This window comes from Gymnogyps californianus, chromosome 3 (genome assembly GCF_018139145.2).
Source record: "Gymnogyps californianus isolate 813 chromosome 3, ASM1813914v2, whole genome shotgun sequence".
Lineage (NCBI taxonomy): Eukaryota > Metazoa > Chordata > Aves > Accipitriformes > Cathartidae > Gymnogyps > Gymnogyps californianus.
Window position 1 is genome coordinate 50,303,124 of NC_059473.1, and position 288,358 is coordinate 50,591,481.

A 288,358-nucleotide genomic window follows, 5' to 3' on the forward strand; every position below is an offset into this window, starting at 1 on the left:
TTGAGCGGTGGCTGGGGGTCAAAAAGCTGAATGAGGAGGGTGGGACTACAAGGTTAACTGTGTGAGAGCTATTTCTGGACAGAAAGAGCTATGTATTTCTCAGGTGTCCATTACAAAGAAGCGTAAGGAGCCGTAGCTCAGTTTTAGGTATAAGATTGTTAAAATTAATGTCATTTTGTATGTAATGATGAACTTGATCCTTAGTTGCTCCTATAAACAACCTCAGGGAAGCCAGAATTACACCTAGTGAGTTCTTATGGAAATTCACTCTTCTGTATTTCCAGCTTTTTCTTTTTTTTTAAAGTTCTATCCCTCTTTCTTTTTGTACACTTCTTTTGTCCCTCCCTCAGACTCCTGCAGATAATTCCGCCCCTAGGTGCTTTTATAGCTGCTTATCGTTTAACCAGCCAGATCTCTCCTTATCACTTAATTATTTGGGTTAGCACTCTATTGCATGATTTTCTTTTCCTCTCTCTCTTTCTTTTCTTTTCTTTTTTTTTTTTCTTTCCTTTTTACCATTAGTAAATTCTTCAGTAAGTCGGGGAAGATGTTTTCCCTTGTGATTGTAAGGGAATCTGGGATTAAGTGTTTATAGCCAATCTGCCACAGCCTGTGAATCCATTAAGACAGACCTGCATGAAAGGTCAGGAAAAGTAACCTTTTTCAGGTTTACCACTCCTTAATCTCATTAGCTACCTCAAAAAGTTGTGCTTTCTCTTCTGGTGGAGGTAGCTGTATTATAATATCTGTCTATAAATAGGTCTTAAATCAGCTGCAGGTGGATAAAGCATTGTCCCTGAGAACACAAAGGCTTCATGCAATTTCTGGAACATGCATTTTGACCAGTTTCTCAGAATTGGGAGCAGTGGAAAGAGGGACACTAATGAGGCTCAGCTTACCAGCTGGTGATCCAAATCTCTAGTGTCTGACATCTTTGCAAATTATTCCCTTGGGCACCGTCTTTATGTGGTATCATCTTTATTGAACAATGAACAGCATTTCACAATATAATGCATCTTTTCTGAAAACTTGGAACATTCTCTAAATATAGGGCTGCTTGGGTGAAGCTACTTAAGTTAAAGTGTTGTTATTTACTTGTTCTTAGGCTAGGCTCTCAATCTGCCTTTGGAGCATCTAGTTTCTTAACACCTTTGATGTGTACACTTTTGCTTTTTCCTTTCTTGGGTTTAGGGACTTTCTGCAGAATTACAGTCTAATCAAAATATGAAGGTTTAAAGTAGAAGTTGAGTGCATTTTAGTGTGATAAGATATTATGCTTACCGTCAGGTGATCAAAATCTGAGGTCAGATTTAAGTTAAGGCTCCATCTACAAAAAGCCTCTTCAGTGACTGTACTTTGTTTAACTGTAGCACTGGTCAGGTTTTGGGGTTTTTAGTGGTTGTTGTTGTATGTTTGGTTTTTTTGTTTCTTGTTTGTTTTTATTTTCCAAATAGCACTTATCATGGTAGCAGAATTTTCAATGTGAGAGACTCTGATCTAACAAAAAGTCTTGACTTTTATCTCAGAGAAAATCAGGATGAAATATTTCATGTTGAGTCTGCCACTCCACTTGCAGAATAAAATGTTCTCCATCATACGTAAATCCCAAACAATGCTGTAATTAATCCAAATGAAAAGCTAGTGTGTCACGCTGGTGGCAAATATTCACATGCTAGTAGTTCAAAATACAATCTTCTATTTTTTTCTGGCCAGCTAGTGATTTGGCTCTGATTTAGGTAGGCTCTTGGACAACCGTATTATTCAGAATATTTGAGTTCATTAAGCAACATGATTTGTGTCACATGAGTTGCATTTTTTGTTTGCTTTTTTTAATCTCATCCTTTCCCCAGGGAGACAATTGTTTGTGGAGAGGATTGCCTTTGAAGGTTCTGTTTTCACTATTTTATTTATAGCAGTGCTATAGCACTGTGTGTATTCTAGTCTTCCCTATATCTGGACAATCTGCACCTGTTTTAATTGCTGAAGGTTATTTAGGCCTGGATGTTACCCTTTATTCAACACCTTATTGCCTTGAAACTCCCTTGAAGAGCTGTTTTATGAGTATTTTGCATTTCTTTTGTGCAACAGTAAATTACTACAACTTTTATGTGAGGTGCAATGTAGTGTAAGTGCAGGTTTAGGAGTATAATCCCATTCAATGTCATATTGGAAGAAACTGTTTAGGAGCTCTGTCTTTGAACTAGCTTACAACTCTGCCCTAGAACTTGGAGGGGCTGTTCTCATCTAAAATATTATTTCCACTGAATTCAGTGAATTTACATGTACTTCCTATTAACCAGGTTCTGGAGAGGATTAATCAGGTTCTGGAGAGAGATCTATTGATATTTAAATTCTGGGGTTTATTTGGAGCTTGGGCTGGTCATGTTTTTGTTTGCCCTGAAGTTTCTGATAAGATCACAGCCTGAAATAGGAGTGGAAAGAGAAAGATGCTTGTGTGACTACGCATGAAAATATTCCTCTGAATAAACTTAGCACCAGTATTTGTGAAAGTGTATTTCTGTATCAGCTGAATGGATAATAAGGTATAACGAGGACCAGGAGTTTCTGTCTTCATCACTGCAATGCATTTTAAAGTATTTTATAATAAAAGCCCTGCTGTTTGTCTAAAAATAACAACTGTGTTGTACAGTGCGACTTGTGGAATTCTTGTTCAGAAACTGTCGCTCAGCATCCTTCTGCTACATGAAGTGTGGCCATGTATAACAAGATTTTGGATTCACAGCTTAGTCATGTGAAGGACTTTAAAAATATGGTTTTAATATTGAAAGAATAGACTGGTCATGAGTTTCAGATGTGTTTATATCCCTGGCTTCACTGCCTAAAACGTCAATTACTTTTAAAAAAACCCAAATATATGGGATATTTTAAGCTCTCAATTTAGATTTCTTAGGGGACAAAAAACCCTATCTGTGAAAGAAGGGAGGATAAAGAAAGAAGTATTGGATTGGAAAAAGCTGATGGAGGACAGCAAGGGCTCATTTTGATTTGTTCTGACTTTATGAAATGTAGATTTTACAAATGTGTGGGATTTATTTTGCTCTATTAAAAGAAATAAGAGCCCATCAGTTACAACTGACCTGTATATTTCAAGCAGTCTGGTGCCATTAGCAAAATGCAGAGGATTTTCTCTTGCTGTTAATTTTATACAGCTCTCTCATCAAGTGTGCATGTTGAAATCTCTTTAATTAGAGATCCCAAATACTCAAAAGTAATAGCTATTTTATGTCAAGTTCTCAGCTATCCTTCTTCATTATCTTTACCCTTTGTATGCCAGTGATGAAAATGGACAACTTCTATATAACAATGTAAACATTATTTTCTGCCTGCTCTGGCATACTCTGCCTCACAGATACACATGGCATGATTCTTAGTCAATATTGTGTTTAGTAAAGCCTATGAGAAAATATTTTCCCACTTTCTTTAAAAAAAAAAAAGACAGAAAACAGTTTTCAAAAATAAACCTATTTTTTCCACCTTCTATATTCTTTCATACAAGGCTTGAAAGGAATTCTTACATATGCCCAAGGCTTCTGACATTAAACATTGTCTGAACTATGAGAAACCTACTAAGTGGTCTCTGCAAAGAGACAAACGTATGGCAATATTATGGAGAGCTTGTAACTGCAGCAACAGCAAGCATATGTGATCCTATAGACTTGGTTCTTCATTAATCTGTGCTCAAGGCACAGTAGATATAAGCTTTGTCCTTTTTATGCCCTCAACCTTGGCAATCAACTAAGGATCTGGCTGTTGCAGGATGGATTTGTGTAACTTATAGTTTGTATGTTAGATCCCCTTTCCCCCCCCCCAAAAGTCATCATATAAGGGAAGAATTGCTGGCTGTAAAGTCACCGCAGCCCTGCTTGTGTGCTGCTCACTCCATGTTGCAGGAATCTTGCTTAGGTATGGGCACTTTCTTTGCAGGGGGTGGGAGGGGGCAGGGAGGTCTTCATTACCTGCTTCCCTAGTTGCTTTGCAATGTCAGATCAGTGCAAATGAGGATACAGGGTCCTGGCTCTGGCTGAGGACTGCAGGTCCACAGTTGCAGGCCGTTGTCATCAAAGAAGAAGCAGTCTCTCCACGTGGTGTCAGTAAAGCAAAAAGCCTGTTTTGCAGGCCAGCTCGATATGTTTGGCATAATAAGCCCATGATCACAGCTGACATTACATCCATTCAAGGACAGGGTTGCATGCAGGACCTAGTTTAAGCCAGTACATTGCAGTACCAGTCAGAGCCAGCTCTGGAGGCTGCACCTCCTGGCTTCTGAGTAGGGCGGGGGAAGGAGGGGGGAGCTTTGTCTTGTTCCACTAAAGCCACCAGATGATGAACACTCTTTCTCCTGCCAGAGAGCAGCATAGGAGGCTGTGTTGCAACAGACACGCACAAATCACCCACTAAGGTCAGTGATGACAGTGCTTGCCTTCTTAGGGGGTGCATCAGCTTTCACTTGCTCTTTTCATAAACACAGAAAAATCAGATTAGAGCTTGTCTTTTAATAGCTGAGAATTTTTCCCCTGCCTTTTCCTTCATCTCCCAGTCTACCCCAATGCTGTCACAAGCCTCACTCTGGGGCTGTCTCTTATTAGCAGAAATGTTGCTGATCCCAGAGGAGAGATTCAGATCGGCAAAATTTCCCATTCCAGGAAAATCATGTCTTCATCTCTGGGTTGTGATGTACAAGTGTCTACTGCTTAGCTACAGGAAAAGGAGATTTTGCTGTGACATTTCTATTCAGCATCATGGCCAGCTGGAAAATGTTAGGGATGGTAATAGCAGCCTTTTTTTTTTTTTTTTTTTTTAAAATCGCCCGCCCTTGGTCATGTATAAGCTCTTCCATCTTCTTTTTTGGAAGACTGAATGTGGTTGTTGTAGGGTAAAGGAGAGGCAATGAAAATGCTGGCTTCTCCTTACAGCAGCCTGCCCCAGTTGTGCTGTCAAAGGGTGATGGGTTACTGCTTCTAATGCTGCATCCCAGCCTCAGGCTGTATCATGGGCCATAGGCACCTAAACCCCTCCAACTTTCTTGGGAACCACAAAAGTCAAAGAGCAGGTGCAATTCAGGGATTATACTCTTGTTCTTCAGAAGCTGAGGAGGATATCACTGCTGTAGACCCTGGCAGTGGCAGTGTGGAAGCAGAGATGTTGGGACCTTCTGATGTTTCCAGTAACAGCAAGCTTTTTTTGTCACACTTCTGAACAGAAAATACCAAGCAGATAGAAGAAAATGGGATTCCTGACCTGCTTTTCAAATTTTCTGTTGAGTGAGGAGTAATGAAGGTTTTAAAGATGAGCTTTTATGCTGGGGATGACTTTCAATTGCATAAGCCTAGACAAAGTAAATTAACACAGTTCTTGTGTTCATGTTGAATTATTATGTTTCTACCAGGCTCTTTGATATTCTTCACTCTGATAGGTAGTCAGGGACTTATGTTAGAGCACTAGCCTTTCTTTCAGCCTTTGTTTGCTGTTTAAGAGAGGTAAAGGACCAGGGAAGGCTTTTCCCCTAATTTAGTCTGCTTTCCAAGGATCTCCTTGCATAGGGAGCTAATGCAGGGTGGAGGGCTGGAGAAGGATGGGGGAGTAGGAGACGTGTTGAGGGACAGACCTGAAACACTGAAATTATTCCAGGTAATGTTCTGGCCCATAGGAGGAAGCAGATTAGGAGGCTGATTTTGGGAAGGGTTGGTATTGGCACAGGAACCTAGAGGTCTCTAAGAAAGCGCTCTATTTTTTGGGAACAGCTCAGAACAGGTATTGCACAGAGGGGACTAAAAGTGACCTTAATTTCCTTGCACCCAGGAAGAGGATAGTGAGTGGTGAAAGTCTACATTACGTAGAGTAGAAAATGCAGACCCCTGATTAAATTTATGAAAGAAGACAAGCAGGCATAGTAACCACACAGTTTACACTTGTGTATACTGCTTGTATGCAAATTGAGAGCTGAAAAAGTTCACCCAGAGAGAGTATTCTTTCTTGCTTCCCTCTTTTCTAATTGCTGTGATCTGGGAAGATGCTCTAAGAAACATCTAGCCATGCTTTCTCTGATTTTATCCTCTTCCCTAGCCATAGTAGAGGCAGAACTGTGGACCAGATGGATGTCTACCCTGAGTTGGTAGGATCACTTCTGCATTATTGCAGTGGAATACAAATATCAGACTTCCACGGTTTGGACCTTTTTCTTCAAAAGGACAGACCAACAAAAGCAAAAAGTCATGAAAATGTGACTGAACTAAAGCATCATGAGTAATCTTAGTGTTATGCAAAACATAACTTTTTGAAACTTTGAAATCCGGTGTTGTTGGCTTTCCTAGTGTACCTCAGTACAGATGAGCTTGAAATACCTCTTTAAACTAGATAAAGAAGAAACATGTCTACCGTAAATGAGGGAGATAAAAGTTTTTGTCAGAAATGCTTAGTCCTGTTCCCATGAGAATGCAGAAATGGATAAGTGGAACAATAGTTTTCTGAAACAAGATAGTGGACATTGCCTAACATGTTGATTTAACATGCAGCATAAATGATGCATGATTTCTATAGCTTGGAAGAATACTTGAATGTAGTTCTGCCTAAACTCCTCTCCCTGGGTTTTGAAACAACAGGGGGAGGGAAGAAATGCCAACAGAACTTGCAGGAAGACACTCTAGGATGTAGCTTCTGGAGCAATTTGAATAAAAGGTGTGGGATATGTGCATTAGTTCAGAGCGAGGAGCTGCTCTCACGAAGAAAGCAATCTGTGTCTATCACAGAGGATGAATTGTGCGGGCTGTCAGTTCCAGAAGCACAGTCAGCTTTGACCAGAATTGCTGTACTGCATCTGACGAGCAGATTTAACAGTTCATGGGAGCACATTTTTAGTACTGTAGTTGCAGACCTGACAAACTGCAAGGGAAGAGCCATCACAGCTTCAAGGAAAGAGAATGAACTTTCCAAGGGGCATCATGCATGAAAATATTTATATAATTTCTTAGAAGACACTTGCATCCAATTTTTTGGTGAGTTGGAGTTGAAGCATGCATAGGAAGAAAGCATGTGCAAAAAAGCTGAGCCCAGGTCTTTGTTCAGGATTGTGCTGGACTCATTAAGGTGCTCTGTGCTGTATGTAAACCAGGAATGGATCAGGACAGTCTAAATCAGAAGACATTACTGGAAGTTGTGTTTCTCACACAACTGGAGTTGAAGTACTCCATCATTTAGCGTGACAAGATGATATATAGAAGCTTCCAGATGGTCTGCTCGCTTGCACTGCCTAAATACAGCCTTGAGGCTGTTGTTCCCAGGGCCAAATTTAGGCGTGGTGATTTGAGCTCCTGCTGGGTCAGAGAAACCCCTTTCCCTGAGCGGCTTCTTTTACTCATCCTCCTGGGGACTGCTACATTGGCTTTGTCAGGCACAGAAAGATCCCCGTGCCTCAGCATTCGTATGCAGCTGTCTTGAGCCTTTAGTTTCTTATCATCAGCAGCCTTCTGCTTAAGCAGTGCTCATCTTGTGTCTTGTGCACCAATGTCCCTTCTACAAGGGCAGCTGGCATTGGCTACCCTTCAGCAGCAATGGCAGATGAGTTTCTCCTTTGCCTGTTGCCATACGTGGAACTTTGCTGCATGCAAAGTCCTCACAGTGTGGCATCTCGCAGCAGCTGGGAAGTGCTCCCCAACAGGGTCCCTGGCTCTGCCTCACTGGGGCCCAGCTGTACCCTCAGGAGTGTGGTGACAACCTGCCAGATGGAAGAACAGGTAGGAATACTAAGTAAGTACTACAAGCTCCTGCTTTCATTTGAGTAGACATCCTTGTTGCTGGGAGCAGGATGTACTGCCCTCTCCTTTGCTGGCCTCCCTGTGCTGCCAGAGCTGTAACTGGATCTTCAGACTGTCAGTCACTTATTTGTTTCCCCCTGAACCTGACAGCAGATACCACACAGGTCGGGCTGGAGAAGGCAGCTACATCCACAGGTGTAGGATTTCTGAGTGCCTGTGGTTCTCCTCACTCCCCATCCCCCTCTGCCTCCCACCTCTGGGAGAGCTGCCAGGTGAAGTTCCCACAGCAGAAAGTCCATGTGTACAGCCCCGTTTGGGGGCCAAAGTGCGCCGCACCCTTGAATGGGCTGAGTGGGGAACTTCTGCGTGGTGGTGGCACAGAGGCTGCACCTGTGCTGCCTTTGAGGTTTTGGCTTGCAGAGCTCTTGGCAAGACCAAGGATACCAGGAGACCTACCTCTGCTTGGCAAGGGGCTGTGTCACAGGACTGGGCCCTGTCCCAATGAACCTCCATGGGGAGCCCCAGCCACCAGGGAACCACCGGTCCCTGTGGCACCCTGACAAAATGTGAGTAGACTTTCATTTGTGCAATGGGAGATGGAAAGCACTGAAGCCACCATGAGTTTGTCGGTGTGGACGCGGTTCAGGTGCTGTGACATGGTTGTAACACACAAAGTTTAAAAATGTGCCCATTGAGCGGCTATGTAGATATGTAAGTCCTCATGTTGTGTGCATCCTTGTGGATGTATGTGGCTTTCTCCTTAATAAGCTTGGCAGGGATTTCTGGAGCGGAGGGAAAGGAGAGGGGAGGAAGAGTTTGCCCTCCTTTGTACCATGGGACATACTTTCTTCTTAAGGTAATTTGAGAACTTTATCTAGCAAGTTGGTTGTAATTGTGGGGACCTGTGACACTTGGCAAGAGAGTTGTGTCTTCCTGTGGCCCATTGCAGCAGACATTCAAAAGCCACAATAATGAGCCTTGTATTTGCCAGGAGGTGGTGGGTAGTGTAGCGTGGACTGTGGTAACATGTAGGGAAGATGTTTTCATGGCAGTTTTGGGAAAAACTTTCATTGCACATTGCTTTCCTTTGTGGGTAACTGGACTTGGTGATTCAGGTGATATTTTCAAGCCACGTGTACCCTGTTCTAAGCACTAAACTGCTGTTAGCTGCAGGCTTGTCTGCCTTAGTGCTTAAACCAGGGGACTCATAATGCAGCTTCAATAACATGTAGTGGAGTTCCAAAATGAGTTCACAGTCTAAGGATGACTACTTTGGTTTCACTGTAATGTTTGTCACTGTCTTGTATCTTCTCTTTAGCACACTTCTACATTTCTCCTCCTTTTTTTTTTTTTTCCCCTAAATTCCCTCCAGTGCCTTTGGCAGAAAAAGATGGTAGGTCAGATCCTGCAGACTTCAAAATTCATTTGATCTCCAAGAACTCTTTCCGACCAGTTTGTGATTTTCACGTTGCCCTTGATAACCCTGACAATGTTTTAGGTTAGATAATATGCAGCCAGGGAATTTTGCAGGTTTCTGCTTTGAAATAAATCACTGCTAATAAACGAGAGTAGTTGCAATGTACAATGTGGCTTTGCAAGGGTACCTAACAGGTTAGGGAATACGTCTGAAGGGAGTGCAGTGTCATTTTTCTTCCTGTCTGTGAGCTACAGCAAGTGGCAGGTTCATCAGCTGTTTCACGTGTTTTGATAGAGACACTTGGAAACAATCTCGCTTTACTGGCTGTTGTTTTACTCTGTGCTGTTATGCCCTGTTTGTTTCCCTCTTTTTCTGTCACCTTATCTGTCCCAGGAAATTGTAACTTTCTGTTTTATTGCATCAAACAGGAATATTTCCAGGATACGTACACCTATGCTCTTGAACTTGTGACATTTAAAGGGCAATAGAATGCTAATGTGACTAATAAAACAGAAAAATGGCTTTATATAAGTCAATGTGAAAATAGCTCAACCTCTCTTTTAAACGGACTAATTTCAGCAACGTTCATTGATAGAGGCCTGGAGGGAGACTGCAAAGCTTGGGGGATTGAGGTAGAACTGTAAAAACAAAGAAAGCTCTTGTCATTCTCTTTTGACACCTTTAAAAGAGATACAGCCAATTTTTCCTATTATGGGGACTCTTTACCATCTATTTTCTGCAGATGATAATTCACAAGGGTAATTGGCCGTATGTTTTTGTTTTGTTTTCATTCTGCTGTGAAAGATGTTATAATCTAAAAGCAATTTTATTGGATTTCTTTAACATTGATTTTTGGATACTTATTTGAACACGTACAATAAAAGTTCCACATTTTATAGTTCAGTATTTCTAGCTAATGCTATGAGGCCTAGAACAACTGTATCTATAATATTTGCAGGTCATGTCCTTTCTGAACAGTACAAAGGCTGTACTGATTCTGAGTATATGCCATGTGGCCACTAAGTCATGAACTGATGTGTGTGAATAGACAAGAAAGGAAAGCATCCATCAATTTTACCTTTTTGACCTTATCCTTTCCTCCTTAATCAAGGTTTCTCAGTTAACATGAAAAACACCAGTTTTTCTGGATTATTACAAGAGTCAAAAGGCATCAGATAACAAGAACAGTTTGTGATTATAGTCCACAGTAATTCTGAGGTATGTTGTTATTCTGAATAGGATTGGTTTATCTGATTAAGGGTATACTTATAAAGGAAATTTGAGTGTTGAATGTTGGGAGTGTCCCATGTATGTTTGCTAAAGTTTGCTACTTGCAGTAAGAGAATTATAGGTATTTTTTCTGTTTCTTTAACAACAACAAAAAACCCCAATTACTCAGAGAATAAGCAGATACAGATCTTGTATGACAGTTTTTTAAAAGTACTTTTGACTAATTATCATTCAAAACTTATTAAAATATTGTTTTCTTTAATGCAAGTTATATTCTTTCATCTTTTCCAGTAATGCATCATCTATTAAAACGTTTTGATATGGAAAATTAGTGCTTCAGGTCTGAAGAAAGTGACAAGAATAATGTTAAGAGAGTGACAAGAATAACGTTTGAGTTATAATTTCAGGATCAGTAATGCAGATTCACCTTTCCTAGTGGAATAGAAATGTGGTCACCTAATGAACACTCCATGCTGTAAGTAAAGTTTTGTCTTAACTCCAAACAATTGGTGACATCATTGACTGTTTCTTACACTTTGATTTTGCAATATATAGAAAGCTGTATTCTGGCTCCTTTTTGCCCCAGTACCTCAAGCTTCTTCCTCCCCTCTGTGTGCCCTGTTCTTGTTATTCTAGCTTAAGTGCTTCCTGCCACTGAGGCAGCTTGTTTTGTTGGTCTTTCTACTTTACTATCCTTTGTGGTTCCACAAGGTTTGTGGGCACAGTGCCTTACTGGCAGGATGAGTTAGCCTGGCATGTCTGCACTGGCCACCCTGTGCGAGCTAACTCGGATACTGTGGTTCTGTAGCTCAGGATCTTGGAGCCCTGTACGGACCTATTTGAGAAATGTGTGTATGTAAATAAATCCATACTATCAGGAGTGGTCTTCTTTCTTCAAAGACTAGTATTTCTAAAGCACATTTGATCACATAGGTGATGTAGGGCACCTCTTCACTGAATCGTCATGTACAGTGTAGGCATTTCCTTGAAGAATTTCCTTCAAATTGGAAACTGAATCTTTTAGTAAAGCTAGTAACTGAATATCTTTTTTTCACTACAGCTGTTTGTTACTTTGCCCACTATTTGTTACATAGGAATCCTTTCTTTTACTGGACAAATACCTCTTCTCGATTTTTCCCTTCTTCTTTTGATAGCTACATGCAGATAGTTTCCCCTCCTTACTGCAGTTCTTTTTTCCTATTTTCCCTTGTCTCCAGCCTTTTCTCTGGGAACAGGAAGGACAGGTGAGAATGATTTTCTTGTGCTCGCTTTCGAGATTGAGCGCTGTAGGAGATTTTACTGCAATCTGCTCTCCAGTTGAAAACAGCTGGCATAAACTCTCTGTAGATGTAGTGGTAATTTAAAGATTGCTCATACTTAGTCTTGAAGATTTGAAAATCCTCCAGACTTTTGCAGGAAATCTTTATTGAACAAAATAAAGCTAACAAAAATTCAATGTTGTTCAATAATGTTTATCTAGGAAGACTGAATGTCATTCCCAAGATGGGTGCAACTGTGACTGCAGAAGAAAGGAGGCTTTCTCCCTGTTGCATTATGGAGAGGAGAAACTTACTCTGAATTCATATGGGGCCTTACAACTTAAATCCTACTTTTTAATGTCAAAATCAGTTATCTTAATCTCCCCTGGCAAATCTTTTCCATGAAATCTGTTTTCTATCCATATGCTTTCCATCCTAGTATGCCACACACTTTGTACTTCCCACACCCACAGCTTCATGATGACAGTCCATCATGCTGCAGTCCCTTGAAAGAGTTTTTGATTTGGCTGTAATACTACAACATTTCTGGTCATGTGAGATAGCTGGCTTCAATAAAATCAGATCTGGACCATCCTTGTGATTTTGCTTTGCTGGAAATTTGCACAAGAACTTTTATTCTTCCTTTCCTATGGTAAAAACTACAAATACCATCTCTTTAAAGGGAATTACAAAGATTGCTCAACATTAAGAAGTTAGCAGGCTGATGGTTACCTGCTTTTCATTGGCTATGTCACCATCTGAGATCTTATGTGTGGGTGGAAGTGTCCACTCGCCTGGACCTGTTGCTCACATATCTGCTGAAAGCAAATTACCAGCTCTAGAAACTTTGTGGGAAGAAAGACTGGGCCTTTTAGCCTTTGTTTATGCGGCTGTAGACACAACAGAGAAAGGGCATACTCAGCCATATTGTAATTAATGTGTATGACTTGGGGCTTTTTCTGTGGTTTTTAGCCACCTAATCTTAAATTAATATGGTCTTTGGTTCTACAATGTCATAAGAAACTACAGCTGGTTATTAGTTACTCAGTATCCATTTTTTTCAGCCATGTAGCCAATATTAATGGGCTCAAAATTGTAACATACATGGGTGATTATTCATTGTGGCAACACCTTTGCTTGAAGCCTATTGAATCTTTCCAAAATACTTCAGAAATTTAGGAACTGCAGATAGAAATGATCTTCCAAAAAGTAATCTAGTTTTCTTAAAATCTGGTGCATCACTAAATCTTTCAAAGGTAGGTGATTTTAACAGAGGTGTAATAGTGCTACTTCAAAAATGGGCACTAAAGCCACAGGAGTTAAACTGGAACAAACTAGTGATATACTTAAATCATAATTTTTGTCTGACAGTGGTAAGAATCTGAAAGTCCAAGAAGCCCTATGATGAGTGTATACACCAACAGGGCAGTGGTTTAAAAAAAAAAGGGGGGGCAGTCTGGTTGGCAAGGACTGCTAGGCGGCAGGAGCAACAAGTGCATTCCTGTGAGAGAGTGGCTCCTGGCTCCCAGCCCTGCGAAGTTCAACAGGATCCAGGCTGAGGCTTGGGGTGATAACTTTGCTGTGCATTTGCTTGCTTCCCTTACTGGTCAAGGTGCATATTTTATTTACTGCAGTCACTCGAAGAAGAAGATAGCAATAAAGTGTGAGAGTTTAGGAACCTTCTCAGTTATATCCTGTTTCTTCTAGGAAATCAGATTATGTGTTTTTTGCTGCTTTTCTGACCCTAGAAATAGGTGGACCCTTGTAGCCAGTTTTGACAAAGCTTTGTTGAAAAAGGGATGGGAGTCTCTAGCTTCCTACCTACAGTGGAAGTTTTGTAGGGAGACTGAAGGTATGGTTTGGTATTGAGGTAGGAAGTGATGGCCTGGGTAGGAAAGATATGATTTGTAGGAAGGCAGACTTTACTAGGTCTACTGTTCATAAAATAACATACTGATTTCTATTAAATATGATAGTTCATGAATTTTCATAGCTGCTTAAATTTCCTTAAAGAAGAAAAATAAAAAATAATTTTAAGGGTAGTTATTATTTTTGTATTTCCATACTGCTTTGTTGAGATCAGTGCTATTTTTTTGCTCAACATTGCCTGTGAGTTGTACTCTAAATCTTAATTAAAAGATAGTTATTCAACTTGGCTCATATTCAGTCATACTCCAAAGATAACTTATGCTACAGGTTATAGTTTGTTTTGTTTTGTCTTTTCTATTCCTCTGCTAGAAAATATGCATCTCATAGATACTAAACTACTTTTTAGCAGTGAAGTTCACAAAAGAGCATGTGTCTTTCGCTGTCTCACTTGTCACTCTACGTTTCTCTCAATCAATCCATGTGCTTGTGTCTCTGTCATCTTATAGTTGATGTTAAACATCTGCAGGGTAAGGGATATGTTTTTGTTGCACATCACATAATATAGTGGGAGTCCGGTCAGGGAAGTCTTGCTATTTTGCTAAGTCCTCATGATTGCTCTGAGCCATTGAAATGAGTTGCTATCAGGCTTAAGGGGTGATAAACCAGTGCTTCTGCCTTTTTGCTCTTTCCTTCCTGATGATATAAGCTTCTCAGCTGAGCTTTTCTACAATGCAAAAGTGGTGCTTTTTTTGTTTACTTGTTTTTGTTTTTCCTAATAGTTCAGTTCTTTCAGAAAACCTCTATGCCTTTTTATTTGCTTAAGCCAGATAATGCTTATTCTTTTAGTTATGTTTATGGTGCTCCTAAGTAACTTAAGAGTACCCAGTAGGGAGAAAAAGTTCAGGTTGGACCGTCCTGATATTGTTCACAGGGTCTTGCAGAGGTCAGTGTCCCCTGAATCTTTCTCCCAGATCAGGTTTCCAGACGCTAACTTCTCCATTTGCAATGTGTCTAACTCTCTTTAAAAATGAATGGAAGAGACACTTTACATTACAAATACTGTAACTTCATAAACACTGTTTTGGTGTGTTTTCTTTTCAGCTGGCCTTAATGAAGGGCCAGCTGAAGGATAGTTTGTTTTCCAGAACATGAGGAAGGTCCAGAGTGTGTCAGCAGCTGAGTGACAGGAGGTCATCCTCAGCTTTGCGCATACCTTCATGAACTCTCCTGGTGGAGAGCTGCACTGGAATTTTTTTCTACATTTAAAGCCCACTTACCCTTGAATGGCATCTCCTGGCTGGATTACAATGTTGAGGAGTTAGAGCTCAGAAAACAGTGTGTGGCAAGTGAGGGAATGGATGTGGGAGAGTTGTCAGCTGCAGCAAGGTGAGGTGGATGCGCCGTCAGGTGGATCATAACGACATCCTCAAGAGGTACTGTCCTGAAGTCATGTCTTCCTATGGGGTTAAGAGACATGCCAAGAATAGGAAAGACACTGTGCACATAAATCTGGTCTTTAAGTAGCTTTGCCTGAGTGCCATGGACTTTTTGATGGATACTTTGTTTTAGGGAAGTTGCTGCATACTGTTATTATGCAAGACTCCCTAGGGGCAGCTGTTAAGCCTGCTTGGTATCAAGGCTGCTAATCAAAATGGGATAACCTCATCATGCTGATAAATATAGTTACATTACAGGTCCCTTTTCTCCAAAGAAAAGTGGAAGCACAGCACTGTCACTTGAAAGGAGCATACACAGGGGACAGGACCCTAGAAAAGGCATCCAAGGACGGTGAAAACTATTACTGTACTGAGATAATACCTCAGCGTTCAGGTAAATCCTTTCAGGAGCGGCCTGATGAGAGGGAATAGTACACTTAGGACAAGGAATAAAACCCCCAAATGCACAGTTTTGTTACTGTATCATTTTATAGTCAAACATTAAACACTGTTTCCAAAGTGAATTAGCTTTCTGCAGATACAGTTTATCAGAAACTGGGATTATTAAAAAAAAAAACAACAAAACAAAACACCATGAAGATTACCTTTTTTTGTACCATTCCCCAAAAGAATATAGCAGATAAATGTGAAAGGTGTTACGTGTGTAGCAATTAGTCCTTAGTTCACAGTAGGGAAAGAGCTCGCTTTAACAGGGTTCTGTCGTGGTTTAACCCCAGCCAGCAACTAAGCACCACGCAGATGCTTCCCTCTCCCCCCTCCCAGTGGGGTGGGGAGGAGGAAAGAAAAAAAAGTAAAACGCGTGGGTTGAGATAAGAACTGTTTAAAACTAAAGTAAAAAGAAAAATACACTGCTAACTAAGGTTAATAATAATTGTAATGAAAAAGACTACAACAACAACAACAAAAGAAATAAGAAAAGACAAGTGATGCACAATACAATTGCTCACCACCTGCTGACCAATGCCAGAGCCGCGATCCGTGCCTCCCGGCCAACTCCCTCCTGTTTATATACTGGGCATGACGTTCCATGGTATGGAATATCCCTTTGACTAGTTCAGGTCAGCTGCCCCGGCTATGCTCCCTCCCAGCTTCTTGTACGCCTGCTTGCTGGCAGAGCACGGGTAACTGAAAAGTCCTTGGCTTAAGATAAGCGCTACTTAGCAACAACTAAAACATCAGAGTGTTATCAACATTATTCTCACACTAAATCCAAACCCCAGCACTGTACCAGCTACTAAGAAGAGAGTTAACTCTGTCCCAGCTGAAACCAGGACAGGTTCAATAAAAACAGTTGCATCTTGCTTTGATGAACGGAGAGGGTTTTATGCTCCTAGAGTACCGTGATATGCTGGTAGCAGACGAGGTCTCATGTGGGATCTTAATTGTACTCCAGAACACTTTCTGCTTGCCAGAAGTGCAGTGGAAAAGATATGCAAAAGATAAGTTTTCAGATACTGTGACGAAGCATCTAAAATGACATCATTAATGTTATCCTATGAAAATCCATCTATAAAAGTTGAATTTATTTGTGATTGTTAAGAAATAAAGTGTAAGAAACTCCCTGCTGGTATCATCCTTTGAAACCAAGGTAAGCTGTAAGAAGAGGTTTCCAAGTAGTAAATGTGACTCTGGTTGGCAGAATGTTCTTTGGGCACTGGAGCTTGACTGGCCAATTGTTTGAGTAACTCCAGGTGGACCTACTGGTGGGGCCAAGGGTGTTCTTGTCCCAAATGTTCCTCCATTCCTTGCTCCTACTTGGCAATTTATTCAGTCTCCAATTTCTCTTCAGTCAGGACCTTTACCACATGTATGGTGTTTCGGAACTGGAGAATGTCTCAGTGCCCTTGTTGCAGGGTTTGGGATCCCAGTCCACAGGGACAGAAGGTATATAATTTCAGTGGAAATGCTTTGAGAATGAGCATCATCTGTGCCACTCTGTAGATGTCTGCAGAAGTACACATACAAATTTGTATGTAGAGTCATATGAAGCAACTGTGACAAGAGAAAAGACCTACCAAAGTTTGCAGGCTGGGAAAAAAAAGAAAAAAAATTCTTACAGAAGAAGTGTATGATGCAAAGAATAAGGGGTTTTTGTATGAATGTTATGTAACTGCATTTAAGAAAAAAAAACAACCACAAAACCAACCCTCTGAACAAACAAGAAAACATAATGCTTTGTAAAGCTTTGAGTAGCACCAGCTGTGAAAAAAATAATATGGCAACACTCTACAAAAAGAGAACATAAATGATGAATAAACTGTTGAATATCAATGAATAAGCTAGTTTAGACAAGATAAAGCAAAAAGAAAAATCAAGCAAAACCAAATTAATGTTCTGTTAACAGGAAAACAATGCCATTAGGATGCTGTGAACTACAAGGAAGTTCTAAGGAAAAATACTCATGCTGAAAATTCACATTGCATGAGCATCATATGAGATACTGCTTTCAGCAGTGTTTCTTTGGCTCCCTTTAATGACATCAAAACCTCGCAAATGTTTCATAAGGCAGTGTTCTTATTTAGATTTTATTTAGAATAGGGGTCTATCTGAAGCATCAATCAAACTTATTAAGAAATTTTCGGTCTTTGAATAGGAAGGACTATGAGATGTCATCTGCTGCTCCTCCCTGAGCTGACACAGGGCTGACAACACCTAACCTGACATATTTGTCTACCCTTGGTCGAAAGGCTGCAGTGACATAGATTCCATGGCCTTGCTTTGCAGCCTGATTTACCACTTGATTATTCTTGTAGTTAGAGGTTTTTTCATACTATCTGATCTAACATTTTTTGGCTGCGAGCGTATTTCTATTTGTCATGATCACAGTGAGCACGGGGGATCGTTGCTCTTTTTTCCTCTCTTTAATACTGGAAGACTTCTACCTACTGAGCTACTGGAATACTGTTTCCATGCCCTTCTTCAGGGTTTTTTTCCTCTCTCTCTCTCCCCCCCCCCCCCCCCATCATGTCACCCCGCTCCCTGCCAAACCAACTTCTTTGTCCTTCCTAACAGTATATATCCAAATTTCTAAATCACGTTATTTCCACTATAGTCTCTCTAAGCTATCTCCATCTCTCTTACTATTTGGTTTCCCAGAACTGGACTCAGGGGTGAGTCCAACCAAAGCTTCACAAGTGCCAAGCACAGCAAATTAATGTCTTTCATGTGGCACATGTATTGATATAGTGCAACAGCCTGTCAGTATTTGAAGCACTGCTGCCTTGGTAGTTATTTCCCATTTTGTATTTGTGCATTTAGCTGCTTCTTCCTAGATGTAAACACTTACCTTTCTATTACAGTTTTTCTTGTTAGGATTGGGGGGGAGCATTGAGGGGAAGGAGAACAACATTTAAATGGGAGAAGGACTGTGGGGACCTGACAGCTCCCCCCAACACCAATGAGGAGGTCATCAAGAAGATGAGAGCCAGACTCTTCACAGAGGTGGCAGGATGACAGACAATGGGTATAAGTGGAAATAGGAAAGGTTGAGACTGAATATAAGGGAAAACTTTTTCACAGTGAGGACAGTGGAACAGATTGCCTATGGCAGGTTGTGACTGCAGTTTCTGCTGTCTCCATACTTGGCTTTAACCAGTCAGGTCTTGAAAACCTTTCTGAGCAATCCGGTCTGATCCTTTGAGCAGGAAGTTGGACTAAAGATCTCTTGAGGTCCCTTCCAATCTAAATTTTCCTATAACTGTTTCTCTGACTTTCAAAGTCATTCTAGGTTCTGATTTGCTTTCTGACGTGCTTATAATCCTTTTCAGCAGGGGACTGCACTAAACACTTTGAATATAATTTTATTTCATTTTAAGTCATTATTGAAAATACTGACTAGCACTGGATTCACTGCAGATCCCTCCAAATCCCAGCTTGAGACTGAAAATTCCTAATTAGTATTTGATTATGTTTTAAAATCAGGTATTCATGCACTGACATTTCCTTTGAATCATATTTTCTTGATATGTGAATATCATGCAGGTGTGTGAAAAAGTTTAAGTAAAGAACATAAATGTCATATCTGTTCCTTTCTCTTTATCATCTAGGCCAATAATCCTAACAAATATACCAAATTAAACCAGCATAATGTAATTTATCCTTGTTTTATTATTGCTTTTTATTAGCCTGTTATCTTCTCAGTCCTAGTAACCAATAATTTAAGTATTTCTTGCTGGTATTTTTCTAAGCACTGGAAATAAACTGATTAATGTATATTGGAATGTTATTTTAGACAGGCGCTGCTGGTGCTGCTTTGCTTTTCTCTATTTCTCAGAGACACTTTTGTCCTCTGAATTATTAGGGATGGCTTTAGCTGCTTCCTGAAATTCTTTAAGGTGAACTTCATCAGGTCCAGCTGCGTTGAAAATATCTATCTTGCCTTCATACTTTCAAGATGTCCTTTCCTTATTCTGGTCCATGTTCCTGTCCCCTTTATTATCAATTGTGTCATTCTAAAAAGAGAATGGAAATGTCAGCATTTCAGTCTTATCTGTGTCATACATTATTTGTTGTTCTTCCACCGTATGCGGTGCACCTAATTTTTTCTGTTCTGTCCCTTATATTCAATAAATAAGATAGAAGTGTTTCTGATGCAATCAGTGAACTTTTTCTTGGAGCCTTTTATGTTCCTTGCTAGCTGTAACTCATTCTGTGTCTTCCTCTTTCTGATTTTATTCTTATGGGCTGTGTTTCTCCCTCATTCATTCTTAGTTGTGTGTCCTTGTTTCCACTTTTTGTGTGGTTCCCCTCTAATTTTCAGGTTATTAAAGAGTTATGCTTGAGTCGCAAGGCAGAGACTGAAAAGAATTGGCGAACAATCTACAAAATAAGGATTCACAAGTATTCATGTGCATCATTCTCCCTGAATAGTCTGACAGCTAGGATAAACCCCACCTGTCTTTCAAGGTTACTGGAAATATCAAGATGATTTGAGTGTATATGGTGGCATATATAGAGGCGGTTGGGTCGTAATGGCTAGATCACTGAGAACTCCTTTTTTCCCCCAAGGATTCTGGAATCAAAACCTGCCTCTGGAAACCCAGAGGGGCCATATACCAGTCAAACTTGACCAAGTCTTTCAGAGATCTTAAAATTAATTGCAATTGCAGTTAAATTAAATTGCAATTAAATTAAATTTGCCATTTGATTTAATTGCAGTTAAATTATATGTAGGCCAAATAGCATAAAGAAACAATGAAAATACAAGCCATTCCCAACAGACCTTGGAAAAAAGTAGGAAATGACCTTTCCACTGCAAATCATACTAACAGGCTCATTATTACAGGCTGCTCTATAGACTTTGGGAACCGACTGACTTCTTGGACTTGGAACTGTTGCGGATAAAGAAACAAAATATTTGGGCAGACATGGAGTATCAAACAGTACAATTTAAGATAATGGACTTCAGTGTAATCACAGCAGGTCTGTACAATTTACCAAAAAATAGAAATTAAGCCATATCTTACTGCCATACAACAACAGCCACTCACCGCTGTTAAACTGTGAGTTAAAACTGTTAAGGCTTTATAAAAGAAAACTGCAAAAAGCAAAGGAAATATATGGCAAACCATTTTGGAAGTGAGAAGAGATGCTACCAAAGGGCTGTTTCATCTGCAACTTAGCAGAGTGCTGGATACCATGTTTTTCTGGTGTGCCAGGGCTGGAAAGGATGGTAGAAAGAGTTACAGCCAAAAAAGTATGAAAGACCAAAGCTTGCTGCTGCTTCTACTAGACTTCCATGAACTAAGACTGGTTGGGTTCAAAATGGTTCTTTGGGGCAAGTCAAGTATTTGTTGGGAAGTGATATCCATTTAATGTATAAGCAACCATTCATATTAAGTTTGCAGTGAGTGAAAATACATGTTTACTTAAAGGACGATTATATTGGACAATCAGGAATGCGAAGTAGAAATGTAATTTTGAAGACAGTGAAATATGCGCTCCACTGGGACTTAATGAGCAAGAAGCAGGAGGAACAGGTCAACAAGTTATCATTAGACATCCATACAGATTTGCAAAATGCCATACAACTAGAATAACTTCGGGGGGGGGGGGGGGGAAAGGAGTATCCTTCCATCACATGAAAGCCTGTTACTTGCTCCAACACAAAACTATTTAAACTATCCATCAACTTGCAAGGCCAGCTGGTTTTATCCTGTGTTTGGTAGACACCTGAGGAGTGGTAGGACTGTAGATTACCAAAGAAGGCAAATTATTACAGTACATTTAATTTTGTTTCTCCAGAGTAATTTATGCCATTATGCCATTTTATGGATCTATACATCAAAAAAGGTTTGAAAAGCATCATTTTAAAGACTGTATAATGCTATCTAACATGTGAGGGATCAATCATTTCAAATTACCGGGGGGGGAAGCTCTTTCTGTACCCCAGCAGCCTGAGATTGTAAAAAGGTGGGTTTTTTTTTCTCTTCACGTGAATGATATAAAATTTAAAATCATGTAACAGAATGATAAATATGTAAGTAGGCCATGATATTCCTGTTTAATTATACTGTCTTGAATAAATGTGCCAAAAGTAATGTTCTGCTGGATAGCCCCTCAATAACAGCATTGTAGTGTGATCACATATTTATATACAAGACGATGTCTAGAAAGTGCTTAATAAGAGGGGACAGTCAGTGGAGGAAGGAATAAATCCTGAGTGTTGCAGTGGGTTGCCTGCCACTCGTTTATGCTTGAATGCTGAACACTATCTGTGCTGTGCTTTGAATGGCTTGGCTGCTTTGCCAGTTTTGAAGCGCGAGCAGCATCTGAAGTGGATCCACATGCAATGGGAAGCTTTCCTCCCCGTCTCAGGCTTAACGTCACTGCTGCCTTATTCCAGTGAGGCTCATGACTGAGACCCACGCGCAGGTCTGGTTATTATTACGCTCCCTGAACTTCACCATTGTGAGCTGGTGCTGGTGCATACAAGCTTAGTTTGCAATCTGGCTGTGTGCAGCTGGATATTGGTATTGTATTTGGTGGCATTGTGTAAATCCTATCCATTTGGTGAAGTCATTTAAAATAATTATACTTTTAAATCTATGGGGCTGTTGCCAAACCATGTACTCACGAAAGACATGTGCTGTGAATTTTCCATTCAGTTCTGCAGCAACTCCACCATGCGCAGAGGGGGAGTGGGGTGCATTATAAAACGTCCCCCTTGTCTTTTATAATGCAGGAAGGCTTTAATTAGACATAAATGAGTTTGATCAATGAATCATTAACTTCCATTAAACTTTAAGTAGATTGCCTGACCCGGCTACTTCATTCTGAATTTAATCTGGTATACTCTTGATAATTAGAGTTAAAGGGACAAGAGCTGGAGGCAATCCTTCTCAATCCTTCACACAAAATGGAGTTGAGTCAGCTAATAAGTTAATTTTATAGTCAGCGTGTAAGGACAGAATTGGCCATAAAACATAATTTTCCTAGAAAAATGGATCAGGAAGCAGACTGTCACTTTGTTTTGCTTTCAGAATTACCTCAGGATTTACCTGCCCAGGGTCTTCAAAGCCTTCACAGATCCTGTCCTCCTTAGCACAGCAGCTGGAGGATTAGGTTGCATGAATATACAGTCAGAAACCTGGCGGCAGAGCAGGAAATCTTCTCATGGCTTTGTGAAAATGCTGGTGTAGCTCTCCCTGTGCTTGAACAAATTGTTCTGGCTTGTCCAGGTCCATGGGCACTAGAAGGAGTGAAAGGATGCTGCTTTCTGACAGTTTCCAAGCTTAGGAAAGGTAGAGTCTTTGATCTGCTGGCTTTACCAGCACCAGCATCCAGAACAGCAATTGGCATTTCCTGTGTGTGTTCGCTGTTTGTTTTACCATTTGGAAATAGCAGGCTTGCTAGCTTGGGTGTCTCTGCATGGCACTGTGCTGTGCAGTAGGGATGTATTCTTTGGGAGGGCTGTATCAAGTTAAGTTTTGTCCTGGTTTCAGCTAGGACAGAGTTAATTTTCTTCCTAGTAGCTGGTATAGTGCTGTGTTTTGGGTTTAGTAGGAAAAGAATGTTGATAACACACTGATGGTTTTAGTTGTTGCTAAGTAGTGTTTATACTAAGTCAAGGATTTCTCAGCTTCTCATGCCCAGCCAGCAAGAAGGCTGGAGGGGCACAAGAAGCTGGGAGGGGACACCATCAGGACAGCTGACCCAAACTGGCCAAAGAGCTATTCCATACCATATGATATCATGCCCAGTATATAAACTGGGGGGAGTTAACTGGGAGGGGGGATCGCGGCTTGGGAACTAGCTGGGCATCGGTCAACGAGTGGTGAGCAATTGCATTGTGCACCACTTGCTTTGTATAGTCTAATTCTTTTAGTATTGCTGTTGTCATATTATTATTATCATTATCATTGTTTTTCATTCCTTTCTGTCCTATTAAACTGTCTTTATCTCAACTCACGAGGTTTTTTTTTCCTGATTCTCTCCCCCATCCCAGGGGTGGGGGGGCAGTGAGCGAGCGGCTGCGTGGTGCTCGGCTGGGGTTAAACCACGACAAGTTTATATGTGAAATGTTTGAATTGTCAAAGCTGACTTGAAGGACTAGAAGTTCACTACTTGCCTTATTTCTACAGAAGTGAGTTCTCTTATGTCCTTCTTATGAGCTATGATCTTCTCTGCTTCCTGGGTTCAGATTAGGTTATACTGAGGGATGCCGGATGATCCAACAGTGGACTCCCTTTATCTGGTTTAGTATTTGCCTTGTTCCATCTGAAATGTGTGTCTGAAAGTACTTGAGGAAAGAACATCAGTCGGTGTTGAGTTGGATGCTGTGGAAACAAAAATTAATTGTGCTGACACATAAAGCACTGTGATACCAAAGTGTCCAGCCGTTGTGGTGGGCAGTCCTATTGTCGGTGTATGCGGCTGCTCACAAAATGCTGATTTGATGAAATGGAAATGTGCACGAACCCGCTTAGGGAAAGGATACTTCAGAACCAAGGGCTCTTCAGCCTGATCTGAATGCTCTGACCAGTGTGCTAAAGAGTCTGATAAAGAAGAGGGCAGGCACACCACCTCTCCCTCTGGCCTTTGTAGTTATTTATGAGTATATTACCACAGTGGACCACAGAGGTCAGAAAAGAGTAAGTATGGGATTTCTTTTGGAATGTAGTTATGAGATTGCTGCTGAGAAGCGTAGTGTTGCCTGGGCGCAAGCTCCTTTGTGTACATCTAGAAGCAGGTGCTTTTTTACCAGTAAAGGATTGCAGGCACAACAGGTTAAAAGCGGTGAGGCAGAGGTTCTAAGTTTTGGACTTCGACTCTTAAAATGGCAGTCAAGTTTCAAAAGGGCTCAAAATATCTGGCCTGTGCCTTTTCCGTTCCTTCAGTCTCAGCCTTGAGATACTGTTTCTGAATCCCCTGTGAGTGCTGAAGCCTGGGGTCACTGGGAGTGTTGCTCTAGGCCTGTAATGACCTGTAAAATGACAGGCAGTTCTGGGGCTGGGTTTATGTGGTATGTGTTAGCTGCTGCTCTGAGATACAAGTCGAGCAAGGGCAAAAGTAGAAGCTGATTAGCTACCTATTTAAGGAGCCTTGTCCATTCTCTGCAGTCACATAATGCGACGCTGAGGGAGGCTGAATTAAGGGTTGCTGAATTAAGGTCATGCAGGCAACCTTAATACTGCCATTTTGAGACTTTTGAATGCTGGATTATGTGACCTTAATGGCATTATTTTTAAAGTATTTTATTTGGATGTGGTTTTATATATTTAGGTCAGACAAAATTGCTAGCAATGTTCTCCTCCAGCTCTAAAATCCACAGATCTATTCTTTTTAATAGCGCTGCCAGTATGCAGGGAAGAATTCTGCTAGAGCCAATGAAGACCACTAAAAAAAGTCCCTTTCCAGTGTTTTAATGATGCTGTTGTTGATAAATGTTTGCTGGTAAGCTATTATTTATCTTTCAGATTCTCCACTGCCAGGCTTCCGTTATAAACGACAATAGCTGCTGGGGTCTGGCGGCAGAGGGCTCGGGGCGCCCTGTTCCCATACTGCCTGGCTCACCTTCAGCCCAAGTCAAGACTGACCAGCACTTCTTGCTGTTGACTGTTTTATGTTGCCTGTATAGTGTGAGGTGTTTGGTTTCAGGTTTCTGTAAAACAAAATTCCCTGTGCAGCCTGGTATTGGAAAAAAAGCTTTTCCATCCAAAGAGCACCTAACTTTTGCTCCAGTAAACGGTGGCATCTGGTGATTTCCCCCCCCCCCCCCCGCCATGAGAGATCCTTCCAGATGGATGTTTGCTGCACATTTTGAAGAATGTCATGGGGAAAACATCCACTGATGATGACCATTTTGTGCTGTACTGAGCTAGAAATATGAAGGCTTAATTCCTGTCAGTGAAGAATTGCTCACACCAGTGCTCACAGGGTTATGCATGTGAGTAGCTGTTTGCCATTGGTGGTAAGGGATTTACAGTCTGGCTCTCTGGGAATTGAGAAACTTATTCTCTCTAGGGTGCTCCATCCTGAACCTTTTTATAAGCATTTAAAAGTCAACTCAAGTGATAAAACCTGTTATTTATTTTGAAGAAAACATGTTTTAAGGCATCAAAACTGCTTCATTATTTGAAAATACATTTAGAATACATACTTGCTTTCCACAGAGCTCAAAAGACAAATTTCAAGTAACAAAAGCTTTCCTAGCAGGTGGTGGATAAACATTTTATGTTTCCAATAGAAGCTGGGCTTGTCTCTTGCTGCTATAAGCAGTCTGAACAGATAGTTGTTTACCAGCAGAATTTGCTACTAGCCAAGTCTGACAATCAGCTACATCTGTCAGAATGCGACTAAGGAATTTCATAGGTCTGTCTAATAAAAACAAACTTTTCTTAACTATATTTAACTTTCCTTAACTATCTTTCATCCTATCATCTCTAACTTGCAAACTTTGTCTCACACAACTCCTCCTGTTTAGTTTGTGGCTTTTTTTTTTTTTTCCTGAGCCTGCAAAGAGAGGTTTCCACAAGTGATTTTCTCAAAATCCAGCCTCTGCCAGACCAATGCCTCAAACCCACCCTCACCTGAAGCCGCTACTACGTGGGTCTCCATAGCAGCTGTATCCAGCTGGTCTGTACTTGTGTGGTCTGGGGAGTGCTAAGCTTTGCAAGAAAATGAAGCGTGTCCAGTTCAGACAGAACTCTCAGAGTTTTTGCTCGCTGGGTTTTATCTGTGCATATATGAACTGTGACATTTTGAAGGCTTGTAACTCACCCAGACTTTGGCAGTCTTTCACAAGGATAGGAAAAAGTATTTTTTTGACCCAAGGCGGATCCTGTCAAAATTTTTCAGATTGGTTGAAATAATGTATTTCTACTTGTGTGCTCAGAAATGGCTGAATCGTTTTGACTGAAATTTTCCACAAAGGTTCAGCCTGAGACGAATATTGACAGGGGAAACTAGCCCAAGTGCTGCCAAACAGTAACCCACTGAAAAAAACAGAAAAAAGAAAAAAAGATACAATGGAAAAAGTAGGAGGCAGCCTTAATAGATGGTAGCATTACTCCCGGCTACCACTTGTGCAAGATTTGGTGGATACTGGCAAGTTTCGAAACACCATTTTAGACTTCTTGTGGGTAGAAAGTAAAGGTAGATAACATCTTTTTAGAGCACAGCCAGCAAGTCAAAGGAAGTGATTATTCTCTTCTATTTAGCCCTTGTGAGACTGCATCTGGAATAGCACGAACACTGCTGGGCCCTCTGGTACTTTAACAAATTGAAAGGAGTCTGGTATATGGCCACAAAGATGGTTAGTGGATGCATGATGACAGGCTGAGGGAGCTAGCTAGGTTTGCTCAGGTCGGGCTGTGCCTGTTGAACAGATTTGTGCCTTGCAGAAACACCATGCTTTGGCTTGTTGGCAAGTGCCTTTTCTTGACAAAGATGAAACAAGATGACATTTTGGCTTTGCTGCCTTTTCTGTGGTGATGCCTACATAGTTTTTACTAGTAAGTATGACCTGGGAGAAAAATCCCATGTGCTAAAGGCTTCAGAATAAGAAGTCAGCTTTTGAGCTATATCCATGTACCAATTTATTTCTTTGATCAGAAAGCACACATCCTTTGCTGGCCACTTCGCAGTGCAGCAGTGTATTGCCTTCCTTTCTGGCTATTGGTTAGTTGTAAATAACAAACCACTTGTATGTGCACTGACTGCTAGCTGAGAGGCCCTGAAAGGTGGTGAAAGGCTGAGGCACATGAAGCTCTTGTATCTACACTGTGTGCATAGATAGCTTGAGCTTAGATTGCAGAAAACAGCTATTGAGGGACAAGACCTTTCTGGATTCTCTCTCACCTTTTAGGTTGTTTTAGCTGCCACACAGTGGATAGTCCATTGCCAGTCCAGCGGAGCGGCTGGAGGCTGCTGGTTAGACAAAAGAAGTTCAAAGCCCTTCCAAACAGCAAGAAAATGAGCCCTGGAGTTAACCCCAGAGCTTGTGGTAGGCCTGAGGTTTTCCACTTGAGAGCTGCAGCTGTGCTGTCCCACAGCTAGCCTGGAAGACATGCCTGCACCTGAGTGCTGGTGGCAAGCGGTGAGCGTGGCCTGCAGTCTCCTGCCACTGCTCTTCTCCCGCAGCACCAGCACAGCTGCTGCCACTGGGGAGAGTCACCCCTCACAGGTCCAGAGTCAGTTCTTCTGCAAAATGGTCTCCATTAAAAGAGCAGTACTGAGGAGGGGAGGATGTTCTGCAGCTGAAGAACTGAAGGCAGGGAGATGGGCAGCTCCAGTCAGATCAGATGGGAAACCTGGCAGAGTTGGAAGTTGAACCCATGTGTCTTGGTTCTTAGTTCAGTGCCTTAGGTCTCAGAGCATTCTTCCTGATGTGAACAAGTGACTGTGTTAGCTAGGGAACAGTTTTTTCAGTCTTCTCTTTCTACTGTGTTTAGCACCCTTTCTCTCTTTCACTTGATGATTTTGAGTAGAACAATTTGTTCCTTTTTTCCTACCACTTACCAATGGCATCCTTTTCTGCCTTTTGTTGTATCTGTTCGCCTTAGGCTAACCGCTCCTCCACTTTCTGGCTCTCTAATATATATCTACAGCTATGATGCAGCAAGCAAGCTGTCAGAGTAGCTCTGGCAGAGCCTTCTTGTTTGAAAGCAATCCAAAGTAGATACAGCTATAGTCACAAGTCGTAAGCAGAAAGCACACAAGACACCAGAGGTGAGAGATCCCTATTTCCTTTTCCTCCTCCTGTCCATCTGGCTCTGTCTCGTACTCCTCAGTGGACACCACCATTGGTAAAATCTCTCCTCAGGTACAGTATGCTGTCGGGGTAATAGACAGATGCTCTGTAGCTGCTGGTCTGAACCTGTGCAATGTACTCGCCCAAGGATGAGAGCACCACAGAGCACCCACATATCTTCTGCTCCACAGGTAAAACTTCTCCCTTTGACCTCACCTGAGCTAATACTAACATGTGGTAATGCAGATTTTTCCTAAAGGAAACTATCAGTCTCCCTTGCCCTTGGCAGAGATTGTCTTTTTGTTGCATGTGAGGATAGCGTACACTATGTCACAGCACAGATATAAAGCTACAGGATAAGAAAGGTGAGGTAGCTTGTGGGAGTGCGGGTCAGGAGACAAATCGTCACAAGGAAACAAGAGGCACCGTGCAGGGAGGAAGCTCAGAGCATGGTCTGACCCGATGCTGGAGGTGATTGAGATGACAGCTTAGGACAGCTGTTTTTCCCTTCCTGTCTGATATTAGTGGTGCTGGAGGCAGGAACATAGAGAATTGAATTGTGTGCGCGGTGCTGTCAGATTGCTCTTTTCTCCCCCATCAGACCTGTTCCCATCACACGCCAGGAATGCATCTGACAAGCCTCTCTCCTCTCCTTCCTTTATGCTTGCAACTTAGGTGGAAATGCTAGAGTAGGTATACCTGTCTATTTGCTTGTTATGAAGGTGTCCCAGGAGATTCACAGGTTTGGTGTGGAAGGGCTTTGGTGTGTAAATGGTATCCAGCAAAACAGTGGGTCAAAAAGGTCAAGAGACCCTACAGGCTGTGGCCCTTCTGTGTGGATCCTGCTCCTTTCCCGTCACCGTGTGTTACAAGGGAGAGATTTGACAATGCAGAAGATGCTGCTGCTGCTCTTAGGGTTCTGCACAGTCTGAAGCCTGTTGGAGGCTTGCCCGATTAGCAGGTTTGATGGCTGCATTGTTCACTGGCACAGGGAAGGCCTGCAGGCCACACTGTTGTTGCAAATTATGTGATGAGCCGATTGTCTGTGTCATGTAAACCAAATCTCCCATTGAATTGCTTTGGAAGGAGACAAGGCATTTGGCCTGCAGCACTTGAGTGAATAAATGCATGAAGCTATGGGGAGCTTGGAAGCAAACCTCCAAAGCTTTAAGCTGTCTGTTTTAAAAGGTATTTTCTTCAGTAAAAATTCTGCCCGGCACAACAATGTGTGGAACAAAAGGCAATGCTTTGCAATACAACAAAATAATTTCAGATCCTTAATGAAACAGATTCTAATTTTTATTTCCTCTGTCATCTTAAATGTCACTGACCTGCTGAATGACTTCTTGAACATGTGTATTCTGCACACATATACATGTCTGCGAATGCAGGCTGAATTCCTTGTGTCCCCTATATTGCTCACTGACAGTGTTCACGTACATGGCTGATGACAAGCATAAGGAAATCTTGCTGAGACCAGGAGCATGGTGCTGTATTACTCTGTAGAGCCTTTCTGTTTAGTGTGAGCTCTACACAATTGAGTAATATTAGATAGTATAACTTACAGAAGGCAGTAGTGTTGAATATATGATACAATGTGTGTTCCCAGAGAACACTGTAAGATCAATAATATAGTGAAAGAGAAACGAAGAGGCAGATGTGGGGGAGAAGAGAGCTTAATTTTTTATTTTTTATTTTTTTTTTAAGGGAGACAATGAAGTCTAGAGAAAACTCAAAGCTTGATATAATGTACTGGTATTGGGAAGCACCTTTTTACATGACCCTGTTATAGGAGTAGAACGTCACCTCTGAAAACAGTTTCAGAATATTTTCTTCTGTAAACTCAGTTATTGTCTCGCCTCTGTTGCTCATTAGATCTAACAGAAGACTGTGGCCTCCTGAAAATGAGGGTAAAATCTTCCAGGTATGTGAAAATGCCAAGTGACTTTGATTAGTGATGACTTTAATGGTCCTTTGCAATGGTTAGAGTTTTGTCGTCTTGAGTGGTGTTGGCAGAAGTGTAGACAAAGATTCATGGTAACTATTTTACAACAGTCTTGGAGCAAGCAATTTCCACCTTTTATCCATGACAGTAAATGGTATTACCTGGCCTTGGGAAGATATTTGCTACCTCAGTTTCCCACCTGCAAAATGAAAATCATACACAGGAATGTCTGAAAGGGATTTTGTGGAACTCAGTGATCATTAACTCATTTGAAGGTGGGAGTGTTGGTAGTCTGCACAGAGAGGTTTTTCCTTTTGATTTGTTGACACTGGTTTCCTGAGGAAATGGACCTTATGCAGACATACTTTGCTTGTTATACATCTTCCTCTTACAATCTATTGATTCTGTTGCAAAAATTTGAAGCCAGCTGTATTTGTAGGGTAGAAGTAGAGACCCAATAGATAGGTATTTGGGTAAAGAAGAGACCCAATAGAGAAGAGGAGTGGTCTTGACCCTAATTAAGCATTTGAAGAGCTGAAGCCACATACAGTCAGCATTTAAAAATGCTCCAACCATGGAGAAAGCATTAACTGGGGCTTTCACTTTTACACATAAGGAAATTCAGGCATGAGGCACACATCCATAGGAACCTTGGCTTTGTTAGTTCTGCTGCTCTCAAAACTAGTGCTGCTGCCAAGGGCACGTCTTAGGGAGACGTGTCTTGATGTCCCTTCTGTTGCAACTTGTGATGGTAGTACCATTGAGCACTTCAAGAAATGGAACTGGGACCACAATTGTTCCTGGTCTCCTTCTTTCTTCTCTCCCCATTAATGATTCTCTCTTCACTCTGCAGTTAGTGCTAGTGCTGTTCACCCAAGACCCACATTCCCATCTTCACTGTAACTCCTTTTACCTGCAGGAAATGCCAAGTGCAGGAGAAACTGTTTCCCTTTTCCTAGGACCATAGTGGGTGGATTAAAAATTGTCATTGCACATGAAAGAAATGTCAAGAGAAAGGGCAACTGCAAGCAGAGATGAGGTATTGCTAAGCCTAGCAGCTTACCCCAAAATGCAGAGAAATAGTGCAAGAGGCTGTGAATCAGCTATCTAGAGAAAACAAAAGACTTGGCTTTTCCTTTTCTGAATGTTGTCTCACGGTTGTGGGGAATTTCCATGGCGTCTCCTTCCTTAAAAATGTTACTTTAAAAATCAACATCCAAATTATATGCAGGAAAAAGTGACATTGCAGCGTCACACTTCATCTTTGTCACATGGTGCAAAAGCAGAAATGGAACTGAAAAGCAAAATCCCTCTTTCAACCCTCTGTTTTCCCCCAGCAGTCGTAGCAGTGCCATGGCGTTGGTGCAGGAGGCCATGACCCCATCACCCTGCCTGAGGAAAGAGAGAACAGCAAATACACTGTTGGATACTTCTGCCTCGGGTGCTAGCACCAGAACTGATGGTGATGGACCTGCTCCTGCTTCTTGTCTGCTCAGGGGAATAAAATGCACAGAAGGCAAGAGGATGTGAGGAACCAAAGCAGCTGCTGCTGGGCAGTAAGGGTCTAAGTGATGCTCCTGGAAGTGTCTGAGCTCCAGGCATAACAGCAATATGTCTGGAAATACTACAGAATTTTTTTTTTTTTAATTCATCACTGCTGCAAAGAGGCAGCTGCACCAACTGCAGTAAGTTGACATCCTCCTTCCAGGTATAGTTTGGCCTCAGTACATGTGATGTTTATTGATATTGCATTGCCTGGCATAAATGTTCCACTCAGGGCTATCCTGTAACAGCTACAGATACAAATGCCTGCACACAAGTAGATCAGAAACTGTTTTTATCTCCTCATTCAAACTGGACTTGAGCACATGTGTCCATCCTTACCCTGTATTGCTGTGGCTCCAGATTGTTGCCGGTCATTTATGTTCAAGCACAAGAGATGCTTTGACATGGTGTGGACTGGCAAATGCCTGTAGAATAACTGTTACTTGATTCACCTGATCCTTGCAGATACGTTGTTTTGAGTAAGATTTCCCACACAGAGACTGCAAGCCCTGCAGCTTTTCAGAAGAGGAGATACAGTCAGCCTTAAGATCTTTGTAAGGTTGTTAATGCATCTCTAGAGCATCTAGACCAATAGACCATGCACTATAGTGCTGGATGAGAATCAAGGTGTGAATTTTATCACCTTGTTACACAAAACCTATGCCGATCCTAATGGCATTTTCTAACCCTTATCCCAGGGTGAGAGAAAGCTGCCAAATTATCCTGTACTGAAAACTAGAAAAGGTCTTTTCCCATGGCACACTACTACATCTTTTCTTTCTCATTTCTCCCTATGGATCTCTCTTGATCAAAGGACAGTTTTCTCCAACCAGCCTCCTTTGAGACTCTGCTTGGTGAAATTGTGCTGCTGGGTTTTGCCCTTGCCTCTACTAGCTGGAGACATAGTTCAGATTCAGGCTGTGGAATGGGTCTTGAAAGAGTGTAGGGGAACAGAGTGGGATATGGGAGACTCCATGTTTGCAAGGAAGAAGTGGAGATCTTCAAATTATTTGTTTGGGGAAAGAGTGGATCAGAAGATAATTAAGCAGGTGGGAAGTTGCTCATTTAACACCTTGATGAGATCAGAGGGAAATGTAGATAAAATAATTCATTACTGCTTAATGAATTAGTGAGAACAGATAACTTACTTCCTGTCCATGCTTGGAGAGGGAGTTTGCAAGGTTAATTGTGGCTGACTCAGTATGTGACATTAGCAATAAAACATGAAATAATGGTTTAAGAAATGTCCCTGAGAAAATGGTTCCATATCCAGACCTTATCCCATGACATATGTTTCTGGCACTGTTACAGGACTTATGGAAACTAACTACAGTCATGGAAGTAAGCCCAGCTTTAAATGATTAAATTGCGTAGTAGAATCTCCTTGATTGCAGTACTTGGTACCCTTGTAATCAGGATGCTAGACAATTTAAAACTGGGCATGGGTCCATGGGTGCAGAGAAGTCTCTGTGACAAACGTGCCAATATTCTACGCCATCATGCACTCATTGCCAATGGTAAGTAATGTAGAACATCTTTCAAGGTGGATTGATCAAGGGGAAAAAAATCAGTGATATTTGTGAATATTTCATTTCTGTTGCATGCTGGAAAGGAAAATTTCTGTCATGCTAGTTTTCATTTAAAAAAAAATCAAATGTCTACACTAAAAATTATAAACCTCTTTAGGGAGAGCTGCTTTTTTTTAATAGAAGAGAAAATATTCAAGTTACTGGCAATTGATTTTAACACCTTATGACATCAGGAGCAGTCTCCTCCTGGAGCTCTGGGCTTGGGGTTTGAGTAAGGAGAGTTAGTATTTTTCAATTCCAAGAGATGTTAGTAGTTTTCCCAGTATGAACACACTTGACAAAGCTCTGAAAGACTGAATACACAAGGAAAAGTGAACCATGCCACAGATAGTTTGTAAAGGCAGAAGGGCTGCCAAGATAGTCAGGATGCTAACACGTGACATATGAATAAGGCTGAAGGAACTATAGCCTGGAGAAGAGAAGACTGAGGGAGATCTTGTTGCTGTCTACAACTGCCTGCTTGCAGGACACTGTTAAGATGGAGTCAGACTCTTCTTGGAGGTACCCAACAAAAGGGTGAGAGACAGTGTGCATCAGCTGGAACATGGGAAATTCTGACTGGATGCTAGGAAAAACATTTTTAGGATGAGGGTGATCAAACACAAGTTGCCAGAAGAGGTGAGGGGGATCCTCCATCCTTGGAGGTGTTCATGACCCTGGACAAGGCCCTGAGAAGTCTGATCTAATTAGGCCTGCTTTGAACTGGGGATTGGACTAGGCGGCCACTGAAGGTCCCTCCCAGCCTAAATTAATCTTTGAGTCTGTGGTTAGAGCTATTTGGGATTTAGCACAGTATTTGCTTAATGACTTTGCTCTCAATCATACACTACTGAATAAGTGTCAATCTAGAATGGGCTTTTCTGCCAGTTGTTCCTTTGTGATGAAGACTATTGTATTCACTACTGGCAAGAAATGTCAATGGAGGCAAGGATCTAATATCATTCAGAAAACTGGGACAACTCAGCAGACATCCAGCCCTACCTGCTGTAGGATATATGCTATTTGGAGCAAGGTATGACTGAATGCGACGAATGAGGATTAGGGACAGATGACAGCCTGGGGTATGTCACGAGGATTGCTCCATGGTATGTACTTCAGGCTAACTACAATACTGTGTTTACATGGTGCTAAGCCTGAGCTAATTTTTTCCTTGAATGAAAGTATTTTTTCTTGGGGTTCCTATTGTACATGTTAAAGTTGCATTGTCTTTGGTTGGTTCAGAGTGACATCAGAGCAAGCTTGTGAATATCTTTAGTGACTTTATGTGGCTGTTTGAGATACTGTAGCTATGTAGTAAGTAGCATTCCCTAGACTTTGAAAATAGAATATTTTAGACATACTGTTAAGCTTCCTGTTGAAGTGATCAGTCCTTGTGAAACAGGGGTGATCTATAAACAATAAATGGCAAGAGAAAGGAATGACTCTCATAGATAAAGAAAGCCTGGAGGAATAAAGCAATCTGCACAATGTCACATAGGAAGTTGGTGGAAATGCTGGACGCTGCATCCAGAGTCCTGTGTCCATGCTCTGGGTTCTAACTGTTCTCTGGAAGAGAATAAAGTCCAAAATTTGCAATTATATTAGCATCACAAATATCGATGTTGCAGTTCCCATTAACATAGTAGTGCGGCAAAAGACTGCATAGATCAGTTATATTACTGGATTTTACTGATTATTTCATCAATATTTTAATCTACAGAAAGCAGGTGTTGGGTTGTTTGGGTTTTTTTGCCTACAAGACGCATGAACATAAACAAACTTCAAAAACTTCCTAATGCTTTATTTCAGTGTTGCTGTTTTTAAATAATATCTTTCTTGATTTTGCATCTGGTGGGGTATGTTTTCTGATGCATCTGATTTTTGCTAGGAACCACAAAGTGGCCATCCAAAAAGCCAGCAGCTGATCCTCAGATTCTACCTCAGCCTTAGCTCAGACTAGATAAAGCTGGTATAACTTTGGTATAACTTTTGTCAGCTGTGTATGATCTCTAAGGAACCATATAATGGCTAGGGTTTGCTACATTGGTATGTTACTAAGCCCTTCATACACCTTTCTGGGCTTTTTCTTGACTTTATAGACATCTCTCTCCATCAAAATATTATCTGTCTCTCTGTACCAGCTGCTATAGCATGGGCACTGTGAAAAAAAGCACTGATGTGTTTATGCCTTTTGTGTCTATTCCTCTGCAATTCCTTGAGGAGCAAAAGATTCTCAGCAGGACAGACTTTGTTATGCAGACTTTAAAATGGCATTCAGATAAGAAGATGAAACATGATGGTTTCTGTCTTGGGAATGAACACTTTTATTCTGTTCATTTTTCTCTTTTCTCTTCTTCCTATCTTTCCTTTCTAACTGCAAGTTTGGCTAAAGATTGGTCAAGCATACAGAACTGAAATTCTTGCTCTGCAAGTATGGATTCACTGCAGAAATGTGAATGATGCTCAACTGATCTCTGGTTCTGAAATCCAAAAATAAATATTATAGATTTCTTTACCCTTATTGTCTTATAATTTCAGGGCTTTTCTAATTCATGGAAAAGATCAAGGAAAAAAAACAAGCCACAAACAAATAGAGCAACATTGTTCTTTTCCCCACCCCTCTGCTGTTCTTTTTATATGACTTGTTAAAACGAACATGATTTTCAGGGCATGGAAATGGAGACCTTGTTGTCTGCTACCTGCATGCATTGCTTGGTGATCAGCAAGATCAAGATGACTTCAGATAAGCAAAGAGGGAAGCCACACAAGACATTTAATGGGGTCATGTGCTCCAAACAGGTAAAGGTTTGGGCTGCAAAGAGCTGTTTACTTTGTTGCAGTGCACTGTGCTACCCTGCCTGTGACTGACTTCCAGGTCATAGGGCTTCCTTGTGGAAGCTGGTAGAGTATAAATTTTATATAGCCTTTATTATATAGCCTCACTAGGGTCTTTCCCACTTCTATTCTAACATTGAATGGTCTGTCTCTTTTTCTGGTGAAGAGTTGAATAGAAATCAAGCTCTGGCTTATGGCTACAGCCAGAGGTGTCAACTCATTGGATCTGGCAGAATGATTTTATACACCGTAAAAAGAGGGAGGAAAAAGGCAATAATCTGTGAAGAATGATTTTAACAAAAGAGGGATTGAGAAGGATTAAATGATTGTTATCCAAAGGAATTTTTGTGAAAGTCAAATGATAAAATTAACTAAGAAACAGGGTGTTTAATTTTTTTATTGTCCTATTTTTTGTTTGGATAAGGACCAACTGTTTCAAGCCTAAGTTTTGGGTCATTCAGAAAGAAAATGATATTTGCAAGAAGATGACTTTAATTTAAAAGAGATTAATTAAAGATTACTTTGCTGCTGGCCATCAGAAAGGCAAATGTCTAGACACTTCTGCTTAGTCACAAACATTTTGACTTTCCATAATTTCTGTGACTATCAGATTTTTTAAATGTTTTCTGTTTATTATTTTGTTTGCTTGGGCAGAATGTGGTAATTGGGAATAGATGCTGACTTCTAAGGGCATTGCTGCAACAAAATGTGTTAATATTTCATTGCTTCTGCCCCTCTTGAAAAGAGGGAGAAGGTGCCTAATTCTGAACCCTTACTGAATTATAAGCCTCTGTATGTGCTACACTGAGCTGAGATGGTGTTTTGTTCTAAAGTGAGGACAGGAACTTGATGTTGTAATATCATCAGTGAGGGGGTCTGTCCTGAAATAACATTGGATTCGAATCTTTTGGTCATGATATTGCATCATGACACAGTCCCGGAGCTGAGGAAGAAAACTGAATTCTTGGGAACTATCCAGAAAAGGAATATTTTCAGTGTCTTTCAGGGATACTAAAAGGAGTTTTCTACAGGGTGCCTTCAAAAGTGCAGTCTATGTGTATCGGCTGTCCGAGCATACTCCCTTATGGGCCATCAGTGGAGTATATTAGCACGTGACTCTGTTTTTAGCTTTGTTCTTTCAGAAATAGACATGGAAGGGATAATGCAAATTTTTCTCTGGTCTCCAGTACTGTTTCTGATGACCACACAACATCTTTTGCAGCTGCTGAAGCACCCTTAATACTGACTGGAAGGCAATGCAGCTTTTCGGTGAATAATGACAGTTTCAGATACCCCCTTTACTGATGGGATCATACCAGTAGTGTGGTACCTGTCAGTCTTCAGGAGAAATCTTGAGCTTGTCCTTTGACACAAGTGCAGATGAGCTCTTCTAGGGGACTGCCACGTGTGCTGCACACTAATATTCACATGGAGATACTAGATCTACCTTTGCATTATTTGGTGTGGGTGCTATCAGTGAGGTAGTTTTGGTGACGTGAGGCAATGGCAGGTTGGCATATATGTGCCAGGTAATCTGGTGAAGAAAGCTGCTGCTGGAGTCTGCATCTCTGTGGCTCCCTGCACCTGAGTTAGGTGGATTAAAACTACTGTACTATAGCTGCACAAGTTGCAAGCTCACCTTTTGATTCTGATTGTTGGCTTGCTTACCTTTGTCCTCAATCCAGTACAGCAACTTCATGGTTTCCTAAGAGGAAAAAGTAAGTAGGTGTTAAATCAGGTCAAGACAGAGATTATTAAAAATTGGTATGCTAAATGAATGGATGCTAAGAAAGATGCTTCAGGTGTAGCAGAGCATGAACAGACATATTTTTCCATTTCTTTTATTTAATTATTTTGCTTTGGTCTGCATCTGATGCATAAGTTTGTTAACTACTAAAAAGACTGCATCTTTGTTTTTTAAGACAGGTATGTAATTGTTTCTTCTGGAAAAAAACCCACCCCAACCAAACAACCCAAAAAACCACCACCCCAAAAAACAAAGCCCGAGAACAACAAAACCCCCAGATAAAAACAGACAGAAGCAATAAAAACTGGAATTTTGTCTTGGCACCATGTTTTAATCCTGGCATGTAAGAGATTCCTTCTAGGGTAAGAGCACAGTTCTAGCTTCTGTGTCCACACAGCCTTTAGTCTGCTGCATACCTGAGCAGAGTGGCAGCTACTGCCATCAAGAAATGGTCATTTATGTGTTGCATAGAAGGACATAGGTGTTGCTACTGACTGACTTCTCAATTGGCAATTTATATGAAGATTACATTCTCACACTTACTCACTTTTTATGTTGTCTGGATCCACTAGTGGTGTAGAGTCTCTGTATCCTAATTCTGTTTTCACTGTGTTCACAGAAACTTGTTCTATTTTTAATTTCTCCCCCCACCCACCCCGTGCTTCTGATCAGAATAAAATCAGTGAATAATGAACAATTAATTTTTCATATATTCTAAATCTAATTTTTAAAGAGACACGGTAGAAAATTCAAACTCTGTGATGTTAAACACAACAGAATTTTTTTATTCTTGCCTATTACATTTTTTTCCTTGTTCATTTCTGGTTCATTTTTGTTCATTTATTGGATTAAGGCCTAATGTTAGTGCTTATCTCCTTGGTCATACCATTAAAGCAGAAAAGTTTATTAACATGAAATACTTTATATTTAACTCTATTTTTGGAAATGGCTTTAATAAGTTTTATAATAAGGAAGATTTGGTAGTTTGGGAGACTTAGGAGTGAAAATATATACTATAAAAATACTCTAAATATAACAATTAATAATGGGATACCATTCCCACCTTGTAATAGCTTGGTTTTTTGATTTGTCTAGACACAGAAGAGCTGCTGTTGCTATTTAACATCTTAATTTGTTCCAGGCTGAAACTATGACTTCAGATTTCACAGTGAAAGCATAACTCATGAACAACGAATCAATATTTCTATGCTCATGGTTAAGTAAAAATGGGTTTCATATCAGTAAGCAGATCAAATTAATGCTTACATCTGTAGTTTTGTAGCTACCAGCACTGCAATTTTAATTGGCACTGGGATCCACAGTGAATGGCTCTTGGTCTGTCGTATAAACTTGCATGCATGAAGTTAAACGGTGAGTATCTATGTTCACAGAAGATAACTAATACAGAAACCTCTCTGTTTTAGAGATAAATTTATTCAAGGATGCATATGCATTGATTCCCTCCCCCCCCCAAAAAAACATTGGGTAAAATATGGGAGGATAACAAGTCAGCACCATAGCAGAAAACATCACAAGGAAGTTGATGGATAATTTCTCACTGTGGAGAACAAACACTTTTGCAGATGTTACTTCTTGCCTCTAATTCCTCTAATTTTTTTTTTTTTTTTGAAACAGTGTTGACAATGAACATGACCAACTCCAGCTTCCATTCTTCTTCAGCAGGATCTGACATAGTGCAGCTGTTATTGTGCATTTTATATTTATTTCTTTTAATTTTTAAAAGACCAATGGAAGTAAAGCTTTCCATTCCCCTCTTCCCTAGCCTTGTTCTTTGAATTTCTTAACTGGTTGATTATATTCTGAAATGGAAACTCACATGTTCTGTGATTTTTTGGGGAATGAAACTGTCTAATACAAGGCTACATTTTCTATTGGTTGAGTAACATTGCCTATTCATTTAGACAAAAATGAACAATACAAAAATAATACAAAGTTTTGCTAGAAGACAATCCATATATGCTGTATTTGGGCATGCAGTATATTGCTTATACTAAATCATATTAATTTTTTTCTTTTTTATTTTTATCCTGTAGGTGTATAACAAACACATTAGAAGTCCAGGTGAAGGTTATGTGTGGGACGGTTGGCTAGGCACTTTGCTCTTCTATTGCTGTATTATGTGGCCTGGTAAAAATAATCTAGGAGAACTGCCAAATCTTGGAAAAAAAAAGTGCATCAGGTTTACAAAACTGCATGATTAGTTAAAAAAAAAAAAAAAGGAAAAAAATGTTCAAGTCATCTGAGGAGGATGTGCTCAGTGAATGCTTTCAAGGTTTCCTCTGTGACTACAAGAGTCCCTTTATGTTCCTCCAGGACATGAAAAGTGAGACTTTTGCATAATCTCTTGGTTCTGAGAAGTGGTTCCTCAAGAAGAGCATAAAATATGTCAGGAGTAATGGTGAGTGAAAAACTGCCCATGATGGGATCACACTTACAAAAAGTAAGTAAGTGAATCTAGTTTGGGTGAGCTAAACTGCAAATTTGTTTTCCATAAAGGTGGCTGCTGAATACTATTTATTACCTAAATAGAGTATCTGAGTACTAGCAACATAGGTACAGTGCTGTTGTGGCAAGTTCTGGTGTTCAATGAAAGGCAAGATTGTGAGCCCTGTAGTGGACCTCACAAGGTATCTTGTCTGAGCTCTCAGCAGCCTTTGAGTGTGAAAATAAATTTCAACAGCTAAATGCCTTTACACGTGTGAGAACTGTCGCCTTTTAGCCTGAGGGAAAATAACACTGCTGACTAAAAGGGTGTTTTGTGTGTATTTGTTGCTTAATGTTGCTACAGGGCTGAACACTCTCAGTCTTTAAACATATTTCTTTTCTGATTTATTCTCACTTATTTCACTTTCCTCCTTTGGCCTAGTTTTCACAACTGCCCTTCCCACCAAGAGAATCCTTCTACCTGTTTCAGCATAGTGATGAAAGCCATATTAAGGTATTCCTGACATCTGTTCCTAGTGGCTAAGCACCAAACTTGATTGCGCACACACTTGATCTTGTGCGATAAAGTGCTACGACTCTTCTTCAACTCCAGTCTCAGGTTTGATTAAGGTCAAAGTTAAATTTAGCAGAATATGGCAAGTAGAGAAATACATTTACAAAGATTCCGTTTTGCAGTAAAATATGTTAAACATGATAAAATATATATGTGGCAAATCTTAGTTATTTTTCCAGTTAAATATAAAGTAAATCGAACCCCATTACTCTTGAGGCTCTGCATAAATTCCCGTTGCCAGGTCTTGGCTGCAGGGAGTTCTTCTGGCTTCATCATCTTGTATGATATACAGAACAAACTCTGTGGTAGTGATGAAAACATACAATAACATTAGCTGGCAAAACCATTCTCCCTCTCCCTTTCTCAGACTTCTGTTTTTAACCATAACTCCTACCACACAAGTGATATCTTATGTGCCTGTGTGGATGATGATTTGCACTAATAATTTTGCAGTACCAGAATTAAATGTACACAGAAAGAGCAGTCTCAGTACTGAGGATAATTCACAGAAACAAGCTCAGATGCTTGCTGGTTTCTTTCAAGTTTTGACATATATGCAATTTCTAGTGAAGAAATCAGTACCGTATTTAGGACTCTGAACATCTTCACAGTTCAAAGGGGTTGCTTAGGTTTGCATCTTACAGTTTCAACTCCATTTCTGTTTTTACTTCAGATGTGTCTCTTTGGTTATACAATCTTTACTGAGTTTGTTTTGAGTCAGTCCTTTTAAAAAACGAAGAACAAATAAAGAGGAAATGTTCTCAGCTCAGAGAGTGAATATGTGCCTTCATGAAATTACAGAGAGACTCAACATATTTATAAAGTCTTTTATAAGTAAACACTAATGAAGAGTACAGGGAAAGATATATATTCTAAAGAGTGTCTGAACTACACGTTTACTTTGACGAATGGCCTGATATTCCTGGAGTGACAGTGAACTAGAAATTGAATGTGACCACAAACTATTAAGAAAACTCTATTCAACCAAGAAAATATTTCAGCCATACAGTATAGTAATAGCTTCCATGACTACTCAACATTTAAGAGAGAAGTTGCTTGACATGTTTAAAAAGGCTTGGCTTTCTCATCTGAATTTTCCATTACACTAGATAAAAAGTCGACAGATCAATTTTGTTTATGGAATAAGCTGCACAGAGCTTCGTTGAAAATTACTATGAGAAAAATTTTTCTTAGGCAAGAGTTCTGAATATTGTGAAAAATTCTGAATGTACTGCACATGGCAAAGAAAGACTTCACTGCTCTCTGCCATTCTGTAGCAATTGCATGAGGATATTGGGTTATTGCTTATGAGAAAGTCACATTTAAAGCAACAAAACAGCTGGCTGGAACCAATGAGAAAAATCTTAATTTGTGTGTTGGTGGGTTTTTGTTTTTCTAGCTTTGATTAAAGATAATTTAAGAAGAGGTATGTGGGAAGCTGGATGAGAAGTTTTGTTTCTAAAACACATTAATGTACACAGTTGTCTTCGGTAACTTACAATGCTCGGCCCAGCCTTCTGGGCGTTTAATTGCCTCTTGACCTAGTCAGGTCCAGACAGCCTAAATGACACGGAGCTGTCCCTTCCCCCTGGTGATTATGTCAGATTGGTGCAAGTTAAGGATACCGCAATCTCTCCTTTGCAGATTAGTTTGCCAGTTTTGTTGTTACTCATAGGTTGTCCCTATCTATCTATGCAAAAAAATGCCCAGGGATCCCGTCCAAACTCAATGATCCTGTAATTCTGTGCAAAATGTGTGAGATGATAGATACATAAGAAAAGGGGTAGTGCAAATGCTAAGAGTTGTAATGTCCTCTAAGTAGTTGTAGAAACTGGGGCAGAAATGCTCGTTAGACTCTGAAGAAGCAATAAGGAGACATCAGCAATATGATTTCTGAATAAAGGAAAATACTCGATGCAATTCAGTTTTGATGCTAGATGAAATCACTTGCCAAAGATTAAATACAAAAGAACTGACTAGCATTAGGACCTACAAGAATTCCTGAGCTGTATGGTTTTGCGGTATCAGTAAACAACTGTGAAAAATTCCTTTCATGCTTATCTACTATTGCAAAATCTCTGATTAAATTGCTACAAAAAGGTAAAAAAATGGGTCACAGGAATGCCAAACAGTGTGTGCTGCAGCTATACAAAGGTTTGTGTATTCTGATATTGTTTTATCTGTGACCTTGTCTTGTGGTGCCTTCCTCATGGGATCAGGAGCTGTGATCTCTCACTGATTGCCAGATGGCAGCGGGAAGCCCAGAGTGCGTGTACTGACAAATGGCGGGGAAAAAAACAGCCGTGCAGAGCGATTGCATGCTGCCAGCACAGAGGCAATGAGCTAGAGCCTAGAGAGAACGTTAAGATACCTGCCAGGTCTGAAAACCCAGGTGTGAGCAAGGGGCTGCAGATCTTTTCCAAATGACACAAGGAAAAATGGACAAACTTTAAAATGTGCACATAACCAGGACAAGTAGCTATGGACTTGCTGTTCTCCTTATTATCCTGTGTAACAGGAAGCTTCCAAATATACTAAATCTGTATGTCGAAATGGTATGATTTTGTGTGTATGTGTGTAGGGCTACATTTTTTAATAGTTAAACTAGCCCCAGGGAGAGTCAGGGTTGGTTTGTGGAGCACTGACTAAAACCCTAACAATCTCCTGGCTGTGAAGTGAAAGACACTTTCTTAAGAGTCTTTGGTCAGGCAGTAACTTTTTCCTGATCAACTGACACTTCCAAGAGGTGACTACTGGTTTATTATATCAGGGATTTCTGGAAGATGGCATTTGTGAAGTTCAAAACAAGCCTGACAGATATAGAAAAATGCCCTTATTTCTCCTAACAGGGCAACTCACAGTCATCAGTTCATATTGATGTAGCCTTTTGCTTTTTGGACACTTTTTCTTGCTTTTCCAGAAATGTACAGAGTAAATGAAGAGAGCCAGAGAGGTTGAAAGGGAAGCGTACAGCTGTTGTGCACCCTATTCTGTTTTCCCATTTGGTTATCCACATTTTATTCTGGTATCTTGAATATTCATTGTAATTGCATGAATTATTCCCCTGTTGCTCCTGCCTCCAGGAGCATCCAGATGATGCGTCTTCACGTGCAAGACTACTTCTCTTAGTGCATATTTTGGTACTCTGTTATTTTTTGCAGACAGCAGTTCCCACAGTAGCTAATTGGCTTCTACCAACCTAAGGGAAGTGTCTTTCCCTGAGCTGTTCAGGTATTTCTTTTTGGTTTTGTAAATGTCACTAGGTTTGATCAAGCAGAAAGAGGCATGTGACATTGGAGTAGTAATGCTGTCTGGAGGGAAGACTTCCTTCCCTGGAAGATGTGGCGCATGAAGATATTGCAAGTTCTTCTTCTAAATCTGCCTTTTCTTGGCACCTACAGCCTGCCTGGAAACAAATCTTTAACAGCATTAGAGAAATTAAACTTCTTTTTACTTTGTTACTTTTTTAAACGTGAGTTTTATACTGGTGGAAAAACATCGGACCGATTCCCTTATACCCTTCACGCAGCTAGAGAAGAAACCTGGGACAGGAGATAGGATGGCTGCATTTTCCCTCCTAGAGCTTCTGGAGAAACCGTTTTAGAAATGCTTTGGGGAGATCAGTTCCCTTCTGGAAATATTCTCCAGCTTCTCTCAGCTGCTTTACCTAGTCTATAGTTGTCAGTTTCACCTTGTCTTTTAGCTCTTATCTTTGGGGTTGACCTACAGATAGTAGATAATCAACCCCAAAAGTTTATGTACCTGGGTTAGATACAAACTCATGCTGCATGTGGTGCCGTAATAGGTGTATGGTCAGCATTGTACAGCTGGGAAAGTACAGCTATAGTTGCCCATCTACAGTCAATGAGGCAGCATTCAGAGGAAAAAAGGTTGACTACCTGAAGCTTTCTCTTTGTCCACGAGTCAGATCATGACTTTGACTTCTCTAATGTGAGGAGAAGCAGAGAAGCAGCTCTCACTCTGCTCTTGAGCCCATCCCACTTGGGCTCAACATGAAGTTTTATGTTATTTTTAAGTACTGATTCAGGCTGGACTTCAACCCATAGCCTAAAGTAGAGGAGCTGTTTCTTTCTAGTACTAATCCTTTGAGCCTTTTCTTTTCTGTTTCTTCTGACTTAGACAATCACCAGTACAGCTTGAGATAAGAAATTAAGAATTGATTTTGCCAAGAATTTATATATTTCTTTAAAGCTTAAGACTAATCCAACCTAGACCATGTGAAGAAAGCTAGGTTCCCTGATGACATGTTCTGTCATTAACTGCTCTTATGTTTGTAAAAGTTGTGGGCACAGTCTAAATTGGATAAAAACTAGGTGCATTGAAATTTTTTATCCACCAGCAGTCTAAATTCAGTCCTTGCTCTGAATATCAAGCTGGGCTATTTTAATCAAGAGTAATACAATCCTACTCTAACTGTATTTTGCTCTTCATGGCACCTGTGCAACCCCCACAGACTTAGCTGCTTTTCTTCAAGTGTAACCAATGGAAATTTGCACAGCAATGCTGTTGTTCCAAAGGACAGACTACACCTAACCTTTCTATTAGCTGATCTGATGCTGCAGGATTAGCAAGAAGGAGCTTTACCCCCATAGCAGGCTAACATGACTGGATGTACAGCTGGCAGAGTTTTGACGAGAGAAGCAGTTTTGTCCTGTGCTGATCATTTACTTGCATCCCTAATTTTGGTTTAAATTTTTCAAATTCTCCCAGGTTTGAAGCTCAGGTGTTTAAAAGTTGTTCTTCAGTACTGAAAAACTGTTCCAATAGAGTAGGATCTTGTCAAAGAAGAGATAACAAACCTCTTTGCTAGCTGAGTTAAACATAAAGAGTCGGCAGCAGCTGCTTCAAGACTCCTTGCTCTTCTTTTCAGTGTTGCCTTGCCCAGAAGATCAGCAAAAAGTAGCTGTTGTCTGGATGGAATAATTACAGCTTGCAGACTTCTCATGTCCTTTCCATTGTAAGCTGGAAAGAGGAAACTGGTGATGCTGAGGAAAGGACGGTCAAAGTGGGAGCGGTTGTGACCTTCTATTGCCCATTATCCTGCCAGGACGTTGAAGGGGAGAAGACAGGAGACTTGCTGTTTCAAAAATGAATGACTAGTGAAACAATCACAATTCCCTTGGCTCTCAGGAGTGGAAGTCTAGTGCCGGAGTGAGGAGTATCTTTTACAAGGCCTTCAGTACTTGTAAAGTGCCCAGTAGTGAGTAATATGAGTGTTGGTTAAGAAAGACTGCTGGTTAAAAATATCTTTTTTATTTTTAAAGAAGAAGTGGAAAAGGTAATGTAACATACAAAAATGACTCTCCTACAAAATCTTCTTCAACTGTGCTTCAGGCATGATTGCTCATTTGTGAGTAAATTAACGTTAAAACTAACATAACTGAATTCAGTTACAGAGCCTGGGTTTCTGTCTTTGTTGTTGTTGTTGTGTTTGTTTGTTTAATTATATCTTTTTTTTTTGAGGAGGAGAAAATGCTTCTCTCAGACTGTATTTTTATTCTTTTCATCTCCCTCCAAATCCTCCCCCTTTGTTTATAAGTCTCATGCCACAAGAAGCCAAACAATTTATCTCCAGCTTTCTAATATAGACATTCTCTTTGGCTAAATTAGAGCAAGTGTTTTTACAATCATAAGCAACAAAGTGGGTAGCAAAATGGCCTCTCTGTTATTAAACTGCATACCCCAAATGGCCAAGGACATCTGGTGCAAGTTAACACCCTCCTTCTAAGGAGAAGAAAGTGCCTTCTGCTCAGTGCCTCTTCTTTATTGCTCCCAGCTACAAGGACACACAGGGTATGTGACAACTTCTCATATTCCCTCATGAAGATGAGAAGCTTTATACACAAAAATCACCATAAAAACAATGAACAATATTATGTTATACCCAAGGTTATCTGGGTTGCATACTGGACTATTAACCACAAAGTGGTCTTTCTTGTTTTTCAGTGTGCTACCACTGCAAAATGCACCACTTTTTCTCACCAACTCAAATGTTCTCTTGAGTGTATCAACTCTAAAAAATGAAATTTTCATACTGAAGGGGGAAATTCAAACAACAGGTTTGTCCTAGAGTTTAGGGCAGGCTCCTGGGACACATACAAGACTTGGTTAGCAACAGCAGTAGGAATGGAGGCTGTTACCATCCATTTGCCAAGATATGCTCCCCCTATTCTTCTCTTCATCCTGGAAACACTGAATGCAAATGAATTTCTAGCAAATGAATTTCTACTCCCCATTCCAACAGCTTTGTGCCATCCTTACCGCAAACACCTACAGAGAGACTGTTCCTGGTTTTAGTTGCCCTAACTTTGTATCGTGCCCTGATGGAATATGGTTTTGGCAGGGGAGAAAAGTTGATCATCTCTGCTACAGGAAAACTGGAGGGGACAAGATCGACTGAATCTCGGAACAACTCCTTTTCCCCACTCACTGCTGTGTCTAGTCAAGCATTGCCATGGCACAAAGACAAGGATGGCTGTTGCTGATGGCTGACTGGAAAGAGAAGGGTGGCTGGGAAGAGGTTTGTTAGCTTTCACTCTGATCTTTGCTACCATCGTCATTGGCCTGTTGGAGGTGAGTCTCGGGGAGCAAAAAAAGCAACACTCTTGTTGTATAGCTATGTATTATTCAGTCAATTTAACTATGGTTGTTTTCCCCAGAGTTTAGAGATATATAAGAGCTACTTCTGGTAAGTAAAGGGCAGGACCTCCACAGTAGAGCAAGGAGGGTATTTTGCTCCAGACCTGTTTTGAGAAGCTAAAGGAAGGGGAGAGCTGTGACTCCTTATGCTATAATACAGCCTAGAAGTTGTGAGAGAATTAACTTTTCCTTGGGCCTTCTGAAACTACAGTGTGTCCCTGCTGAAAATTAATCAGTAGCTCTGTGTGAGTATAAATGAAAGCCTGCTGAACAATCTTTCCAGATATTTATAGAGTTGATATTCCATCTTCCTCCCAGTTTAAAACAATTAAAAGAATTTAGATCTGTTCAAGGTTAATGAACACTGGGAAGCTTGGCTTTTCTCATCATCTTAATAGTATTAATTATTGATTTTAAAAATTCTTATGGGACATAGAAGGTAATGATATTTCATCTGAGAAAAGTTTGGATATTATGACACTGCAGAAAGTTTAAGTACATGAGCAAGAGTTCAAGCTTAACAGCTTCTAGGAATGTCTGGGAAAATGAAATTGAATGGCAAGTTACCAAGAGAAATCTCTATCTGTAAGTCAAATGCAAAGACTGAATAGAGTAGAAAAGAATGTGGCATTTCGTGCTAGCTTACTTGTGAATATTCTAAGGTGGAGAAATTATCACTTAATCTTTTATGATAAGTGTATTTTGAAAGATGTATTATTTTAATAAGCAGCCATTATAAATGATAACAGACTTGAGATAGATAGGGATGGCTAGTTCTTGGTAATCAACAGGCCCAGGAGACCTACATACACAAGTGATTGTGACCAAGACTTAACTGGGCTTCAAGTTTGGAGCTATAACAGTGTAAGCTGAAAATGATATATCATGCTTAACATCTTCACAGGTGAGAGTAAATATAATGTTGAAGAAGTGAATCTTGGTATTCTTCTGTTCATTGATGAGAATTCCTTGGGTCAGATTTATGTCTGTTTCCTGCCATACTCCAGGTGTCCTGGGGCTTGAAGGGGGATGCTTGCTTACCCCCCGGTGGAGCTGGCTGCAGCAGTGATACTCCTGTGTTTTGTCGTACAGCTGAGTAAATGTGCCATTGCCTCACTCAGTCTGAGGCTGTATCCTGCCTCCTGCTCCATTTCCTCTAGAAATCCAAGATTAATCAAACGTACTGCGAGGAGATAAAATCTGAAATGATAAATAGGAAGATCAGAGGTATTATCACAGAGGCAATGGAAGATTTTATGCCCAGAGGACCGCTCTGATTTTGTCATCAGACTGCGCAGCACAGACGATGCAACTCTCTGAATGGCTGCACTAGGCTTGCTGTGAAGGCTCCAATTTATATACCCATTAGTTATACTTTCTTCTTCAGATCCAGGACTTTTTTTCTCAGCACCACTTGAATTTTCTTCCTTTTTAATGTTTTCCCCCCATTTGGCTTTGACAACCTCTGAAAGATAAGGGCCTTAAAATACAATGCTATTGTAAATGTGATCTTCTGCAAACCATATCACAGCCAGGTGGGATTAGGGATGACACTGCTGGTTTGTAAACTCCATTATTGCAAGGTATGTCTGCAGATGCTAAGGGAGAAGTGACAAAAGCAGAGAGACAGATGCCAAGGGCTGGAAATGCTGATGCCATTAGGTAAGGGGCAGGAAAAAGTTGTTCTTTCTCTTTTTTTATTCCGCAGAACACTCTTTGAGATGGAGTGTCTTAAGACAAAGTTGTCCATTATTAACAGTGCTCTAGTAGTTCTCCGAGGAATAAGAAGATCGGCAGGTCTTTTGCCCCTTTCTTAATCATCTGAGCCTTTGGAAAACTCAGTCAGTTGCCTACACCTTTCAAAGGTAAAAAGTCAGGTCTCAGGCATATGGCTAACCTTGTGTCTCACCAGAAGGCTTCTACTCATGTTCAAGGGGACAGTTGAAACTGATTTCTTCTGAACGCTTGTTGCGAAGGCCTGTTTGATCAAAGTGAACTTTTATTTTCATACCTAAATAATACTTCCTGAGCTACTTCTCCTTGAGTGTACCCATTTTTGATGGTCAAAGACATGTGAAGTCATCACAAAGCCTTTAAGTATTTTTTTCCTTAACTCCCACACTGCCTAGACTATGCTAAGGTTGTTCTTTGCTAGAAAAATTTGACCGGTTCCTTCCTTGAATGACTGATCTTGAGGGAAGAACTAAGCACCTTTTCCTTTTCTGTACTTAATGTTCTGTACTCTACTAATAGTGAATGCTGATTTTTTTGTTCAACTTCCTTTTTTTTGTTTCACTTACACATTTTCATGTACCAGTTTCCTCAGTCATAGTGGAAAGTTTTAGTTTGCCTTGTTTGTTTGGGCCCATTGTGTGTGTCTTTTTTTTTTCTTTTTCTTTTTAAGTGTGTGGCATTTGGGGCCTTTCTCTTGAGCTTAATTCTGGTAAAAGCTTGCTGTTGCCAAATCAGGCTAAAATGGAATAATTGTCCTTTCAGATAAGACAGTTGCTTGTGAAGGTATCATAGGTAAAATTCCTGCTGGGTTCTCCAGCTGCTATGAGGGTTTCATTGACACTTTTCTGTAGCAAAATAGCTTTATTACATATTTTTGGGGGATAGCTGAGGCTAGGGGGGAACATGGTGAAGAAGACAGCTGCAGACAAGACTCGAGTCAATGATGAGAAATGAAATTCTTTGTAAGTAGTAGTACATTAGTGTGTCTTTCCTTCAAGCTGAGTTTTAACTTTCAATATAAAGGAGAGTTCATTTTTCCCTTCTCCAACTGTATCCCCAGAATTCCTGAATGAAAAGTCTCGTTTGCATAGTTTGAATGCAAGTGACTGTTTTTGTAATCAGTTTTCCTACCATGAAAAATGCGTGACTGGCCCAATCCACTAACTCTTATTGACATAAATTTTATTGATTTCAGTATGACTATCAATGTGGGCCAGGATTGTAGATCAAAGCCTGAAAATACAGGTGCATGCAGCCTGTTCAATGGCCTCCTGTCTGTTCCCATATACTGCTTGCCAGTGTATAGGCTTAATTCTTGATCTGGTCACAGATATTAAGTACCTGCAGTTTTGTATTGTGCTAAATATTATGCTTTAAGGTTTGATGGTACTCAGTATTTAGCAGATTGGAATGCTCTTTAGGAATGGCGTTGTATGTACTCCTTCCTCTTCCATCCCCGTGTTTCCGCTGAGTGAACGCCTCTTCAGAAGTCTCAGCATACAGTGTACAATTTTAAGCATATGTAGGAGGCTGATGTTCTGTATGTATTGGAGTTGTGATTTTTCCCTCTGCGACATCTGTATACATTCATTATCACCTGTTGTGTGTTTTACTGATGTAAGTGGTAATTTTGCAATGCAGAGGCACAGCGAGATGCAGAGAAAAAGAATTTTATCCTCTTTATGCCCCTGTGTCTCCCTCATTCATTTCTTATCCTAGGATTTTCATGCAGGTTGAGAATAATGATGGCATCTAAGACCCTAACATAAGCAAGAGTGCAATAGCACTTTTTTCCATCTTTGTGCTACAAAGAGAGAGCGTATACTGGCTGAGCTGAAAGTTTCTGAAAAAGGGGGAGAAATGAATTGTTCTTGGCTCCTTGGATTATTTCAGCAGCTGAATTTCTTACAAGTGCAATAAAAAACTGTAATTAAACATAAAACGGGGGGAACAATTCAAGCTGCTGCAATCTTGTAAAAAAACACACTCTAATTACCTTACTATTCCTGGCCTCTGTTTGGCTGCAAAACTTTTTTCCTTTTTTTCTATTCCCCCCACCCCCATTTCTTTCTCTCTTCTTCCCATCGGTGCTCTATATTACTGTCTAGCACGGCTTCGCAGTTTCTGCAATGACAGAAGCACACAGAACATCAGAACTCAGAGCTGCCTTGGAAGGTTTGATATTAATTGCACAGAACATTGTTACTCAGAGCACACAGCAGCATGACTGACAAATCTGGCTCAAAAACAATTTGAGCAATTTTCTTGTTACAGTGGTGATTATGGCATGGAACATTATGTAGCTCATTTAGGAAGCTTATATTTAGGAGATTTTTATTATTGTTTAGAGCAGTTTTTAAAGTCCTATAAAAGCAAAAAATAGTTCTCATTTTTGGATTTCAATTAGATTAGCAAATGTTAATGGTCTACTTTTCTCCTCTTCCAGCCACCCCCACCTGCCCCCTTAAAACTGTGTGCTCCATTTCTCACAGAAGCCCTGGATGGTGTCTTGTTGGCTGCCTTCCTCTTTTTGACATTAGGTGTCAGAATAAGGAGTTTCCTTAATTTAATGACCAACCTAGGCGTAAATTCTATTACTAAGCCCAGTCCAAAGAGTGGTTCTGTGCCCAGTTTTGAGTTCTGAATGCTTAAACCTTGCTTTGAATCTTTAGTTCCATTTTGGCTTGAACTTGGGGAACACAAAGTTGCAAAAATTAAAATAAATGCCTTTGGAGTACCTTGAGGATGCTAAGGTTTGGCTTGTGGATAAGGAGTGGAACTCTGGAGATAAAAAAGGTCCATTCCCTTGTTTGGATGAAGTCTGATGATCACAGCGATGGGAAGCACACAAATACCACCTTCTGCATGCTTCAAGCCTTGCCGCTCTTTCCAAACTCAGTGCAAATTAACCCAGCCTTTAGATTGTTCTGACCTAATTGTGTTTTTTCATGGCTCTTAGAGGGCTATTTTTGTGGCCAGTAAAGACAACACTTTGGCCACACATTTTTTTTTTTCCATTTGCAATCCTTACCCTGGTGGCTGCAACTGATAAACCAGCTCTGGGTCACTGAAAACTATCCTGTCCACTGGGTATAATGATTTGCTGAAGCATGTGTTTAAAAAATACTGAGTCTTACACTGTAATAAAAATCTGGATTGCTGGTACAGTGAATTTGCAGACTCTCCAAATATCTACTTCCAGGTAATAGGTTCAGTATTCAGCAGTATTGTCTTTGCAGCTTGGCTGTCTAGGGGGCCATTCACATGGGGTATGTCTGACAGTGGAGGTATGAATGTCAATACATTTTGAATGGGGTGGCTTATTAAAACTAATGAAAATGAAGTCTTGCTGGAGACCACAAAGAACTCATTTTGTTAAAAGCACAGCAGCCAGAGGGGAAAAAACATTATGTGACAAGGTTCTCTAGAAGAAAACACAGAGAATAAGTGAGGTCAATTGAAATCGTAACTAGCAATGTTCATATAAGCCTGGACCTAATGCACAGGTAGACTTTCTGAAAGGACTACAGTTAATATTCTAATGGGCTTGTGCGAGAGTTCATTGAATTTGCAGTGGATTTTTAATCTGAAGATGTTCTTCCAGCCTCATAACTAGAGTGATAAAACTGCTTCTGCAGTGTGGATGGTCATCTTTGATTATTGCTTCTGCAGTGTGGATGGTCATTTTTGATTATTCCTATCTTACGCTCTCTTGGTGGGAATTTCAGGCATTCATGACTCTCCTTTGGAAATATCTTTAGTCAAAACAATGGACTAAGCATTCTTGTTTACCGAATATAACAGTTAATACATTTATATACTTACTTCATCTCTACAATATAGAAGAGGTGCCTAACTTAAAGGGTGTTAGAACATGAAACCAGTGGTAAATACTTTGCTTGGTATCTATGTCAGAGGTTGTGCCTCTTGTCAGAAAGACCAGAATGACCCATTACAGCTATCTTTTTGTTTTAGTGTTGGATACAGCACTCTCATGTTCAGCCACAGTAAGCAAACCTACAGTAGAATATAAAAGGCTACCCTACTTGGGATTCATTGATGTGGGTGAAGTTCTTTGTCTGCTCCTGTGATCCAAAGGTTTAGTAGATTTACATGGTCACTCTGTAGTGGATGTTACACAAAACACTTTTCATTAAAAAGCATTCTTCCTGGCACTTGTTTCTCTGTGAGCATGATACAGCAGGCTATGAACGAATTAGCCCAGTGAACTGCTGGTGGAACACATGCACTCTGTACGCTAATGCATTTGGTACAATGAAGCTAATTTACATGTTCCATTCAGTTGCTTTATGTGCCATTTTGCTTCCTTCTTTACCTTTCCTGAGTGTTGGAAACATCTGGTACTATGTAGCTCAAATATTGATAATGAATTTTGGGGGTGTATTTAAAACTTTTCATTAAAGTATAGAATTTTCTCTTCAAACATCATGTGCTGAATAAAGGACTAAACCCAGCCAAACTCTTGATTGTTTTTGGCAATTTTATGCCTCAACTGAGAAAGATTTTGGCATCTAGGATTGTGGTTTTTGTCTTCTGCTTTTTTAAATAGTTCAATTAAAAATAAAAAAATAATAATAAACCCCCCACCACTAGCTAGTTAACTGTAGGAAGCTAGAGAAAAGGAAATCAGCCTCATTAGGAAACTCTAGGTAGGCTGCTTCTTCACCTCTCTTTTCAGCTCTTTGTGCTTGGAACACTGTTTTTTTCCTTCCTTCTTATGGCCTTTCATTTCCTTCGGTACTGGATAAAGCCAGTGTATTTTCTGTTTTTCTAAAAAGAAATATTCATGTAGTCTGTTAAAGTAAATTATATATTTTTTAACTGAGTTAGAATTCTGGGCTGACAAGTAAATTTTGCATATGGAGGGTCCCAGTAAGTATGACTCTCTTCGTGGGAATGGCTCTTCTCCCTAGAAATAAATGCAGTGGGATATTCAGGGGGCGTTTCTGCCTTGCCTACTCCTAGATCAGAAGGAGCCACAGAGCAATGGCATCATCATAATAAGCTGATTTTCTCTGCTTTAGAGACTTCTGGAGAACAAGTTTGCTTGTGGTAACTTACTGATAATCTTATCTTCACATTTAAAATTATTATTCCCCTTCGGAATACAATGGAGTGTATCTTTAACTGTCTTTAAAGTTTTATTTTTGATTCTTACTGAAAAACTATCTTCAGCTGACAGAAATTCCCCTCCACCTTCCCCCCCCCCAGAAGTGTTATATTCACGATTTCTCCCTTTGCTTTTGCTTCAGAACTAAAGCCCCCAAACTCCTGACAAAAAGGTTGGACTTAGATTTTGGAACGAGGTCTATATGTGAAGGTCTTATTGTGTTGCCATAAATGCAAGGTAAAGGAAGACAAAATAGGACCCTTGTACCAAGCTGGATCTAGGTCAGCTTTAAGGTTTATTTTTGGCCCTCTGAAAGGGATGACACAAAGCAGTGTTGTCCTAGGAAGAGGAGGTCCAGGTAGGGACTGCAACTTGGAGGGACCTTTCTCCTTCCCTGTCCTGTAGGAAGAGTGAAGCTCACAATAGGAAAATGTGTTAGTTAATCTCTTTTACCCTCTCTTACTACTCCATTAGTTTCCCTGTTGTAGAGCAGAGTCCTCGCTACAGTTATGTTCTTGCAACAGTTTCATCTAAGCTTGATTTTTTTTTTTATTTTTTTTTTTTTACAAGTGGAAGCTCCTTCACTGTTGTCTTCAGGAAACTGAGTAAAAACATGTGTGAACCAAAACTTGCAGTGAAACTCAAGATCCCCTTCTGTGATGCAGGTATTTGTAGAAGCATGTGACATGAGCACTGTATTTCTGGTTCTGGTTTTGGGTCTGTTTCATGCTGGTTGTGTCTCATGACATTTTTCTATCCAGAGATGCTACTTAATACATCTCATAAGATGTCCCTGTCTTGAGCCTTTCTTTTATTTTTAACCTCTTCTTTCAGTTATTATAAAACTTCATCTCTGTGCTACACAAAGGCCGTGACATCTCTCAAAGCATTTTGCTCTTTGTTACATTCTGTTCTGTACTCTCTCCCCACCCTTGGCTCTGCAGGTAATTATGCTAAGTGGTCTGATAATGGTGAGACTACAATTTGAAGGCATCACAGTGATAAAATTGCACTGCTGAAGATGTGTGTGTTGTTTCTGCCTCCCACTCTTCTTGGGTCTTTAGGGAACCTTGGGAGGCTTTAAATTACTAGGCATGGATAACAGCACAATTTGGAAAGCAAATGGCCGTCATTTTACTGTGAAATCTGGAAGGCTCATTTGTTGGACTAGTAGTTAAGGGGTAGGGGAGTGCTGTGCATTTCTTACACTCAGGAGTGTGAGACAGAGGACTACTGGTGAAGCCAACCTGAAGTGACTTATCTAAATTGCATAATTATTGTTATGCGCCTGATTATAATGAGATCGGTTTTGTTTCATTACTGGACATATATTATTCTATTCTAGGGGATTTTCGTGTAACCACATTGTTTTTCCCTTGAGATTACCAAGGGCAGAGTATGAAGGAAGAATCTTCTAGGGCACTATAAACAGAGCTGCATCACTGCAGTAAGAAAACATTGTGGAATCACTCCTTAAATTACAAAGTTTTCTTTACTTACGAGACTTAGACTTGCATTTCTAATTGAGATTATTCAGGCTTTATGCTTGCCTACTTGCCATGGACTATAGCAGTCTGGTGCCTGCACCTCTGTTGAAATGAATGACTTTGAAACTGTAGTAATCAATCCTTCAAATGTTTTGATAGATCAATAAAACTACTGTCAGTCTCTAATATGTTCCATAATCAAAATGTCACTTTATTTACTCAAACAGTCAGACGTGATGTGAAATATTAAGTGCGTGAATGCACAAACAGTGCCTGTGGGGACAAATTCAGCTCTTTTTTCAGCTATGCATCAGTTACTGATGGTTTCTGGTTTCCTTTGAGGATTGCTGGGTATGTATGCTTTGTAGTCATTTAGATAATGAGCCAACAATATGACCACAGAAGTCACTGTGGTGGGGTAAATAAACCCCATCTAGCACTGGCAAGAAAGGAATGAATTTTCTCCTGTTTGAGTGAAGGGATGCTGCATAGTAGTGTTGCCTTGCCTTGTGCATTGTGTGATAAATATCTCAACACATACAGGGGTTTAGAGATGACAAGTCAGATAAAACAAACTGGAAAGAAGATATGTGAAACTGAGAGTGTGTTAGGACCTGGATAAAGAGAATGGTTTTTAGGTGCTGTCATTAGCTTTTTAGCTGTTGTAATTGTGTACATTACACGGAGGCAGCACGATCTTTTCATATTTACTTAGCCAAGCTGCAAAACTTATACCATAAAAGATATCAAAGCCATCGTTACTGAGGTATGTATAATCCAGCCAGCTTCTAGCACGTCCTGTCCATGAGAAAGATTCTTTACAATGATTTTCCAGTCATCCATTACTAATTTTCTTGCATCTCTTTTTGAAGTGTCGGGGATAAGTTGAAGGGAGAAGATTATCCTACCTCAGCCTACTATAAGGTTTCACACACCTTTCGCTGCAGCAACTCAAACTGACTTATAAACCACAATGTATTGATGAGAAGAGCTACAATTCTGATCTACTGATGGCAGTCAATATGTTCATATTGTGCTGCGGTGGTACTTGAGGGTCCTGTCTGAAGCCCACATGTAGCATCAGTTCTCGTTTCTATATGAGATTAATTACTTCATCCAATAGATGTGAGGATTTTTTAAAAAATATATATTTATTTAGTTGTATTTATTTATATTCTATAACTTTGATGTACGCAGTTCAAACAGTGCAAATCTTGTAATAGTGCAGGAGTTCAATTAAGCTGTACGTATAAGATTTTAATTGCAATTCCCATATCAATTCTGCCCAATTTATACAATTTAAGAGCAAAAATATCTTGGAAATATGGAATTTGAATTTTTTTCTTGTATAACATGAGAAAAACTTTCAGCAAAAGGTATTAGCTGCTAGTGAGGATCAAGATTTTGTATTAATTTTTTTTTTTTTTTTTTTTTTTGCATAATCACCATCTGATGACTACAAGAGTTATAGTCAAGGCATGGCTGCATTGTGGAAAAACAATCAAACAATCACAGCTATATCAGTGATTTTTTTACCAAACAGAAAGACTTTCACTTACCTCTTTCATTTTTGTGCCCCAGTTCTTCAAACAGCTTTAAGTAAGTCAAGCCTGATTGACATCTCCTACTCTACAAACTGCAAAGTATTTTAGCGTGCTTCCTTGCTTACAGGTAATAAGATTCGAACGTGTCTGAAACCACCTGTGAAGGACTGGAAGAGTTAATGACTGTCAATGTCTCAAACATTGTAGCAACCAAGGTGCGGTCTGCGTAACAAAGAGAGAGGGCGATTAGCAAGAAGTTGGCTGGCATGGACACAGGGGGTGTGCCGGAGGGTGTGCAGTCCCCTGTTCTGGCAGAACCAGCCTGGTAACCCACCACAGATGGCCAGGGGCCACACAAAGCTTATCTGAGGCGGGGGCTTGTAGCTCCTTAGCAAGTCCCTAAGACCACCACCCCAATAAATCGCACATACTCAGTAGATAAAGAACCCTCTGGAACACTACTATGTATGTTGAGAAGTGTCTAGAAGGAACCCATATAAGTCTTCAAGAGGCGTGACTGTGGACGGAGATTTAGACTATAAAAGACACAACTGCAAAGAGCCACGTTGCGCACGCCCGTCGCCGGAGGATTGCCACGCTCGTCGCCGACACCGCGGGATCCAAGGGTGGTGACTATCTCTTTTCTTTTCCCCCTCTTTCTTTTTTTTTCTTATTCCTCTCTTTTCTCTCTTCTTGTGAGCGTTTTGCTGCAACCCACGCTGCCCACCGTTACGCCTTCCGCAGTTTGGATTGTTCGAATAAAGCGTTCAAAGTGATCGTTTGGTGTCGTTTCACCTCAATCTAGCCCGGGGGGATCCCAGAACCTCTACGACCCTCTGGTCTGTCCGGTCTGGGTCGTAACACCACCTTTGGGCAATTACATAGTGATGGTGTAGATTTCACCCATTAAAGTTGTGTTAATTCCTTAACTGAAGATAATATTTTACAGTTTTAATAGGAAAACTGCATTTATTTACAAATATTTTAAGTTTAAAATTATGTATATTGCAGAACTAGAGCTTTGTTTGTGCTGTTGGTAGTGGGCATGGGTGTGTTTCTTTAAGAGTAAAACCATTCAATGCATTATTGACCATATGATTTTGAAGCAGCGTAACTTTGTGTGTCATTTCAAACTCTACTTGTTTATTTTCTCATTTCTTCACCACTCTGTTGTACTAATTGAATTATTACCTTTTTTCTTTTTGTGGAGATTTGTTTTTCATTGAATTAGAATAATTGTGCCATTTATCTCCCTTTTATGAATTAACATCCTGCAAGAAGACAGACTGACATCTAAGAGGTGGATAGGTGTTTCTCCCCTCAAGCAGACATTCTTAATAAATATTTAACCAATAAAATTATCAAAGAATAATGTTTTAAGAACTGTGGCACCACCCTACGGCAGCACATTTTCTTAAATATTTGACTGTTTTGGTGGTTTGTTTCTTTTTTCTTCTCTCCCTTCCTGCAGAGGCCCAGTCCTTGTTTCTGTGTGGACATACCAGAGAATATAGGCAATAGCACAAGATATACACAATATAGCTAAACATAATCAGAACACTGACAACACTATCTTGGATTATTTATTCAAAACCAGTTTTCTCTAGTTATTTCCACAAGCTTTGGGGATGTCAGGGGTAAGGACTAGAGGCCTGGAGCAATCTTCTGTGAATAACCTAGCAGAATAGATTGTAAGCTAATAAATTCTTCAATCATATAGATGTGTACCTGTGTATACATGTATGCATGTAACTGTTTTAAAACTAATTCTAAAACTTCCCTGGGAAGGGCAGAACTGTCATCTAGTTGTTAGAAGACTATTTCTTGAATCCAAGGTATTTCTTCTGAGGAAAATTAGTGCTGTTATATCTGCTTCTAGGTAATCAGCATTTTAACATTTTTCGCAATATCAGAAGTTCCTTTACTCATCAAATTTTAGACTAACAGATTTTGAGGTCAGAAGGAAACATGAGGTCATCTGAGATAACATCCTCTGTGAGCATTTCACACTGTGTTATCCTCTACATTTACAAGCATTACTGGTACTGTAAAAAGTGTTGTGTAGTTGTCTAAAAGATTCAACCTCTTCTAGAAGCAAGGTGACCACATAAGTATACATAAATTTTGGAGACAACCGTGGCATGCAATGTCAGCATCTAGCTGCGACTGCAATTACAAATTTTGGGCAGTGACCTGGATGTCCTTGCTTGAGACATACTGGAATGTTCTGATTATTTTAATCCATATGCTAACTTTAACTTGGGGTAGGTGTGGGAAGCAACAGATCTTCTCTACTTGCATCCTGTGTAGGCTTTCGAAGCAAAGGTGTGGGGTTAATGGGTGTGCATCAGGACATTGCAGGCCCTGAGGTCCTTAGCCTGCTCTCAGAAAAAATGATAAACCTGAGCAGTAGAGGAATGCTAGGCCCACGTTACCAGAAATATAGGCTTTTCAGTGACTTTCTGGTGAATTTTCTCTTTCTCCCTCAATGCCCACAGAAGCTGGCAGCAGAATTACTTCTCCCATTTAGGATATTGCATATTGATGGAGCCCACAGGTGATTTGTTCCCTCCCACTTGCATTCCCACTGATGTGATTCTGGGCTCCCTTCAGAACCAGTGCCAAGAGGTGTCATGCCTTTCTCTTGGCACTTTGTCCATGGTTGCCAATGCAAAGGTACAGGGTACAGCCCACCTTCCTGGGCTCTTCTCCAGCAGCTGGCATCCAGCTTCTACAGAGCGGGGAGACTGATTTCCAGAATCAGTCAGGTTTTGTGCTGGTGTTGCCTCATTTAAATTAGGCTAAACTGGTGTGAAATCTTAGAGGTGACCATAATATAGAGTCTTCTCTGCTGTCAATAGCACTTCTGTAGCAGAGCTCCACCTGCATCACTGAAACAGGAAGCCTGTTTTTATTGTATTGACTGCATGGTCCTGTTCTGGATGTTGTGTTATGTCAAAATATTTGCAAAAAACCCCACATAGTATGAAGAGCTGAGAGTGGGAAATTTACAGATATTGAGTGTGAATGTCTCTGCAAGTATTTGAGGGGGCAAAGCAAGTCACATTCGGATACTTATCTATAGTTCTTTCAACGAGATGGCAGGGGTAGAGTTTTAAATTAATAGGTTGTAGCAGAAACTTCGTTTTCTTCCTTCAGAAGTCATCATGTATCATTAAGCTGCTTTTGAGTTTTAAAATCTCCAAGATTTTTGATTAATTGGGTTGTTAAATTGAAATTTAGAGATGCTGCTGGAGTGCTGGTTCTCTGAAGACTTCTCCTTCAAAACATTTCCTCTGCTGGGGCCAAAGGATCCAATATTCACCATCTGCTGATGGTTATCACAGATTGGCATTTGAGGTACTGCAAAATTAACTCTTCTTGTGATGGTTCATCTGCTCTGGACAGAATTCATTATTCTGAGTCTGCTTCTTTTTTTGTCCAGACTTGTGGGTTCCATTTTTCAGACAAGCAAATCTGGAGGTAGTGACACTCTAAACTCATTGTTATTTTAAAAGTTTTTTTTCCCCCCCAGTCCTGGTTTCAGCTGGGATAGAGTTAATTTTCTTCCTAGTAGCTGGTATAGTGCAGTGTTTTGGATTTAGTAGGAAAATAATGTTGATAACACACTGATGGTTTTAGTTGTTGCTAAGTAGTGTTTATACTACGTCAAGGATTTTTCAGCTTCTCATGCCCAGCCAGCGAGAAGGCTGGAGGGGCACAAGAAGTTGGGAGGGGACACCGCCAGGACAGCTGGCCCAAACTGGCCAAAGGAATATTCCATACCATATGACGTCATGCCCAGTATATAAACTGGGGGGAGTTGGCTGGGAGGGGCGGATCGCTGCTTGGAAACTAACTGGGCATCGGTCGGTGAGTGGTGAGCCATTGCATTGTGCATCACTTGTTTTGTATATTCTAATTCTTTTAGTATTATTATTGTCATTTTATTATTATTCTTATTATCGTTATCATTATTTTCCTTCCTTTCTGCCCTATTAAACTGTCTTTATCTCAACCCACAAGTTTGGGGTTTTTTTTTTCGATTCTCTCCCCCATCCCACTGGGTGGGGGGAGTGAGCGAGCAGCTGTGTGGTGCTTAGTTGCTGGCTGGGGTTAAACCACAACACCCACAGATAACAGCAAATTAGCAAGTGACTCCCCTGTTAAAGAAGCTCTCAAGGTCCACTATGTGGTTGTCCAGGCACTCCTTTCCTGAGTGGCAGAATCTCCATCTTCCAGCTGTAAACTTAGGCAACAGATTTTCCTCTGCATTCAAAATAAATACCAGGTTGAAAAGGTGCCTGCTGAATCTTTGCTTTTTGAAGTACAGTTTCATTTTGTTTATTCTGTTTTTATTTAACCCTATTCTGAGACACAGAAGAGGTGTTGATCAGAAATTATTTTAGCAGATAAGCATACACATTGGTTATAACTGTAAAATGTGTGGACTAAGCATCATCTGCCTGAATGTAAATTTTACCCTAGTACCTAGAACCAGATTCTGTGCCGTTTCCTAACTGAGTGAGAGTTTTGGTGGTTTACAGGACTTTTGCTGCAGCTCTTCACAAAGGCAAAATTCACTCTAAGCATCTTGTTGGCAGTATAATATACTTTGGTTTGTCAAAATCATGTATAGTGATTCTTATCAGCTCTTATCTCCTGTCACAAAGGTAGCTTGACCTGGATTTAAAATACTAACAATTCTTTTATTTAGTGCTGCGTCTAGGATACTAGTTAATATTTTATAGTTAATGTGTAGCAGTGATATCTGATGATATTTACAGAGTTTTGTTGGGTCTTTACCAGATCTTAAATTTATGGATGGTATTGAAACGATTGTCCAATGGATGGCACGAGCCACTTCATTTCAGTATGAAGATTTTATGATCCAGATCCTCAGTAGGTATAAGTCAGTATAGTTAAAGTCAGTGGAGCTATATTGCTTTACACCAGCAAAAAAACTGGTTCTTGAAGTATGGACTAATATTTTCTTTGGTATACTACATGGTGCTGCAGGTATTTTGCTTCTACCAAGGAAGCTACTAGTTTGTGATCTCTGCTTTGTCTCATCTGGGGTAATATTCTGCTAGAGGCTGTTTTTAGCTGTTACTTAGCCTTTTGATAATGTAATTTTAGAAAGGAATAACTCGAACTTGTTTGTTGCTAAAAATAACAGGATTTATGCAGGTTTAATGCTGAAGACTGTAAACATTTTATTCATGGTTCCAAACTCAGGGATCATTGTTTTACTGGTTATTTCTAAATTTGAGTTTCAGTTTGATCTTTCTAATTTTCTTTAAATGTTGTGCTGTTAGTTTGACAACATTCTTGCTAGATAAATAATAGCTTCCCAAAAAAGAAGGTTTTTATGTTGAAGAATTTCAAAATCAAAAGCATTACTCTTTGGTTTGTTCATAATTCTTCCTTCCATGTTTCCTTCCTTGTTTCTATAAACTGTTGTTTATTAGTTTGTACTGGTAAAAGAAAGAAAACAACCAAGAAAAAATCAGAACCAAACCAAACAAAACCCAAACCCAAAAAACCCAGATCATTTTTGTAGATGTGGGTTATTTTCCCCCTTGTTTTTTTTTCCTTTTTCTTTTATTTTTTATGAGTTGGTCCCTCTGATTCAGAATGGACTTCCAGTCTATTTTCTATGGTGTATTAGAATATTTGTTCACTGCTATGTATAGTGTTATGGGGGATATATCTTGATTTGAAAATGCCAAGCAGTTGAGTGCAATCTTTTCTAGAGTGAGCAAAATGTCTTCAAAATTTGCCAAGCTCGATATCTGAACAAATATTTTTACATACTCCTTAAGACAAGTGATAATTGGAATTTGTTGGGTTTTTTGGTGGGTGTTCTGGTGGGTTTTTTTTGGTTTTGGGTTTTGTTTTTTTGTTTTGGTTTGGTTTTGGGTTTTGTTTGTTTGTTTCTTTTTTTGTGTGTGTGTTGTTGCTGTTATCTAAAAGAACTGTAGGACTGAAATAAAATTCCTTCTCAAATACACTGCAGACATTGGAAACTCAGAAAACAAAGCTCCAGTTTCCTGTGTTCCAGTTCTTTGTAGGAATGAAATGGTGTACTGTGAATATTTTAAGAACTACGCTTGGAAATCTGGCAGTCTTTCTTGTCCTGTAACCTGAAAAACCTTGATTTGATTTTTTTTTTTTTTGAGGACTTAGCTTTTCAAACAAACATCCTCCAAAATGTTTGTTTCTCAGAAGAACCAAAAATACCATATATATTGCATACGCCATCATTATACACCTAGATCACTAGCAGAGTTTGAAACACTCACTAGAGCAGTACTAGGCTGCTAAGACCTATGCAGGCAGCACCCTGGAACAGTTGTAGAAAGAATGTTACAAACATGTCCATTTGAAAAAATTTCAGAGATTCTTGAATCTAAATATGTAGGAATATCCTCTTTTATAGAAATTAACAGTAGTAAATGGAAAATAATTTTTGTGATATTATTGGTCTACTGGATTAAGCTTTGCTGTTCTGGGGAGCCTGAACTTTGTTTCCAGTTTGCCAGAGGGGAATGTGGCATCCACAGTGCAGGGAAATGAGATGGGAATGATCCTGTGTGCCTCCTGTGTTGGGACAATTAGATTTTTTTTGGTTTTGCTTTTTCCAACAAGAATTATGAGGTACACAGTGTACAATCTGCAGTAATTGAAAAATGTCAGTTGAAAAACTGAAATTTGGTCTCACTCTTATCGATTTATCATACTTCAACTACAGGATATTCTGATCAGAAGGAGCACCAGCAGTGGAGATAGCATATTTATTTTCCTTTGGGAAAGAATTATGGGTCCTATCTGTAGCTTTAGTTGTGTATGTAAAGTACATATCAAACAGCAGTCTTGATAGGAAATCCAAATGTGTACAGTGGCCTCAGAATGTATCTCAGCATGCTAATCAGCATGTGAAAATGGCAATTTTGTATAATTTATAGTTTAGCTCAATTTAGTATTAGAAGTAGCATTACTGTAGTAATTAGACACAAGCTGTGGACCAAAGTCTCATTGTGCTTAGTGTTCTACAAAAAATTGAGCACAAAAATGTGTTACAAAAAAGGGTTACAGTATAAGTAAAAGACAAGTCATGAATGCAGAAGGAAAACAGGCAAAAATGAAGCATTGAGAAAATATTGGTCAAAATGGTAAGTGGAACTTCTTGTATTTTAACAGCCTAATTATTGTCAAGCTTTTAATAGGCTTTGCAACAGACGGGAATTTTGTGGTGGGGTATGAAGACAGAGAGTGAACATGATTCATGGATATTTTATGAATATCACCTAGTTGATGAAGTGGGAACAGCTGCAAAGACATGCAAGTGTGGGTGAAAAGGTCACTCAACCACTTGGTGCTAGTTAGAGATGATAGCTGAGGTGAGTCCTTTGTAGAACTGTGCAATAGAGGTAAGTAGTTTTGTCTTTTATCCTATAGAGAAGTCAGACCCCATAATGGGATTAAAAGAGAGTAATGACATGGCTAAAACAATGGTTTAGGAAAATTATCATTCTGCGCAGAAGTAGGCAGGAAAGCCAATATTAGCCAAGGCCAGAGACAGGCAGGACAAATGTATTAACTCTGTGGATGATTAGGAAAGCAATATGCTAGAGGTGACAGCTATTCCCCAGTAGAGAATACTGTAGATGTTTTAATTGCAAAAGAGGGTAAAATATTAGTTTGGACAGAGAAGGTAGCTGAGAAGGAGTTTTGACCTTTATAGATTTGCTTGGGATCAGAGAGCGCCTTTCTTTGGGCTCCCATTGCATTTCAGACTTCTGCTCCAGATAAAACTGAATTTGTTGACATGAACAAAAAATATGGGTTGTGTTTTTTTGGTTGTGGGTGTTTTGGCTTTGGTTTGGTTTTTTTTAAACACAGAGTTTTCTCTGGAGTAACTGCTATTTTTGCAGAAGTTTTCCAACATAGAGCAGCCTGGAAAAGGACCAACTAAGGAAACTACCACTGAATTCAGAAGATATTTGAATTGTGTGCACTGCTCATTTTGGACATGCAGGGGAAATGAGAGTTTTCCAGCTGTGCCAAGTTTAGCCTTGCTGGATGGAGGGAAGAAAATACCAGAGCTATGTGACAAGGAAATTATGTAGTAGAGCTGATATAAGTGTATATAGCATTGAGCACCTAATGTAGATCACCATTGTAGACCGTAGGCACTTTGACTATGAGATGTGTTAGGAGATACAGGGATGGCTTTTCACTGTTCAGGAGAGCACAAAGTATGTTTTAGTCCACAAAGTAGGAGGTGCAAACAAGGTTCCCCTATTTACTTGAGCTGAGATGGTGTAGTCACTTCTGTAGACAAGTGAGACAGTAGTCAGTTGTAGGGCTGCCACACCTTAGTCCAAAATAGCTGCAGAGACAGGATCATACCTGGAAAACTTTAAGTAGGAGACTGATTTGTGTTTTCTCTTGGATTTCATTGCACTCCAGAGTGGTGTATTTCTGAGGCATACCTCCTGGAGCTAAGTGTCTTCCATGGCATAGTAGCAGTTGGAGCTAGGCTGGAGTTGGTAAACCCAAAGGGAACATGAAGCGATGAAGTCTAAGGCAGGGTGGGGGCCCAAAGCCAGGGAAACCAAGTCAGTCCTCCCTACAGTCCTAGAGGAAAGCATGAAATAAAATCAAAGATGAACTTCGGTTTATGAAACTAACTGGAGGGCTGTGGGAGTAACTACAGCAGTTTCAAAGGTGTGCGACAACATTGCACATACTGCTCGCGTAATTTGGATCTGGCAAAAGGGAACTCCTTTCTGCATGTGCTCCCCTCCTCTGTCCCATCTCTCTGGCCCTCAGGGGGGTATGGACAAACAACTAGTTATTCCTGAATAATCAAAGAAGGTGTGTGTTTACAGCCTGTCAGTAATTTTCCAGGAACTGCTTGCATGCACATGTCTTGCAGTGAAAAAGAAATAACTCATAGTAGTCTTACCATCAGCAGAAGAGGGCTGGCTGACCTACCTTGTGTATACCAATGGCTGAGTGTTCACTGAAGAACGGTGGACAGACTGTAAATTCCTATCTTAGCTTACCCCACAGTTCCTCTGCCCACACCTTGAGATGTGTTTTATGTGAGGCTTCCTTCTCGTCTTTCCTGCTGTCTGGCTGAAATTCTGTTCACTTTTGGCAGACCGTGACACACTAATCTGTGTCCAACCCTATCCCTTACAAGGGGAGAAGCAGGAAGATCAGGACACTTAAGACTGGCTTATAGAAACTACGTCTGTCCTAATAATGAGACAAGAATAGATGCTGGGTAGTTTACTTCCTATTTCTGTGCTTAATTGTCCCATACATACAGTACAGCTGATGAAGCTTAACTCTTCTACATGAAATTCTTTGACATCTCAAGATTTAAGAGCAGCAGACAGTTGCATTTTGCTCCTTCATAGATATACCTTATAACAGCACACTTACTATACAACAGGGTGGAATACTTAGCATTTGGAAACAGGTGCATGTCGTCTGTGATTGAATGTAGAAATATGACATTTTTCAGTTTACTCGTGTTTATCCTGTTGGAGAGCAGCTGATATTTTTCAAGTCAGAAGAGAAGGGTCATACTTTTAAAACAGGGCATTAAATTAGGAGAAAGTGCATCCTGGACTTGGATCACATCATAGCTGAATTTGTATAATCAAGTTAGAAAATATACAAAATATGCTATGAATTCACTGGAATACATGCTTCTCTAAAAATAGTGTATTTGGCATTATGATAATCAACTCACTGTTCAGAGTCCTTGTCAGAATCAAGAAAGGGAAGGAATGAGAACACTGACAGTTACTCAAGTAATGAGAACAATAGTGTAATGCATATATTTTATCATAAAAGATCTAAAATTGTAGACAATTTCTAGTAGTGAAAATCTGGTAAATACAGAAGAATAAATAAATACAATTTCCCTGAGAATTTTAATGTGTATAAGACCCCAGACCTGCAGCACTTCGACATAAATGCTGTCCTGAATAAGTCTTTTTGGATGATAGCTCTGATCTTGTTGGAAGTTGGTGGCAACGTCAGTGACTCTCTTGTTTTGGTTTGGCCTTTTGCACTGGGCAGGTGTTCCATTTACACTTCGAAAAAATTGTAATTTTTAAAGAAAATTCCCTAAAGGTGAATACCTTCTTTTGAAGGACAATGATGAAAAGAGTTATCCAACCCTGAGTCAAAGGATCATTGTAGTCTAATGCCTTCTTTGGTAAACTGATCCACTGATAAACTAACATTTCTCTTCTTGTTGCTTTTTTTTCTTTTTGGACTTGCTTCTTTTTTCCTTTTGCTTTTCATTAGTTGATCAGATATTATTATTCAGACTGAATATAACGGATATCATTCCATCATGGAATGTTCTTTTTTATGTTGGACATGATTCTTATGAAATTTCAAGTTTCAAAAACCAAGTTCAATAATGTTCTAGACAGTGTGATCAGTATAGCCTCTTGTTACTGCTTGCTCCTTAGATATTTAATAAAGGGATATTATTTCTTTTCTAATGCAGGCTTGTTACTTCAAATGTTTGCCATGTGGACTTTTTTTTTCTTGAGATTGTTTTTTCCAAAATTATTTTTATTCTTTAGTCATTTTATCCTCAAAGGAAGAAGTGTGTCTCTCCTCTTCCTTTAGTCTTTCTGTAACATTTTAGCTCCATGTTCAGGATATTTATTTGACCTTTTATATCTCCTACATCTAATGACATTTGTTTCGTTAGCTTTTGTAAAGATGAATGACCTTTTAACTCTTAAAAAAAAATAAATCCATTTTCCTCTTTCTTTGCTCTCTTTTCTTGCTATAGAGGTAAGCTTTGCTCTTTCCTTTTACTTGCTTTAAAGTCTTAGGGTGAAATCCTAGCCTTCATTAAGTCAGGGGAAAGATTTCTGTGGACTTAGTTGGGTCCAGATTTGACTACTGGTTTTACTGAGAAGGCAAAGCTGTTGCCCATATTTGCAACTAAAAAGTTAGTCTTTTTAGCCCTTTTTCCTCAAAACTGTAACCATGGAGTTTTTAGTATTTACTCTTGGTAAATGGTGGTTCTATGCCTAGAAGAAGGGCTTCAGAAGAAGGTACTAATTGAGATTATCATCAGAGTTGGAAAGAAAATATATTTCCCCATTTAAAAAAAAAAAAAGTTAAATGTCAAAATGTAGCTTTTTATTCAGGATTGAGAAGCACTGTAATTCTTTATGAAATGAAACATAAGTAGCTCAGTTAAAGGGAAATGTGTCTGGGATGTATCAGATTTATGTACAAAGTCATCATCTGCCTCGTGCAGAGAACAGGCAGAGCCTCTGTTTCTGGAAAGTAGCTTAACCAAGTGGCTATTGTGGTAGGTGCGATGTCACTCAGAGCAATCCTACCAGGGAAAAAGATCAGCTTTGAAGACAAAACCTCTTTCTGCTAACAGATATTCAGATATTTATGGCAAATGAAAATTGTCTCATGGTATTTTCATGGAAACTTTTTTGTTGATTCTTGGATTTCTCAAGTGATTTCAGGAACATCTGGTTAATTTACAGCAGGAGCAAAATGAGAGAGTGAGAGAGTGAGAGAGAACTGTTACTACCTTTTCATGTTAAATTTCATTCTTATCATACACACTCCAAGTGTGTCATCCTGTTGTCTTGTGAAAAATAGTGATTACATCAGAATAAATCACATGAAAGCAAGACTTTGTAGGCCAGTGAAATTTTAAGGGGCACAAAATGACATTATTTTTCTTTGAGGTTCCTATCTAATTATTTGTTATAGCAGTGCTATGTGCATCTGTGTATTCCCATGACGAAGTTATGATTTATTTTAGCTGATTCCTTTGGGAAAGATGGATACATGAAGAATTAAACTATATATAAACTGTGATTCAGAACTCTCATTGCTACTGTGGTGGTTTGCCTAAGTGAAATGACAGACTGGCTAAATAACAGATTAATGAAAAAATGAAATGTTTTCTGTGCTCTAACTCTTTATTTTTTAATCACAGAATTTCAGTGGGCAAAAGCTGAATGATCTGGCTCCTAAATTTTCTTTAGTTTGAAAATAAAGGAAATTTATTGGTATTCTTGCTATAAATTTGTGTAAGTTTTAGCTCAATTTAATGGTTCTCTGATGAAATGCATAGTTATCTTGCAGGGACTCTGACATCAACAAGTGGGAGAATTAATCTCTGTATAACACTTATCTGTGTGTGAATCACGAAGCAATATTTTTGTTCTGATCTCACTGGTAAAACGTCTTAGAAGCTGGATTTTATTTCCCTCTGCTGCCTTATTTCCAGATGAGACTGATCAATGCAAAAAAAATCCTTCCCTTATAGGGAGAGTTTTAGGAGTTGTTAATGTAAACAAACTATTAAGAGTAAGGCAAGTAAGTGCAGCATATCCTGTTACATGGTATATACCTCTACAAACCCACATTATACGTAGCAGCTCTCCAAAACTTGCACAAAGCCACCTGCTCTTGAAATGGAGTGTTGTAAATAGATGTAAGTCTTCTAGACCTAGAGCACATACAAATCAGACCCCCTGAGCAATACTGGTTCAATAGAAAGTAGGTTGAGCTTGGAGCCGGGACCTGCAAGGAGCAGAGACCATCATTGTGCCCCTTGGGCTGCGAGGCTGATTGTGTGCAGAAGTCCTGCTATGTCTGTCCGAAGCCTATGTTAGTGGCTACATTTGTGGCTGTTTCTTATCCTCCCTTGCAGCAGTTTGTAGTTCTGTGGAAAATGAGAAAAAAAAAAAAAAAAAAAAAAAAAAAAATGCTCTTTTCCAGTGTTGCAGATTACCCCCTTCTGGGGTCTCCAAAATAAGAGCCAAATTCTCTTCTCAGCTATATAGTAAAAAAAGAAACTATCATTGCAAAGCTTTTTTGTGCTTTTGCTGCTTTCTAATAAATATAACCAAACATATTGTAAATATTTTTTTCCAGTTTCTTTGATATAAATAGCAAATCCTGTAGATGACTGAATTAATCTAATAGAGATGGGTAACCATGTGACTGGAGCCTGATGCTTTCGTTTGTCCCTTGGCTTCTTGAGTGTATGAAGCAGCTCAGCAAGTTTATTGTATCAATAATTCATTCTGTGGTGCTGTGTTTGGTGACTTTTTTTTTTTTTTGTCAAATCAGATCTTTTCCCATATTCTTCCACGCCTGTTAATGACAAGCAGTGCATGGTCTATAATTCATGTTGGCTTGTCCTCATGGGATACTTTCTTTCCCTCCCAAAAGCAAATATTAGGATGACGTGTTATTAAGAAGTGTTAAAGATTTAAATTTATTAGCAGATGTGGTTTTAAATATTTCATTTTTTTTGTGCTCAGCACAGAGTTGTTTATAGAAGTACAAAGTTATTAAAAATGCTGTAGTGATAGAAAAGGTCTGGCTGAAATATACCAAGAAAAGTCCATCTCCAGACAGACTGCTCCAAGTCCCTTGGGGCTACACGAGAGCTTTACTGTGATTCATCTGCAAGGTACCTGGTGTCTCATCTCACTCTTTGAACCAAGCAGCATATGTCAGCCACTTTAATTCTGTTTCTCCAGAGAATATGTACTACTGGAGTTGTGTCTAGTTTTATTTTAAAAGGAGTTCTGGTGTAACCTGAATTAAAAGATGCAGCCAATGTTTTCTCATTGACTCTGGTAACCTTAGTTTCCTTTTTCCTAAATGGCAAGTAGTGAACACAGGCTGCCTGTGATGTTTAGCCTTGCAAAAACAGCATGTGCACATCCATTTTCCTCGTTCATATTAGTATGGAGGCCCTAAAGGAAGCTGCTTGCTGTTACTTTACAGTGCTGGTGGTGAGTCAAATTTAGAGGGAAAATGCAGAAGGCTTGCTACAGGCCATTAATCATGGGCTTTTCTCAAAACTGCTTCCAAGAGCTCCTTGCTCCAATGCCTCCAAATCTAGGAATCCCCAGTCTTTAGACATTGCCATGAAATGGGGATGGCCATTGACATCAGTGAGGCACAGCATCCTCCAGCTGGGCTAGGGGAGTCTTGGCTAGTCCCAGGAGGGGAAACTGTGTTATCCAAAGGGCTGAGATGATAGCATGGACTTTTTTGTGAAGCCAGGTAGCTGTTGGAGGGCTCTGGCCTCTTTGGCTTGCCACTGCTCGTTGAGCTTCCCATGGAGTGCTACAACTTTGTTCTAGTACCAAGGTGGACCTTACTGTGCACCAGAAATAAGGCTGAGTGAGCATAAATTACCTGAGCATGTAGTTAATCTTCTGAAATGAGGAACATATATGTGCTTTTCTTCACTCTGAAACCCCAGCTAGAGGTGATGACTTGAAAGAGGAGTAACTAGGTAAAAGTCTGTGGACTATGCTAAGTATGCAAGCGGCCACCATGATCTTTTTTGGCCTTAAACTCTACAGAATTAGGTTGATTGTGTACATCCAATTTATAAAGCCACTCTTCTGTAAAAGTTGCCACCACTGCCAACCCTTTCCTGATAGTCCTGACAGGTTAAATGGATGAAGAGGTGGTGATTTTAAAACTGGTTTATTTTGTGAGTTTTGTAAGTGTCTATGTATTATTACATGTGTCTAAGGGAAGACATGTGTAGAATAAAAATACTGTATTTGGAAATACATTCATATTTTCTCTCTTCCTCTATTTAATGTAACTTGGCCATAACTTTGCATTAAGTTACATTTAGGTCTGGCATGTATCCTCCCTGGATCACATTCTCAAAAGATAGCAGGCTGCATTGCTCCGTTGATTTCAGTGGAGTATGACAATTTATATATCAGTTGTAGAGGGAAGCATAATGAAGGGTATATTCATTCAAAACGACAACTGAGTACCTTTCAATCTGTCCTCACCCTCTGCCCTCTAGAATACACTGAAACTAATTACATTGATTCATTTTTTTCTTTTTTGCAAAATACTGAAAATGTGCCTTACTCTGGGATATATTTGGGTTTTGTATAAATTTTGCTGTCTGTTTGCCGTTCTTCCTCACGCCTGCTGTCGGAAATGCATCAGGAAACAAAAGTGAGCCTAATTGACAGCTCTGTGGAGGCTGAAGGTAGGCTGTGACCTGAAATGAGGACTGTTCTCATAATGAGAGACAGCTGAAAGATTATGTATATAGAGCCAATAAAATAGATTCCCTGGCTCTTTTTCATAAACCAGCAGATGGTAGCAGAGTCTACAGATCTCAGAGAAGGCAAATGTATATTAAATACTGTAACTGCCCTCATTCATTTGCCATTCATCTTTACTTGTCAGCCTCTTCATAAGTGCCTTCTGTAGTGCTGACCCTGAAATTGCATCATTTAATCTGTAATCATATATTGCCAACATTTCCCCTTTCTATCGCATATCAACTGCATTAATTTTGCCGTACTGTGGACCACCGATAGCTGTAGGCAAGGCTCTGTAGAAAAGAGATATTCATAAAATGGAATAGAGTCAAGAGGAAAGGCTGACTTGCTGGATAGAAAGGGGTGGGGAGAAGGGGAAGTAAGAGGAAAGAGATGTGTGGGCATGGATTTGTCTGTCTGTCCACTCCTCTTTCACGTGTCCCTGGAAGTCTAAAAGTGGCCTGTTACTATTACTAATATTTAAGAGTTGCCAGAGTGCTTACTCCCTGGCATAAGAAAGCACAGAGAAAACACAAGTCCTGCTTATGGAGCCTCGTATTTGAACAGAGGTGCTGCATATAGAAATGAGCCAGAAGAACATGCTTTCTGAGTCGAAACCAGCTGGTATAATGAATGTGTGAGAGCATTTCTAATTAAATGGGATTCATGGTGTGTTTTTGAGAGTGGATTTGAAAGGGGAGGCTGAATGCTTTAGTTCATGAAGAGGGGGAGGGACCTAGCATCCTTGAAGACTGACGTATTTTTGCCTGCTCTTCTTGTGACTGTGCCCAAGGATGGCAGGGCTCAAAAGTTCAAATATTGTCAACAGTTAGTCATGTTGAAAGTGCTGTTGAGATGTGAGCTACATGCTGTGAGCCTGTCTGCAGTGAATAGTGAAAAATATGCTTTCAGGAGACACTGACAGACCAAAGAACCCAACATGCCAAAATGATTAAGTCAAATACACCATTTTATCCCTTGATCCATTTTTCCTCTGAAGGATCAGCAGTAGGATAATAAAGCATCCTGAAAATGGCATCTATGAAAATGGAGTATTAAACCCAGCATGCCTGCATAAAGGACGCAAAGTGCTCAGTTCTAGGTTTGTTTCCATCATACTGAGATATTCCCTCTCTGGCCCTGGAAAAAATACAGGATTTCTTTTTACCTCTTGCACACAGACCGTAGCGAGAGTCCAGAAAAGGCTTTCTTTTCAGAGGTGTTATAACAGTCGCAGGCTCTAGATGGTACTATGTAATCGCTCTATTGTGTCCTGCCTTTTGTAATGGTTTCTTACTTCTATTTGGCTTCTACAAAATGTAGGGAAAGCAGAGCAGCAAAATGAAGTCAGCAAGAAACCTACCAAATAAAAAATAAAAAGGTCATAGATTTTTGTTTCAGACTCTATATTTAAATTAGCTTTCATTCTTGTATAATGGGCTAGATGTTCTAACAGTGCTTAACACATTAGGTTCCAGTATTAATGAGTTATGCTGTATTGAGCCAGTGTTTTCATTACATTTACTGACAAGAAAAGAAAAGAGAAAAGATTAATACAGGTTTCCCAAAGAGAAAAGCAGTTTCTTTCTTGTGGTTCTGAGTTTTTTTGCTTGTTGTGGTGTGTGTGCACAGTGTGCGTGAACATCTGTGCACACATGTGTAACTTCAGTGGGGGAATTCTGCACACTGAAGATAACAGATCTCTGTCAAAGTCAGGCGATAGGTCCTGTGTGCAGACATCAATTGTTCCTGTGTGGGAACATCAATTATTAAAAAAAAAGAAAAAAGAGCATTTTAACAACAGAAACTGTTATCTGTACACAATTTCTCATGACCTTTTGCTCCAGAAGTTAGTAATAAATGGGAGCCCTTCACCACTCCTGATGCCATGAGGGACGTACACTTTCTGCAAGAGAGGAGTGGGAGTCCCTAACCTTTTGTGTATTCCATTTTTAAGGACTGCCTTACTGAGTTCAGAGACACAGTAGGATAAACAGCTATTTTCTACAGAGCTGCAATAAAATGTCTCTGAGTACGTAATAAATGCTGTAATATGGATTTTTCAGACTGCTAAAGAAAAATAAAATACAGGCTCTAATGCATTTGCTTCCCTAGACATTTTAATTCAAAATTAAGGTTTTCTGTGAAACTCTTCTCAACATAATTGCACTAGAACTCCATAAAACTCCAGTTGAGACAATAAGTGAATCACAATTGATACGTTTGGTTTTCCAAATACTATCTCACTAAATTTCTGACACTTACTACTTGTAGACAAGCTCCTTTTTATTCTTAATCTGCAGTTATTAATGTACCTGCAATTCCTGACAATCAGCCAATGGTACAAACTCTACTCTGACCCCAGCAAAATGGAGATACCTGAATCAAAGAAGAAAATTCAAGGAGTAGTTAAAGTTTTGTCCATGGAAATTCCTACCACAAATTACGTGTTCATGTTATAAGGTGAGTCCATGAATAATCAGGAAAGGAGAATGCTTATTTGAGATGAGGAAGGGTCTGTGATGATGTAGACATTACGTTGTCTCTAGTTGTGACAGCCTAAATGGTTTTTTCTATTGTATGGATGGGCGGGAGGCAATATTTCCTCTCTGCCAATGGTTTCTGGAAGTGTGGGATATACATTTCTAGCAATGTGGAAAATGGTTTACATATAACTAAAAATGAGCTGCTTCTACCTTCATCACATGAGCTTCGACTCCATATCTGCATGTGCTGTCGCTGTTCTATATTGATTTTTATGCTTATCAGTCTCATCGGTGTAATATTTGGGAGCCTTGCAGTACCCTTTTAGACAATGAAAGTAACAGCTGCCATTGTTCCTCCAGGGAATAGATTTGTGTTCAGCGTAATGCTTGGGTTTCTGATGTATGCAGAGCCGTATGTGTAGCAGGCAAGCCTGAAGAAGTTCCTGCAGTCTGCCTGATCCTCCTTCCCAGGCCTGTCCAATATAGGATGCTTCAGAGAGAGATGGATGAAACTCTACCCACACCATTTTGAAAAAATACACATCCTTAATATTAATGTAAACCCTGAAGCACAGTCTTACGTCTTATTCAAAACCCTGTTTAGGAATTAACTCTTAGAAACAGGAATGGTCTTATTTGCCATACAAATGTATCATTTCCACAGGATCACAGGAAGTAAGGCTGTGGGAGTTAAGAGGTGTTACAGGTCATCCTTTCCATCTCCCAGGTGGATCAGCTAAGTCCTGTGGCATTCCTCACAGATGTCTGGAGGTTCCTGGAAACAAGGTAAGCAAAGATATACACTCCACAACCTCTAAGGTCAAACTTTGTTTTGGTGCTTTCCTAGCTCAACAGTCCCTAGGTGATGATGATATAATAATAAAATGGGAATATTTGACACTTGGAGACAGCCATGAAATAAGAAGCAGGGCTGGCGGCATGGTGTTTTGGGTATGATTTTGTTTATTCATTTATTTTCCAGACGCACACCAAATTGCTCCTCCTTTCACCAGCAGTCTTGTGTCTTCCAGTGTGGCATAGAGGAGCAGTATAGCAGACAGGGGAGCAAAACTGTTAATGTTTGCTCCTTAGTAAAAGTGACTGGAGCCAATGAAAACGGTGGTGTTGAGGTGTTGTCTCCTGCCCCTTGCTTGGTGCTCTTGCCCTAGCACAGGGATGGTGGAAGGGAACGTGAGTCGCACCTCGGAGGTATCATGTTGCAGTCTGGAGTATTGTCTTCAGTGGGTAATAAAGTACATGTGTTTGAGCTATGATGGTCTCTAAGTTAATCCTTCCTCAGGACCATCATGTAAAGTGTTTGGCATGTTTGGCATATTTGTCATGGAGATTCCTGGGTTTGAATGGGTTGGCAGAAGCTGGACAGGTTGCCAGTGCCAGGTGAGGAGAGAGGTGCTAACAAATGTTTGCAACCTGAAGGTCTGCAGCCTTCAGGGAACGAGGAAAAAGTGAGCGGAAAAAAACAATCCCTGAAGCTCTTAATAAGTCTCTAGCTATCTTTTACCAATAACCTTATCCCTTTTATTATCATCTTTGAAGAACTAGCTTAGGTTCTGCATAAACCTTGATTGCCAAACTTGTTATTTCAAGTTATCAGTTTCCCCCTGTATTTACATGGAACAGGGCAAGTATGTTTGATCGGATTTTGCAGCCTCCCAGGTTGCTTTGGGGAGAAAATAAAGCTTCTGTGTTAAGCTTTTGGTCTGAGAGCTAAAGATTGACCTTTATTGAAACACCTTAGTAGATTTGGAATCTTGCCCCAGCCAAGTAAGGTATATACTCGCCTTGCTTGCTTCCTGCAGCAGCAGCTGGAGTTTGCTTCCATGGAGCCTGGGTGAACTTTGACTTGGGATAAGTAAATAATGTCATTGCTGTTGCAGTTTACAAATGCCCAAATAAATTGTACATTTCTCTGTTACCACGTGTTTAACTGCGAAGGTAGTAGATCTTTCCATGTAGTTTTATCTTGCTATGATATTTCCTTTTTAGTGGCAAAAGAATTAAAAATGATGGGCTGAGAGTCTCACTGGCTTTTGTCTTGTGTGCTTTATAGTTCTCCCTAAAGCAGTATGAACTTCTCTGGCTATTTAGAAGATGATGTGCTTGGTGTAACAACACAGAATTAAGCTTCAGATAAACACCTGACATCTGCAAAATTGTGAGACTGTACAAATGGAGCTAGGCAGCTCCGTTTATATGACTTGCATGGCTTAAGACTAAAATTTCATGTAGTTAATTAGGAAATTTAAATAAAATGAATGGTTTATTAAAGCGCTGAATGTGGAGCACTATTATAAATTGAGGAATCTTGAGGTCAAATTGTTTTCATTCAGACATCTACATTTGGATATAATTCCTTAAAATGAGGTACTCGGTGCTTTGAAAATATTGGTGCTTTGAAAATATTGTTACCTGGCTTGATAGACCAGTGAGGAGCGATTATTTCTGTCATGTCCTCTGAGCAAAAGCACCCCACTCTCTGTTGACATCCTAAGGATAGAAGCACAGGCAGCTCATAAAGATATAACTGTTTGTATAATGCTTACCTGGAAAATAAAGACTATTCATTTTGGGTGCTACTATGGGAAATTAAATTCTTTTCCTCAAGAAAGAAAAGAAAGTGAAATCACTTTGTTCCTATAATAATGGGAAAGAAGATTCAAACCTGGTGACTGCTTTGCAGGTCTGGGGGAAAAGATCTCAGCAGCCCAATAAATTGTGTGTTTTATTCTTTGGTATTCCTCACATAAAAAGAACACAAATGAAAAGGCCTGACCTTTTCACAGGCAGCAGCAGAGCTCTGACAATAGTCAATACTTACAGCTAATAGTTGTGCAATTTAAGATCTGCAGTATAATGATACATTTGTAAACAATTTTTTTTTCTCTTTTCCTAGAGCAACATGAGTAGCAAACTACTGGCAGCAGGTATAAAAATAAAGTATTGCTTTCCTGATGGTTGTTATCCTCAGTCCTATAATTAGAGTTGTGCGGAACTATCCAGGGAAGATGCTGATAAGGAAGCCAAGAAAATAACAGGCAGAAGAGAGGAGCAGACAGTCATTGCCTTCCTGGTGGCCTGAGCACTGCACTAAGCAACCCAAGTGCTGCTTTTCACTGATGCTTTTCTGACACAAAACATAATATGGAATTTTAGGACTGTTGTGGTGGGGGGAGACTATAAGGGACACTTTAAAAGCAAAAAATATGGGAACGGAAATGAAACATGTTGTGTTGATGTAACTAGGCATCTAGCAATGTCCAGATGGACTGTCAAGCCCGGAGAAATTCAAAACTGCATTTCAAAATAGAAATCTCCCCCTTCCCCCAGGTTAACCCACTTTTCAATGTTTCTTTTTTTTTTTTTTAAACAATCACGATGCAAACAAGTTTTTATTTTATTTTATTTTATTTTATTTTATTTTTTAATTATGTGCCTTCCAGTTTCCTTACAGGTAGAAGTCGGCAGCAGCTATTTCAGTACCTGCACATCTGGTGCCTCATAAAGGGATGTGCCAGAACCATCAGAAATGTTTAAAACAGTGCTTAGACCAAACACCCACTATCAATTCAGGTGTAGAGAGAGAAAGAACCCAATTAGAAGTAACTATGGGACCAAACCCTAGCAGATGTTCAATTACCCTTGCTACCTACCTTACGACAGACTGAAGGTGCAGTTGGTGTTGTATACACGCATCGTTTCAGGACTGGTTTTGAATTTCCATGTGTAGTGCCATCTGCGCTAACACTCAGTGGTCCTACCACTCCCCTACAGCTATCCTGTTTGGGATGCCTTGTTGCATGGTGTATATTTCTGTGCAGTTTGCATATGTCTACAGTGACATGCTTCACAAATAAAATGTGGATTGTGTTGGTAAGGCTGGGCAAAAGGTAATATGCTCTTCAGCTGGGCAGAAATCCTTTTTTTTTTTTCCTATCTGCAGAAAGGCTTACATTTTACCAATTTTAGTTATCCTTAATCAACGTGGAAGTGTGGCTTTGGCTGCTGACGTCTGCAAAGAGCAGGTAAGGCTCTCTCTGGAATACCTGAAAGGTATGACTGTCGCTGTACTAAAAATGAGGAGAAGACCTCTAGCACAAGGAGACCGTGTACCTCCTGCCTTCAGTTGGACTCTAGGTCATTCCAAGGAATGATTTCAGTACTTGGTCATTAACTTAATCTAGTGACAAATTAAAAAGCGTGTTCTGTCCTGCCAGGATAGAAAAATGACTTTTTTATCCCTGCACAGCTGCAACTGAGAGAGAGAAACAGAAATTAATATTGCTCCTAAATGTGGATCTAGGCTGGAGAGATGCCAGACTCACAGGGTAAGGGTAAAAACTTGCTTGCTTTTGACAGGAGATAGGCTTTAAATTTACTTCCTAAGCTGATGGGTTATGAAATGGAGTTCTGCAAAGCTAGCAGACAGGAATTAATTTTTATTGCTAAAATTGTGTGTGTGATGTTGGAAAAACAACCAGTCTACCAAAGAGTGCCCTGTCAGTGGTGTGAAACATTTGGCAATGAACTAGTTACAGCTTTTTCCTCCTCAAAAGGCTAAAGAAAAGATTACTCTTTCCTTCTGGGGAAAAGCTGTAGATTGACGAATAAGTGAAACAAATGAGAGTCCACAGCCTCTCTTTTAGGAGATGTAATATTTTTAAGTAATTTTGAAAGAAAATGCTTCATTTTTGTCATATTTTAATATTCTTGAGCCCAGGGTGATAAGACACATCAATCTCAACTCTAACTATCATAACCTTTGAAAAGTTTCCTTTTAGTTTGGTAGAGCTGAGGAGAAATGGAAAAGCACCTTCAAGGGGTGTAAAAGTCTCTTAAAGGCTGGGAAGGATGGCAGGTTTCTCCTTTTCATGAAAGGGGCAGTGTTCACTAATGATGGCTGTCGGTAAGATTTCATGCCTGTGGGCTGCTCTTTTCATTGCCCATCATCATCTGAGTCCACAGGAGAACTGGTGTGTGAAAAGAAGTGATTCAACTTCACAAAAGGATGAGGAAACCGGTTCAGTTTAAATGTGAATGATACCAAATCTTCCCTTGACCTTGGCGTTGTCCTAGCCATGTGGTTTGTCACAAATTCAGTTGTATATCTCTGCATCCATTTCTCTGCTCTGTAGGTTTAGATCCCCCAGAATTCTTGTGCGGGTTCAAAGAGGCAACCACGTGTGGCACAGCTTCTAAGGTATGGCCATCATTTGACCTTACATCTCATTGATTTTTGCTGTGTTCAGTTTTGTTCAGAACAGGGTGGTGTGTTGTGTGCTTTCACATCAGCTTTTACTTTCTTCTGTGCTTTGCCATGACTTTATATGGGCAGCAACTAGAAAAACATATTCATATGAGAAAACTGTATGTACGTTTCACTGTTGAAATGCATTAAAAGTAAGATGGCTGCAAGTCCTGCCACATCTGAACGAGATTAAAAAGGAATATCTGTGTGTACTCTTGTCAGTAATTAATGTGTGCAGTTTCAGTGCTCTCATTAGTATCTTAGCACTATAAGAGAGTGTTTATTGGTAACAGTGGTAACAAAGCTGAAGCTAATGCAGCAGCAGGCAGGAAAGAACAAAGGAAGAAATGGGAGACTCTGTCTGATGATGCCACTTTGGGGCCTGAACAAAAAACACTCCAAACAGACAAAAAGCAAATGTTACGTAATTAATAACAAGGGAGAGGAAAATCTTCAGTGCACTTTAAAAGATAAAAGAAAAATATTCAGAAACTGCCCTATTGGGAAATTTAATTTCAAAAATGTTATTTTTTTTAGAAAAAAAAAGGTGCAAGGAGTCTTCTAACCTGGATGGGTTTTTTTAGTCTAACTAAAGCTGCATGTTTTGTACTTGTCTTTGTGTATGGGACAATGGGTGGAAGAGGAATGAAATATTTCTGAGTTGAGAAAAAACACAGCTCTTCAAAAGGAAAAGTTTCTTCACATGCAGAAACAAACATCAGTGAGAAGAGTTGTGAACCTGGTATTGCCAGCTTAATCAGTGGCAAAGATGCCCTGAGAAGGGAAGATTGGGAAGGTAAGGGGTTGCTAATGAAATTTCTGATACAATTTTGCTACCATTCATCAGTGCTTTCTTTAATTTAATGAGCTTTTCCAAGAAAAAATACCAAAATTTAGCACTTTGCATATGGTGTTTTGCAGTTGAACTTGAAATGTGCCGAGTAACCACAGCTGAAGGTGGTGGGAGTTGTACAAGCTCAGCATCTTTTGGGATCTGGCTCTGTGTACACATTCACTGTGCAAACAGCTAATCAAGTTTCAAGAGTGATAGAAAGAAAAGTTTATTCTCCTTCCTCCAAAAGCTGTTAATTTCCTAGGATCTATTGAGTCAAATGCTGTATTTATGATGTTCAATTCCTCACTTAATCAAAACTAAACACTTAATTTTACACTTCATACCTCCAAAAAGGAGGGTGAATAATTTATAATGAATAATTTTATGAATTTGGCCTTTTTCTGTTCATGAATTATCCACAAGAGATCATGACTTCTCAGAGGTACTTCCACTCAGAATGATTCACTGAATAATTCTTGGTCTGCAGCAGTTTGTTGTGAGGTTTGATATTTAACGTTCCAGCTGTTCTGATTGGACTCATTGACATGTATTATAATTGCCAACTCAATGTGTAGATGTCCTAAAATGATGCTTCCAGGCTGACTCATTGCAAACTACTTCAGCACTTTTTATAACTTGATTTTTTTTTTGTTTGCTATTTTTTGGAAAACTACTGCCAGCAAGCTTATTTTTGGAGTCATTGAATGCAAAAGAACCATAACTTGGATGAAATCATCTGTTAGTGATCTTGATGGCAGGCATAATAAGGCTGGGAAGTAGCTAATGCTTTGAAAGCTTACGAGCCTCTCAGTAGGACGGTGCATCGTAGCAAAGTCCTTTAGCAATGTTTGAAGCTGAAGCAGAGCAGACCTTTCAGCCTCTTTAATACAGCACCTGTGACCATCTAGATCAATATCTAGAAGGTCAACAAGTGTCCCTCATCAAAGCTGTTCTTTAAATGAGTTTGCAGCATGATGGGTTGTGGTTACCATAGAAGTATAGCTAGTGGATACTCTTCTTCCCATAGGCATCTGCGTACTTACGATTGCCTGTGTTTACTATGTTAGCTCCTTTATGCTACTAGTTATGACGTCCTAGTACAAACACCAATATATAGTGTTTGGCTGTCTCTGAGGGACTAATAAGGGCTTTGGCAGATGTCAAACTTTCAAGATAAAAGGATAGCCGTTAATCCACATGTTTTGGCTTTTTGTAACAGCAAGAAAGAATACCCAGTATATTCTGGAGCATGTCAACATGTTTGTATTGCTACTGGCATTCTTTAAGTCTTATCCTGTAACAAACCATTGAAATAAAACAGGTTGCTTAGTTAGATAGATAGATTTATTCTTTGCTCCTCAATCCCTTTTGTGATATGAGAATGTTTCTTAACTGCCAGAGCAGCACAGTTGGTGATATGGAGAGCAGTTAATATAAGAGAAGAGTCTTAATTTGTTGATAAGCTCCAGAGAAACAGATAATCACCCATGTAGTTGTTGAAGACATAATTACGTATAATTTATATCCCTTATGGAAAAGGGAAGGTTTGCTAATTATACATAGACAAAGTTTATGTCAGACTTTTTCTTTTTAGAGGCTCAGCATGTACCTGAACTATGTGTATGTAAGCAAGTAGCATCAAAACTAGAAAATTATGCAGATGCCTCAGTGTCTCAGGACCTGAGGCCAAAGATTTTGACAGATCCTATAGGACCCGTTTGGATTTAGATATATTGTGTATGTGCCTTCATTTATTGGTTAGCCTTTTGATAGGTTATATGGTTGAGCACTATACAAAAATTCTGTTATGTACTCCACATAAATCCTAAACTATATTCCAGATCATGATCTTGGCAGGCTTTCTGTCCTCTCTTTTCATACATATGTAAAGTACTATCAAGAAAACCTGTGGATATAGATTTATGCAAAACAGTTGAGCAGAACGGGGGGGGTGTGTGTGGACTAGACAACTTCCTGCAGCCCATTACTTTATGATTCAGTGAAATTAATCCAATTTAAGTAGAAAGTTGAAAACAGGGTATCAGGTCCTCAGTTGGTACAAATCAACATTCTTCCTGGTCCCCAATTCCTCTCCGTTCTGGAAAAGTAGGAAAGTTTTTTTTGCCTGTATGCAAGAGAAAATGTCACAGCTCCAGTAATTTTGTTATTGCAAAGATCAACTGTTGGACCAAATGCTTCCTCCTAAACTCTAAATGTACTGTGACTGTTTTAGTGTGATTGTCTATGTTTAGAGCACAGGATTTCCTGGGATGGGAGCTATTTGAAAGCACAGGGGTGTGTATATGTTTGTGCATGTGAGTGCATGCATGTGAATGAGGAGGTCAGAGAGAATTAATTTGTTGTGTCCACAGGGCAAAAGAGACAGCTTTGAATTTGAAGAGCGAGGAGGTTTTACCAGTGTTAGAGAACAACAAGTGTGTGACAAAGTTAATGTATCTTATTTAAGATGGGTAGATTATTATTATTAAAACATTATCTTCAATAGACAGCTAGTGGAAAGTAACATGGACAGACTTTCAGTCAACTCCCCGTCACTCCCAATACACACGATGTGTGTGCACACATCTATCGTATGCATAGATGTGTGTGCACACATCTATCGTATGCATAGATGTGTGTGCACACATCTATCGTATGCATAGATGTGTGCGCACACATCAAAGGAAAGCCTGAAGACTGAGACCATGAGTGTAACTAGTGGGCTTTGGGTTGCACACAGGGAAGTAATGAAACTTGGCTATTTTATGTCAAAAATCAAAGTTTTTCCGAAGCATATGAATGGAATAGACTAGTCTGCCAAAACATCTAAGAGAACCATCTCTGCAGAGCTATTATTTCTCCCTTTTATTATGTGCAGACAATTTCCACTGCGCATAAAATAGCCTGACTCAGGAGCATCAGATCAGAGATCACCTTTTTTTGCACCCAGCTGCTGAAGCTGTTGTAGTACTCTGGAGGCATACATTTAACCAAAGTAACAGGGCAGTGATCACTGCAGAGATCTGGGACTTCCTTCCTTCTTCATTCAAAGAACTAAAGTTGCTATTGTTATAGTGACATCGAACTAATTCTTTGCTACAGAAAGAACACTAAGATAAAAATGTCATTTCTCCTTTTACGGAAGAGTCTGATCCAAAGCAGTTCAGTAAATTTGTTAAGTGGCTATGACTTCAGCAAACCTGAAGTGTCTGAGAGTGCCTGAGTCATCTCATGGAAGTGTGTAACAGGGCCTGGCAGCAGTAGGTTTTTATTGTTTATAAGCTGTAATAAAATCCGGAGAGCAAATGTCAGAAGCGTAAACAAAATCATATGCAAATGTACTGATGATAATATTAGGACTTTAAGAATAGCACTTTAAATATTCAAGTAGTTAGATACCAACTAATCTTCAAAACACATCTGTGCATTGGGTGGGTAAACATTACAGCTGTTGGGGATGGGGAAACTGGAGCAGAAACCAGAGGTGATTGGAGCAGAGGATGGGATGTGAAGTTTTTCTGTTACTAATCTTTCATCTGTTTTGGGTCATGCTTCCTAGAGCTGTGGAGTATGTACATTTGCTGTGTTCTGGCATTCAGACTGTATGTAGGAAAGTTACCTTGACAAAGACAGGTTTTTCAAGCTCCTATAAAAGCCCAGGTTGTGGTGGGTGAGTTGTATGGTGATATTCCAGGGTGTAATTGCTCAAACTGTGTTTTTACTGGTCTCACAAGTAACTGCAAGCTGTGCTAGTGTGGACTTCTGGCTGTCACTACAACTTTTAGTATCCTGGCATGCATGGAAAGGATTACAAAGTAGAAGTACTTACTAAATATTTTCTGCACTACTTACTTAACAAAGTTACTTTGGTTTAAATTGATTGATGCAATTAAAGTGTACTTTGGGTCTATACTGAATTAGAAATCAAGAAAATTGGTTGAAAAAGCAGAGTGAGGGGGCAGAACCCACTTAGAAATCAACTTGTCGTGTTTCCCCCAGCAGGGCCAGCAGCTGTCAGAGGCTGCAGGATCTGCATGCAGTGGACATGATCTGTGTACAGAAGTGACCACCGTGTCGACGGGCCCCTGAAACCTCTGGTTACAATTTGGCCCCACTCTCCTGCTGAATGTGACCATATCCTTTGCTTGGGTAGAGTCTGGGTGAACATCTGTGAAAGGTCAGGCATGAGATGCTTTTGGTCTGTGCGTGAAGCTTAGACAACTCCTTTATAAAAATGAAGAAGGAAACTAGGATTACTTCCCATCCTTAAAGTCTCGCTGCAGAGTTGGAAATTAGATGATGTGCTGGGGTTGATTCCTAGCTGCAAATGTTTGAAAGGCCTTTGGAGGAAGATAGGTATTCAGTTAGCTTGGGCAAGAATCACAGAGGCTCACGGACTTGGAAGGTTCATACATATTTTCTGACTGAATGCTGGCACTTAGCAAGCATGGATCATTCTCATATCATCACTGCCATTTTTGAATTCTCAGTGAAAAACCTATTATTACCACTTTTGTCCATGGAATACCTTGGAAGAGCAGTGAAAGACTTGTATTGTAGACAGGTATGTATTTCTAAGCCATTCAAGTTGGCAAGCCTGTGGTTGGAGCCTTGCGTCTAAAGAGCCAGTCCTTCTGAAAACGTTGCCCAGGGAGAAATCTTTATATGTTAAGAAATTGGGAGAGAAAAGGGGGCTTACTTATGTATTCTTATTGTTTTTGGCATGGTTAGAAGAAAATAAACTGCTAAGCAGCTTACCATTTAGAAATGCAAAGGACATTTAGTATCTGTAATATACACATGAAGTCCTGAGTTGGAGTAGCGTTCAAATACGTTTTAGTTTTATTCTTTTTAATATTATAATGATTTCTGATAAACCTTTCACAGACAAGTACATTAAAGAAGGATTTAGATGAAAACACTGTGGGTTTTGATTGGCACAGGTGATGATTAGGGAATGGCCTTTACGCAAAACAGCATGAGTGTGTGGGAGAAGACTTAAGAGGAAATAAGAGGAATGTTGAAGCAGTAAGAAGTGTTGTGTGGTGCCTCCAGAGTTAGGACGAGGCTTCTAGACTCCACGTAAAGTGGAATTTAACCTGTGCAGGGATTCAAAGTGAGGAAGAATTGGTAGCGCTTTCCAAGAGGAGAAGAAAATGCAGCGAGGCCTGGAAGAAGGAAGCTGTAATGATCAAGATGAGAGAATTACAAATGAACAAGTATTCCAGTGGAAAGAAGAGCACAGGAAAAAATATTTTCAGGGTTGCAAGGAAGAACAACATCATTTGACTGAATAAACTTTTTCTGAACAATGATGTGCCCTGAGATTGCAGGTTTATTTTGCATGGAGTCCATGCTCAAGATAGCTCAGCTGCATTTGCAGCTCTTTAGTATTTACCATAAATGCCAACCACGTCAACTCAAATCATCTCACAGAATGTTTTTTTTGTATTCCCTGTTTTTCCTACTTTTCTTCCCCAAACCTCTTGTTGTCCAATTTATGCTAGTAGATCCAATTTATGCTAGTAGATAAGAAGTGTTTCCCCATCTCTTCAGATATCTCTGGCTCCTAGTTATTGGGTTTTAAAAATATATCACAGAATAGTTTGTGAGTAGTAGAGGTAGATGTTGCATGGGACTAGCCGATATGTTTTTCCTAGTTGAATGATTCTGGAGCCTGCACCTAGAGCACAGGCAGAAATAACAGTTTGATGAACTCTGCTCATCTGTCAGTGGACACTGACTTTTTTTTTTCCTTCATCTGTTGCAGTGTTTCATCAAAATGGCAATTGGCAAAATCTGCTCCACTATTTGCAAGAAGTAAAAAAGATGTCAAAGCTTGTTAAGGTCATTGAGCAAAACTGTGTGGATTTTAGGATTATATAGCTGTAAGTATTATGGAATTACTAATTTAAAAATCTATATATGAATAAAGCATCTGGTGAATGAATAAGAGTAATTTCTCTCACATGGATAATTTAAATACCAGCTGTCTCCATCCTAAACCATATTTTCTCATAAAAGCTTTTAGAGAGTCTGTCTGATGGTTGTGAAATTCCAGGATTTATGGACAGTGTAAGATCTGTCTATACAAGGATCTGAATCTTGGCTCATAATTGAAAGCCACCTCCAATGAATGGTTGAAAACAAGTGCAAAAGACCCCCAGGAGAAAACAAACAATTAAGCTTTACAGACTGACTCCTCTTAAATGTCCTGTCAAAACTGTAAAAGCTGCATTTTAATGTGGGAGATAAACTTGAAAGGGATAAAAGAAAATGTGAAAATATTCCTTTAATTATCTGCTGGACAGGTGGAAGAATCTGCCAGTCTCTGAGATCATATCCTTAAAATAAATCAATATACTTGATAAATTGCCTTGTTCTTTTATGATGGCTTTACCTGTACTCTTCACCCTTACCCATTTCCTTTCTGATATTAGTGACAGTCTAGACAACTGACCACGAGCTACTTTTGAATAGTACTCCAACCTTCCTTAGCTACTTTTTTAACACACTTCAGTGGTGCTTTCTTCTTTATTCCAACACACAAATTTTCACTTTCCATATTGGCTGTTTTTCCCAATTCGGATGTTTTCAGAAAATGTACTGAAAAGAGAGGGAATCTTCAGATAAAACCAGGGCTCTTTGTGGATGTGGCCTTTCTGAGATCCTTGTTGGACGATGTAAGCTGGCAGTCTCTGAGAGCTTCTTCATTCAGCTCCTGGGGCATGGTGGGTTTCTTGCAGTGCTTTCTGAATACAAGAAAATACAGCTGGTCAGAAAACAAAGTTCTCTTTGTCTGAGAAGTCCCATTAACATTTAGAAAAATTGTTTGAAATATGACAGATTTTGAGTCCTACAAAACTGCCCCCTTTAGTTTTTCCAGGTGAGTATACTTCTGACACAATACAAAAATGAACCATGTTATTCACTATTTGCCATAGCAGTAACAGTGACTATGACTATGATATGACTATGTTGCATCAGTAAAAGCCACTGTATCAATTTATGTCTATTAATTATCATCATCAGCTAGGTTCCAGACTCTTCTCATTTCGTTTCTTCAACTGCTTGATCTTTTCAGCTGAGATCATCTCATGGCCGAGTTCATCATGCTTTGAACAGTGTCAAGTTCACAGTCACCATTTGAACCTAGAATTGTTAAGTCCATGCATGCTGTTTATCAAAATTGACACACTGCAAAATCAGGTGTGTTTCCAGTAAACTGAAAAAAAATCTTAAATTTCCTGCTGAAATAGCCTGTTTCAAGATTAACATTTTTTCACTTTATTCTGCATATTTTTCTTTTCTATTTTAAAGAAATAGCTAATAGCTAATACTAAAATGTTCAATGAAATGACTAATTAATATGTGTTTTTTTCCAGTTTTTTTCTTTGCAGTACATGTAGAAGTTTTCTGTTCTCATTCAGAACAAAGCCAAATCTTGCAATCAGAAGAATCTACTTTCAAATTGTAACTATTATATAACATTAGAAAAACGTGGTGAAATGTGACTAGAGACAAAAGCCATGAGTTTTGGGATTTTCAGTCATGATTTGAAGATAATAGGCATCAGAGGTAGAACCACTCACAAAATCTGCAGTTTCAATTCAGCCTGCTTCCAGCAACATGCAAATTTATGCTTTATTTCTCTTCTTTCTCTTCTAATTCTGAATGGGGAACAGGAAAAAAATAATCCCAGAGGGGCTTCAAAAAGTTTCTTAAGATTTTAGAAGTAAAGTCCTGATTGATTCTTTAGCCACATTGAACATGGAACTTCCAACATATGCCTTTGTGTTTTTACATCGTATGTGTTACAGCAGCACTGAGTTTCTGCCCTGAGATACTGACTTGATATTTTAGCATGTAACTCAGCAGTACTTGTTACTCCAAGTGTAACTCCAAATATTCAATGATAGGAAAGAAAATAAACTAATTTTCTTAAAATGTAGTGTTTTAATTGAATGCACCAAAATATTATGAACTATAATTCCACTGAATTTTTCTAAGTGCTTTCTGCAAAACATAGTATAATGACATTTGCATTTTACAAGGAAAGTGCATTAGCTACTTTTATGTGGGAAAGAGAGGTTAATTCAATTCTGGACTGTAATGGAGGTTAAATGTAAAGCTTTAATGTTCTGGAGTTCATCCCAAAATAATAATTCTGCTAATGAAATAACTCATTTGTAATTCAACCAGACAAAATGGAAGCGTTTTTGAAGCTGTATCTACAAGAATTGATTGCTTAACACTTATGAGCCAGCTTAAATCTCGGCGCTCTTTGGACAATGAAGCGTATTTTAGAATTGTGAGGGTGTTTAGATATCCTCCTAAACACCATATATTTAAAAGCATGTCCTCAAATTACTTTATAGTGCTGAATTATCTTTTTTTTGATGGACCACTTACAGATCTAATATGTTCCCTAAAAGTACATGGTATGATGACTAGCTAATGCTGAACAATCTTTCCTGAAGTAATTCTGATTGAATGGGTTATTACAAAAAATATGCATTGCAGATTTAGCTCTTTTTTCTGTTCACAAATCATTTGTGAGCAATTTCTGAGCACAGGAGCATGTACATTATTCATAAATGCTTATTGGATAGTTTGGATTAAAAAAGAGTCAGACTATAGATTGTCTGTGATCCATTGAGCTATTCAATAGCTAGATTGTTTTGTGTCACGTGGTTTTTGATGGCATGTCTAAATTGTGGAAGGCAAGTAGTAGGTAGCAAATCCTGGTGTTCATGCGTGGAAGCCCTGGCTTTCATGATGTTATGGATATTAGGGTGAAAATCTGTCCGTCCTTAAAGATGTTTGTGAACAAAATGTTGTCCACAAAGTTGCAAACAACTGCTAGTTTATGGAGAAAGTATAAACATACCTGAAATTGACAGTGTTTTGATATAAAAAGAATACTTCAAAAAACAAAAAATGTGTATCTGCAATGTCTCTCCCCAACGCAAAACCCAAATCCCCAAATTTGGCATAATAAGTCTTTTTATTTCTCCCTCTACCCATCTCCACATGCCAAAAAAAAACCCCAAACCAAAACCAAACAAAACCAAAACAAGGAGAGGCCAATGCAGGTTATAAATCAAAGGTACAGACTGCTGTCTCTAGAAAAAAAAAAAAGTCTTTTGGACAAATCTCAAGACAATGGTGGTTTCATCAATGAAAAATGCTCAACGTCTTAATAAGTGTCAGGGGCACCTCAAGGGAAACAATTTATTGCATAGGTAAATCTGGGATTGTAATATACTCACCATCCAGGCCACAGCACTCCTTGCCCACATTGCTAGTGTGTTCCAGGGAAGGAGCAGTCATGCTGGGATTTTGGAAGCATATGCCCATGCTCTGCCCTTGTGGCTGCACCTTATCCTGGGTGAGTAACTGGGGGTCAGACACTGATAGCTGACTTACCATTTTCTGTTCTCTGGTTTGTGAAAGATTAAAGAAATGTGAGGATTTAAACCAAATTGCCTGAAAATGTTCACTTGCTTTTCTAAATTTTCTGAAGTCTAGGGTTTTTTCCCCTTCCCATAGCCTGTTGGATATCTCTGTGACCAAACACTGTATTTCTCTGCTTGCAAGTCCCAGCTCTCCCTCTGCTCTTAGTCCTTTCAGTAGCAGTATTAGTGGTGGTATACAGCTGTGATACATCACTTGGTCTAGTAAAATACAATACTTCTCCCTATAAGCCTTGCCTCACTTGAATGCTATTCAGAGTCTTGGGTTTTAAGGGCAGAAGAACTTGTTAGATCATCCAACCTACAAAGGAGATTTCATGTACCTGATCTGGATCTAACTTGTGCCTACACATTTTAGAGTGTCTAAACACTCTGCCTAGTCAACAGAGAGCAATGGAGGCTTCTCTCCAGAGGTGCGTCCCCTCTGCCTAGCTGTAGGCATCTGAGTTAGGTGGACAACCTCTTTCCAAGAGCCTTTCAAAGATGATTAGATTTCTTTTTTTCTTTGATAAAGGATGTATCCAGCTTTCCTATATCAGGAAGGCTGCTTTATCAGGCTTGATTTTGTACATAAATTTAGGCATGAACTATAATACTTATGCCAGATGAACCACTTTGTACCTTGATGGAATGAACAGCTTTCTGTACTTCTCATCATTCAAAGTTCAATAACTTCCTAGAGGTAAAGCAAGGAGGTCTGATCTTAGTAGCCACGGGACTAGAGCAGGTTTCAAGCCTCTTCTTCCTCCTGACAGCAACACAGGATCTCTGCTCCCCCTGCACAACAGCTCATCAACTGGCACCCTCCACGGGCAGCAGCAAATGTCAGAAATCTCCCTTCTGCAGAAACAAAGCAGAGCTGGGCATGTGCCATTGGAGAAGCAGGGGAATAAGAGTGTGGATAGGAATGCTGCTGCCCAAGCCAGAGAGCCAGCCTTTTTTAAGAAAAGAGCTGCAGGCCAAATAGGAATTTCCTGTGGATCTAATTCCCAGGCTGGCTATTAGCTGAACACATTCATTTAAAAAATAACTTCTCTATCAGAGCAATGTGTTCCACAAAGGCATCTACTCATGATCTGAAGACATCAAGAGATGAAGATGGACTTCCCTTTATATTTTTTCCCAGTGTCTAATAGCTCTTGCAATTACAAATTGGTGCATGATTTCATATTTGGCTTCATTTCTAGCTTTGGTTCTTGTTATATCTGTCTTTGTTAAAGAACCCTTTAGCGCTTCCTATTTTCTCCCTTTGAAAGTATTTAGACACTGCAATCAAGTTACTCTCAGCCTGCCCTCTCAAAAGCTAAACAGCTTGAGCTGTTAAAGTTTTTCACTTTAACACATTTTCTTCAGCTCTCAAAGTCAATTTTTTATGACCTTTTCCTTCACCTTCTTCTGTTTTCTAATGTCCTTCTCAAAATTTGGCCACTAAAACTGTTGGCAGCATACCAATACCAGTCCTACTTTTGCTGCTTACATGTCCAGAGATTATAATAGCCCATTTTCCTACAACATTGCCCAAGGAGCATGTATTGAATTGCTTATCGGCTATTCCTGTGTCGTGGTTTAACCCCAGCCAGCAGCTAAGCACCACACAGCTGCTTGCTCACTCCCCTCCTTCCTAGTGGGATGGGGGAGAGAATCGAAAAAAAAGTAAAACTTATGGGTTGAGATAAAGACAGTTTAATAAGTAAAGGAGAAGCTGTGCAAGCAAAGCAAAAGAAGGAATTCATTTACCACTCCCCATGGGCAGGCAGGTGTTCAGCCATCTCCAGGAAAGCAGGGCTCCATCATGTGTAACAGTTACTTGGGAAGACAAATGCCATCACTCCGAACGTTCCCCCCTTCCTCCTTCTTCCCTCAGCTTTATATGCTGAGCATGATGTCCTATGGTATGGAATATCCCTTTGGTCAGTTGGGGTCAGCTGTCCTGGCTGTGTCCCCTCCCAGCTTCTTGTGCACCCCCAGCCTCCTTGCTGGTGGGGTGGTGTGAGGAGCAGCAAAGGCCTTGACTCTGTGTGAGCACTGCTCAGCAATAACTAAAACATCCCTGTGTTATCAACACTGTTTCCAGCACAAATCCAAAACATAGCCCCATACCAGCTACTATGAAGAAAATTAACTCTACCCCAGCCAAACCCAGCACACCCTGCAAAAGCCATTTTGGAGTGACACCTTTGCCACTCTATGGGTGGCATGTGCACTCTTCCTTTTAGCCATATTATTTTGTGCTTGGATATATTTAAGCACATTTTCCTTGAGTAATGCCAAGTCCTCTTGTAATTCCTAACCGTTCCACCAATCTTTGTCTTAGATGAAGGTTTAACTGAGTGTCACTGATTTTATATTTATTCCAATTCATTAATGAAAATGTGGAATAGGATCAGGCTTACTGCTAGTCATAGCAAGACTCCTTTGAAAAATCTCCCATCGGCAAATATTCACTGTCTGACAAATACTTCTTGGCCCAACCTAGCTCTTATCTCATCTAATGCGTGCCATATTCTACAGTGTCAATTTTAATCAGAATGTTCTATAGTCCTACAGCAAATGCTACAAAAAAACCCAAGAATCTTGGTCTCTGAACCTACCTTTAGTGACCAAACAAAAGCAGGAAATCAGGTTTCCTTGGTGCGATTTTCTATAAAGTGATGTTTATTGTCATTAATTCTTTATTTCTTTATCTTAATTCTGTATCAGTTGAATCCTATTTCATTTTTTTTGTAATTTTGCTTGGGGTTGATGTCTGGCTAGCCAATCTACCCAACTCACCACTGCTGAATGGTTTTCTTTTTGAACGTTAATAAACAATGTTCTTCCAACTTTGTGGTGTTGGAAGCATTCAGAAATTATATTGTTTTAGCAAAACCCAAAAACCCTACAACTCCCTCCACAAACAAACAACAAAAAACCAAACACAGGGAATAGATGGCTCTTTTGATGAGTCTTTTACATATTTCATCAGGCTGAAAATAATACAAAGAAAATTTAGATATTGTTTTCTTTTTGATTCAATTTTTTAAGTATGTACTGTTTAACACTTCTCTTGGTGACTAATATCTTGCAGTGTACTGCTTCAGTCTCCCTCTTTCCAAATACAGAATAGGAATGTTTTGAACATTTCAGATTTCTAATGGTCAATGCTACCATTTTCACCGAGGAAATATTACCACCTATTTGTGGTGCTTTTATTTGTTTTCAACAAGCACAGACTGCAGGGAGCTGCCGAATCCGTTTGCTCAACAGAGACGATGCTGCCACAGATCCAGGTCCCCAGGGCCAGCTGGGGGGACACTGAGTGCTTGTTCCTGATGAGCATGTACACACATCCTGTTCCCCTCTGGCTGGTTGGCATGAAAGCCCCTTACTGGAAAAAAACCTATGCGTGTATACAGACATGAGTACAAGGTGGATCCCTCCAGCAGCCAGAATCAGACACTCAGCCTGTCCAGTCACTGTTCACACCACCCCTTGGTGTCCCCTTGCCACGCACAAACATGTGCACAGAGGGGTTTCTCCAGCAGCTGGCTTGGACCTCCTGGTTCCTCCAGTAGCCAACATGCAGACCCAGTGGCCTCTCCTGTGTCCAGCCCAGGCTCATGGCCACCTCCTGTCCTGCTGACTGGCTGGCCTGACTCGAGGTCAGCAGTGATGCTGCACTGGCACATGCACAGCACATACGTCCTTCGGTCTCTCCAGCTGCTGGCCCCAGGCACATGGGCCCCTCTGGCCCCTGGTCCCACTCTGGTTGCTGCACTCGGACCCCACCCACATGCACAGAAAAGCTCCATCTCCCAGGAGAAGGGTTGGGAACAGTGCTCAGGGAGGAGACAGGACAGACAGCGCTGGTCAGGGGCAGGCACGGCTGGACAAGCTGCTGAGCAGCAGCCTGTTTGCACACAACGAGCCCCTTTTATCCTCTTTTCCCTCTGCGCACGCTTGTTCCCCCAAACCATTGTGATCCTTCCCTTTTCTCCTTTTAGGGCCTTGCCATAAACATCACAAAACAGGACTTATGCACTCCCTAAATGGTCCTCCCCAGCATCCCACCGTCAGCCCATGCCTCTGTAGGTCCCTCAGCCTGTGAGGTGACCTGGGGAGAGCCTTTCCTGTCAGTTCATCTGGGGGACTGTGGGTTGGCACCTCTCCTGGGACAGCTTCAGGAGGAGACAGGGCAGGGGGCTTCAGGGGCTTCAGTTCGGTATCGAGTCCCCCCCAGCCATTGCTCCTCTCTGCTCACAGAGGTGAGCCTTAATCCCATAACCTAGCACAAAAAACTTCTGATTGCATTAGTGTTGATAGGCATGGGTTCAATTCTGCCTCTTCTTTCTTCCTTATCTACTTTCTGGGGTTGCTAGCTTGATTTATACCAGCTGGTGTTTATTTGCATGTGTGTTGTCACTTGCTATCTATTTGCTAGGTATCCTTTCATACATGTAGCGTCCCAAGTTTTTGATCAAGTTTTCTTCACTGTGGAAGTGAAGCTTTTGACTAACTATTTTTCAGGAGCTTAGATTTTCATTTGTGTTGTTGGAGCTCCCTTTTAGTTTTGTTTATACTTTTCCTCGGCTTTTAGAAATTAACGCTTTGGAAGTACTGCCTGTCTATCTGTCTGCCTATCTACAACGCCCTTTGAGACTGTCCTCTCTTTGCCCATGTTGAACATAATTGGATTGCTACCATTGATCTTTAGATAACTGTCAACTTCCAGTCTAATGATTCAGTCATCTGCTTTGTTATAAAATGGTTGCCTCATGTTGGGTAGAGCATGCTTTGGTTTTAGACGAGAGATAAGCATTATATCAGAAGCTCTAATGATGATTTACTGTTAGCTGATTGAAACCTGCAGCATGCATCTGCTGAGCTGAAGCCTCCAAAAAGATATCTCTTTCCCCACATCACTGACAAGTATTTAAGGATTAGTTCATTCTATTCTGCAGTTTGATTTGGTTATCTGCAACAACCCCTCATCAGAACCCCTCTTGGGTTTTGTTACTGAACTCATTGATCCATGTATGTTCAAAGTCCTGCTGTTCTGAGTTATCAATAACTCTAAAGCAAGTAATTGCTTTCTAAAACGAGCACCCTTCCAACCTCTTTTTCTTACATAGCCTTTCCCAAACAGGTTACAGGCTGTGATTTTAGCATTCTAGACATGAAAATAGTCCCACCAGGTTTCAGTAATGCCAATTGTATTGAATTTCTTCTCATCAACAACAATTTTCAATTATTTTTGCTTACTATCTGGATTTCTAGTGATGGTATAAAAGTAAGAGAAATTTTCATTATTTTCATTTTCTTTGCCACATTACTTCAAAATGTTTGGAATATGCTGGATTTAAGTTGTATGAATTATTTTCTGAATATCTTTCCTTGCATATCTAGTTTTCAGACCTTTTTGAATCTTCCAGATAGTTTCTAACAAGCAAATTATTTACCCTAGCTATGTGATACAGGCCATTTCCTCAGTATGGCTTTTTCTTCCAGGGGAATGCATCCTGCTACTCCATGAAATCCAGACTGTCTGCTTCATACTTCCTGTGCACCTAACAATCTTCCCAAGCATTTTCTACCTTTTTTTGCCCCTAGGACTAGAAATATCTTAGAGAAGGCCACTTGAGCCTATCTCTTTATCACCTCTTTTCCAAGACTTGGACAACTTTCCTAATAATACGTGTAATTGGACTGATGCCAACAAATTTCTGGCTTCCAATCCTCCTCACCTTTGAATGAACTGGTCACTTTCCTCAAGATGATGACACTGATGAGGTCTGTTTTCATTTCAGAGTTGATAGCGCAACACAAGTACAGTCAAGTACAAACATTCCCATGTTCTGTCTCTTCATTAAGATGCCTAGATAGTTTGATTCAGAGCATTTGATAATCTTACAATATCTATGAATTAGGTTGAATGCTTCCAGGGAATCTTTCTCCTTCTTGATAACAGAACTAGTAGATGTGCTCTTGCTTTCTACAGTTTGCCCTAAATATATTAAATGTCTTTTATGAGATAACAGCTGATTTGAAAAGAACAAGACACGTGCAGTTAAAAGGACCACAAGAAATTTCACAACACAGAACATAAAAGAAGACAGAGGGACTAAGTGGGAGAGGGAGTGTGATTTCTCATATGAAACTGGAAAAAAAAAAGAAAGCAAAAATCTGAGATAGTTATTCTCTACAATTATATTAATTGCTGGTCAGTGGAGATATGATTAATACAACCCCATGCAGATTTCTATATTGGAGATATTCGCGTCCAACTCAGACATCCTAGGCTCCCTCTGTGGTCAGTGGAGATAAATAAGTACTTCTAGTGCATGATTCCTCTCATACTAAAGCAAAAGTCTATATTTCATCAGCTAAGCTGAGTCTTAAAAGCACCCATTTCTCTTCATGACTACCTTAGTTGTGAACACTGGGGTTCTAAAGGTAGATGAGATTAATCCTACCTTAGCTGATTAATGTCAAAACACTCAATTTTGGGAAACAGTGGTGCTAGCTAAACACCTCTATCTTAAACATTTAAGTTCTCTGGGACTTTCCCCAAGAGCAAATCCTCAGAAAAGTAAAGGCTGCTCAGCTGCTAAGAATAAGATTTATTAATGCTATAGTATGTCTTTGCCTGTTTTCCAAATGATCATAAAGTTGTTGATTTAAAATCATAAATTGCGTGGTTATCTCATGCATAGCTTCTATTTTATTGATTTGTCATAACGCAAAGTGCAGATTTAGATTATTAATAAATTCCTTGTTTGTATTGACTACATTTATTTTTCTAAGTGAACAAAAATGTCCATAGGAGAGCCTTCACGCTTAAATTCTTCTAAAGAATTTATGGCACCTAATTTTACTGTAATTTAAATTTTCCTTTCTGGATTTTACCTGTTTCTAGCCCATAGGTGAACGGTGTTCTGTGCCAGCTTACTTATTAATTTATAAACATGAAGCAGGCAATGTAGCAGAGACAAAGAATGCACATTAAAGTAATGTCTCACAGCAATATCACTTCCAGCTGGGGAATTCAGTGTTAGAGTTGTTACAACTTCTTTCTGCAAAACTCTCAGAGCTCTTTCTCTTGAAGCAGCTTTTTCCATCTGGTGCTGCATGAGGTGTTGCCTCTGTTTTGAGTCACTAAGTTCCTCTTCTTTTCTGAGAGTTAAAAAAAGGACCCTTAGCCTGGGTTAGGCAACTCAGTTTAAATACAGGACAAATTAGATTGCTTGTGGAGATCGGTGACTCAGTTTTCTAGGGCATCTCATGGGGAAGAGCACGCAGCATCTGTCAGCAGCCTGACATGCTGTAAGCATGGGTTGAGAAAAGGCTCTTGGAAAGACTGAGAATGAAAAGAACATTATAACATGGCAGCAAAGCTGCCTCATACTATTAGGCTTGCCTCAAGCTAGCCATACCCCGTTTACTTTCAATGTGTTTATATTTCTCTGTTGGGTCACCCCGGGGGCTACCGTGGTGACAACGCTTCAAGCATCTGCTTCACGGAAACATTTTAGGCACCTCCTGAACACCTGAGCTAAGGCCATCCTAATCATCACAGGGGACGCTTGTGCTTATAACTGTAGGCTCATCAGCCTTTGTTCATCTCCCAGATTCACCTGTACCTGGCAGCCCCCACAGGGCTGGGGAGCTCATATGCACAGCTTTAGCCTCCTGAATGACTTTACGGCATACAATGTGCCTCCTTTTGTCCTTCTTCTGGATTTCTGGATCCAAGCACACCAGCAGGACCCAAAGATGGCTTGGTTTACTCTTGAAAAAAGCAAGATGAAGGAAAGGAAGAACAGAGTAGGGGTTGGGACAAACAAAGGTGGAGGGAGAGAGAGGTTTTGGAACAGGTACCAGCAACACTAATAATGCTTTCTTCTTTTCCTTTTCAGCTCTTCTCCTCCTCCATCTCTAAGAATTAATCCTCATCCAGAAATTATTGAAGCACTGAAGAGGAACCAGTGTCTGGCATCCAATACAAGGGAGGAAGATAAGATCAAGGCTATTGTGAACTTTCTATATGAAGAGTATCCTGCTTCAGTACTGGCTCAAATGGTGCTCTGCGTGTCTCATTTTGCCCCACTGCATGATACCGTGGTTAAACAGAAGAGGCCATGAAAGGCCTGTTTTGCAGATAACCCTGCACGGAAATGGCAGGTTCATCCCACCATCTTAGGAGCACCATGATGCCAGAGAGCCCTGAGTTAGGGACCTGCTGGACCTTGGTCTGACCCCAGCCTGTGATGATGGTGGAGTAGGCAGACAGACTTTCTCATCGTGAGCCCTGTATTGAGCCTCCTCTTCTTTGCTTTGGCCATCATTTTCCTGCATGACACTATAAAGACACAGCAGGTGTCAATCAGAAACTCCCTCTATGGCCAGACAGTGTGACCTTATCTGCCCTGTCCTTCCTGGAAAGAGGATGCTTTATGGAGGAGGGCACACACATAAGCCAGGCTGAGACACAGGTGAGTTGGCTGGTGGTGGAGATGGGTCTAAGGTGAAGGGAATAAAAAGGAGTGGTGAAAGATCTGTGTTGGGAGCAGAGCACAGGGGTTCCATGTATCAAAGAGGATATTTTATTTCCTAGTAAGAATTACTCCAGTTAGACACTTCTCTGCTTGTTTATGGGAAATGCTTTAGGATAAAGAAACTTGGTTACAGCATGCAGACTGCTAGGATAGAAGCTGATTGACTGGGTTACACATATTTGTAGTGTGTGTCATCTTGACGAACTAAATGATTGAGTCAGGTCTGAGGACAAGCATCCAGTGTATCAGATGGAGCATCCACTGAGCATCCCTGTGACTGCTCCTGAGCCAGCAAGCCTGGGAGGTGCTTTCTGACAGGACAAGGTAAATGGCATCAGAGTAGATTGAGAAAGACTGTGCATATATAAATACAGACTTTATAGAGCGTATAGGGGTATGTGTGTGTGTGTGTGTATGTATCCACTAGTGTCTGCGGTCTATGCATGATTTTTTAGGTTTTTTTAGCTGCATGGCTCTCCTCCTGGCTGGGAGACAACCTTTGGACAGTGAATTTTCTTTTATGTGTTTTGGTAGGGAACTTGAAATGCTAGCTCTGATAAGAGCAAGAGGAGAAACACTCCCCCTGAGAGAGGTGAAATATGAATTAGATATCCATCAGAGAAGAGTTCAAGGTGAGCTGAGCACGTGTGGAACATAGTACTGAGGACTGGAAGGGACTCACTGATTGCAGTCCACTGCAAATTGCAAGTAATCATGTAATAGCTGTGAAACAGTCATTCTGCCTTATACCAGAGATCACGGTTTTCTGTAACACACTTAAAAACTTCAGAAGACCACCAGCTGCCAGAGGATCCATGTTCCCCACACAACATGTGAGAGAAAAATAGTAATTTCCTCTGTTATTGGCCCTTCCAGTAGCAGGAAACTTGTTTTCTTTGAATTTTTATCTTCATCTTTGCCTTCACCTTCCTGCTTCCCTCCTTCTGCCCCACGTACAACAGTGTTTCCTCACTGTGGTTCCTTGGCTGTTATCTTTATGAAGTATGTAAAGAGAAGTGCTGCCAGTGCAGTGAAATGGAAATTGCACCCCGAACAGCAATGCCCATAGACGGGACATATCTGGGTCACTTTTGAACAGGAAAAATGCAGACTCAATTGCTTGTGGAAAACAGCGTTAAGATTCTTGCCTCTGAACATGGCTTTCTCTGCTCTGCACTGTGCTGAAGTATTTGAGAAGAAGATGAGGCTCCATTACTTTTTTCTCCTCCACCTGTAAGTCTATCAACTCTGTAACAAGGTAGAAAGGAAACAGATGGACAACATGGTGATTTGGGGATATGATTACAGGCAATTTGTTGTCACTGTGGATGCACTAATTGTAGATTTGTGCACAAGGATCTGCACAGTTAAGAACCTTCCAACTCTGCTTCCTCAGATGCCTGAGATTCAAGCTTGAGGTGTGTTAGGCTAACCTAACACAAACCAAAATGCATTAATGTTGATGTACAGGAATGAACATAAATAACCCCACTTTTTAGAGAACTGGCACTCCAGTGAAAGATGCCTGTTTGTGCGCTCTTAAATGCAATGGATTTTCAGCCCTACTCCATTTGTTCCATGTCATCCCATTGTGCAGACAGCAGCCATCAAGCTGATTTTGGGACAGGAAAGCAAATCCTACCCATTTTTCAGCTTGCTACCATTTGCTTCCTCAATTTATACTATACGTGCAGAAGAATGAAGCTTTTATGTGATTGGCCAAATTCTGCTATAGATTGCCACAGAAGTCACTGGAAGCTTACATATCTCTGCGTAGCTGAGAACAGAATTTGAGCTATTGGAAGTATTTTTTACTAGGACCAGTTAGTTAACTAAGTTGAACTTTTCTGAAGTACAGTAATTTTACAATACAGGTTTTACCTAGTAGCGAAGAGCTGTTCTTTTGTTAAGAGGTTCTGTTCGTATCGCATTTTTGAGTCAGATGGCTCACAAGATTAGTAACAAAAGAATGACACCTTTGGCTTTTGTACATAACTAGCTCAAATCTAGTTCTTGTTAACTACCAGGTGTTTTACTGTAGATTGTTACTAGATAAAAACTGTTCAGACGGCTATGTGGGAAAAAAATTAATAATAAAAAGATTGATCTCTATTTGTCTCTTTCCTTCAAGAACGGATACCTTTGTTGTAAGACCCAGCATTACAAGTGCATTCTTTAGAAGACAAAGCCAGATTTAATAAGCATAGAAACTCCTGTGGCTGGAGATAACCTTCTAGATCAGGACTTAGGAGCATATGAAAAGCAATGAAAGGAGCAGTGTTTTTTATTGTTAGAAAAAAGGTAAAACACCAACAGTACTCTGAATTCTGCTGTTGTGTGATTTTGCTGCTGCTAAGGAGTGAAACAGAAGCAATATCCCACTTCTGGAATAGCCTGTACAGAAACTCTCCAGCCCCACCAAGTAGAAGGTCAAACGCTAATGTTCCCTGGCTGATGGACACGGAATTACTCCACAGAAAGGAATTGGTGCTGTCACTATCTGTGTTTTCCTGCTCGGTCGGTGATCTGACTCTCACAGATGCTACATTCGTTTAAGTGAGGCTGTGTGCAGGAAGGTGTCTTTCCCTTAGGGTCAGCTGTTCTTGCACTTAACAGATGTGGCTTGTCTGGGGTGAGTTTCACTGAGAATGGGATATCCCTGGTTTCTCCCAGGCAAGAGGCCAGGGCTCAGGATAAGATAGGTGTGAAGCTCAGGGGAGCATCTTCTGGGGTAGTGTCCAAGGCACGGGGAAGAGCTCTGATTGTACGGATGGTGTTTAGCTGAGCTTTCCTTAGGTGTTGGGCGCGGTCTGGGAGAGGGTTTGTGTCTGTTTGCTCACTCTGAAGCGGGGTCTGAACTGGAGTTTGAAAGAAGCCCAAAATGGCTCTTAGAAGAATCAGTGTTACCTGCATGTCTGAGGACACTGATGTTTTTCCTAAGCGCAAATTAACATGGGGTGTTAACGTACCTGAAAAGGTACTAACTGCAGGACTTAAGCACAAAATGTCCTGGCTAGCCCTGTATAGCTTTTCTGTGCCGTACATAAATACTTTGCTAAGGAAGTTTTGATTTCTGACTAATATTCTCCTTTGAGCTCTGACTAATATTCTGCATACAGACCTATTCTTTCTTGATCAAATTTTATCATTACCAGAGGCAGGTACTGATTATGCTGTGTCTGTTTTTATCTCCACACTTAATTCATCATATACTGTATTGGTTTCTTATATTTGCCATTTATATTCCATTGTGCGTGGTAATTCAGGCTTTCTTTTATATAACATGAATAGCTGTGAATGTAGGCTCTATAAACTTTTGCAGTGCAAGAGTAAAACCTAATGTCATTTCTATATAGCATGCCCTTTCTGAATTTCACATGAGAAATACTTGTTCTTGAGCTATCCAAATGAGAATACTTTGGCTTGGGCCGCTGTGGCAGGTCACTTACTCACGCTACTTGTCAGCAACACATTGATGCAAGCTGAAATGCATTGCCTTCTCATTTGTTTTTAATCTTAATGAAAACTTGTGTAGAAAAGGTATGCTGGCATAGCAATGAGGAATGAGTCACTACCATCCCCTGCTATCCAGAAACGAAATGTCAGTGCAGCTGCTCAATCTTCATTTCTTTACATAACCAAAGGCCAGTCAGGTCTTAAAATTTTCTTTTCTACAGAACCTCTGCCTCTCCAGAGCCTCCTTTTTATATGCATGGGTGTGTGTGGATTATGTGGCTTGAATTTCAGCAGAACCACACAAAACTTTAATTCTTGCTCCCCTTTCCCCCTCTTACTTCCTCTCTGAGTCACACAGGCTAATTTATTATTGTGAAGGTAAGTGGGTTGTTTTCACCTGACTATTCATAAGAGCATATTATGCCAAAAGGAGCACAGTCAGTCATATAAGAAATAACCAGCCTTTCTATTTCTGCATAAATACAGGTATTCATGTTGAAGCAAAGAGGGCATAAGTCATTCTGGCAGCTGAGACATGCAATATACTGTGTGTGCTTATTGACAAAAGTATTTAAAAAAAAAAACAACTAGTTTCCATAGCAACTGTGACACTACATAATTCTAAAGCTAAAGGGACCTGGATTTACCAAGACAGGACAGCTGAGGTACCTCGGGTATTTTCAGTGCAGGTGTTGTGGATACACAGCTCCCCTTTCCCAGTGTGGATCTTAAAGTACTGCACAAACCTGGTGTCAAGGTTGAGTTGTGGTTGTCAATGCTGGCAGCCTCAGGCTCCTTTGTCCAGGGCCGTGGACTGGGTATGACAGCACCCCTGTAAACATTTTCTTACTTAGATTGACCATCCTGATCTTCAGAGCACTGCAAGGAAGATCTCTGGCTTCTTTATGCGTTTCTTAAGCATCTTGAAGTATAAGTGTGAGTGTTTTTGCAGGGCTGGTGACACTTCTTAATTTTTTTAATTCTAGATATACATTGATTTGTGGGAGGAGGGAAAAGGACTCTATGTTTAGAGACCAGGTGTATTTTTATAAATCATAAAAACAATTAAGCTGCAGCTCCCACCTTCTCAAATTCCCAGCACATACGAACATATTACAGTTTGTTTTACCAATGAAGTAGGCTGCAGCAGAGATGTTAATTGCTCCCTGTCATACCGTGAATCACTGATGGCAATAAAGTCTTCATGAGTCCTGAAGCAAAGTTCTCTGCTCTAACTTTTGAATATCTCATGCTTGTTGTAAATTTTATAACTTTTTCCTTCAATATGTTGGACCTCCAGATATCGGGGCTTTACAATAGCATTAGTCATGGAAAGCATAAGTCAGCCAACCTGGGTTTTATAATTCAAAAATCTTCAGTAGTTTCTTTTCAGTTCTGTTTCATCTTTGTATTTCAAGCAAAATATAAAGATCTTATACAATAGTGGAAAAAAGTAGATTTTGATAACAAAAAGAGGTTCCTTACCTGTTCAGAATAATTCCAGCATTGTGAACCAGCATTAAGGAGGTTTAAAAAAAAAAAAAAAAAAAAAGTGGAGAAAAGTACTCTAAACAAACAAAAACCTGATTTAAAGTCCATTAGACCTCAAAAAATTTACTTCAAAGGGTTTGTATTAGGCCCATGCAATTCTTTTTTTCCTGAAAAGTTGCATGTCGAATGACTAACTGAAGATGTGACCCAGGGCTTTGAGTAGCTTTTATTTTATTCTTAAGCAAAAGAGGCTGTAGGTATTGAAAGTCAGATGCTGTACGCCTCTTGAAGATTGTGCTACTTTTCTGCATATAGGAAAAAATATGCATATATCTTTGCAGAAAGGTTTTCCATATTAAAACAGATCCTGCAGGCCAAATCATTTCAAGCTTTTTGGAATAAATCTTTAAATATTTCTTCCTTCTCCCTTAATGTTGTAGGATTTATTTATTTATTTATTTTCTAGTGCTAGCATTGCATGTGAGAAATAAGCCTGCAGACAGTATCCTTAATTTGGAAAATATTTAAATGCTAGCAATCACTGCTTATGCGATAGGGTTAAATAATGACATACAACTCACAAATATAATGATACACTCTTAGGTTTTCAAATGCTTTCGAATAAAGTTATCTGGTGGGTGTCAGAGCAAGGGGACCAGCAAATGACCACTGCCAGCAATGGAATGAGGTTAATAACAGAATTGGGTGGGGAAACTTTTTCAGAAAAATCCTTCTAATCAGAAAATAAAGATGTATTAAAAATGAATTTATTTTCAGGAATATACTAGTTTTGGTGACAACTGTATTGAGAAAGAATGTCGTGGTTTGATCCCAGCCAGCAACTAAGCACCAAGCAGCCCCTCCCATCTCCCCCCTCCTGGTGGGATGGGGAGGAGGATTGGGAAAAAAAAGTAAAACTCGTGGGTTGAGATAAGAGCAGTTTAATAACTAAAGTAAAATAAATTATAATACTAACAATAATAATAAAAAATATAATAATAATAACAGTTGTAATGAAAAGGAATATAACAAAAAAAAAGAGAGCAATAACACCCAAGAAAAGACAAGTGATGCACAATGCAATTGCTCACCACCCACTGACCGACGCCTGAGCAGCGATCCGCCCCTCCCAGCCAACTCCCCCCTGTTTATATACTGGGCATGACGTTCTATGGTATGGAATACCCCTTTGGCTAGTTCGGGTCAGCTGCCCCGGCTATGCTCCCTCCCAGCTTCTTGCACACCTGCTTGCTGGCAGAGCATGGGAAACTGAAAAGTCCTTGGCTTAAGATAAGCGCTACTTAGCAACAACCAAAAACCTCAGTGTGTTATCAACATTATTCTCACACTAAATCCAAAACCCAGCACTGTACCAGCTACTAGGAAGAAAATTAACTCTATCCCAGCCAAAACCAGGACAAAGAATTAAACCCTGGATTTGCCAGACTTTCTGGTTGGAGAGAACCAGCCAGTTGGCCCTCAAATGGGACTGGGGAAAGCCAGGTTTCAAAGTCTCTCACGTCACTAAGACCTTTGTGTGATGTCTTTCCAGTTCTTCACAGAAGAAACCCACCTCCTCAAAATCATTTCAGAGGCTTCAGTGTTTTGCCAACATTAAAATGAAAATGCATGTCACCCTAACATTTTTTTTCAGACATCAAACTCTTTCTCTTTGAGTGCTAGGTTAACCAGGGGTGTTCCTAAGGTCAGTGGTAGTACTAGTTGGGTTAAGGACCCAGAGGATGGGGGTGACTCCTGACTGACTAGCAGATCGCCACTAGGAATTTCAGTACGCAGGGGAAGTATACTCCACACCTCTGTATAAATACCTTCTTTCCAAATGGCTGATGACTTACACTCATCTTGATGAGACAATGACATTTGGAGAGCAGCTTCAATCTTGGTATTTCACACAGGGGACAAATACTCCCCACTGTCACCAGATAGATGAGGGAATTACTTCTGCCTTCCTTTTTACCTAGAACAATATAAGGGGCTGATGTCTGAAATATAACATTGGCCTATGGCCTCACACTTACTAGAAACAAGGTTTTGAAATGTCTGACTTCAGTTTTGCTGGGAAAAAACACAACCATGTATAACGATAAACCAACTTCGATACGATATTGCAGCAACAGTGTACTCAAAAGTGAGGGCTGGCTGGAAGGGGAAATTAAATTGCACATGAATATACAAATTTGCATCTGCATAGATAGAAGCTGGGAAAAGTGTGATGGGTGGTAGGTATGGGAAGATTGTTCAGGCGGGTGTGTGGCTCTGGTGGGACAGGAAGGAGGAAATGAAGACCTGTGGAAAGAGCTAATCACATGAAGCAGAACTGGTGGAAACCCAGCTGGCAAATACTCTGTGGCTGCATTACACTGCTCCAGAGAGGCCAAAAAGAGTCAAAACCTTTTTTCTGATTTGTCTAGAAAAATTGCATTTAAATGAAAAATGGCTTATTGCTGCTACTTCGATATGAAAACAGTAGAAATAGTAGGTTGTGGTGTTGTCTGTCTTACTACAGGAAATATTTAGTCTTACAAACTTGCACATTGTTAGACAAAAGCTATGTTAAAATAGTGTTTAAGGAGAGCGTATGAATTATTTCAAATAAACATATATTACAGAGACACTCTAATTATTCTCAAATCAAGCATTCTAAATTCAAGACATTTTTAAGAATGAGACTAACCTTAAAAAGAAATCCAAATGTGTGAAGGTGGAGTACTCAAATAGCTTTAATGATGCTACAAAGGAAGATTGTGTGCATGTTGCCAAGGGAAGGAAAAGGATCATAAACTGAGTTGGAGAAAAAGTGAAATAATATCTTTAAAATATCATTTTTCTCTTATCTGGGTCTTAAGCACTTAACTGTCACAATTATATTCATGGTTGTTTCATGATGTCACAACCTTGCCATATGCACACATTAGCACATGTCTGAAGAATATGGAATAGCAAATAAACACCAATTAACAAGTGAGTTAATTAGTAGTGACTATGTAATTGTCCAATTTAACTCCTGCTGCTTATAAATCATCAGAATGTATTTTGAACACGGTTTTTGCTTGGAAGCACTCAGAAACTTAATAAAGCACATTTTAGCCTATGGGGTGTTTCTAGGCTATTTCTGTGGACTGTCATCAACCATTTCCTCATGAGTAATTGACCTTTTAAAATTGTATCTTACTCTTTTTCCTTCATGATTAAATGACAGGAGAGCTCAAAAAGGGAAGCCAAACCTTCAATCCAAAGATATATACCAGACCCTTCCGTGGGTTTGGCATATATCTTTTTGTAAGCAAATATTTATTGCAAGTGTGTGAGACTTCTGTTCCTGTGAATGCATCAGTTGTACAAGGTATTTGTTGAAGTCAATGAATATCTAGTTTTTATTTTAAGGGCAATTAGGAGAAATCTCGCAAAACTTCTTTACACTTATGGATAGCAGTTCAAGAAAGCTTTGATATGTTACTTTCAAGTTCTGCAAGAAAATACTATGTAATTTAGAGAATTTATTTTCCTGGGAGGGGGCATGTATCTATATTTCTAAGGGAGTAATGTTTACTGTTGGACATAAAATGTGAGTTAACATCTTGGGACTTGCAATGGTTCCATTTTTCAGAGACATTGTCCCCAGATATTTAAGCATGTGCCTCTGCTTGAGGAGGGACTGGAGGGGAAAACAGAAAATTGCCCATTAGAGATGATTTTGGGGGAAGTGAAAGGCTCATGAGGTTAGAGAAAGTCTGATGGAGAGCTGGAATCTGGGAAAACAAGACTGAAGACTTGTGAGAAAAGCCTGAACTCTGATTAGGAAGGAATCTGCAGAGGAAAAAGATTTCCTTCACCTGAGAATGTGAAGAGGACACTTTTAGGTGAAAGAAATTGGGCTTTTAATTCCAGTAATAAACTGGGAAGTCATTAACCAAGCATGCATGGGAGCTGGTTTATACAGAAGCCTTGCAAATGCATCCATCATAGTTACCGTGGGGTTACTGGGAGAAAGAGAAAGGGAGCAGAGGAAGGGGAGGCCTGATATGGCTGTTGCCAATGGGCTTGAGAAGAGCAATAGAGAGATCTGAGAGAGTAACTCTCCTATAGGTGATGATAGGAACTGGTACTAAGATAAGGTATGCTTTCAGGGGTTGTACTTAAACTAGGCTATCGGCAACTTTTTACATGGTATGAAGGATCTGTCTCTGTGCCTGATATGAGAAAAGGGCAGCAGGCTGATCTAATTTCTCTATTTTTAGTTGGGAAAATGTCCCGAGAAGTGGCTTATTTTCTTCAAATAAGGAGTGCAGTTAAGTTTATATGTGAGTACATGTGCACATTTAAGGGTATTACTTTTAAATGAGCCCTGTGCTTATCGCAGACTTGCGATTCTCAGTGGGCCAAAACTTCCACGTGGGCTGCTTGTGAACAGACCACACGGTTTGGTCTCACCAGGCTTTGTCTCATCCTTTTGTGTCTGCAAGGATGCAAATACTGCACAAACACCCGTGTTTTCTGTCAGAATCAGACCCATTGTCACCTACTGCACAATAGTTGGGACGGAGGAAGCTTTCATCTTTTTAAAGCGGACATGTGTTGGAAGTAGGAGAACAGTTCTTCGGCAAAATTGACAGCAGGAGACTGACTACTCTGGCTGATGTGAATGTACACAGGTATAATGTCTAATCTAAAATCAGTATTCAGCCTATGAAGTGAGGAAGTCAGCAGTACCAGTATGAAATTACACAGCACACTTCTCAATATTGGAATTGCTCTTTAATGTAATTAAAGCTGCTGTTACAGGAACTCGGTGAATGAGCTGGGTTTCTATTTCTTTGGTAACCCCTTGCATTATTTGTCAGTTATGAGTGACAACAAGGTGGATAAATGTTACATTTTTTTATAACTATCTATTTATATTGTATCGAGGAAACAAAGATATGACCTTTTTAACTGATCTAGGTCAAACCTAGCTCATCATTCTTCTGGATAGAGGGGAATGAAATATCATCCTTGTTCAATTTCATAAAAGGTACAGACTATCACCAACATTCCCTCAATTGAAATATGACATTTGTTTGGACGTAATGAAGATTAGGTCACATTTTTCCTGAGCAAAATAAAGGAATTTTAATGTGACCTTTTAGAGATCACTTTTCCTCCAGAAAAATCACAGCTACTGTGGAGTTATGAGGTTGCAATGTGACATGGTACATGGGCAGCACAGCTATATCACAGTAGTACAACTGTGCATAAACAAATGTTTTACAATAAGCAGACACTAATGGATGCTGGTTTTAAATACTACTGAAATTCCTGTGGAAAGGCTCATTATGTCTATGTGAATGGCAAAAGAATTCTTAGTGATGGATGGCAGAACTATGAATGTTAAGGAAACAATAGTGTTTTGCTCCTATTGTGTAAAGTACCGGGCAACAGTCACAAGTGTTCTCTGTGTCAGCTTTTTCTAGATACCTGTTCCTGAACAGCAGCAATTTGTTATGACAGCCTTTGCTATTCAGCAGGACTACAAAGAATCAGTCATTTGTCAATATGCATTCATACAATTACATACTGATGCATTCACTTAAAGTAAATTGCGTGGTGCAGCTGACAATTAATCTGCTATTTGATACACTAAGTACTCCACACAGAGCTTATTGCTGCAGCTCCCTTAATGTTAAAATAAATGTTATCTTTTGGATTAATGCACATACGCTTTGCTTCCCCCCATGGCATGTATTTCAGAAAATGGTATTGAAAATAATTGGTGTTCCCATATAGATGCATGTAACTCTGGCACAAAGCTGCTGCTTTGGTGGGACTGTTCGTAAGAAGGTGGCCAATCTGGGAAAGAAGATACAGAAACAGTCTCTAGTCTTTACTGTTACTCATTGAGATACCTTGACCTCACGGCTGACAAGGGTTTATTCTATTTGGTGTGTTTCCTCTTCAAAAAGAGCTCCTTTTTTTCAGGGAACAAAAGGTTTGTGCACAGTGTTCTTGCTTCAACAAGTTCAGGAAAGGGCTTACAAATGAACAGCTTGGCAGAACACATATGTGCCTGGTTCGACGTAAATACAAGACTGAAGATTTTGAGACTAGCGGAGCACACAAGCAAGGTGTAAAAAGCAGTTTGCTGATGTGTGAGTTTCTCAGTCCATTTGGATCCTTTTCTGCCTTCTTGCCATAAGGACACAGCTATAAAGACATGTAATCTCTGCTAATTTAGGCATCATTTAGAAAAAGACCAGATCTTAGATATATGTTTGCATTGAGAAGGCTTAAGTGTTTTGTACAATCCTAACACAAGTACAGTGACTAGGAAAAGCATATTGGAGCATCAGGTAACCCTTTCATTTTTTCATTCACTACTGTGATATAGTCTTCATGGAAAAACTTCACCTTCTTAAACTTACTGATGCCTTTACAGTTGACTTTAATGGTGCCACTGGAATGTCTTTTCTGTGTTGTGTCATTAATAGTGCAGGTTAAATAGGGTGGGCCTTCCACAGTTGGCTTTGCAGTTGCATTTGAAATAAAAACACACTACATATGTAATTGCAAATGCTCATCGTTATTACAGATTACTAGAAGCATGCGTCTGTGGAATGGAGAGGAAAGCTTTATATAGGAAGGATTATAGGTAGAATTGCAGCATATGTACAATATTAATACAAAATCTTCAAAGGCAGAGTCTCTGCAAAGGTTATATGAAAGTTATCTCGCTCTTTTTAATAGCACTTTTGTGGTAAAGCTTCTGCACAGTCAAAGGGATGGCTATAGCAAAACTGTAGCACTATATAATAACGAAAAGCATACAACAGGAGCAAGGAAGAACTGTGTGCCAGAGCCAGTGCCATAAATCCCTTTTTGATAGGGTTCTTACGGTAGGTGAGAGCAGAGATGTTCATTCAGAAAATGCATGTCATGAAGTTCTTGTGGCTTCATGAATCTGCAAGATCTTAGAAGCAAGTTTAAGTTTCCTACAGGGTAAAAAAGGTACACAAAAAAGGAGAGATGATGCCAAATTTCGGAAATGCTAAGGTAATGCCAGAAGTACATAAATACATCATGCTGTCAACTGTTGACTAAAGCTGAACATAAAGAAATACGGCGTGGTGTGTAATGTGCTACCAGCCTCTAGCTGATATCCAAGAGCTTGGCAAGTTGTAGTGGTTGTTATATCAAATGACAACTTATAGCAAAATGACCCATCCTTCTTTAGTATATCTATGGTTGGGCTTTGCTCTTGATGCTCTCTCTATGGTCCCAGATCCAGGCAGAAGTTATCTTTTTTCACTGTGCACTGGTTCATAGTCTCATTCCCTATTCAGTTAGATGAAGAATTATCATTTATAATATTCCTAGAAACTGAGTTAAGAGGAAAACAGCTAATAATAGCTACAAACAGAGGACCAGCAGGGCCACATCAGGGAGATACTGTGTCTCCGTAGTGTCTTGTTTTAAGCAGACCACAAGCATATGTGAATTCAAATGGTTTAATTCTCTGCTGTCCTGTGGGTTTGGGGAAATGGAAATGTGAAGAGTGTATAGGTACACTTATAAGGGTTTTAAATGTTCATCTCCAGCCAAATAACAAGAAACAATGTGATTCTTGAGATTCCTGTCATCTGTGTGAGGCTTCCCATTTGTGAGAGGAAGAAACTGTTACAGCTGAGGGGAGAAAACAGCTGAAGGGGGAAAAAGGACATCTCTCCCCTGCTCCTCAGGGAGTTCAGTTTGTAGATGTGAATTTATTACAAATATTAAAAATAGATATGCTGTACAATCTGTTAAGAAAGATAACTTTAGAACACTTTAACCGCAGTAAGTATATAGGTCACACATTGATGTGTTTTCTTGTTCCTTTAGTTTCATAGATTCTCTGGTTCATCACTGAGGGTGAATAATGCTAAAACAGACCCTATTGCAAGGTTTCCTTTAACAAGTGGGCGCTTTTACAGGTTCAGTAAGACCTTGTCTGTGTCCTGGTAAACATGCAAATCTTTATAACGTGTTTTTCAGGCTCTATTGATCATTTCCAGGTTATATTCAGTAATAAGCACTGACTGAGTGTCTTTTTCACAAGAAATAGACTCCTATGTAAAGGAAGAAGGAGGATTTATTTCAGATGCCAGGTAATAACATTATTCCACAAGAAATTTTTTTTTTTGCAAGGTTTCCTCATGAATGAAAACAGTGAAATAGTAAGCAATAAAGCACTCTGACATTTTAACTATCTGTATTATACTTATATCAGTCACAGTCTACTTTAGTTAAAATCACAAACCAGTTTCCCTTCTAAGCCTTTCTGATTCAGTCGAGGTTTTTCACCCTATCGTAGCTTATCAGAAAGTTGCTTCTTTCTGTGTAACTTTGTTCACGTGTTGCAAGAGGTTCAGAGGAGTTTCTCAGCACAAGCCATGCTGAATGCTGAATTATTCACTTCGCTCCTCAGAACCCCGAGCATCTCCAGTCGGTCAGGATCTCTGTCAAAATGTTACAGGGAAACCTGTGAGCTGGGAAGGGGGACATTCTTCCTTTATTCTTCCAGCAAAATGTTCTGTTAAAGTGTGTGTAGAAGGGGTGAAAAGCACACAGTTATCTTCTGAATTTTGTTCATTGCCCTCTGCTGAATGGCTGTGAAGGCATCTAGTAACCTCAGGATGCTTTGTGAAGTTAAGGTACACTGCCTCCTAAAGAAAAAGCAAGAGCCAAACTGAAGAGACTGTCTGCCTTCAAATTAAAGTTAGCAAATGTTTTTTTGTTAAACAAACAAATAGCCTCCCCACGCAAGGAAAAATGAACAAAAATAACACACACTCCCAAAAAAACCCCAAAACAAACAAGCAGTCAAAAACATAAATAGAAAATATCCTCAAAATGCATAGTTTATTCGAGGATTTCAAATAAATAATTTTTTTTTAGTAAATTTCAAAATAATGTTAAGAATACTATGGGGGTAAGGGAAATCTGTTTTCTGTTATTTTCATTTGAAACTTTCTCTAACATGAACTGAAAAAGAATATAATTTCTGAAGTGTTACTTGCTATTTTAGGTTTTTAAACTTTTAGATGTCAGAGACCTACCATGTCTTGGATTCTGTGTCTGACTCCTATTTGGACTGTTAGAAGTGAAAGTTTATTTCCTTAAAACTCCTGCAAACATTTGATTTCTTTTATCAAACAAAAATTAGTTTCCTTTGTACTGTAGCATAATAGGTTGAAGGATACAATGCAATAATGTTATTATTTCTATTTTATTTGAGTTACTCTTTCTTATGGAGGAAACTCCAGCACCAGTTTCTTGAGCCATATATCAACTTTGGGATGACTGCAGGGTGGGCTACACTTACACTGGTTTTAGTTGCAGCTACGGCTAATGATTATGGGCCACATTTCTCTTTGATTTAATTACCCTCAGTTCAATGGTTTTATATCAGGTGTTCATGGATTTACTGTGGAACTCTGCACATTTATGTGACTCATATTAGAAGAGTCCATTGTGCCAGAAAGTAGTAATTTTACCAAATCTTAGAAAAATATGGAGTCCTTTTGCTTATGGTTATACAACATTATATTAGGGGCTAGAGTTTTGTTATACACAAGTATATACCAAAACATTTCCCTACTGAAGACAAAAATTTTTGGAAGTTGATGGAAGATCATGTAAGATTGTTATCAGAGCAACTTTACCAAAGGAAAAAAAGATGCATTATTGAATAACAAGATTCTGCCAAATATGACAGAAACAGAATAGGAAAAGTGTTATCCCCCGTGCAATGCAAGTAGGAAATCTGTCTCCTGATTCAATGACTTTCTGATCATCTACGTGAAAGGCAAAACTGTGGCACAAAGTGATGATTCTTGAACTTCTGTCATTATTTATGGTTTGGCTGGGGTCTTGAAATGCCACGTGATAATCTAAGAGCTGGTGAAAAAAAAATAATGTTGATGTCTTATGAGTAGATGTTAATTGTGGGCACAAATCTGAGTGCTTCTTTTTGACGTAATAGTAGCTATAAGCCTATAAACTAAGAAAAGGGTAAGCTCCCCCATATTACCAATTGCTGATTATGGTTCCATAATTTATGGTGCTGAATCATTTCTGTAGCATAGTGAATAGAAAACACAACCACCTGCAATAGATTATGTTGATTCATTTTGCTGGCAGATGTGAGAGCATCATTGCTCATTAGATGGTAAGCTTAATTGGTTTTCTCCAGAATTACATAGACAATATTCTCTTAATCTGTTCACACACAGGGTACTTAATTTCAAAATCCCTGAATTATTGTCTAATTGTTAACATTTTTTTCAGATAGTGGTTATTCTCTGGGGTTGATTTATAATAAAAATGCATCTTTGTCCTTTATGTGGGAGGAAATTATGGATGAAAAGGTCATATGGGAAATACCCACTGTGACCTGCCCCCTCCACTTGGAGTCAGCACACTTTTTGCCTGAGAATGGAGATTTCGAAGACAAGCAGTTGATGAGAAATTTCCAGGGAGGAGGAGGGAGATGGAGAGAAGGGTCAAACCCAGGTCCAGAGCATTCAATGATAGGTGACTAGAATCAGTGATCTGAGATGTCCCATCTCAATTGTACAGGTTTCTGAAGTGCTAAACCCTGGAGGTCCCCCCCATTGGCATTAGGTTCTTAGGTCTTCTAGGCTCCATGTTGAGCAGAGACTGTTTTAATGCTCAAGCTCCCTCGTTTCCCCTTTGAAATGCTGGCCTGTGGTGAAAGGGGTTCACTTGCTGCTGATTGGAGCAGGAAGGCAAACCCACACTGATGTGCTGTAGGAGATGCCAGATGGCCAAGGTCACAGCTATAGGGCTCATGGGCAATTGTAATTGCCCAGAGTTTTCTGTGAGCCTCTGATTCTGCTCACTTCTCTGCTTAGCTGATGTAGCAGCACATAGCCTACGTGCTTCATATCACACTCCACAGAGCAGCTCAGAAGTGGTACTGCTGAGGGCCGTGCTGGGGTGATGTCCCTCAAGGTCAGTGTGAGGGAAGAAAGGGACTTATGAGTGGGATGTCTTCCTGTCTTAGGCCTGTGGTAACAACAAGAACATGGGACTCAGAGGGATATCCTGAACCATCCAAGCCATTCTCCTGACACCAGAAGTATTATGTTAGATGGGCTATAATAAACAGATCGAGCTGCTTCTTAAAACCAATGACACAAGTTGCTCTTGCTGAGCTTAATGAGAAGTTCTTGCAGAACTTCTCTGCCTGAGCCAAATGTTCCCTGAAATGCCTGTTAAAGTATATTCTATGCCATTGAGAAATTAGGTAGACTGTGTCTCCGCTGTTAGTGATGACTCATCTTACTGCTGGCTCTTTCCTTTTCAAAGGACCCTGAGATCCTTTTAGAAGACCGTTTTCTCAAGAAACACAGCCTGTGCCATGTTTTTCAGGGAGGCGTGTCCATCTCATGAGCCTGTTTCTTACTTTTGTAAGTGGGGTGTTACAACAGTATCATTTGCATCTGGTGGAATTATATTCCTACTTTCTAGAGGTCCTAGTGAAGGTCCATTGTAGGAGAAGTCTGTTTCTTCTGTTGACTGGTATTTGCTGGAGCAATAGATGTAGTGTATGTAAAATGACATGAATCTCTTAACGACTTTTTAATAGTTTGAATTAAATCCATATCACTAAGGAAGTTTCTATAAAAAATGATTTTCTGAAAAGAATTTCTTGGCTGAGATTTCCAAAGCAATTCCTGAGAAATTTCAACTCTCTTGTGTGCTGGTCACCAGTTAACTTCAATAGAAGACTGTGCTGGTTTTGTCTGGCATAGAGTTAATTTTCTTCATAGTAGCTGGTATGGGGCTATGTTTTGGATTTGTGCTGGAAACAGTGTTGATAACACAGGGATGTTTTAGTTATTGCTGAGCAGTGCTCACACAGAGTCAAGGCCTTTGCTGCTTCTCACACCACCCCACCAGCAAGGAGGCTGGGGGTGCACAAGAAGCTGGGAGGGGACACAGGCAGGACAGCTGACCCCAAATGACCAAAGGGATATTCCATACCATAGGACGTCATGCTCAGCATATAAAGCTGGGGGAAGAAGGAGGAAGGGGGGAACGTTCGGAGTGATGGCGTTTGTCTTCCCAAGTAACCGTTACACGTGATGGAGCCCTGCTTTCCTGGAGATGGCTGAACACCTGCCTGCCGATGGGGAGTGGTGAATGAATTCCTTGTCTTGCTTTGCTTGCATGTGCGGCTTTTGCTTTATCTATTAAACTGTCTTTATCTCAACGAATGAGTGTTCTCACTTTTACTCTTCCGATTCTCTCCCCTATCCTGACATGGGGGGAGTGAACGAGCAGCTGTGTGGTGCTTAGTTGCCAGCTGGGGTTAAACCACGACAGAGACTTACTTTTAAATCCCCAAGGCTGCTTTGAACATGCACTTCCTACCTCCCTTGCTTGTCGCCTACACCTCCAACCCATGTTTCTCTGGCAAGAAAAAAAGTAGCTCCAATTTAGATAATAAGTCTGTATTTGTCATGAGACTAGTTCCTTGAGTTCTCTGACACCAAGTTAGGAAAAATTCTTCCAAGCTGGAGAAAGATATGAGAATATTTTTTGTTAGAGAAAGAGTGTTTCCAAATAGAAATGGGTAATTGCTGCAATGCAAATGAACTGATGCTGTAGTTAGCTTTTTGAAGCAGGGAATGGTTTAGTCTCTTCCAGTCTCCTCTCTCTGGAAGCTGAATTTGGCAATGGTTGAAATGCAGGAATAGGAAACAGGACAGACAGAAACATTTATGCTTTGTTAAAAAATCAGGATCAGAGATTTGGATCATATATAAAAACACCTATCAGTGCTTTTTTCTAGTTTATCATTGTATGATCTGACTAGGTCAGAGACTATTTTGGTGGGTAGAGTAGGAAATACATAGATAGTATTATCAGGAACAAAGGAGACAAATAATTAAAAATATCACAATCCTTAGGAGAATTAATCATGGAAAAAGCACAGCTGGTGTGCACTGGAGGGAGAGAGGTGTCTTGGGCTTTTTTCAAAGCTTCATACTTAAGCCCACCCTGATTGAACTCAAGCAAAATGCCAGGAGTTTGTCATAAGAGTCCAGGGATGCCATTAAAAAAGGAAAATGAAACAGAATAGCCAAACGAGAAATGTGCCACTGCTATAAAAAGATATTGTCTATAAATACAGTTCAAGCTGATCCTGTAAATACTGATGGATACATCTCAGAACAGGAGAGGCCCCACATTTTAGGGGAGCAAAACCAAGCCCTTCAACTTATCAGGATCTTAGAAGTCATGATTGTCTCAAAAAGAAAGGGCAGTCCAAAGAGCTCCAGAAAGCCTTGTTAGGTTTTTTTATGTTGCAAGCCTGCAAATAAGGATTGGTACTAGAAAATGCCTGAGTAATTTAATTGGTTAGACTAGTGCCTTTCTGCCAGCTGGCCTGGCAGGATACAGAATTTTGTGGAACAGCTTGCCATGCCATTTGCAGAACTGCTCTCTACAGATGTCAACACCTTAGGTGACATCAGTGCATCAGCTTAGAAAATGTGTAACATGTATGCGTAATATCTGGCCGTAAAGGAATCTGAAAGAAATCTAAAACTTTTTGGAATGACAATGGTTTTCAAATGGGGGACACGAGCATGCCTCCATGGTGATGGAGAACTCCATGCTAGCTAGTCAATCCACACAACACAACATTTGCAGTATTACTAGGAAATAAAACAGTTTTGCAGAGAGTGATACATCCAGAGGAGTTTCAGATGTACCTGCTCTCCATACTCAGGTTTCTGAGTGTAATGTGGGGAAAACTTGCTCAGCTGGACCTGCCCTTCCTTTCAGAGTTAGAGATTCTCTTTGTGAACTCCCAAGCGGAAGTAGAAGAGTTTCAGCCATTACATACTCACCCTTGTCCTTGAAGCAACTGAAAAAAACCCAGGTGATTTCCTAACTTACTGTTCCCTATCTCTAACAACAGCCCATCATTCTTGTGTAACTTAAACCAACCCTCCACTCCTTGCTTTCTGTCTAAAATGATATTCACATCCAAGGGGATAGAAAGGCTGTGTCCAGCTTACTGTTTTGTTTTAGAACAGCAATGTACACGCCCTGGTTGTCCCTGTTCCCCAGGAGCTCCAGGTGCATGGCAAATACACTATAACCCATGATGAGGAAATACAGATGAGATACATACTGAGCATATGTATTAAACCAAATGCGTGGTAGGGATGTTCTGTCCAGGGGACCAGACTAAGGTTAGTATGAGGCAAAACCCCCAAACTACTTTTAATGAGGGGGCATCAGCACCAGCTTCTTTGATTTATGGATCTGTCCTATTATACCAAGGTATTTGATAATGTATGTAGACATTGCCAGAGCTGATTGGTGCAGTTCATGTAGAACATCAGTATTAGGTTCCACTAATCACCCACTGGCAGGAAAATAGATTTCTGAGGTCACATACTCCTTTCCCTTGTTCTAAGAGCCTACACTGTCTTGATGTTATTAATGGTTGAATTTGAGGACATGTGTTAATTATTTGGATAAAATCCATGCCTGTATAACTGAAGCTGACTTCTGAGTGTCTGTGAGTAAACCTTGCAAAAGGACTGACAACACCTTTTTCGTGAACAAACGTCTGAACAGAGTACTGTAGCTCACTACGATGAATCTTGTTAATTAGTATGAGAAAAAAAGTCACAGCCATATAACAGACATAACACTGCCAGCCTGAAGTATGAGGCTTTTTAGGTACGTTAAAATATAAGATTAATTGAAAACAGTGAAACATCTTGGGATCTTGATATTTGCTTTCCTGCTTCCAAGTCATTAGGGTCCATTTACTTCACAGTTACTATCTTTTCTCTACACTTATGTGGCTTAAAATTATTTTTTTCTTAAAAAAAAAGGTGATGTTCTCTCATTTGTGTTTCCAAAAGAAACGCTAATGAAAAGGCCAAAATCCTGACAACACTGGAGCCAACTCAGCAGCATCACATGGTCTCCCAGTGACTCAGACTGGACCAGTGCCCTGACCTGATATCCCAGCTGTAGCAAGTTACCGTAAGCAAAAATCCCTCTTCAGTGCAAGTAACAGTTTGTTCAAGCGACTCCCACTGCGAAGGAAAACGGGCAAATTATGTAAATTGTCCTCTCTAGGTAAAGCCTGGAAAACTTCTCTGTGGGGGAGCAGTCTGCATGGACTCAGGTCAAGAGCAGCACTTGCAGTAGGCATAAGCAAGGAGACCTATTGGAAAGGTGGGCTGTGGTCACACGGCTAGCATGTGAAGATTTCTCAGGAAGAAGAATCAGTTTTAATTTAGAGTAATTTCTATTACCACCTATGCTGGTACATGAAACCTCCTGCTGCCTCTTTCCTATACAAAGATTCACGCAGAACTACCTTGGCCATTTTCAAACCCCCAGAGGTGCCTGCAGGGTGTTGATGAAGATGCTGGTGCCTTTTGCATCAGTACAGGAGTGGTGAAGGCTGCCCCACTACTGCAGAAGGCTCTATTAAGCCCAGTTACTCTCCAGGGCACTTGAATTAGGCATAAGTGCTGAATGACTTGCTGGTGAGTGGACCCAGGCTCCCCAGTGACCCTCCCTATTAGGGAGATGGCAGGCAGCTGACGTCTCATCAATCAGCTCTCAAAGCTGGGATTTGGAGGAGCCCACTGTATCCTACTTCTGCAGCTTCACGAGGGATCTTGATGGCCAGGGGCAGTGGTCTGTGCAGCTGAGGGTAGTTAGAGGATTTACACCCTGGAGGAAACACCTTCCTTTTTCCATAGAAATATGTGTGGGAAAGAGATATTGCCCTTTTAGGAGAAGAGAGTCAGCTAGGGATCGCATGGTAAGTAATTCACTTTGACTTGTCTCCTTATGTGTGTGCTCTGTATGCTGTATTTATTTTAACTGGAAGAGTTGTATTCCCCCTAAAGTTAAGCTGTGATTTTGCTCAACAGCAAAATAGGAGGAAAAAGTACCACTTCAGGTTTAAGGGTATTAAAACCCTGGAATTACCTGAAATAACCATGGTAACAAGCTCTGAAGTAATGGCAGTTGCTCATATTACCATAGAAACAGGACTTAAAAAGTGGAAATTACCTGTAATTTATCTCTGTTGCTTACAGTGACAATAATATAACATGTATTTTGTGAAAAATACACGTTTTGCCTATAGTAACTGTCAAGAAATTATTAAAAAATTATTTAAAGATATTCAAAAGGTACCATTTATTACTTTGTTGGCATGCTTATTTCTTATTATTAGTCCCCACAAGAGTGACATACCAAAAAAATGGACAGTTTTAATAAAACATAAAATTTTGTAGATATTGATATAACACAAACAAAAGATAAAGTCAGACTGTGTTAGTCTTAAATAGGTCAAAAATGTTTGTTGTAATTATTGACAAATAATAATTTCTTATCTGAGCAGCTGTGTATTTGTACTGTGTACCTGCTGAAATGGCAGTAGGTGCAGCAGACCACAAGTTGGTGGCACAAACCCCAGACAGGTACAGGCCCTTTCCTTGGCCTGTGGACACCTGTGGGTAGAGAGGGGAAGAAAGTGCGGTGCGTAGTGAAGCTGGAGAATTGAAAATGAAGCACAAAGCCCCTGCTTTGGGTAAGATCAGACATCTCCTTGCTCCTATGTTTTTTGGAGAAGTAGCTGGTGAAAACCAAAAAGGAAGATGTTGAAAAGTGATTCATCTGGCAGCTTGAAGTCATGCGCTATGCCTCGCTCACCTGCCTGTGATGACAGGAAATGCTAAGACCCCAAAGCCACAGTTGTTTAGACATTAGGCTGATTTGGAAAACTGGAAGAGTAATTTTGACCTATTGGTCTGTTTCCTATATCTTACCTGCTTCAGAGCGTAGGCTCTTGCTTCTTGGTAATCTGAGAAGCTACAGCCAAGTTCTCAGAGTTTTTTGAATTGGGTTAGGTGCTCTGCATGGTTGGGGGGGTTTAAATCAGAAACATATTTTCTTTCTAAGCTTTTATGCACATGGATTAGCAATTTCACTAATGTGTCCTTAGTTTCATTTACAATAAGGACAGTACGATCTGCTATTTATATCAGTGGAGGATAAATTTGGCACACTCCTTGCCTTTGTTGGCTGAAGTGAGAGCAAGCTGAGCGTGTGCAAATCTGGCAAGGCTGGATGGCAATAGAGCAGGTGGGCAGAGGTCATTGTGGACAAGGAAGAGGGAGGACCACTGCGTATTTGCATGCTTGTAAAATGGTGGGGTTTCAGCTCAAGAAATTAATGATTTGATTCTCCATCAGCACAGCAGAACCCTGTTCTACAGGGGAACTCTTAATTGAAAAAGTTGAACACAGCCAATGCCTCTGGACTGCTGTAATTGTTTGTAACAGCAAGGATTGAGGTGGGGTGGTGAATGAAGAAAGCCAATTCTTGTTGTGCGGTCTTGGGCATATAAGGAATCAAGCTTGATAGAGATCATGTCATACACAAGGTCTCCGTGGTATGGACAGGTTTGTTTTTAAAAAACAAACAAACCACAACCTCTCCCTTGCTGTCCCCCGCCCCGAACAACACAAAACAAAAAGTCCCAACCACCAACCAACCAACAACACCTGCCCCAAGCATTTAATGTCATCGGGCATCCTGTATAATAAGGGACTACTGATAATTAACACTATATAAATCTTAATAACAATAGCTAGTTAGAACAGCAAGATTTCACTCTTCCTATTAATGTCTACAGATCTGGGGTTAGATTTAAATGAATTCCTAAGGGAAGGAGCATTGGCAATTATTAAAATTATTTAAACACAATTAAATAATGCCATTAAATAATTATATGGAAGCAGACGATAGGAAAAAATAGTGACCAAAACACATTTTCATGTTAGAATGAAAGATTCAGCTTTGATAATTCCTCCAGCATTTTATAAACTGCTTGTATTTATGTAGTAATGAAAAAATATAAACCTGCACATATTTCATTGCAGAGGAGATAAATGAAGCCGAGTCTGAGGAGGTTTGTGTTTAATCATGAAATGTGCAACACTTGGCTGTAGTGAATTAGCCATTTGTCTTACTAATGCAAAGCATCGAGAGAGCTGGAGGCACAGTGGACAAATTCAGTGGTTTTGCATGTGTGACCTCTAGGGACCTTGGTAAAAATTCTGCATGGATGACAAAAAGATCTGGATTCAGAGTCCCTCCTCGTATCTTAGTTAATGTGATCCTGAGGTTGCAACCACACCTCCCTTCCCCCTGTATCGTTAGCATAACAGTCAAAGAGCAATGTATGATTTGGGTCGGAAGAAAATGAATAAGGCACAATGAGGTTTTTTTGTAGGGTGATTTGTCATATGGCTTCCACAGATAAGAAATCCACGGTAGCACTTATCAGAGTTGCAGCATAATCTGTAGTGTCTCCTCTGCGTGTTTAGCAGGGCTTGCTTTGCTGTAGGGCTTGTCTTTGTGTAAAAAGGTGGGTAAGGGTGGGAATATTTGCTGGCCTTCAGTATCTGAACACTCAGAAAACTTTTTTTTCCAAAAGTGAATGTTTTGATTAACTCATTTCTTCTTTCATTAACACAAATCGTATCAATCATATCACTTTTGAAAAAGGCATTAATATTTGAAGCCACCTTAGATAGGAAGGCTGCAGTGATATTAATCTTTTCATTTGTATAATGCTAGTTAAATTATCAGTATTCCACTCCATCAGGCTTTCCAGAAATCTACATGCGCTGTTCACATGTGCTGGCAGTACCAGTTCATTTTTGACGGAATTAAGAGCCTGTGAATTCAGTCTTGTGGATCCTGCCTACCTGATTTTGGTAGGAAGGGCATTTCTGCCCAGATGTGTATCCTTGTCTTTCTCTGTTGCTGCAGCTGGGCCAGCTCAGGTCAGAGGTTGCCTTTTGATTTAAATTAACATGTTAATTTAGCAAGCGTATATCTTTAGGATGGAAATGTAACCATTACTGTGCCGTTGCCGCAGCTGGTGAGAATAAAGAAATCCGGAGTCCAGGTAAAGTTTGGATGGTGGAATTGTTAATGTTTCAAGTGTACAAGCTGCAAAATGCTCAAGCTTTTGTCTATGGAGCCTTTTCTGGCAGTATGTAGAGTTGAATTACTGAAGAGCTGTGAGTTTTGAGAACTGTGGGAATTAGTGCTGGATATAAAGGAGTCTCTTGTGAGGTTGCTGGCATTCTGGGGAATAATTGCAGGACCATGGATACAAGATACACCTTTGCCTGTCTTCCTTGAATGGTACTTTCTGTAGCATGGCTGCAGAATTGCTGGATGCTTCATGTCCTGGAATAATCTAAAAGATTCATTCCCTCTTCATGTTTGTATTAAAGAAACTACCTGTTAAATTCATAAAAGGTTGTCCTGATTTCGGCTGGGATAGAGTTAATTTTCTTCATAGTAGCTGGTATAGTGTTATGTTTTGGATTTAGTATGAGAGTAATGTTGATAACACACTGAGGTTTTTAGTTGTTGCTAAATAGTGTTTATACTAAGCCAAGGATTTTTCAGCTTCTCATGCCCAGCCAGCAAGAAGGCTGGAGGGGCACAAGAAGTTGGGAGGGGACACAGCCAGGACAGCTGGCCCAAACTGGCCACAGGAATATTCCATACCATATGACATCATGCCCAGTATATAAACTAGGGGGAGTTGGGTGGGAGGAGCTCACAGCTGCTTGGAAACTAACTGGGCATCGGTCGGCGAGTGGTGAGCAATTGCATTGTGTGTCACTTGTTTTGTATGTTCTAATTCTTTTAGTAGTATTATTGTCACTCTATTATTATTATTATCATTATTTTTCCTTCCTTTCTGTCCTATTAAACTGTCTTTATCTCAACCCATGAGGTTTTTTGGTTTTTTTTCGTTGGTTGTTTTTTTTCCGATTCTCTCCCCCACCCTACTGGTTGGGGGGGAGAGAGTGAGTGGCTGCGTGGCGCTTAGTTGCAGGCTGGGGTTAAACTACGACCAAGGTCTTCTGGCACATTGGGAGGCACTTTTAAATTTTTGTGTGTTGTAGCCATGCAGTACTGTAATACAGCATTGCCATTGCTAGTAACAAGCCATAAGCGCTGTACTGAATTTGCAAGGCCTCAAGACTGACCTTTGTCAGGCTTGCTTGACTTTCTTGACTTGCCTGCAGCTTTGTTTTACTTGGTTTAGCTGTGACAGTGGTTTATTTAACTAAGCAGGTGTCTATGGCTAATCTTTTTTAACTTTTGTTATCTTTGTATGGTACAACCTTTTAAATAAATAGCATTAACAAGCAGTTATTCTGAGTAGAATCAGAAATTTATGACTGTAACGATGTAGCGTGAAGAAGAGGCCTTGACAATTGGAGATGCAGGATGTGGTGTAGAGGAGTACCAGCATGGGATAACAACAGATGTGGCTTGACTAGGGAGACCCAACGGATATTAACAACTCACCAATCATTGGTTAAAAACATGCAGACCTGGAGCTGGACAAAACTGACTTTAGGAGTAACAAAGAGAACAAAGAAGTAGTATCTAACATATGTAAAAGGCACCATATATAGTAAACTTAGAGGCAATGTGGAGCTGCAGACTGATTAAGAAGGAGTAAAGGAGTAAAGCTATGTTAGCAGGCATATAAAAAGGACCCCAAGTGGATCCTAGAGTGACGAAGAAAAAAAACCACTAACATAAACATTATATTCCTCCTGGTGAAAGACTCCAGATGCTCATAAGTTGCTGTAACCCCTTTTTCCCCGCTTCTGCCAACCCCAGGGTGAAAACACCAACTTTAAGACTCAGAGGAGCAGTGGAGGGTTAGCATAACACCAGGAACTGGGGTACAGACTAAGAACTTTGTGTAAAACAGTGTTAAGAGTATTACAACTACTATTGAGGCTTTTTCTGTATTCTAAAATTATTATTATCTTTTCCTTTTTTGTAGCAACCAGTTCTGGACTGACAGTGATCAGACTTAAAATTTCAATTACGTTAACAATAAATTCTTGGCTTTAAACATAGGATGTGCTTCCTTGTTATCCATAAACAGTGGACATGACAGTATCCATGACAGTATGTCCTTCCTGCTCTCAGAAGTGTGGGCAAAAACCTTAGTTTTAAACCTGTGGACAGATTATTCAAATACCTGGGGGTGCTCATGTCTAACTGGCTATACAGAACCTCAGTTCCCGGTTTAGCCTCCTGAAGGTGACTTTAATTACTTCAGTTCAAAATCTGCTGCCGTCAAACTAGTTCCTCACTTAGGTGCCTTAACTTAAGTAGTGTGAATATGCCCTTTAGGAGGCACAGAGCTGCACAATGGACATCTGCGTGAATCTCTGTGCGGAGAATTTTGTCTTTAATCTGTAAGTATATTTTTCACGTTATCTGCTTAAAATATATTTCCTTGGAGCAAAGGCTCAGAGTACTTGTTTGCATTATTGCTAGTACTGCTGACTGATAGGAGTCTTGAGCACAATCACCATGCAAATATGTTAATCTGAATAAGGATGACTTTTGTTCATTGGAAGGAAAAGACATAGTGGCTACAACTTGTTAGTACTGTCTCAGAGCTAATGATACCAATCTTTGTTACAAAATAATCTCTTTAAAAGTACTGTAATTAAAACTGAGTGGGTATTTTAAATCCACCCTGCTTAGACTTCTATTAAAATACCAGTGATTATGGGGATAATTAATTAAAAAAAAAAAAAAAGGATTTTTTATTTGCACCTTTGAGAAGCTGCAGTAATCTATGTTGTACAAATTTTGTTCTCATGGGAGGCCAGGGAGAGAAGCTCTTTACAGATGGAGGAAATAACAGGCTGACTAACCTCATTCATCAGATGCTGTGACCTGACTGGTACCCACAGTGATCTCCCAAACAGTATCCCCGTGTTCAACATAAGTTTCCAAACCTTCTGACCCTTTGGCCACTCCTATCTTCTGAGCAATCTCCAGAAGATCACAGTATGTCAAAACCCTTGGACTGACATTTGGGTTGCTAATGACAAGCTTTAGAAAAACCTGAATGAAGCCTGGAGGTTTGTGGCTCCTTAGCTGACTGGGGCCGAGACTCTGGTCTGAGCCAGCCTTCAGCATCAATGCCCTGGGGTGGGGTCTCAGTGCTGGAATATTTTATGTGGATGGAGAGACCAGTGCAGAGCTGCTGATATGTGCCACTAGAAACTGAAAGCCTGCACACCAGAAAAAAAGTAAAACCAAAATAGAGCAATTGAAAGGAGGTTCCCAAAAGCTCATGATAAAAGGAAGGGGGCAAAGGGAATCTAAGAGGATGAGAACTGAAAGCAAAAGAAGAACTTAAAAGATGAAGAACTGGTCCCATTCTTATATACAGTGATAAAGAGGCAGCACAGCTGTTCTGGTAATGAACCTAATTCAAATTCAAAATTTGGATTGTCGTAAAGGAATGCGTCTCAGATGGACATATCTTCCTTGCCTCAGTTTGATCTTCTCATTTAACTCCATTTGCCTTCCATAAAGGAAAGAAAACATCTGGAGGAGAGTTAAAATAGCAGGAGGAAGGAGAAGAGGAAACATACTCTACTGTGAACAAATCCTTGCTTCTGTAATAAAGCCTCTTTTCAGACAAGCAGCAAATGTGGTACAGATGGATACACAGCAGTATAGTGGAGCTCTGTGGCCCTGGCAAAAGGCAAGATAGGTGTTTGAATTATATACTTGCTTGCTACAACGATTTTCACTCATATGTTGAGAAGAGGAAAGTTCCTCTTGGACAAAACAAAAGCTGCCTGCAAGTGATGCTTTCACTTGTGCTTACATCTGTCTGGCCTCTACAGCCTGGGTGGTGAAAACTGGAACAGCATAATGTAGAATAATCTCAAATGTTTTCTATGTTCTGTTTTTTTCTGACTCTACTAGAATCTCACTAAAAATAGATGTCTCACTAGTAGGTATTCCTACCAGGAACTGGAGATGCTCCTATCTAACAGGTTTGGGAATCCCCAGGTGTCTTCAGTTCTGTCCTCAAGTTTAGGTCAATCCACAAGGTATTAAAGCATATACTGGACCTTAATTTGGGGATAAGTAACTACCTCACACTGAAGTCATTGAGATTACTTTTGTGGCTAATGTCAAGCATGGGCATTGGCTTTTTTGACCAGGCTCTCTGTCTTTGCACGTAGTTGTGGATAAACCAAAGTCCTTGCAAGTTCCCCAAAATAAAAATGTGTCAATGTTTTGAGTGCCACACTGTAATATGCTGTTAAAATGTGTTAACAACCTTAAAACAACACAGGACAACTCACTGCCTTAAAAATGTAGTGTACTGGCCCTTTGTGTGGCTAAGAATAATTATTTTGAAAGAGATATGATTCCATAGGACAAAGAGTCATTACATATGATTTAGTTATCCTTTTTCTTTCCTAACTTCAAACATGGAAAAGAACAAAAAATGTTTGTTGCATAATGTAGGGCCGTGAAGGTGAAAGGACTGGAGCATCTCTCCTATGAGGAAAGGCTGAGAGAGCCGGGAATGTTTAGCCTGGAGAAGAGAAGGCTCAGGAGGATCTTATCAAAGTGTATGAATACCTGAAGGGAGGGTGCAAAGAAGATGGAGCCAGGCTCTTTTCAGTGATGCCTAATGACAGGGCAAGAGGCAGTGGGCACAAACTGAAACACAGGAGGTTCCCTCTGAACATCAGGAAACACTTTTTTACTGTGAGGGTGACTGAGCACTGGAACAGGTTGCCTAGAGAGGTTGTGGAGTCTCCATCCTTGGAGATATTAAAAAAAACTGTCTAGACACAGTCCTGGGCAACGGGCTTTAGGTGGCCCTGCTTGGGCAGGGGGATTGGACCGGATGACCTCCAGAGGGTCCCTTCCAAGCTCAACCATCCTGTGATTCTGTGGTTCTACTGTATTTACCATATTTTAGATGTCCTTGGAGAGCAAAGACAGGACATTCAGGTAGAAAACACAACATTTCTTCCAGTTGCTACTCCTCAGGGTAGTTCTGATCAAGCGCAAAAGCACTGGTTTGCCAGGAAGCGGCAGCCTCTCATCAGGCATCTCTCTTCATATCACAGGTCAGGAGTGAAGGGCCTGAACTCTGAAGTTCCTACTAGCTGGTTTGTGTCTGGTTCCTTACCAACACAAAATTTTCCTCTAATGAGGCTTTCCTTTAACAAGGGAAAAAGGGGAAGTGAAGGTACAAAAGAGGCAAATCAGAAGTATTGGGGGTAACATTTATGTTTTTCACAAACACAGTATTTGCTTTTTCCGGTAACAAAGAATGAGGGCTCTTGATGAAAAGGTGAAAAATATGAAATTGTTGAAAGGAGATGGCTTCCTCTGTAAATGTCAAGTGAACATATTTCTGTGGGATGCTTTGGAGATGGAAGTTCTGCAGACTACTTGAATTTTAAGGTTGTGCATTTGAGGGTGGGAGTGTGTGGGTTTTTGGTGGTTTGGGGATTTTTTTGGTGTGCATGGTTCTGTTAGTGTAAGATGTTTCCTACTAGATTGGGGCTAGGCAAAATGCCTGTAAAAGGAATAAGATATCAGAAATTCCTGTCCCTTGTGAGTGGAGGAAAAAAAAATAATGTTTCTAGATATAAACTCAATCAAATGGTCTCAGGGTAATATTTTGTTCAACGTTTGTTTCCATTTGCACAGAAGACAATTGGGTTAGTCTGTAGGAAGCATTCATTGGGTCCCACTTTGGGGTAACCTGTTTTGTATGTCTTCTGTTTTGTTATTGCAACCAAACAGCAACGCCCCTCCAGCCACAGATCCAATAATTGTTGTGCTGCTGTTGCATCAACCTACTAGTTTACAATCTGGTTGTTAAGTGCAGCAAAAAAATAATTTCTGCCTCCATATGGAGAGGTGTCCAATGTCTTCTGCTTTCCTGAGAACTACTTTTGCCACCCAGAGGCAAAATATCAGCTTGAGTGGCTTGTTTGGTTGACTCCACTCCAGTGCTTTCTGTGAGAATAGAGAAAGCAGCGAAAGTTCTGCTGGGCACTGCCAAATAAAGCCAAAATACAAATTTAAGTTAAAGGAGTTGATCCAGCTCTGTTCACTTTGGAAACAGAACCTGAACTTTAAAAATCTGAATAGAAATCCCTCTTTGATTCCATTGTTGGGGCTTTTAAATAATTTCACTCTTCCCATTGTAGAGTGCCTTCGCAAGTGTCCCTGGTGCCTGCATTTTTCCCTCTGATCCTCCACTGATGGGAAGTATTTAAGTTATGCTGGACTAGAGCAAGTGATGTCCCAGGTGACAGGCTGACCCTAGAGGTGGTGGCAGCTCTGGGATGAGCGCCGAGGACACCACAAACCAGCAGCAGTTGTCACCTTATGGCCTCTTCCCCATCCTTGCTTTGTTTTCAGAGCTTGATTTGACCAGAGCTTGCCTTACCCTTAAAGGGGTGATTCACTGCTGGTATCCCCATATGTCCATAGTCATTCTCTCAGCTGACTTTTAAGCAGCAGATGGTTTACATAGTTGCTGCATCTGTATACCAGATTTTTTACTACCTTAATGTTGCACATTATCTGTGGAAATCTGGTAAGTGAGGATGATGATCTCTAGTGATAATTGAAATTGAACTTCTGTGACTCTTGCTGCAACTATGGTATGTTATTATTTTTGCCTTATGTTGTTTTCTGTCCCTGTTCCATTTCACCAGAGGCACAGGGCTTTAAAACCAGATTTTTCTGACTACTGTTTTCTGTGACTCCAACAGGAGCAAGATCAAAACAAACAAGAACAAAATTATTTTGTTTACAAAACCAAAAGAAAGCCCTTTATAGAATTCAAGTAATAGGCGTCATAGTGCTGAAAACTTTGACATCTTATTGGACACTCGATTTCCCATACTTTAGCTGTGGTGAGCTGTGCATCAGGTTCTCTCTGTTTCATTTATTACATGGCTGGGAACATCACCTAGATCTCATGTCCCCTTTATAATTAAATATCATGAAGAATGGTATTTCTGCTTGTATTCAACTGTATTATAAGTCTGTTACAATGAATACAACATGGAAGTGGACTTTTCTTGAAATCTTGAAACTTGAGAGTGTGCTATATCAGAATGTGAACACTGTAATTTACTGTTTGTGCCATACACTGTGAAACTCATCCAAAGCACTGATGACTTTTAAAAAGATTGTCCTCCTTGCCCTTACTATTCCAAATGCTTCTGTTTAAAAATCACTGTTCTCTTCCGTGAGATTATCTTTCACCAATGTAGGCTACTAGACAGATATGAATTCAAAATATGACTTCCATCTCCTGGGACCTTTTAAAGTAGTGTCCCCAGTCAGGTACTGGGAATAAATGTAGAAATATTATCTTTCACAACACTTAGTTTCGGTCTCATGGAATTAGTCTGCTTAGATGTCATTGTGACTGATTACAAAATTACTTCAAATATTTTTATATTTTGAAAGAAAATGTTTTGAAAAGTTTCATTAGAAAGGTTCTGAGATTGGATATGTTTCTTGAAAACATTTTAAATTCTGTGAATCAATATTTTCTAATGTTCCCTTGGAAAAAGCTGCTTGGTTGGCATGGTTCTTTCTTTAACTCAGGTTTGACTAATAGAGCTGTATGTGGCTTGCCAGTGTGTCAGATTCAGGTCTGTATGTGCTTGTTTATAAGTTTATTAGATGCTGTAGCTGTGCGTAGTTCTACTCGTTATAAGGTGACCTGTTTAAACAGCTCCCTATTAAATCTTCTAAATATAAAAACAAATTTGTTATAAAAGAGACATGTTAACTATAGAGTTATAGTTTCCTTTCAAATTGCAATATTTTAAGTGATTTTAAGTGACTTTCTGTTTAGTGTGTCTCTTTGGTACTGTGTATCATATTTAAAACCACAGTAAAATATTGTTAAGTATTCTGAGCAACAGAATCACAGCAGAGCTTTTGCATTTTTAGTGAGGTTGTATTTGGCTTTACAGTGATAAGTTTGAAGCCATCTGAGATTCAAACTAGGTTAAGTAGGTAAGTGGGAGTCAACATGACAACAGGCTGGAGCTAGCGGGGGTCAAGTAGATGACTTGAGGCCATTCTATCTCTCCGTTTCAACAAGTCAATGAATTTCTATAAAAGTGCTTCGCAGGGCGAGGAGAGGATGGAAGCTGGCACAGATGAATCTATGAATACTATTCCTGGAGTTTTGCTCATGCCTGTGCATTGTTTCAGAAACAGAGACCAGCATCTCTCAGTTTTCTCCCACTCCCCCAGGCAGACACAAAAGCTGCTATCCAGTACAGGCTTATGTCCATTTCTCACAAAGTTTGAGTGAGTAAGAAGGCATGTGCTAGCAGGCATTAAGGACACTCGCCTAGAAATATGGGATAACTGGCTGTGTTAACCTCTATATTGCACTAATGTAAACACTCCTTTATGTTTAAAAAAAAAAAAAATTCTTCTAATTGCTCTGATCATGCAAAAGTCTACAGTAAAGGATTGAATTTTTGGATCAAAAGGAATCGTGTAAAGAGACAGGTTTTTTATATGTTTGTTTGTTTTTCCTCCGGACCTCTGGGGAAAGAGTGTTGACCAATAATTGACAGCGTTTAAGCAGTGAAATATATCTGAGAACAGGTTCTTCTTGGACTCTGATCTGGTTGTTACAGTTTTATTTGGCATTTTCCCATCTGGCATCTAGATTTTAGAGGTCCAAAATTGGGGCCTTTGTTCCATGTCAACCAGAGAGCTGTTACTGATGACTCTTCAATACTGTTTTTTAAAAGAAAATAGAAAGTCACAGATCAAAAAGATCTCAGCTGTAGAATTGTATATCTGATGGAGATAGTTTCCTTGTGGTTGATTTTTAGGCTTGACCAATACTATTTGTACACTTCAGTTAAAATGGCTACATTTAAAAACAAACAAACAAAAAACCCCAGTATTTTATCCTGACAATTACTATTACACATTCAATGCAAACTCACAAGAAATGATGTAATATTATGAACTACTCTGTCACGTAACATATTTATTCATTCCTTAAATATCTGTGGAAAAGTCTACTTGAAAAAGTAAAATTTTGAAGCGCTAGCCGGGTATAAATTGTGGCCAAAACAGGTTCTTGGATCTTTGAACTAAATAGTCATTATTTATCATACCTCAGTCAAAGTAGTTCTTGATTATTTTCTGGGATCTATCTTAAATCTAAATTTTTCTGGGGTTTTTGGGGTTGGTTTTTTTTTTTTAATTTTTATTTCTACAGACTACCATGACTAAGACCCATTAACTGTCTTGATTCTCTGCTCGTGGCATAGAAGTTGTCTGCTGTGCTGTTTGGATCAAGGAAATATCGGAATCTCATTTTATGCAGTAAGTAGTCCATTTCATTTCCAATGGTGAAACGGAAGTCTTGTTTATAAGCTGATGTCATTCCATGATCTTTTTAAACTCACTTTGAAAAACTGACTTAAACAGGAGAAATTTTACTATGGTTTATAGGAAATTTAAACAAACTGAACATGTAATATCAATTAAAATATTCAACATAATTCTGGTTCCAAGTGTTTACAGAGGTCTGGATTTTTTTAACCCCTAATGAATTCAGAAAAATTATTTTTTAAATTAATTTTATTTTTATTTATTTAAATGAAGAAATCTTTAAATTGTGGGTTCTTTGAATGTAACAAATGTGGACAACTCTTGGCCTGTGTTAGCAGTATGACTGAGCTTTTGAAACTGCAAGTTCTATGCTTATAACTTTTTAGAGTTGCTTTGCTACATTTGGGGAAACTTGTAGTGCATAAAGCACTACAGAAGATTATTTTTTTCTCCTTAGATGAAACTGGCTGTAGCTCTGTTTTCCAGGTAGGGTTTTGTGGAAGCATTACTGTGCGATATATCATAGCCTTCTTTCCATCCATCTTAATGCTCTTATAGTTGTTTCTCAGCATGGAAATTCTTTGAGGCAGCACTAACCTGATGAAAAGAAATTTTACTATATAGGGAACTTATTTGTAAAGCACTCCTAACCCAAACCTTGAATTTTTACTGTGGTTGCTTCAAAATGTTTAAAGGTCCATCTTCTATTTCCATGCTTACTGCTTGAAAGGGTTCTAAATACCTGATACTTTCAGGTCATCAGTCCTTATTTCCAGAAAGTGGCAAATGCTACAAGCATAACAGGCAGAAGCTATGTCCCTTCCCTGTGTTAATTTGGAATTTCATATGTTTTCAATAAAATGTGTGAAGCTTTTTTCCAGGCATAGCTCTCTGTTTGTTGTATAGTAGTACATGTTGCTTTAATGCATATCTTGTTGTTTTATTCTTTAGGCAATATTTTTTTTCTTCCTTTCTTTTGTCTCAGCCTCAGTTTTGGCAAGCAAAACCCAGTCTAAAGCGAGAGTGCTTAGTAGCAGCATGTTCTATCTTTGGCCACCTGCCTTGCACCTCCAAATTGTGGGAAGGGAAGAACTGAAGTGCCTTTTCTAGAAAGCTGCTAGAGCGAAGGCCATGGTAAATTGAGGTACAAAATGAACTGCATAATGAAAGTTTTTTCATCACTGCCTCTCTAATGAGTGCTATGTTTTGGAAGTCTGTAGAAATAAGAAGTTTAGTCTGCTGCCATTGGCCTAATTAATCATAGAAGACTGCTAACAATGGTGTAAAGGGTCATTGCTAGCAGGAAAAGCAGTCTGCACCAATTAGGAATTTGCCTAATTGAATTCTCATAGTTGCAGAGGGAGTCTGAAGAACTGACTGGATGGAGAAGGTTGTGTGTTTGGTTTGCCAAGTCACTAACTTGTGCTGAGATGTATAAACAGATCTTGCTTGTGGTAAGGGCTGTTGAAGTATTTAATTTGAAGTGGAAAAGAAAAAAACAGAGTAAACGTTTTTAATAGACTGAAATGATAGCATTTTGTTAGCTTCCTATGATGAGATAGTAAAATGAAATCAATAATTAACATGTTTAGAAGGAATTCTTTACATAGGAAAAATCTCTCCTCCCACCCCTTTCCCTAGAGAACAGGTCACTTTTTCCTATAGATTATGAATAAATTTTGCAAAATAACAAGGGAATTGGTGTTTACTAATACAGGATATTACTTTTTATTACTGTTCTTTTTGTAATCTTATATCTGAAGAGATGTCTCTGTGTGGGATACCTAAAGTAAGCTGCAGAGGGTGACTGGAAATAAAATGGAACATTATTTAGATAACCAGGCACTAAATAGCAGTATTTCTAGCATCTCCAAACACCCAGACACACTGCGGTCCATTCCTTGAATCAGAAAACCTTTACACCCTGTCCCCCCCCCAAATTCCCTTCTCTCTCTTCCTTTCTTCTGTTAGTATGCTTCCAGAGGAAGGCCTAGTATCTGTTGTTTTCTTGGTGAAACTGCAAGGGTAAGAGAAGGTGGCTGAGCTTCCTCTCGTGTGGAGGAGGAGAAGACCTGGGAGGTATCCCTATGTAGAGATTTATGAGGCACTAGTTTGTTGGTGCTCATAACTAAAATTTCATTTTAAAAAATATAGGTGAGCTAACGAAAGTTGCAGAAGAAAGTTTAAAGCAGGAAAGGCATCTGTATTTCATTCAACTAACAAACAGCTTGTCCTAACCAGGGGAGGAAATTTTGTAGCCTGTCCTTCTGACCTCATTAGGAAACTAATTTTTTGAGATCTTCTGAAGGGAATTTGTTGCATATTTTGAGTATTCAAACAAGTTTGCTAATATAGTAGGGATGAGGCTGCTTTACTTGTCCAATAAGGATTAACTTCTGATTCAGCCGCAGCCCTCTGTTATTTCTCCCTGCTGTAAGGAGGTCTCTGTTTCTGCAGGCCAAGAAGGTAGGAAAAATATGTTGTTGCCTACAGCATGTTACTTGTTATTTTTGCCTGTAGGCTAGCGAAGCACTCAATCAGGGAGCTGGTGGCATCTAGAAAAAGGCAGAAGTAGAAGATAGGGGAATGGAGTATTAATTTCTCATGTGCATGAAATCCTCCCACTGTATGATATCTGAGGCATAGGACATGGTCTTGCCAAGCTAGACTGTTCCCTCAGCAGAGAATAAGGTACAGGGAATGTAAGTCTTTTACATGCAAAAAGATGTGAACTTTTCTTTAGGCTAACACAATTTTATTTGCTAAATTGTCACGTTTTGTCTGAAGGAAGACATAGCCCTGAGATGGAGTGACTAGAAACTTTGTATAGGTTTAATTAGCCCTCTAAGCACAGAAAATATTAAGCACACCTGAATACTGATAAGTGTAAATAAATAATTTGATCAATGAAAATGTCTAAAGGAGACTTGTTTCCTGCAGGATAAAGAGCTTCATCAGGGTTCTCATGTGTATATACTGCCTGCTAGGAGATACCTTTTTTGTGGGTTTTTTTGTAGTAATTTTCATTCTGTTTGGGTCGGGCTTTGTCTCTACTCTTGTGCCTTAAAACAGCTGAGGGACAAAACCTGCCCCTGTAGTTTAAGATCAGGATCATTGGGTACCCTTAAGTCTTCCAAGATGCGTACTGCAGGACTAATACTCTCTTTCTGACAGCCTCCTCTGGTATGAATCCTTGGAAGTGAAGTGCATGGCAGTAAATGATTCAAAGGCAATAAAAGACATATCCCGTACTTGAGTAGGAAGCATAATTACATCCATTTTAAGAACTGCCTGAACGTTTCAGAGTGGTGACTCATCCCTAGGTTCTTCTGCAGGGCCAGTACATTTCTCTATCAGCTATTTTGCAACCAGGATATTATAATTCTGTTTATATTTGTGCATGTCTATCCCCTTTATGGCTTAGCCTGCCTTAACAGTGTGTAAATACTGCCGAGTAAATAACAAATGAAAGGTGAGCCTGGAAAGACACTGTTCTATTAGTCATTAAAAAGCTCAGGCATCTGGGGTAGAATTTTCATGAATCTCTTTTCCAAGAGACTTTCAGTGAAGGGTGAATGTCAGTCACCTAGAATGCTGATTTGATAATAGTTTGGATGCATTTCAGATACTTGTCTGTAAATTAGACTGGAAATGTTGAATTTGGAAGGAAAGGGAAATGGATTATTTCAGGATGTTTATGAGTGCCTCTAGTTATATTCTGATTTAATGCTAATGTAAATCAGTCTTTTCTTGTGACAATATGACGACTCTCCTTCTGCCCCCAGTATACTGGAGGTGACAAGAAAAGGGAATCCACTAAATATTTTGATCTTTCTGAAATGGATTTTGTTGCTTTTTTAAAAAAGATTTTGTTGCCAAAAGAAAAGTGAAAGCATGTGTATGTGTCTATGCCCCACTCTTCTCTTTTTAAACAGTCCCAATTGCTTTCAACATACAGCACTAGACTTATGTAGATATAATTCCTATGACTCCATTATTGTTCCTCTCAATATCTTCTGGGATGTCTGAGAAGAGGGTTGAATGTCAGTATTGCTGATTTAAAGTATGTACTTTGTTATTAGTTCTGGCTCAACATGAACTAGCTTTGCAGTCCTGTGCATCTATTGCTAGTCACACCTTCCCAGCATCTCCTTAAACTGCTTGTCTGATGCTTGTCCAGCAATGTTTTGTTATGCAGCATTCTCTGAGCAGAACACCTCTGTTGCTCCATTTTTACAGCCCCCGTACAGCAAACCCTGGACTTTACTGACTTTCAGTCACTACAAATGCTCTAGAATAATCATAAAGATGGACCGGACCCTTCATTTGCCTGAACAAAACTCTAGCTTCAGATGTTCCTAGGTTTTGTCAGTGTTGAAACATGGATTTGATTTTTTTTTATGTAAACTTTGCAGCTTTCTTTAGTATCCAGTTACAAACTCAGGAGCTGATTAATGGTAGTAGAAGATCCTTGACATAGCTGTAGTGTTATCTGAGATTAGTTGGATCTGTTTATATTTTCTTATTGTGGATTTTTCTTCTCCCTGTTTTTGGAGCAAAACTGAATCTCTGTAGCAAAGTGGTCTGGGAGGAGCAGCTTGCTGCTCCCACTGAAATAATTTGATAAATAGAGTGATAGAGGGCTTCAGGGGAGTGCTCTGTCACTTTCAAGAGGAATAAGTGTGTTTAATTAAAGTAATCTCTGTTTAGATTAAAATAAATCATTTTAATGCCAAGGGTGGTTTTTTTTTTAATGACTATGGCATGTCATTCAAAGGAGAGGCAGGAAGCTGATATAGTACTTAGAACTCTGTTTCCTAGACTCTTATGATCGATCACCTGGAGGATGTGCTCTGCCAAGAAAATGATGTTTATTAAAGAGTGTTCCACAGCACACCAGTAGTTGATAGGAGATGTGGCACTGGGGAAAAAGCAACAATTCTGGTCCAGAGAAGTTCAAAGAGAAGAAACTTTCCAATGCATGAGAGGACTGACTTTTTTAAAGTGACTACCCGTGGACTGTAGGTTGCCAAGTCCAGTCAGCACTGTAATAGTTGCCAAGAAAAGTGTCCTGCAGTTACACAGCCTCAAAATATTAGGTCTGCAGATAACATTTAGGAGTATAACTGCTCTTAATGAGCTTGGAAAAGATTAATGATTCTGCCTCCAGTTGTGAGGGCAGTTTTACTGGTGCTTCAGTCTCTCACTTTTAATTTCCTTTCTTCTCTGCATTTTTTTCTTTTTTTTGAGCCAGTAGCTTGGCTTTAACACATTCTGATATCCCCATTTATTTCTATGCCTTATCTTGCACAGGAGAACCTAAAAGTATCTGAGCCCTGCAGTGATGGGAGCACCTACTGTCTCAGAGCCTTCTCCCACGTACAGCTTAACGTTTCCTGCACAGAAATGCAGTGGGGAAACAGCTGAACAGTGCCACAGAGCTGATGAGGTGATACGTGCTGTTGGGGACGGGCGAGATGTAGCACAATTTGTAGCAGAAACAAGGTCTGAAGGACTGATTGCTACTGGAAAGGGTGTTGGTACATGTCGTCATGCCATGTAATGAGGAGCTGAAACTTAAACTTCTACAGGAATACACAGCTTGGAGTTAGGTGTCTTGGCTTCTCATGTTCATGGAATGTAGGCAACAAAAGAAAAGGAGACTGGCACCTGATGATAATACTATGACTTGCCAGGAGGGTATGACTCCTGGTTTTGTGACTGGAGATCTCTTTTTTTTTTTTTTTTTTTTTTCCCCCCTTCCCTCCACTCCAGGCCAGACTTAATCCATTAACTTTTGTAGCATGTCTATATCTTAAAATGTTACATCTCACTGGTGAACTAAAGGGGTTTTTCATCCAGGTAATGTCCCTGATGAGGCTGGGTCCTGCACAGTTCTGCACTGCTACTGTGAAATAAACACAGAGCTGCTGCTTCTTGCATACTGTGAAGACCTTCTAGGACAGGTATCATTTTGTAAAGGTTTGGCAGCTTTACTTGGTTTCATTCAGCACAGAAGAGGCCGTTTTCCTCTTGGCATGCAGCATCCCCTGGTAAAATGTTACCGTGAACAAAGCTGAATCACTGGGACAAATGTCTTCCACTCTGAGGTGTGCATTCTGCTAATTTTCAGTCCCTGATTTGGAGACACAACACCAAGCTGAGTTTGGCTGGACTCCTAATGTGCTCAGTATCTCTGAGAAGTGGGTTATTATGTGTCAAATATTTGCAAATGATTTGTCTCGAGTGCTCTGTGTCCAGGTGGAGGTTAGTTTTTGGTGGTAGTTGTAGCAAAAATTAGGTCGTCTTTTTTTTGTTAAAGAGGATAGGACAGTGGTGCTGGGGTGTGCATTATTTTTCATATGGAGACTGCCTTGGTTGTGCTCTTCGCTTTCCCCCAAACATCTGTTGCCGTGAGAGACTGAAATCAAAGACTCAATAGTCTAGGGACTATTAAGCAGGTATTCTTTATTGCAGCGCTGGACACACAGGGGATATCTCCTCCTATTGTGTGTGTCTGATCAGGTTAATTGCATAGTTTATATACAAGCTTATACATACAAATTCATCAGATTTCCAGGAACTCATTATCATATGCAAATGTCTCTTGCGCATGTCTGTTTATGTCTCTGGGTGGTCGTCAGGGGTCTCTGGATGAAGGATATACTCTTCCTCACTGTGTCCGCTGGCTGACCTCTGTTTTTGCACATACTCAGTTCTGAGGTCATGTGTATCATGTCCTTCAAGGGTAGTCTGTTTTGGTTGAGGTGCTTGTTTTAAAATTTCTTTATCATTATGGTTTCGTGCAACTGTTTTCTCTAAGGTCGAACTGTCCTAGTGACATTATTTAGGAGCCTCTTATCTTAGAGCCTTCCTGACTTCCCCAAAACAGTAAAAATCCAATTTGGTCCAGCCACAACAATTCTAGTAAGTGGAAAATTCCACATATACAGGCATCACATCCTAAGCTGCACAAGGGGTGAGATGGGGGAAACACAGAAGTACCTGAAAGAGTAATCTGTCACACAAATATCTGTGTCTAGGTCTCCTTCATGAGAGAGTTGCCTAGCACGCATGCTCTGAGGAACCACTGTAATGCAGAGTCAGCTGATATCCCCTTGACTTGTGGGTGATAAGACTTAATGGCCAGAAGCCTCCAAGGAGATATGTATTGATATTTGCAGGTTCTGCAGAACCACAAATTAAAAGTAGAGAAATCTGCTTATTGTCTCCTTCGTAAGAATAATATGTGGATGGATCCTTCCTCTTCTAGTGAAAAGCTGTGAAGTCTAGTGATCTCCCCACTAATTCTGATTATATTAATCAGCTGCATATTTCACCACTCTTCATTTCCTCAGACAGGAATAGCTCTCATACATTTACAGTAAAATCATTCTTTATAGAGATATTGTAGGAATAGCTTATCTTCTGAAGGATAAGGTAAGAGTGAATTTTTTTTAGCTCTATTTAGTGGAAAATACTTGAAGTTCTGACATTCCAGTGTTAAAGCCAAAATGGCAAATGTGGTGATTGACTGCTTTCATCTGAAGCTCTCTCTGGTTTTGACTTTACAGTCAAGCCCTCCAAGATGATCAATTCACAGTAATTTGTTTTCTACAAATTGGTCCACTCTTTTCCAAAGCTTAAAGCCAATTTCATAGTTTTGGGGTTAAAAAGAATGTGTGCTGGACATTTCTATGTTAGTTCCCTCAGGGGGTTCCTTGGTAGCAGGAAACAAGTGTCATGGCAACTGAAAGAAAAGCCTCTCTTGAAGCTGCCAGCCCAGTGTGCTTCTTCATGCGTGGCTCTTGCCATTCTGAACTGCCATTAAAACTGCTCCTTGGTTTTTTGTTGTTTTTTCTCCCCTGCAGCAGTCTTCAGAAGCTTTCTTCAATCCCTGCTACTCACTCTCAAATTGCAAAAAACTTAAAGTTAAAAAATGGAGGTGAAATGAGAGATGTAAGCAAGTCTTAAAAATTATGGTCCTGGCCTGGTAGAAAAAAAGAAACCAGGATTTTCTGGAAATCAGTAGGAAATATTGTTTTACTTCTCAACTAGACAAAAATATTAGGAATTTATTCAGTCTAAAAACCTTTTATTTACAAATCAGCTCTTCCCATTTTGCACAGGCAGAAGTTGAACCAGCATGAATTCTCTCAATTTCTTAAAACTTTTCTTTAATGTGAGTCCTTGCTATATGTTTGAGTGCCAATCCATTCATCTTTGTTTCTTTAACTATTTTGCAAGAAAATGTTCAAACACCAGAGTTGAAAGCAAGACTCTGTAGAGCAAGTCAACACAGACAGTCTTAACTAGTGCTTGCAACAGTACAGAAATAATGGAATAATACCAAACTAGCATGCTGGCAACCCTTTCTGTAGCTCTTTGGGTCAGTCTGCATCGTGATGTTTGAGTTGCCTGTTAAATAACTGAGGTCCAGAGCAGAAGTGGGTTTGTGTGGGCTGTTTGCATCTGTTAAAATATAACTTGAACAAGCATCACCTTCAAAGCAACCTTGCTAATGCGCTGATGGTTCGTAGAGCTGAGAGGAAGGCATATCTGAAAAACTCCTAATGTTAACCTAAGTGCAATGAATTCTGAGTCAAATGAATAAATAATCAAGAAGGCAAGAAGCACAATGAAAAGTTGTTGCTTGATCATGCAGTTCTACTGAGTTTAAAGCCATGTTAGAGTGCTCTTTACAGTCACAGGAGACTGGCGGAAAATTTGTTTTGTTCAGCATGGCTGGAAGCAGCTGTGAACACTTCACAGAATTGACTGCTGAGTTGGAGGGCCTTCGTCTTGTCAGCAGAATTTTTGGATGGTTCTACAACTTCAAGATCTGCCTGCTGCAAGAAGCTGCAGATCTGCTCAGTTTTGGTCAAATGTTTTTGTAATGGTGAGCAGGATTAGGATGAACTGAGCTTCTGGTTTGATATTCAGCAACTGGATGCCTGCAGACTATCTCCTGTCTGCTCATCTTGTGATTCGTCCCAGGGTGAACTACAGAATCACTGAGGCAGGAAGGCACTTCTGGAAATCATCTGGTCCACAGTCCACTCCCACTGGCTCAGAGCGGGGTTAACTACAGGAGGTTGCTCGGGGCTGTGTCCAGTCTGGTTTTGAATATCTCCAAGGATGGACATCCCACAACCTCTTTCCACAACTTGTTCCAGTGTTTGGTTACCCTCAGAATGAAAAAGTGTTTTCTTAGGTTTAAACAAGATTTCCTGTATTTCAGTTTGTGCCCATTGCCTCTTCTCCTGTCACTGGGAACTACAGAGAAGAGTCTGGCTCTGTCGTCTTACTCCCCCATCAGATATTTATTATACATTAATCAGATCACCCTGAGCCTTCTCTAGGCTGAACAGTCCTAGCTCTCTCAGACTGTACTCATATACCAGATGCTCCAAGCCTTTAACCATCTTCATGGCCATTCACTGGAGTTATTGCGGTATGTCCAGGTCTCTGTTGAACAGGGGAGCCCAGAATCAGACCCAATACTCCAAACATGTCTCACCAGTGCTGAGTAGAGAGGAAGGAACACCTCCCTTGGCCTGCTGGTCATGTTTCCCTAATGCAGCTCAGGATATTGCTGGCTGCCTTTACTGCAAGGGCACTTTGCCTGTTTGTGTCCAACTTGTCCTTCATTACACCTACATCCTACCTGCAAAGCTGCTTTTTGGCTGGTCAGACTCCAGCATGTGCTGGTGCATGGGGTTATTCCTCCCTAGGTGCAGGACTTTGCATTTACATTTGTTGAACTGCATGAGGTTCCTGTTGGCTCCCTTCTCCAGTCTGTTATCACCCTTCTGCATGGCAGCACAACAGGCTGACATATCAACCACTCCTCCTAGTTTTGTATCATCTGAAAATTTGCTGAAGTTGCACTCTTCCCTATCATTAATGCGACATTGCATGGTTAAACAGTATGGTTCTCGGTATCAATCTCTGGGGAACACCAGGCGACTGCCTCCAACTGAACTTTGATGCCACTGATGACAATCCTGTGAGCCCAGCAGTTCAGTCAGTTTTCAGTCTACTTCTCTGTCCATTTATCTACCCCCTAATTCATCAGTTTGTCTATGAGGATGTTATGGGAGATAGTGTCAAAGCATCACTAAATTTGATGTAAGCAACATCGATTACATCCCATCCCCCCTGCCTCCTTATCCACCAAGCCAGTCACCTTGTTGTAGATTGTCAGGTTGGTTAAGTGTGATTTTTTTTTTTCTTTTTTTTTTTCCCCCTTTGTAAATCCTTGCTGACTATTCCTTATCACTTTCATGTGTTTGGAAATGGTTTCCAGGAGGGTTTACTCCATCACCTTCCCAGGACTGCAGTGAAGCTGACTGGCCTGTAGTTCCCTTCTTGCCCATAGCAGTGACACTTGCTTTCCTCGGGAACCTTCCCCATTTCCCATGACCTTTCAAAGGCAATTGGGGGTGTAGTCTCATAATGATGTTGGCCAACTCCCTTGGCACTCATGGGTACATCTCATGCATGTCCATCTTGTTTAAACATTCACAAACTTGATCCTTGTCCACCAAGGGTAAGTCTTCTGTGTCCTCATAAATTTGTTGGTAAGACTGGCATTTCAGAGAAATTGCTATCCTTTGCCTTTTCACTGATATCTAGTATCCAGGTTTGATGTCCATTAAGATGATGAGACTCCATTTGGATCAAGCAGCATTCAGCTGGATGCTCTGAGATTTCAGAAATACATTTCAATGAGAGAAATAATGAATGCATTCACACTTCTTCACTACCCCATTCCCCACCCCATTCCCCTGAAAGCTCTCTAGAGCAATGATTTTTAGGTCCTCTCCATTCAATTTAGTTAGGTTTTTTTGGCAGGTGTGGTGGTGGTGGGGAATTGCTGGTTGAATTGAAGGCTGAAGGATTCTAAATAAAGCTAAACTAAGGCAGTAGAAGAATGGAATTTGGAGGAAAAAAATAAGTGAAATGGGGGGGAGGATGTATGTGAAATCTAAGTATTACCTGTTACAAATAGGAGGAGAGAGTGCTCTGACACAAAGACTCTATAGAACAAGAAATGAAAATTCACTGTTATCTGCCTCAGGCTGGACAGGAAGGTCATCTACTTAAAAGATTTTTTTGTTTGGTTGTGGTTTTGTGGTTGGTTTTTTTTTTTTTTGCTTTGCTATTACTGCTCAGTTGGGGAGCAAGGAGTTAACTTAAATGTGTGAGCTGGAAAGTCCTATTAAAGCTCTGTCTGCAGAATTAACAAAGTGTAATACTGTTAAATCTGCAGTTTACTGTGAAAAGTGGCACTTCTACATGTTAAACTCTAAATCCAGATTAGAAGCTGCTCATGAATAGTGAGCAAATCCTGCTAGAATCATCCTACCCTATTTTACTTGTCTGGAATTAAGTGGGTAAACTCACCTTAAAATCTTACATAATTTCTGCTTCTGTGGATAAAGGGCAGCTTGTAAAATGGTAAACCATTGCATTTGCATTTTTGCCTTTTTTTTTTAATGTGTTATTTTGGTAGTGATTATATACCTCTGTTCATCTACTATGATCTTGAGTTTGTTGCTGTCAGTGTTTATTTTTGGTTCTGTATGCAGCAGTAGATCTCTACCAGTTTTATGAGTGGTTTTGTGTGAACCAAGGCTTATCAAAACTGCATCAGGATAGCATGATGGTGATGATTTGGGGCTTTGGTTTGGATTTTTTTTATGATAGTAGTAATAATAATAATAGTAATATATTTCCTCCTAATGATGTTATTAGTAAATTGTATCTGCCAGCCAGTCTATCTGACTACACTTGCTTCCTATTTACTTGTTCAATCTACCATGTTTTGTCTGGAGCTGGCAACCCTGTTTGAGCTGCTGTTAAATTATTGAAACAACTGAACGTAATGCAGCGGCAATAACAAGCTCTATGGTAATTCAGCAAGTGACAGGCACTCTGTCCACATCTCCTGTGTCTAGTTAGTTTTTTCCCTCCTTTTTACTTTATTCTTTGGTCCAACTGTCCGTGTTAGAAATAGTTTAGACTGGTGGTTGGAGCATGGACATGGAAGAACTGCATACAGACTCCTGACATTGCAGCAATCTTCTTGGTAGGGCCTTGAGTCTACCCTTTGACTCTGATTTTCCACTTGGGGGGGGGGGGGAAAATTAAAAGTAATATAGATGTTTGCTTAGCATATAATAACTAGTGTATCTCATGTTCAGCTTGTACTAGAGTCATGCAATTCTTTAAAAGCCCACACTGAAATCTTTTTGGGGCAAAATTCATTTCGGATGGAGGGAGGTTAGTAGTCTATTCTTTAGGTAGACTTATGCAGAGATATGCTTCTCCTCCTCTCCTTCAGGAGGCCAGTGAGATGAGACTGCCTATATGTCGATCAGCAAAAGGCTGCTGTGCTGTAATCAGTCAGTCACGGAGCTGCACGTGAGGCACTGAGCGCCCACTGGGACCCCCAGACAGACAGGAGCATTTTTTCTGCTTCTCTAGTATGCTGCTGAACTCATCTTTGTCTCTCACCTGAGTTAGCTGGTGCTCTTTTCCTTCTCCCCTGCTGCTTCACAAAGTCCTTCCCAGCCTCTGTTTAACAGTGTATTTTTAACCAGTTCAAGGGTGTTGCTCATGCTCTGACATAGCTTTCTATCTAAAATGATCTTCTTTGAAACAACTGAGGGTAAGAGCGTTTTGATTTATTATTTACAGGAAGTGTGTGTTTGTAGGTGTGCTGATGAAAAGCCCTTTTGAGATGATAGAAAAGTGTTAACTTCCAAACTGAGTGCTGCCTTTGCTAATATAAGTACAAATACACATGCTGCTTCAGAAAGTATACTTTTGTATTGTTTCATTAATTAAATGTGCAAAAAAATTTTTCTAGAAAATTCTCTTGGGGAAGAGAGATGTGGGTAGAGCCAGATAGGAGAGTTGCTTCACTTAGCACACATCTAAATTATTCTTAGGTACCAAAGTGATGCCTGAATCTTACTTCATTTCTTATAACATATATGGCTTTATAATAGTTACAGTAGCTGGGAGTATGGCAAATGCTGCATGTATTGTAAAACACAGAACATAAAAATAATAATAAAATATCCTCAAAATTAAAATATCCCCTTCTCATGAGCCACATGAAATACCGTATTCAACTGTGGTATTCCACCATCTCAAAGTCTGTGTGGCGAAATAAACATGTAATAATTATTAAAAAATAGTTAATGCTTAGGTTGAGAGAAATTGAATGTAGACACATGGTGATGGGGCAAGGCACACAGCCATGATGGGGGAGGGACAAAATCTGTTCCTCCATCATTTGACTCAAGTGAGGACTACTTCTGCTGGTGCCAATCTTGGGTGCTGCCACCCTCCTAGTTGTGTCTGCTCCATCCCTTTTCTTCTGATAATCTGCAACGATACAGCCTGCTGGGCTGGGGCAAAAGGGCAGTCTCAAATTTCTGTCCCTCTGTTTTGTGCCTTAATGAGGCAATATTTCCACGGCTGACAATAGAAATATGCAGTGGTTTAAGTGTGCAGCTTTGCTTTGTGGTTGTCTTTCTTTCCCTGTCAAGTAGTTGTTATTTGTAGCAGAGCTGCAATCAACATAAAATGCTCTGCATCACAAACAATTAAAACTATGTTATATTTGAACCACAAATCCTGACTCTGAAACTGTCCGTGACAGGTTGCAATGGGCATACCTCTTGTGCAGTAGTAACTAATTAGGTCTACTTTTTTTTTTTTATGGTGACTGGAATGGGATTCTCTGAAAGTCAGAGATGCTGCTGTGCAGTGCTTCACTTTACTCTCATAATCCACATCATCCTCTAATAAGATGGCTTCACACTTAATGAGAATCCTTGACTACATGTCTCATTAACCCCCTCTTTGCCTCAGGGGCTTATTAGTGTTCTCCTCCTCTATGCTCACTTGTTGAAATACAAAAGCGAGGGAAGGTATTGCAAGGGACTGGAAGATGGTGTAGAAATGCTGTAGTGAGCTTTTTTGGAAAGATCCTGACTAAGGTGGGGGAAATAACAGATGTCGTATCTCGTTGCATCTTTCAAAACAGAGGAGTTGTCAGTGCCCTGATTTATTTTAAAAGGGAGAAAATTACCTGAGCTACAGAAATGTGCTGCTGACACAAGCTACCCTCAGAATAGACTAGCATGGGATGGATTAATGAAAATAATGTTATTGGACAACTTACGGTACAACCATTGACCTGAAACATAAAATTAAGCAAGGAAGAACATGTGCAGGATGGAACACGAATACAACTGACTTTATGTGGCTGGAGAAAAGAACAACCTCAAACATAATGTCCCATGGTGGAAGGGGGGGGGGGGGCGGCAACAGGGGGGGAAACAGGGCAGAACCAAAAGCCCTTGATCCCTGAGAAGGCTGGATATCAGTATTCCCCATGCTTGATGCATATGAGTATCTGCTATGCTTGTATTCTTACTTATGGTATCTTTACCAAGATATTGTGCAGTGATGGTGGATCATTCAGGGCCTCATATATTCTGTATCTGGCTCTACTAAATGGTGAGTTGGGATGCTAAGTGATACTACAAACGTTTGAGCCCTGGAATTTTATATGCTACAGAGTTTCATCTGTTTTCTTTGGCTACCAAGGGCATTATCCATTGTCCACTATATGTGTCTCTTTGGTTGTCTACTAAGGGCTCTCTACATTAGCCAAATTAATTTTGCGTATTGTTTGGCAGAAAAGGTGGAACTCTGCCAAATTTGTGTGGGACAAATATTTGAACTCAGAGGATGAAAAGCAAAATCCCTGTAGGAATAAAGTTGAAAGGTAAAGGTAAAGTGTTCCCTGCATTGGACTGTATAACATCAGCCTTCCTGTTTAATAATAATCCTTCCCCGCCCCCCCCCCCCCCTTATTGAAATCCATGGTTTCTTGTATTATTGATGTGGCTGTTGAGGTCTATTCTGTAGCTTGTCTGGCCTGTGAGGACACAGACTGGTCCTGTGTCAAGTCTCCTGAACAGAGACTCTCAAGCCAGTGGTTTTGTTCCCAGATGTGGTGCAGATGTATCACACATGTAATCGTGTACAAAGTCTTAATGGGTCTGTGTTTGCCCACCTGTGAAATGGGCACAATATTACTTAACAAGAACTCTTTGGAAGTAGATTACAACCTTGTAGTATGCTAGTAAAAGGAGAGAAACGATGAGCCCGGAGTGCTATTATGGCAGTACTTATAAAAATATTTTCTTAGTTTTGTAGCTATCCTTAACTGTTGCACAATTTTTCCTTGATCAGCCTCTATCTTTTTTGGATTATGTCCTTCTTCATTTATTTATAAGCATTTCTTTATGCTCATCACATTAATTAAATAGCAACTATCTGTAGCCAGGAATCAATTTATCCAGCAGCAATTTATCCTGACTAAAGCAGAAAAAAAAATTAGGAGTGGAAGTTGTATTTTTAAGCACCGGATGATTTAGTTTCAGAGGTCTTGATCAAATTAAATGGAGGATCAAATTAAGTGCCAACTGGTGACTAAATTACACTGAAGACACTGTACTTGCAACAACTAGTTTTCACCACGCAAATGCTTATGAGGTGAAAATGGGTAGTTATTCACAGCTGTAGCAGCTGTGTCCCATATTTTTGACTCTTTCATCTGTCTCTCAGTCACTTTAGAGGAAATATTGCTTCTCCAGGAGACATATTCAAACTGCATGGTCCCCTTCCAAGAAATGCCTGACAAGTAATGCAGTCAGTCTGATTCCTAACCATGAGGCAGTAACTTAAGGAAAACAAACACATCAGAACTGCCTCTGATTGGGGACATGAGCTATACAACTGGTAGGATACAAAACACAAACAGCTCAGCAGAAGCATTGTGTAGTTTTTCCTATGAAATACTGCAAGAATCTCTTGTTCACGTTCTTAATATACATGGTTTTAAAGCAATGCAATTTTTTTATCAAATAGCTCAACATTCTTCATTCAAAAGTGTAATTGATTTAAGTACTGTATGGAGTTCTGTACCTTTGCTAAGAGAGGGGAATAAGCAGGAGAAAATGGTGTGGTCTTATAATGTGAGATATTAAAACCAAAGCTGCAAATGAAGAATAAAATGTTTTATTGAGAAATACATTAATATTCACACTGTTGTTTTTCTGCTCTAGTTGCACATGAGGCACCTCAGGCCAAATGCCATCCTTGTTGCACCTTCATTTCCTTTATGCATTCATATGGGGTCAGACATAGCTAGTAATTAACAGTTGGAGGATGAAGTCTGATCAATAAGTCCTGACAGGCATTTTGTACCAATCACTTTAGACAACTCTATGCTCTATAAACCTTTACTAAAGAAAATGACCACAGCCTACTCTAAATCCTCTTCTTTTTGGGGGCTGCAAGCAGCACTTCTCTGTGAGTCTAGTGGCAGATTTGTATCTCCAAAGATGTGAGGTGTGTGAAAGCTCCCTTCTAGTCTCCTGTGCCTTCTCATTTGTCTGTGCAAGCAGCAAGTCTTTCTACGAATCCTGTGAATCAGCTGGGTCAGTGTTTTCAGTCTCCAAAGGTGTTTTTTGTGCTTCGATCTGCTGATTACTCAGGGAAGAGTATCTTGCTTGTAAAATGGCTGGGATGGAAATTCCATTGCAGTGTTGGTGTGCCCTTTGCTTTTAACTGCCTCTTAAAAAGTCAAAGACAACACATTTATCGAGGAAGGAGCATGCCATTTCTACACAGAAACTTTGAGCAACTCAGCCTTGGTCTGAGGGCTTAAGTTTAACTTACACTAGAGTGAGATTGACCCAGAAGTTTGCCTACAAGATGAGAGTCCAATGGCCAGTGGACTATCTCTGGTAATCCGGTGGGATCTGAGATTCAGGTCTAGCATGTTCAGAGTCCACACAGGGAGTTCACCCAGTGATCGTGAAATTTTCTTCCTCTTCACCCACTCTTTCTTGGCTGTCCTGGCGTGCATACAGTGCTATTAGGACAAGCAGCCAGCACGCATGAGATTGTCTTTGATCAAGGTGGTTTCAGATAGAAGCCACTGTTTCCTTCTGACATAATGTGTGTGCTATTTGGACCCTACATGTGGTGTTTAACAAGAGCTCAGGTGAGAATGGCTATTAGGGTAAGTAGAGAGCAAGGCTGAATCACTGTGGATTTGCAGCTGATGGTGTATTGATTTAAGGAAAAGAATGTTGAATTTATTGTAAGAGATGACAACATAAAAGCAAGATGGAAGATGAATGTTAGCAAAACTAATGGGATGTGTAATGGCTTAGGAAAGAAAACAGTGAGAAGAGTGAGGTGATAATCTTTCAGGTACAGGGTAACTTGGTTATGTTCTCCCTCAGCTTACAGTGATAGTTAATCATAGTTTGCGATGTTCTTGGGCTATTTGTGATGGATCTTATAGTAATTGGTCATGAAAATTGTAAAATATAAAAGGGGTAACATTAAAAAAAAAAGATGCCACGTCTGTTATTGTTACATCCTTCTGGATTTTGGATTCTAGTCTTTGTCATATCTATTAAAAGAATATGTACTGTAGCCAGTAGACTTATTTAATGGAAAAGTTTTTCTTTACTAAGTTGTTCTAATGCATTGCTTAGCTCTATAATGCAAGTTATAACATGTAGTACTGATAACTACAGTATGTTGCAGAGGATTACTTTCTCAAGAGGTAGCAACAAGGGGATAACGCCTTTCACCTGTGGACAGCTGCTGTTTTGTAGTAGCTTTCAGTGGTCTGTGTAGTACAGCTATGAAAAGGTTTTGGTCCTTTTCCCAGGAAGAGAGATCAAGTGCTTATGGGTTTTCGTCTCCCTCACCAAAATTGTCTGACTGCAGCCGTGAAACGACAGTCAAATTTCACTCTTGTGCTGTGTCACTCCCTTGCTGACTAAATGAACGTGGTCACTCTCTCCAGGCACCTGGGGTAGCCAGAGGGTTAAATCCTAGCAAAGGCATTTTTTTCCCCCTAATTTCTTAGATTTTTGGCATTGCTTCTGAAATGTTGGCAATAGATAGCCTATGGTTTTTCAAATTGCCCACTCTCAGCAGACATCCTGATTTAAGATGGCCAGCTGTTCATCATTACTCAAGGCCCTCATTAAAGCCCAAATCTGCTGGACTCATCATTACACTCAAGTTATGGAGTGCAATGTAAATCAGAGTTAAAGCAAATGTTTAAACTTTTGTTAAAGGTCTTAGATTTTAATCTTTTTTTTTTTACAGCTTAAATAATGTTTCATAATATGTTAAGACTTACACAAAGTAAGCAATGATTTATTATGATTTTACTGAAGATTAACATCAAATTAACTCTTAGTTTACAGTCATAGTAGTTTTAACAGTTATTCAATTACAGTGACTTGAGATACACTAGCAAAATGACTGTATTATACTGCTTATATTATTACTGATTGTAGATTTTTATAGTAAGAAATCAGCATAATCTTAATGTATGGAATAATACTGCTATATTAGTATACACATTATGGAATTGCTATTGTTATGTCTGTAATGTTAGTGGTAAAGCTAAAGGTCGTTAGCTGTGAAGCTAAAGTTACCAAAAGAACAAACCATCTCGCTAAGATTGCAGTAGTGGGACAAGGCAGTCGGCAACATCTTAGCGCTCTGGGGAGATCAAGGTATTTTGGTTAATGCTGGACTGCACAGAGAACAATGGGTATGAAATAGTTGGTCACTTCACTGTTTTACAGTAGTGATACAAGGATGGTACAAATGTAAAAGGATGCTGTTAGATGACATTTGGCCTGAATCTGTTGCTTGGATTTTGTGAAGTGTTAAAAAAAACTTGTAATAGAAAGCTTTATTTGACTGGCATTTTGCATTAAAACAAAAAAATCAGTGAACTTTATTTTATGTGTTCCCAACCCAAGCACTACGAGTATAGCACTTGTGCTGATGTGCCTGAATGGCATCAAAGATGCAGTCTGACTTTTTTTTTTTTTTTTCAAATGTTCACACTACATAAACTGTCAATAGGAAAAGGAATAGCAATAGAAGCAGTGCAATATTCTGGCTTTCTTGTTTCTTTGCTAATTAAACTAACTCTTCAGTTATCTTCATTGTTCCTTAAATACATCCCTTATTCTAGTCTGAGCATAGCCAAACAAAGCTTCAAGATGCTGTGGATCTCATCATTTCTTTGTCTGCAAAGTTGAAATGCTGCCTTCTATCAAATTTCTATTCTGTGTATACGTTGGTATACAGTCGAAACAAGCTTTAGTATTCTCTCTGACAGTTAAATACCCTGAGCTACTTTGATTGTTCATTATAAAGTGGGTTTTCCAGGCCTTTAGTAATTCTTTAGTCTATTTTTTTAAACACTCTTACTTTGCCACTTTCTTTTTTGGTAAATAGATGCCAGATCTGGACTATTCTATAACGCTTATTACATTGGCACATAGGACTTGGCTCTTTCCTCTGTATTTCAGAGTTGATTAAGTGGCTTCTTTCACAGCAAGTTTAATGAAAACATTTCTTGGGATACCTAGATGTCTTGAACTGCAGCAAAGGGCTCTGGACGACTAACCTGGGAATAGCGGTTGTGTGGCTATGCCCAATACCTGGCCCAGCAGTCTGCATTTTTAGAAGATGCATAATCTTATGCTTGGGGGGAGGGGAATGTTTGAAAACTGCCCAAGATGATCCAAATGGCTTGGGGTTGCTGTCCATTCTCCCTTTTTTGGGGGTGCATAATCTGTAAATTTATTGGCTGTAATCTGGGATGCTTCTTTCCTCCCCTGGGCTGTCGATTTAACATCTAGGAAATAGCTTAGGTCTCACAACGCATCTCCAGAAATGCTGCTGTTCAATGGTGACTCCACATTTAAAACAACATTTTAAGGTCTATTACTTTGGGAGGTTTGAATTTGTGTAATGCATGCCGTGCTGATCTTGCATAATTATAATTCATTAATTAAGGTCAAATCTAATACTTTACAGAAATCTATTACATTAACAAGTTTACCCTCCTATCAGCAAAAGCTCGTTTGAAAGCAAGATTTAGATTTCATAAGCCCATGTTCATTGTCTTTGATTACATTGCATTCCTTTTAATGCCTAACTGTGCCATAAATTAGTCATTTCATTATTTTGTTGGGATTGGTGCCAGGTCTACTGATTGCTGATGTTAAACCAGTCAGCCCATTTGCCTTTGTGAAGTATTGTTTCGTCACTACTTTATTTTCTTGTACTGCTGAACTTTTTTAGAGCTCCAGAAGCTATTGAAAATCTACTTTAGTGGTTCAGGTTGCTTCTCAGCCAGCTCTTTTTGTATGATTGCAGGTGTTTTTTGGTTTTTTTTGTTTTGTTTTCCTGAGGACTTTATTTTTGAAATGTGAAACTGGTATTTACATTCCAACAGTAACTGAAAATGATGCAGAAGTATTTTGTTATCTTTAGAGGATGCAAATACTTTCCACTTTTCCTTCACAAAATTCAGGAGAAAAATATTTAATATATCTGCCCTTTTTTATATCATTGTTCATAACTTGCTAGTAATCCGTATGTACTATTACTGAGATCCATTTGTGTTCTTGCTGTGCTTAAAAACCTTTGAGTGTTAGTCAGAGAGTTACTTTTATGTCTATTGTCTCCTGTATAAAATTTCTGGTCTTTCTAGCTTTTAATTCATATTCACTGTTATAATGCTGTCATCTTCTCTGTGTGAGTGTGTGTATTTATTGACAAATTTTTCTTGTCTCTCTAAAAGAGACTTTTCTTGGTCCACGTGACTTGCATTTCTAACAGATGGATTGTGACTTTTGGGGACATCTCCTAGTTGTTTTAAATGGTTCTTAACTATTTTAACTTAACTATAATTTGCCTTTTTTCCTTCTCTAAAATGACTAGACTGATGTTTTTCAGCTTGGCAAATGGATATGTTTACAGCCATTACTACTTAAATTAGAAGTTTCACTTTTATTCCTGTATGCAACAGGATAGTGACATCTGACTCCAAGCAATGGTTCATTCTCTTGTTTTGGGAATGCTTCATCTGTCCAGGTGACAGCTGCTGTAGAATGACCATGTGTTGGATGTGGAATATTTGTGAGTCAAATTTCTTTATGTAAAACAAGTATAAGCTACAGAATACTTTAGTACTAATATTCTGAGACCTCTAGTATTTGAGGTTAATGGTTCAGCTTGTTTTTCTCTTTGCAACAGATAATTAACCTACAGGAGAAGATTGTGCTGTACTCCAGTGTGCAGTGGTGGTCTGTAGCAGATCATTAATCTCTAAAAGTTTGGGAGCTCTTGCTTCAGAGCAAGTGTGATGGACTTGGAGAGAAGCAGTGCTCGCTATTTTTCTTTACCAAGCTGACTCCTACTGATTGCCTTTAAATAATTACTTTTTAAAAACTTTCCAGTTTTAATTCACTGATTTTTTTAATGCTAACTAGTCTGATTCTATGTAGATGAGGAACTCTTATTTCTGTAAATGGGTCCTCCGCTGGTAGTGTAGGCATAATTTCCTCACTTTCAGGTCATATCATCAGTACAGTGTCCTACTGGGGGCAATTTCTGAAACATCTTGTGGCACTTACTTTTCTTCCAAGAAGTTCCCTGAAGTGCATATCTATTTCTTGAGTGGTACATAGTAACGTGGGCTCCGAGAGGAAACAAAGTTAATCCCAAAGGCAAAAGCCCCACTGATGTAGTGGGGAGAGTGGATTTATCAGCTCTCAGTGTGCTTTTAGTGTTTGTCCTTGCAGGTTTTCTGTGTGCAAACAATAAGATGAAATCCAGCAGATTATATTTGTTCAAGTAGATGCTGATTCAGACAAGGACTTAAGCATGTGCCTCATCCTCAGGATGCAAGAAGGCTCATCTCTATTCAACAAAGCTTTTATGTCACCACTTAAAGGTAGGCATGTGCTCAAGTGCTTCGCTGAAATAGAAACGTACTTATTTTCTGTGCGTTGACTTAAGCACTTCGCTTAGACTGGCACTTGTCATGTCTTCAGTAATCTGTTCCTGATTCCTAAACAAACTCCTCTGTCCTTTTCAATAAAGGGTTTAATACTGAGTTTTACAATACACTTACCTGTGTTTCTGTGTTTGCTCTAATGAACTTCAATGACAGGTAGAGAGCTGGGATGAGGGAATTGCAAGCTATGGTTAACAAAAACCCTCACTTGCTTTCCTTCTACCTGCTTAATCAGGTATAATATCAGACCTGATGGATTTTCTATATCAATGCTAGGAAATAGCTTTCTTAACATATTAAAAGTGCTGCCTTTTGAAAATATTGTTTGTCTGCTTTGTTTGGTTGGGGTTTTTGTTTGGTTTTGTTTTGGGTTTTGTGGGGTTTTTGCTAGTAGGGTTTGTCATGTTTGTCATTGTCCTCAGTTGGATTATTTTGGGAGAAAGGAACTGTACTAACACAGTAGGGAGCCCTTGCTTAATTGCTGAGGCTTGTATGCAACAGGGCAGCACTTCTGTTCATTCCCATGGCAGACAAAAAAATGAAGAGTGGTATTTTTCAAAGCCACCTAAGGTGATGTGAGTGTGCAAATCTCATTAATATCTTTTTAGATGGATTTCAAAAATGCTAGGTGTTTTGGGGAAATCATTTGTGGGAAATAATGGAAATGGAGTTTTGCAGTGAAGAAAATAGAAATATTTGGGGCTTTTTCTGATTTGCTGTTGTGTGAAGTGCAGTATAATTGAAAAGAAAATCTGTGGGAGTATCACTTGGACAGCTGGAGTGGAGGGCATGAAAAACTATTTTTTTTTATTGATAAAGGTACACCAGAAGTTCAAATCTTCCAGAAACCATTAGAAATAAGTAGAAGTAAACCCACCTCTTGTGGGGCATCTAGCCAGTACTTCAGAATGATATTACTGGGCTCTCCATTAATTTCTAATCTTTAATGCTCACTGCAATATAACAACACTTCTAAAATGTCCTATGCAGTGTGATGTGAATCAAGTTAATCAAGAAAATGGCATTGAACAGTGAAAATGTGTTTGCTTGGCAAGCACGCATTTCACCAGGGTTGAGGAACAAAGTCTGATCTTGGTAAGTCTGTGACTGGAACTGGCCAAGTGCTTCTGCTTGACGAACTTCCTTCTGAGAGGCTTTCCCCCCAAAAGGATCCAAATTAGTTGGATTCTAGAAACAGTTCTTGTCAAATTTTTTGGGGTGTCGGTCTGGCAAAAGTCATACCATTGTCAAAAATTTCCTGGACTGCGTTAAGGGTATAGTCTCCTTGGACAAGTTTTTGCTGCTGAAAAATCATATATAAGCTACAACCTCTTCTTTTAGTATAGAAACAGAGGGAAAGTGTGGAAGACAGCTTTGTTCCTACAAGAGTCTTAAAAGAAAAATGTCAATTTCTTATGAAATATTTTCCCCTAGGACAATTTTAATGATGAAGTTCATATGACATACTAGAGAGTTAATGTGTTCTCTTTTTTCTTTTTTTTTTTCTTTTTCTTTCCCTAGGAGATTTTATGTGGGCAGATATAATATAGAGACTTTTATAGTTTAGCACTTCACTCAAGAAAATGTTATCTGGACACTTAAGCGTTCTTTTGGTTTTGTTGTTTTTTACATGTAATCCGTACTAGGTACATAACTCCCATTATTGTTAAGAAGTGCTCGTTCGTGTAATTCTTCGTGCTCTGCACATGTTTTTGCTCCTTCACATTTTAAAACAGATAAGTTGACTCATTCTTTATCCACATATTCTACGCTCTGCCCCTTTGATCCCTGTGTGTATCTATGGTTCCTCACAGCTAAAAGTACTACGAGTGCTCTCACAATTGAGTGGTAGCACACTCATAACCTTTACTCATATCTAGGTACAGGCTCACCTAACGGCAAGTTATTGTCTATCAACTGCTATTTGATATGAGCCTGTACCCTGAACTGAAGTGTATGCCTGTATCATCTCAAGTTGCTTTACAAAAATATTTATATCTTCTTGTCTTTCTACTAATTTTTGCGCCTGTCCTTGTAGTGTGTGGGTTTGTCTGTGTTACCACCACCACTTTGTGCAGGCAGCAGAAGCATCTAAATTTGAGGAACTCACAGCCATGGGGCTGACCTGGGGGAAGGGAGAGGACAACAGTAAATCCATGAACTACTATATGGGATGGATTGTATCTTGTCTTTGCCTTCCTCTGTGTTGATCTTTATTTAAATCTAGCAAGGAAAGATGGGCAGAGCTGTGACTCTGTCAGAGATGGCAGTGCCACTATTGAAGATATCCTAATCCTATTTGCCGTGCATAGGTGACTGCCAGAGTTTGGAGGGCCCAAAACCTGACCAGGAAAATCAGACATAGACCATAAAACATTATTTTGATTAGCAGCAACATTAAAATGATACTCCTTTTGAGGTACTAAGCCCGTATATTTGGCTTCTGTTTCAAGGTGTTCCCTCATCTCCCTGCAAAAGTTCTGTGTTTGGTTTTTCAATGATTTGTATTTTTTTGGTGTGTGCAAGGGTCCATCCAGGAAGATTCTGTCCTTTAGGGACAGAAACCCCTTCTAGCTATGAGGAGAGATGACAAAGTCATCTCTGCCCCGTTGGCTACCCTTTACCCGTGAGAGGAAAAGAGGATAAATGGCTAGAAGCAGAAGTGTTTTTCTTTCCCAAACCTCCCTCCACCTCCACCCTGCTGGATTTCTGAAGGTATTTACTCATCAAGAGACCTTGGATTGACCCATTTGCCACCACAGGGCAATGGAGGTCCTAAGTTTCTATGGGGTGGAGGTCAGACTCAGCCACCTGACTGCAAACACCTCAGTTCTCCTCACCTTGTTATTCCTGGTCTGTATAATTGCCAGCCGGCTTGTCAATAGGTGGTGATGCTTTATAAGGCATTTTGGGTGGGTAACAGGGGGGGTGAAGGAGACAGAGGGGAGACTCCAATTCTTTCACTGGGAAGGAGCTGGATTGCTGAGAAGAATATTTCTTCTTCTGATCCTGGTTACCGTGCTCCTTAGAGGCTGCACGTGCTCCTTAGCCTTTATGCTCACACCTCAGCATCCCACCAACTGTGCAGAACCACAATGAAGAAAAATCCCCTTCTTTCTCCTGGTCACATTTCCTCTGAAAGCACATGATTAGTGGTTTTTGGTTTTGGTGCTGTGTTGATGTTTGGTTTTGGGGTTTTTTTTGTTTGCTTGTTTTGGGGTTGTGGGTTTTTTGGTTGTTTTTTTTTTTTTTTTTTTTTTGACACTAAGCTCCAAGAAAAGCTAAGAAAACCTGGCTTGAATTTGGGTTTCTCTGCCTAGGGCCCAAAACCTGTTCTTGTTTATACCAGCAGAAGAGCACACACACAAGGTGTGGAGTGCTTAGCCCATTAGTCAGGTGTTCTGCTCCATATCACAGCAGGTGAGGCTTGGACCCAGATTTTTGGTTTTGTTTAAAGCATTATTTTTGCCAGCCAAACCCTCCCTCTGCATCAGCCAGCAAGAAAGAGAGCTTGAATTTGTTGGGGAAAAAAATAATCTTTAGCATATCTTCTAATCAGGTAATGAGAAACCCACCAATTTTCACTGAATTCAGTTATAGCAAAATTGTAATTTGGCCATGAACATTAAAAATAATTCCTCAAGCATAAAAGGCTTGAAAACAGCATGTGTTTCATAGTGCCTTCCCTTTAACTCCATATAATAAGATTGTAGCTCTTTTTGTCTGTGCAGAGCTTCTCTCCTGAGATCTCTGATGTACAGAAAGATTGAAGAGAAGGCATTCGACCATTTCCTTGCGAAATGTCATCATTGCAGCAGGTTCCAACTCAAATCAGATTATTAGACTGGAGAGATAATCAGTATGTGCATCGTTATTTCACAGTCATCTGTCTGAGACTTAAAATACTGTGTAGATTATAAATTAGTTGGGAGGATGGGGGTGTGTGTCTACCCATGCCAAATCCAGGCTTCTGTGATCCTGCTAACGCAGCACTTCACAAATTACACAGTGCAGGACACAAGGCTGGATGGGCCATAAACTTTAAAGGCCCTCGGTGGGATATGTTTGTTTTAGACTCTTAATTATGGCAAATTTTTTCCTGACGATACAATGAGTTTAGAAATACAGACAGTTATGTGTGCTTGGTGTTCTGGATGGGAGCACACTGTGTAGCTATCTAAAATGAGAGCTAGTTGGATGTTGGAATTGGAAAATAACAGATATTGTAGGCATCAGAGATGATCCAAATGAGAATTGATGTTTCTCAACTAAGCATGGGCTAACAGACAGGGTTGGGGCAATAAACATCTACAAATATCTGGAGGGCATCCACACCAGGCAGAAGCAGAAGTGTTGTTTGGGGTGGTCCAAGAAATATAATGAAAAGAAATTTGGCAAAGAAAAAGGCAAACTGAATATTGCAGAGGATAAGGGGACAAAAATCCCTGAAACGGCAACTTTCTCTTAAAGGAAATGGCATTGGCTTTCACTTTATTTTGAGGTATCTGGCTGCTGGGCTATCTAATTTGTCAGAAAGAGTCTTTGCTCAGGTTCAGTCTTATTCAAGTCTAATTATTCTAACTGTAAGGTAATGTTTTTCACTAAAGCCATTAAATGTTTCTGAACAGTTATATGTTTAACAGAGTATGTTCCCTCCTCTCAGATGCAGCCCTTCTAACTGGGGAATATATTCTTTCCTTCAACACAAGACAGCTTAGGTGGGTGGGGGAAGCTTTTTTTTTTTGTGGAGATTTTTAAACCTGGATTTTGAAAACTTTCACTGTATCTCTATTTTTGGTGGGCCTGTAGTTAGTAGATAGATAGGTGCCTAGTCACAGAAAAGATACCTGCTGAGGAGTGAATAGGAAGATGTTGCCAGCCCTTTACTGTTCCTTAAGCACACTACACAGTCCAATGTGGCCTGAAGACACTTTTTCTTTATAATGTCAAGCCCACTCCTGCTCCCCTTCTTTCTGGTTCTCAGCCTCTTGCCCAGGTCTTCTGCAGCAGATCTGAAGGCTGAGAACTGGTGCTGCGCTCAGAGAAAATGCTGCTGCTGCATACTGCCTGCCTCTTGTAGTCCTGTATTCCCAAAGGGTGTTTACAGGTAAGTGATGCATAAATAAAATTGTTGAAGATTGGGCTGCAGGTTACCTGCTTGTTTTTCACGTTCTGCTGAAATCCTGTGGCTTCTCCTTTTTGTCTCTGCTCTCTCAGGATAGGAAAGTTGAGGCTTGAAGAGGTGAGGCTGCTGCTGCTAGTTGTTGCTGTGCAAGTGAGGAACTTGCTTCTGCCCTCTGTAGTTATCATCCCACAGATATTTTACTATTTCTGCTGCTGGAGTTGGTGGTGGGTACTCCACTGACAGAGGTGTATACTGTTCTGTACTGCTTATTTGAGGGCTCTCCTCTTGACAGGCACCAGATCCTGAATGAGACGGAGCCAAACACATGGATCTTGGCAGCTTGAGGTCAAGGGTTCCTCTGTGAAAAAAAATTGCAACACATCTGTTTTTTTCTGTGCATGGAGCAAAAATGAGGTGTATGCAATAAGCTCTGCTTGTATCCCAACTTGTCTGCAAAAAGTAAGGTGATTCTGGCTGTTCTTAAAGGTCAAGCAAGGTAACATGGGTAAGTATAAAGTGTTTAGCCTGACTTCAGTCTGGGACAAAGCAATGAAACAACTGAAATGGGCTCCCTTTACTGAAGAATTAAATGCTGGAATATACGTTCTGTAAGCTGACATACAGAGTTGGGAGTGCACGTAGAGGGAATTTCTTCTGTTCTAGAAGTGGGAGACAAAGAGGATGCTGGAGAGCTGATCTTGTCAGGCAACAACAGACTTATCAAAATGAATTTATGAAGTTTGACTGCTATTGCTAAGAGTGGGGAATAGTGGGAGATAAGTGGGTTGACTTGGTACCACGTGGCAACTTATATAGGACCATAGAAGTGCAGCTATAAGTGACTTGTGAACTGGTAAACTGACAGATATCAAAATCCCCAACAAGGGGGACTATCACTGAGTAGATGCTTTTTGAATGAGGCTGTGAAGGTGCCAGTACTTAGTCCAGACCTGCTTGTTCAGCACTTTTATTGGTGGTCTAGAAAGTAACCACGAAACTGCTACTGAATTGGAGAGCAGTCAGAAATGCATACTGGGAGAGAGAGATGAAAGACTTTGGTTTATCAGAAAATTGTCTCAGGAACATTTGCAGTGTAGTACATAAACAGAGGGGAAAAAAATGGGTTCTGAAATATGTTTAACGTAGTGAGGGAAAAGGCAGACAAGAACTAGTGGCTGAAAGTTTAAGGCCAGCAAATTTAAAATGGAAAATCAGTGTGCACACAAAAATGCTAGTGAGAGAGACTGACCACTGGAACAAATTACCATGAATGAAAAAGGATTCTCTAGCTCTGTCTTCACATCAAAACTGTCTGGAAGATATATTTTAGCCAAACAGAGTTTATTGGTCTTAGGGGTACGTGGGCAGACCGTATTGTTGTTAGATATAAAGGTGGCCAGAGTACATAATTTTAACGGTTTTCTTCTGGTTTTAACATCTGTGAAACTATAAACCTGAAACTATAAACCACTGCCTGCAGTGGTTTAAATTCAGCATAAATCTCTGCTACTTACTTTTTGCCTCCCCACAGGAGGGGGAAGTGGTTATGCATTGTGGTAGATTCCTATCAATTTAAATAGCAAAATAGTGTTGTGCAAGGAGCAGGAGTAACACGTAATGTGGAGCTTTCTTACCAGAGCTCTGGTGTCTGCGTTGATACATGCAGTTACAAGGTTTGGTTTCATGTCAACAGTTCCCAGTTTCTGGGGTCAGAGTTTCTAACTCTGAGGACTCTGCTGTGTCTTTGGGGGGGCGTCTGAAGAAGGTTTTTGGAGAATGTTCTCAGCTTTCCACAGGAAGAACTGGAGCAGTAATGATGTGGTATTAATGTGAGAAACTCTGTTCTTTTTCCCTCCTGTTATCACTGCAGACAAACCAGTCTGCTATAAGGCAATGTAGTTTTAATCATTCTGTAATTGTAATGATGCACTAGGAACTTGTTGAATAGGTCACAGAACGCTTCCTTAGAATGAGGATTAACTGTTCTCCTAACAGTAAGGAGCTACAATATCCTTTTCTACAGAAACTTTTGTCTTTCAGAGGGACAGTGTAATAAGTAGGACATATTTAGTATGAAATGACATATCCTCAACAGAAAACGAATGCCTCCCTTCCTCCATCTGTTTTAAGGGCATGGTTGTATTTGAAAAATAATTCATCTTGCAGCATGGTATTGGTTGTAAACTGCAATAGTTTGTTTCTCAACATCTACAAGAGAAGACAAACCAGTAAGGCCTCTGTTTGGAAACCTGTCTTGACTCTTGTAAGCTAGAGAGTTTATTTGGTGTGCTCAAAATACCTTGCAAAAATGGGCTGCCTTCTGAGATTCAGAAAACATGAAATTCCAGGGCTGATTAGAGACTCCTGGATTTGCCAATTAAAGTCTTCTCATAGCCTTGGGAAAAAGAGGAAAAAAGTACGTAGGAACATATGCACTCGCATGTCTCTCTCCCTGCCATCATAAAGGCTTTGACAGAATTAAGTGAACCATAGTGAAAGTATACCATGGAAGCATCTGGTCTATGGTTTCAGCTGAATGCCCTTCATTTCATTGTCTGTTTGCTTGTGTGTGATGAATTTCATGGACTGGCTCAGGTTGTTCACACTGCCTTGCAGGCAAAGGATGTTACCCTCAGCACAGCACTCAATGTCCTTCACAACAGATTGACTTCCCTGGAGAAACACAAGTGTCATTCAAGCAGAGATGATACAATGGAAAGCACATTCTCATGGTTTTGTGAATTGAAAGAAATTGCCCCATTTCTAGTACAAATGACCATTCCAAATGAAAATATGGCATGGAGAGACCCAGTCAAGAATAGATTTTGTTCTTGGGTTATATGCAACTTGTAGGCAAATGAAAGGAAGCTGGCTGGAAATCTGTATAGTCCTTGCAAGAATGAGAGTGAAACTAAATATCTGTTCTCTCTCTAATTGGCACATTATCTTTTGTATTTGAATGTCAAGAGAACAAACCCCCCCAAAACTTAATGGAAAGGAGGAATGAAAAAACTAGAAAAAGTGAAGATAACGTCTGCGACTTCTCCAAAATCTCAGAGGTGAATAACACTGAACTTTCCACCTTTCTCTGTGTGTGGTCAGTTCTCCAACAATATTGAATGAAAACTCTCTGTGAAACCCTTGTTATTTTAAAAGTGCTTGTGTTTGGATCTTCTGTGAAAGAGAATAATGAGCAGAACAAACATGACCCTAAAGGAAATAGAAGTGTCATTATGGCCCTATAAGAAATGGATTTGATGGCAGATCTCCCTCTGAGGATCTGTCTGGTCCTCTCTCTCTCCCCCTATCAATTAATAAGAGCAAATGCATATGTCTTGGCAAAGGAAACACTTTGCCCCTTCTGTTTTGTGAAAGTAATAGAGATCATGAAAAATTTGAGGGCAGTGGAGAAGCATTTGGAAAGCTGTCATTAATCCCTGGCAAAGGTATTTGTACCCTGGTGGGCCACTTCCTAATGTACTACAATTTACTGTAGAAGAGGAAGCCAATGTGGAATGTGGGAGCTGCAATAAAGGAAGGTGAGTTTGTGTATGCAATTGGGTTCAGCCAAAGTGATTAGACAGAAGACCTCTGTGATTGTGATAGGGAGGTATAAACATTTAAACAATTAAAGATAAAGAAACTATGAGCTTTTGTTGCTGTTGTTTTGTGTAACTAAGCAAGCATGCCTTATCAATTAAGTCCATGCATGTAAAACTTATATTCAAGGAAGGGTTTTTATTCTTTACATTCCACTGTCCTTTATAAGACAAAACAATTTCCCTCCCTCAAGATAAATAATTCTTTATTAAAAAGCTCTGTTGCATGTGTGTGCATTAAAAGAACACAAGTCTTCTTAACCTCTAAAAAGAAATACTGATGTTAAAGAGTGTTTGTATGTTGCGGTCCATTTTAACTCAGCATTAGACTTGAGACACTGTCCCCTCCCGAGTAGTTGAGGAACCTTCAAGACAGCCATACAGATGATTGGGTATAGAGGACCTGAAATATCAGAGAGAAGATGGCAACTGAAGGGAGCTGATGATCCAAAAAAAGGGCCAAAGAAACATGATTTGCACTTCTCCTTAGGAAATTCCAGATTCACTTTTTTCCTGATGCAGACCAAGGGAAAAAAACAAAACAAAGAACCCCAAAACAATCTGTTGTACTGAGTAGCCAGTTTGACAGCTTGACAGCTAGAGAACTTACAGGCTGAAGAATTTGGCCATTCAGCAACCCATGTTCTTGGGATGCTCTGGAAGCAGGATGTCCAGGCTGGTGTTTGTTGCATTGGCACTTTTAACAGTTGTGGTATCCAGGAAAGCTTAGACTTCGCTGAATCAACATCTTCAAGTAGAAACTTGGCATTAGAGAATCTGAACCAGGGGTGAGTGTGTGTTCCCATGAGCCAGGCAGATCCAATGTGGGATGCAAGTAGGTATCCATCCATATTTGAATACTCTGCAGATGCTATTGCTGGGTAATTCTCCTAGTGGCTTCTTGTACACATCAAATATGAAAGAGAATGGAGCATAATACAAATGATTGAAAGAGCTATTCTCTTTCTGTTTTGCGGTTTCTTTCCTGCTAGATAGCAGAATCAAGAGGAAAGGTAGTCCTTGTTGAACCCAGGAGGTAAGACCAGTTGATTGGGGGCTTGGTGTTTTGAGATGGTTGGAATGTGATGATTTACAGGGTAGTCTATGATAAGCGAAGTCTGTCCTTGACCACACGTGCTATGTGTGTAGGGGCATGTACGTTCATGAGCATGGCTATGAAAATGTACCTACTTTTAATGCCTAGTTTAGATTAGATTTCCCTGTGAGGAAGGCTGGGTTTGAGGAATCCATCCAGATCCTTCCTTCACCTTTACAAAATCAGTTTCCTTTTCATGGTGCCAGCAAGATACATCTTCCTTATTCATGTGGATTCTCCCTTGTGCAATCTGGGATGTGAGTTCTTTTCTTGATATGTGAAATCTTACTCTTAAGTTTTAGACTAAATCCTTCTTGAAAGATTCTTGAGGCTTAAGTGGTCAGTTATCTTCCCTCTCCTCTCCACAGATACTTTTTTATTTCCAGGTAGGAGAGAGACAAAATGCTAAGTTTCCAAACAATATTTCCTTTAGCTGGAAATATGGGGGATTCTGCAAAGAAACTGTTCGAGAGAATTGCCCAAATCTGCAGCCTCAAAGACTTGAATATCACACATATCAAGAAAAATTCAGGAATCTTCTGTTCCTAGAGTCTTACATTAAAAGAAGTGCACATGAAAAGTGCAAAATGTGTTTGATTTTTGTTGAATAAGCACACACATTAGAAGATGGGTTTTTTTGTAGTCTGCTAAATGTGGGTAGCAGTAGTGAATGATAGATGACATATCTATCCTTGGTGTACTTTAAAACTACAGAAAAATAGTGCTATATAAACTTCAGTTCGCTGTAATCATAAAAGCTCATTAACAATAAAGACTTTGAAGTGCAGTTTTACTTTTAGTGGAATGAAATGCCCATTTTCATAGATTTCATGACTTTTTTTTTCCTTATTTGAAATCCCAGTAAACTTCATTGTGAAAGTTCTTTCTGAAATCCTAATTCTGCAAGGAGAAGAGAAGCAAGAGTACAAATATTCAGATAAGATTTATGTGATATAAAAATGCATACTTTTTTTTACACTTTGGAATGAAAGCTATTTTTAATCTACAGATAATAAGAATGTTAGAAACAAGCTCCAAAAATGGAGACAGATCAATATTTTAGTTCCATCTGTAAAAAACAGTTTAGAAAGAAATTGTTCAGAGTTAAGTCTGTGCACTGAAAACAGAGATTTTTTTCATTGTTATGGATGGAAAGATACCTTCAGGGTAAGGCTTAGAATGGGACCTTTACTGCAATCTTTATAATGGAAGTGTTATCAAGCACCTCTATTATAAAGCTGGAAAGATATTTTCATAGTTAAAATGTCTGTTTTCATTATTCTATTTCAGGCCTTAATATGAGATACTTAACTATATCTTCAGCACATACGTATTTGAGTACAGAGACCTTTGTCTTAAACTTTGATTTCAATGCTTACAAACTGTTAGGCTATTTTTTTCTTCTTGAGTCCTTGTGGCAGATAAAGACTTACCCTAAACAGAGGAGGGGCAGGTTAGACAGATGTTGTGCAGTTGAGGTTTTTGGACTCTTACTGCTTTTCTCCTTTCTGCCCCCCTGCTCTGCAATCCTCAGGAGACTCCAATGATATCTTTCCTTGGGGCTGTCTGAGTGTCAGCCAAGGCACACAGTGTGCCCTGGTAAGTGCTCCGTGCTGGACTCCTAAGGCTTGAACATCTTGTGAGAAGAAATTGTGAGTGGCAAGTGGATTTTACCATCATAGTCACTAATCTTTATGCACTTAAGCAATCATCACTCCTTATAAGTGAGGCTTTAAGAAAGTAAGTCACAGAAACTGAATACTCAGTTTGGAATGTGTGCTCTTCTGAACAGCTCACATCACAGATTGGGTTACTTGGTTAAAAATGCTCAGGAGCACTGCATATCCAACCTATGGCAATAAAATTTGTTGCTTCTTAATAGGCACAATGGGTTTCCTAAAGACTAATTTAAAATATGTGTGTAAATGCAAGTCCTACTGTTTATCTTTTAAAATATTTTTATTGCAAATTATTATCTTTCATAATTTTGTTTTGTGTACAAATCTTTCAATTTAAGACTTAAAGAAATATACAAACCATAATGATGTTAACATGTTAAAACTATGAGTAACCTCAGAAGTAACTATCATAAAATCATAGAAAGGTTTGGGTTGGAAGAGACCTTTAAAGATCTAGTCCAACCCCCCTGTCATGGCCAGGCACATCTTTCACTAGATCAGGTTGCTCAAAGTCCCAACACTTCCAGTGATGGGACATCCACAATTTCTCTGGGCTACCCATTCCACTGTCTCACCACCCTCATAGTAAAAGGGAAAAAAAAAAAGAAAAAAAAAATAAAATTTTTTTTCCTTATGTCCAATCTAAATCTACCTTCTTTCAGTTTAAAACCATTGCCCCTTGTCCTGTCATTACAGGCTTTGTTAAAAAGTCTCTGTCTTTCTTATAAGCCCCATTTATATAGAGGGCAAGATGGAACAATTACATAGAAGGTGGAACAATTTTTCTAAACTTAGGAGAAAAAAAAAAGTAGCAAAATCAAGCTGCCAGCTTTCCAGAAGAGAGGAAATGTTTAGCAGATCAGATTCCTGAAAAATAAGGCCTGTCTAAACTAACAGGATGCTCCTGCCATTGTTTCCCAGAAAGGTGTTAGTGGAATTTTTTGACTGCAGAAGATAATATGCCAGATTTTTATTATCAGCAAATGTCTTTAGTTCTTGGTCAGGGGGTTGAATAGTCCATAAATTCATCTATTTAATTATATATAATGTTCATAATTGTCTTTATGCATATCTGAATATAGAGGAAAAAATATCAAGGAAACCGATGAAAAGAATACTGCTTCTAGCAAAGTCACCTGGAAGCTCTTTTGACTTAATCTTATTCTGTTTCTGTCTAGTAATATTGCCAGAGTACTGAACAAATGTCATACCGTGGCATTACTAGTGGTTTATATTTCTAGCAGTGTTCATATTGTCATCATTCCTTCACCTTCATCTTTCTGAGGACTTGAAGGAATAAAAGAAAATCTATAATTGGTGCTGTCTCCATTAGCATATTTACAGAGCAGACTGTGTAGTCGTCGTCTTAATATGCTGCCCATACTGCGTTCTGTACATCAGCGCCTCAACTTTAAAATGACTACTCTGGTCTTTTAAACCTTTGATAAGAGAGAGCATAATTACTGAAGAATGCCTCTGTGATCTTTTTCCTCAGCTGTCTCTGCTCTGTTCTTCAGGAGACAAGTTTAGGCTTCTTATATTGGAAGATGACCATATTTCTGTTATAGTAGCTCCTCAAATGAAGAATTTTTTGTTTCTAGTAGTTGTTTCAGACTATTCTTCCCCAAATATTTCACTTTTCTAATAAAGTTTATTCTATCCAGCATTTGTATCTTCAGGTATTGTATTAGCCCAAACTCTTATTTGCTGCCTATTGTACCGAGAATAGTCCAATACTCTCATTTGCTGCCTGTTGCACTGAGACAGACAAGATTGTAGATTTCAAAGTAAAAGAAGAAACTAAGGTGCTGTGACAACAGGCTGATGTGCCCTTGGGCGTGGATGTGGCCGCTAGTGTCCTGCATGCTGGATAGGCAGGACCCAGACTGGGCGGAAAGGAAATGAGCTGTACTCAGGGGGATTCAGCCCCTAAACTGGGCTGCAGTTTGGTGGGATACAATTTGTTTCCCTCAGAAAATTTTGCCTAGACATGTTGTTGATTAGATTTCTTTTGTTTGTTGGGTTTTGTTGTTGTTGCAGTAAATGATTTAACTGTCAATGGTGGTAGTCCTTCTGGCCCTCCTGTGCACCCCAGTCTGCCTCCACAAATCATAGGTCTTTAATGTGACAGGGAAGCAGTGAGCATTTTGGCTGCTGCAGTCTGGTCTGTATTTTAATGTAAGTGTACATCGGCATCCTCTCCCCCCCCCCCCCCCCCCCCCCCCCCCCCCCCCCCCCCCCCCCCCCCCCCCCCCCCCCCCTTCAAAAACAGAAGGTACCATAAGAATCACATAAGAATAAGTTCGTTTACTTATTTATTTTAGGAGTGCAGTAAAGGACACTACCATATAGATTACTATAACCTCACAACTCTTGAAAATTTAGGTGTGGAGTACCTCTGGCATACTGCTGGAACTCTCTGAGAAGTTGGCCCAATGATGTTTTTGTCGTATTTCCTGTACACTCCATACCTAGTGCATTTCACCAGTTCCTAGAATGAACATAAGAGAATGGTACTTGCTGCAGCTAAATGAATGTTTTCCTCCGTTAGCATGTAAAATTTGTAGGTTGCCATATCTGAACACAGATGGAGACGAACATGATAAAACATCACTTCAGAACTGGGTTTCTTGGAAAACAAACCAGAGGAAATAAACTGTTAATTTGAGAAGAGATTAGCTGATCAAAAATACTTTTAGCTGCTGAAATTTTCTCAGTTTTTATGGTAGGTGGGGACACTTTCAACTGCACTCTAATACCAGCTATAATGAATGGCTTCATCCTAGCACCAGTCATCTGTGGTACTTTGGTAATAACAGCAGTGTCTGTGTGATATACGATCTTTATCAGCTTTGTGCCTTTTCTAACATTAAGCTGTGTTCTCAAAAGTTGTTTTGTGCTGTAATGTCATCACTATCACCAGCAGATCTTTATATGTGAATGGAATGAAATCGGAGCAAGCCTTATTTTTAGAATTCCATATTTTTTCTACTTGCAGGTCACCTAGCTTATATTCATTCAGCAAATATTATGCCTTGTTTGGGTCAAATTTCATATCCCGAGTCTCTTGCTCACTGTTCCCCTTCAGGCAACAGAATCTCATTCTGCAGTGGTGGGATCTGGTCTTGTACGAAGCTCTCTGAGCTTCACAGGTTGCAGTCGTTCCTAGGTAAAGCCAAAAATATGTGCCTTTCCTACCTAGGCTTTTAGGATTCTGGTAGACTGTAGCTCTAGGACTGATCCCCTACATGACCTCTGTCTTGTAAGGAACTCTTTCTCTTGCTTGTTTCTTTGTTTTCTGTATAGGCTTAATGCATCACCATATTTTGTTAACTCTTGTTTCAGTAACTAGGACATCAATGTGCTGCATTGCTGTTAATTCAAAAAATGTGTCATTAGTGACTGAGAAAGGACATTTTAATTCAGACACAGTTGAAACGCAAACAATTAAGATATACAGCAATTTTCCAATGGGTGCTATAGGGTTGGCTCAATTGTTCTATGTTTCCTCCTAAATCTGTTATTCTTCACCAAGGACATTCTGAGAGCACCAGAGAATTCTGGCATAAATAATGCACCCTCCGTGACTATTCCCTTATTTATACATTTAATAAACAATATTTTAAAAATCTTAAGCTTATACATTAAATATTATATTTTCATTACAGTATTAAACAAGGAGATAAAATTACATTTTCATTACAGAATAAAACAAGGACATAAAATTAAGATCATCTGGAATTACAGTGGGTGATGAAGTAGTATTTAGCATTAGGGAATCAGCTTTCATAACAAGTTCATTTGCTGACCTTTTTGTGTAGAACAGTTGTTTTGAAAAGTAGCTCTCTGCAGGAAAAGGAGTGATTTCTTCTTAAAGCAACTGATACTTGGAAAAAGATGGGTAATTGACTTGACTGTCCCTTTACTGGATAACTTGTTATATATTGGCTAGAAACTGTAAGCCGTACGTCCAACCTTGATTGTTCCTCTATAAATGGTGGGTGGTTTTTTTTGTTTGGGAATAGGCAGTAGTTGTAATAACATTTTCATGGGACATTTTGCCTGCACTACAAGACAACTTTTACTACTTGTTTTATGAAGCTCCTTATTTTTGTGTGTTATTGATGCATTTTGTTAAATTTGCTTGGTTATTTTCCATATTGCATACAGAGAAGGAACTTTTTAGTTCCATGATGATGTTCCCAGCTAAAACCTGAAAACTCCTAACATGCTACTGTTTATCATATCACTTAGTGTCACTTCCAATGTGACAGAAGAGTACAGTCCCTGAAGGACCTTCCCACACTTCATTAACATCCACTAAAAAACATTAAAAATATTAATGAAAATTGATTTCTTCAATAAAAAGAATGATAAAGATTAAATGTGGACCATCAGATAAATGCCATGAACAACCAGCAGTATCAAGGATGAATCTGTGTAAAGTATCGCCTTTGAACATTAATGTTAAGTAGGAAGGCTTTGAGCTAGCCACAAATTTCAACCCAGATGAAAGCCAACACTTACAATCTGACTCAAGCAAACATGTAGGTTAGCAGAGAGCAGGCGTAGCACTTACATTTCCAGCCTCACAGTTCCTGACTTTAAGTTCTTTCTGCCTTTTTCTAGATGTATTGGGTTTTTTTTTAAGTATTAGCATTTTACAGCTTTTTGTATTAAAAATCTTGAGTTTTCTACAGTGAAAGGTGAGGTCTTGTGCCTTGTTCTTGTGGAGCCCCCAGGACACAGTCCTGGGCTCCTGACCTAGTATTTTCTCTTCTCCATTGTGTATAAGAGAAGAGATGGTTGTAATATGAGCTGGACTTGTTGTTCCTGATTGAAAATGGAGGTTGGATAGCACTAGATGAACTGAAGACAACTGTTTTGTTTGCTTGTTTTTGCTGTTGCTGTTCTTTAACCATCTGACTTGACACATTGCTCCATCAGTGATACCGGATCTTGACCCTTAAAATCTTCAACAGAGATATTCTGTAAATTGTTATGTTTTGTTCACGTGCTAAATTAATGTCTTCACTTTCATCCCCTATGTGGGGTATCTGGAGAATCCTATTCTCTCTCCTATCATCAAGGTGTTACTTTCTCATGCAAGAGAGACGGAGGGAGAAAGACCTAGGGGGACTGGCTGTACTGTTCTTGGTGAAGACATTCACCTTCCAATTTGCTGACCATCTTGCTGAAGACTCTGGCTATTATCCGCTGGCTGCTAGCCACTGATCCTAATGCCTGCCCTTTGTGTTTGATAACTTGGAGAGAGTCAACCACTTCTTTTTCAAACACTACTGCAGACTCACATGAAATAGAAAACCATACTGCCCTGAGTGGGGGAGATCCCATGATTCGGAAGGTGTGCTGACCCCTGCATTTTCCCCAAAAGTAGGAAATTCAGTAGTGTATGTGCTCTTTACTGAAACAAAACAGCCCAGATAAGCTTTCCTTCATGAGACTGTGAGCCTTGTTTCTGAGACACTCCTGTCCTCCTCTGTCCTGAGTAGCTCCTTGCTTCAACATTGCTTCCAAATTCATGTATGCTGCTGAATGAAAAACAAGAAACCACCTAGTAAATTGTCGGCACTCCATGATCAATTAATAATCGTTACTTATTCTTTTCAAAGTGGCAGCAGACTGTCCACCAGGGATCTGCATCAATGGCAAAGAAATCCTTCAATGCTACTTACAGTTTGAAAGCTTGATCCTGTTCATTTGTTAAGCTCCCAGAGTGCTTGTTTCTTTGCATTCCTCAGGTTTATAAGATTGCTTTATTAAAACAGAAGAGCCTTGCTTAGTTCCTGTGTGGTGCTTGTAATGGTATGTGTCCTATGCCTGATTTATAGACGTAGTGTGCCTGGAGGGCTATGAATAATTATTATCTTATGTACAGGCCTCTCCAAGATTAGAAGATGCAAACGTGTGTGACCCCAGTGCAAATCATTTCTAACATCTGTCTGCCCTGAACCTTCAACAGCCATGGCCCAGGCAGTGCATGGGCTAGCCCAAGGAAACCGGGCGCCAGTGGCAGGAGCTTTAACAATGTACAGTTTTGCCTGGGCTTTGAACAGCTTGTTGCAAACTATGGATGATGTTGATCCAGTACCAGCCTTAGCAAATTAATTGCTGCATTGCAGCTGTTTCTACTCATTATGTGTCTATGTGTTTTGTATTTAGAAGGTGACAACCTTAAAAAGACCTTGAAAAATTTCCTAGTTCATGCTTCTGCCCCTGAGGCAGATCAGCTATGCCTGAATCTCCTTTAATGATGTTTGTTTGTCAAGCCTGTTGTCAAAAACTCCTCCAGTGGTGGTTCTGCCAATGTCCCCAGGCAACCTCTTCAATGTTTTCCTCTCCCTACTGCTGGAAAGATTGTCCTGAATTTGACAGCGAGAGAGATTCAGGTTGATCAAAACTATTACTGTTCATTGACAATAAAAATTGGAAAATTATTTATTTTCTTCTTCTTTGCAGCAATCTTTAATCTACCTGAAAGCTATTACCTTTCAGCCCTCTCTTCCTTATGCTGGACAGCTCCAGTTCTTGTGGACTTCCCTTAGAGGGCAGGCTTTGCAGCTTACTGATCCTTTTTTCCTTCTCATGTGAACTGTCTTCAGCTTCTTGAAATATGATACCCAAACACAGAAGAAGCCTTTTTAGCACTGAGCAAAAGGATGGTTTTCTGTTTTTCAGGCAGTATTTCTGTTTGCAAGTCCAAATGAATGCATTCTTTTTTTTCAGGAACAGAATGAATGTTGTCCGGTTCAGCTTGTGGCATGCTGTAATCCTCAGATCCCTTTCTAGAGAGCTGATGCTCTGAGACAGTCATTCTCCATCTCATATGCTCCTTTGGGTAATACTTGTTTTGGCTGAATGATGTCCTCTGTTTCCAGATCAATTTATCCACATTGGCCAGATCACCTTGAGCTCTAATGCTGGCTTTTGCAGCTTCTCCATCCCTGATGCTATTTGCTCGACTAAGTTCTCTAAGTTCTGGAAGAGATTTAAAGAAAGTAACATGTGGTTCAAACCATGTGTCACAAAGAAGCAAGGTGCTGTCTTTGCAAATCACTTCAAATATTTGCAGTAGAGCCTGATACTGATCTAGAAGCCCAAATATAGCAATCCAAAAGCTCAAGTTAATGTATTTTAGTGCTGTGCTGAAACAGGACCCGAGAGAGCTCATTTCAACACTTTCCTGAAGCTCTTGATGATAAATTGTAGGAAGCAATGATGGTCCTACTCCAGCATGAGAATTCCCCCATGTACCCTCTGTAACAGTAATGGGCTCCCCGTGTGTGATGTATAAACTTTCTCCTTCTAGGAGGATGGTTTTATAAATATATGGAAACCATATCCACCCAGAGACTGATTTCTCTAGTTTCCTGGTTAAACTCCTTCCTATGCTCAGCTGTGCTTCTCACTCCCACTTCCATGAGGATAAGCTGTAAATTGAGGTTTTACTTGAGAAAGGAAGGATGCAAAGGGAAAAACATTCTTATATCTGCTCTGATACTTGGAGGAAGATACGTTTTTCTTTGAAATGAAGAATGAAAGACACACATCTAGCAAAATCTCAGAAGTGTAAGAACTACTAGCTTTTTGTTTTTAACTGAATTATTTTTTAGTCATCAAAGGAAGAACTTTCATACGGATCTTGATTTTCTAAACCATGACTCTCACTGCAGTAAAAAAACATCCCAACTTTGTAATCCAGGTCAGAGGCCCAGGCCTGAGCTGAAGGCATTTACTATTGGCTTGCTTAAGAAGGTCTGTAAAATATGGCAGGCAACTGCTGTACTAAAGTGTTTATTAAGTTTGTAATAGAACATCATTCTTTAGTTGAACATTGTTGTATATCTTAGAAGGATAAAGGATGGGTTATTTAAACAAGTAGAGAGTAGATAGCTTCCATGAGTCCCACAGCCAGTCATGGCCTTTTAGATGATCAAAGAATGACACCTTGGCTGGAAGGTCTCTACTGTAAACAAGGAGAAAGGAGTGTTTCCAGAGAGTAATTCATGTGATCCATCTTGGATGCTTCTCCTGGGGGTAAATGTTTTGATATCTGAAGGTACCTATGTTTTTCCTTTGGCTGTAAGTGGCACTGTGTAACTCACATGGGCAAGATCCTAATATCTTAGTGGCTGAAGTCCTACTCAAAAATCCTCAGAAGAATGAGAGAGTACCTCTACAACATACAGTGAGTTGCAAATTATTTTTTTTAAACTCTCTAGTATTTAACTCTCTCTTAGTGTAGTTTGTACAGCTTGTAAAGTATTAGGGGCTGGAACTCGACAGGTAAATACAGTCATTTGCTTATTTACTTCTTGGAGATTTAGGATGGCAGGGGAATGGCTAGCTGAAAGAGTATAGTAGCAGAGTTCTGTGCTATGTCAAAACATTTTAATTTCTTTTCTTCTGCTCAATATTATAGTTATTACTCATTGTAACTAGCTTCTGCCTTTTTATGTGGGCAACAGGTAAGCCAAGGCAGCATTGACTAAATATCTGAAAATGGTGGTAGGCAAGAGACAAAAGTGTTGGCTTGGAGTAGGCATGTACTGTGACTCATTGTAACTGTCACTGGTGGGAAGAAAAATAAGAGGGTATTCCCTCTGCAGAGTTGACTAAGTTGAGGAATGTCGTGGTTTAACCCCAGTCAACAACTCAGCACCACGCAGCATTTCCCCCTCCCCCTCCCAGTGGGGTGAGGAGGAGGAAAGGAGAGAAAAAAAAAAAGTAAAACTCCTGGGTTGAGATAAGAACCGTTTAATAACTAAAGTAAAATATAATACTAACAATAGTAATAATGAAATATAATAATAATAGTAATGAAAAGGAATATAACAAAAAAAAGGAGGGGAGAAAAAGAAAAAAAACAGTGATGCACAATGCAATTGCTCACCACCCGCTGACCAATGCCCAGTTAGTTCCCGAGCCACAATCCGTGCCTCCCAGCCAGCTCCCCCCTGTTTATATACTGGGCATGACGTTCCATGGTATGGCATACCCCTTTGGCTAGTTCAGGTCAGCTGCCCCGGCTGTGCTCCCTCCCAGCTTCTTGCACACCTGCTTGCTGGCAGAGCATGGGAAACTGAAAAGTCCTTGGCTTAAGATAAGTGCTACTTAGCAACAACTAAAACATCAGTGTGTTATCAACATCATTCTCACACTAAATCCAAAACCCAGCACTGTACCAGCTACTAAAAAGAAAGTTAACTCTGTCCCAGCCGAAACCAGGACAAGGAAATACATAGGAGTCTAGAAAAAAAGTTTTAAAGCTTCTTCCCTCCTTGTCCTCTCCTTGCTTTACTGAAACAGTTCGACTCAAGTGCCTTCTATTTCTTGGTATTTGAGTTCACCTTAGAGAATTAAAGGAAATAAGACAAATCTTGGTTTTAATAGACCTCTTCTTAATTCTACCGCATAATGTAGACTAATAATACTTTAAAATAGTCACTTGGAATGTTAATGATCTTAATAACCCATTAAAGAAGAAAGTGCTGAACTACCTCCCAAGAAAGCTGAATTCTACTATAGGTATACAAAAATATTCATCTTCTGAATAATTTTATTTTAAAAATTAAGGTCTTGGCTGGGCGGGCACAATTTTTTAAGAAATAGATATCTAGCTGTGCTGATTAAAAAACCAACCAACCAAAATCTTTCTATTTTAAACAGCTAGTCAGTATCTTAGGAAGGAAAACCCACTGGTCTTGAGAATTTCAAAATGGACAAGATCGTCCTTTACAGTATATTCTTCCTTTCAATGCAGATGCTGTGAAGTCACTCGTTGCTGCTAGAAACTATCACTGTGCAGAGTGCTCTGCCTGTGATTGGAGATACAGCTGGAGCCCCAGATTAGTAGGGTTTGACTTAGCAGATGAGACTAATGTCCAATATCCTCCCTCTGGTAGTGGCCACTCTTCCTCTCTTCATGCCTGTAAGAACTTTGGGGTCCCTATCTGTTCTTCAGCTTTGTCTCTGAGTCTTGAGAGCTCAGGTTTCTGTTTTGGATCCCGCAAGGAGGTCACTGGGAGCTTTGCCACTGACTTAGCAAGACTTGTGTCTTACCTTGACAGATCTGCGTTGCAGATGGAAGCAGTGGCTTGCGTCTGCAGCATTCGATGGGCTGATAACTCACTGAGGCTCTTCCTGGCTTAGGAGTTTAACAGCTACTGCAGATCAATTGCTGGACTATTTGTTTTAGTAAATTGCCCTTCTGTCTTTCATGTCATCCAATATCACAGAGAAATGCCACTTTATTATAAGCTGACAGAAGACTGTGAAGCCAAGCATGCAAATGTGTGTGTATGTGGCTTCTTTGGTTTTCCACAATAATTTTAAATGGGTGTGGAGAGAGTACAAAGAGGTTGCAGGCAGAAAGCCTGTAGTGGAGAAAATGGACAGGATGTGCTCGTGACTCTGGAGACAGCTTTGTTCTGCTGGCTCGGTGCTCAGAGAAAACAACTCTTTATTGCTGTATTAACAGCATTAGCCATTACTCAGAGCAAATCTTTATTCCTGACACACCTGGCGAATGGCCTAACCAATTTTTTTTTATACTTAGTCACAAAGAATGATGTGTTTACCCAAAAAATCCCTCCTGTGTTGGTTTTTGGGGTTTTTTTTTTTTTTTTTTTGGTCTTATACTCTTCCTTGGGTAAATAGTACATTTCTAAAAAAAAAAAAAACAACAACAAAAAAATCTGTTTTCCTTTAGTCAGAGAAGATGTTAGATTTTAGATTCTTAGATTTCTGACCCTTCAGTTCTGACCCTTTTTTTAGAGGTAAAATACAGAGGAGTGAAGTGGAAAAAAGCTCAAAACCTCAAACCCATGAATGCATTGCAAATTAAAAACATAAAATTCCGTGAAATCTATGAACCTTTTTTAAAAAACATATTATTTTATTTAAAACTTCTCAGACAACAGAGATGTTTCACCCAGCTACGCTAGTAGACAGAACAAAGACTAACTTACTGCATCTGGCTGCAATACTGGCTAAAGGTGTTCCCATTGCCGCTGCCTATTTCTGCCTCCATGTCATGCCATGCTGATCCACTGGTGGTGTCATCAGCACTGTTTTGTGGCTTTGTGCTGTAGAAAAAAGTGCGAAGTTGTCACTGCCTCTGCTGCTGTTGGCTAATGAGATTTCTGGCCACAGTATTAACTGGCCCAAAGTATTCCAACATGAGGAAGCAATGGCCAGAAACAACTGCCTCCCTGTCTGGCTTTAACTCTGCTCTTCAGTGGTGGTGTGATAGAAACTCCTTTGACCTACTATCATATTATGTTATAGAATCATAGAATGGTCTTTTAATATTTTTTATGGTTTCTTTGCTTTTGACTTTGTAAGCACTTGTTCTCACAGAGAGTGACAAAAGTGCTTTCTGGTAAGATGGGGGCTTCTTCCTATCCAAAGCTGCGTTATTGTCGAAGACGGAGGAGTGCAACCACACAAGGATTGTGAAGGTACTAGAAGAAGAAAAGGGTGTGAATTCTGATTTGTTAAATGCTTGGGACTGAAAATACTATCTGATTAGAGACTCCCTCCTGAATCTGTGTATAAAATGTTGTGAGCCCAAGCATCCATTTGAAAACTGGAGCTTGGCTCCATTACCTGTGTCAGGTTGGACTCTTACTTCAGAATAAATAATTTCTGGACTAGGGTTATGGGGGAGGAGAATCACAGGGAAAACTGTCACAGGAGATGTGGGTTGTTTTTTACTTGTTCTATGTGAGAAGATAAAGATAGTGGGTATCATGCTATAATTTTACCTGGCAATCAAGGGGGAAAAAAAAAGGTACCCTCCAGTTTTGTTTTCAAAGGGACCTATTTCAACTTGAGTTGTCTTTGAGTTATACAATGCAAAGAGGGTGAGCTGGGGATGTGCATGAAAGGAAGAATCGGCTGCTATATGATACAGTTGGCTGTTTCCTAATGTTTCTTAATGAACGAGAGAATGAGACTGGGCCTTAAAATAGAATTTGGGGGAGGGAGGAGAGAATAAAGTTCCCTAAAGCATAATTAACTAGAGAGACACTTTTCTATACTCATTTATATTAATCTTCAAAAGTGAGAACAAAAGTAGGATAAAAAATATAAAGGAACTAGGGTGAAGTAATTTTCCCTACTTTCTTAACACTTACAAATTAAGTCTTGCTTAAAAAATAGGAAAAGAAAAGAAAAGGTTGACTTCAAGTAAGGGCCTTCAGGGCAACAATATAAAATCGTATGGCTATTTAACTGCTCTGTATCATGGTGCTATAATTAAGACAAAGTACCTTACAATTATTCCACCAACTGGGTTAATACATACAGTAATTGTGAATTCCAAATTAATATAAATTAATTTTAAAGAAGATTTAAAAAAGACCCAAAACACAAAGAACCTGTAATGGCATATAAGTATATTATAAATAGATTAGCAATATAATTTTAAAGATGAAGAATTTGCTAAACATTGTCTCACATTACAAACAGCGTGACGATTTGTTTGCATATCTACTTCTATGAAGGCAGTTAGCAATATTTTTCATCAAAGACCTTTTACCAAAGCATTAAAATGCTTGCAAAACCATAAGCTGTCTGTATGGTTTTGTACAAATTTCTGAAATGAGGACACTGAGTGAGATAAAGCAGAGCTTGCCATGAAATGAGAACTTTGTTATAACTATCTAACTGTCTCTATGTACGTAAAAAAATTAAGAGTCTGAAGGCTCAGCATCGGGTTTCATGGTGAACCACACACCTCTGAGCACGTGTCCTTGTTGTGTGATCCTGTGTTTCAGAGTGGCTACACCACTGGGTGTGAGCACACCGTTTAGCCAGGTGTCTCTCCTCTGGGATGTATCTGATTTTCTGGGTGATCTTGGAGCTCTTGTGCAGGCAGGCTCCCCTCCCCAGTCTGTCAGTCCTGCTTGATGAACTTTGGGGCCAAAACTTCAGCCAGCCTGTCACTCTGTCTACTGCTAGCAGGATGGGACACCAGTCAAACCAGTTCTGACAAAGCTAACTGGGGCCATTTAGGGTGTTACCCTCCCATCAGTTCATCTGTCCGTTTTTAGACATCCTACAGCAGAGTCAACAGGAGGAATGTGTGTGCCTGTTTTGAAGGGTTTAGTGCTAAGTATCTTCACTTAAATCCTCCTCCACTGGCAATAACCTCCTGCACTTTGGAGCTGGCTGGCATCACTGCCCCACCTCTTTGTTGTTTTTTCACGAACTCATGCCTATGAACTTGGGGGCTGCTGGAACTAGACAACCTGTGATGTTAGACATCTGGTAAATGATGATTTCTGAGGATGTGAGAAGAACCTAAATGGTGGAATTATACCTTTAAAGAAGTAGAGAAGTGTGAAATATTTTGAGAATTTGGGCCAAGTGCTCTGCTAAATCAAAACTTTGGCATTAATTTCATTTTAAACTTGTGCCTCCTAAGTTGTAAGTAAAGGATTGTGCCCTCCTGCCCCCAACTTGATATCTTCTTAACCTTGCAAACTGTCTCTAATTATCTAATGTATGCCTAAATGGACAAAATTAAAGTTCAGGGTGCAACTGGAGTATCTGCCCTCCTATATGTTAGTCTAGCCTGTTGCACTGGCAATTAAAAACATTTAAAATAAAGTTCCTGAAAGTATTTCTGTGCTAGAAGTTTGCCACTTCTGGAGATTCTGGTGACATTGTCTTATATTGAAAATCACCCTTATGATACTCCAGTGATAGATGGAAGGTAGAAGGGAAGAGAAGAATACAATGTTCTTCCCCTTGTTGTGCTGGAAAGATAAGCGCCTGTTTCAGTGTGGATGAGCAGAGAACGTCAGGGAAGTTTGTCACCATTATGTTCGGCGATGAATGACAATCACTAAAAGTGTGCTCTCTGAACAAACTGAAGGGAATGAGCCCTGTCATGACAAGACTCTGCTATGACAAAGACAGCTGGAATTATAGTGAATATGGGCTAAATTTTTACTTTGTAGCTAGTTGAGGTCAATGCTGTCACCTTCATCCGTGAGGGATTTGATGCAATTGGGGAAGTTAAACTCTGGGGTGAGAGATACACAGGTGCAACATTTTGCTCTGGTTAGTGACACAAAAATGGAAAACTGGGGTATTCCTTTAGTGAATCTTGATTTAGGGACCCCAGCTTAAAGAAAGCAAATGCTCAAAAAAGTGTGACTCTCAATGTGGTCCATACCTCCATTCCTTTGAAATACTGGTTGCCTCGGTGGGGAAGAAGAGCTGCCTCTTCTCTCCCTGTTCAGTAGGTTGCTCTCACAGCTGTGAAATTGTTAAACGCTGCCCTAGGCAGAGTGCTATCTTGCTATGGAAATGAATTCAGAAATGTGACATTTTACTGGCAGGGACAGGTGATGTCTGTGAGAGTCTGACTGACTGCCATCAGCTTGCCTGATGGATTGACTCCCATCACTGCTGAGCCAAAATTCATTGATTTTGCTCTTTCTCCTCCTCAGGATCACCTTCTCAAGAGGGAGACTGTGCCGATTCTTTACTTTTTTCCCCTACCCTTCAACTCATCCCTGATCCCTTTTGTTTATTTCCTTTTCTAAAAAATCAGCTCCCTTAATCTCTGTTAATTATAGATTGAAGATAAGGGAGGTAAGTCAATGGGCTGAATAGAAGAGCAAAGTGTACAAATAGCAGATCTTTGAGAGAAGAGTCAGAGGTTGTCACAGCTTCCCATGGTTGGGAACTGATGTGTTGTCAGAACAATTGTGCCGTTGTCCCCCTAAAAATCCTTGTCATGAAAAGGAGAAAGAGGGGCAGACAGAAGTGAAAACCTTTAGAATGAATTCAAGATCAGGTCACCTCAAAGGTTGGTGTGTGGTGCTAGGTGGCTGTTACTTCCACTAAAAACAAAAGTAGAACCAAAGATTGCTCAGTTTAGAAAAAGGGCAGTGCCAAAAAGATAGTTTGGAGTCTTTGACCATAGAAGGCTTTTGTCTTCCAGGATCCTCCAGTGGGGATGGTGCAAGAGGGCTTTGCTACCAGCTATGGCAGGGCAGTTTCAAGTAAAACAACTAGTTAACTTGAACAGTTTTAGACTGGGGAGCTGACATTACCTGACTTTTACCTAAAGCAAAGTAAGGAGTGCATCTGAAGGCAGGGAACATCTAGTGTCTGGGTGCTGATGGGGCAGGAGCAGATACAGTGGGAACTGCAACTCTTTCTCAGATTTTTCTGACAGCAGTACATTCACTTCTATGACAAAGTTCACATCTTACCTAGGGACAAAGCTGTGCTTACAAGGGAAGGTAAAAAACATAAACTGTGGATTAAAAAAGAAATCTGGTTTGTCTTTTTTCTGTGTCTTTAAAAACCACTCTAATTCAGCCAAGTTGTAGCTTAAGTTTTGCCATCCTTTAAATGAAAGTAGTGATACTTGCCAAATCAAGGTTTTAGGTCCCATCTCTGACAGGGATCTGAGGGCTGACAATGTGCAACTATTATAGCTGTTGTGACTACAAATAATTCTTAACATATTTTTAAGCACCATATAAAATGTGTTGAGTGTAAGCCCCCCCAGCCCAACAAAGTCACTGTTTTGTCACGTCAGGATTTTTTTGAGCAACCTTTCCCCAGAGCAAGAGGGGTAAGGGGGGAGGCCTGGTGTGGAGGCTGTGGTTGGGGAGAACCTGCTACATGGACAGGTTTGGTAGGATGGCAGGGGAAGGACAGCATGAGGAAGAAGGGAATGGGGGATGTAAAAAAGAGGGAAAGGGAATCTCCTTTGCCCCAAATGGTGGGTTCCAAGTCCTTGACGTTGGTTAAAAAGAGTTTGTGGATCCCCTGTCATGGTGCATAGGGAAATATTCACAAGTCTGAGTGTTAAGAGCACTGAAGGAGGGTGTGTGGGCAGGGAACTAATGGGTGCTGGCACCAGCGGGGAGAGTGCAAACCCATCTCTTACCATTGAGGCATAATGGAGGATACAGGGGAAGGTGAATGCCTCAGACATGAGCCCAGAGGAGACAGGCAGGTCAGTATGGAGCATCCCTTCAGCACAGTGTCAGGAAAAAGGCTTGGAAGTGGACTGTGGGGGCATGGACAGATGTAAGGAGTCCTGAGGAGGCTGAAACACTGGAGGGGATGTGACTCCCAAGGCCCCTCTGCCTGTGCTGCTCATTATTCTGATCACTGCCAGACGCAGAGGTGCCAAAATCCCCTGAGCAAGATTGTTCTCGTGGGACTGCCAGTTCGGTGTTGCACAGAGAGGAGGTGTAAGATGCGCCATCTGCAGTTATGAGTGCTTTTTCTCACTGAACACCTAGTGACTGGTCATTTCTGTCAATACCTATTTACATCCAATTGCTGCTTCTCAGTTTCAGTCCAGAGTTAAAGGCTGTAGCTCATTTACATACCCCTACCAATTTGCTCTGATACAGGGATGGTATAGGGCTGGGAGATAGCCTGCTGTAAGCAACAACCTCACTCCAGCATGTGCTGGTAAGATTTCTCACGGTGGCAACAGTAGTTTCAGGACCCAAATGCTGATGATGCTGTACCTTTTCTTTTCTTTTCATTCCTTTTTTCTTTTTTTTTTTTTCCTTTTCTTTTTAAAATAAGGGGCTGAACCCTTTAATTACACTCCCTGGTGACAGGATGCTTAGTACAATACAGAAACAGCTTCTTAATGACCAGAGTGTAGTTAGCCACCTCTTTTGTATCCATAGCCTAGTTCAAGGGGAATGTAATGTACTACTCGGTAAAATGCATTGGCCATCTCAGCTTTACCTTCACTGGAAAACTGTAAACACCATATTGAAAATGTTACATTCAATTCAACACAGTCTGAAATGATTGACAGTATCTCCTTCAGAGAGGCCCAGAACTAAGCTAGCATGAACACTGCATTACCTTGTGCTCAAAGAAACTGCGCCATATCACGGGGAAAGTCATTTGAAGCAGCCCATACTGTATAGTGACTTTGATTGCATTGCAGCTGCCTTCATAATGTACTTCCTGTAGGTAAGGGACACAACATTTCCAGTCTTGGGGTTTCATCAGATTTCATGAGCAGACCTGTCTCCTCCCAACCTGAATATATAAAGTCCCTCTGACAGCAAAGTTGGAAAACTGGAGAAAGTATATTAGGTTTTGTGCATTAGAGACAGTGAAAGACTAGTCAGTTATTTATAATTTATGGTACTTTTGAAAGGGAAAGAGAGAGAAACCTAACTTTTAATTAGAAACTTTCCAAGGAGAGAAAGAGTTGTATGTTTGCTGAAAGGGAAAAAAAAATTCTACCATTTTAACATGGGCAATTGCTAGCAAACTTTTTTCTGTTCTGTGAGAAAAAAGCAAAACAAAACCCCAACTAACAAGCTGGTATGGCATTTCAGTATAATGAAACCTGATGGTTGATGTGCTTGGGTCATCCGTAACTGATAGTGTTTTCTCCATCCCATACAAAAACATGGTTAACAAGTAATTTTTTTTGTTTGTGTGTGTGGCGGTGGGAAAGCTGAAAGAAGGTTGCCTACTTGGCATCTTGCTTCTGATGGGGAGGGAAAGGGAGACTGAATGCCCTGCCTCAAGATAGTAGGGAGGGACACAGGAGGTGTTAGCACCTTCCTCATGGGAGAGGAGAGATGCCTGGGTGCCCCGCGCCTCGTCAGCTACAATAGCGGGGATGGGGAAGTGGATGGTTGAGGAGCTAGCTATGTATTTGGCAACAGGAGGGGATATTTCAAACAAAGTGTTGTCATATAGATGAGGTTGTTTTGTCTTAAAAAAAAAAAAAAAAAAAAAATCCTGGACCTAGAGGGGCGTCTGCCTCCCTGGAAGTGGGAGTAGAGGAGGATGGAGCAGTGCTGGTGGAGCCCTGCTGCAGAGTACTTGGTTTGAAAGGACAGTCTAGCAGGTCTAGTGGATTTTTGTGAGTGATTTTGGGCTTTAAAGCAGACCACCTGCCTTGTGTTTATCTTGAATGCGTAGTTCAGCTGAGAATGAATGACCACAGCAAGCTATAAAGCAGCATGAGCAAGCTGGCTGAGTAGTATTTGCTGAATTTCCTAAGCGAGTGGAGTAGAAAATGTTAGAGTTATATGAGAACTGACCTGGAAATACATTAAATCTAGTAGGTGGAGATGAGTGGGGAAACAAGAGAGAAATTTAATACTTCCCTGTGGGAAAAAAGCACTCTAATTACCTAAGCTGTTTAGGTAGAAAGCATATTCTTAAAGGAAAAAAAAGATTTAGGTCTCTCAAACTTCATAGCTGACACTGCTGTAAAAAACCATATGGCCGCAACTTAAGAGGTTGAAGGACCCGAAGGTCAGGCCTTGGGATGCTCAGGGTGAAAGGGAGGGATTGCTCCAGGTCTGATCCAGTGCCTGCTGGACCTGCTGAAAGTTTTGGTGCTGACAGTCATGTGCTTTTGATCCAGTTTTGAAGCCCAGCTCTGCTGCTGTAGGACTTCTCCTGCAGTTCACATGTGCTTCTGAGCATAATTTGGCCCTGCTGCCTGGGGTGTCGAGCACTGATTCAGAGAGAGATCAAGTGGCCCTCCCACCTGTGCTACTGTGGGAGGGCGACTAAAATGTGTCTGTTAGGGCATAGAGGGGAAGGAGACCCGTTAGCAATGCCAGCAGTGCTCCTCATGGCCATGCCTGTACAAGGAAAGTACATGGTTATGCACATACAGAGTTTCCCTGGGGGAGAGAAAAATACTGTGCAAGCCTCTGTATGGTTGCTGAAAGCAAAGCTTTTCAGCACCCTGTGAAGACATAATACCTTCTCTGGGTCTCTGCTAGAAAAATACCTCCAGCCATCACTACTTGGGTGATGCATCTCCTCCTCCTCTCTCTCCATCACAGAGCATTTTGGCTTTTTAGAGCAGAGATTGCACTTCATGTCAGATTGATGGAAAGCTGAGCTGTTTATCAGAGGAACTAATTCCCAAGATTTCATTCTGCCCTGTGTGAGTCAGTAAACTTGAGAGTGTAGAAATCTGCTAGGCTTTTGCTAGAGAAAGAATCCATAGCTTTAGCTCTGCATGTTGGGGTTTGTTTGTTTCCCCAGTGATCTTTACTGTGTTTAATGCATTGCCTTTATGAAACGCATGTATGGTCTCCGAGTGTGCAGGAGTGTCTGTGTGTGCTTGGTGTAAGAATCAAGATAGTCTTTTTAGTCCTTTTAAGGTGCTCTGGTCATTGGGATCCATTTGAGATGGTCAGGAATACGTTATTTGTCATTTGGACAAATCGCCCTCTGTGAAAAGTCACCTTGGTAGCTGGCAAGGTCACCAGAGTCAATATATATCTCAGCTTTCTTGCCTTTTTTCCCCTGGAAAATAAACACTGAATGACAGATAAATGCTTTTTGCAGCTTCAAAGACCTCATCTGGAGAGTTAAACTCACTTTGTTTTTACGTCATAATGCTGAAGTAGGGAAGGCAGAAGCGTTTTATGTTGAGAATCTGTCCTGCAAAGTTTAAAATTAGTCTGAACTGCTCAGAGTTAGGGTTAAACGTGCATGGACATCTATACTTTCGCATACATAGACATGTTCAATAGGACTTCATAATAGCATTTTGAGGGAAAAAATCTTTAAAAATATAGAAGTGGCCAATGACGTTTGGTTGATCAGTGTAATACTTAGGTTTTTTGCTTTGTTTTTCTAACAGTAGCTTTCTGATTAAAAACAGACAAAACTAACTATGAAGATAACTTCAACTCCCAATTTGCATATGTAAATTGAGGCTTTCCCCACCCGCCTCCTCAGTTCCCCGAATATATCTACGTGCACTTCCTCTCTCCTTGCCCCCAGCTGTATTTGTCTGGAGGTACCAGTTGTGAAGAAGCTATGGGAATCCATTTCTAATTCTGCCAGGCAGCAGGTGGAGAATTAGCATAGTGACTTTCATTACGGGAAGCAGGAGGCACCGAGGATCTGGATCCAGAATCAGACATTTCAGTGAACCTGTATCAGAAATGGAAGGCTCCTGAGATTTATTATTGTTTAGTGATAGATTGCTCTCCCAGTTTTTCTCTCTGTAGTTTTGGACTGTAATTCCATCTAACACAACAAAATAAGGAAGCTGGAGTCAGGCAGATGCTTTTAAGTGAGGCACTCAGAGATGTGGGAAGGACTGGAGGAGCTGATAGTTGGGCAGCGTGTTCCCCAGACTGGCCGCAGCCATGGGTGCCTGCCCTGGGTGGGTGCTGAGCACAGGCAGCCGTGACTGAGATAAGTGGAGTCTGCGAGTCCTTGGCACCTCTGCCAACAAGATGAGGTGTTTTGGCAGAGAGGGCTGGCTTTGGGAGTCCGGGGACCTGCAGCTCTAAACTTGTCTCTGCTCCCGACTTGTCTCTGTGGTTGCAGGCAATTCCTGTGGTCTTTGTTCCCCTTTCTCCAACTGCAAAGTGAGGAAAGTATTATTAGCTTTTCTCACAGGGTTGGAAGATAAATTCATTAATATTTGTGAAACATCAGATACTGTAGTGATGAGTGCCACAGAAAAGCCCATGAGGAAATCAATAATTAGGTATTCAGAGCAGGGTATGGATGTTATGCAGTAAATAAGGTTCAAGACTACACGTTGAATGATGAGGATAAAAAGAAATATTGAATAGCTAATTCAGTCCCAGAGCACCATCCAGCTTGTGCACTGATTGAAGGAAGGGTCACGTGGAAACTTCCTATGCAATTGCGTTATTAAAGATTGTATTGTAACATATGTACACCAGGGGTCTAAATTAAGGTCACCTGTACAGCATTAAATGTGATGTTTTCCTAATATTTGATATTTTACTTTGTATCTGAACTTCATTTTAGTGTATCTTTTCAGTTTCTAAAATAGTACTTCATTCATAATATATTTTGGTATGAAAAACATGGTGAGAGGGAGAAAAGATGTTGCTTTTTAACAGTACTGAAAATTGATTTGAATATGTACTGAGGTGAAAATTACCTCATCACATGCCCTTCCAATAACAGGGACAAGGTTAATCTGACAAAGCACTGGTGTGTTTAAACAGACGAGAGGTAAATTACCTGTTGGTAACTGCAACTTTGAATTTAGCACCAAAGGAGTTTAATTATGGTAATCTGGGAGTCAACAGTTGACACTTACTAGGCAAAGGACTAGTTCTGCTACACTAGAGGAAAATTACCTATGCCTGCATAACATAAAGAAAGAAAAACCAGGTTGTATACTGTTTGCTGGGTATGGTAGTTAACTATAGTGCTGCCAGCCTCCTGTTCTTATTCCTATAGATAGGACCCATATGTACATCAGCTACGAAGGGATAAACTCTCCTTGCCACAAATAACACTCATTCCAGTTAATAAATTTAACAACAGTGCAGCTTACTTTTGGAATGGGTGATATAACTAGAAAAATAGTAGCTGGATAGATTATTGAATTAATTTCCTTGATATTTGTTGAACAATATGTTTGCTGGAGAGTACTCGGCCAGCTATGGCAGCAAATAGTATTTGTTGAATAAATTTGACAAATACTGGTGGAATGTGTCTAATTTGATGAATGTAGCTTGGCAGGCCCCTCGTTCTCAGTTGCTTTTTAAAGCCTTTTAATTTTCTTGGCATGACTCCATTTTCTTTGTTCTTTTTCTGGTAAGTACATTTATGGGTTTCCTGATCCTAATGTTGCTCCCTCACCTTTACCATAATTATCTCCTGGACTTGTTTCTTCTTCCCCATCCATACTTGACCTTCTGTACTCTTTTTCTCTCTTCCCCTCATGTCATGTTTGCTCTCTCCTCTTGTACATTTTATATTCTTCCTTTCTGTACTTTTCTCAAATTCTCCTTCCCTCTGTAAAACCAGTGACTCTTAACTCTCATGTGCATGTCTTGGAAACAGGCCACATACTTCATAGTTGTGAACCACTAGGAAATAATGATGTTGGCACTAGTCAAAAGCTGTGTTTAGATGAGAAATCACTGCTTTTACTACAGGTTTCTGGCAAAGAAGAAGGGCACTGAGGTCTTTATGATGGTGATGAGCTTCTTGGTGCTACACATTACGCTCCTGCCTTGACTGGGTGAAATCATCCCCAAATTCCCTATATTGGTTTATACACACAGGGTATTTTCCTGTCTCTGTACCCATCTGCTTCAAAGCCATTTGCTGCTGAGAGGGTAGCTACAAACAGTTGTCAGCTCATGCCCTAATGTGATGGGGCCAGCTCCAGTTTTACCTCCTCCCCATTTTTACGTATCTCACCGTTCCCACATGTACTCGGTGCTCCTTGCTCCTGCTCAGCAGGGAGCTTCCTCAAGCTGCACTGCCAGCCCTGTTTGAACCCTGTTGGTTTCCTTGCTCTTTGGTGTTCTGGAAAACACTGGCAGCAAGTGGTAAAACCCCAAGTGTTCTCCACTTGGTGGCTTGAGAAACTTCTGAACAGCAGCAGAAGTCCTGGAGCTTCCCTGCCAGAAATGCTGGGAAACAAGAATGCTTTGTTTTCATGCCAGGATGGTTTTCTTGTCAATGATGAAGGTAGAAAGGTTTTTTTGTTGATTTGTTTTTAATTGGCAAACTTAGACTCCACAGAAATTGGGAGCAATTGTCCAGGAAAGATGTGTAATTGTCTAATTTGCTACATGGGTCTTCAAGCTGTGTTGCTAATAGCTTGCCCTTTCCTTTAAGTCTGTGTTTAAACGGTAGTTTTCAACTCCTGTGTCTCACTCTATCTTTTGCAGGTAATTAGCGATTGCTTTTATTTTCCACAGAGGTGAGGAAAGAGGGCAAAGCCAGGGCCATTGAGCTGAGTAAATTCTCTCTGTGAGCCCAGGGCAGAGCTAAGGCCAGGCTGCTGTAACTCCCTCTGCCGCGGAGTCAGCGTTTCACTCACGGCTTTGTTTTCTTCCCAGGGATGAGGCACTTCCCTGGGTCAGGTGCATCTCTAGGATTTGTCCTTAATGCTGGTAGCTCTTCAACTCCTTCAGCTGCTGCCAGTGTTGAGTGGGTGTAAGAAGCGAGTGCTTCACTGCTGTCTCCTTCCTGGAAAACAGCAGCTGTAGAAATTTGGGAGAGTCCAAAACCTGTCAGTGCCTCACCTTAAAAGCTTTGTAAGAGACCAAGGATTTTTTTTTTGTGAATTGACGAAAGCTTCTGGATGGGGAAATTGAATTTATTTTTTACTTCATTAGCTGAGCCCAGTACAGTGCTGGGCAGACGGCAGGGACCCAACCAGTCATATCAGTGGTTGCCCTTTGCAGTGGACAGGGATTTTTTTCAGTTGATTTTCTTTCATTGCTTAGTTGCTGTAGTGATTCTCCCAAGCTGGCGCATCCTTGTAACTTAAGAAAAAGTGAATAAGAATGAAGAAAATACTTTCTGTTGTCTCAAGACACATTGATCAACTTGCTGCCTACTGCCTAGCTCAAGTTTTAGCTGCAACCAAAATAAAAGTTTATTATTTTGGTTTGATTTTTTTTTAAGCTAAGTTGCTTGTGAGGTTTAGGCACTGATCCTATTTTTATGGCATTGTAGCAATATGGCAAAGGCTCTTTTTTGTTTGTTTGTTTGTTTTCCTTTTCCTTTTGCTTAATTTTCCTTTTCCTTTTTTCTTCCCTCTTTGCTAGATTGATAATTTTCTATAGAACAGGTAGGAAACGAGAGAAATATTTAGTTTGGTTACTTTAATATTTTTTTACTGTCTGGACTGATCAAGTGTTGATTTTGCACAGTTAGTGAAGAACTGATGTAGAAAAGTCACATATAATATTGTTAACAGAAGTTAACACAAAGTAAAATGGAAAATATATTTTTGCATTGATTTGAAACTTAATATCTAGTTGAAGCAAGCTACGTGTATCCGATATTTAATAATGCTGGGAGAAAAGCTACAGAGCATGAAATCAGCAGAAATATGTTTAAGATAAATACTTTTTTTTGCTAATCTCTGTGGCCTCTAAAAAACAGGAGGACAGCATGGTTTTATTTGTGGGTGAAACTAAAAACTTTCTAGGAAGCTGAACCTGAAAAGAGCATACACAGTGGAGTCTCTGTGAAACCTGCAGTTATCTGTATAAAGTTATTATAAATGTGTCATTTGTGGGTGTGATCAAGGTCCATAACATTTTGCAGAAGTGACTATTATGCACTTGTTATGAATTTTCTGTTTATAGTGCCAATTCCTCACATGGTGCTTAGGTCTTTAATGCTAATATGACTGAAACTAGTGCTCCATGTTGAAACATTCCCAATAATACCTCGTGTGAGCTGCTAGGCACAGTCTCCATACACAAAGACACTCAAGTCATGAGTTCTGGAGCAATGTATTTTTTTTAAATATTAGCAATTTCTTTCAGTTCTGAAATCAATCTGCTGATTAATCTTTGTTAAAAATGAAGTAGTCCAGAGTTTTTCTTGGTCAGGTTTTATTTCTGAAACTTTCTCTATTGGGTTGGCGTGGCAAGGTTTTGGTAGCAGAGGGGCTACAGGGGTGGCTTCTGTGAGAAGCTGCTAGAAGCTTCCCCTATGTCCGATAAAGTCAATGCCAGCAGGTTCCAGGACGGACCCGCCGCTGGCCAAGGCCGAGCCCATCAGCGACAGTGGTAGCACCTTTGTGGTAAGATATTGAAGAAAAGGAAAAAAAGTTACTGCGCAGCAGCAATTGCGGCTGGAGAGAGGAGTGAGAAGATGTGAGAGAAACAACTCTGCAGACACCAAGGTCAGTGAAGAAGGAGGGGGAGGAGGTGCTCCAGGCGCCGGAGGAGAGATTCCCCTGCAGCCCATGATGAAGACCATGGTGAGTCAGGCTGTCCCCCTGCAGCCCATGCAGGTTAACGGTGGAGCAGATATCCACCTGCAGCCCATGGAGGACCCCATGCCAGAGCAGGTGGATGCCCAAAGGACGCTGTGACCCTGTGGGAAGCCTGCACTGGAGCAGGCTTCTGGCAGGACCTGTGGACCCGTGGAGAGAGGAGCCCACTCTGGAGCAGGTTTGCTGGAAAGACTTGTGACCCCACGGGGGACCCACGCTGGAGCAGTCTGTGCTGAAGGACTGCCCTCCATGGAAGGGACCCACGCTGGAGCAGTTCGTGCAGAACTGTAGCCCATGGGAAGGACTCATGTTGGAGAAGTTCATGGAGGACTGTTTCCCATGGGAGGGACCCTGTGCTGGAGCAGGGGAAGAGCGTGAGGAGTCCTCCCCCTGAGGAGGAAGGATTGGCAGAAACAACATGTGATGAACTGACCACAGCCCTCGTTCCCGTCCCCCTGCACCGCTGTATGGGAGGAGGTAGAGAACTCGGGAGCAAAGTTAAGCCCAGGAAGAAGGGAGGGGGAAGGTGTTTTTAAGATTTGGTTTTATTTCTCATTATCCTACTCTGATTTGACTGGTAATAAATTATTTTTTTTTTCCCAAGTCGAGTCTGTTTTGCCCGTGACGGTAATTGGTGAGTGATCTCCCTGTCCTTATCTCGACCCATGAACCTTTCGTTATATTTTTCTCTCCCCTGTCCAGCTGAGGAGGGGAGTGATAGAGCGGCTTTGGTGGGCACCTGGTGTCCAGCCAGGGTCAACCCACCACACCTTCATTACAATATAGCATACAGCACAGAGACTGTGCTAATGCACAGAGTCAGAAATCTGCTACAGCTCTATGTGCTGTAACAACAATGTTTTAGGTGTTTGGCTGCTGCAGGGGAATCTACAACCTTACCAAGAGACATCAAGCTTGCAACACATCAGGAAAGCTAGGTGTCTCAGAAATAGGGACTGACAAAACCCACTAATCTCCAGACTCATTTGAGCACTAGTCTCAGGATCAGCCAGTTATCACCAAGCTGCCTCAAACCTGCCAATATGGATTGGCGGGAGGCTATCCACTGGACTCAGTGTTCTTTTATACAACTCTGGGAGGTGGGACAAAAAGTCAAGTTGGCATCTCTTGCTTTCAAGGAATATCTTTACCCTTTTTGGAATTCACTGTCTAGAGTTGGTTCTGATAGTCAGTGCCTATGTCTTTCATGCTATTATGTTTTCATTTTTTTTTTTAAAAGTCACTCCTTTCAGGAAACAAACCCAACAATAGACCCCCCACACACAGAGGCTGAAAGGAATGTGGGGTCCTTCACTTTATACTTGAAGACAAAATCACTCATCAGTATGAGTGGGGAAGGGGAAAGTTCAGAGTCATGCTGTGCCTTGGGGTCTTGAACTCATATCCTGCTCTCTTGAGAGAGTCTTAATCCCTGGACTGTAAATTATTCTGGGTCATTGTAATTTGCTGACAACATCTTCAAATTCTGTGGTCCAGAGAAGAGCTCTTCTCTCTCTAAGTGCTCCTTATTTCAAATGGTCACCACCCTGTTCCATGGGTATTGTTGCAGGTCACAAAGGTGAGATGCTTCCAAAGACCAGGGGTCCCAAAGGCAGTTTCTAGGCCCCTTGTGACTCCCAAAGCCTCTATAATGGTCTCTCAAAAGTGCTTTTTATCAGTGATTCTAAATTTAGCTGTGGGTACTGGGTTTATTAAATTTCGATTATGCTCATTGTCCAGCCTGTTAAGTGGAAGTGGATGAACAACATTGGGACTCACTACCTTGGTGTGTGAGTGCTTTTTTAATTGAAAGAAGGAAATTGCAGATGCGTCTCCAAAACCCTGGTTTGAAGTGCTTAAGCGATTGATTGAAGTAGAAAGAGAGGGGGTGCTTGAGTGTCATGTTTCTTCTTCTTCCTCTATCTTTTTCATTTTGAAGGAAGGTGGCAGTTGGAGCTGTAGGCTTGCAAAAATCAATCTGATGGTGTTGTCAAGACCATGTGCTCTAGACTGAGTTCCTCCATCCTCATTCCCTGTTAATTGACTCCAGCATGGTGCAAGCATGAACCAGATGCTGAGTCACTCAGCCTTGTCAAAAGTGGGATCCTCCTCTGTATGAACAAATGCAAGTCTGAGGTGTCTGGGGAACTTTGATGTGGAAAAGGGATGTACCTCTAAAGTTGGTGACAGCTAGGCAGGTAGTCCGAGGATCTCAGTTATGGACTTGTAAATCCCACTTTAATCCAACTTCCAAATATAGAATCCTTTTGTGGATTTGGGCTTAAGTGATTTCTAGCAGGAAGGTCAGTTAAAGACTGAAATGGATTTTCTATAACAAGGTTGTGTAATTTCAATTATCAGATGTTTCTTAGCTTGTGTTAGATGTCTGTCAGGACTGACTTATATACAGTAGACTCTGTCTTGGAGCAGGGGTGAATTGGATGGTATCTTGAGGTCCTTTCCAGCCCTACTTTCTGTAATCTATGCTTAGAATAAAGCATTAGCTGTTCTTCTGTGCTTGCCTGCAAGGTGATGGTGGTTGGTTTGTTTGTGTGGTTTTTAATACAAAATGGAGGTTGAAAATCAAGGAAATCTGCTGAGCGTTGTTGTTCAGAGTCTTTCCAATTTTGAAGTCAGAAAGTAAACCTGCAAAAGTGTCATAAAATTGTTCTGAAGATTCTGTTTCACTGTTTACTGCAGGAGACACGTCCCATCCTGAGTTATATGCTATGAAGTTATGCTAAGGAATATTCTGTGCTCTGGAGCAAAGCCATTGAGACCAGTTAAGTCCTCTGGATTAATGCTGGTACAACTGAGAGTGGAATTTAGTTCATTGATTTATCTGGGACTGCATAATTATGAATTGGGACAAGTTTTGTTCATACAAGTGTAGTTGATTCCAATATTTAAATGCACATATAGCTGATTACAAAAATACTGTGTCAGAGCACTAGATACAAGTTATTACTGTAGAATGAACAAAAACTACCCTAACTGTACCCATTATAAGGAGAAAACTCTCAGTAGGTTTGCTTGCTCTTCTTCCTGCAATATATAGCCTTAACTAAATGTTACTGAGTTAATTTCAGTTGTGTCTCCCTCAACATGCTTACTTACAGTTCTGTGAAAGAAAAACTTGTATTTAATAAACAGCTTTGGTCCACAGGTTCTTTAGAGTAAGAGTGAAAGTACAAAAAATTTGGCTACCTGGCCTAGAGTACAGTTGAAAGGCAAACTGCTGCTAGTGGTCCAGTCAGGATTAATTAGATTAGAGCACTGGGTATTGTCCTTAAACTGTAACACTGCTGTCTTGTGTTTGTCAGGTATCATAAAATGGAAAGTATTTGGCCTGGTCAACACGTGGTTTGAGAGCGAAAGGCACATTTGTGACTTAGTAAGTGACACTGAGTTAGCAATGTTCCAGTATGGGGTTTGGGTCATTTGAGGTCTGCTGCTGGTCTCTAACATGGGAAAAACTTGTCTGTGACCTTTTTAGTTGCTAGAAATTCATGCCAGTCTTTAAAGTTTCTTTGTTGTCTTGACAATGCTGCATTTAGAGAAGCGATTAAAAATGAGTTCACACACACACAAATACACACATTTTAAAACTGGGAGTTAGGTATTACTTTTTGTATACCGGAGAGCTAACCTAAGTGTTTGAGTTGATGCGAGATATGCTTCTCCTGTGGTTCCCTGTCTTGTGTAGTGCAAGATCAAGCCTATGAAGAACACTCTAAAATCTTCAGGATCCATTTCTTAGAGATGAATTCTTGAGGTATGCTGAATATTACTGCCTTCCATTTTAAATGACTATAAAAAGTAATGGAATTATTTAAAAGTGGAACCATTTTTCTCCTACAGTGGAATTCAAACAACTAAATATTCTTCCCATCTCTCTGTGGTGGGTTGACCCTGGCTGGATGCCAGGTGCCCACCAAAGCCACTCTATCACTCCCCTCCTCAGCTGGACAGGGGAGAGAAAATATAACAAAAGGCTCGTGGGTCAAGATAAGGACAAGGAGATCACTCACCAATTATCGTCACGGGCAAACCAGACTTGTCTTGGGGAAAAAAAGATTAATTTATTGCCAATCAAATCAGAGTAGGATAATGAGAAAATAAAACCCAAATCTTAAAAACACCTTCCCCCCAACCCTCCCTTCTTCCCAGGCTTAACTTTACTCCCAATTTTCTCTACCTCCTCCCATACAGCGGTGCAGGGGGACAGGGAATGGGGGTTGCAGTCAGTTCATCACACGTTGTTTCTGCCAATCCTTCCTCCTCAGGGGGAGGACTCCTCACACTCTTCCCCTGCTCCAGCACAGGGTCCCTCCCATGGGAAACAGTCCTCCATGAACTTCTCCAACATGAGTCCTTCCCATGGGCTACAGTTCTGCACGAACTGCTCCAGCGTGGGTCCCTTCCATGGAGGGCAGTCCTTCAGCACAGACTGCTCCAGCGTGGGTCCCCCGTGGGGTCACAAGTCTTTCCAGCAAACCTGCTCCAGAGTGGGCTCCTCTCTCCACGGGTCCACAGGTCCTGCCAGAAGCCTGCTCCAGTGCAGGCTTCCCACAGGGTCACAGCGTCCTTTGGGCATCCACCTGCTCTGGCATGGGGTCCTCCATGGGCTGCAGGTGGATATCTGCTCCACCGTTAACCTGCATGGGCTGCAGGGGGACAGCCTGACTCACCATGGTCTTCATCATGGGCTGCAGGGGAATCTCTCCTCCGGCGCCTGGAGCACCTCCTCCCCCTCCTTCTTCACTGACCTTGGTGTCTGCAGAGTTGTTTCTCTCACATCTTCTCACTCCTCTCTCCAGCCGCAATTGCTGCTGCGCAGTAACTTTTTTTCCTTTTCTTCAATATCTTACCACAAAGGTGCTACCACTGTCGCTGATGGGCTCGGCCTTGGCCAGCGGCGGGTCCGTCCTGGAACCTGCTGGCATTGACTTTATCGGACATAGGGGAAGCTTCTAGCAGCTTCTCACAGAAGCCACCCCTGTAGCCCCTCTGCTACCAAAACCTTGCCACGCAAACCCAATATACTCTCTTCACCTAGAATCACCTTATATATTTTCCCCCATGTTCCTGAGATATCCAGCCTTCTTGTGGTGTTGTTGCTTTTTTTTAAACAGCCTGATATTAAATTACTGTCTGCCTGAGAGCCCATTTGCTGAATTCCTTCCAAAGTTTGATTTAACAAATAATGATACTATGATGGTAAATCCATTATGGACAGAGCGGAAATGGGAATTTTGCAAGCTGCAGCACTAGCTGAGCACTGCTAACAGAGATGAAAGAAAACTCTGTTTAGACTTTGAAGCTGTTTTTCAGCAGTTGCAATGATATTCCTTGGGGTAGTGCACTCCCTCTTTTCCACAGTACTGCATTATTTTGTGAATGGACAAGGTCATGCTCTAACTAGATGGGTTTCACTTATGGCATGTCGTGCTTGAACAGACACAAGCCAACTGATGAAACTGCAAAATTTTGCATGCCAACCTTAGAGGTACGAGATTGCATCCTAAATGATATTTCTGTTCATTTTCTAGCTAGTCCTTCTCTCCTGCCCCCTGCCACTGTCTTAGATGTTAATCTGTCCTAATGCTGATTGCAAATGCTGGTGTGCTGCTCTCAGGACACTTACTATTCTACCTTGTACTTGCTGGATAGCAATTGTAATTAAAGGTGAGTATGATGCCTTCCTTCTCAAGCAAATTATATCCACTTCCCAAGATTGTATTATCTCTCTTACCTTGTTACAAGGATTATGCTGGAAATGCTGTGGTGTTCCTGGATAGGAAAGCTAAGAGGAGTCTGAGAAGTTGGAGTAGGGGAATAGATTTATTAATTAGGTCATCCAGAGAGTCTCCTGGCCAATGCGAGATAGTCCTCTGTTCATTTTCTTATACTTTGTTTCATGTAATTTTAGCAGCCCCCAAAAGATGGGACTTCTGCCATTACTGTTGGGAGACTATAACAGGTTAATACATCTCACATCGAAGAAGTTTTTCATGATGTTCTGTGTAAATTATTTCACAGATGAAATATACCTCACTGTCAGGGAGCAGCCTAAATTTTCACTTTCTTAATTTCATCCCATTACTCCTCGTTATATCCCTTGTACCAATCTAAATAATTCATCGCCCTTCTTAATGTTTATACCCTTCAAATATTTATAGGCAGTTATCACGTCTCCCTTTAGTCGGAGCTTAGCTGAGCTGTTCGTATTTAGACCTTTTAATCTTTCTTCATAAGCAAATCCTTCTACATGAGATTGAGGGCCTGATCCTCAAAGGTACGCAGGTGCCTGTCATTGACTTCAGTGGAATCGTGGCCTAGATATTACTGCCATTAGGCAGCAGGTTTTATTCTCCTCTCTGAATTACTACTAATTGGTCAGTATTAGACACTGAGGAGCACAGAGCTGAATGTGGTATTCCAGGAGCAGGAGCATCTTGGCCAGTCTTCTCTGCTTTGCTCTGCTGTGTATCACCTCAGTATGTGCATCCCCCAGATTGTGTTGCACTTCTTGCTAGCATACAGCATTGAAAATTTGTTTCTAAGGTGCTGTTCAGTGTTATCCTTTCTTTGCCTTCTGGACCTCTGTGTTCTAGATTTCTTACTAGTGAATATTTGACATAAGCTTCTCATTTCCTAAGATGTACCATCTGTTTTCAGACTTTGGATCCCCTTATAGCATCGCTCCCTCTTCACTAGAATTTACAAGATCTCCCAGTTTGCTATTCTGCGTGTGTGTGAGTACATATATTTCTTATATATGTATATAAAAAAAAGGTACTTACTGCCCATCGTCTGAACATAGATGAAAATTAAGAGGCTCTACTGAACATTAATCTCCATATCACTACACTATATGGTTTTCCAACTTCATATGGTAACATTTATCACTACTCTTTGTTTACAGATTTTTTCCAACCAATTTATTGTCCAGGTAACTCTGCTTATATCCGAGCCAATTTGAATTAAGTTTGTAAGGCAGAATCCCTATATCAAATGCTATACTAAAATCCAGCTACAGTAAATCTAGCGCAGTACATATTTCATGGTTCAGTGGCCTTTTAGGTCCTTCAGGTATGAGTTTTTGTTTGCATCTTCCATTTTAAGCTTGTGCAGTATCAATTATGACTGGTGGTTATGGTTTCTGGGCTACCACCACTGGAAAAAGTCTCTTTTTCCAGTCAGAAATGGAAATAGTCATCCCGTGTTTGGGTTCAGGCTAGACTGAAATTTTGTGAAATAAAGTGTGAATTTATACCATCTCAAAAAGTTTGGATACACAGGCCCAGGTCTGGAACCAGTCAGAGCTGGACAGATCAGCATACCAGTGGTAGTGAATATCTTTTTGTGGACTTGTTAATAAAGACTTTTCTTTTTTCTTAAAGAAACAGAACAAAATATTTTGTAGCTGTCAAAAAAACCAAACAAACAAACAATTTTGCTCATATAAAATTACTTTTAGGTTTTATTCTTTTAGTCATTTTTATCTACATTAAGGAAATAGTTAAAACAAATATTTTGAAATTAAAATAAAGTACTATGTAAATGTGTAAAAGAAACTTTTTTTGAGTGGATAACTAAAACTAATAATGAGACTTGAATGAACTTTAGAGAGAATTCTTGGCTACATCAGAGCTTTTTCTGAGTATATAGCATTTGCACAGCTCTACTTCCATTTCGCATCTGGCAAACATGAAATCAAATCCTGGAGCTTGATACTGCTATTTTAGATGCCATATTCCTGATGCTGGATGATGCTACGTCAGAGTGTGTGTATCACCCACAAGCCTGCCAAACCAAACTCTCTCTCTTTTACTTGTTTTTCTTTCAGTGTTTGGGTGGTGGATCAGGATTTTTGCCTGAAAGGACTCGATGCTTGTCAAGTCTGTAAGAAAACAATACAGACTTCAAAATATTACATGGTAGTAGAACCAAATTTGAATCACTTTCCTAAGGCTGACTTAGCTCCTCTATGCTATTTTGCTGTATGACCTTGTTTTATTTCAGGGAGCGCATTTCTCTGTTACATTTTAGTATTCACTACAATGCATTTACCATCTTTCATATCTCACTATTTCCCATTTGCTTATTCAAAATCTCATGATACAGATTATGTCACCTACAGCAAAAGTATTTTACTGAAGACTCATTTACATCTTTTACAGAGCTGCTGTGCTCTATTTTGAGTCTTTTATGCCATTGCCTTCCAGAGATAGAGAATTTCAGCTTCAGCCTTGCAGAACTGGGTTGTTTTTAGTTTTTTAATTTTCTGGCATCACATGAATTCATCCTTTCTTCCCTTATTTCATCTACTACTCAAAAAGCTGCATGCCTAAGTGATGCATATATATGTCCTACTAAAGATACCCATACTCTGCCTTTTTGTTTGTGAACAGTGCCATGTGAGGGACTATTTTAAGTTACAGTATCAAAAGAAAGCTTTTGACAGTATAAAACCCAGTCTTCCCTGGCAGTGTTGGCCCATATAGCTCTCCTGGGAAATTCTTTTAAGTGTAGACAAGCCAATTCTGTGTGACTTCTAGCTGAAGCAAAGTGAACAATACAGAAAGCAAAACTCAGATTCTTCTATGAGAAAGCGAGCACTTAGCTGGGTTGTATGCTGATTTAAACCCAGCAGCATCATTCACATCTGGGGAATGAGGAATTTTCTTCAAAACAGTAAGCAAAATGAACGGGAAAGAAATAGCACCTCCTAAAAATGGTGTACTACTACCTAACATCTACTTTTTTTCTATTGTAATTTTACATCTCTGCAAATGTGCAATGCTGGAGAATCAGGCCCACAGTGTTCCTCTGACAGCCTGTAATGAGTTAAAAAAAAACAACTGAGAAAAAGTGCTCAGGAGTTAACGGAAAGAGAAAGGTATCATACTCCTATAACATCAAAGATCACTAAGATAAATTTATTGCAAAACCCAGTTTATTTCAATGCTGTATTTTAAACTCTGCAAAAAGTACTATAGCTTTCCAATATGTCATTAATCAAATAGTCATTTCTTTTCTATGTAGGAACAGAATGTTTGGGTTTTGATTTCATTGGGTTATTTTCTTTTACTGATTTGAGTTTGAAACTTCCAAATTTAATAAAATAGAAATGACAGGAAGTTGATATACTTTCTTTCTCTCTTATTAGAATAATAGTGTTAGTGTCTTTAGTTCTATAAAATGAATGATGACACCAATTATTGATCTTATGACAGGTTAAGAAGAATATTATTGTAATTCATACTAGTCAGCTTAACCTTTTATTGACTTGACCTTTAGCTTCTCTGTGAAAGAAAATTAAGGCACCTACATAACTTTGTCCTGTGATGTTGAAATTCTGACATGGTTTGGATTAGATTTTGGATATTATTAAAACACAGTAATCTGTCAAATCATTAATTTGTATCAGTAATATGGGCAGATAGACAGAGTTGAGACAGGTTTGCTCAATAACTGATGAGAAAATTGCTGTTGGGGGTGGGGAGTTATTGTTTTGTGGGTTTTGTATTATTTTTGTTTGGTTTTGTGTTTTGTTTTGCTTTTTTTAAGAAAAAGGTCCTCCAGAAAAGAGGACCTGAACACAGGAATGAGCAAGCCTTCCAGTCCAACAAACAATGTAGGCTGAATTTCAGTCCCCCCTTCCACTATGCCCAAACGTACTTTTTCTTGCTCTCCTGTAGAAAAGGCTAGTCTTGTTTGGGTTACTACTAAACTTGTTTTAGTTATCCTACTAAAAAGCCAATTTAATAAAAATATGTTCTATATGAAGAAAATCAGAGTCTGCAATGGTGGAAGATTAACTAGTGCAATCTGGAATATTTTCTTACAAAAAGGTTCCTTGGTTCCTCTTATCCAACAGTACCTGATCTCCCTGTAGGTCTCCTGGGAACACCAAAGTCTCTCTTCTATCATCTCCATCTTTCTGCCATGAGAGGAGGAGATAGACATGAAGGGGGGGGCAAGGTGGGGCAAGTAGCACATCTATCTATATGGGAAAACAAAAAGGGTTATGCAGGCAAGTGCATGGGCCCTTGTGGAAAGGGCCACAGTTCCTTAAGATCAGCTGAAGGTGCCTTTTGGCAAGGGAATGCCTACAAAACTGAAGTATGAAGTTGCTCCAAAGGAACCTTGCCTCAAGTTGGGGAAAAACATTTTGGTCAAGACTGTTTTCCATGAAATATGTAGGCTCTTTTCTACAATATTCAGAGCAGTCAGAAAAATAGTGTTAATATTGTTGACCCCTAAACCTGATCTGTGTTAACAATGACAGGCTATTCCTGCTATCAGCCTTTCATCTAAAACAGCAGAGGTTGTTTGTGTGGCTGATGTGAAGGTTACAACCCTACTGATGACCGGTCTGATGCCTTGGGATAAATTCTCTCTTTCTTAGTTTGCCCTCTTAGAAAACCATGGCAACCGCACACACACCCCACACCAAGCAAATAAACAAATATACACATGTGAAAAGATAGTGAAGTTGCAAAAAAAATTCCAAATGTGCAAAAGCTAGAAAATGTCAGAATTACTTGTTAGCACAACTTTTCTGTGCTCCACTACACACTTGCTTAATATTACAGCCTACTTATGTGATCAGACACTACCCTTTTCTCAGGATTTCTGACTTGTGTGCAGGATAGGCCTGTCTAAAAAAGAAGTGAGGAAAGTGTAACAAAGGAGAGTATTCCCTATAAGTGCCTTGCCTTGAAGTCTGTATTCTTTTAAATGTGCATAGTGAATCAGATAGGGAGCTGCAAGGAGAGAAATTACAGTTTCTTGGGATGTATCCTTGAATATCAGTCTATAGAGATAGATTTTCTTCCTCTTCTTGCCACAGAAATCCTATGTGATATTAGGTGAGGGATTTCAAATCATTCTTGTCACAGCTGGCAAGGAATTTCCAGCCTTTGTTTCCTGCATGCCTTTTACGGTGTCTAAGATGGGAGCTCTTTCAGCTGTGACTGGATTTCTTGGAGCTGTGCTATGAACGTAAGTGATGGTGTGCAATACTGGGCACACGAGAAAAAAAAGCCAGTGCCCAGTTGTGAAGTCTAAAGTCAGAGAACTTTTGATCTTAGTAAATTTGCGCCCCTGTTGCCCATCTGCAGAATGGAGGGAATGCTTCTTGCCTTGCTTGAGGGCTGTGAATGTTAACTCCTGTTCAGGCACTGTCATGGGGAGTGCCATAGAAAAACGAAGGGAAAATTAATCATTCTGTTTCACGAACAGAGTTCGAGTCATAAGTCACAGACCACATACTGTGAAGATACACCACAGTAATGAACGACTGCTCAACCAGTCCCCACATTGACCAAAACGTGGATCCTGCAGAAAGATTAAAGGCCACTGTCACTGAGAACTGTAGCACAAAAGTTTGGGCAACAAGAAGGTGAATGAAGTTACATGCAACCATATTTTTCACACATAACTATATTTCATAACATTTTGGTGGTTTTCCTTACAACTCTTGTCCTTACAAGTTTTTACAGATAATGGAGGAAGCCATGCTACATTTTCTGAAGACCTGACTTCCCCAGGGCTTCTCATAAGCTGTAACTGAGACCAGAATAACTTGAAGTTTTCCATTTCTAGACATACAAATTGGATGCAGCTACAGAGTTAGAAAAATGAAACATTACGGATTAGCAGAGCCTAGTCCTGGGTACTCCAGAGGAATCACTGAAGGCCTGCACTGTGCTATTTCAGCTAACTCTAGAAAACCTTTCCCTGGAAAAGTTCATTTTGGCATTCAGAGATGTTTTGCAGGTTTATCGTGAATAATAGATGGAAACCTAAGACTTTTTTTTTTTTTTTTTTTCCCCAGTCGTGGTTTAACCCTGGCCAGCAACTAAGCACCACTCAGCCGCTTCCCCCTCCCAGTGGGGTGGGGAGGAGGAAAGGAAAAAAGTAAAACTCGTGGGTTGAGATAAGGACAATTTAATAACTAAAGTAACAATAAAAATACACTGCTAACTAAGAATAATAATAATTGTAATGAAAAAGAATACAGCAAAAAAAAAAGAAATAAGAAAAGACAAGTGATGCACAATGCAATTGCTCACCACCCACTGACCGATGCCAGAGCTGCGATCCACCCCTCCTGGCCAACTCCCCCCACTTGATATACTGGGCATGGCTTTCCATGGTATGGAATACCCCTTTGGCTAGTTGGGGTCAGCTGCCCCAGCTATGCTCCCTCCCAGCTTCTTGCACACCTGCTTGCTGGCAGAGCATGGGAAACTGAAAAATCCTTGGCTTAAGACAAGCGCTACTTAGCAACAACTAAAACATCAGAGCGTTATCAACATCATTCTCACACTAAATCCAAAACCCAGCACTGTACCAGCTACTAGGAAGAAAATTAACTCTATCCCAGCCAAAACCAGGACATTTGCTCACCTGCATAACCACAAATCCACCACTAAAATTACGTGATGAACAAAAAGGACTTTTGGAGCTGCATGTGTAGCAGGGTTTAAGACCTCATATGACCTGCTCACACAAGTATTTTTCTGCATGGTTTTGCATATCTCTGAGCGCCCTACAATTTGTCTGAAAGAAAAATTAACATTATCCACCACAGTCAGGAACATTCAGGACTTAATTAGTTCTCTTCCATGGTGAGAAATTTCAAACAGGCAAATTTCAGCCAGGAACAATTGGAATTCATTTCCTATGCAATGCAGTTGCTTCCATACCTGTTTGCTCTGCTCTAGGATCTTTCAACTGTGACAGCTTATCAGCAGGAGTATCCACCAACCCAGGCTAATTAAACACTGTATGGAATATTTCAGCTATGCTCAGCCTGTAGCATCCTTACTCTTACAGAGGAACCTTTTACTCTGCAAGTGGTGCTACCGAGTTTGGTCAGCAACCTCAGACTCTGTAAGGTATTCCTGCTCTGGGTCAACAGAGGTACCATAGGATGGCTGTACCCTGATGAAGGCCAGAATGCTCACCAATTCTTCCCATTATTTATACCCCATGTTTTGTTAACCTTAGACATTATTTAAACAGCAACAAAATAAAAAAAAAAAAAAGTGAGTAGTGTGTCTCTGCAGCAAATTGTGCTTTTTAACTGTTCTAAGCTTGGCAAACGTGTTTTATCCATGGTATATTACCAGAGGAAGGGAGAAAGGCCAGAGGTATAACAACAAACTAATGCATCTTTTGACATGGGTTTATATTCACTGGAGATTCAGTGCCTTGGAAAGGTGGTCTTTTGGGAGGTTGGTAATTAGACAAAACAAATTGATTCAGAATTGTGTTTCTTAAATGTTTTAAATTTCTATTAATTGACATTGAAAGAAGGGAAGTGCTGACAAGTGAGAGTTTATCCTGATCAAGTGTAGGCCCTCCCTCTAACAAGGGTCTCTGATTCTACTGTTACTAGTAGGACAGGCAGGAGCAGGAGGAATAAGATCTTTGGTATCCTGGAACAGATACTGCTGTACCAAGGGAGTTATGACAAAGAATTTTCCTGAGCTGTTCTTGGTTTTTGGTGTCAGGAGCAAAGCAATCTAAAAAGGATGGCTGTCAAGTAATATCAAATAAAGTCTCCTGTGGAAATATACAGAAAACCTTTCACGTGGGGAATAAGCAGTGCATATGTATATGGTGGGAATGATGGAGGATAGATCTAATGGTGAGATTTTTGTCAAGGCAGCTCACTTTTAGCAAAGAATTTGTGCAAAGATCTTCATTGGTATAGATCTGCAGACTGGCATAATCTTGGCCTTGGCTTTTCAGTGGGATGCTGAGAAGGGCGGAAGTGCCAATGATGAATGGGGAAAGAATGTTAACATTTAGGAATATCCCAACTTTTGGAACCTTTTGTATGGGAATTAGGTACCAAAAATAAGGATTTGATATCTACCCTGTTGCTTATCTTCCTACGTAATGAAACCCACAGTTAACCCTTTTGAGCACTCCTGTCTCATGACACATGCTCAGTGCTGCTGCTTTGATCCATGCCATTTTGGGTTTTGATCTCTTCTCCTTCTTCCTCCCCCTTCCCCTCTGCCCATCATCAGCAAAGAGCTGCTTTGCTGAACTTAGAGGCATGCTGAACTTTTGAGCTGCTATCTGTTGTTGGTTATCCAATTTCCTAGGAGGGGAATTCCTATTTAAAACACCTCTTCTATTCCTTTTGGTGCCTCAGCCCAGATAAAGCAATCATTAGTAGTGGTGTGAATCTCTTTGGAACTTTCCTGTGAATGTATTGGGAAATACATATTAAATACATTACATCCACATGCGTAATATAAATTTAATCTCCAAGCCACTAACTCCCAGGTCTACCTCCCACATCCCTTAGGGTGGGAAGCCTTGTAAGCTAATTAGTGATAGCACATAAGCCTCAGCCCTGAAGGACATTGTTCATTTTATTACTTGTGCTGTGCTGAAGAAGGGAGGATGCTGCTGGATGATAAAGTGCATGGAAGCAGAAGAAACACTTGGCAACAGAAGAAAGCTTGAGTAATGCTCAGATATCCTACTACAAGGCCAACCTGCAGTCTCATGTTACATGCCTCTGGTCAACCCATAGCTAAATGGCTTTGAGAAACAACTACAAGACAAGCTTTAATATCTCTATAGATAGATAGATATGTAAGAACTCTAACTGCCTCCGTGGGGCTCAGTGGCGTCCTCAAGGGCTCGTGCTATGGCTACCCACTGGCCCTGAGCCTAAGTGTTGCCGTACATTGAAAAATTCTGTCTGCTGTGTCCCAGAAATCTAGGTAGTAAAATATCAATTGAACCTTTTCCTGAAAATGCACTCCTGAAAACACTTGGTGTAGTTACACAGATATTCATCATTTGTATTCCTTTCTCAAAACATATAAGCAAGGATTAAAAAAGTAACTTTTGTTTTCTCATGTACATTGGCCTTTCAAATCTATCATGCTTATTTTTCCACTGGGATGCCATTTGACTTTTTCTTTCCTTTATATCTTCCTGGTATGGCTTTTGGTTACCTTTCATTTTGTAAGATTTGTTTTCCCTGATGCTCCCTGGGCAGTAAGGTCTTGGAGAATAACCATTTTTTCAGATATGAGTCCAAGAGAATTAAAGACAAGGGCACTTATTACTGAGTTTCTCCTCTGTACCACCACAAAATTCTTTGGTGCAATTTCTCCACTGTCTTTAGAAAGATTATTCATAATGTGTGCCTGCCTTTGCAAACTGAGACATAAGAATGGCTACTCCATTTTAACAATAGCTCTTGGGTACAGTCGCGTTTTTCTTATATCCACTAAAAGATTTCACATTTTGATGAGATCCAAATTCACTTTGGAAAAGGTGACAGAGCAGCAGCCTAGGTAAGAATTTCCTTGTTTATGTATGAAATATGAGTAGTGCAGGAAAAGTCAGAACTGGTCACCACCTGTGTAACCTCACATTTTATCTGAAAGAAGCAACTCTAGCAGTGGAGAGGGAAACTCAGTTCTCAGTCACTCCTGGGCAAAGAGGCTCCAAAACAATGTTCAGTGCAAGGAATTGCCTGAAATCGTCTCCTTGTTTGATCATCGGTATGTTGATGGTAACACTTTTAAGCTATGAGCACTGGGGGCTAGAAATGAACAAGTGACTCAAATAGAATAAAGATTTGGTTGCATTGCCAGCTTCCTCAGATATTTGGCTTTTATTCTGTATATCTTTTTGTTTGGTTAATCTCTGTATCTAGCAGTATTGTGTCCCCCCTCTCTCCTCCCCGAGATCCATGTGGTTGCCCTGTTGTATACCTTTGCATTCTGCTGGGGCTTCAGCACTGTTGGAAGCTGGCTGCTGAAAGATTTTTCTTAGAATACAGTGGAGTAATAAAATATCATTTGTGAATGGGGGAGGGGAAAGTGGGATCCACAGCACAGAGAGATGTTCTAAAATACAGAAATTAGAAATAAATTATTCAAAAGCAGTAGTATTTTTATGGCACTGTGACCTCTTCTCCTGCTGGGGCTTCTTAGAGAAGCCTAGAAACAGCAAAAGGTGTGGGATACAAAATAACAAAGGCCAGACAAAATGTTCACTGGTGAGATGAAAAACTAGGCTTGGAGATTAACTTGCTCTTTGAAACCTCTTTCTTCTTACAGAAATAACCAATAGCACAGGTTCAGTGGCCCTTACCCTTACTGAAACAGAGTGAGTTAGAGCACATCAGGGAATCACAGTAACTTTCCAAGCACACCCGTGTCAATACAAATTAGCCACTAATTACTACAAAACACTGACTTTCTGTATCAAAAGGTGTGTGGGAGATTAGTTTACTCATGTCCCTTGTGCATGTAATAATGATGTCTCAATTACTTACATGTGTACGTGTGTTTGAGAGACGCATGGACAACCATTACTATGCCTACGCACTTTATTTGTGTTTCTATACGAACAGCATATGTTTATTTCAGTACTTGTCATTTATTAACTGGCCATTATACCTGCTCCTGTGTCAGTATTCAACTAATATTCCAGCAGAGGACTATGGGGTGTTGTTCTCTCTTGGTTACGGCTGCAAAGCCAAGAGCTTGGGTATGTGAAATGTACAGGGACTCTTCTGGTGCTACAAGAAATGCTGCTCTTGATACTTTACATAATTTGCAGTAGAAGGCTCCAAAGCCCAGTGCTGTGGGCAATTTCAGGTGGGATGATTTCACTCCCTCTTGGGGCAGGATCTTTGGGTTGCCCTTGAACAAGTCAGTACAGTCACAGAGTACATCCTCATCCTACCCACCCAGTATAACAGCTAGTTACAAGTAGAAAGGTGGACGTGTGCTTGATGGGAAAAAGAAGTGATGATGGGAGTACTCTGGTTCAATTTCCCAAACTTCCAACCCTGCTCGCAGCAGAAGCTGTGATTAAGCATAGCCACCTTTGTTCAGTCCCCAACCCCCTGAAGCTGATCTACACGTACTAGAGTTTGGAGTGTTTTCCCAGGCCCTGTATTACACCATGTTGCTGCATGTAGTTGAACACCCTCATGTTTAAAGGCTCCAGATGAAGAGCTTTTGAAAAAGGATTTCTTAATGCAAAATTGTATAAGAGGCTGAGCAGCCCAGCTGAAGATGGTGAGACTCTGCAGATGTTGGGTATGACCCCATATGCTGTCCTGGGTCAAGAACTAAGGAAGCTGGCTTGACTTTGACTTGAGATCACTGCAGGGACAATTTCAGTACTATGGGGTACTGCTTACATTTTTCTCTGAGAACTAAAGACATATTTTGATTCTCTGGTTGCATATTGGAAGAGAAAAGGCTGGTATTGTTATTGAGAAACGTACATAATAATCTAATCTTTTTCAGCAATGGAAGCAATAGGTTTGGTAGGATGTGGAAGAAGGTTGATGTCTGTGCTGTCCATAAGACAAATCTCTGCTAAAATTACTGGGTTTCTATGGGTGTAAAATTTGCTTAGGCTTGGTTGCAAAATCTGACACAAAGTCTGGATTGCTGAACAGCAACCACTTTTGAAATGAAAAAAACCCCAACCTTATTAAATGGAAACTAATGGGCACATATATGGATGTTTTAATTTTCTTTAGCTGCCATAGGGCCTATGAAACTTTTAGTCCCATTGTGTACTATGCATGGGAGCAAAATAATTCAATACATAAAATACCAACTGTAATGTGTTCCTCGAGTATAGTGACTATGTGAGAGAAATGAGGGGTTTTTACATTATTATGGAATGTTTGGATCTTGTAGCAAAATAAAGGCCCTAGTAGGTGGATTGAAATGTGTCTTCCCCCCTCCCCCCCCCCCCCCCCCCCCCCCCCCCGTTCAAATCCCTAACAAATTATTCTTTTCTACCACTTCATCATTTATGCTTCAGAGTCTCTAAAATGCAGTTTCAGGTGATGCCTGTATTTGCTTTGTTGCTGCTTAAAATTAGGAAATGAAAAAAATCCTCCATATGCAGGTTCTTTAACATTTTTAATAGTTTTTAATTAAAAATATATTCACGTTATTAGTTTCAGATGAATTATTGTACAGTGACAGACAGCTGGGGGGTTCTGCACTTGGCTGTACTCCATTAAGACTGTATGACTTGTAATTAGAAATGAGCTAATGCTAAAGCTGATCTTTTCCAAAGTCTGAATGTGTTCAGAGAGGAAGACTGTGTTTTAATTAAGAATAGAGTGGCCAGCAGCAAAGTTCAGGTCTTCTACAAAGTGTAGCAGCATATAACTCAGCAAAACACACAAAATAGACTTAAGTTTCCCCAGCCTGACCACAGCAATTTACGTGACCTTAAGGAGGTTTTGAATTTAGTGGATCCTAAAGATATACTTAAAGTTTAAAAATTTAAATATTTTTGCTGATTTTTGACATGAGATTTACAACTTTGGTTGTACTTATTTGTATTTAGCATAATTATAAATTAGATGATGTCAAAACTTTTTTCCTAGGATTTAATAATGTTCAGCCTTTTCACTAGGATTTAATAAAGTCTCTGGAATTCCTCATCGTCCCTTTTAAAATGTGAATCACCTGATATTTTTCCAGCAATGAATTTCATGGACTCTGAGCAGTAAATAGGGTATGAATTGTCTATTGTAAGACTGTGAATTAGAACTTTTGTGATTTTGAGTGCCTATGCATCGTGGAAGTGGAAGACACCCAAATCATTCTAATATCAAGGATTACAATGAGAGTAGAAGCTGGTAATGCTGATAAACTTCTTATGGTCTCCTGAGTACATACTTATTCTTGTTTCTCTTCAGATGAACGCCATTGTAATAAACCCTTTTGTTTACAACCTCTCTTCCAATCCAGGATGTATTTGAATGTACTCAGCATACAGTAGAGAGGGACATATTCATCTGTCACTGAAGTGCAGTCACCTCTGAGGTGAAACTTGGCAGCAGTTCTTACATTAAGGTACTGCTGATAGTCTGATCACTTTTTTTTTTTTTTTTAAAACAAGATGAAGCCTCACTGTAAATCAAGAACTACCTTTTCCCTTTCTCTCTCTTCATATGACTTTGTATACTGGAACCAAAGTAGTTCTGTGTCCTTTGTCAGTGCTTATTTTTGAAAGGAGACTTTGAGTTAATGGTGAACATGTTGTTCTGAACTTCAGCAAAGGATCTCAGTCTGTCATTAAATTTGTGCTATCAAGAGACAGAAAGGGGGAGCAAAGATGCCAGACAGTCCAGAGCTTAATATGTTCCTCACGGCTGGAGGTGACGTGATAGTCCTCTTGTCATTTGACAGTGAATTTAAAAATATTTGTCTGGAGCCAAAAGCCACCACCATACAGATTTCTCACTATGCTGCGAGATTTAGGCCACTGAGGCTGTTATTTTATTAAGGTGTCTTAGAGAGAAACACTCCTTTGTAAACAGCCCTTGTCTTGGAAAAGACCTTTCTCTACTCCTATATTTTTTTTGTGCATTGATGACAGAGCAGGCATTAAATCTGGACAGAGATAATGCCAGGTGATAAATTCTTTTACTCCTGACCTCATAAATCAATTGGCAGAACTGTACGCTGCTTGGTGTAACAGTGTGCCATTTTTAATTTGTTACTACTGCAGTGCAAACTAATTTTAGCACCTTAATGCTTGCTCTCTGCTGCACTTTGCAAAGCAACTCCAGATTAAAAGCCATATAATAAGCAGCTATATTTATTGGCCTTATACCAACAACTGACAACAAGAAAATCACAACTGATGCCAGTATTAGTGTTGCTACATCTAGCTACTGGTGAAAAACCCAGTTGCATTTTTAGTATGACTTGTATCATTTCACAGAATGCTATTAATATCTAGTTTGATTGTCAAAAGGCCCTTGCTATATTTGGGGAAGAGAGGCGGAGAAATCTCAAGTTTTAGTAGACCCCAGTTTGCCCAGGGCAAAGAAATCTGATTTTCAGCTGGCATAGTCGTAGATCAGATTTCCAGAGGTCTATATGATCCCATCCTGTTGAGGAGTTTGAAGCAAGAAATCCTCAGTGATCTTTTTGCAGAGTTCTTCCCTCATTTTTCCATTAGTATTTGGAAAGTACCAAAGACAATGTCCAAGAGAGAGGAAGAATGTATCTTTTCTGTATATAAGGAACTCAAAAGATGCCTCTTTGCTGAGCTTGCCACCTTACCTCTGCCTCCTGAAAACATCTTATGATGTCTTTGCATTTTCACAGTAGCTGTATCCCCCTGGGTCCTGGACCTGTTGTGTGAGTGATTATATGCCCAGTAGGATTAGATGTAAGAATGGATCATGGGGATATGCTGAAGTCCAGTGTGAGAGGATGGCCAAAGAAGCAGTGATTAACAGGAGAGTTAGGCATCCATTGCAAGAAGACTAGACTTTAAATCAGATGAAAAGCCAAAAGCAAAGAAAACCAGAGAGAGGAAGCATTAATATTTCACCCCTGCCATATTTATTCCTTCCGTTCTTAAGAAAAGATCTGCTGTAATTTTTGTTCTTCAAATGAACTGCTTGTAAAAATACTATGGGAAACTATCTTACTGCAAGAAAATCAGAGTGGGAGGGAGGGAGAAATGAAGTCTGGGCAACAGAGGAATGATAAGCTTTGAGAAGCAATGGAGAGTCAACAATATGGAGCTACAAAAGAGTGCAGTTCAGGAGTCTGCAGGTCCTTAAGAAGGGGATGTTCTTGTGAAGAAGCTGGCAAGATTATATGAATAAATAGATAAGTAATTCCCTTCAGATGAGCAGCAAAGGCACACAGAGAGTGATGGCCTTGAACTGAGCTGAAGAGAGTCAATTTTGAGGAGGGCAATTTGAGGCAAATCCCCGAATGACCCATCACTGTGAGACAAGATTATTCAATAAGCTCCCTGTGTCAAAACAAAAAAATTACTACATACACAAACTTGTGTAAGCGTTTATATAGGTATTGTCATCTTTGAAACTGATACTAGCTCTCACATGTACTTACAGGTTGTGAATATCTTCCTATGGATTAATACTAAAGTGAATTAGCCATGAAGCACAACCTGTTATGTTAACAAAATGCTGGAGTGAAGTCCCACTTCTGGCTTTGGGGATATCTTTGTGCTTACAAAAAGATCAGGGTTATGATATCACTTGTGTGTGCACAGCTTACTGTGACTTTGGTTGTATGAGAGTGAAAAAATAGTGTCTTCATTAAGGCTCTGAGTGTTTAGCATTTGTAGGTGCTATATGGTGAACTCTAGATACAGAATGGTTGGGTTAAACAGAGCCTGTGGCTCCCTGCTGGGGCTGCAGGTGCAACTCGAAGGCTTTTAGCAAAGAGGCCAGTGCCCTTCCTTTAGTGACTGCAGAGTGAGTCCACGTAGCCCTCTAGGATTCTTGAGTCCTGCTATTGTCTGCACTTTATTGTATATCTCTCTGTATAATATCTCTATATATTTATATATAATATTATTCTTATTATAGAATTATGTCTATACTGTATAGAGGTATTTTAATACGTAATTGGTATTTATTTATATAATCTTTATATAGATTATCTGTATATATGGATTATACGTAAACTGCCTATCTTTTTATATATATCATATGTATATATATAGATACATGCATATATAGTATCTGGATATGGTCCCGGGCAGCCTACTTTAGGATACCCTGCCTGAGCAGGGAGATTGGACCAGACGACCTCCAGAGGTCTCTTCTGACTTCAGCCTGTGATTCTGTGACTAAGGGAAATCTTTGTTTTTCACTCAGTGAAGTCACTCACTGCCCTAAAGGAAGGAGCTGAATGTCAGCTAAAATGAAAAATCATAGTATTTTTGGATATGCTTTTCAGAAAGAGGCAATTTTCTTATTGCTTTGGCCCACCTCACTATTCATTTTTCCAGTTTTGGACATCCCATTTCCCTCTACCATCAGGCATATCTTTTCACATCAGCAATCCTCATCTCTTCTAACTTCCTAGATGTGACCTGAACAAGAGAAGCAGGAAACTGAACAGTTTGCTGTAGCATCAAGGTCAGTGGATCCCTTTTCTTTCCACACCCCTTTTTGTAGGCTTCACAAGAAGTGTTTTGCTGTGCTGTGGCTTGCTTATGAGAACAGACAAACTGCAGCTAAAACATTGGTCAGCAGCAATTCATGGAAAGTAGAATTGAGACAAGGTCTTCTCCATGCCAGTGACATAATTGCTCCATCATCTTCTTTCCCCATCTATCCTTGTTCCTCAGGAACAATGAAGAATGGACATCCAGCAGCTTATATATTCTTCTGCAGATTTGGCAAAAACTGTTCCTCTGTACTCTCACTGCTTTAATACAAAAGGAAATATCTGTATTTTGCTACATTTCCTTCCTTTTAGAGTAGGTTAAACTTTTATTGTTGACTTAAATGTAAACAGTGTCTGGCTTTTAGAATAGAGGTTTGACTTCTTTGAAGAGCCATGGTCTGGCTCCACTAGGTGAGCTCAAAGGGTCTGGAGTTATACACATTAATGGAAATGGCTCTCTAAGAAAGAAATGATAAACAAATAGAGATGGAGTGTAACAGTACTGTTATTATGTTAAGTATGTGTTTGGGGTTTTTTTAAATATTTCATAGGGTAAATATCAGGATGGTGAACAAATGACTGAGCTAGTAGGTGGGTAGATGGCCATGAAGCCATTATAAACTCCAAAACTGTGCTAGTGAGGCTTAGGTACATTTACTACAGTGTGGTACAGGTGAAGTCAAAGAGACATTCCTATAATTATGACCCAACCTAGAGGCGTGTCCCATAAAACTCCTTGTTCTTTACTCCAATGGATGTCTAATCAGTCATACTGGTGAAAGAAATGATCTGTCCTTAGCCTCTCTGGCATGAGAGACAGGAGGTCCCTGTAGCACAAGTGCTAATATTATATTCCAATATGAACTTGTTTTTGCAAGTGTTGTGGTTTACCCCCAGCCAGCAACTAAGCACCACGCAACTGCTTGCTCACTCTCCCCCCTCCCAGTGGGATGGGGAGGAGAATCAAAAAAAATGTAAAACTCGTGGGTTGAGATAAGAACAATTTAATAACTAAAGAAAAATAAAATATAATACTAACAACAATAATAATAATAATAAATAATAATAATAATAATAGTAATGAAAAGGAATATAACAAAAAAAAAGAAAAAAGAAATAAAACCCAAGAAAAAAAATGAGTGATGCAAAATGCAATTGCTCACCACCCACTGACCAATGCCCGAGCAGCGATCTGCCCCTCCCAGCCAACTCCCCCCACTTGATATACTGGGCATGACGTTCCATGGTATGGAATATCCCTTTGGCTAGTTCGGGTCAGCTGCCCCGGCTATGCTCCCTCCCAGCTTCTTGCACACCTGCTTGCTGGCAGAGCATGGGAAACTGAAAAGTCCTTGGCTTAAGACAAGTGCTACTTAGCAACAACTAAAACCTCAGTGTGTTATCAACATTATTCTCACACTAAATCCAAAACCCAGCACTGTACCAGCTACTAGGAAGAAAATTAACTCTATCTCAGCCGACACCAAGACAGCAAGAAATAGATAGAGCTCGCTGGGATGTTTTAGAGTATCAACGTGTGTTCTATTTTGTCAATTTAATTGTGTATTCTCTGTTATTTTTAGTCTTCAACTTGAACTGAAATTCCAAAAGGTGTTGACACAAGGGAGCAAACAGTGATGAGAAATTAAGGGTCATTAACACAGAGTGACTTTGTCTTTGTGATTCTAGTTGTATCCTCAGAGTTGTTGCTAAAGGTCAGGAAATACTTTTGTTTTCCACCTTGGATTTCAGATAGGTGGCAAACTGATTGGTTTCCTTGGGAATTTTGCTCTTGGGGACTTTTCCCATACGACAAAGAGAGTTGTGTGGGACAAGGGAGAGCAAATTCAGGAAGGACAAGATCTGTTCCAGGTCACTTGCTCTGCAGCTGGAACAAGAAAGCAGGACTGAGGAAAACAATGAACATGCTGAAGGAAATAATGGACAAGTGGGACCCCTGAGAGCTCCAACATGCCTCATGCAGAAGGGAGGAAACTGCTCATCAACTGCATTTTGTGTTTTGCTTTACAAGTGCTTTAGCTCTGAAACAAGTTTAGGGGATGTTTCCTAAAAATGATATCAATAGTAGTGTTTGTGTCCTGAGGCTGTGGATAGAGCGTATTCTACACGAAAGAGTCTAAAAGCATATGGAACTGCTGTATTAGTCCCAATACAGTTGTCTGTACAGTTCCCAAATGAGAGATGACAGCCTATACCAGGACAAAATCACCAGCTGATTTTTATGTAGGAATCTCTTTAATGGCAGCAATTTACCATCAACGACAAGTAGGAGCAAATTTGCAGATAATCTCCTGAAATAGGCTCTTGCAGATGACACAGTTTCATATACAAGAGCCACTGCAATTTTTAAGAACATACTCAAAATGTTCCGTAAAGTACCTTAGAATATCAGCATACATTGTAAGGTCTATTGCACACTTTCACAATGCTCTTATAAAAGCATTTATCTACTCTAATCTTTTTACTCCCTTACACAAACGATTCTGTTAGCAGATGAATACCTAGGGTTTTATCTCATTATGTCTCATAGCTGGCTTAAAAAAACCCCAAACAACAACAACAAAAACCCCCTACCTTTGTTGTTGAGTAGACATAGCTATGTACAACATCCTCGTGCTACATCAACATTCCTGATTATCAGCCTGTGTTTTCCAAAGACAAGTCCCTAAAAGAGGCCAGTGTGGGCTGATTCCACTGCTCTTGTTACAACGATAAAATCTGGGTTCATTTTTTGGTCAAATAACATGAGTATGGAGTTATGTGAGAAAAACATGCTCTTTTTCCTCTCGCATATCCCACTGGATGGATAACCATTTTTTAAAACGAAGTAAATTGTTTACATTACCGTGTATCTTGTTAATAAGTAGTCCACATTAGCTTGAACAACACTTTTTGTTGGAGGACATTGACTCATTGAAGTAAAAACTTTGGAGCCAAATTTTTAAAAGAACAACAAAACGTCCAACTTAGAAAACCTTCTTTGGGCCTGAAAATCCTTTCAGTGCTTTTGTTTTATTTTGATGTAGTGTAAGTCAATATCCAGAGCTTTTCTGCTTTGTGGGAAAAAAACCTTTTTGTTTTCCAGCCAAAGCTACTATCACATTTATGGAGAGAGAAGTAGAGTTCCTCCTGATGTTATAGAACAATAATTGGGAAGCTGTTCAGTTTCTGGCTTACTACAAACTCCTTGATGAGAACAGGAAGTGTAGTCCTTTGGGTTAAGTTGCCTTACTGTTCATTCTTCAGCACTGGAGCAGCTGCATATGATTTAAAGTGAATTTGCAAGGTTCACAAGGCTGTGAATCTCTGCAAGTCAGATGGTGGTTTGTAACTTCACTATCATCAAGGGGAAAATGGTCTGGACCCTTGGGTTTTTTCAGGTTCTAAAGCTGTAAAGTCCAGCTAATACGTACCCTCACAATATGCTACTATGCTAAGCATATTGAGGATACTTTGGTGGTACAATGATCAAGGGAATAAAGCATCCCTGCATCAGTTAAGAATGAAGTCCTATGAAAACACCTTGTTTTCAAGACTAGGGAACTGGTAAATGGGTATAGATACAGTGAAAGAGAGGCAGCAAATGTAATATGAGAGAGACCGATATTGTATTTGGTCTTTTCATTTTCATCTAGGGTAACACTAGAAACAATATGGCTAGTCAATGCAAGATTGAAATCAAAAGGTAATGAATAAATAAGCACTGATTGGGCTGACAGTGAGTTCATTTTAAAATAGGAAGGGGAAGTTTTAAATTCGTTACAAGAGGGCTGAAAATAGAGAGTAGGATAAAATGTTTGTGTTTCATTTGAGGTCCCAGATTCTGCCAAATCACAGAAAGAATGAACCAGGAAGGAAGTTTAGGGCATGTTCCTTTAAAGCAAGAGTAGAAAAGTTTACTAATGGCAGAAATAGAAGCTGCAGCTGTGAACATATTCTAAAGAGTGTTAGATAAGCACTTGAGGGGAAAAACACTACAGGGTACAAATGCTAGACTTAATTGGCTACATGCCTTCCTTCCATCCTGAAATGTCACTATGCAACCAATGTCAGCTTCTCCACTCATCTTCTCTCCAGGGGATAATAAACCCAGCTTTTGTACATGTCAAAATTGTGTTTCTTACCATTACTGTTCAGAATAAATCTGCACATGCAGTTTCATTTTTCTTTCCCTTTTGTTTTTGTTTGGAAGGCTGAAGTTACGCCTAAGCCCCTGTGCAACCTTTCTGTTCCAGGAAAAAAAAATGCCTTAGTGCTAATATTGCTCTGCTGTGGGTTTTTTAGACAGATCATACGTGTAAAATAAGGACATGTTTTCAAGTAACACAAATATGCCTCCTGAACTGTCACCTGTCTTCTGCTTCTCAAAAGCACAAAGCCAAGGGCATGCAGTTATCTCAGGTCCACAGCAAACACTTTATCTGCAGCATATCACTACCATAATGACAATCCTTGAGGTGCCACAAGAGAACAAAACCAAAAATGAGTGTAGCATGAATCCTCAGCTCTGTGAGATGAAGCCATCAACCTACATGCAATCGATATTTTTATTTTAAAAACATCGTTGGTAGCCATAAAGGATAATAATGTTCAAGTTAAGTCTATGTCTTAATGTGATTTTTTTTGAGGCACTGGTAGTGAGCTGCATGTGTGTTTACTTTATGAATGATGGTAAATTAGAGCATTAGTTTACAAGAGAGCACAAATGCACCCACATAATGACAAATTTCCAGGGAGAATCCTCTTAGGTATGCGTGAGCCCTTGAAGAGAAAGTTTATTTCTCAGGAAGAGTATGGCCAGCTAGCCACTAAGTTTGGCTTGTTTTCCCACTGACTGGCACTGCTTTTGTCAGCAAGGAATAACTTTCTCAGGGTGACTGTATGTGCCACAATTGCTTAGAGGAGCACGTAAGCTCATGATACATTATGGTGTCTGTGAAATCATGCTGCACATGGGCAGGGTTCACTTTAAAAGAGTAATTCTTTTCAGTATTACTACTTCCTTCCTTCTCTCATGGTCTTGCTGGTACTTTGACTTTCCTACAAGGAGAAAAAAATGCAGAGGTTGAGGGGCAGGGATGGAAGATGACAAGAGGAAGAATGAATCCCAGTGTAACTTTCTGGTGATCTCAGAGAGGTGTGGGGGGAGGGAAAGTGATTATTTTTAAGACTGACCTTGAGGTCCAAGTTTTCTGCTGGCATATATGGCTGAAAATTAGTGCAGTCAGTCACGGCCGGGCATCTATGCACAGCAGGTGGTCCTTAAATCTGGTCTGGAACAGTGCTGCAGTTCTGACCAGTGGATCTTTTGCAGGGTTCATCATATTGACTTGATATTTTTCTCATATGAATACTTAAAATATTTGTATTATTAGTTTATGGAGCATCAAACTCTCATTGCCATAAAAATGTTGTCAGCAACCCTTCTTAAGTATTTTAGCAGCTGGACTTCAGACCTCATCTTTAATCTGCGATTGCTGTGGTGGCAGCTTTAGACAGACTCATTATTATCCTTGCACAAAGCCCAGAGTATTTGTGAAGGAGCCTCTGTACCTGGGCTTTCTCAGATCCAGTTGTCAGATTGGGGATGTGGTGAGTAACAGTTGTATCAGAGATAATAACATCTTTACAAGATCTTGTTTGCCTAATGTTCCAAAATACTAATAATGTACATTTGAAAAGCCCTCATGCACTATCTATTATTATGCAGCCTATACATTCAATTCCATTGTAATGATCAGATGCTGCCTTTCATCTTCAAAAAGCTGGGTAAATATGAAGCTTTTTAAATACTGGCTATGGTTGGGCCATAGCAGACATGACTAGGGAGGCAGTGTGCTGGGCATGTGGTGGTGAGGCTTCTGGGAGTGGTGTCCTGCGGGGGTTTCCACACCCACCTAATGCCAGGACTGCAGAGGGGAGACTGGGCACAGTGGTTAAAGTATCTTCTCCAAATTGGCATGGAGGATTTGGGAGTGCAGAGCTTCCTTTGCTCTAATCATCAGACCTTCTTCCTGGAGAGCCAAGCCACCCCTTCCCATCCCAGATGCAACAGCACAGCCTTTGCAGCAGCCAAGCTCAGGTCAGCAACCGAACCCTTCGAGCACTGGGGCTGCCCCTCCTGAGCCCCCCCAGGTCTGCCTCTCCCCTTCATTCCTGAAGCTTGCTGTGATGAACCTTGCCATGACAGTTGGGAGGGTACCCAAGCATCCCAGACTGAGTGGAGGAGGGAGATACATGAGATGCAGCCTGTATTGGGTTTGCGTGGCAAGGTTTTGGTAGCGGGGGGGCTACAGGGGTGGCTTCTGTGAGAAGCTGTTAGAAGCTTCCCCTATGTCCGATAAAGTCAATGCCAGCCGTCTCCAAGATGGACCCACCGCTGGCCAAGGCTGAGCCCATCAGCAACAGTGGTAGTGCCTCTGTGATAACATATTTAAGAAAGGGAAAAGAAGTTACAGGGGAGTAGCAGTTGCAGCCAGAGAGAGAGGAGTGAGAATATGTGAGAGGAACAAATCTACAGACACCAAGGTCAGTGAAGAAGGAGGGGGAGGAGGTGCTCCAGGCGCCGGAGGAGAGATTCCCCTGCAGCCCATGATGAAGACCATGGTGAGTCAGGCTGTCCCCCTGCAGCCCATGCAGGTTAACGGTGGAGCAGATATCCGCCTGCAGCCCATGGAGGACCCCATGCCAGAGCAGGTGGATGCCCAAAGGACGCTGTGACCCCATGGGAAGCCCATGCTGCAGCAGGCTCCTGGCAGGACCTGTGGACCCATGGAGAGAGGAGCCCACGCTGGAGCAGGTTTGCTGGAAAGACTTGTGACCCCATGGGGGACCCACGCTGGAGCAGTCTGTTCCTGAAGGACTGCACCCTGTGGATGGGACCCATGCTAGAGCAGTTCGTGAAGAACTGTAGCCCGTGGGAAGGACTCACGTTGGAGAAGTTCGTGGAAGGCTGTGTCCCGTGGGAGGGACCCCACGCTGGAGCAGGGGAAGAGTGTGAGGAGTCCTCCCCCTGAGGAGGAAGGAGCGGCAGAAACAACGTGTGATGAACTGACCGCAACCCCCATTCCCCGTCCCCCTGTGCCACTCGGAGGGGAGGAGGTAGAGAAAATTGGGAGTAAAGTTAAGCCTGAGAAGAAGGGAGGGTTGGGGGGAAGGTGTTTTTAAGATTTGGTTTTATTTCTCATTATCCTGTTCTGATTGGACTAGTAATAAATTAAACTAATTTTTCCCCAAGTCGAGTCTGTTTTGCCTGTGACGATAATTGGTGAGTGATCTCCTTGTCCTTATCTTGACCCACGAGCCTTCCGTTTTATTTTCTCTCCCCTGTCCAGTTGAGGAGGGGAGTGATAGAGCGGCTTTGGTGGGCACCTGGCATCCAGCCAGGGTCAACCCACCACACAGCCCTTCGCGGCTCCTCCCTCAGGCCTATGCTTGCGACTTGCCATTAACCTTTGGAGACCAATGTATAACCAATGAATTTTCCAAATCTAAGGATGATAGTTGCCCTTACTTTTCTGGAATAAAGGTTCCCTTTAAGGCTTTCAGACATACTGAGTAATTCAAGTCAAACTGAGTCTTGCCATACCATAATAATTCAGAGCTAGGCTAAGGATGCATGGTTGTAATCATCATGGCAGTATAACTGCAGTGATTGCTATGGTGTTGACAAAATGAGAATCTGGCTTCAAGGTTGTATTTTTAATCCTCTTGGACCTTTGTCTACACAGCAGTTATTTAAACATAATTCTCATTACTTATTTGTGTCCTTAATCTATTATTACATTAATTATACAATTTTTATGATTTATTAAAAAAAAAGAAATGTCCTCAGTTAGGACATCTTAGCACATACTATTTCATTTACATGCATGTTTCTGTATTCACAGCCTTCCATGGCTCTAACAGATCAAAAACAATAAAATATTTATAAACTAAAAATACTCCCTTGGCCTTAACTTACACTACTTTTAATTCAATTTTAATTATTAATATTATAGTTGCTCTTTTCATTTTTGCATTTTAGAGTGTGTGGAGGCCAGGCTCTTGGCCTTGGTTTTCTGTCTTGGATCTAAATGTTTAGCATTTTCAGCCACTCCTTTACCCTTATTTCACCATTTTTCCTTGTGCTTGACTAGGAAATATCTTGCTGGCATTTCTTATAGATGTTGCTGTGTTGTTACCATCTGTGATTAAGACACGGTGTCAAGGGCTTGAAAAATAGAATTCAGGAATGAGCCAGACAAAATCACGATGCCTGAGGGAGGTATTTTCTGTTATAAATTATCAAGGTGCTCTCCTTATTTTTGAGCTGCAATTTTATGGGGTGTGCAGGACAGAGATGAGCCAAAGTTTTGGATTTTTTTTTTTTTTTTTTTTTTTTTTAATCAGTCAGTTGTTGCCTTACCTATTCACTTGGGTTATGAGCAGGGCATACCTTTTAGGATGTGGTCATCATGTGTTGCACCTTACTGCTCGGTGGTCAAGGATTGCACGCTAGTAATGCTTCTCTGAAGGCAAATGCCACCCAGTGAGTACTGAGAGTATTTTTCAGTGGCTTAGAAGTCTTTTGATTTTTGTTTGATTCCCTGACATTTTGAAATGAGCAGCCTTGCGTATGGAAGGAGGGGAAAAGAATACGAGACAGAATAACAGATAACCATGAAAGATACAATACAAAGATTTGTGTTTTCTGTAGTAGCATAGGTTCTATTTTTAACTCTACCATCCCTGTATTCATTGCGTATCCAAAAGATACTGAGTTTCATCCAATGCTTGTTTTTGTCAGGATGCTTAATGTATGCCCTTAGCACATCCCTTTTTCTGGTCCTGGTTGGGGGAGAGGTGTAGGTATACATACGTACACACTCTGCATTTGCAGAACTTCTAGTTATTCCTTTTGTCAAATTATGGATAGATGCAGCAAGTTGCCTGAGGGAGAGAAACAGAATGAAAAGGAGGGAACATAGAAGGGTACAAAAAATAATATAAAGAGGCTCTTTTTTTTAAGGCTTGAAGTTGCCACTGGATCACCTAGTTTAAGCTTCGAAGTGCAGGCCAAATAATTGCATTCAGTTTCTTTTGTATTGGGGCCAAATGCTTGAGTATGGACCAGAAAGGCTGGCCCTCAAGCATCTTACAGATTTTTTGGTCTCTTTCCTGAGGGAAATGGAGTGAGGATAGTTCCTTGAGGTCTTTGGAGAGCACTTAGTACTCCAGAGAGATAGCTTGGATCTGCATAAGCGGATCCTGTTAAACCTAATGGGGTCTTCTGCTTTTCTGCCTTTCTTGCTAGTAATTTTTCGGTGTGGAAAAAGTCTTCCTTCTTTGATTAGAAGCTTGTTATTACAAAAAGAAAAGAACTGTAAAAATGGAGATTTTACCAAAAACATTGGGGGAAAAAAAATCTGATTAGTCTGACTACCCTTCTTAGTCACTGTTTGTAGTGGTACTTTTCATGAAAAGCAGTATCCTGCAGCAAATATTGTGACAGCAGCTGAGTTTTACTGTGCCCCTTTGGCAAGACAGGGGAATTATACCTTGATGTCTCTTTCGTAGTATGGAAAAAGCTCACATGCACATAAATACAGAGAAGAAAGAATGCAGTAAAAAGTATTAATGTACCACAAATGAGGAAAAATAATTAGTATTAGACACTCTGCATGTGTTTTCTACAGTACGTTCTTGCTGAAATTTCTGGCATCAAGGGTTTTCCTTGGGAACTCAATAGCCTGGGCAATATCTAGCCTTCGAAATTCTTCACTGTCTGTGTATTATAACCCATCTTTTTCCCTTGGGAAGGGGAGAGGATAGCGCAATGAAACTCATCTTCTAGATAATTTTAAATGGCATCCTGTGTTAGTTTTAAGAACTGCAAGTAAATAGCAGTAAGTAATAAGCACAATAAAAATAAGCAATGATGGCTTTTGGTCCTCTAACGTCTCCTTGTTTACTGATGGGCACCATAGTGAATCCAGAGAAGGATGGGCTACAAAATACTCAGATATTATTTCTTCTTTTTTGCGTTATATTCTATTCATATTAATACTCTATTCCTATTTGAGTTACTGTTTAACCAGGGAAAGCAGAGAAAACAGAAGAATCACCCTCCATCTACTATACATGAAATTTCTCTGTTGCAATGTCCTGCAGAAAGCAGAAATGTCACTAGTACTCTAGAAAATTCACTTGCTTTTTGCCATTAGTAATCATGATCATATATATTTGCTGTAATGAAGCTGTATTTCGCAATTTTACTGCTTTCTTTTGCCGTGTCATTTCTACACCAACCTCTGTCTGCTCTCTATGTAGAGCAAAAAATCCTATCTGATCGCTGCCCATCACTTTCTCTTTAGAGGCATTAGGATACTCTGCTGAGCCCTCTTGGTGTTTTGTATTTCTCTGAGGACATCGATTACATGAAATAGCAATTTTCCTAAAGGGAAAGTGATAGGAAAAGATCTGATTTCCCCCCCCCCCCCCCCCCAAAACATTTGATGAATGAGCTAATGAAAGCAAATACAACCTCTTAGTTGTTACACCACTTACTATTTTCTCCTTGGTCTGGAAGGGAGCCTTTCTGTTGATTTCAGGTGGTTTGGGTGTGAGCTGATGGCTCCAGGCCCTGGAGGATTCACTGGAACTAGTCCCTGACATCAGCACTACAGACGACAGTGTGTCACGAATGTCCTTATTTGTGCTTGAATTTTCAGCTCCTTTCATTAATAGTGTGACAAATGTTGATTGTCTATGTGTAGTAAATGGTGTAATATGCAATTACTAGCTCAACCAACTGATTGTTATGAAGTTCTTAATTTTTATAGGCTTAAGATGGCGATATAGATGCAGTTAAAAAAAAAGAGAGAGGGAGAGAGGAAAAAAGCTTTCTGCAATGTCAACAGCCACTAGAAGTATTTTATATATCACAGCCATCTTGCCCAAGGCACAGCAGGAGGCATTGACCCATTACCAATGAGATCATGTGTACAGCATTCAAGCATTCATGATGGGAAATGTCTTTGCTTCCCTCATCCTGCTTTATTTCCTAGTTTCTCCTTAAAAATGACACAAAACTAAAAAAAAAAACCCTCTTGATTTTATAGCTTTTCTTTTTATTTTCATTTTTCTTTGTGACTCGGTCCTCTGTGGGAAGTAGCTCATTTTATTTGCTTTATTACCAGCCCTTTATGTTAATCCAGGGCTCAGCAGTGCAACTATCCCAAAGGGCAAGTAAGTTGGAACTACTCCTCGGAGGGCAGATCAGGAGAGGTTTCTTGCAGAAGGCATAGCATCACCTGGACGTTGCAGGCACAGTTTGTTTCCCTCCCGCAAGCCAGGCTGTGCTGGTGGTTGCTACTCAGTGATAAGCCTGACTCCTCCCAGCCTTGTTCTGCGTTATGTGCACTGCCAGGGCAATTAGCATTTAACTAATGAAAGTATTCTTAATTCTCCACTTTGCGGCTCAATCCTGCTGCCATTAAAATGTTTGTTGGGGACTGGACTGGATCCCTCATTTGCTTCATTGTAACTCAGCTCCCCTCAGAGCAGACCCCAGAAAAGAAGTCCACTGAAGAGCGTTCACAGCTTTGAAAGAGTTATTTGATCTTTGTTTTTACTAGGCCACAAACCTTAAAATTATATAGTCTCTGCCCATTTGGGCAGATAATGAAATTAGGCAGTGGGAGTCCAAGGTGGGAACGGCACTAGTCTCACGTCGAAGCTTCTACAGCAATTTGAACCCCAAATCCTTTTAGCAATTGCATGTTCTCTGTCTCCTTTCTTTCTATCAGCTTAAGACGTTCAAAGACTGTGAATCCACATGGAAAAATGAAAAAAAAAAAAAGAAGAAGAAACTTGCTTTTCTGTAATGTATTTGAAGTGATAGTTTAATGTATATCCAATTGTTGCATATGAGCCTTGAAGAAAATGTAGCAATTAAGAATGAGAGTTTTGCTGTGTGCTCCCAAACGCTGCACTATTTAGCCTTTCATTTAGGCAATGAGGACTTCAAAATGACTTGTACTGTTTATAGCGGTTAATTTCTTTCTAAATTCTTCCATCCTTTTTCATACTGTGCATAAAGTCTTGCTCCTTGAACAACAGCCCTACTTCATTTGAATAGGTCAGTTCATCAAATAAAGCGCAACGTGCTGAGCAAAGGGGATCAGAAACCGGCCATGTGGGTAACAGCTATCAGTATCTGGTCCTGATTTTCTACTAGCCAAATCATTAAAAAGGTAAAACGCTTACCCTGAAAAAAGCATACATGTATATGTACAGTATAATCCTGTTATCCAAATTATTTAAAATACAGCTCTTACATGTCCTGGCCTTTTAGGATTTCAGCTTCAGCCCAGCCTGCAGAGAGATGGCTGTCAGTACCCGTGTGGGCCATCCACTGGGACTGCCCAGGCGGCTGCGTGCAGAACCGGCGCTGCTGCATCCTTTCTGGTGTTATACCTCTGGGACTGATCACTGAGAGGCAGCAAGCTTAGTTAGAAAGGCTGGTGGATGTGGCTGCCGCCCCTGATCTCCCTCACCAGCCACCCACCACCCTCTGTTTCTCCCCCTGCTCAGACCCCACATACAGAGGTGTCCGGACAAGGTCAGTGCCTGCCCAGACATCCCTGCAGTTCACAGCACATGAGCACAGGCTGCCGCTGATTCTGGTTTCTGTCGAAAGGGTTGGGCTGCAACCCCTGGCTGCTGCTTGAGGGTGGAGATAGACCCTTCCCACCACCCTGCTTGTTCGCCTTCTGCACAGGCCTCCACAGCCCTGGATATGAGTTTCGGTTTCAGGCCCATTCAATAGAGCAATGGTTTTCCTTGAGAAGAATATATCTCCTAATGACCTGAAAAATCCAATCAAAATCAGAAGCAGTCTGCAAAGGGATATAAGTAAATCCCCCAAACACCACAAATTGGCTAGCCTTTACTGTAGCTATTTCTTGTTGGTTTTATAAGAACCTCTTGAAAATTCAATCTTATCCATTTTTTGGTTAGATGGGTACTTTTTGTACATAAAATTGGGTGTCCCTTTGGAATTCTGGGGTATACATTTTTAGTTTTCTAATTCATTTGGACTACAATTTTTTAAAATAAAATTCTTACCGTCAGCTTTTTTTGTGATCACATTAGCGATGCTGGCTGCATCCACTGGCAGTTTTACAAAATGCTCACCGCTTGTGCAGTTAACATATTTTCCTGTAGTAACCAGCCTGTGTGTGTTTGGAGCACCGCAGCATGTTCAGTGGCACTTGTAAAGCAGGTTGCAGTCCTGATTGATCTGTGAGACACCCAAAGTGCTTCTTCATCAGTGATGAGTCGGGGACACTTGGGCAGTGGCACGTCCACCACCCTCTGACCACTGATAGCCAACTGCTGCTCCGTCCTTCCCCATGCAGCAAGTTTCACTCGCTGTCTCTTCAGCTAGTTGCTTTGCTGGCACTGACAGAGTGTCACTCCTGAGCTGCTGTCTAACTGCAAGCACCTGATGAATCTGAATCATAGCGTGAGAGTACAGGATGTTTCTGGTGCCTGGGTCTGAGTAGTGGGATGTTTCATATGTTCCTTGGGCTGACTGATGGTGTCTGCAGCATGTGTCCTCGTACTCGCATCCCATTGCATGGGCTGGGAGGTGGGACTGCCAGGGTTTGCCTCATGGTGCTGACTGAGCCATAAGACAGATTGTTCTGTAAGAAAATAAGAAATAGGCCTAAAGAAATAAATTGAAGTTTTACCAGAGCACTCGTTAAGTGGGTCATGAATCAAAGACAACTGGGGCTACTGGCCATCCTTTTGCTGCGGTTAAAGGCTGCCTTTTAATTCCTCAGGTAAGCTGCATATCAGAGACTGGATAGATGGGGAGGGTGAGGGGACAGAAATGACCTTATCTGAATTCTTTATTTAACACCTGAAGCTTGAAATCTCACTTATCAAAGAGAGATGACTGTGGCAAGATCTTTGTTAGGATCTGCAATCATAGCAAACAAGTGCTCAAAGCCACACACACTGGGAAAATCTTCATTTCAGAGTGGGCTAGACTGAAAATAAAGCAGTCAAGCAGAGCTTTGCAACTACTTGCTGTTGCAGGAATAAAAATGGTTGCTGGCAAGGTAGTGTTGTAGCCTCATGAGAACAGACCTGGCATTCTCTCATTGCCACTCTGTTATCCATTTGGTTAGCACTTTCATTACATGTCTAACTTTATGTCTGCAACAGACAAGCCAAACCATTTAGTAACCTGAAACCAGAACGGAGACCTGTAATGAGCTTAAATATATAATCAAAAATGTAGAGAACTGTTGTGGTTTTATTTTTTTTTAATAACTCAAAGCAAAGTGTTTCTACTCTGTTTTTCTGTAACCTGGTTTACACTCAAAGAAGTCATAGGTTGTTGGAAGGGTACATAAAACCAGTGACAAATTATAGCCAGATATGCTACATGCATAACCAGCTTGTGGCAATATAAACCCTGTTCTTTTGATTTTGCTTCAGAAGTTTTGGTCTGTATAAATAAATTCCAAAGGGAAGCTACAAATGCTCACAAGACAGGGATAATCAACCCTGCAATCATCTGATCCCTAGTTAAGCGTGTTACCCATCGGACTATTGACTTACTGTGGAGTCAAAGACGACCACCATAATTTAAGGCCAAAGATGAAGTTGAGCTTTATTTCCAGCTTTCTTTCCACTTTCTCAGGAAACATTCTTTTAAGCATGAAGTTTCTCAGTCTCTCTGCTTAAACCCACAGAAGTCTCTTAATTTTTAGAAATGTATGTACTTCACCAAAGTGTTCAGAATTACATATTGTTTGGGAGAGGAAGTATTAAGTGCTTAATTTTATAATCTAAAAGTGAGCTCAGCCTTTTTTACAGAAAGCTGTGTTTGAAGTAGGTGTGGATTTAAAGCAAAACAAAAGTTCGTTCTTTTATTTTTCTCTTTCCTTGAAGTTGAGCCACTTCTTGAAATTTGGTCACTTAATATCAACTAGCAAAAAGTATTTGGTGGATGAAACTAAGTATGTAAATTAAGCTTGTGCCTCAGACTTTTTTCTGTATTATCTGATACCAAAACTTTTTTCTCTGAATCAGTTTAGAAAAGGGTTCTGAATTGTTCAGTTTGTCTGTCTCACTTGTCTTCTTTCATTCTGCATGAAGAAAAGAGTTAAAAAAAAATTCTGGCCAAATAGCAAAGTTAATACTTCCAAGGACCTCTCACAAGTTTGACAAATGTAATAACTGCTCTGCTACAGAATACAGTGGATGCGAGAAGTTTCAGAAGCCAGCACTTAATGAGGTAACCAGCAGAAAATGAGAGATAAAAGCCAGTGTCACTGAATGGAGATTGTGCATTTCTGTGCCTAGGGAAAAAGTCTATGGGCTGGCTATTTAAAATTAATTCTTCACTGTTACTTGCAGATGAAGCAAATGTGGCAATGTTTCTACCTTATTTTAAACCTAAGACTCTGTGTTGTATGGGTTAAACACTGTACCAGAGACGTGTATTTGACAATTACTGAGCTGCCATATGTGATTTCTTTCTTGGTTAGATTTGATCTTGCTGGTCTGTCCTTTCTTTCATCTCTGTAAGGAACTATTGATGTCTTGCTTCTCAATCCCTACTTCCCTAAACCTTTGGTTTTTCTTCTATGTTCCCACAGTTACAGATATTAAGTGAGAAATGATGAGAAGAAAACAGCTGTAGAAACGTGTCTGAAGTGTCTTTTTCCAATGCAGTGCAGGTATCTGATGTGATTGTCCTTCCCCTCTTCCTAGCCCAGGCAAAGCTGTGGTAGGACTCATTATTTATCTTCATGTACTGTCATTGTTGCCATTTTTCTTTTGAGTTATTTTTTCACCCCTAAATGGCAAGTGGCTGTAGTTCATTGCATGCAGTTTCCGGAGTTTGGAAGGAGAGGTTTTCTAGGAGCAAGGTCACCTGTTGATCTTTGCATTGATCTCTGCATTGATCTCTGCATTATCCTTTGTTTTTCTCATTTGCAAGTCACTGTTTCCATGAAGTGGCTTCATGTTTGCCTGAATATGGCTGGGGCTGGGAGAGAAAGAAAGGAAGAAAATACTTTTCTGACTCATCTGAGCTATTTCTGACTTCTGTTTTTAACAGCTTTCTGGAGCTGATTTTCTGGGGGGGTTGACATTACTGCTTTGATGTGTACTGCTTGGCTTTTTTTTGTCCGTGAGAAACAGTTGTATTTTCTTGAATTTCTTTTCAATTATTTACTATGCCTCTCCTTTATGGTCAACTATATATCATATCACTTAAAAAAAAAAAAAGTCAATGATGTTGCAAGTGTTGGAATTGTTGCCATATACCGGTAACTCTCACTGGAATGAAGAACAAGATCTGGAAGATCCTTTTCTTTCTTACTGTTGCTAAATCCATGCAGCTTTGAAGAGGCTAGTGGTGAAGACACTATACTTTTTAGACTTGAGAGCTGGAGTGAAGACCTTCTCTCCATTCCTTAAAGAGTAATCCAATTACAGAAAATGGGACAATGAATAAAAGCAGTGGGAGAAGGATTTGACCTGCTATAAAGCACTGAGGTAGATTGTCCAGTGATCTGTGCAGTGTTCCTTGGAGACTATTTAACACATAGTTTAATCTTGTCATAGGATAGTTTACATGTATCTTTATGTGCAAAAATTGAAAAAAAAAAGTTAGTAGATCTCACAAAACAGGGGGAGCTTTGACTGCAATAACAAAAATACTAGAATAATGTGTTTTCTGATTTTGTTGGGTAATTTGGTGTATTACAGCTACAGTTAACTTGAATCAATGTAACTCACTGAAGTCATTAGGTCTACACTGATTTGCTTGGTGTGATTCACTGCCAACTGCCTGCCATGCAACAGCTCCAGCACCATTATTCAAGCACAGACGGTGCTGTGTGCGACTGGAGGAGAAATTGCTTACCTTTTTCTAATCCCTGTATCAATTCACAGATTTATCTGAGAGTAGGAGAGGGAACAGCTGTCTTAAAGTTTTGTTCTAGGGAAGGCAGCTGCAGTCCTAAGGCCTCTGCAGTCTGGCAGTGATCATGCAGTTCCCATCAGATGCTGCAAGGCTCAATGACGTTGCCAATTCGGCGCGGCTGTCCTCACCTGATGAACCTGGTGCACTGGCTGCTTGTTGCATCCAGCTTTCAGAAAGGAAACAGAGTTTGAAACTGCTGGCTTGTGATGAATTAGCATGGACTAATGTTGCACTCTGGATTAGAGTCACTGTTGTGGGTTAGAATTTCCTGGGATGACGACAGCTAGATGTCGATGCTTTTCTCACTTCCTCTCCTAGTGCTAGTATAAATAGTACAATGGCAAAAAAAAAAAGTATTGGCTCCTCCCACAGCTATGCTTCCTGCAGCATTACAGGGCATACAAAGGATGCCCTGGGCAGTTCCAGGGGAGAGTGTGCGAGCTCCTCACAGAAATGAAATTGAGTTGTTGTGAGAGCCTGTTGTGTCCTTTAAGAAGCACTATAAATATTTTATAAAGTATAGTGTAACAGTTGTTTTGGCAGCCAGCTGGGTGGGTTGGAAGATGCTTGCTGGTATTCACTGAAATGGCAGCTAGGAAAAGAGACCTTGTTCAGAGGTTTCAGATGCGGAGCATCCTCTGACTCTGCCTTGGAATGTATCCAGTCCAAGGTTCAGCGACTAAGATAGAAAAGGCTATTAAAATAAACAGGAAGCACCTCTGAGCTGTTACTATAATGTCATAAATCAGTAAACAGGCTGAGTTTTCAGTCTTAGCATCTGGTTCATTCAGTATATGGCTATTACCGCATACACAGGAAGAAGGCATATACTTCCTCAAGGTACTAATTATCCTGTATTGGAAGGCCAACCCAAAAATTAATCTGTAGCATGGTCCTAGCAGCTGAAAGGTACATTTTTATGCTGGAAAACCAGATTTCCAGTGTGCAAGATGAAGGAAAACCGGATGTTGACAAGTGGCTATGTTCTATGGCTGCATGATGGCATAAGCTAGGGAAGTGAACCTGAAATTACCTTGCTGTTCTGTGAAAAGAATGTAGTTTTGATTAGATATCCTTTTAGAGAGATGAACTTATGCCTGTCTACTTTTGCCTTAACATGCATCTCCTCTAAAATAGAACTTCTTTATGCTCTTATGCCATTAACTTGGGAACAGTATAATTATGCAGTTATGTACATTCAAGCCTGTAGCTTCATTAGAATAATACCTTGTTTTAAAGGCATGTACAGCATAAACACTGTACAGTTACCAATGGAAAGCCAAAATGATGATAAGCCTGCTGAAGAAGTGTATTCAAGCTTATGGAACTAAAATGATGTGCAAGTTAAAAACGGGCATTTTTCTCCTAAAGTTCTGATCTCCTAGCTGAATTCAAAGTATCAATCTAATCTGGAGAGATGTATCATGTTATTTATATCCTTTTGATAAACCACCAAAATAACCTTTGAAAATCAGATGGCTTGTGCCTTTAACAGCCTTCTGAGACTTTCCCTAAAAATAGTTTACAAAGCAACAGAGTCAAATTGTTGGGGAATTGCACTCAAATGCATTAGAGAGTCTATTCCTGTGGCACTTAAGCCAGCCAAAGTAATAAATATAAAATGGTAATTTTTCTCCATGAGCTGTGCTTGCTGCTCCCACATGATTTCATTCCCACCCTGGAGTAATATAACACTGCCTGCTCAAACAATCTCCTGGATTCATGGAATAAGGCAGCATGTGGCTGCTACTTTGTTAAATGTGCTCAGAAATGTCGACAATTACAATTAATCCCCTTTTGCCTGAGAGCATCCCACCATGATTTCCATACCCCAAGTGTCACTGGATTTTTTAAATTGTAAGGAAATTTAGACTAAGCAATGGATTAGAAGAATATATTGGTGTATTAAACAAGAAGTGAAAACATTGGCAAAATAGGATACAGCTGCATTTTGGTCCTTAGCTGTATATTTTTGGACTGGTCACTAAATAAATGGGAGTAATAAGCAGAGTAAATATTGTAGGTAGACATTCAATAAAGTGTTTTAGTTCATTTCACTTCTTTTTTGTCTGATAAATTAATCAACCACTTCTTCCCAATAACTGTCAACCATGAGAATTTCTGTTAATTTTGAGATCTGTTCTGTACTGTCCAAATTCTGTGGGCTTCTCTCTGCTTGCAGGAGGTTAGTCTGCCCTACTCAGATTTTCCTTGCTCAAGGAGATTTTGGCTTTGACCTGAAGGTGGCCACAGGCACATTGGAGCCATAGTCCTCCTGTGTTGACTGAATCATCTGTGTGGGCAGCTGGTACATTGTCAGAGCTGGTATTCTGTTTTGAATGCCAGCTTTTATTTTAAGACATAATTCCCAAACTCTTGAGAGTTGCTTGCAGCAGTCATCTCACTGGTTAATTATCAGCCTATTTCAGGGTATCTGGTGATACTTGCCAGTATATGTAAAGTGCCTGTATTTGCAGGTTAATTTTTCTTCCAGGGGTAATCATCATCTAATCCTTTGAAGTCAGAGGTGACTGCAAGTGATTATCATCTTTTTGTTAAGGTGCTTAACAAAGATCTTGGCAGACCAGCCATCCTGACATACTCTTTTCTGTTCTTTTTTCCTCACTCAACCAGACTGCATCTTTTCTGAAGCTCCTTCTGCTGAAATATATCATAGGAGCCCCATAGCCAGCACCTCGTGGGAAACGCAATCCAGTTGGGAAGACAGTATAAGCATAGGAAATACAGTATGTATATTATTCCACAGGGGTAGTTTAAACATACGTAGTTCAGGATTGAAAATGAAACATTCTGACCCTAGATGAAAACAAAGGGAAATACAAGAAAGTGCTTGGGGACAGTAACGCTGGATTTTGATCACCTGTAGTATCGAATCGAACATCTTAGCCTGGTGTCTTTTCAATAAGTGGCTTTTGTTTGTTTGTTTGCATGTTCTATGTATGCTTTGTCTGAAAACTTACTTTGCAGGGATTCTGGCTTTTTTCTGTTTCTCAAATCTAGTAAAAAATCCAAAACACTGTGAGGCTGTCAAGTGTAACCAGGTATTCTTCTTTGCTTATTCTCTCTATTGTGATTAAGGGCATGTCTGCCTTGCACAATACAGCGTCCTCCAAAAACCTGTCAATCAGCTAGCTGAACCCATGAAGCAGTATACCTTTTTTGGATTGCACTGTGGAAAAATGAATTGAATAGCTGAAGAATAAGATACCTCATCTTATCTGTCTCCCCAGGGAGATCTATTCCCTGTCTCCCTGCTTGGAACTGAGCACAGTTTCAAGATTCACACAACTGTGTTTAATTTGATCACCCAAATTAGAGTCCTGGTTCATGTTTGGTGCTGGATTTAACCATAGCTCACAGTGCGATTATTGTCAACAGCTGCCTACACCATGTCTTCAAGAAGCTACCAGGAGCAGGAAAGGCTAAACAGTGGGCATGTTAGCTCATGTGCCACTCCGTTTCTCAACTCAGCACATTAGCACAGGTTGTCATTGGTGATGGTTCATATTAATTCAACAGGCTCAAAATTTCAGCAGGGCATGAGCTGGATATGTGTCCTATTTGGCCATCTCTGTTCAAGGATGTTAACCTAGGATTTCAACAGGCAAAGACTTACAGAGTATAAGCACTTCATCCAACCCATCTATTGAATATTAGTCATCACCCTTTCTTTTGCTGCCTGGGCCAAAGACATGTCATCTCCTTCCAAAGACAGCTGAGATGATTAGATAAATTCAAAAGTTAGGTAGTGTGGTGGGCTTTTTTGGTCTGACTGGTTTTTCAGCCACTTTGATTCCGTTGCAGATTACAAGGACTGAATCTTGTCAATCTCTTTACATCATTAGGTGCATTAGCAGGATAAGTTAGCACACTGCTGAGGGTAAACCACTTCTAGTTCCTAAGCTAGTTCATTTAACAGTGGCTCGGGTATCTCTGCATCCTGTGATGGACTGAGGACAGAAGTACATATGCAGTGCATGGATTATTTCGGCTAGAGTAGCTGGGAGAGGTGAATTTAAAAAGTAACCCATTGCATTGTGATTCTTCATGGAATAATCTGAACCACTGATTACTGTCTGTACCGCTTTCTGGAAAGAAGTGTTTCCAAAGTGCTCATGGAGGAAGCCCACTGCTGCTTAGAAGAGCAGCAAATTGACGCTTTGCTACTGGGGACTTGGCATCTCTTGGGGAGTTCCTGTCAAGTCCTCAGGCATCACCTTCATTGCTAAAACATATTTGCTTCTTCACTCTGCAGAAAACTTCCTCTGAGCCTGCCCAGAGCAGGGGCTGCACTAAATACCTGCAGTGTTATTCTCTTATTTTCACGAAGGTGTCATCTCAAAGGGTCTCTTCATCACTTTGGGGGAAGACCTTGAGCCACCTGGCTTACAGGACCCTTGTTAAAGACCTCCTCTTCTTTCTTAGGATGATGTTCCAGATTGTCTTCTGTTTCTGTCACATCTTATTTTCCTACCCTAATCAGTACAGTCAACGTGCCTGCAGATTTTATATGCCACAACTTGTTTATCTTCTTTTTTTTCAAAAAATGTTTTTGCCCTGGGCATCAAGAGCTGTTTTTTTCCCTTTTGCCTATCAAATATGTGTGCCTGAGGGTTGCTGAGGTGATAACAGGCCATTCTGAGGAGCTCTGCAAGCTTTTCACCTGTCTTGTCACTTGGAGCTGCTGTTTTTCTTTGCTGGCTGGGCAAATAGGGAATAGCCTAAAAAGTCTCTCCTCAGTTTGTTTTGGTTGTGATTTTCCATGGTGCTCTGAACTACTGTTTGCTGTGCATTTCTACATCTGTATGATTTTGGTGAATGCTGCATGGCTAGTAATAATCCATCTATTGCATTTTTTTAATGTATATAGAAAAACAAGCCACTCGTTTGCAAGTTTCATTATGGTTTTTCTTCATGAAACCAGAGGAAAGTTGATTAGCAATGAGAAACAAATGCCTGTTAAACCCTAAAGCATTGTTGTCATCCAAGATATGTGGTGGCCTTAATTCACTGATGGTTAATTTTTAATTGTGTGCGTTGACCTCAAACCCCTGTGGAATTTGCCTTGAGTGACTAAGCTTTTTGCATGGCATGCAATTTGCTGACTTTCTCAGTTTCCTGCAGTTGTCTACTGACAAAGCTAGGCCCCGAAGGTACTCCCTGGAACAAAGGTTAAACTATAATATAATCTCCCCCAAGTAAGGAGTCACCTGTGATTAGGCTGCTTGAAAAACAGATGTGGGTTTGTTTTCATCAGTTCCTACACAGACATGAATGAAACTATGTCTCTGGTCATTCCCCAGGTGTGTGTGCCTGCTTGCATATTTCTGAGAACAGCTGCTTTGACAGGACTGCCTCCATGCCACCTGCCAAACCCCAGGGAGAGTCAGTGCAGCCGTCCTACAAGGGAGGTGCGAACTTTGCAGCTACCTGATCACCTGTGCGCATGATAAGCATGAGGGCATGTGCCAATCCAGTTGTGTATTGACAAAAACAACTCATTTGTCTTGCGTTACAAAACTGATTTACCTTTAGAAGGTGCTTGGAAAGTCCCCAGGCAACTTTTCAGAAAAGAAAAGGGACATCAAAGAAGGGCTTTCAAAGGTGTCTGTACTTGGGATCCATAAAGTCCTTAATTTTCAAGGAGGAGCCAGACTGGCAATCACTTTGTGTCTTCTGAAGAATTCTGGAAAGTTGAATGGAAAATTTTCTTTTTTTTTTTTTTAGTTCTGAGGACAATTAAAAATTATTTGATTTGGAGATATATGTATTTCTAAGTGATCCTTTCTAAAGCTGACACAATTGACCTGACAACTGAAAGAAAGCTCTTTCAAAATATGCCACTTCTTAGTCATGTAAACAATAATGCTCCAGCAGCTAATATAGTCTAATGTTTCCGTTGACAACTGCAGGACCTGGCTGTGCTCAGTGCTTCTACTTGCCTGGTTTTCTCTGTCACTGGAGTGCTAAGGGGGATGTGGGTTATATCAGAATTTTTTCTGCAGAGGGGAGATGTCCCCAGTCCTATTGGCTCTAGAGTCCAGTACAGCCCCAGTAAAGCTTAAGTTGTGCATAAGACTTCATGTCATTTGACTCATTAAGTTAAAGACACAGCTTCTTTTGTAACCTGTCAGTTTTGAGAAACCTGTGTGCTTTCTCTGGCATGTGACAGTATTTCAGTAAAAATGCTGTGTTGCTTGAAGGACATTGCCTGTGGGAAATAGCTGAAGTGCAAAGAAGTTGCCATGTCTGATCTGACACTTGTAGCTTGGTTTACTGATTTTTTTTAAGAGGCTTGGAAGTTCAAGTGATCAAGAACTAAACATAGGTAATATCAAGTAACTAAAAACCAAAGAAACAAACACCACCTCCCCCAACCTTTCTGTGCATCAACATTTTTTATTGACCTGCTTTACTGTCTTTGATTTTAAATTCTGCTGTTTGCTCCCAAGATAGCTGATAACATCTGTAGAGATGTAGAGATATCAGCAGTCTTGTCCTCAGGATGCCCTCTATGCATCCTAACAAGTCCATAAAGAGTGTAATAAACAGTTTGAGGTATTCACTGAGTTTTACATGATGAGAAATTAAAAAGAAAGGGCTTCTGTAAAACCCTTGTCTTCACCATTGTCACCAGATCTTTCATTAAAGAACTGATTTGCAGTGGTACCATAAGCATTGTGCATTCCAGGTTAAAAGTATGTTGCTCATGCACAATACATAGTTTTCAAATATTCCAAAACTCATTAATATCAATGGATAATAACACACATTACGGCACTTCTATTCAGAGAGGGCAAAGTCAAAGTTAACTTGCTATACCATTCTGTGACTGTGTTTTCCAGCTCAGCTAGATATGAGCTTGGTGCCAAGTCCTCTCTCCAGTTAATGTAATTGGTTTGCTTCACAGTAATTCACTGCAATTGCTTTGCTTCATTATAACCTTTGTGCTCTGCAAATAGTCAGTGTCCATAGGGAAATGAAGCCATAGGAATACCTGCAAACCTGCTCTCTGCTACTGAGTTTGTCTTCTGTCATCTTTGTACTTTCTTTTATCTAGAGTTTAATTCCAATCTTGGTTAAGGGTTACAGGTTTTATCTTGGACCTCTGCACCTGGATGTGAATGGGTTGCGGATGTGCCTGTCTGGCAATATGCATCATGCCAGGTAGCACTTCAAACTAGACATTCAAAGACGTGTAAAGGAACCACTTAATAAAGCCATTTTCTTGATAATGGGTTTGTACATAGACCTGCCAACATACTTCTATAAAGCTATTTACTATTAAGAAAAGCCTGAAATGGATCTTCTGTAAATTCCAGTATATTCATTCAGCTTAAAACTTCTATTGTTTTTTCCTAACCTCTCCAATCTGTGCCTGCTGGCCTTGTTTTTCATCTCAATTTTCTGTGCTGTTTGTGGTCAAATAGGAAAAACACTCCAGAATCCAGTTCTTCATGATCACCTTTGTTCAGACACTGTCCCCTCCCCCTTAGTTTTATTATACAGTCCCTGGGTTTCTATATGTGCCGTGAGAGTGCTAGTACAAATATCAGTACCTGGGAGAATGACCTTCCGAAACGTAAATCAACTGCATAGACACAAAACTCCTCTGCTCAAAAATGGGAGGGTGTGAATAGGTACCTTCCTCCCCTCATTATAGAGCTTTCTGCCATAATACTCTCCCCAAGAAAAGTGACTATGGGTAGGCTCCCATCAGCATTATACCATGGGAAAAATGCATTTAACTGCAAGCATTAAAATAAGCAGAGTTTGAAGGAAGAACTGTGGCTCTACACAGTTCTTACAGTGTCTCAATCACTTTTACCTGTTGAAAGTACCATTAGTTAGTAGCTTACTCACTTGTTTCATTTTTAACAGGACTTTCACAATCATAATGAAAGGAAAAATTGCAGAGAAGCATGCAAATATTAAGATCACTTTTTCTATGTTGTTTGGAACTGCACTGTTGATCTGCCATTATACAGTAGGACAGAAGAAGCCTCTTTGTACAGGTTATTGCAAGGTTGTCATTTGCTAATTTATTTTTTTTTTCCTTCCTTGGGGGCTCTGAGATTTGTCTCAGAGTGAATTGTCAGCTGACACCTAGTGTTAAGCACTGAGGCACATGCTCTGTAAAACCTCTGCAAAGAAGCTCATACCATTCACACTGTTCTAAGTACAGGCTGCTTTTTTTACAGAGGGCAACTATTTAAGGTGGGCCATAAAATTGTCATGAGTTATAAATCTCTGGAATTAGTACTGTAGAACATATAATCTCCAGAGAGCCAGCAATATCTGTAATGGGCATAGCCATATTCTATAAGCGACTGCATACAAAATTATTTGTGGGACAAGCAGTCACTTGTAGCATGGTTCAGGTAACAATTTACTTCGTAAAGACCACCCAGTTTCACCTGAGTTCTTATACAAACAGAATCAACAACCTCATTGGATTTAGATTAGAAAGTAACCAGATGTGGGCTTGCAAGTACCTAAATTCATCAACTCCAACCCAGTCAGATACACCTAGACTGCATCTTTTAGTGTCAAATATGACTGCCTCAGTCTCTGTCAATTCCAATAATGTTGTTTTAGTGACTCAGTTGTCATTTCCTCTGTCATCATGCTGTATGGCGTGAGCAGCCAGAGGGGGAAAGAAATTGCTGCATTTCATTGCAGCTTACTGTTCATCCCCTCTTTAGTCTAAAACAGGTATTTTACAGTGCAAAAAACATGATGCCTCACTCATAGTACTTCACAGCATCTTTTTATTCAGACTGAGTTGTGGGACAGCTGTAATGATGGAGTGGGCTTTAACTGTGAATCCACAAAAATCCTGGGCAAATAAACTGACAGTGATGATTGTGTACAAAAATGTAATATAGATTATGAAATGACTCAGCTCTAGAAAAGCTCTTTCAGTCAGGTCACTGCTGCATCCTTAGTTTTCAATGGTTTTTTCCCGACTTCCAGCACTATTGTCAATATGTCTGAAATCAAGCACCTGCATCTTGGCAGGGTCATGGCTCTATCTTTTTTCTCTAGATTGTTCTCATGTTTCTCTTTAAATATACTATCATCACATTGTGAATGAGCTGACATCATAGAACGACCCTGATGTTCCTTTTGCTAATAACCCTGGTAGAAAGGCTGGCAGTTTGGACCGCCCTGGTACTTGAAAAAACAGATTTTTTTTTTAAAAAAGCCCATTTGTCCCTGAGAGAGCGTTACGGACCAATCCCTAATGTTTAACAGAGCAAAAACCGAGAAGAAAGCAACACAGAAAACACACGAAAAATGCAGTGGCGGTATTTAGTGAATTCTTCAAAAGCCAAGGCGGAAGCGGTGGTGGAGAGGAAGGCAGCTGGGTGATGACTCCATAGACCATCCCGTGCTCCTGGGTATTTGTGGTGCATACCTCTGCTCTGATGCACCATGTGCTGGCTGCTGCCAGAGGCTGGGGCTTGACAGGCCGGTGGCTTGAGCTAGGGTGGCAAATCCTATGTCACTGTGCTGTAGCTGACATGAAAGTACAGAACATCCCTGCCAAGGACTGGTTTCCACTGGGCTGAGTACCAGCTTCCTGATGTGTATCTGCCATCTGCAAAGTGCCACAAGATGCCATTGTCAGACAATTTCTTCTCTGCCCCCTCCCTCATTGTAAACCACTGAAAAAAACCTTAGAATACTATTGAGGCAAGATTTTGAGATGGGGAGAGATTGTTTTAGTGTTTCAGACAGATTCTGTAAAGAAAAACCCTGAAAATCCCTCAATTTTCAGAAACTAGGAATACCATGAGAGACTGTGACTGATTCTTGACAAAAAAAAATCCCTGTTGTTGTAGTTCCTGTAGTTGAAAATGCTTCTGTGAGGAAAATGTACAGCCTAAGTATGAAATGGCTGCTAAAATGAGAAAAATAAACTTATCGCATCTCTTCATTAGGACACTCTTCTAATTACAGTGTCTTTTCATGTATGAGAGAACTAGCTGCAGATGTTGCTGCCATTATGTAAAAGAAAAAAGAAAGACCCCAACCAACAAACTTTGAATCCAGAAAGCAGGGAATCATTCCCAACAGATGAAATATTTCTACCAAGCAATTTTTTTTTCCAAAGAAATAAATAGCAGACAACAGAATACATGTTCATTGGCCGATATATATCGCTGTCAAGTCAGAACTGTCATGGTCCATGGGGAATTTGCAATGTCTCTTAATACAAGTTAACCATCCTCTGTGAGACTAAAGCATCTTTGCTGCTTGTAGAAAAACTTGTGTTGTTTTCAAAATAGATTTGTGATAGTCTTTAATATTAAAACTATGATTCTAAGAAAAGTTGAAGTGTATTCCTGCCAGCAAGGAAGGCATTCATGCCCTGAACACTGTAATGTGAAAATACCAGTATAATGTTGTGATATGGAAAGCTTTATTTTAATTGTCTCTAAGAGGTCTAAGTTGAGCCAGAATGGGATGAGCAGCACTAGGCAACTTCCACTTTATGTTAATGATGTCTTTTGCAATAAACACCTACATATTTTAACATAGTTTCTTCCTGTACAAAGGGAAAACCAAGTTGAACTTCACTTTTGTTCCATACTGTGGTGCCTATTTCTTTTGGTAAATGGACCCTCTCTTTATGTTCTTTTTTCTTCGCAGTTTCAGGTACAAATAGCAGATAGATGAGCTTGTAATCACAACAAAGAGTTCCATTGGAATGATTATGTCTTTTAAGTAGGTTGTATTTCATGTCTGATTTGCCCCCAGCAACGTAAACAATACAAAGCAACAATCACACTCAGTCTGTGTAGTAAACTGATATGAAAAATCTCCCTTACATTTACTGTACCATCGCATGCAACTGACCTCTGATCCAGCTTTCCGGGCTTATATAAAGAGTGCTATTGACTTCAGTTGTATGTCAGATAATATCCCTCTGCCTGGCTGGCCTTGGTGCCTTCAGAGTGACTACACAGGTGTAAAACTGGAAGAGAATTTAGTACGCGTTTTTAAAAAGTGGAAAAGATCAAGAGAAATTAGAATGAGGATTTCCAGCAACATCTTCTACTGCATTGTTTTTGTATATGAGGTTTGTTCTTGGCCTTGATATTTTGTACCTTTACATTCTTGTTTGTGCTGGTATTTCAACCAAAGGCAATTGTACATCTTGTTTAAGAACTAGTCTCTCAAGGACAGGATACAGGAAAAGGATAATAGATTATTTTTCTATTAGGATAATGAAAATAGGGTTGGTTGTTGGTTTGGTTTTTTTTTAGAGCAAGATATCCCACTTAGATTTGCAATATTCCCTATGCTTATATAGGCACTAAAAGTCTGAACTGAGAAAAGAAAATTAAAAACATTAATTTTTTGAATCTGTGGCTAAGAAGGAAGGAAAAATAACCCATAATGCTTTTCGCACAAATAAGGTCATCTTTACCCTCCCATTTAGCTTTCTTCTTCTCTGCTACCTGGCTATTTTCTCCCTGTATTCAACTTTGCTCTTTCATCCATTTCTACTCCTAGTTCAAAACCATTTCTTTAAAATATAAACATAATACCAGTAGGGATGAAAAGCCTGCTATAATAACTCCATTTGTCCTGGAGGTGATTACAGCCAGCAACAAGGAAAGAAAAGGGAAAGGAGATGAAAAGGTATACAGTTTGTTGCCACGATGTAAAGAATGATTGTGAAAGAGACTTAAATTAAAGTGTTCCTCTAAATAAGATTCTACATTAATATGATTCCTGGAATGCCCATATCCTTATATCTTTTTTCTTGTCGTCTTGGTGAACGTTTGAAACCATGCTAAACTCCCTTTGGCAGAAAATAGGAGTCTCAGGTACACTTTGAAAATACATCATGGTGGTAAATGGATACCACTGCCTGCTAACCGAGGAAACTTATCCAAGCCACTACCCTAGTTCTTCTCCCTCCACTCAGAGATTAATAATCTACATGAATCACATCTGTCTAGAGAATGCAATTTAAGCTTCCTATAGAATTACAGAAGGGTCCTATGACCTTTTTGCTTGAGTTTCCTCTTCATTTTTTTCCCCTGATACCCAGACTTTGCACCTTCTCTTTTTGTGAATGCCTTCCTTCTGTTTCCTGACCTTTCTAGTCTCTTTGAGCACAAATCTGGAATTATTTCACACTTCTAAAACTGGCTTCCAACCCCCCTTCTAAAGCTTACAAGTAGCATTGCATTTTAACTTTGGTGTACTTTGCATGAGCCAAAATCAAGAATCCCCTTCAGCTTTTCTGCCTCTTCATTGCTTCTTTGCACCATCCAGAATATTGCACTATGTAGTGAATTGATTGGTGTTCTGTGGTCCCACCAAACAGAGGAATGGCAGCATTTCTGGTCAAAAACAGCTCCCTTGCGGGAGGTCTGCATGTACATCTTCTCAGATACTGGACAGGGAAGCTCTAGATAGTGGTATTGTATGTGTACTGTAGATCATGTGTATATGTGTATTCAGAAAAAGTCACTTTTTTTAGCCCCTTCTAAAATATTCTTCTTGGCTTTGCTTTTAATTAGCACCTGAAATGCAATTACTGAAATAATAAATCTCAAAGTATATTTAGCTTTCCAGTTAGCAGCATTCACCTCTATTAAGACATATGAAAGGAATAACCTTGAAAACTGCTGCTTTATACAGACAAATGTATCACAGGGATTTTTCTTGTACTTCATATGATATCTAAATTATTAACTTTCTTGATGAGGTTCGCAGAAATTCTTTTAATAAGTTGCTATGATATTAACATTTTGTGTAATACGAAAATTACATTTAATGATATAATTATGTTTAAATGAAATAATTTTTAATTTCTTTGGCTCTAATTTGATGTTGCTATACTTCAGCTTTGGAATGTGGAAATGGTGAAATATGTTTGTGACCATAGTCATGACTCTACAAAAAACCCAGCTAAACCCATCTTTTAAGATCTGAATTTATCTTCCTCTTGCAGACCAGAGTTCCTTGCCCTCCTTGTCCTTTTGCTTTGTCTCTCATAATGATATATATAAACATTTCCTTTCAGGAAAATGGGTATGCTAACAGCCATTTGAGTGCATAAGAATTTCATATCCAACTACCTCCTATGTTAGGTCTCTGTATGCATGTGCTCATAGGATAATTTACTTAATGAAAATTAACCTTATTTGGTTTTAGAGTGTGAACTTTAAAGAAAATGTATTGTTCTGTTATGAGGTGATGGGAGACAGTCTTGCAATCATTTGAGAAGCTGAACTATCTCTCCACTTAGTGTCAGAAGTATTATCTTGCTTGAGACTTGGATGTTTTTCTTATGAAAATCTACCCACATCTGACAATCCAAAAGAGAGGAGAATCATTACTTCCTTGTGTTTGGTGGAAGACTCTGAAAGGCAGGCAGCAAAAACTCCAGACACACTGGACGTCCGCCTTGACCATAGTTTTTTGCATGCATCTGCTCTTTCTGCCTGGCAGAAACATCTAGGACGCTGGAAGAGGGTTTCAGAGGAGTTGTTCTGCATGATCTTCCCAGTGCCCAGACATCCAGTAAGCAAGCAAGCTGTTTCTGATAAGGAGAGAGGAAATGCAGGGTTTGTTTGGCCAGAAATATTCTGTCCAAAACGGAGCAAGGTCAGATACACAGGGTGAGATCAACGTTCCTGAGGGCAGCAGCAGAGGGTGGTAGTCCAGTAGACACCTCAGGCTTAAGACCATCACTTTCAATTTAAAATAGAAACGTGCTGAAGTTCTTTGTGAATTAATACAGAAAGAATATTTACCTTGCTTACCTCTAAGCACAGAAAGTTAAGCTATGTTCAGGATAAGTGAAAAGAGGAATTATTTTTGTAGTTGAAGTTTTGTTTGGTTCCCAGTTTCTGTAGCAGGATAAGGAACAAAAATTAGTTATAGCAACATGTTGTTTGGAAACCAAGCACACCACAAGCCATGATACAGTTTGTGGTTGGGACATGATTGGAAAGGGATGCTAGAGGGAAGAAGAATTCACAGACTGGAACTCAGTATTGATTCCTCACTATTTTCCCCAAGTTAGGTGTTTTGTGTGGGTGTTACATTACGGACTATTCTTGAAGTGAACTACAGGTTAGGAACATCTTAAGTGAATGATTACTTCCACCAGATTTGCCTTTGTTTTGATGCTTCTAGCCCCTTCTTTGAAAACATGTAAAATGAAACAAAAAAAAATCTTTCTGCCTCCTAAGAAACTGGTACTACGTATGTGGAATTAGAATGCCACAGGTACAGCCATCCTGCTAGTACACACAGTTGTTTATAGACACTTGGAAAAAAAAAAAAAGAGCCGGGAAGGTAATTTAAAATTGCTTATAGAATAAACATCAAATCACTTGCACTGAAGTCTAACAGTGTTAAGTGTATATAACATTAAGTACCAGGATAAGGGCCTGATTATTCTCCACAGGTAGAGATAATAGTGTAAGACACAGGAGTTAATAACTGCATAAGGAAAATTCAAAGGACTGCTCTACACTGAAGAAGTCAATGCAGTGTTTATTGTCCTAGCTTAGCTATTAACACCTTGCTTTAGTCAGTGAGAATAGACTCAAAGCAATTGCAAGAATGTTTCTACATGTCCCTTAGTTAGAAATTAGTCAGAAAAGTAGGTACCTTCTGAGGAGCAAGGAGTTAAGATACGAAGGTCTGAACAAAAAACTGTCTGAAAAGTTAAGTAGAAGAGAAATTGTCTGGAGTCATTTGTCCATTAATCTGTGGCTGTCATGAGAACCCAGATAAATAATGTGTTTAGTTTTAGCCATTTCCTTAGGTTTGTTATCTAGTTCTGCTCCTTGTTTCAGGACATGTGCTAAAGTGTCATGAAGGTCATGGAAACCATGATTATGTGCAATGAAATGGAAAACCAGCGGTCTTTTGGGGACCCTTCAAATGTTCCTGATTGTTGACAGGGCAGCTGCCAATTTTGCTTGGGGTATAACAGATCATAGAGAAGAAACGAATAGAACTGTCATAGGGAACTGAAGATGCTGCAATAAGTTCTGCAACCCAGAAGATATGAAGTGAAAAATATTATTACACCTTGAATTAAGCTATTGTTACTATTAGACGTACAGAAATGAACTGGTACTATAAAAAGATTAAGTTACTTCATGCATAAAAGAAGATTAAACTGCTTTATAAGGGTTTATGATACAAAGTTATTGCAATCATCTGAGTTTGGAGAGGGATGCTCTTGATATAATATATAATTTTGCAGAGTTGCCAGCATGGTGTAAGGTTAATTCATTGTTCCAGTAACATAAAACAGCTGACAGCAGCCAGATGTATAATTCCATGCCTATTAATGGAAAATTAATATCTTCACTGCACAATTGTTGATACTTAAAAGATAACAGAGATCTCGATTTGTCTGCTCAGGAAAGAACAATAGGGATTCTGCCATTTGAGTCTTGGAGTTGATTATGCACTATGATTTCCAATCCAATTGTTCAGTGCTGCTATTGATTGCAAAATGGAGGTTATTTTGTGTAGGAGTAAATCTCTTTACTGAAAAAGAAAAAAAAAAGTTGCCTGTGACGATTATTGCCTACTAACTTGAAGAAGAAATCATCATTATGCACACAATGTAACCAATCAAAAATCCATATCAATGCATTACTGGAATATTAAAAAATGTGCCGAGTTTTCAGACGTGGCGATGAGTCTGACTAGCTGGATTTCTGCTTTATGAACACTTTCTGATTCTCAGAAAGTACAGAATAGCAGCCCACCAGAAGCTGCATCCCTGGAGGTATCTTAGGGTGGGTGGCTCAAGTACTGAGGTGTCCAAAATACTATTTTATAAAATAGTTTCTTTAGGTCATTTAAAGCAACAAAACTAATGGAGGTATCACCCTTTATAGCATGTAGAAAGGGCCATCATGTTCCTTCTCATAACGTGAGGAAGGGTCTAGTCTACCTTCGCCTGGTAGATTGTTGTCCAGGCTCTTTTTCAATACCCCCCAATGAAGGAAATTCTTCAACATCCCCAGAGAAGTTTTTGCTGTGTATCTCAATATCCAGTCCAAATTTCCCTGGCTGTACAGTAACCTAGACATGTCCTGTCCAGTTTTCATTAAACGTGGAGATCCTCTTCTTAAGGAGGACCTCTAACACAGATGCCCCTTTTTTTCACAACTTTTTAATTATTGGAAGATCATTACTAATTCCTTTGTGCCCTCTCTTTTCTTAAAGAAAGTAAGCCCAAGTATTTTACTTTTCTGGGCACATCTTTCAAATCTCTTGTTGCTCTTCCTTAGGCTCAATGTTTGGAAGCTGTGTTTCCCAGACTGGATGTGCTAAATTCAGCTGAACCTAGTGAGCATTGAGAGGAGCTGAAAAAAAGTGTATTTCCTGGGTCGTATTTATGACACCCTGGTTTTAAATGGATGTGCCTTATTTACAAGGCTGTATCACAGCATCACAGTGGTGATCGATGCATATTTTACAGTGTTCCCAAGCCTTCCAGCTTTCTGCTCTTCTGTTGCCTGGCCAGTTGGTTCACATTGTTATGTGTGCCTTGCTTTTTCCTTTCTGAGTGTAGTACTTTGTACTCATATTGATTTGAATTTCATCTTGTTGATTCCACAGCTTTTCCCTAATATGTCAAAATCATTCTGAATTCTACTCCTGCCCTATAAGTACTCCAGAGTACTTGTACCCCCTCCAAGCTGCTGACATCCATGAATTTTACAACTGTATTATCTATTCTATCATCACTTAGAGAAGCATAATTTTAATGTGCATAATTTCACCATAGTTAGACCTCAGTTCTAACAGACAGGAGAGGGAGGAGAAGAAAAAAGAATGATAGCACCTGGGAATGCTTTCCAAAGTCAGCATCAGACACAGTGTAAGCACACAAGTTCATGGAGTTGTTTAGAGCTCAGCAGATTTTTCTGATCTATGTGGCTCAACAAAATTGGTCTGAAAAGTATCTGAAAAAGGCTTAGTCTTCTGAAGGGTTTTCTTTTTCTTTCTAAGGGATTTCTTTTTTAATAACTGTCTGCATATGTCCATATGTGTTGTCAGAAAGTATTGTGGCCCTTCTGCTTCCAGTCACGACTTGAGCGTTCCTAAAGGCACAAAGCAGAATGGGGGAGAAACAAAAGTTTTTGTGTAAAATAAGATTTCTCTGAACTTTTACTCCAAACTAGAACTTAAAACAAGAGAAGAAAGCTTAATTAAGCTTTCTGTAAATCACATAAAGAAATACTATGCTTAAACAATTAAAAAGATTTCCACTAAATGACAGTTCTCATCTAAAGACATCTCCTCAGAAATTAAGATCATAGTAGTCACCACCGACTTCATGGATGAAGAAATCAAGAAACAAAGGATACGTTTACCATGCACAGTGTATTACCATGTAGAACTACCTAAACTATAGCTGCAGTTTTCATAGAATCATAGGATCGTTTAGGTTGGAAAAGACCTTTAAGACCGTCGAGTCCAGCCGTTAACCTAGCACTACCAAGTCCACCACTAAACCAAGTCCCTAAGTGCCACATCTACATGTCTTTTAAATACCTCCAGGGATGGTGACTCAACCACTTCCCTGGGCAGCCTGTTCCCATGCTTGGTGATAACCCCTTCAGTGAAGAAATTTTTCCTAATATCCAATCTAAATCTCCCCTGGCGCAACTTGATGCCGTTTCCTCTTGTCCTATCGCTTGTTACTTGGGAGAAGAGACCGACACCCACCTTGCTACAACCTCCTTTCAGGTAGCTGTAGAGAGTGATAAGGTCTCCCTTGAGCCTCCTTTTCTCCAGGCTAAACAAGCCCAGTTCCCTCAGCAACTCCTCATAAGACTTATCCTCTAGACCCTTCACCAGCTTCGTTGCCCTTCTTTGGACACACTCCAGCACCTCAATGTCTTTCTTGTAGTGAGGGGCCCAAAACTCAACACAGTATTCGAGGTGCGGCTTCACCAGGGCGGAGTACAGGGGCACAATCACTTCCCTAGTGCTGCTGGCCACACTATTTCTGATACAAGCCAGGACACTATTGGCCTTCTTGGCCACCTGGGCACGCTGCCGGCTCATAATCAGGCAGCTGTCGACCAACACCCCCAGGTCCTTTTCCACCAGGCAGCTTTCCAGCCACTCTTCCCCAAGCCTGTAGCGTTGCATAGGGTTGTTGTGACCCAAGTGCAGAAGCCGGCACTTAGCCTTATTGAATCTCATATAATAGGCCTTGGCCCATCGATCCAGCCTGTCCAGATCCCTCTGTAGAGCTTTTCTACCCCCAAGCAGATCAACACTCCCACCCAACTTGGTGTCATCTGCAAACTTACTGAGCGTGTACTCGATCCCCTCATCCAGATCGTTGATAAAGGTATTAAACAGTACTGGCCCCAATACTAGAGCCCTGGAGAACACCACTTGTGACCGGCCGCCAACTGGATTTAACTCCATTCACCACCACTCTTTGGGCTCGGCCAGCCAGCCCGTTTTTTGCCCAGCAAAGAGTATACCCATCCAAGCAGCCAGTTTCTCCAGGAGAATGCTGTGGGAAACAGTATCAAGGGTGTTACTAAAGTCTAGGTAGACAACATCCACAGCCTTTCCCTCATCCACTAAGCAGGTCACCTTGTCATAGAAGGAGATCAAGTTAGTCAAGCAGGACCTGCCTTTCAGAAACCCATGCTGACTGGGCCTGATCACCTGGTTGTCCTGTAAGTGCCACGTGATGGCACTCAAGATAATCTGTTCCATAACATTCCTTGGCACCGAGGTCAGACTGACAGGCCTGTAGTTCCCCGGATCCTCCTTCTGGCCCTTCTTGTAGATGGGCATCACATTTGCTAACTTCCAGTCAACTGGGACCTCTCCGGTTAGCCAGGACTGCTGATAAATGATTGAAAGTGGCTTGGTGAGCACTTCCACCAGTACCCTTGGGTGGATCCTATCCGGCCCCATAGACTTATGTGTGTCTAAGTGGTGTAGCAGGTTGCTAATCGTTTCCCCTTGGATTATGGGGGCTTCATTCTGCTCCCCGTCCCTGTCTTCCAGCTCAGGGGGCTGGGTACCCCGAGAACAACTGGTCTTACTATTAAAGACTGAGGCAAAAAAGGCATTAAGTACCTCAGCCTTTTCCTCATCCTTTGTCACCATGTTTTGTCCCCGCATCCAATAAAAGATGGAGATTCTCCTTAGCCCTCCTTTTGTTGCTAACGTATTTATAGAAACATTTGTTATTGTCTTTTATGGAAGTAGCCAGATTAAGTTCTAGTTGGGCTTTGGCCCTTCTAATTTTCTCCCTGCATAACCTCACGACATCCTTGTATTCCTGAGTTGCCTGCCCCTTCTTCCAAACCTCAGAGGCCAAAGATTTCTGTTCAGCCAGACCGGTCTTCTTCCCTGCCGGTATGTCTTTCAGCACATGGGGATGGCCTGCTCCTGTGTCTTTAAGATTTCCTTCTTGAAGAATGTCCAGCCTTCCTGGACTCCTTTGCCCTTCAGGACTGCCTCCCAAGGGACTCTGTCAACCAGTCTCCTAAACAGGCCAAAGTCTGCCCTCTGGAAGTCCAAGGTGGCAGTTCTGCTAATTCCCCTCCTTACTTCTCTGAGAATTGAAAACTATCATTTCATGATTGCTATGCCCAAGATGGCCTCCAGCCATCACATGTTCCACAAGTCCTTCTCTGCTCACAAACAACAGGTCCAGCGGGGTGCCTTCCCTAGTTGGCTCACTCACCAGCTGTGTCAGGAAGTTGTCTTCCACACTGTCATGGTTTAACCCCAGCCAGCAACTAAGCACCACGCAGCCGCTTCCCCCTCCCCCCTCCCAGTGGGTTGGGGAGGAGGAAAGGAAAAAAAGTAAAACTCGTGGGTTGAGATAAGAACAGTTTAATAACTAAAGTAAAAATAAAATACACTACTACTAAGAATAATTGTAATGAAAAGGAATACAACAACAACAACAAAAAGAAATAACACCCAAGAAAAGACAAATGATGCACAATGCAATTGCTCACCACCCCCTGACCGATGCCAGAGCCGCGATCCGTGCCTCCCGGCCAGCTCCCTCCTGTTTATATACTGGGCATGACGTTCTATGGTATGGAATACCCCTTTGGCTAGTTCAGGTCAGCTGCCCCGGCTATGCTCCCTCCCAGCTTCTTGCCCACCTGCTTGCTGGCAGAGCATGGGAAACTGAAAAGTGCTTGGCTTAAGACAAGAGCTACTTAGCAACAACTAAAACATCAGTGTGTTATCAACAGTATTCTCACACTAAATCCAAAACCCAGCACTGTACTAAGAAGAGAGTTAACTCTGTCCCAGCCAAAACCAGGACACACACACACTCCAGGAACCTCCTAGACTGTTTCCTCTCCACTGTATTGTATTTCCAGCAGACATCTGGTAAGTCGAAGTCCCCCACGAGAACAAGGGCTAGCGATTGTGAGACTTCTCCCAGCTGCTTATAGAAAATTTCATCTGCCTCTTCATCCTGGTTGGGTGGTCAGTAACAGACTCCCACTGTGATATCTGTCTTGTTGGCCTTCCCCTTGATTCTCACCCATAAACACTCAACCCTGTTGTCACCATCATTAAGCTCTAGACAATCAAAACACTCCCTAACATACAGGGCTACCCCACTGCCTCTCCTTCCTTGCCTATCCCTTCTGAAGAGTTTATAGCCATCCATTGCAGCACTCCAGTTGTGTGAGTCATCCCACCATGTTTCCGTGATGGCAACTATATCATCGTTTTCCTGCTGCACAACAGTTTCCAGCTCCTCCTGTTTGTTGCCCATGCTGCGTGCATTGGTGCAGATGCACTTCAGTTGGGCTATTGATCCCACCACCTTTTTTGGGGGAGAAGCCTCAATTCCTACATGACCATTCTCAGGCACTTCTGTGGTTTCTAACACATCAATAACCTTTGTGTCTTTGCCGCCACATGGATCTCCATCCCCTACCTCCACTGCAATAGCAGACTGAAGGACCTCGCTAGCATACTGTCCCTCAAACATTGGTGTGCTGCCCCCAGGCTTATCTCTAGTGAGCCTGGTTTTATCCCTTTCCCCCTTCAAATCTAGTTTAAAGCTCTTTCAGTGAGCTCTGTTAACTCCTGTGCAAAGATCCTTTTCCCCCTTTGAGACACGTGTACCCCATCTGTTGCCAGCAGGCTTGGTGTTGTGTAAACTGACTCATAATCAAAAAAACACAAAATTCTGCTGGTGACACCAGGCTCGGAGCCAGGTATTGATCTGCTGGCTCTTCCTGTTTCTTCCCTCATCATTCCCTGCAACTGGAAGGAGAGAGAACACTACTTGTTCTCCTGATCCCTTAACCAGTCCTCTCAAGGTCCTGAAGTCTCTCTTGATTGCCCTTGGACTTCTTGTTGCAACTTCATCACTGGCTACCTGAAAAATCAATAATGGGTAATAATCTGAGGGCCGTACCAGAGTAGGAAGCTTTCTCTTCACTTCTTTAACCCGGGCCCCAGGGAGGCAGCAGACTTCCCTAAGAAGTGGGTCCGGTCTGCATATTGGGCCTTCTGTTCCCTTCAGAAGGGAGTCTCCTGTGACAACGTCTTGTCTTTTTTTCTTTATGGAAGCAGTTTTGATGCAGGGTGTAGGCCGACTTAACCTCAGCAACACCTCCAAGCTAGATGAACCATTGTCCTCATTATTGTTCGGTTCCACTTGCAGAGCCTCATACCTACTATGCAAGGGCATCTGGGAAGGTGGGGTAGTCACAGAGGAGACACGCCTGCTGCGCTGGGCAGGAACTTGTCGCCATTGCCCCCTGTCCCTTAAGTCACTGTGTTCAGCCAGGTGGAGAGAGGATAGGGAATCCTCTGTATCGTGTCCTGTCTGCCTGTCGGGCCTGTCTCAGGGAAGGTAGGGTGTGATTCCAGTAGTCTCTCTCTCTCTCGCACTCCCTGATACTCCTCAACCTACTCACCTCCTCCCGGAGCTCTGTCACTAAGTGAAGGAGTTCCTCTACCTGGGCATACCTCCCACACGTGTGCTCACTACTGCCATCCGATACTGGCATGTTCCCACCGGAGCTCTGTCTGGGCAGCTGCGTCAGTCATGGTGGGTGCAGAGCTTTCAGCAGCATTAATTACCCCAGACAAAGCATGGCAGTAAAATAGCTTACACTGCTTTGGATATCTGAAGTCACTTTAGTTTAGCATTAGGTTGGATATCTTTAGCTAAAGCTGCCTTTTTTTGGTTTAGTGTACCCAGATGATGAAGGACAGAAGTTTTTCAAGAACTTCCTTATTTAAGGTTCTTTCACAGAGATACCTTAAACCTGTGAGCTGAAAATGCTGAGTACCTCCTAAGTCTGCTGTCTGCTGTAGTTATTGCAAGCCTCCAAAACTCCTGAAAAAGAAGACTGAGGCTGTGGAAAATTGCCAATGGATGTGGAAGTAGAGCTGCTATGTAAAATTGGAGGCTAAGATAGTTGCCTATGGTCTCAGAGCAGGCAGGTTTTAGGAAGGCACATAGATATCTCACACATAATCACTGAGCCCTGAAATACTATGGGGCTTGTATCTTCTAAATGATTGTCTTGCACTTCAGGGGAGACTCCAAATTCTGGGCAATGTTTGCCTGAGCACAGAAAGATAATTAGTAGAGAGTACTGTCTGAAAAAAACTACCAGTGCCTTGACAGAATGGAAGTATCACTTCTGGAATGGTGCTTTTAAGTAATCATTTGCTGTTATAAGTACCTGGCGGAAATATAGGAATTCTATAGTGCCATTAAGTTCCATATCTGTAATTTATTGTTCTTGAATAATTTACAGCCAATTGTTTTTCCCCATTGTTTTAATCTGAGAAATGTATCAAAAACGTTTAAACAAAGTTTATGTACATGCCCCCAGATTGCATACAGGGAGTACTAGTGGGATTTCAAAATGCCAGCTGACGAAGATCAAGATTAATGTATTATTATGGTCTAATTAGGGCAAAAGACAAACATAGACCTTATTTTTTGGAGCTGCACAATGTCAACAATTCTTTCTTAAAAACTTCAGAAAAAAGCAAGTCTATGAGATAATGACATATAAACTGGTGTTGGGATTTCTGCCTGATTTGGCATCCAGCTTAAAATTTCCTCATTCCTTTAAGTGGGATGCCAATTTTGAAACCAGTTCTTTTGGAGATAGATAATTTTGTTCCAACATTGGGTCGTGTGGAGTCACGAAGAGCCCTTACTTCTATTGTTCCAGCCTTACTGTGTTAGGATTGTGGCAGTGGGTGGAAAATATGCAGGCTTCTTTGGGAATAGGTAGTTTTGATCCTATTCAGAGCCCTCAGAATGAAATAAGGCAGTGGTCTCTTATAAGAAAGTGGGTCATGCAAGGAGGGGTATCTGACTGTTTGAATTGTTGCAAATGGCTCTTCAGTGAGTGTAGAGCCAGAAACATCCCAATTCCCAAACAGCAAGGATCTGCTGCAAGCAGGAAAGGCATTGGGTTTGTCTGCCTGCGTTGTGAGTTGACAACTTGTCCCTACTGCTGATCTAATCACGTGCTGCTCATGCAGTACAAACTACAGACATATATAATTTGACCTTGTCTAAGAGCCTGTTTTGTAGCTTCTGGAATTCTATTTCAATCTGAATCATGGAGTTTTGCATTGCATTAGATTTTTAATCTGGAAGAATTTTTTTCATACTCCAGTGTATTCACAGTCTTTAATCTCCCAGGCCTGGCTAATGCTCTTCCAATGGTAATCATTATCTGTGGCTGTATTTATCTTCTTTCTGTATTCTAATCCCTTCATGCTTTATTTTCCCTTTCTTTCTGTGACCTTTTTTCTTTGCTGAATTTATTGTATGCTTTCCCCTGGCAGCCTCTGTAAATATGTGCATTACTATTAGTTTCATCTCAATGTGTATGGGATTTATGCCTATATGGCTTGCCCTCCACTTAATTTAATCACAGGTTAATTAGATCCTCCACTTAATTTGATCAAAACGTTTCTTGAGCCAAATCACTTACATTAAGAAGACTAGCAGTACTTTCTACCCTTTAGTTTGATCAATATCAATCATTTTAAGCAGGTACTTTGGGGTAATTCAATCACCGGCTACGGATATTTTCCATTTAATTAATAATAAAGGACAACATCCTTAATGAGAGGAGAAAATAAACAGAAAATATCTGCAGACATGTGAAATTAACTAAGTAAATTTGGGGGTTTTTGAGGGGAACAGTTTTACTTCCGTTTTCGCTTCTATCCTGAAGCAGGTGTTTTGGTGGCAATATGGTCAATTCTCCTGTGTACATTGTGATAGGCAGGCTTGTACTGGTGGCAATTTTTAAGAATATGCACAGAAATAACAGTAACAAATTTCTGTATCTTATTGCTACATCTGAAAGCTGGGTTGATTAGACATCAATTTTGCCTTAATTCTGGCTAGCAGAGACTGTATTGAAGCAAAGTTTTGTACTTCAGTATCCCAATTTTGAGATATGGCACCATCATTTCCTCAGTTTTACAATAGTAATTTTTTATATTTACTGTTTCCAGTATAGCAGAGGTCCATTGGGAGTCCTGATATATTGTATTTGGGCGATGACTAATAAAACATTAATTCTAAATGCCAGAGAGCAAGGTGTCAATGTGATAATTTATAAACCTGTTATGTCATATGGGAATAGGAAAATTAGTGTTGAATGAAGTACAGATAGCACATGTCTTCCCTGAAGCACGGTGTTTGCTGTGTTTAAAAGAAAATTCTATGTTTAATTTAATTTCTCTAGAGTGGTCATTTAAAGACCTTAAAATAACCATGGAAAGTGAAGGAAGACTAAATGTTCAACTTTACCTTTTTCAAGAGCTCTGACTGATAGGTGGCAACCTTCATGTGTCACATTGTAGATGACTTATTTTAGCAAGCATTTGTTCATATTACTACTGCCACTGTTTTCAGGAAGAGTATTTGCATTAATTCATATGAGTTTATGCTGCGCAGTCTGTCTCAGAAAAATGTGCTCAGATACATGTTATGAGATAGTGATGCAATATCTCTAGTTGAGCTAGACTTTCAGAGGCCATTGTTAGCAGGATTAACACAATCATTGAAGTGCAAATCCTAGTTCTCCAGAAGAACAACATGTCGTTCACATTGTCCTCATCAGCCACTGGACCCCTAATCCCTGGGTTTACTCCAGCAGTTGCTTAAAGACTGTAATACCTAAACCAACACTGCTACCTACTATACTAGTGAGTAACACAGGATTCGCAGAAATTCCATATGTAATGATCTTCAGCCTCTTGTAAGACTAGCATTTGAAATCTGGTTGGGGCAGAAGGATGGAAAAGAATTCATTTCACCTAACTTTATCCATCTAAAAATTAGCTGTCTAGTCTAGTCACCTCGTCTCATCTAAAGCACGTGTGCTCTTAAGTGCACTTTGTTCTGATTTGTTTATGCGAGATTCTTTCTCTCTGTTGATGTTAAAGGGAGCTTATATTTCTAGCTTTAACAGGCCATTAAACTGTGAGATATCTGCAATCTTTCTACAGAAAGAAAAGCTGTTTCTGGTAACACTCTGTGAGATAATAAAATATACAAGTGACTTAGTTTAGCATCTCATCCAGATTTTGCTCTCTTTTTCATCATACTTTTCACAGGCTAAGCATGCATTTTTTTTTTCTGAAGAAGCATGCAAATACTTATGGCATGGTTTTGTCTGGATGGTTTTGTCTGAAACCATCTGAAGCATGGTTTCAGATGCTGAAGATCTCTTTAAAGGTGATGTTACTGCTTACAGATTGCTCTTTCTTACATGTATCTCAAAACACGTGTCATGAGTCTTGTATTAGAGATCAGGAAATCAAGGCGAAGAGAAATAAGGGATTCTAATTCTTAGTCAGGTTTTCATGAATAGTTTTAGACGTCTAGGACTAAACTGGATTAAATTGAAGTTGCCATCCATATTTACTTACCTAAATGTTCATAAACTGATTCTTTAGGCTACAAGAAATGTAGCTTACCCGCTAGCCTCACTTGGCACTCTGCTGAGTTCAGGTATTTCTCAATATGAGGTCCAAAGTTCTATAGGTGAAAATAAAATTATTTCCAAGTTCAGAGACTACTCTTAGACTGCCAATTATAGGTTCCTAAGGCCTTTATTCCACTACATATGCTGGATTTTTTTTCCTTTTTGGGCAAGCTTGTTCCAGGTCTGACAATTCTTGCAGAAGATTTTTGTTAGCACAAGTGGTGACCTGCACAGAGAGCTCTATCCATGTCCCCTGTTTTGAAGGAGTCTCTGAATTAGGGTTGTGGTTGCTCCACGCTCCCTTTCTAGTCAGTAGAGATATATGATCATGACCAAAGGCTGATTCTTTCCAACTAACTGGTGAACCATGGAGATGCCCAGGTCTTTCTCTCTGGCTCTAGAGTATAACTATGTACCCAATGCAGAAGTCTCACTGAGATGCCCAGAAGTACATGGGACTCAGGCTAGAGTACAGTTGTACACGTGCAATTTTATGTATGCATTGGCTTCTTGATTGTGATAAGATTTTTTGCATGTATAAATTTAAGCTTCTTTTGCCACATCAAATGAACTAAATAGCTGCCTCACAAAGACAGTACTTTTTCTGAAGCAAATGCCCCTCACTTTTAAATATCTGTTGACCTCATATGAGAGTACTTAAAAAGAGAGAAGGGGAAAAAAACAGAAAAAAATTGTTATGTGCTTTTGTTTGGGATGAAGGTGAGGTAGTTTGTAATAAGTACTTTTACATGTTGAAGTGTCTTTGATGTGATCACTTGTTAGATAGCAAATGTAAGAAATAGACCACTGAGAGAGAAACTAAAGATTCAGATTATGAGGGATTTTGGCAGTGTCCTATGATGCTGACTCTTCTGTGTTGCTGTTGGTTCATGGCTAAGCAATGGTCCTGGATTTCAAAAGATTTTGCCATCACTTCCATTTTCTTTAAAATGAAAACAGGCTTTTTCTGCTGGGAATATGTTTTTACATATATATGGAGAAAATATGTGCCATTCCTATGTTAACAGCTTTGACACAAGTGGTTTGTGATTTTCTGGTTTCCATAGAAACATTAAAAACATTTGTAAATCTTTCATTTTTAGGTAAACATGTTCCATTTTATAACAAACCAGATGCTCAGACTGTTACCCCTTTTTTTAACATTTTCAAAGATTATGAAAAATGGTACTGGTAAACAATACTGAAACAAGAAGTAAATGATGGTATTTCAGGCAGTACCTTTCAAACAGTTTGTTTTGCATTTGTAATTATAAAGTTAATCTGCAAAAGCCTTATGCTATCAAAAATTCTTGTAAATGTTTTGTGTAGGAAAACACTCTAGGAAGAAAGCATTGCTGGGTGGGTAAGGAACAGGTTTGGTATTTAGGAGATCTGGTTTCTATCCCCAGTTCTACTACTGTCCTTCTGGTTTTGTCAGAGCAACTCTTCTTTTGTGTGTCATCTGAAAGAGTGATCTAATGCGATGCTTACCATTTTACTGAAGTGCTTAGACCTCTATTGACGAAAGCGTGATACATAGCAGCTACATATTTAATCATCATCATCATCTTGCTGCCTAAGTGACCTTGTGCTGTTTTAGCACATGAGATGCTCTCATTAAGAATACAGTTCTCCACTCTAGTCAGTGGAAAACTTCTTACTCACCAGAGGGAACGATTAGGCTGGTATGAGGTGCATGCTCTTGTACTTGGCTTCTGGCAAGAATAATATTGAAACCTCTGAAGAGGCAGGAGGGCTGGATGGAGGGAGCCGTTAACAGGGATGCTGATGGGTCTCTCAGCTGTTGGTTCCACAGGAGGGCACAATGAATGATAAAGTGTAACTCAGTTTGCAAAACAACTGAAATAAAAAAAGTTTTTATAAACTTCTCTTCTTACTGCTTTTTACCATGACTGAGATATTTTTCCCCTCCCACCTTAGCTTGGGGAGGATAGCAACAAAAGGTGAGGTATCCCAGGAAACTGATACGTGATGGGGAAACAGACAACCAATGGCTTTCTGTTGTGGCAAAAATGGTCAGATAGCGGCTTTTGAGCTGCAGTCAATTTCTGTAAGGTCCTGTGCCAGGTTTAGGAACAAGGCTGTGTCAGGGCCCTGATGCCGTTAATAGGCCTAATGACCCTGCGCAGCCTCACCTGGGCACCCACCCACAGGCTCTGCCCATTGCACCTCAGGCCATGCCAAAGCTGTGCCTGTGCCTGTGCCTAGTCCTGCCTCTGGCCCTGTCTCCTGGATGGACCCCTTGGACCCATGCTGTGACCTTGTCTCCTGCCCTGTCTCTGGACTCTTCTCCTGCTGCTCCTGACCGGAGTCCCTGGACTTGGTTTGTCCCCTTGCTGTGCCTGGTGCTGTTGATAGACCCTGTTAAAAGCCCTGGCTCTGCCCCCTGTGTTCAGCCTGAGGGACAGTGTCTGTGGGTGCAGGCATGGCCTGTGCCTGGGTCACGTCTTCTCCCAGCTTGCCTGCACCTCAAGGGCAGCCAACCCTCTCTGCCCCCAACAAGATGGTCCTCCTGGTGACCACTGTGTGGTCCAAAGCCTCCCTGTGTCAGTGTCAGATCTGGACTGTGGTGATGCTATGGTTCATGACGCTGTGGTTCATGAAGGTCTTTGGTTAATGGGTTTAGACTCCTGCTTAATGGGTCTCTGCTGACATGTCTGGTCTCGGTGGGAGAAAGGCTGGCGCTGTTGCTGCATATTAATCTCCAGCCTGGCAGCAGGAGTCCCAGACTGCAATGGAAGTTTTGAGCAAAGGCTGGCAAATTTGGTGGGAATTCACCGCACTTGTGAGTCTGAGCCTGAGAAAAGATTGATAATAAGTTGAGGAAGTACAAAGAAGGGAAAGGGAAGAGGACGAGAGCATTCTGGAAAAAGAGATAGGGAAAGATTTTCTAGGACAACAGAAGAAAAGATGGTTTTGTCTTTATTCCCCTTTCCTAATAGCAGACTAAATGATACTGGAAGCCACTCTAGAGAAACCAGAATATGGGCTGTTCTGTGGTCCGAGGGGTGGGAGCTGGGGGGAAAGGGACAGAAAGTCAGAAAAAGGAAAACGCAGCAAGGATGCATGTGAGGTGCAATAGGTTACATTAAAAAGAAAGTTGTTGCACAGCATTGTTCAACAACATGTTACAGATGAATCAAGTGTATGATAAACAAGCCATGTTAGTCTTTTTAAATTGTAGGCAGTGTTTTTGGATTAATGTAGCCAGGGGCAGAGATGGAGGTACCTTCAGGAGTAACAGCTATTGGGCTCGGACTGATACTTATTTCTGCAGTACAGTCTATGTAAGGCTAGCAAGGCTTCTTGGTTCAGTAAGCCCTCCAATAAAGCCACTTAAATCCATATGTGTTTACCTTCCTTTTGCCTTCGTAGTTTTTTTATGTCAATCACAGCTATTTGTTTTTAATGAGAGCTGTCTCCCTCCCAGCCCATCTTCTCCAGCTATTACCATACGTCATGCAGAGCAGATATGGTGACATACCGATCTTTTTCATTGTGCAAGTAATTAAGGGTGCAGATAGCAATTGGAAATTTGTAAATATTCTGACAAGTCAATTGCCCCCTGCCCATTTTATACCCATAATCTGCCAAGGTAGACCTGCCACTGCAGACAACATTATCACTAACCCAGCATGGGCCGTCATAAGGCAATATCTGGCAGTATGTTAATAAAAGACCCGAAGAAGAACAACAAAAAAGCAGCTCAAAACGACAACTATAAACAACCTGCCAGTTGCAACAAAAAATGTTGCCCCTAGGAAATTAAAAATTGTACACCACGGTGATCATAGCCTATGCCTGACTACACCAATGCATGGCATAAACATAAGATTATGACTTCTCTACAGTTAAGGCAGAGTCTGAGGTACAACAGAGACATTTTTCTCAAACATGAGTGCCTCTAGTAAAAGAAATGCAAATATGCAGTATTCCTGGCAGGTTTCTTTTTTTTTTTCTTATGTTGTGTTATATATGTTCAAGTTTGCCTTGGAAGACTTCCCCTCTAATGAAATGTGCAGAAAGACTTGCAAATTCCAAAATACAGAGTGATATTGTGATTATGCATATTCTTGGTGCTTTGGGTAAAGAGAAAACAGAGCAGATGCTGTTTGATGTAATCAAAACAAATTGCAATCTTAAAAGATCATAAACATACACTATTTTGGTATTATTCAGTGATCTCGGAAAAGTATTGTAAACGAAATCTTGAACAGTTAACATTTGAAGTACTATGAATAATACAATCTTTGCTCTGGAATTCAGTCTGGATTTCAGTTTGCATTTTTAGCTAATGATTTTTAACTCATTTTTAACTAATGAGCCCTTAAAACTCTTGGCAAACTGAGATCTATTCCATTTTGTACAGTGGGGGAATTGGAGTTCCCACTTTTCCTTGGGTTAGAGCAGATGCCCTTGCTTCTCCCCAGAGCACTCTCCTTGCTTGGAGGCTCCCTTGGCTTCCCAAATGCCTGTTGTCACTGCTGACAAGTAGTCAATGCGTTTCTTAGGTTGGAGGCATGGGCTGGAACAGTGATCTGCTGTTCAATTATTTAATCTCTACCTTTGTGAGAATTACACAGGGGAACACTGAGATTTTTTTTTTCCCCCTCCTGCTTAAATCTCATGTTCTGCCCAAACCAGTCCAGGCTGTGAAGAGCTGAAGCTCCTTCCTGCAGTCTAGAACAGTAGTGATGTTATTTTTGCTTCTGACAGACAGGTTAATATCCTGCCAGGTTATTCACAGGCAAGAGATGGGCTCTCTGCCCTCTCCATCACCCTGTGCCTTCCCTTGTTTTGGCTGGTTCACGGTGGGAATGGCTCTTTCTCCAGATGGATACTGAAGTGAGGTTTTTGGTGGCTCCATCTGGCATTTACCTGTTTTGAGGAGCTTGTGTAGAGCTTCTGTCCCCTTTCCTTAGTATTTAGGGATGGGCAGGGCTCTGACTCTGAGCGGGGGTGGAACTGAAAGCAACTACTGATTTGGTTGGTAAGTTATGGGCTGCCCCAGGCACTGGTAACATAAGACTAAATGCAGAGGTCACAGGCCTTGGGTACAGCTGCTAAAGAGGGTGGGAGGGAACTAAGGCTGAGTGAAGAAGTGGTGCTTATGTTCTGAAAGTGCCAGTGTTTCTGAGTCCTGGTGTTTGAGAGATATTTCTGTCTCTTCAGATTCTGGACAGTGCATGATATAATCAACAAATACAATGTGAATTTGTAGGAAACTTTAGCCCAGATGCAGTTTGCACAATAGGTTTTTATCACTGTGCATGCTGGAATACAAACCCTTACTTCACTCTGGCAGGCAGATACTTCTAAATCTAGACCCACTGGGCTGGGTCTTGTTGAAAGGTAGCACTGTGAGGGATTTTCTGCTATAACAGCAGTTCTATGTTCCCTGGGTATCTCCATCCAGATTTGGATGGTTAAAACCAAGTCCAGATGTTTCTTTTCCTTTCAAAGGGATATGGCATTCATTCTGCTAGCAGTACAAGAGAGTGAGGCAGTCGGAAACTGAGGCACTCATGCCTGGGCTTGGTTACCATCTGAATTAATGAGTCCCTGGCTTTGCTTTACTGTGGAATTATGTTTCAATATTTGATATGTTTCCTATAACTCCCTTAAAAAGGAGGATTTTCCTATGGATAAGGCCGTAGACCACAACTCAGCTGTTCTGGGCAGTTATTGCCAGTTCAAGTTGTAATGTGAATCAAAATCCCTGTAATTATCATGTAGACATTGTTCTACTTATGTAGGAGTGTCTCTTTTCGACTTAGCTTATCACTTTAGTTTGTCTTAAACCAATTTAAAGAAAAGTATTCTCTTTCTGGGGTATGTATTCATCCATGGAGCTACATCAATAGCATTTCAACTCTTCCATTCTAACATACTACTAGAGAAATTGCCTATGAATACAGGCCGCCTGGCTGAGGAGATCTGAACTAAATTCTCACTTCAACTCTGCGGGCTGACTTCTGAAAAAACAGGAGAAAATTGCTGTGGCCTGTTGTCACAGATAGCAGCAGCAAACTGCATCAGTCAGGAACCTAGTGAATAGCTAGCAGAGAAAAACTCAGGGACTGCTTCATCCCCTCTTGCTTTCATCACTGATATAGAGAAAGTGCAGGTTCCTAGCTTCCTAATTTAGGTAGATTAGTTAAGTGTTTCAAATTAGGAGGGAAGAATCAGTATCTTAATCCTTGTGCTTTAATCCTTTATTTCTGCTTCTTCTATCTGCTGCTATGTGTATACAGATCATTGGCACACTCTCACTCTCTGTACAGTACCTAGCACAGAGGAGCTGTGTTTTCTATCTCAGGTGTCAAGGAACCGTGGTAATTATCATAGAACCATAGAATGGTTTGGGTTGGAAGGGTCCTCAGAGATCATCTAGTTCCAACCCCCCTGCCATGGGCAGGGACACCTTCCACTAGACCAGGTTGCTCAAAGCCCCATCCAACCTGGCCTTGAACATTATGAATGAGAAATCAATACCATTTAGTAGTCAAATATTATTCTTTCCTACACTTTTAATTTTTTTCTGCCCTGCTTTTGTTCATGCAGCTAGAGGATTTTCATTCTCCCTGCTTTTCACCTCCAAGCTCAAGGTGATGTGAGCTTTTAATCAGCAGGCTCCCAAGCTGTAGCTCTTGAATTCTGTGGCCATCAATCAAGTGTCAGAAACTGTCTTAAAAGGGAGAGGTTAAAATTTAAAATCTCTTCCATTGTTTCATGATCCTTTTTGGGAACAGGTAGCAAGATTTTTGATATGCCCTGTTTGTAAAGGGATAATTGGAAGCTTTTGTAGATGTAAACATGACATGTTTGTTGCCAAAATTCATTGTTATGAATATAAATGGTAATTTTATTCAGAATATTTAATTGCTTTTTTGAGTAGCCTTTTATGATTGTCACACTGCCAGGTATAATGGGTGACCTCTCTGCTATCACTGCAGAAGAAATTACAAGCAGGGAGTGTCTTACTTCATAGTTGGTGAATAATAACCTCAGTTATTTGCCTAAGGACAATGGGACCCAAGATATTGATAAAATCGGTGTCTTTGTCAAAGGAAAGCAGTGGCTGCTGTGGCAGCTGAAGCCATTAACCTGCCTACTGTTCCTCACAGCGGGAGTGTGTTGGAGGTTGCCGGAACAACAAACAAAGAGTCCAGACTGATGTTTTTCTCTCTTCTTCCCTCTCCCATTTACCTCTTGAGTAACCTTAGGCAGGATGATTCATGTAGATGTTCTGTGCCTCGGCTGACCAGTGCGTACAATGACATCGTGGAATCCACTGATCATGCACCTATCTTATTTTCTTTCAACTAATATTTTTGAAATTCTGGGATCTTTGCATGGGAGGTATTGCGTATATGCCAAATTACATAATTTATCATTATGAAATAGGAGATTTCACATTTCTGAAGTTCTCTATTTCTGGGATTTATAATATTGTTAAATTATACATTAAAAGTATTTTTTTTAAGTTATAAAGTCTTCAGGAAAGCATCACCAGAAATTAATTGGATCTTCAATTAACTTTGTGATCAGCTATTACATACGGGACAAAAAAAGCAAATTCCTCTTCCAAAAGATGCTGAAAGTATTGATATTTGTTAAATCTTTTTGGAGAGTGATGGTTGCTGTATCTATGCCAAAAATAGCATGTGCTTAGGAAGAGAGGGGAAAAAAGAAGCTGCCCATAACGTCAAGATTAATAATCATCAAGAAAATACTGTAGGTAGAATCACTGCGAGGAAGAACAACACTGGATTTATGTGAATCCAAGGTTTGCTGAGGTTTGGTTTATCCCAATGTGTATCAAGAAACTTCACCAAATGAATACCATGAATAAATGTTCTGATGGTGATTGTAGTTTATGATTTATTCTGCCAAAACAATGAATGCAACTATGGAGAGCAGCTGTAGTGGGTTTCAGGTTTAGTTTAAGGATATTTAATTATATCTGGGCAAAAACTAGGCCAGTCTGTGTCCAGACAGGAATGATGTATTCATCTCTCCAACTACAGGTACAGTAGTTCATCATGATCCATCTCTCATCAGTGCTGGGCAGGTTTCTCTGAGACTGTCTTTCATTTTGGAATAAGTATACGGATTTCTTATTCTGTTGATATGTAAAATGGGAAGGTTTGCTTCTCTGCCTGTTTATGGGTCAGGTATAAGTTCAGTTGAGTATGTTGGTGACCTGACCAAATTTATTTGGAGTTTATTTGTGGGGTTATTTCTTGTCTTTCCCCCTTTATAGTGAGGGATATTTTCTCATTTAGCATTTTACTTATTCTGGCCTTCACCAGGACATCCAGGCAGTCCTGGCTATCTGTAATTTCTGAATGACTTAGAGAGTCTCCATGCAGACTGATGCAGTCACAAATCCATTAGCTCAACTGTGTGTGGACAGTGTATTTATTTTATTTCCTTTTATCAAAAACACACAAGAACCCACTTTCAGCCATTCTTCCTGGCAGAGAAGTGTCCTAGTGGAGTGATGAGGCTAAAAGAATCAGGAACCTCATGCCTTGCTTATGTTTTTGGGGCTTAGAGCCCTGCAAACCTTGATTGCAAGACAGGCAACAGGGTGAAGCTCTCAGAGTTGGAGATTTTGGAGATGTGGGTTTCCTAAGAGAATTATCCAAGCTAGCTTGAAGCTTGGAAGGTCTCCAATGGAAATGTCCCAGAGTTTTCACAGAAGCTTCTAAAAACTGAGATGTGGACACATTTCCATGAGTTGTATTTCTGATGGAAATCATTTTTGCCATAAGATTCCTGACCAATTCTAATTGCGTGTACCCACTTCCAAATTTCTACTGCAATTAAAATCCACAAAGATTGAACTTGCTTAGTTTACAAGATTATAGCTTCCATCTAGCAACTTCAGTGTAGACGGTGTGCAGAAAGAGTCCTTCCTTGTCCCAAGTACTGAGTGATCTGAATTGCCATAAGAAATACAGTTCTGATACCAAGTTTTGGATCTCTTGGTCATAAGCCTGTGCATTCTCATGTAAAGAAATTCCAAGGGGCAGGACTACAGCATGTGTGCGAGAGGCAAGGGAAATTCTGCAGAACTCATTTCCACAGCTGGAGTCTTGGACTGCCATTAAAGGAGACAAGTGACTTCGCATGTTACAAGTAACCGTTCTGAACTGTTAAATAGCACTTCCATACCTTACGAGTATGCACTTTTTTTACAGAATGGCCTATAACATAATTATTTGCTGATGGTACTAGATAAGTGTCTGTTGAACTTGGAATTGATTTCTGGAAGCCGTGGGACAAGGATGCTTGAAATGACACCCAGTGTCATGAATAGTTTCACTTAGTTCTGCGACACCTAATTAGCTCACCCAAATTTAGACAGACATGACATTTACACTGTGAGGTTTGCAGTCTAGCTCAATACGTGAATCAGCTAGCTGAGCCATAAGTAACTCTCTAATACACTGTTCTTTCTGAAATGATGCATCTGAATTGCAGGAGGTCTTAGACTAAAGCCTCTTTTTCTCCAGGAGTGCTGTCAGAAGTGAAGTGACAAACACATGTATTATTAAGCACACCATACAAGCATTATCTGTTCCCAAAAAACCTCCAAACTCCAAAGTCAACACATCAACAAATGTATGTTCTTTAGCTATCAGATACTGTATCCTGTAATCTTAGCTACAGCTTTGCTACAGGATATTCTGAACACTTGATTAACATCCTGGATCTCTATTAATTGGCAGAGGGTTGAAACAGGCTTTTGTGTTGAGTCTTTGCAACTTTGTAAGGTTTTTAGCTCCCTCTGTGTTCTTCCCACTTGAACCAATACTTTCTTAGTGACTTAAGAAAGCTCTTCATACAAAAGTGCTTGGTACTAAATTCTGGATGAACACACTTCTTCCACATACAGTAACAATTACATTTTAGGAATAATAATGAATCCTCAGCTCATGACAATTTTCTGCAGTACAAAATTTCTCTTTTAAGTGAAATGAATTGTATTCCAGCTTCTTTGCTTTGGTAGTAAGTCCATAGAGAGATCTGCAGCTGTTGGGAGAAGTGGCATAGTGAGGTGAAGCAGGCATTTAGGATACCTTCTCTGAATCAGCCCATTTCTTAAGGCTCCAAGTGCTGGCACTTCTTTGGGGAAAGTTACATTTTCCTGGTGTAGGCTTCTCTTTTCACTATTATTTGAGGCCTCAGATGACTTGGTCTAGACTTTGTTGTATCTCACTTCCACTGGGACTCAGTCGTCTCAATTTCAGATATCCTTGATTTTATTTTTTTTACAAGCTTCCAAATGCCACCTCCTCCTTATTTAGCAGCTTGTACTTTTTGGATATCTAACAACATGCTAACTTTCTGTTTAAACATACATGAATGAAAACAATAATCTGTAGGTCACGAAAATACAGATTAATTCTGTTTTATTTGTGTTTGACCATCAAAGTTCAAGGTTTTCAAAATCAACAAGCTTCTTTTAACTAGTCTTACCTAAAACGAAAAAAAGGAAAGCTCCAGAGATGCTAAAGAAGGATGATATGTGAAATAGCCAAAGAAGTTTAGCTTGTCCATCATAGCAAAAAAGAGCTGAATTGAATCCAAATTTGGTGTTGTCAAAGATAATATGAACAGTAGCAAAATTCATAAAGGAAACTAGAGGTTGGCCAAACACTGGTAAACTTCAGCAGTAGCAGAAGTGACCAAGATTAATCCATTATCTATATGGATTTGCTGGAGAGCAGTGCCAAGGTAAATTGTAGTCTTACTCTCAGAGAGGAAAAGGAGCTTTGTGGCACATTGCTAGTGCTGGCTGCAGAAGAAGTACCCGTGCAGCTGTTAGATGTGGGACCTTCTGGAGCTGGTATGCAGGAAGCCTGCCTGCAGAGTCATCAGTGAAGCAGAAAAACCCAGTGAAATACCAAAGTTGCTACAGAAATACAGTTATAATTTCCTTATCCAAACTAAGCCATCAGCATCTATAGAAAAAGAAACCCAGACTGTCTTATCCATCCCTGTTCTCTCAAAATTCTTTCTTATTATGAAGTTATGCATCCAGCTCTATAGTGTTTCCTCTATTCCTCCTTAAACTTGTATCTACGCAGATTTTAAAGTCCTCTAAGGTCCTGTTGCATTCCTATTTTACCTCCAAAGCATGCAAGGGAAAAATATGTATTCAGAACGTTTTATTTTGTTTGCCATCTTATAGGTCTCTGGATTTGTAGGAGCTTTAAGCATTCAGAAGTCCTTGATAGATTAAGTAATAATAAGGTAAGAATGAGAACAATGTATTTTATTTTCAGGAGCTGGCACATAAAAATCTTTGAGGGGAAAATACAGGAGATGGGTAATCTTTCGTAATAGGTCATTTAGAAGTAGCCATAAATACTTTTCTAGTGAGGCAAAATATTTCAAGTTGGTAAAAATGCTTGAGTTGGATATTCTGCAGTTGGGACTTCCCTTATTTAATAAAGACAAGTGTAGTCAGAGCTTTGTCTCATTGCCACTAAATAATAGAGAAAATATTTTTCTCTCTAAACCAGGTATGTGGGAATTGAAGCACTAGTATGAGAATACAAAGCATCTAGCTTTGTTGCAGGAATGAGGCCAACCGAAAGGAACAGGGAAGTGCAAAGCTGTGAACAGAGAGGCAAACTTGCTCAGAGAAAGCATCCATACCCAAGCCCGGTAAGCGGGGCAGTGCCCATCCAGGAGCACTAACAACTGCTACTGCAGCATCTACCCCCTCAAACTCAGAAATCCCCCCTGGTTCTGAATAGAGGGGAGGGCTTCATTTAGCAACCTCTGTCTGCATGTATATGTGTGTATACATAGTACACAGTGCACAGTTCTAGAAATAGACATATATGTTGAAAGGATTTGGGGAAATTCCTGTCTGTGCACAGGATCTGAACTCTGTTCTCTGCCCTGTGTGTGAGCTGGGACCTTGGCGGTCCTTGCCTTGCCTTACTCCTCTCCTTGCCAATGTCAGGTTTTCCCAGACAGACACTTCTTCCCTTCAGGACTTTTTGTCTTTAGTGTGTTACTGGATGCCAGGCGCAATCCAGCTGCTGGGTGTTTTAAAATCCTGGAGGTGACTCTACGTCACCAATCAAAATGACTGTGCACCTACACACAGGTACCTGAGGTGTTGGACTGCTTGCTTATTGAATAACTGTATGGGGCATGCCAGAGTGGAGGTGGTAGATTTACAACATAAGCAGACTTACTGCCACTTGTGTTGGTCTGCAGCAAATATATACATACATAGCCTGTCACAGAGAATATTCAAATTCAGATATCTCATAACTTTGTAACTCTTGGATGAGGTACTCGATGTGATAACCTTATTGCTACCCTGAGCAAGTGATGTGCTTGTACATGGACAACATGTATATTTATATGATGCCTTCACAGATGGTACAGGATGCCCACTGCTAAGGGAGCACAGAGCTTTTCTAGAGTGGTCTGAGTTCTTCCCTCTATTATGGCAAAACTCACATTTGGGTAATGGGATCTATTAACACCTGCTCAGCCACATACACTGAGGTTCACCTACAGACAATTTCTCTGCCCTCTTTTGTGGACGTCCATCTAACATCAGAATTTTACTTATGTTCTGGGAAACCCATGTTCTCCCTCACTGCTGGCAGCCCCCTTGGTGGGCAGCTTCCTTGCACGTTTTTGCTTCCAGAATTGATAGAACTCAGTAAGAAAAGGAAAGAGTCTAGGCCCCTCAAGCTACATACCTATCGCTTTTATGCATATATGCAAGATGTGGGATGACAAGAAAAAGGTGAATAAAATGAGAATTCTCGCCTCCCTGTATTTCAGTGAAGAAGAAGATTTCCAGTGGCTAATGCTAGCTGTAGGGGTCAGAGTCACATTTGCATGGGCCTGTAATTAGTTACCTATTTCCATGTTTTCTGAGCTTTGTAGTCTACTGACAAACATAGGCTGGAAGAGTGCAAAGCTTTACCAGTAATCCTAATTTTGAGTTTTAAAATGTTTTTCTTAATTTTTTTTTCATAATTGAATTAACTTTTTCAGATAAATAAGGAAATAAAACCACAGAGATCAGAAAGATCCAGAGGAAGCAAGTGAACGCAAGAGGACCAACATTCAAACAGCTCCTAATGTCTGTTTGCATAAGAAGAACTTTCATGAAATAATATAAAGCTATAGAACTTCCCATGCAAAAGCGATGATTTAGGGCACACTGGGTTGTAGCTGCACTAATGAAGCTACCCAGAGACAGAGGGAAAAAAAAAAACTAAAAGCATGAACGTGTTTACAACAGGTTTCAGCATGCTCTGGAGGTGTCTGGCTCCAGCAGAATTCTGAACTTTGTCTCTGTCCTTTCTATCCTGCTCCAGTAATTAAGTCAGAAGATGACCTAGGTCTGACTTGTTCCCTCTCGGCAGTTGTTCTGCCCTGAGCTTGATGGAAACTGTTTTCTTACTGTGTGTTTCACCAGTGATGGAGAAAATAACATTTGTTCTTATCTAGCTGTTTCTATAGCCAGGTGATAGGAAAGCAAACAATATTTTGGAAGCTGTTAATCCCAGCTATTGCTTTAAGTTATTGAATGAAGTACTTCAAAGGATGCTGGTTATTGTCCTTGTTTTCAATCTTAAGAGTTGAAAAGAGGAGGAATTCAGATTATGGATATAAGCAGAGGCTCCTGACTCATCTGCAGGAGGCATCCTAGGCTGGTAAAAATGCTTTTTTTGAGACGTGAAAGAGACAGAAAGGCTTTGCCAATAGCAACATAATGTTCTTGCTTAAACCAAGCTGAAATAAATCCATTACTTAATGTTGCAGAATTGGAATAAAGTGTGACTGGAGTTCTTATTGTATCAAAAAATTGCCTCAAATCAAAGAACAGTGGGTACAGATACACTTGGATCTGCTCCATCAAATAACTTTTTTTTTTTCTGTATCAACTAAAATGAGGAGGATGCTAATTCTGTTGAGTAAAATTGAAATACATTATGTGTCTGTGATGACTAAATGATTTTTTTCTGGGATGAATTCTGTTTAGTCTGGCAGAGTTAAGACTTGTTTTGCTTTGTTTATAATGTCTGGTACCCCAATAGTTGATCGATTCAAAATCTCTTTACCTACATAGATCAATGAGGTTTTTTATTTGGCAGAAGAATTGCAATTCTCAGGCAATTTAGCAAAAAAGAGAATATGAGTGTGTGCATGCGCGTGAGATAGTTTGATTCCATAAGTATGTTATGGATATAATATCAAGTGAAGATATGTGATGTGAGAGGGAATACATTAGTGAAAGATAGCTACAAATGGACAGATCAGGAAAATGTTTTCATCAGAGAGCTCCTTCAACAGGATTTGAAAGATCTAGGTGGGATTGTCTGGTTGAGTGGATTCAGGGAGGCCTTTCCAAATTTACGTGCTCAAGCTATGGCATGGCAGGCCCTGAGGAAATTAATAATAAATTAAAACCAAAGCTGCCATTGAGGTATCTAGTGCTAAAATAGATTGAAACATGGGGAAACTGTATTTGCCTAAGCGGAGGATGAGAGAAAGTGCTCTTCCCTGCTTTTTTTTACGTGATTATGTTTCCTTTTGTATAATTGTTCTCCCATTTTCTTGCAGTATGATGAACATAATGAAAACAGATCAACCCCTCATTTTCACCTGCTTAGAGACATGAGAAAAAACAGACAGACAACAAAATCAAAGGGTAGTAAATCTAGAGCTAATAAAAGAAAATACTTTTTGCCTAATGCATAGTCATTGCCTTGTGGAAATCAGAGCCTTAGGAGGTCAGCCAGACAAATCTTGTAGATGCATTTGATAATGTTAGGATCATGAATAATTTTTGCAGTTATACAAGCTAAGACAACGACTCAAACTTGAAGCTTCATTGCATAAGGGAAACGCTCATTGAAGGAGCAGGAATTTTCTTATGCATATACATATATATGCATATACTATTTCCAAACAGTACTCAGTCTATTATGGGCTATTTGTCTTTGAAAACTCAGCTAATGTGAAATCAAAGGCCAAATGGAGTAATGACCTGATCAAGTGCGGCAACCCTGGTGTACCTGTCAAATATCTAGCTGCTTTTCTCAACCACATCTTGCAAGAATCTGCTAAAAGTGAGGACTCCCTGCTCCATGTCTGACTTTGGTATCTCCTGAACTTGAGGCAGTTCTACAGCAGCAGAAGCACCCAGATCAAAGCTTCTTCTTTCCTTTTCTCCCTACAACTCTTCCTGGTTCCCCCACTCACGTCAGTAGTAGTGCTAATACATCCATGAGAAGTGCCAGATCAGAGAGCTGATCTGGAGGAGGAATTAAAACATAACAAGCCCCCTCCCTGCCCCCTCCCCACCCCCAACACACACGCATTCCACCACAAACCACTGCATTTTACATTACAGCTACATTAATCCTGTAACTAACTGCTGGTGGAAAGGGCTTTGCCCCTCCTCTGTCCTCCTTACTTGCAATGGCTCTGGCACTCACCTGACTGGTGTGTGACAGTTTTGGTAGCTAAACTGGCAGAGAATGCCATTAGGATAATTAAGCTATGTCATGAAACTGCACCCTGCAGGGCTATTTTGTGTTTCCTCCTCACATTCCCTCATCTAATTGTCAAATTAAGATGTGTAAAGTGATGTACGGTACACATCAGTACATTAGTTCAGGGCCTTTATATTTTCTAAGAGATGCTTGATAGTTGTGGGAAGTGTGGGGGAAAAAAAAGATGGTAAAAAAGAATAGGTGGAATGAAGAAGGAATAATTTAAAATCTTTTTTACCCACTCATCTAGTGTAACAGTCTGTACCTTACATCAGCTTAGAAACCTTTGCCTCCAATTCCCAATATATAACATCACTGTCTTACTTAAATACCTTCAATTTTGTTCTGAATGTGCCTTATCAGTTTCAAGAAATGAGGCATTATGACTTCCCTACAAATATCGTTCCTTTTCTTATGTACCAGAAAAGCCATTTCAACCTGTTTAGCTACATCTCATTTTGAGCTCATTATGAAGTGTATTTCTGATATCCTTCATAATTTTTATTATATTTTCCTGCATTTTAGCTCAGATTCTCCTATTATTAACCGTAATTTTGCTTAGCATCATCCCCTTGGTGCTTTGTCCTTCCCATGATATGCATTGGCTCACCATTATTGAATTTAAACCTGAGTAATTTTTACTTTTCCTGAAGTCACTTCTGAGTGAAGCTCCACAAAGGTCAGAACAGCTTCTATAGTTTAGATCCTTAATCACATTCAAGCAACTTAAAAGAAAAAAAAAATCAATTTAAAAGCCTCCCATGATAGTGTTTGTACTCGCTAGTAAAATATTGCAGTCACTAATGAGATGCAATTAATAAAGAGGATTCCTTATACAGATAATGGCACTGCAATTTATTGTTACTATTTTTTTTTGCAATGGGATATTCATGACTGACAGTCCCAATGTCTTGTTACAAATGTCATTAAGATTGGATGATCTGTGTACACTATTGCTACGTCCACATTACATATTCTCTTCAGAAAGACGACACTCCCTTTGGAAGCACCATAAACATTTGAGATGCAGTTTGGCATGAGGAGGAGTCTATTGAGAATAGCATTAAACTATATCTAAAAGCTTCTTATTTCTCATTACCTGTAAGACTTGATTTGTACACTCTCCCAGAGCCCTCTTCTAGCTTCATTTCTATGAGGAGGCAAGCTTAGCAAAGATTGTGGGGAAAAGAATATCTAATCTCATATATGCTTGCCAGAGTTAAAGCTTGTGTTGCCATCTGCACTGTTTGTAAACCAGCAAATACAGGGGCTTTACAGCATGTGCTGATTGTGATACTGCGAATTCTTCCTGTTGCAGCCTGGATTACTGCACTTTATTCCTCCTAATACTGCATAGCTCGTGTGGCGTTTCTTATATGTGGGTGGAATTTGGAAGATGTTACATTGCACTAATCAATTCTGAATCTGTCTGAGCGTTGTGAAAATCAGAGATTTGAACTAAGGATCAGGCATATAAACACAGAGCAGCAAAACCTCTATAGTCATTATCTGCTAACATTGCATATGGAAGACAAGTTATACGGATCCATTTCAAAAGTCCTGGAAACTTGGAAAATGTAAAGAGGGAGAAATGCTTAGAATATATTTATTTAGTTTTAACTGAAGGGAGCCATTCTCTGTACAGAAGAAACAACTCTATCTGCGACAGTTAATACTTATCCTGTTACCCACTGTGCCAGCCGGTAATTCCCAGCAGTCCAGAATCAATGCGCTGCATCTGTTCAATAATATCACACCAGCGGCTCCAAAGCATGATGTATTACCCAAGAAATGATGTGTGAAGAAAAAAATTGATGAACACAAAAAACCTGAGAGGTTCTGAAATTCTTGTAATGGCAGCTACCCTGCTTTTGTAACGAAAACAAACCCAGAAACTTTCATACCAGTAGAGGAAAATAGGTGATAAAGGGTTTGGCCTGGTCGAGCATGTTATTGGATACTGTCCACATTTTCCTTCTTTGCCTTGGACTTTTCATAGTCTGAACTAACAGCTTTGCTTTATACTGTGTTTTCATAGCAGTGGTAGTGCTGCTGTAGCTGTGATGGAAGGGCTAGTGTGTCCAAAACTTTGTTGTTTTTCTTTTCCAGTTAAGTTGGCCCTGCAGAAGATAGACTAGACTAGACTAGACTAGAATAGAATAATTTCAGTTGGAAGGGACCTACAACGATCATCTAGTCCAACTGCCTGACCAATTCAGGGCTGACCGAAAGTTAAAACATGTTATTAAGGGCATTGTCCAAATGCCTCTTAAACACTAACAGGCTTGGGGCATCAACCAACTCTTTAGGAAGCCTGTTCCAGTGTTTGACCACCCTCTTGGTAAAGTAACGCTTCCTAAGGTCCAGTCTAAACCTCCCCTGGTGCAGCTTTGAACCATTCCCACGCATCTTGTCACTGAATACCAGGCAGAAGAGATCAGCACCTCCCTCTCCACAATATCAGTTTTATATACAAATCATGTTTCTGTATTGCTACAGCACTTTCCCTCCAGGATCTTCCCAAGTGGCTGTGAGTCTGACCACACTGTTCTTCTGTGAGGTAAGAATCTACTAATAAGTTAGCAAAGTAAGGTCATTGACCTCAATGTTGCCCTGTGGGAGAGCTGAGGATGCATTTTCCAGTAAATAGCATGTTTGGTTTTTTGTTTTTTTTTTTTTATTAGGTTTGGTAGAAACCTGAGGCAGAGGACAGATACAGATGGATAGGAAAGTGGTCTGGTCAGCTGATAGAAAACAACATCAGTGTAGGTACAGTGCATGGTTCTCTGTTGTTTAATGTGCTCCTTTACAAATGTGTCTTCTTTTTTTTTTGGCTTCAGTAGGACTTCTTATATACATAAAGGAAAAGATAGAGTTAAAGGATCTGTACTCTGGAAAACAGGTTACTGCTGTTGCTGCTTTCTCATTCCTAGGGCTCTTCTGAAAATTACAAATTACAGCCATCCCTACAAAATGGGGATGGAGATATATATTTGGAGACAGTTTGCCTATGATTGCATAGTTTAAAATGGTAGCAAATTGTGTACACTCCCAGTGCACTGAATTCAGCAAAAGAAAATTTAATTTGGGGATTTTCTGATTCTTGAGCATTTGCATTTAAATTTTATCATTCTACTAACTATGTGGTGCATGTAGCTTCTAGAATTAATGATCAAAATATCTGGAAAAAAACCCATCTGCTCACTATTCACCTGACTCATCACTAGAGGTAACAATGGCCAAGACCCCTGCTGACTGAAGCAGTCCTGTGGGTGAGCCATGCAGGGACAGTGGCTGGTTTCAGAGGGAGAGGGGAGGCTCAGACTCATTGGCTCCCTTCCACGCTCTGGAGACAAGTGCGCTTTAATGGACACAGATCCTCCTTCAGCCTGCTTGAGTCCCTCCATATCCAGTCTTATCTGCCCTGCCTTCCAGTTCTGTTTCCTTGCTTGGCAGATACTGCCTCTCTACCTGTATCCATCCTTTTGGTCAGAAAATGTACCTACTCCTCTTCCTTGGGTTGTCTACATCCATTCCTGAGTTCCTCCTTTCCCTTTTTCCAGGTTATTTTGTTTGGTGTGGCCTCCAGAATTTGCTTGTTCTTCCTGAAGACTTTGCTCCTCATCCAGCTGCTTCTCAGTACCTAACGCTTGGCTCATTCAGGCCTGGTCTTCCACACTGGTGTCTTACTCAGTATGCCCCCCCTGCAGCACTGGCTCCCATTTCCCTGTTGCCTTGCACAGATGGTCTCAGCTACCTCCCAAGACACACTTGGTCTGAAATACATAAAATCTATGTCCTTTCCTCTAATCTTCCAGCCTTATTCAGCCAGCCCCCAAATCTCTCTGAAATGGCCCAAGTCACACCTCCTCCAGTCTGCATCTCCTCCTCACCTTTATTTGTAGCATTGGGTGTTCTCCTGTCCAGTTCCTCGGAAGCTCCTGGGCTCCAGCAGTGGTGGAAAGAGAAATGCTCTTGGTTCAGGTGTTTGCAATTGCAGGAAAAACTCCACTTGATCTAAGCTAGAACATCCCTTCTGAGTAAGGACTCTGTTTTTTTCTTATATGGGGGAGAAAGAGTGTTGTTTCTAAATGGTGAGCTTCTACTGCGTCAACTGTAGCTTTTAAAATGCATATACAGCTAAACTTTGACTGACTTCCCACAAGAATGGGAAAAGGCTCAGCACTTGACACAGGGAACCCAACTCCAACTGACTTTCAAGAGCAGGGCCTTGAAACATAGCCATTTCAGATCCTGGCTTCACCAATTGCAAAAGTGGTTTCAGCACGAATAAAGCAGTCTCTCTGTGTAGATTAATGTGGGGGTGATATTTCCTTTAAACAGTTCCATTTTCAGCAAGTACAGGTAAAATTTAGCAAACTAGTGAGCAGTGAAAAGCAGGGTCCCATAAAAGGAGATGTTAAAAAATTTCAATTGCTATATTTTTCATGCAGGCAGTATTTTGTAGCTGGTTGATTACTCAGAGGTGGTCTTCCAACCCTTTGCTTTCTTGTTGGTCCATTCCAGACAGAAAGTCCTAGGAGAACTTGAAAGTTGGTCTGTGTAGCACAGTCCACAGGAAGATGTTTTTGCAATGGATAAAGGAGCGTGAGAGTATCTAGTAGCGATTATAGCACAGAGCCCTTAGCGTCTGTAATACTCAAGACATGATTGTATCCTGGGCTAGGCAAGGTTCACGTGAGGAGTGTGCGCACAGAGCCTGTGCAGTAGGGTTAGTTTCCCTACCTTAGACAGTGATCTTAGGGAATTGCCCTTCCCTGAGGATTCTTTGTTTATTTCAGAGGTGGAGGTCATCCCTGAACACAGTACCAGTCATGCTGAGTGTAGGTTGTTCACAAATGAGTGCACAAATTACACCTGTTCAATACTTTTTGTTCCTGTGCTTTGTTTTGGTTTTAACATTCAAGTTTCATCCTGACCTATTCTGTGTAACCCTCTGCATTGCGCCATCACGCATCCTAGCATAACCCTGTCTTGCAGAAGATGTATATCATTATTTTAGTGATAGGCAGCAAGCTTCATAAACTTAAGTGCAGACAAAGCCACAGAGCACAGATGATGAGGAACATGAACCAACTATTTGCAGCTCAGATGCACACCTGCTGATGTTTTCTTTTTCACTACCATTTTGTCCATAGTCTGTCTTACTTTGATAGGGCTCATACAGTAATTTGTAGGTTCTGTTGACGAGATCAGAATCTTCTGTTTTTCAGCAAAATTTGATTTCCCATCTGCTTCTGATAGATCTCTCTATTCAGCAGACTCTGAGGAATAGTCTTGTCGTTCTTGACGCACGGGAAGTTATGAACATAACTTATGCCCTTTTAATGTTCATGGGTGTTATCTGAATAAATCACTGACATTAAAGTCTGTAACCCTTTTTAGTCTGAAAATTGACATTTTCAGAGCTTAAGCTCCTCTGTCTGGCTAATGTTGTGCTTGTTGTGCTAGATGTATGCAATGTTGTCACTTATTTCAAAACTGTTTGCACTGTGCCTTGGAAGCTGTAATATCTTTAAATGGAAGTAATTGCAGTCTTATTCAGGGGCTGTCACTCTCTCTTTGCATCTTTCATCACCATTACCAGCGGCATAAAGAGGCCAAGTAGACAGCGTTCTTTTGTTAGGTTTTGCTAGTTTCTTTCCACATTGGAAAGATCCTTCCTTAATACTGTCCTGGAGGTTCAGGTGATAAGGTGCTGGTGATCCAGCCAACACCCTACCTCTGAATATCAGTCTGGGTCATCTCTGCTTCACTCAACCCTCATGAATTATCACTGTAAAAATTAACTCTCTCTAATCAGTTCTTCTGACTGTACTTGCTGCTTCAGTTCTCCATCTCTTTATTTTTTGAAACTGAAGAAGAGCTGTGGGATTACTGGATGAAGTTTTTTCTCCTTCTTTTGTCCAGTTGCTCCCTTACCGTTTTATATCCCAAATTTGTATCCTAAATTTGTGTCTCCTCTTTCCCCACAAATATGGATGGTACTTGCTGTAAGAATTAACCTGCTAAATAAAGCATGTTCATTCAAAATGATTAATTTAAATGAGTTAAGAGAGTCAGCCAAGTTAAATGAACAAACTTCTTTGCTATTGATTCTTGTCAGAGCTGTCTATGAATATGATGAAGCATGATAAGAATTAATTAAGCAATGATTTTGAGGGATGCCGAAGGTAGGCTGTGTGAGTCCACGTAAACAGCACTGATGGTGTGTGATTATTTAGGTCTATATATGTTGTTAGCAAAGCTTACTTTTAGGGTCCTCTCTCTTTTGCTCTCTGGTATTCATTATTATTATCTTTATTATTATTATTATTATTATTATTAAAGCTGAAGTTGTCTCATGTGCTTCTGTGAATACTAAGTTCTGGAGCAAAAAGCCTGTTGCTGTGGAGCAACACCAGTTCTAGAAATAAGACAAGAAAACTAAATCAAACTGGTATGTGCCATATAATTATCCTTGTGAGGGCTTAACTAGCAGTAAAGCTTTTGTTTTTCACCTCTTTCTTAAGAATATGGCCTGGTTCTCCACTTCTTTGCCTACTGGCTTAATGCCCACCTTGTAACAGAAAAAAGGTGGTTCAGAACTTAAGGTACCAGTCTGGGGTTATGGAAATCTGTATTTAATTTCCTGTCATGCCTATTGTCCAAAATGATTTTTAAAGTTTGTGACACAGATAGGATGCTAGATCTCTTTGCAGTCAGTGAGACCTGGGCTCCTACAGTTTCCTTAAACAGAAACAGGCAATAAAAGAACTCATTAATCTTTAACAAACACACTTAATCTGTGAAACGTGAATAGCATCATTTCCAGAGGCATGTGAAGATGCAGACGTTAAAGATTTTGAGGCACTTAAGAGTTAAAGTAAGTGGTGACACATCACTTCTAAGAGAGTACTTATTTTCTCAGAATGAGAAGAGAGGAGTTTATTTTTCCAAGAAAAAAACTTTCCTGCATACTAGTGTTGGCTTGTTCATTGGAGACCATAATATACAATATAATAAGCAGAGTACATAATTTAACTGTACCATCGTCTACTGATACACTTTTTAGCATTTAAGTCAATATAATATTTCTCTCTCTTTTTACCACTCTATCTTTCCTGTTGTGCTGATACAATATCAAATGCTTTCTTGAAATCCCTATAAAATTCTGAACACTCATTTATTTTTATTGTACAATCATTCTGGGTTATATATTCCATGCAACCTAAACTCTTTTACTGGCAACATTTGATGCTTGGATGATGTAAGGAGCTCTGCACTGGGTGCCTGTTTCACAGTGCAGTCAGATTTGTTGGCCATAACACTGCTGAATTTATGTTTTTCTAAGCTGTTCTGTCACTTCAGTTCTCAATTAACAGTTCTAAGTTCTGTTGTAGTATACTTTGTGTCAAAAACTTGGATAAATTTGAAATGTAAATAAAAAAGAAACCTCAAAAATGAATGTTTAGAAGAAGGTTTACAATTCTTGCTGTTCCATAGCCCTTTGAGGGTTGGTTGGTTTGTTTGTTTAAATTTTGTTTTAGAGAAGCTTTTTCTTAAACTGCTTTTTTCCTTCTTTGCACTTGTACTGAGTAGGTCATATTTTATAGATGCCATGTCCATGTTCTGTGCTCATCCAGAACACTCTTAGGCTTCATTTTACTTCAGAAGAAAGGATCTCTGCACAGCAAAACTGAAGGAGAGATTGTAGCGAGTACGCTGCATGTACGAGCAACCCTAGGGAATACATGACATCTGTGTTGGAACGCCACTCTACTAGCGCAGAAAGAGGCCAGTGCTAGCACTCTTTCACAGCTCTTACTGCCCGCACTGTCCCAGCTACCTTGTCACTTGCTTCCATCATACTTTTGTTTTGTGGTAGCTTTTTTTCACACTTGGTTGTGTGAGCTTATGACAGAGCTTAAGGTTGTTCAGAAAAATGCTGCTGCTTAGAGCAAGAGCTGCACACCTATTTGAAAGCTGGGCTTTGCATCATTTTAATAGCTGCAAGAGTGAAAAAGAAACACGTGGGTTACAGTTTAAGGTTTAATGGAAACTGGGGTTGCAGTGGAAGTTGCTGGTAGAGTATGTATTTTATAACTGAGTGTTTGATCTGTAGTAGTTAAAATGGGGAAAAAGGAGCTGCAAAAGTTTGGTAATCCATTTTTGGGATATATGTGGAAGTCTGTACCCAGACAGGAACCTTGTTAATGCAAATGTTTCCAAATGCCAGCCTCAGATGCATTGATGGTCTCATTTTGGACTGTGTCTACTGTGATATTTACTGTTGGTCTCAGTGTTGTCCTGAATGAACTCAAGCTGTCTCATCTTCACCACCCTTCCTAACCAAAATCATCTGTACTGCATCTCCAGCATGGTATTAAGATACCTCCTGAGCTTTGTCACACTGCACAAAGCAGTGCAGTCACTCCGCAGGCGTCTTGTCTGCTTCCATGAAGTTGTCCTTGCCTAGGGCTGGCAGAGAGTTCAAGAGTGTGAGAGGGGACACAGAGGGAGGAAGTTAAGACAGGGAATCGTGGGGTTGCTGCTCACTGATTTCCCACGCTGGAGGCCTGCAGGGTGGGTGGAAACACTGCCGGGGACGGGAGACTGGAGGTGAGGAAACCCCATACTGACCTCAGCCTTGGGGCTTCTGCAGAACTTCCCAGTCTGAGATGAACTGTTGTTCGGGATCGAGCTGAGGGGCTTACAGGAGACTACAGCCTAGTTGGCAAACAGACACTTCTTTAGGGGTGACCCTAAACTGAACCCCTACTAGGACCGTGAGCACCACGCTGTAACCAGAAATCTCTCTCAGGACTGCTTAGACAAGATTTAACAAGACATTACATATTGTCTTATATTGTTATAGTTTTGTGGAAAACTATCGTAGCATTTACTGGAGAATGCTTGTAAGTCATATTCAGTAATTTTGATCGATAGAATTTTATAGCACAGCTACAGTTCTTTATTGAATAACACAGGTTCATTAAAATTCTGTAAGAATTGTATCGTTCATTTTCAGAAGCCTCTTGAACTCCAAGGGAACCTTTTGCTTTCCCCCCTGTTATGCTTTATAGGCTTTTTTATAAGAACAGTTTCTGTTTAGCTAGGTGTTGGTGGTGCTAGTAGTCTCTGGCTCTTTATGAGGCCAGGAATCTCAGAAAGACTCTCCATTTACTATGGACCAGATCCAAACTCCACTGTGTAGTCAGTAAAAGTCTTTGCATTGATTTAAATAAATGTTGACATAGGCCCTGTAATAGTGGCCAACTTTTTCTCTGCCATAATGGTCATGACAGGGCTTTTAAAAAGTCTGTCTTTTTTTTTCTTTGTAAATGTACCATATGCCAGCATCATAATTAGTTCAGAAAACACTGTGTGTATGTTCAAAGGGCACTGAATAGCTCTGTGTATGGAGAGCTACCAGACGTAGGAGGATGTTTCTGCTGAGCCATTAGGCACATGCTTACTGTTGGTATTGCTGCCTCTGCTCTCCACTTCCTGCTGTGGCAGTAAGTGCACTGATATATTATTTTTTCAGTGTTGCTGTTTTTTTGAAGTTGTTTCTCCTTTGGAGCTCCAAAACAGCATATCTAAGATTATACGTAGATGTTGTGTCTGTGTAAAATATATAAAAAATTGGCTACTATCTTCATTATTTTTCCAGTCTTTCTACTGAACACAGTTGTTTAGTCACTTCTAATAATCATATTTAATTTATCAAAAGGGAAATGCAGTAAAATTGTAATGTCAAATCTCTGATTAGGTGTGTGAAAGTGAAGGCTTGGAATTTTTCTTTGCTCTCATATGATCTTTACCCCTGAAAATGAATTCATCTGTTATTTTCTGTGCTTGCTTCTAGAGTCTGTGCAAAACATTCTAATGTCAGTCCACCTGGTGTGCACATCCCTACTATCTATGCAACTGTGTGGCTTAAGTATAGGATTTCTATAGTGCCCATCGTATTAACTGCTAAAGCCATGGAAGTAATAATATAAAAATATATCAAGCAGCTTCAGTATTCGGACCTCACAAGTCTCAGTAGTCTGCATTTCCCATGGATGCAAAGTTCAATGAATCCCTCTTAACTACTCAAAGGGGAGGACTGAGACGGCCAGGTATATTTAAATAAATAAGAGTAAGACCATCTAAGGCATGATACAGAAGACCATCTGACTTGGCAAGTATGGAAAGCTCCCTAATTATTCCTTGAGTCCAAATTCTGGACAGCTTGACATCTCAAAATAACACTTTTTGACTTTAAATAGACTTGGGGTTAAAATATGGATTTAGGCCAGAGTGATGATAGATATGATCAGATGGGTAAGGAAACGTGCAACTTACATCTACCTGGATCTACCTTCTGGTATTGCTGTGCACATGCTCATAGTTAAATTACTGTCTGCCCTATTACCTTACCCAGGCACACTACAAAGCAGACAACCCTAGTTCCTGCCCCAGAGGACTTTACAACCTAAGTACAATGCCTAAGTATTTAAACAAAAAGAGATAGAGAAAAGTGAGTTAGAGGAGTAAAAGAAACAAGCAGCATTTGGTCAGTATGATATGTGGGCGACAGTTTCTACAGCCTCCCAGTCACCAAAATTTTCCTATAAACATCATGAGAGTTTGAAGGAGGACAGAGAGGTGCTTTTGCAGATGCCTGGGGATCTGTGTATTCCATATGATGGAAAAAGCTAGCTGTAAATTAGGTAACGTGAGTCCCCAGAATATTTTGCCACGTTGGTGATGTGCTCTGTCTCAGCTAATTCACCTTGACAAACCCTTGATGGGGAGTTCACCTCAAACATTAGAGGAAATCTGTGGGAAAGCTGAGGGGTATTTCTTTGAAAGTTTAATGAATGGACACTGAAGATGGACACTAGGTATACATTAGAGGTGGGTATTTTGGTGGACAGTAAAAGAAAAAGGTAGGCAGAATATAGGTTGTGGAGACAGTGCACTTCTGATGACAAGGAGCCCCTTAGCATGTTGTTCCCCATGCAGCTAGTGACAAGGAAGAGCTCTTGCAAGCAACATTTTTTGCCTCCAACAAGAGTCTGCTGGCCAGTGTCATTGGTGTCTCTAGGAAAAGTGGCGGCTCATGTGCCACTTGGATGCAGAGTTATTGTCTTTTGAGTATGAGAAGGAAGAAAGAACAGAGGCAGGCAGTAAAAATAAATAAATGAATTAAAAATTAGAAACCAAATAAGGAAGTGCACAAAAGTGTGAAAACAGGAATGCAAAATAAGAAGAAGATTAGATTTTTTTTTTTTTTTTTTACAGAATTGAGTAATCCCTAGACATGAACTCTTATCATTGTGTGTCAAGGTTGTAGTCCACTTTGATGCTAAGGGACATCTGACTGTGTGTGTTTTTGAGGTTACTGTGCTGGGAAATGCCAATAACAACTGCAAACCCAGCTTAGGGATGGTTTAATGATAATGGGAGTCTGAAACATGCTTGTTCGCAGGCAGTGACACCGAGTGCATCCTGTCTTCCTGAACATTAGAAGTAGACTGATTTAATGGTAAACGAAGTTCATTCCCTAGCAGTTGGCATGTACCACTCAAATCATTGTAAATTTGTCATATCTCATTTAAAATGCCAATCCATGAAACACACCTGATAGGACAGAATGCCTTATCATGGTCATATTATAAACGAAATCAATCAGAAGAATTTCAAAACCTTATTTCCACAGAAAGATTGAACTAAAAGAAATACATGATGCAAATGAGGTCCCCCAACCCTTTTTTCTGAGTCAGATGGCAACAAGAATGGATATGAATACAAAATTAGCTTCTGATTACAGTCTCAAGAAGGGTTTTTTCCTGGTCTGTTCCTTACATTTGGCTCACTATTTTAGCCTCATAATAAAAGCTGATATCTGGGGAAAAAATTCTGTGTGTAGCACACTTATCAAGTAAACATTTAGAGTGACAGTAAGCTAAAATCATAATAGTCACTCTCGGCTGTTACCAAAGGTTTGTAGGAAAAGGTTAGATGAGAATGTATCAGTATTTACAGTGCTCCTAGGCAGGGTTTCACATTAGATTTTATTGCTGAGAATTAATATCCTGGTTTTGCACCAAGTATTACTCATAAGTGCTCAGCTTCAGTGTTTTACTATAAAAGAAGGAGAGACATCTGAAAAGGAACAGGTTTTGTCTCAGCACACACTGATAGAGGCAATGTGATACTCTCTTTAATCTTTTAAAGGTCATATTCTCCCTCCATCCCTTCATTTCTCTTCACTTACAGCTTTTCCTCAAATATTAATGCATGACCATTGCATGCCTGTTGCTTCTAACTGATCAAGGTGCAGCCATCACATGTAATTACGGTTATCATATGAGGAACTGTGTGAGGCTTCTGCAATAACCCTGGTAAGCACAACGTGCTGCAGTAGCAATAAGGAAACTTCTCACTTCAGGGTAAGCTGATTACTGCAGAGGGTTTTCAGCTCCTGACTTCCCCCACTTCCATCCCCATGCCTACCACTTATGCTTTGTTTTCAAGTGCTGGGAGTCTGCACCTCTTTCAGAAACCTTCAGTAGTGGCCTAGGAAAGCCCTGAGCTCACTGGCTTCATTGATCTGATCTGATACGACAAGTACCGTGTACTTGCACCCTACAGCTGCTGAACAGAGAAAACCAAAACTGCTTGGAAGATGCTCTAAATTAAGTTGCATTCTTATGTTAGTAGACAAACAGTGCCACAGAAGTGTCCCTTTTGTCAACACACAGCATGGGTCAATGCTGACTATCAGCATCAGGGTTCTCTAAATTTGGCCCATTAAGCATGAAATACAGGACCACTCTCGAGTATGAAAGAATGTTTAGATGAAAGTTTTTCACTGACAGCTTTTACAAAATGGATTTCTTTCCCCTTAAATTGAGCCAGAATAGCAATGGTGGTTGACGCATTTTGCTCTCAACTGAGAGAGATTTTTAATGCATCCTGGAGCAGTGGGGTGCAAAAGTTTGATAGTTTCTTTCCACTGAGTGCACAGAGGAGCAAGAAAACCACTTTTTATTTGCTCTGTTTATTTGTTCAAGCTTTGGAGCTGAGGGTTTCAGTGCAGCCTTTTCTCATATAATACCTTGCAGTTTGTCCAGGCTCCACTCTGTTAAGTGCTGAGACTTACTTGATATGATAAACATGGTATTGCAATCCCAATACTCAGAAAGTTATTAATTAATGATAATAAACTGGTCCTGGAAAAAAAAAAAAAGCCCCCAAATCTGTAACATCTTCTAAAAGACTGAGCTGTTAGGAGGTTCTTGGAGCATGATGGATGGTTCTTATTGGGAGAACCAAGAACATGCAAGGAGCGAGTCCACTCAGTTTTCATCTGGCTTAGATTTTTCCCATCAAGATGTACCATATACTTCAGGCAGGCTTATTAAAGAAATCATGGTGTGACAAAAGCTCTTCTGCAGAATGGTGAGGAAAGGCTTCTAAACTGTTCCTGAATCTAAACTTTCCACACTCATTATTAATAGTCTTTCAAATTTTATCCATACATTCTCTGCATGTGTGTGTGCTCCTATCCTACTTTTTGATAATTATGTTGTGATACAACATTCATAAAATCTTCTTTCATTTGAAGCACCACAGATGAAGAATGGTTTTTGAAGTTTTAAGTTATGTACCTGGTGTTTGGCCAAATTGTCTCTTTCAGGTTTGAAATCTTTTCTTTTTCCAGCACCACTATCCAAACCCAATATATTTCTGTCAGCCTCCAATTCAGCTTGTGTTACAAAATGAACAAAGATTATTCAAGTGCTTATTTTCAGGAGATGGGGCAGAAGAGAAAATGATTAATTTTAGATTTAAATTCAGTTCAGGTTTAAGTGCATTGAAATCTTACAAGTTTTTTTTCAAATGGTGACAGTTGTTGCATAAGCTGTTCCTCTATCTTGAGGCAAAACTTCTTTAAAGTCTTTAGAAGTTGAACCTAAGTCCTTGCTGGCTTCAGAAACAGCAGGTCTGGACCTTGATTTTCAAATTATTACAGGATTATATGGTTTTGTCATATTTGTTATTTACTCACCATGTAATAGTGATACTGATATTTCCCTCCGAAAGACTCTCAATCTATAATCGTGTGTCTTAAAAAATGTGGTCATCAGTTTCCCATCACAAGATCATACTGTCTTATCTATGACTGCTGACCTCTCATTACCAAGTCCTGTCCTTATATTACACCCATCAGCCTACAAAATCACATGCTTAAAATGCAAATGTTAGCAGAACTTGGGTAGAAAACTTTGGGACAGAGTCACTGTGCTTCAGTAGATGTCTAAGTAATTCCATAAAGGGGATACAGAAAAGCTCTTTCTAACATTGTAAAACTCATTGCAGTGTGACAGTGTTGAGGCCAAAACCAGAAACATAACACACAACCCCCCCCAAATTGTGTTGCAGAAAAGAAGATAAAATATTTCAATTTGTACTAAGTAGCATGACTTAATGATTTTAACACATTTAAAATATATGTAAATTCAACTATTTTTAAATCACAATGGCATTTTAGTAAAACTATTAATAATTAGAATATGGAAAAAAAGTAAAAAAAAAACCAAATGAAAGGAAAAAGATTTAAAAAATCATTTGAGTGAAAAAAATATGAATTTATAATGCATATTTGGCTCTACAGATACTGATGTGTCATCCCAAATTAATGTAGTAGTTTAAAAATACTGCGTTATTAAATATTTTTGACGTTCCAAATTGAAATAATGCACTTTGTTAAAACTGAGAAAAATTTTAGCTAAAAAAAAATCTGAAATAAAATTTCATTTTGGAAAAATACCAATTGGCCTTTTTCAATGAAAAACTAGTTTTGACATCATCAAGTAAATCTGTTCAGTGCTGCCCTGCCTAGACATTATTGCTACCTTTGTCCCAAATGGAAAATTCTCTGCTCAAAACTGTGGGGTACCAGTACATTTCAGAAAAAAGACTGTAAGAACCTTTAAATGGTGCTGAATATTTGGCTTCACTCCAACTTATTCTTAGAAATCTATGACTGAAATTTTGCATGTGAGCACATGTACCACCACACATCCACAGGCAAGAAATTAGCCTGCTGCCATCAGACCAGCAGCATGAAAACTGGAAGGCCATGTGACTGAATGCAGACTTAATCATGAGCTGGGTCTTGCAAGTGGAAGCTTCAGGCTGAAGTGATCAGCCTTGTCTTTAATAATGATGCAAAAGAAGGAGATAATGTCAAGAGGGAACCAAGAAAGCTATCCTTTCATGTGAACTCTGAGACTTGCAACTTCATCACCAGAAACAAAATTTCTTGTTTTGGTTTTGGTTGATTTTAATTATCAGGTCACACATCCCTCTGATACAATTTTAGCACAAGTGTATAATTATAATTGACCTGGGTTTTGGGTGGATTGCCATAGGGGAGTATTAACCAAGAGTAAAATCAACTGACATATTCCAGGTGTCATGGCATCCCTATGAAAATACAAAAGCAAGGCTGCTTTTCTCTGGATGTCATTTCAGTAGTCCTTGAAGACAAAATATGGAACCATCAGTTGCAGGCATCTGCTTCACTATCAACCAGTAAATAAGAAATTTGTAATCCTGAGATGTCCTTGATCTGTCACAATATAACACTGGTGCTATTTGTTGCAGGTGGAGCTTCTTAGATGCCACTGTGGGAGCCGTGTTGCTGAGGGGGAAAGAGAAATACAGATACTTCCTCTACTGTTCTAGTGAAGCTATTGAATTTGTTATCTCAGGGCAAGCAATGGCAATTTTCCTAAATAGCATTGTAATACATCTCATACAAAAAAATTTGAACTTCATGGGTTACTATTTTTAGATTATTATATGAATTTTCTATATAGATTAGGTTTTATTTGATATCCTAGTAAAGACATGAGCAGGGATGTAGAGGGAGAAGCAGCATGCATTTAACATTGGACGGCTCTTATCTTTTTAAAGTTAAATTTCAAACCTTTTAATACAGTTGGGCTGAGAGAATAGTAAGGTGCTGGGGGTGATAGACTAATGGGTTGAGGCAGGCAGATGGACTAATGGGTTGAGGCAGACAGAGAGACAAAAGGATGAAGGGGAGACAGAACCAATGGAAAGTCTTGAGCAAGCTCGCTGGTACGTGTGATGAGATGAGAGAGAAAACTCATGGTGGAAGAGAGAAATTATTTGACCAAGGCTGAGGTGTTTGTGTGAAAAGACGGAAAGATTGTTATGTGATTGTGTGTCACAGAGCCAACCTCAGGCTTTAAAATCTAACAGTTTACATACGTTATGTGCGCTGTTTTGTTTGGGATTTTTGCTTCATCAGGATAAGCCAGACTGGGTGGACTTGCTCTGCTTCCTTAGCTCTTAAGTGTCTTTTGATAGATGTGAGTAATATCTTTTATTGTCCCTGAATAGGTGAGAGAATAGAAAGACAGGGGGAAATATAGGAACATAAATGAAATAGGACTTTTATGGAAGCATCAACTCAAACCATTTAGAAAGATTTGTGTTATTGCATTTAATTTCCTCCAGATGTTCTTGCAAAGGGGGAATTTGGATTAACCTGGAAAGGTCAACGGGAAAGCATGATTTCCTGATTTTAAAAATAGGGAAAAAAGGACCCTTCTTGTGCTAGTGTGACAGCTTTACAATTATCAGAGTAGTCATCAATTTTACTTCAGTACTGTGCCTGCAGAGCTCTCAGAGGAAGGGGGGGGAAATTTTTGGAAGAGGCCGCCACCATGGCAGCTATTAAAATTCTAGGAACTTGCCTGCCATTCAGAGCCTCTGAAAAGCTGATGGGGAAGAGGGCCTCTATGTTAGCATTAGATTAAGATTGTTTGCATTTAGTCTGGGTTTTATGTGACTAAATGTTGACACTGACTGAAAGAAAGAAAGAACAAAGAAAATAAGAAAATGCTATCACCAGAAATAGCTTTAATTAGCATCCTGTTTGGTAACATCAGCAAAGACTGAAGTATCTTATCACCCTTAATCGACTGCTTTGCAAAAGGTTTATCTTATGTGGAAAAGTAGGTGATATTAGAAGATTGAGAAGTA